General features: G+C 42.1%; 2 protein-coding genes across 3 annotated transcripts; one reads left to right on the forward strand and one right to left on the reverse strand.

Moving 5' to 3' along the window:
• The first annotated feature begins 71,246 nt into the window (after positions 1-71,246).
• LOC148026914 (FAM91 carboxy-terminus protein) lies at positions 71,247-215,068 on the forward strand. 2 transcript variants are annotated; one of them, XM_087691437.1, is made up of 12 exons: positions 71,247-71,351; positions 71,475-71,558; positions 100,920-101,067; positions 120,439-120,556; positions 120,938-121,034; positions 172,563-172,669; positions 176,393-176,515; positions 177,459-177,612; positions 205,189-205,249; positions 205,397-205,764; positions 211,912-213,493; positions 214,421-215,068. In XM_087691437.1, exons 3-12 carry the CDS (start codon positions 100,940-100,942, stop codon positions 214,680-214,682), a joined length of 3,000 nt encoding a protein of 999 aa, XP_087547563.1. In that variant the 5' UTR covers positions 71,247-71,351; positions 71,475-71,558; positions 100,920-100,939; the 3' UTR covers positions 214,683-215,068. The 2 variants fall into 2 exon arrangements, with proteins under 2 accessions (XP_087547563.1, XP_087547562.1); XM_087691436.1 differs by lacking the exon at positions 71,247-71,351 and having other exon boundaries at positions 71,358-71,558.
• LOC148026915 (secreted RxLR effector protein 161-like) lies at positions 96,034-96,711 on the reverse strand. The gene is made up of 2 exons (XM_087690355.1): positions 96,682-96,711; positions 96,034-96,372 (listed from the first exon to the last, which is right to left on the reverse strand). Exons 1-2 carry the CDS (start codon positions 96,709-96,711, stop codon positions 96,034-96,036), a joined length of 369 nt encoding a protein of 122 aa, XP_087546481.1.
• Positions 215,069-277,325: the final 62,257 nt, after the last annotated feature.

The following is a 277,325-nucleotide window of genomic DNA, read 5'->3' on the forward strand; positions in this document are numbered from 1 at the left end:
GGGTTGTTTGAAGAATAGGACCTCCAAAATCTTATCTTGAGATATGTATGATTTCCAATCCTTTCCATGTCTACAGCTTTAAAGTTGACTATCATTTGTAAGGCTATCAACTCTGCTATTTGGTTCGTACTTGGCCACCTGTAAAGGACTAGACACTGCCATTACTTAAGGCAATAGGTAAGACCTTCCTATAATGGCCATGGCCTATGTAGATGCAAAGCCTCAAATTCACAAGTTCAATGGAAACGATTTCCATCCCTGGCAAGTTGTGGTAAAATATAAAATGATGGAACGAGGCTATTGGCCCTTCATAAAAGGAACTAAAGTTATTGACCCATCCAATCCCCTTGATGTAGAAGATGATGAAAGAGCTCAGGCCATCATCATGCTTCCTTTAGATGAATCTTTAATTCATCATATTGACCAAATGTCCACCATTGCCAAGGAGAAGTGGGATGAACTTGAAAGGCTCTACGGTGCTATAGAGAAGAACTCTAAGATATTTCTAAAGATTGACTTTTTTAGCTTGGAGTATAAAAAAGGAGAAGATCTAAGCAAGTTTATTTCACATATGAAGGGGATCATGGGACAATTGGCCTCCGTTCAAGCATCAATTCATGATGAAGATGCCATTGCCATCCTTCTGAAGTATGTAAAGAAGGTCTTTTCAACCCTTGTGACTACCCTAAATAATATCCTGAACCCAACCTTGGCAAGTACCATCCAATCATGCACAGATGAAGAGAAGAGGAACCGTAATGAAGGGACTTCAGCATTTACTTCCCGTGAGCAGGTGTTAGTCCATACAGCTTCTACAAAGTGCTCCTTCTGTCATAAAAAAGGGCATATTGTAAGGAATTGTTGGAAGAAATATAATGACAAAATGAAATGTAATAAATGCAAAAAGACTGGGCATATCACTAGTAAGTGTCCCAAAGTTCCCGAAGTACCTAAGGAATTGGAGGCCAACTTTGCCTCCCAATCCACAAATGGTCGACTTCTTTGAGTCGTATAACACTCTACCTATAACCTTCTTCTGTAGCCTGATTTATAAAGGCATCTCATTGTGGATTAAGGGGGGGCATCCTATTGTGCTTTATCCAATGCCACCTGGCATTGAGGGGGAGTGTTGAGAAGTAAGCATGTGAACTCTCCTTATACTGGAGAGGATAAGGGTAGCTAGGTGGAAATGATGGACTAGAGGACAAGGGAGCAAGCGGAAACCTTAACCCTAACTTCTCCAAAGGCTATATAAACTACCTAAAGTACACACTCATAGTAGAGGAGAGTGTACTAGTTGTACCTTTGAACAACTTACTAAGTAAGATCTTATTCTTGTGCTTGAGCTCTCTCTCTCCCTCTTGTGCATACTCTCTTATACTTCCAACTTTGATTTGCCATAGCTCTTGAGGGTGTACCTTAGCCTCATATTCAATGGGTGTAGCTGTGGTTGACAGGCCACCATTTGTTTTTGAGATTTGAGGGGCACCATCGGTGTTAAAGATGGGTGGGTTGTCAGCATCCGGCAATGGTTTTGGGCAATAAATTGATTTATGCTTGGCTGATCTATGTTTTGGAGGCTCTACGGACATAGCGGGCCCTTTCTTTTGTGGTCCGAGTGTTTTTGACTTAATGTTTCACGTGGTCAAGTTTGAGGGTGGTGTTTGAATAGGACCTTTGGTTGTGTTGGTTTTAGGTAGCCAAATCTAGGTGTTACCCTCATAGTATCCTTGTGCTTGCAATAAGGTCCTCGGGACCCATCGCGACTTTGACTATGCGTCTTTTTTTATAGTTTCTTCTTGGCCTCCTAGGTTTTGAGTGTGGGCCATTAGCCTTGTGTGGCCATGGGTTTATGGTTCTAGGTGGTATTCCTTGATGTTTAAGCACCCATTTGAGTTGGGGTTCATGGGCCTCAGCATTGCGTGTAGCGGTTTGCTAGCATTGAGGCTTGGCAGAATGTGATGAGTCACGACCCCCCTCCTTAGGCTTGATGGTGGGTTTCTCTACCGGTGGCTTTGTGGACTCGAAAGAAGCCATGCCGTCCTTACTAAAAGTTATAACTCTACTGACGTTGCCCACGACTAGGTGGATACACTACAATTCGTAGTCGACATAGCAACAAGTTTGCTTCTTAAAGGTTCATCCTAACAGTGATTTTGTGCATGCAGCTTTAGTGTTGGGCAACACATAGAAGATCATTGGCATGCTTTTGGACTCGATAGAAACTACGACCTTACACTTTCCCAAAAGTGTGTAGGGTCGGCCTTCATAAGGGTTGAGCTTAGCATTAGTAGGCTGCAACTGCGATTTGCCAATTTGGGTCCAATGGTCATGGGTTAAGACATTAAAATTAGCTCCCTCATCGATCAATGCATTAATGGTGCATGTGTGCTTGGCAGTGACTGTCATGCTTGGTTCTACGGCTTCCTCATCCTCATCATCCATCTCAGTGAGAGTGGCTACTCGTACTTGGATAGGAGGTGCCAGCATTGGAGGCTCATGCAATGGGTGCGTGGGAGGGAAGTACTTCTTTATGTGGTTGCCATTGAAGAAGCCTATGCCCTCACCTTCTAGGTTTTCGAGGTCTACGTTGCCAATTCGGCTGATGGTTCGAACCTTAAAAGGTCCTAGCCCCTAAAACTTCAGCTTCTACTTATGTCCTTTGATTGAGTACATCAGTACTAAGTCACCATGTTCAAAGTTGTGCTACATGACATGCTTGTCAAACCAGCGTTTGCGTCTTGCTTTCTCACATATTAGTGCATGGGTGGCTAGAAGTCAGGTTTTTGATAAGCATTCGAGCTCAATTAAGCGTTTTGTCCATGCCTCCTTCCCATCCCATCTCTCCTAAAAGCCTATCTTGAGGCTAGTTACGAAGAAATCCAAGGGTGGAATTGCCTTTGTACCATAGGTCAATCTAAAAGGGATCTATCATACTACAATAGTAAGCCATGTGGTAGGCCCACAAGGCTGCCATCAATTTGTTATCCCAATCACTGGGTGAAGCAAAGATGACTTTGGTTAGGACGTTTAATAAGATTTTATTTGTGCATTCGACTTGACCATTTTCCTAAGGGTAATAAGGCAAAGATTTTCGATGGATGATTAGGAAGGAGGATAGGAGGTGAGCTATCACTTTGTTGATGAAGTGCGTGCCTTGGTCGATAACTAGTTCGATGGGGTGGACGAACCGTGAGATCTCTTGCTCCCATAGGAACTTAGGAGTGGTCCTAGTGTCTTGGTTGGTAACTAGTTCGATGGGGCGGACGAACCGTGAGATCTCTTAGCAGTGGTCCTAGTGTCATTCTTTCTCGTAGCTCGTGCTTATATCCATTTTGTTCGATAGTCGGTGGCCACAATGATGTATTTGGCTTGTGAATACTGTGTCACAGGACTAATAGGTTTGACAATCAAACGAAAAGGGAAAGGACAAGGCAACTTTGTGCAAAAATGGTACTCAAATCAGAGTTTGGTAGCCAAAATTGGCCACTGACTAATGACACTCACCGAGCAAAGGAAAGCCCTTTGGACATCAATACATGATCCCACATATGTTTCCCTGACCTCATTAAGAGTGTTGGCAATGGTCCCTGAGGTGCAACTTTTTGCCACTGTCCAAAAACATCCCTTGTACAATAAACTGCTTCTAGAAGAAGATCTACACGTAGCTAGCAGACTAGGAGTGGGGAGCATGGTATGTGATGTTAGCGCATATGTCTTCTGCCTCACTCAAGTCCCTACAATCCTAGATCTCTATGCTTCCCATCAATACAACCCTGACTTCTTCAGATGGTTTTGTCCAAGCCTATAGGATAGAAATCCTAAACTACCTCTTGGTTCTACACCAGAGTCACCCAACCCTCTTGATCAAGAGAAAAACAACTCTAAACACAACACTCGCACTAATACGAAACACTGGAGGCATGTTCCAATGGGAAAGGACAAGAGCCTAGAGCAAACGTCCCCTGACTCGAAGCAACGGGAAGAGGCACTAGAGCCACTATAGTGTCTCTTCATAGCTCACTACTGTTACTGTCACTTCAGTCTTCAGTAGCTGCTTCTTCCATTTGTTTTAGCTCTTTTGAACTTAGATTCATCCTTTCCAAAAGTTATAAAACTTTTCCAAAGTCACAAATACATTCTATAAAACACTTACAGAAGGTCTACAGAACAGAACAGAACAGGAACAGAGCAGAGACAGAACAGAGAGAGAGGCTCTACAGAAGGTCTACATAGGGTTACAAAAGGTCATCAGAGAACATCAAATCCTCATAACTCATATTAAAACCATTCCAAACTATTAAAAAATATTCAATAAACCTTCAAAAGATTTCAACCTCCATCAATCATCAATCCATGCTTCATACAGAAGAAAATAAGAACAAAACAAAAGCTATACAGAGGGTATCGGAACCAATCAAAACCTCAACAAAACCTATCAGATCATCATAGAGCTTCATATTTCCACTAAAAATCATCATTAACTTCCAAAACATAATCAATATTATCCAAAACACTCTTAAACACTTCCATTAACAACCATACATCACTCTAAATCCATCAAAAATCAATCATTCAGACCTCAAAAACAACAAAAATCAGTAAAAATTTTAGTCTTTTTCCACCCTCAACAAGTGGATACAACACTGTCGCAACAGGTTGATGAAACTATACCAGTCACATCCGAGGAAAACCATGACACAATAGCAGCAAAGCCTCAGGAGAAACATAAAAACCCCGAGGACATAAGCAGTCCTAGCATTGACCAATCTTGCTCATCTAGGCCTGAGCCCCCAGCTATGATAAAGCCTAGAGAAACTCCCAGAACCTTGCATGAGATAGCAACCGAGCAAGCCCTCATTGAACATAGAAGTGTCACATAATGCTTAACTAAGTTGGATGCTAAACTCAAATTATTCACATGTGTCTACATCCTTGTAGACATGGGCAAATTCCCTAAGGAGTAGCTTGAGAAATACTTGCCATATCCTCTATCTTGGGAAGAGCAGGAATATCTTAACAACCACTATGACAAGCTCCTACATGAACGTATGCAACTTATCTTTGACGAGGAGGCCGACAAACTACGCCTAACTGTGACATTCAACGAAGCGCTTTGCCAACCAAATCTCTTAGAGATAGAGTAACTAAAGCGACAATCAAAGGGTCTAAGTCAATTTGAAAAACGTTGGTTTGAAAACCACGCTACAATGGCCAAACTTGGAGCCCAAATTATGACAATCTCAGAGGAGCAATTAGCCAAATGGCAGTCTCAAAGAGACCCAATCTATGTGGTGCTAACTTCCTTTCGAATACTGACTGCCATTTGGGGTATGAACTTAGCTGGAACTAGCTAAGAGAACTCTCTGGTTGATAAGATTCTCACTGAGGAGGAGCTACATGTTACAAGTAGACTCGAACAAGGTACCATGTTACTCGATGTTGCAAAATATATGTTGTTATTGAGTAGGCTGCCACGAATATTAGATGCATGTGCCACACTCCAGTACAACCCTGAGTTCTACAATTTGTTTTCATCCTCACGAAGTGACATGAATTCATAAATGTGTACATAAATAAACAATGTGTTTTGTGACTGTGTATAGATAATACAAAAAAAAAAGCCAACACACACACAAGCAATGATAATCAAGCACAGGTGATATGCATCGAAGTCAACACCATGGGATTCAGATAAATAATTTCTTTTTGAGCTCTTGGTATGAAAGCATTCAATTTCCAAGTGACCACAAGACCACCAACCCCACAAATAACCATTATGGAGAAAGTGACAGAAATACCAAGAGCAAAGAGCCACGATGGAAGCCCTGCCTACTAGAAAAGAAAATCACCCCTACAGAAAGCACACATTGCATTTGAGCATGGCCCAAAGCATAGTCACTGGCTACTCTCTCTTTCTTGGCCAAACTCTACGTCCGAGGCAAGATTAAGGTGGCAAGCTCCTGTTCACGACGAAAGAGCAAGAAAAGTACATGTTGATGGTAGAAATGAGGGGTTTCAACTGGTTCACATTCAAGCTTACCCTAAACCTAGAAGAAACCATCATGGAGAAGCAAACCGTAAAATAACTCTTGGACCAGTGTAGTTCACAGAAGTATGTAGAGAAGGTCACTTGACTACAGAAAGTGCACAGAATTTTAGAGGAGCTTTGAGGGTGAAAAAAAATATAGCATAGTGACGATAAGAAGAGGAGAATAATCTTGTCAAGTAGAGGTGGAGTTGAGCCCTGCGATGGTGGAGAAGGCCTTGGATTTATTACCCAGTTGTAGGATTGAGAAACACCCAAGGAGGAATGTGTATGATATGCTAGGGGTGAGCCGTCACCAATCCAAGAACAAGAGGGAGACAAAGTCCACAAGGAATAGTGGGACAACATGGAGAGAATTACTAATAAAAAGGAGAATGACCAACCATCTCAACAACAAGAGACCAAGAGGACAATCCAGGAGTAGCAAGGCTCAAAAATTGTCAAGTCAAGCAGAAAGGAAAGATCACACTAAAAATCCCCATAAGAAGAACTCAATCCACCTCCAAAGAAAATAAAGAGTTGCAAAGTGTGGAGGAGGAATTGAAAAGATTAGAAGAAGAGTGCAAGCAAACGCCAAAAGAGGAGGAAGAATGAATAAGGCAAAAAGGGAGGAGGAGATTACTCTGATGAAGAAAGAATCAAAGATTTAGCCTACAAACTGGCACATCGCTGCAACATGGACTCCATGCCATGACACCTAAGCCTAACACTAGGTTAGGAGTAGAGGAGCAATGTGTTCCCCTAATCTCAACTAACTGAACCTCATAAGAACTCTCCTTGCTAGGGGCTTGGGGAGCTAAAACAACAAATGCCACCACCTCAACAAGAGCCACTGATGCTGGTTCACAAAAAAGGGTATGACTCTAAATTAGATCAACGAAAGAAAGAACGAGTACAGGAACCAAGCCCCCTCCGTGGCCACAACAAGTACAGTTAGAAGAGAAAAGGGATCCATGCCAAGCCATGCATTCTTTGGTTAATCTCTTAGGCCCCCTCGGAATGTAACTACTGTAGAGCATCAGGATGATGTCTAGCATGCCCCTTCCCAATGCATCTAAAAAAAAAAGCAAGCAAATAAAGACTCATACAAAGAAAAAGGAAAGAAGCAATGAGCTTTTCCATGTATATCAGAGTGCCACAAATAGTGCACCTAGGGGCCCTTAGGTTAAGCATGCCAATGGCCTTGGTCAGCCGGCTCCGTGCCTCTAACCCCCTAGCCCTTCATGTCCCCCCACTTCACACTTAGGGTGCATCAAGGGCAGGACACACCTAGGGAGTTTGTGCTCACCTATGGTTAGATCTGTCTCCCTAAGTGATACCCACCAGCACCTCCCTTGTACTAGCACGGACACTATGCAACACTACACAGTGAGGTAGACACACCTCCAGGTAGTGCACTTTCATTTTTCTTTTTTCAGGTATACTCAACAATGGCAATCAACCACCAACTTTGAAGGCCCCCACTACCTAATCTAATCTAATCTTGGCCTCCACAATCTAATCTCGATGCTAATGAGCTCAATTATGCTGCATCGTGTTGTCTAAATCACAAACAATGTCTTAAGAAGCCTTCAAGCATACTATTCCTCAACAATGACACTTTTTTCCACCCCATTGAACCCTTGCTTCATCCACTCATTACTCCAAGGAACAAGACCAGTAGTCTTCTACCTACATAATATCTAAGTATGCATGTGCACTCACATAATATCTGCACCACAATCTATACACAGTTTTGGTCCTCAAGTGTAGGACAATACTCTCAGCTTGCTTAGAGTTCGAGCTGTCTCCCAAACTAATCAAATGACGTCTTGTGCACGATAAGAAGACTAGTACTACTGCCAGGGAGAGACCACATATGAGAGTTTTTCAATTGCAGGTATTTAAAACTCCAACGAAAGTGTCGTTAGCCCTTCATCAACACTCAACTCTGAATTCTTATCCTTTATCATCATACAAGCCCACCAAAGAATCGTCACATGTAGAATCCCTAGAACACCAACACTTGTGATAGCCATGAGTGCAACCCCCAACAAAGAACAACCCTATCTCCAACTACAACAACCCTATCACCCTCCAATCCTACCACCAAAGTACCACCAACAACCTTCATATGCACCATCACCACAAATCCTCCATGGAAAACCACAATAGATGTCCCTTCCACCCACGTCTTTGGTGCATGCCAACGCCTACTACCTATGATGGTGAATGCCATGGGACTGGCACTCGTCTAGAAGGGGGTAATGTTAACCCTCAAAGGAACAAGGTGGAAAATCTGAAAAATCTAAAGCAGAAGACAAGGCCAAGGAAAAAGTGAAACGGAAGACAAAGGCATGCCAAAGAAGAATCTGAAAACACAAGAAGTGCAAAATGGTCCTAAATCAAGGAGAAAGGTGCACAAGAAAAAGCACAAGTCAATACTTTTGTAAAAGAGCGCAAGGCACACCATGATTTATTTTAAGAGTGCCAGCCATGCAAATTGTAAAGGTAGATGGGCGGTGGGAAGGAAGCTAGAAAGATAGGAGGACAATGGGAAAAAGGGCCTAGGCCATGGCCGGCCATGTAAAAAAGGGGATAATTCCCAAAAGGAATTTAGGGTAAACTGTGTAAACCCTGTGACCAAAATTTGGCCTCCTGGTTACCCTATAACCATGCTGTGACTAGATCCCCAAGAAAATTACTATTCCCATGGATCAAAATCCATGTTCTGATACCAATGTAATATACTAGTTCTCATAGCAAATCAAATAATTAGAAATTCATGAAATACACAATACTTGCAAAGAAATGCAAGGAATACACCATGTTTGCAAGGAAGCTATAGCTAAGGTAGCTAGGCATGAAATAGTATTGCCATGGAAGGCCGAGAATCATAGATGTATGCTACAACATGAATATCACCTCATGTCAAGGTGGGACATGGTATGCACCCCATATCTTGGTGGCTAAGAGCATGCACCCTCTTAGTTGGTGGGAGGAAGGAACCTCAAAGCGTGTATTGCTTGAAAATGGAAAAAATATCATTCACATGTTACATCTCCACCTTTTATACTTAACCCTAGCCTACCCTAGACTAAGGCATTTATGCTTTCTTACAACTATCGACCATAGTGGTGAATGAGGTAATAAGTGTGGGAGTAAGACTCAACAATAGGTGGCACTAGGAGAGGGAGAAGAACTCGACATGATGGAAAATGGAGGCACTTGAATACTGGGAAGACGAAGTCATGGAGGTGCCTTGGACAGTCCAAGGCTACGAGTCCCAACCAAAGTGGTGAAGGAGAATCTAGGATGGCAATGTAGATGCCTGGATGTCATTTTGCAACACACTACCCTTCGAGAGAAATGACCCCATACATATGCCATATCCAAGAAGGGTAGGGGTAGATTTCAATCTTGACATCCATGGTAGATATGATTTTCCAAAGATATATAATGTAAATGCCACCATGTCAGAGGATGCCCTGACCTTCTTCGAAATCCATCTATGGGACTCAATCGCCCATTTTCTCAACGAGTTCACTTTTTACCCAAATCTCGCCTTCATTACTACTTGTAATTATATGAGATTTCTTAGGGTACTACTTAGACAAGAGCCTGTGCCATAGGAGCGCCACCTCCCACCACTCTTTTTTTATCTCAATGCTGGCATAGATAGCTATGCAATGGCTAGGATAATGATGTGTGTGCTACCCTCCTACCCTCTTTTTGTGTAGCCCTTGTAGAGGATATGTGCAACAATTGTTTCACTAGCTGCAACCATCCCTTCCTATCCACCACTCCTCTTAATGCTCGACTAGGTCTAAAAGGATACATCCAAGGTAGACAATCTCTTAGCAAATCCCTTAAGCCTCCAACCCCTCCCTCTCATATCTCTCATGATGAAGACTAAATCTTTGTCTATTTATTATTACCATAAAAGGAAAAAAATAAAAAAAGTGAGAAGAAAAGAAAAGAAAAAGGCAAAAAAGGGAAAAAACCAAGTCCCTAAAATCATTTAGTGCCACAGTCATTACACCTAGGAAGTTTTTACCTAGCCCCATCTCCCACTTTACGCTTAGGGCACCGGGACTTCCAGACCTGTCTTCCTAAGCCGCGCACTACACCTACAATGATGCACAAAATGGGTCCTCAAGTGTGGGACATCATCACAGGCTTGCTGGAGGTTTGACCCAACTTCCAGTTCCACTGGCACCTGTACCATGCACTACACAAAGGGATAGATACACCCCTTAGGAAGTACACAACTTTGTCTTGCAGGTTAAGATCACATCGTATCAACCTCAAAGGGCATGGGGAGGGATCTATCCAACACCATATTCAATTTCAAAGGATAGATCCACCCACTATTAGTGTCAGGGAGGGATCCATCCAACACCATATTCAATTTGAAAGGACAGATCCATCCACCCACCAGGGATTCGTCCATTTCAAAGCACAAATCCATCCACCCACCACTAAGGATTCGTCCAACACAATAATCAATTTCAAGCACAGATCCATCCACTTGCCAACACCATCTTCAATTTCAAGGGAAGATCCGTCCATCTACCATTCAACACCATATTCAATTTGAAAGGACAGATCCATCCACCCACCAGGGATTCGTCCATTTCAAAGCACAAATCCATCCACCCACCACTAAGGATTCGTCCAACACCATAATCAATTTCAAGCACAGATCCATCCACTTGCCAACACCATCTTCAATTTCAAGGGAGTGAGTGTGTGAGGGTGAGGGATCAAGGAGAAGAAGATCTTCATCATCTACTCTCTTCTTCTCTTCATTTCTCTTCTCTTGCCTTGCACGTGGCTATGGAGGATGGAGCTTGAAGGTGGAGGCTTGAGGTTGCTTGAGCTCACATCACGAACCGTGGAGCTATTGGTGTGCACGAGGGAGGAGGGTACTCAATCGGGCATTGAGGTAAGCTCACTACACCCCGGTAGGATCGAAGGCACATTGGCTAAATGAGATATAGCCATTTGTGCTTGCTTGAAATGCTTGAAGCAATAAGCGGTTTGTGAGTCTTGGTGGTTGAGCATGAGCTCCCACTACAATTAGGATTATACGCTGTAGAGGCGATCAACCACCAAGACCCACAGATCGCTTATCGCTTTAAGCGTTCCAAGTTGAGCACTAATGGCTACCTCTCACATAGCCGATGCGCTATCCATCTCTATAGGTGTAGTGAGCTTAGCTCCATGCTCGATCGAGTTACCTCCTCTTGTGAGCACTCCGGTAGCTCTATGATCCAAGTGCAAGCTTCAAGCAAGCTCCATCCTCAAGCTCCACACTCCAAGCTCCATGGTCGCGAGCAAGACAAGACAATAGAAGAGAAGAAGAGAGGAGAAGATTGAGAGCTTCTCTAGCATGATCCCTCACTCTCACACTCCATCTCTCAAGCACATGCTCAAGCAAGCAAGCAAGCAATCAAGAAGAAGAAGAAGAAGAAGAAGAAAAGAGCTACTTTTGGCCACATATAAGAATAAGCTTATCATTCACTTTTCAACTTTATATATAAAACCCTAAATCCATTTTGGGCAATCATCCCCTTATCCCCTTTTATAGCCTGGGCCCTTTTTCCCATTGTCCTCCTATCTTTTTAGCTTTCTTCCCATCGCCCATCTACTTTTACAATTTGCACAGGTGAGAGCCCACCAACACTCTTAAAATGAATCATGGTGCACCTTGCGCTCTTTTACATTAACTTGTGCTTCTCTTGTGCACCTTTCTCCTTGATTTAGAAATTTTCTGCACTTCTTGTGTTTCTAGATTTTTCTTGGCATGCCTTCATCTTCTATTTCACTTTGCCTTGGCCTTGTCTTCTGCTTCAAATTTTCCAGGTTTTCCACCTTATTCGTTTGAGGGTTAACATTATCCCCCTTCTAGATGAGTGCCAGTCCCATGGCACTCATCGTCATAGTAGGTAATAGGCTTTGGCATGCACCAAAGTTGTGGGTGGAAGGGATATCTTTGGTTACCTTGGAGGAGTTTTGGTGGTGGGATGGATGAAGATCATTGTGCCACATTGTTGGGGGGGGTGGTTGGTAATAGGGTTGTTGGAGTTGGAGATAGGGTTGTTTGTTGTTGGGAATTGCACAGGTGGTGGTTTGTGGGGATTCTGCATAGGATGATTCTTTGGTGGGCTTGCATGATGGGAATGGGCTAGAGTTCAGAGTTGAGTGTTGATGAAGAGATGACGACACTTTCGTTGGAGTCTTCAATACTTGCAATTGAACCTCGCAGATGCGGTCTCTCCCTGGGGGTAGTGCTAGTCTATATATAGTGTGCACAAGATGTAGTTTGATTAGTTTGGGAGACAAGTTGAACTCTAAGCAAGTTGAGAGTAATGCCCTGCACTTGAGGACCCAAATTGTGTATAGTGTGGTTTAGATAGTATGTGAGTGCCTGTGCATACTTAGATATTAAGTAGTTAGAAGATTGCTAATCTGGTGCCTCGTAGCAACGTGTGGATGAAGCAGTTGAGGAGAAGTGCACACGAAGGTTGATGAAGCATCATTTATGATTGTGATGATACAATGTAGCATAAGTGAGCTCATCAACACCTTAACTGTTGGTGGCTGGTGGCTACTTGTATTGCTCAAAGAGTATAGTGTACCTTCCGCGGTCTTTCGTGCGTTGATTACCACTATCGATTGCAATGGTACTAAGATGGAGTGCAAAAAAGATCTTGTGCAAATGGGTCAGGGTGACAGATCTAACTATAGGCGAGACAAATAGGTTAGGGTGACATGTCTAACCATAGGTGAGAAAATCTCCCTAGGTATGTCTTGCCCTTGATGTGCCTTGAACGATTGTGGGGGACATGTAAAGGGCTAGGGGACTAGGGACGGAGCCAGCCGACCAAGGTCACTGGACGTACCTAATTTGAGGACCCCTAGGTGTTGTGCTGTGATTGTGAGTGCTTTTTCTTATTTCCTTTCTTGTTTCTTTCTTTTTTTTCTCTTTTTCTTTCTTTCTTTCTTTCTTTTTCTTTTTTAAAAATAAATACACCCATTGCAATGCACTGAGGCTATTGACCTTTCATTTGGATTGGGAAATGTCGAGATTCAAAGGCTATGAAAATGGACACTACAATGATGCTTGTGTTTTTAGCCTTGTTGTGAGGGGAATAGTTGTTGAGATGGGGAGATACACTTGAGATTTTGCAAAACCTCTTTGTAACATGCGATGTTGGTACAATTGAGGTAATAGTTGATGTGACCAAATGTAGAGTTTAACCTAGAAAGAGAGAGTGGCCAATGATTATGCTTTGGGCCATGCAATGTGGGTAGTCGGCAAGGGTGACTTTCACTTTTGATAGTCAAGCTTCCGTCATGGCTCTTTGTGAGGTTGGTGGTCTTGTGGTGACTTGGACATTGAACATGTTCTTATGAAGACATGTGTCATCCTGCATCCATCTAACACTTTGTGAGAGTGTATGCAAGTCACATGCATAAACTTTAATGAATAGATGCAACACAAAAAGACATTAATTTATCTAAATCCTATGGTGTTGATTGTGATGGATATCATCGGTGCTTGTTAAAGACGTAACATGTATTAATAGTAAGTAAGGAAAGTCTGTATAGTTGGGGAGCCTACCCCTTTAAGGACAAAAAGGCATAGCAAGATGGCATTTGGTAAGCAGCTTATACAATGTAGGGGCTATTCTATTTGTATGAGGCAAGGTGAGTTCAGATGATTAGGCGACCGGGGCAGTATTGGTGGTGGGCTCTTATCATGCTGGACAGGGAAGACATTGGCTAGGACCTAAATGGTGTAGTTCCTGGCTGCCGCAGTATCAAGAATGCTCTGGAATAGCTCAGCAAATTCCTTCTTGTTTCTAGCTTCCTTTTCCTCTTTCGAGCACCTGGTGCCTGAGCGTCTGGGGAGGGCATGCATGGCAAGGGTCACTACCGCTCGGGCGTTCCCTTATGCCTTCCTCTTCCTAGCTTGGGTAGTTTTTGGCCTACGTCCCGAGTAGTGTTGTTTTGGACCTTGTCTCAGTGCATACCTCTTTAGGGTCGGCACATAGCGTTCTGGTGGAGGAGCTTGTGCCGTATGCTCCCTTTGACAGCAGAGAGCTTGCAGGCTAGCTTCATTGTGTGCTCTATGATGGCTACAATGGGGGAACTTGCAAAATGTGAACCAAGGGTTAGGCCCTAAGGCAAGATAGAACTATTCATATGGAAGGGATTAAAAAATGGATTATCAAACAAGCACATATGATGAGGAGGGGTGAGGTGAGGCATGTAGTGTTTCTTGTAGAGGGATGGCCCCCCTGATGATGTTCGTCCGACCTTAACTGTGAGGCATATTTGAGCCAGTAGCAGATCTTTGCTCATGCTAAGTTGCACGGATTGGTTGTGATGGAATGGGGCGAGGCTTGTCCTTGAAAGCATAGATCGAAAACGGGGGAAAGCCTATAGAAGGGGGCAACGCCCCATGTATGCCGTTAGGGCTTCCCATGGAGTCCATGAGGACTGCATGCCCTTCACCTGGAAGAGGGAACGGTCACACAACTTCTAGACATGTGGTGAGGGGAGGACCCTAGGAGCTCAGCCTGTCAAACCCAAACTTTTCTACCCACGCTTAACTATCATTATTTGTGTGTGTTGGTATTATCTATACAGAGTTACAAAATTCATTGTTTATTTATGTACATACTTATGAACCCATGTCACTTCAAGAGGATAAGAACCAATTGTAGAACTCGGATTGTATTGGAGTGTGGCACACACATCCAGTACTCATGGTAGCTTACTCAATAACAACAGATATTTTGCAACATCGAGTAGTATGGTACCTTATCCGAGTCTTCTCATAGCATGTAGCTCCTCCTCAGTGAGAATCTTATCAACCGGAGAGTTTTCGTGGCTAGTTTCGACTAAGTCCATACCTCGAATGGCAGTCAGTACTTGAAGGGTAGTCAGTGCCACATAGGTCGGGTCTCTTTGAGACCGCCATTTGGCCAATCACTCCTCTAAGGTGGGCTCCTAGTTCAGCCAGTGTAACACGGTTTTCAAATCAACATTTTTCAAATTGACTTCGACCCTTTGATTATCGCTTTAGTTGCTCCCTCTCTAAGAGATTTGGTTGGCAAAGCGCTTCATTGAATGTCACAATTAAGCGTAGTTTGCTGGCCTCCTCGTCAGAGATGAGTTGCATGCGCTTATGTAGGAGCGTGTCATAGTGGTAATTAAGATATTCTTGCTCTTTCCAAGACAGAGGACCTGGCAAGTACTCTTCAAGCTACTCCCTAGGGAATGTGCCCATGTCTACAAGGACGTAGACACGTGTGAATAGTTTGAGTTTAGCGTCCAACTCAGTCAAGCACTCTGTGACACTTCTATGTTCTATGACGGCTTGCTTGATTGCTATCTCATACAAGGTTCTAGGAGTTTCTCTAGGCTTTTAGCTAGGGATCAGGCCTAGATGAGCAAGATTGGTAAATGTTAGGATTTCTTATATCATCGGCGTTTTCATGTTTCTCCTGAGGCTTTGTTGCTTGTGTCATGGTTCTCCTCGGATGTGAGCTGTATCCTATTGTCACTGTTGTATCCACTCTTGATTGGTCAATGCAAGTCCTATTGTTAGTGGATTGAGTGTTGTAAGCAACCGTTGATGGTAATGGTTGCTTTGACTTCTCAGAACACATGGATGCGTCTAAGGTTTCACCACTATTAGGAGGGATGGCGATGGGTTCATTGGTGGATGGACTTGATGTTTTATTCCTCAGCTCTTCAGTGCTCTTGGTCTTGATCTTCTTGGCATCTACCGCCACTTGCAACTGTCGTTGTTGTTTTTGTTGTTTTATCCTGTTTTTCTTAGGAAATTGAGGTGTATCCCTTGAAGACCCTAAACTAGGCCAGATGTTGGCGTGCTTAGTTGGGCCTCAACATTCTCTTCTTTTGGCATGTCCTTATGGGACATAACCGCGGCCTGTTGAATAGCCTCGTGAGGTTGTGAGGGAACAACTGCCGCTCCTCTTGGGGAGTCTAGCTCTTTGGTCAATTCTCCTTTGTTTAGCTCCTTCTCTAATTCCTGATTGGAAACAGTAGCTGCTAGTTCAACGAACTAGCTATTGTTGGTGAATTGCGGTACCAAGTCCTTAGCGAGGTCGGAAGTGGTCGTGTCTTTTGTTGCCCGTTGAGCATTGACTTGTGCAGGTTGAGCTAGTCACAATGGATTGCACAAGCACATCCTTAGGCAGAGAGCTAAGGGTGGTGTCACGCCCCACCTCTTGGACATTCGAAAGCTTAGATGGAGATAGAGATTGAAATTGAGTAGCTGCACTTGACAACTGTTGTTGTGCTTCCTGTGTCCGTTTAGGAAATGAGGATATAGGAGACTTGGGACACCTAAGTGGCTTTGACACTGACTGGATGATTTTCTCGTGGCTATTAGATGATTCTGCCATTTCCTTTATTGAGCAATCACCTTACCATGAGCAATGTTGTGCCGATGATGCTCGCTATCTTCTTAGGAAGTCAAAGGCTCCTTGGACACTAGTGGCTTTCATGTACCCTCAATGATTACATATGATATTCACTTGTTAAGCATGCTAGGCTGGGGATCTATCCTTCGAATAGTCCCATTTGGTTTCTTGACTTCAATCGTGAGGGGCTCGGTCACTCCAATGTTTTTGACTCCAAACTTGTTCTTTCGTTTAGATTTCTTCCTGTGCTTCTTTGCTCTCTTGATACGTCCTAGCCTTCTGACAGAGATGGTTTAGCAAGGGGTTTTGGTACCCAAATCCATCGGTTACTTGCATAAGACCCTTGAGCACATAGCAATGCTTTGGATATCTATCGCGATGTTGTGTTGGCTCTCCATTTATACCTTCGTCTATAAGGCTCGGGCTTCTTTTATGGTCTTCTACGATATTTGTAAGTCCAAAGCCTATCCTTGGCATTATCACCTGACCTTCTTGGTTCAAGCATGGCCTCACTCACTGGTTCTCTCTATTCAACATGTGCTTCTATCAACTTTTTCAACAAGTCCTTACTCTCGTTACTAGGCTTGCCTGGCATGTCAAAATGTTCCTTGTCTTTCCCCTGAGGTTTGATGAGGTCACCCTTACTAAAGATTGTGATTATCCTCGCACTCGGTAGTGTCAAGTGTATCCTCTGAGCTACATAATCAGCCTCACACTTTGTCACCCTTTTGAAGGGTCTTCCTAGGAGGGTTTCCTTTCCACAATTAGCACTATTTGGAGGAACATGGAATAGGATATGCAAGCTTTCCGTTTCAATAGTTACAAGGATTTTGCACTTCCCTATAAGTGTTTGTGGGTGTCCCCCATAAGGATTAAGAGTTACATCAATTGGTGTGAGCTTTGGTTAACCTAGTAGGTTCCATATTTCATAGGTCAAGATGTTAAAGTCAGTTCCTTCATCGATAAGAGCATCGACACAGTGCTCTTCTTTTGCAATGAGCTTGACCCTAAGATAAGTATGCAGTACTATGTCTTCATCTTCCAGGTCTTGGCTTATAAATTTAAGCCTTCTGATAAATGCTCTTGCATCCCCAACTACACAACTAGATATGGATTCTCCACTGATGTCTTGGGCCATCTATGCAGTGCCATTCAAGGTGCATATATTGTTAAGAATGTCATGTCTAGTCATCCTCGCAATTGTAGCTTGATGTTGTTGTGTTGCACTTTAACTAGATGTAGTTTGAATGCAACCTATACATGTTCTTGTGGTGTGGCTTTTTTGCCCTTGTTGACTATATTGGCCCATTGAGGCTCTAGGGTCTCTATTTGTCTTTGTTTGGGTATGGGCCTTTGGTTGTTGTTTTGCAAGTGAGAATCTATGCTTCTATAGAGCCATTACTGCACTAGGATCCAATTTGCAGGACTTGTCTTGGCACGTGTTTTCTCTCCACGCTACTTGGGGGGGGTGCGGAGGAGGCAGAGCCCCCTCTGTGGGGGTCCGGGGGGGGGGGGGAAGTCCCCCCCCCCTGGCACGTAGGGCCGTTACGCTAAACACCATGCGCAATTTGAAGGACCCGTTCCGTAACCAAGTTTTGAACTACTTACTCTAGATTTCAGCCCAATGATAGATACATAATGTGCTTTTGGCTCTATATGGTCTTTGGGTTTGTATTCTCTTGTTAAGGTTTGGTTGTTCGATTCCCAGAATCGGACTTGGATGGTCCGACTTTTAGAGTCAGACGGTCGCGCCTGGACTGGGTCTGATTTCAAAGAGTGGCATGATTGGTAGTTGGGTGGTAGTTGGGTCATTGGAGTCCAATGGGTGGTCCGTCAACTATAGAGTGATCCGATTGTTGTGCACATTTGACTGGACAAATGGGATGTCCGACTGGATGGGTGGTCCAGTTGGGGAAGGTTTTTCAATTGGACAGTTGGGTATCCGATTGGACGGTTGGTTCAAATGGTGAATTCGACCGCGCGGCGGGCCAAATGTCAGCTTGTCCGAGTGGGGTTGGACCAAGATGACAAGGCCGAGGGCTGAATATCAGGTTGACCGAATACAAAGTGGTCTAAATGGTTGACTCGGACAAGCCGAGCGATAAGTGTCCGAGTCAAGTGGTCCAAGTCAGGTGGTCCGAGTCAAGTTGTCCAAGCCAAGTGGTCCGAGTCAAGTGGTCCCAGTCAAGTGGTGAGCATCCGAGTCAGATAGTCCGAGGGCCAATTCTGGGACTCGGCCTAGAATCATCGTCACTCGAACGGACCAAACGCGACATGTTTTTCGTCGGGCTTGCACAAAATTCATCACATCGGATGATCGAGGCCTTCCTACTGGTTGAGCACCTCTGAATCCTAGCTACTCATGCAAGAGAAGGTGTGGGAGTACCTATAGTGGGCAAAGAACTCCACGATGACAAAATGGAAGCAGGTCCATGCAATTAAGCTCTTCCTCTCTCTCTAACTCCTTGAATCCTTGAAATGCAACTTGAGGTCTCTCCTGCCACTCTTGGCCTCTTATTACCCTACCCAGGCCTGCATTCACCTTAGTCTTACTCCCCTTACCAATATTTAACCCAAAATTTTATTTTTTGTCCTTACTTTCCCTGTTTTAGCCTGTTGTACGGCAACAATAAACCCTTCTGCATGCTCAAATGTTTTGCTCCTATCCTACCTAAATGCAAGCAAAAATCGTAAAGAAAATACCTATACTACTCCAACCTACTTTTCCAAATCCAAAAAACCAAAAACCTACTTGTTAAGGAGATCAAATACCTCTTCAAATTTCCTCGCTTCCTACCTATCTATCTCAAGCATCGATTTGAGGAAAACCCTAGTTCAATGCTCGATTCGAAGCGTGCAAGCGCTCAAGACTTGAATCCATTGGTCCCGGCAATGGAATCAAAATGTAGAGGTGATCAACCGCCAAGACCCACGGATTGTTTATCGCTTCAAGCGTTCCAAGCCAAGCACTAATGGCTACCTCTCACATAGCCGGCACGCTATCCATCTCTACGGGTGTAGTGAGCTTACCTCCATGCCCGATCGAGTTACCTCCTCTCCCAAGCACTCTGGTAGCTCCACGATCCAAGTGTAAGCTTCAAGCAAGCTCCATCCTCAAGCTCCACACTCCAAGCTCCATGGCTATGAGCAAGAGAAGAGAAGAGAAGAGAAGAGAAGAAGAGAGGAGAAGATGGAGAGCTTCTCCACCACGGTCCCTCACCCTCACACACTCACTCCCTCACACTCTCACACTCCCTCTCTCAAGCACAAGCTCAAACAAGCAAGAAGAAGAAGAAGAAGAAGAAGAGAGCTACTTTTGGCCACACACAAGAATGAGCTTCTCATTTACTTTTCAACTTTATATACAAAACCCTAAATCCCTTTTGGGCAGTCATCCCCTTACCTCCTTTTTTACATGGCCAACCATAGCCTAGGCCCTTTTTCCCATTGTCTTCCTATCTTCTTGGATTTCTTCCCACCACCCATCTAGTTTTACAATTTGCACGGGTGAGATCCCACCACTCTTAAAATGAATCATGGTGCACCTTGCGCTCTTTTACAAAAGTATTAACTTGCACTTCTCTTATGCGCCTTTCTCCTTGATTTAGGACTTTTTTGCACTTCTTGTGTTTCCAGATTCTTCTTGGCACGCTTTCATCTTTCGTTTCAGTTTTACCTTGGCATTGTCTTCTGCTTCATATTTTTTGGGTTTTCTACCTTGTTCGTTTGAGGGTTAACATACGCGAGCTCGATGAGTGCATCCAAATCAGTTAGTTAAATTATTAGGACACATAGTACAATGCTAGATCACTGAGAAATGAGGGTCCACTAAAGTAAGTGGCAATGTGAAGCTCTTCTTTGATTAATGTCTTATTTACCACCAATAGGCAATGGAACAACTCTTTAGATTCATTGAGTTTGTGGGCTTGAGGAATCAATCATAAGGACCTTGAATCCTCGCTTTACATAGCAAATTGAGTGTACAACACTACTTAGCGAAGATAAAAAGGTGGTTGGCTTTAGTGGTCATTTTGAGGCATTGTTCGTACCAATTCCATGCGAAATGAGTGGATGAGGGCACACTAGCATTTAAGACCTTCTACTTGGAGGGATCGTAAAGTCTTGTAGCTACTAAATGGGTGGGAAGAATGCGGCATTTTTGGAGTTGGTATGAAACACTTGATAAATAGGTCTTTGAGTAGGATGAATGAGGATTGCTCAATGGCATCCAACCTCCTGAACCAGGTTTATTCCTTCTCTTCGAGAGGCACAATCCAAGGACTTGCCCCAAGGATGAACTCTTTGAAGTTTTGGGGAATCTGGGTCTAGAGGGAGTTGAATATGCCTTTGAAGCAGGACTTTGATTGCTTAAGCCCTTACCAACCAAACAAAATTTTCTTTGTAGAAATCTTGTGTAAACTACCAAAATAAGAGGAGGTATATGAGAAAAGACAATAGAAATATATTTTCATGACATGATTTAAGTATAACTCAGTTGTGGTTTTTGACTTGTTCTCAAGCATGAACATTGCTTGAAGAAATATTGAAGAATTTGCTATTACCTCCATCCATTAGAGGACATGTCTAGCTGGTGAGGGACTTGGAGGCTATAAACAAAAATCTCATTATCCTTTTTTAATCCTAAAAACTTGTCCTCAAGAGCAACAAATAGTCTTTTTGAAAGGCTATTGAGCATATTAGTATCAAAATCACTTGCAATTTACTTGGAACAAATTAGCAACACAACTCAATTTATACTTACAATCTCACATCCCCATGGAAACCATTGAGAAAATTCATTTGATATATTTTCCTAAATTTCAAATCTTGGATAGAGATACTCCAATATGATCTACATGAAATCAAATATAGACGAGTGTGATAATACAAAACAATGCACATTTTCAAGCTTTTGGTAAAGCATTATATGGATAATACAAAACGATGCACATTTTCAAGCTTTTGATAAAGCATATTGAATACCATCAGAGTTTATTTCCTACAATATGAAATCAAGAAGACTTGTATTTGCCTATATTGAGATAACATGATCCACCATAAACACATGTTTTGTGTTATCAAGAGGTAGTATGAGCATCAATCACCTACAAACAATGAGATAAGACATGTGATAAGTAAAAAGGACACAACCAAGGTCATTGCATGACTTGGACCCCATGCCATGTAGGTAGGCATTCCAAGAACCACTACAAGGATATAGGAGAATAGCGATGGCGGGCAGTTGCAACGCATATTAATGGCGTCGTTGTTTGCATCGAATGCAACACAAATAGCAACGATACTCAAACAATAAAAAAGCGACCAAAACCTGAGCACGACATTTTGTGAAAGAGAGCGTGAAATAGATCGTGCATTTGGGAGGAAGAGGGAGAGAAAGAGAGAAAGAGAGAGAAGGGGAGCTTCTGACCATCGTCGATGTTGTTCGCAAAGAAAAGGAGGAAGTGCATGAAGGGCAAAGAGGAGCCGTCACGAAGAGGAGACAAAGAATCCATGTTCGGGCCTTTGTGGTGAATACATCGCTCCCTCTTGGTTTGCTTTTGTTCTTTCTCATTTTCTTTTGTTTGTTTTTGTTGAGAATGAGGTGCATTGAGGGAGAAAGAGGAGAAATGAGAGAGGGAGAAGAAGAAAGGAAAATGAAGAAAGAATGAGAGAGAGAGAGGGAATAAACATGAAACATAATAAAGAAAGAGAGAAAGAGAGAGAGAGTGAGGGAGGAGGGAGGGAGGGAGAGAGGAGAATGAATGACAAAACACAAGGGGGAAGAGAAAAACAAAGAGAGGGTTCGTTATTGTTCTTTCTTTTTTTGTTTTTTTTAAAGAATGATGTGCATTGAGGGAGAAAGAGAGAAAATGAGAGAGGGAGAAGAAGAAAGGAAAAGGGGGAGAGAGAGAGAGAGAGAGAGAATAAACATAAAAGATAACAAAGAAAGAGAGAAAGAGAGAGAGAGAGAGGAGAATGAGTGAGAAAACACTAGGGGTTGGAGAAGAAATGGGAAAAGAGAGAGATATACAAGCCATTCTCATGTGGACCATGCACGACTTTTCGGGATTCGGGGAGTGCTCAGGTAAGTAGGATTCTGTTCTCGTCAGTCATATCTATCATAGCTCGTTCAAGTTTGTATTCACAGGATAGAGGTGTTGGGGCTGGTCTGGTTACCTCAAGTTATCATGCATGTCCATTATGTGGGCCACAATTAGACTCTCGAAGGTCACAAACCATGAAGAAGATGGTAGATCAAGGACACAATGCTTTCTTACCAGAGGGTCATGAACTAAGGGAAGGTTTTCTTGGATGACCTCCAGCACAAATGAATACCCAAAGCTGGTATGAGTTGAAAATGGTCCACACGGAGTTGCATCCAAATAGAAAGCAACAGTTCTCCGTTTTCTATATGAGTTGTTGTATTGGACCCACTTACAGATCAACCACTTGTTGGATCCTATGCATATTTTCAACAATGTGGGTAGCTTACCATGGGACCACATCACAGGAAAGAGAGACACTGTAGGGGCACGAATGGATTTGAAGGAGGTAGGCAAGATGGAGGTGCTTTGGCTACAGTCGAGTGCTGATCCACCTTGGCCGTGCTTCCTATTTCCCCACATAAGCTTTGGGCACATCAAGGGTAGGACACACCTAGGGAACCTTTGCTTGCCTACGATTAGTAGACCTATCTTCCTGAGTCACTCACACAAATTATTTCAATAGTTTCCAATATGTCATGGCTATGGCACCAATATTGAAAGCACAACAAGTCTTCTAACTATGTATTAGCTTATATAAACACATGAGATAGTGAGGGACTTGAGAGATCAAGCTTCTTCCTTGCATGTGCTTTTATTTTCTTCCCCTTCTTGGTTGAGAGGCAAATTTGAGGAGGGATTGGGTTGTCTTTCTTTGTCTTTGCATTTTCTCTCATGGATCGGGTGCTTGTGAATTGAGTAGCACCATATGGATCATGGATCCACCATCAGAGCCTTCACTTCACAGTATTGAGGAGAAGGTAAGATGGTGAGTTCACTATAGCCTTGTCGATTTATTCATTCTTGCTTTTGTATGGTTTGAGAGAAGAATGGATAGATTGATGTGTATGGAGGATGTATAGACTATGTGAGAGGTAGTTGTTGCCGAATTGGATGTAATAAGTGTTTTGTCAAGTCCATTGGTTGTGCTTGCAAAAGCTCAGACACAAGGGATGGAGAAAACGCAAGTTGTAAATCAAGGATTTAATAAAATAAAACACAACGGAGCATAAATGTACCTTAGTAGCACAAGAATTATTGTGTTAATTATTTCTATATCCTTTCTATGAAGGAATATTATGTTGTCATTTGAAACAGTGAGGTATTGTGCTTCTTGCTATCCAACATCTACCATCGTTTGCCCTAGTATCTCATTAAGCTTGTTGGCATTTTCCTTTTCTAGATCCACAAGCATATTGAATATATTTTATTCCTCTCTTTCTTTATCATCACTCTTTGTGTGATCCTCATCTTGATTATCAACCAATTTTTCTTTTTGTTTTCCCTTATCAACCTTTTGAGTCTTTTTGTTCTTTTGCTTGAATTCAACTCTTCAATATGCACATCTCCATGCAATGCTCCCACAGATTGTTTAGGCCTTCTAGTAGGAGGAATGTTTAACATCTCATAGGCCTTTCTATGAGCTATGTATTGTGAGACAAGTAACTTATTAAACATGTACCTAATTATCCAAGTAGTGCATATCCTTGTCCATCATTGTTATTCTATGGGCATGTGCAACACACATAGATATCTTGGAGAAAATGGATCTTATAGTCTTCTATAGACTCTTGAGGACATACCAAAATAGAACTCTTTCATCCAATATTGAGATGATACCTATCAAAAATGCCCTTGACTAGCTAAGGAAAGGGGCTTTAGGAATAAGCTTATCAACCCTTCTGCCTTTTTGATTTCCATAAGTGCATTCATCTATTTCTTGACCCTATTTCTCACAAATATTGAGACCTCTCTTTTGCAAAGCTATCTGATGCATGGAAAAATCCCCTTTTTTTCCCTTTCCAAAGTTTCTAGTCCTTTCGGGCTCACCCTTTGAAGTCATTATGCTGGAGGGTGAACCCTCTATGCCTTCATAGGTTTGCTAAGACATCTTCTACTTTTGCTTCACATGAACCCTATGGGTATTTAGTGTCTCCAATTCTTTTAGTGTCTTTGTCTACTGACCTTCCTTCTGATTTTCCCCATGATTAGCATATTCTTGATTGATGGTCCATGCCCCATCTCCTTTCGTGCATCATCAAGATCTTTGCTCTTGGTGTTTTGCTCCTTGCTTTCTATCCTCACCTTTGAAGGATTTCATCGTGCTAATTAGTCCCTTTTTAATTCATTTCTTCCCTCTTATTAGGGCTTTCATCCTCACAATTAAAATCTATTGGATTTCTATCTTTCTGATTTGCTCCCTACTCATGTGCCCTCTACTACTATGTCAACTTTCTTTCTTAGAACTTTCTTTGCAATTTGTCTCACCCTTCCCATTGAGTCTACTTCTCTAGGATTGAAAGAGATGAAATCAATCATTAGAGGTTAGCTTATGCAATTATACTATTTATATTTTGGAAATACATGCACTTTACAATTTGGACTCTATGGCATGCAGGTAAGCTATTTGGTAATGTGGAATGGGTTCCTATGTGCAATAGGGTCCGATGGGTGGAATGGCAACAACACATCAAAATATGATAAGTGAAAGTCACAAAGTCCAAATCCTTGGCATCCCAAATATGAGCAATCATGAAATGACTAAGTGGAGACTTGGATGTACACTTATATAACCAATATAAGAGAATAGAGAGCAAAACCTTGGAAATCCTATTTCTATCTAGCTAGATCTTTAAATTAGTTAGATGTGGATACGATTCAAAGGAAAACATGATTGAATTATCCCATTTATTTGAAGATACTGATGAAGATACCATGACTGAGAGGAGCTCTTTTGAATTTGGTGTTGAAATTAGCAATGATAGTGATGATGAGAGGATAGTAGGACCTATAGAAATTTAAAAGACTTTTTGTGGACACTTAAAATAACAACCAATATCAATTATACATCATATTCTTCCTTACTTTCATTGTTAGGATGAACTTGTAGAAGTCCATCAATGAGCTAATTAGCCGACTTGTAATGTCAAAAAATGCACCTCTTCAACTTAACCAACCGAAGGTGCACATGGAGGGTTTCTAGAAACGAGGAAATGCCTTGCTACATGCAGTAGGGCTTGACTAGCCCTCATTTAGGACATGCCAACAAATGTGTTTTACCTTTTTCTTTTGGGGAGAATTGTCGTGGAAACGCCTATTCATGCTCACCCTAATGTTTGCCTCTCTTGACACTTGCCTCTTCTCAAGAAGCACAACACAACATGTAATGAGGCAAATAGAGGTGTGAGAAGAAAGTTGTATGGAGGAAAGTAGAAATGTGATGATGAAATTGAAAAATGAATTTGAGAAGAAATATATATGACAATCCCACACATGCAAGTTTGTGTCATGCCAATGTCACATTTCCATGGACACAAGATTTTTGGAGTACCATTTGCCAAGTGTCATCACTCGGTGTTGCTATGTGTGCATGGAAACAAGTGATGGCACCACTTTGAGGGTTACATCTTCCTAAGCCCTATGGTGTGCAGAAAAAGTATTTGACACCCCAAAAGGGCTTCCTACACCCTATAGGGTCTAGGTTTCTCTTTATCAAATCTCTTGTCTTGTGGGTTATCATCACAACATACATTGAAGTAGAATTTATCATTTCTAACAAGGGCTTCCCTATCTTAGAAGATGAGGAAGATCATCCATAAGAAAACCAACAATTGGGATGCAGAACTGATGTTGCACAACTTGGTCCTATCAAGCTTAAAGTAGGTGTTTGGCAAGGTCGCATGGGTGGCTTGGCAAGGTTTCTTGGGTGCCTGGTCTCATGGGTGGCCTCATTCTTAGAGTTGGTGTTTGGCAAGGTCTCATGGATGGCCTCATAAGATTTCTTGGTGCATTGTTTTATTGTGCTACATGTGTGCATAAAAGTTCTCATCTTTCAATCATCTCATGCTAACAACATGGAAATATGGGGTTTTATTTCAAGTTATAAATGTGTTTCATACATTAGAAGATTAGTAGTGGAGCATGAGAACTCTAAAGATTGTTTACATGTGTCAATTTAAGCCACTCCCATTCATTGAACCTTACCTTGGACACTATTAGATAAGTGGCCATTATATAGCATAGTTTTGAATTATCATAAAGTAAGAAGAGTTGATCCTTTACCCCTTACATAAAGGCATTTTTTGAAAGTCATTTGAGTATATTTGAGTGTATATAAGATGGTAGGATTAATATTATACCTAGAGTGGTTTACACTAGGTAAGTTGTTTGGAATTGCAAAAATAGGTCAAAACCTTAGTTGTGGTGATGTGGCAAATTAGTCATGGTGGTCCAGAGGATAGTTGTGGTGATCAAGGGGCTATAGTTGGTAGTTGGCATGGTTCCTACCTAGGTGATTTGATGGTGCAACATTGTCCTAGGCATAGTCATGTAGTTCCAAGGTCAAATTGCACTCAAATCAAACACACTACATGAAAATTTGAGATAGATTGCTAAGATAGGATCCCAAATTTTCCAACACTCTTGGGTTGTCTAGCACTTATGATATATTTTTCTCAAGCACATAAGTTCTATGTCATGCAATGACACTCAAAGAGGTCTCTAACTCAGTGGAGGTGGCGTTGTCCTTCAATTGTCGAGTGCATGAATCTTGTTATTTAAAGCTAATGTAGAATCTTGTGATATACTACCTTGGCAAACTTCATGACTTATCAAAATAACTATATGCTTAGGATTAGACATTATACACTAGAGTGATCTACACTAGGCAATATTTCTTATGAGTTGCAAAAATAGGTCAAAAACATAGTTGTGATAATGTAGCAAATGAGGCATAATGGTCTAGCGGAAAAGCGGGGTGATCAAGGGATTATCTCTAGAAATTGGCATGGGTCCTACCTAGGTTGAATGTTTTGATTTTCAACACAAAAAGTGTTGTTTTTTAAATTTTAATGGTACATTTTGTTGTTCAAGTACTTCAATATGAATATTCTCTTGCTTTTCAAGCCTCAATGTTGCCCTTATCTTCAATGATTGAGTCATTTTGTAACTCAAACCAATGGTGTGCATGGAGTGATTTCAAGAGTGTTCGAATGGCTCCCTATGCATTGTAGGGTCCAGAATAGTTTCTGTTTATTACTACAAAGTGAAGAAAGTGGAAAACGAGGCATCAAGAGGAAAAGCACAAGGCAGAAAAAAGGAAAAGGTGCCCTACAAGAGAGTGGGCTCGAAAGAAATCTAAAAGCATAGGAACAACCACCAAGAGTACAAGACACAACCATGGAAGCTGCAAGAAGCCAAAAGCAAGAAGGTGCACCTTTAAATATAAAGGCGTAGCCAAAACCTCTGGAAAAGAGCGCCACGCTCCCTCTTGTGAAATTTGTAACCATGAACGGGTGGTAGGACTAAGCAAGGAAGAGAGGAGGAGTAAAAAAGGGGATAAGGGTATGACCGCCCAAAAGGGATTTAGGGTTTTGTATATAAAGTTCAAAAAGTGAATGAGAGCTCATTCTTTGGCATGTGGCAAAGTGGAGTCTTCTTCTTCTCTTCTTCTCTTCTCTTACTTGTTTGTGAGTGCTTGAGGGAGGGAGTGTCAGTGAGTGAGGGAGTGAGTGTGTGAGAGTCCATCTCCTCTCTTCTTCTTCTCTTCTCTTCTCTCATCTTGTGCATGGCTATGGAGGATGGAGCTTGGAGGAAGAGGCTTGAGGATGCTTGAGCTTGCATCACGAATCATAGAGCTATCGGAGTGCTTGAGAGAGGAAGCAACTCAATCGAGCATCAAGGTAAGCTCACTATACTCGTAGAGAGGGATAGCGCATCAGCTATGTGAGAGGTAGCCATTAGTACTTGCTTGAGAATGCTTGAACAATAAGTGGTTCGTGGGTCTTGGTAGTTGTTGTTGTAAAATAAGCCAAACATGGCACAGATCTGGGAAAAACGAAAAGAAGTGCTGAAGGGGGTTGAGATCGACAAGCGAGGGGGAAGGAGTGGCAAGAACATTGTGGGGAAGGGGTTTAATAGCTAGAAGACCAAGGGGGAGCTCATTTGAAACCTTGGTTGAGAGAGATAGAGAGAGACTATGTGTATGTGTGTGTGAGCTCCATTGCATGGATCCACTTCAATCGCATCACCAACAAGTTTGTTGCCTACTCCAGGTATACCCACACCTCCTCCTTCATGCATAGGTAGAATCTGGAGGTGCTCAACTAGTATCAAGCCCACAATTGCTCATCGGTGCGACAAATTTTTCATCGCTTTGAGAAAAATGCACCGTGTTTGGCTTGTTCGAGTTACATTGACTTTGGGTAGAGTCCTAGAATCAGCCCTCGACCCTCTTCTATTCGGCCATTCGGACCACTCGACTCGATTTCATGGAAATTCGACCCTCGGCCCTCCTATATTCAGCCATTTGGCCCGCTCCACTAGGACCGGCCAGACTCCCGACCCGCCGCCGTTCGAATCAACCACTCAGACTGGCCTCGCCCAGTTTGGCCCAGGCACATTCGGACATTAGGCACTTGACCAACCCAGACTCTTAGCCTGTCCGAGTCACCCACTTAGCTAGATTAGGTACTCGAGCTTTGGCTAATCGGCCCATTCGAATCAATCACCTGGCCCCTGCAATTTGGACCTATTGGGCCGAGTATAATTTTTCCCAGAATTTCTAAAATTTAGACTAGACTACCTAGACACCGGTCATACAAACATTTGAAGACCATATAGACGCTTGAGATGCCTTTCTGACATAAGAAACAAAGAAATCAACGAGATGCATGTGTAGAGGCAACACTAGTCGACCATCTAGCGATCCGGGCCATCAACAAAGTCAAGTGGAGTCATAGAGCCCAAACAAATCATGACTAAGTGGAGGGCATAGCCGAGAACCCTAAGAACCAGCAAGGACGAGCATACAAGGCTATCAGGCTAAACCCATGATAAGAGCGCTAGAGCCATCTAGACACTTTGTTTTCTCACTCACTTTGATTTCCAGCCCTCAACAGAAGAGCTAAAAGCATGATTTCACACAATGCACAAAAAGAACACACACATGCACACATGCACATGCACACATGCACAGAGTGAGGGTAAGTTGAGGACTGGTTGTAATTAACAAGGAACTCACCCAGACTTAAGAACTTGAAAGAACCCACCAGTAAGAGAAGACCCAAGGACATAGAAGGGTGATCGAATCCCCAAAGGTAGAACCAAGCAAAGAACACAATGCTAAAAAGATGGATGCAACAAGGACAGACGCTATCGTGGAAGTGGATCTACATGGCCTTATCAACTTGATCGACAACTTGGCAGGACATGAAGCCTTGGACATGGAGGAGGGTAGCTCATGCCGTAGAAGCAACGAAGAATTGGGCCTAGGCAATTTTCCTGAGGCCATCCGACAGTTAGTGAACAAATATGATGCTCAAACCTAGCTAGAACACTGCATTAGACTTGTAGAGGACATCATAGCAGATCTTGAGGAGGAGAGGAAGCTGGCAAGTAGGGCTCTACAAGGCCTAGCCGCATACAACTAGGAACTTGCATCAGAGCATGGAAATGCAAGAGATCCAGAGAATGCTAGACCTAGCAAGCAAAAATCTATCGGAGAGCGAGAGAGCGTTAGAAGAAAACCTCACACTCAGCAAGCTTTTGACAAAGCGACTGCTAGAAAACATGGCAACAGAGCAAAGCGTTGCAGCATTAGCAACATTGCTGTTAGCAAGGTTAGAAGTCAACCAAGGCTCTAAGAGCCAATCAAGAATCCCTGTGGTAACGAAGCAATTGGACAAATACCAAGCAAATGATGACATGTACAACTTTGTGGAGCAGTTCGAGCAGGTCTGCGGGGCCAATGGCCTCACTAACCCCACACAATGTTCACAAGATTTTGGACTATGCTTGGGTGATAAGGGTTGGACCTGGTATATGAGTTTGGATGCTACGGAGCACGCCAATTTCAATGGCTTGAAAAATCTCTTCATCCGAACCTGGGTACTTCGATAACCGTCTAGTGCAACTCATGAACGTCAAGCAGAGAGAGGAGGATATTTGAGATTATGTGACCCATGTGCTTCAAAAGAATCCCTATGGGTGAGAGACCAACCAAAAGAGCGGTATCCACTGTATTCATCAGTAGAATACAAAGTGAAGTGCTCTATAAAGCCTTGGCTGGCAACTCGAGCTTGTAGCAAGACGCACTGGCAAGGGTCTTTAAAGAAGTTGTTAGAGTGGATGACCAGCTCAAGGAAAGAAGGTCCAGAAGCTTGAATTGAGAAGATTCTAGTGCCAAGAATTCCGAGAGGGCCTCAACACCGAGTGAGAGAGCAATCCCAAGCGCGCATGATAAAGGAAAGGGCACTGATTCAAGACAAGAGCTAGCAGAGATCAAGATGGATATAGTCAAATTGCAGGAGATGATGAGACAACCAACATGCCCATACGTCCAATGCATGCATTGTGGTGGAAACCACTTGCCAGTCAAGTGTCAAGATCCTAGGTCACGACCTTGCACTAATTATGGTAGATTCGGCCATGACACCATGCATTGTTGATTACCCTGGAGGCTCCCATATACGTAGCCTTACAATCAACCCTACCTTGCAAATAGGCCACTGAACTTCTTTGGAAGGGGAGCCCCATTGGCTCTCATGGCACCTAACGACAGCAAGCTGCCCATCCCTAGGATGAAGATAATGTCAAGATTGTGGGAGAGAAGGAAGGAGTCTCACTTGTAGCTTTCTTGCTTGCACAATGGGGGAATACACACAGAGGTGGAGGCTAAAAACAGTTTTCCTCTTCGTAGTTGTGTAAGCCAAAAAGAACTCTAGTACAAGGAAATAGAAGAACCCTATATATGGGTCTCAAACCAAACTCAACTAACTAAGGTGACATACTAACTCAGCCACGAACAAGAGTAGATAAGGATAGCTATCATGTAGATATTATTCATGGGCGGTGTACCAACCGCATCTGCAACTGACAAGTCGGTGACATAAATGCACAACGATCACCCTGGCATATCACGAGTGGAGCTCGATATCTCAACACTCCCCCTCGAGCTCAATCCCAATTCCTGCACACCAAGCAGGTCTCTGAACTTGCGCAGCTTCTCTGCGCCCAATGCCTTAGTAAATATATTAGCTACCTGATCCTCTGTGTTGACATAAACTAGATCAATAAGACCTAGTAAAACCCTCTCCCGCACATAGTGATAATGCACCTCAATGTGCTTTGTTCTAGCATCATAGACTGGGTTATTTGCCAAGTGTATACTACTCATGTTGTCACAATAAATGACAACTAGCCCATCTGTAGGCTGATGCATATCATAAAGTAGCTTATGCAACCAAGCTACCTCACATGCAGCCATTGCTGCACCCCTATACTCAGCCTCTGTGCTCGACAAGGCAACTGTAGGTTGTTTCTTGCTGCTCCAAGTGACTGCAGCACTCCCAAAAGAGAACACATACCCACTGGTAGATCGTCTATCAGAAATACTACCAGCCCAATCAGCATCAGTATATCCATGCAACTGTATCTGAATCCCAGTCTCATAAAATAGTCCATACTGCAATGTGGACTTCACATACCTGAGTATGCGTCTAGCCGCATCCAAATGCGATTTCCTTCGAGCCTGCATAAACTGACTTACCAATCCAACAACATAGCTCAAATCTGGCTTGGTAATAGTCATATAAATCAAACTTCCTACTATGTGTTTGTACATAGTAGGGTCTTCCAAAAGCTCACCTGCATCTGCGCTCAGCTTTACATTCTGCTCCAAAGGAACTGAAATAGGCTTACAGCCTGTCATCCCATATTTGGACAGTATGTCCAATCCATACTGCCTCTGCAAGAGCTGTATCCCACTTGGTGATCTAATCACCTCAATGCCCAAGAAATAACGCAGCTCTCCCAAATCCTTCATCTCAAACTTTTGCTTCAATAACATTTTCACATGAAGGATATCTTCATCATTGTCACCTGTCATAATCAAATCATCAACATAAATGACAAGTAGCATAATACATTTCTCTGTTTTTCTCACATAAAGTGAGAAATCTGCCTTGGAAATCTGAAAGCCAATAGTGACAAGATACTGTCCTATCTTGTCAGACCATGCTCTAGGTGCTTACTTCAAACCATACAAGGCTTTCTTCAACCTGCAAACAAACTCAGGATGAACAGCATGCACATAACCTGGTGGCTGCTCCATATATACCTCTTCTTGCAAATCACCATGCAAGAAGGCATTCTTTACATCCATCTGATGTAAAGACCATTCCTTTGATGCAGCCATAGCAATGACTGCTCTTACCGTTTCCATCCTTGCAACCGGACTGAATGTTTCTTCATAATCAATACCATATGTTTGTGCATACCCCTTGACTACTAATCTTGCCTTGTATCTATTCACAGAACCATCTGCATTGTGCTTCATCTTATAAACCCACTTACAGCCAATTGCATTCTTACCTTTAGGCAAAGGTACCAATTCCCATGTAGCATTTTCTTCCAAGGCATCCATTTCTTCATCCATGGCTTTCTCCCTTTTTTTTTTCCCATGGCTTGCTCAAAAGAAGTGGGTTCTGGTTCCTGTATCACTTTGACCATATATGCATAGTGAATGGCTGTAAATCCATCATATTTCAGCCTATCCACAGGATACCTAGCTCTGGTAGACCTGCGCAAAGTAGGTTCACTCCCAGGTGCTCTCAAAACATCCCTGGTCTTCCTTACTCCAGGTGTAACAATAGAAGGAATACCCAATTCATCATCAATGCTCTGTTCTGAGCCACTGGATTCACCATCCACATAAGATTGACTTGCATTCACATCAAACATGGGCTGATCTACCTTCTCTTTTTCTTTTCGTGATACCTGAATACCACTATTTGCATTGCTTTGAGAAGATTCTCCTGATCTCAATCTGCCTGTCCATGGCGAAGAATGTGAACCACTGCTAGAGGACGCTCCATGTCCACTAATATTTTGTGACTGCTGCTGTGAATTCTGTGCAGCATTACCATTTTGTGCATCTATATCATCAATCACATTTACTAGTTTATACCAGCTACTCATCTCATCAAAAACAACATCTCTGCTCACTGTAAACTTACGAGTAGAAGGGTTATAGCATCTATACCCTTTTTGCTGCAGAGAGTAACCAATAAAGATGCACTTCTCAGCTTTTGGATCCAACTTGGATCTCAACTCATCTGGCACATGTACATAGGCAATGCAACCAAAAAATTTCAAACGAGAAATATCTGGTTTCCTACCAGTATACCTCTCCTCTGGAGTCATCCCATGTATTGCTGCAGTGGAAGTCCTGTTCATTATATAGACTGCTGTAGCAACTGCTTCAGCCCAGTAAAAATCTGGCAAGTCTTTTTCGTTGAGCATGGCACGAGATACCTCTCCAATATGCCTGTTTTTCCTTTCTGCAATTCCATTTTGTTGTGGGGTATGACTGCATGAATATTGCTGCTTTATGCCATGCTCCTGTAGGAACCTTGCAGACTCATTTGAGAGGTACTCTCCCCCTCCATCTGACCTTAGGCATTTTATTTGCAGGCCTGTTTCTTTTTCAACCATAGCTTTAAGAGTTTTGAAATTCCCAAAAACTTCACTTTTCTTTTTCATAAAATACACGCAAACTTTTCTGCTATAGTCATCAATAAAAGTGACAAAATAATGACAGCCTCCAAGAGATGCAGCTTTAGTAGTCCACACATCAGAGTGGATTAATTCCAATGGCTTCTTACTCTCTTGAACATGTCTAGGAAATGGTTTCCTTGCCTATTTTCCAAACTGACAGGCTTCACATACCTTGTGCATTTCTGCAACCTTGAATTTTGGCAATCCTGCAACAGTATTTTGGGCCTGCATTGACTTAAGTCGCTGTACATTAACATGACCAATGCGTTTATGCAAGATATCAATATCTACAACTACACCGGTCCCATGTGCAAACATTGTTGCACTCAATTCAGACATGTCTGCATCCAACGTAAACATTCTGCCCTTCTTCTTTCCTTTTGCTATCAAGCGACCTTTATTTTTCATATCCTCAACAAAGCATCCATGAGGATTAAATCTGACCTGCAAGCCCTGCTCAACCATTTGACCAACAGAAACCAAATTCTTGGTGATATTCGGGACATGAAATACATCTGACAGGTATTTCTTTTTTCCGTCCTGCATAGACAAGGGAATTTTTCCAATCTGCACAATAGGATGTGCAATATCATCACCAGTCTCCACAAATCTTGATTTTTCCATTTTCCTTGCATCCTCCATCCATTCTGCATGACCTGTCATGTGGTTTGATGCACCTGAGTCAACATACCACACATCGTTGCTTTCTTCTGCACTTGTCACAAAATTGTTCATGTGCTGCACCATAAACAAATGCTCATTTCTGTCATCACCCTGTCTACTAGAAGATGCATAATTCCCTTGTTGCAATTTCCCATTCATGATGTCATTCTGCTTTTTATAGCAGTCTTTAGCCATATGACCCATTTTACCACAGTAGTAGCATTCAACATTACTGTTTGCATTTTGGCCTCTTTGCCATCCACCACGACCTCTTTGGCTCCCCCTGCCTCTAGAGTTACCACGTCCTCCTCCATAGGACTCGTTTTCTTGAGTTTGCTGCATATTCTGATTTCTACCACGGCCTCCAAATCGGCCTCCTCTACCTCTGCCTCTACCTCTTCCAGCATTTGAGTAGAAGACAGTTTCTTTTGAAGTTCCTCCTGATGAAGATGCACCACCATTTCTCTGCTCCTCAAAAATTAGAAGAGCAATCAACTCCTCAAAATCAGGAAATCTTTCACGAACTGAAATGGATGTCCGAAACTGTGCATAATCCTTTCCTAGACCATTCAAGGTCACAGAAACTAAATCATCATCTTCCACTGGCGACCCAATGGAAGCAAGTGCATCTGCAATCTTCTTCACCTTCATGTGGTAGTCATTGATGCTCATATTTTCTCTTTGCACATTGTGCAACTCTTGCTTGAGCTGCATTTTCCTGGCTTGCGTATTTGTGCTATACATCTTTGACAGAGTATCCCATGCCTCCTTTGGCGTACTTGCATCCTGAATATGCACAATCATGGAGTCTGAAATGCTGATAGACAGCCAGTACATAACTTTCCTGGCTCTCTCATGCCATGCTTTGAATGCCTGCATTTGCTGTTGATTGGGAACATCAGGAAGAACTGGTTCTTCTTCATTTCCTGCAACAAATTCCCAATATCCTTTTCCCATAAGGAAATTCGTCATTCTAAACTTCCATGCTTGGAAGTTGTTCTTGTCAAGCTTTTCAGTGACAATCTGTGAGAGAGAATCAGACGCCATTACAGAACACTGCAAAAAGTTCTGTCACTGCAAAGAACATAGCTTTAGCCTCACAAGGGCTAATCTGCAAAACTGAGGAAAGTGGTATTTGACCACACAGTCACTTCCTAGTGACGATTTTGCATCAACAGGCAACAAGGATGATTCTGTAACTCCCAATGTCTCTGCACACAAGCATACGATGCAATTTCTACAGTAACTTTTCACCGACCTGTAGAACAGTGGTCGCACAGCATAAAACTGGGCCTTTTCCTGAGTGCGTGCAGAAAACTTCCGCCTCCAAAACAGGCCCCGAAATGGCCTCAAATCAAAAAAACAGGGTGGCCAAGGGCTAAAGACCTCTCCCGCAGCATATACTGCCCTCTTGCTTCACCGCGAAGGGCGTCTCAACCTGAGACAATGCACTCTTGCAATTTTCGGCTGTGCTACATGCAGAGATCTGCTCCCAAAATAGAAAATGAAAGCAACACTGCTCCTCTTACCAGAACACCGTGAGCTTGGCTTTCTTTCTTGAGCTCCTTATCACGAACAAGGCTCTGATACCATGTCAAGATTGTGGGAGAGAAGGAAGGAGTCTCACTTGTAGCTTTCTTGCTTGCACAATGGGGGAATACACACAGAGGTGGAGGCTGAAAACAGTTTTCCTCTTCGTAGTTCTGTAAGCCAAAAAGAACTCTAGTACAAGGAAATAGAAGAACCCTATATATGGGTCTCAAACCAAACTCAACTAACTAAGGTGGCATACTAACTCAGCCACGAACTAGAGTAGATAAGGATAGCTATCATGTAGCTATTATTCATGGGCGGTGTACCAACCGCATCTGCAACTGACAAGTCGGTGACATAAATGCACAACGGTCACCCTGACATATCACGAGTGGAGCTCGATATCTCAACAGATAAACCCTACAGATATCCCTAGATCGCCTGGACCCTATGTGACCCACCCATCGAGTGACACTCCAATCCACTATGTGGACAAGCCTAGTAGCAATGAGCCTTATATGAACCCATACGTATCGTACGATGAAGAAGGCAATGCAATCCTTATGGACTACTAACTAGTGCCGATGATGGCATTAGGTAGAGGGAGAGGTAGAGGCCTAGGAGGGCACAACCAATAGCCAATCGTGTGTTGGACTTGCAGTCACCCAGGACATGTTTCTTCGCATTACCCCAAGAGGGAGCAAGCTAATAGAGACAAGACTGACCTAGGATGCATTGAGTGTGGAATCAGAGTGTTGAATCACTCACCTTTTGTCGATTGCCCTAGATAGAAACCATCCTCTAGTTCGGCAAATGAGCCATTAGTTCCATTGGGGTTGTTTGGCATCGAGACACTTGATGGAGAGGCCACACCCATCCCATTGCATGTCATGACCCATGTATAGACAAAGCAGGCCGACATATCATTGCTCGGGCCTAGCAACCTTGACACAACCTCAGTTGGAAAAAAGGCTTAGAGACAGAGGAATAAAAGGCCAGGCGCTAACGTCACTCTCAAAATTGAAAGTGCCACAACACTACCTGCTAGAAGGAAAGTCATTGACACAAAGGAAGAAACATCGGCTTTGAGGACGGCTAAAAAAGTCCCAACTTGAAGCCATCCAGAAGGTGAAAGAGTGGGTGAAGGAGGCCCAAGAGCACCTAAATGTAGGGGGTAAAGGCGCCTCCACCTAGCCGCCCATGTATTACTACACTAACACACTGCAGGTGGCGGGTGCCTGTCATAGTCACTTATTCTTTATTCTTTTAGTGACAGTTTGAATAAAGGAAGCCCCAGCCACACATTGTGGTTGTTGGAGTTCCCACTTTTGAGTCTCTCTCTCTCTCTTGGCTCTTGCTCTCCATCCGCCATAGCTCTCACCGTCAAGCTTCTTCCTCCTAGGTTTCACTTCCCTTTCAACTAGCATCAAAGCAAAGGTTTTGGAGCTTGCTCGGCATTCTCTTCAGCCCGGATTTGAAGAGCTTCATCCCAAGCTTCAATGGCAGCCATGACACCTTCATTTGCAAATATGTTTTGATCTCCCACCTCCTCCCCGAGCTTTCGAACCTTCATCGGCTTCTTCCCGGGCTGCATTGGAGCCCCCTTGACCTTGGCAAGTGCCCCTGAGGGCTATTGTAGATCCCCCATCCCCCAGGAACAACTAGCGCAATTTTCGATGCATTTTTAGGGAGCTGGGCTGATCTGCTCCCCGGCATTTCCCTGCTCCTCCTCGGCTTTCCGACACTCTTGGCAACCTTCCTGAGCATTGCTTGACTCCCTGATATTGGTGCTTGACTCCCGGTGATCGATTTGAGTGCTTTCCCCTTCAGCCCTTTGCTGTATACATAGTCTTAGGACTGTCAAAATAGGGCAGCACTTGACATTTACTATTTAATGCTTCTTGGCATTGCCCGTTTGATGCCTATTGATGCCCGGTGATGCCCGACTGTTATGGGATTCTATGTCTATACTTTGGAACTGATTTGGAGCATATTTGAACACCATTTGAGCTTCATATAACAGTAAATTGCTTGTTGTAATACAGTGGGCTAAAGTACATTTACTTGGTGTATGCATTGATTCATGGATACGGGGTGCTCATTGGAGATTTGAATGATTATACCGATGTATTTGGAGGTTGTCAAATGCTTCTTCTTGGTTCTGAAATGCTTTTGAGCTTGGATTAAGCTTCAACTTGGTTATTCTTCACTGGCATTTGGCTTTACTTGGCGCGCTTTGGATCGGTCTATGCCTATTGTCACTACTTGACATTTAGGCCTCTTGCATTTATGCTTTGGTCAGATATGGATGCCACTTGGTTTGTCCATGCTTGACAGTTACTTGGAGTCTCATCTTCAAATATATTTGAGCATTTTGGATTGACTGGGCATTAAATTTGGTTGTCAGTTACATGCTCTTTGAATGCTTTCAGGCTTATGCTTTACGAGGGATTTATGCTCTGGATGTACCCTACTGGGATTTGGCATGTCTGATGCTATGTATTTGATGTATTAGAGCATTGCTTTCTCTCTTTGCATCTGGCTTCACTTCTAGTGGGAGCCTCTTGGTATATTCAGATATACACAGAGTCTTATTTACAGATGAGCTTGAGCTTGTGGGACAGTTACATGCATTTTCTCTCTTGAGAGCTTTATGTTGGCAGTTTGTCTGTAGTGGGCTGATTTGATATGCCTATTGGGGCAGGCACCTATCTTTGTCACAGGTTTGTCAGTTTTATATGCATCTTGGATGGTTATGTATTGAGCTCCTTGCTCTATCAGGTATGCTTGTACTTGGTCTCTTCTCTTACCCCGAGACCCATTACATGCATGACTTCTGGACCTATGAGGTGTCTCTTGCCTGACAGGTTATTAGTTTGACAATTCTTGGTACCTTCTTGCCCCTAGAAACTCATTGTTTGATGTATCTTACTACCTGGTAGTTGTAGTGACATATGTATCAGTGATTGCTTCATTTTAGGACAGTTTTCCATACTGTTGTCATTTATTACAGCAAGCTAAAATCTGCAGATTTTGAGCACTTCTATGAGGGTAATGCTTACTATTTGATGTTACCTTGGTCATATTTGGTAGACAGGTGCTTCTCTTGGTAAAATCCACTCTTTCAACTAGTTTTAGCAGTGGTTTTAGTGTATTTTTTGCTAATTACAAAAACCTTAAATTTTGCTTTTTTTCTTTGATTTGGGACAGTATGGCTGGTCATCTAAAAGATACAGCTCTCTTTAACATTGCCAAGTTGGGTGGTACCAACTATGGGTATTGGAAGTCCCAAATATGGCAGGTTTTGGTGCAGAAGTTGTAGATTAAACCCTTGCGTTTCAAGTGTGTCAAACCTGAGGATATGGATGATGATGTTTGGATGAAAGTTGATGAGCTATGCAAGTCTACCATTATTTTGTCACTCTCAAAAGAGGTCCATCATAATGTTGTTGAAGATGAGAATCAGAGTGCATGGGATTTATGGGAGAAGATTCAGGAGCTCTATGCGTAGCAGAGTCCTGCGTCACAAATGTATTGACTGAAGCAGTTAATGGACCTTCGCATGAAGGAGGGGACCTCCCTATCATCTCATTTCAATCAGTTTCATGTTATCATGAAGAGTCTGTTATCACAGGGTATTGAGTTCAAAGACAACTTGCACCCATTGTTTCTGCTTGGCACCTTGCCTGAATCATGGGATGCCTTCCGTACTGCCATATGCACAAACAAGCTTGATGGGCTGAAAATCAAAGATGTTGAGAGTGCTTTATTGACTGAGGAAATCAACAGGAGAAACAATGATGCTTCCCGCTCTTCACATGCATTAACCATTAGAGGTGGCAGACATGGTAGGCATGATAATGATCATAAGGGCATGGACTCTCAGAAGTCCAAGTCCAAATCATGTGGTCACAGTAAGTCTCGTGGACAAAAGTCTGATCTTACCTGTCATTATTGTGGGAAAGCAGGACATATTAGGCTGCAGTGCCATAAAATGCGCGATGATAAGCGCAAGGAAAAGGGAAAAGAAAAAGTACAAGAAAAGTCTTCTGAGCGCAATATTGTACCTGGAAAGTCCAGTGTGAAGATAGAAGAGGTTAATGTCACGCAGGCCAGTGATTCAAATGATGATTACGTACTTGCAGCTTCTTCATGCGATGCCTTATAGACTTCTTAGATACATTCTATGTATGTGCAGTGCTGGCTCTTGGATTCGGGTGCGTCCTTTCATGTGACACCCTGTAGAGATTGGTTTCATACCTATCGTACCATGTCTGGTTTTGTGCATCTTGGTGATGACATGTCTCTTGACATTGTGGGCATTGAAGATGTTAGGCTGCAGTTTTCTTCTGGTAGTTCTTTTGTTTTGCATTATGTATACTATGTACTTGTGTTGACTCAGAGCATTATGTTAGCTGGACAGCTTGATGATGCAGGGTATCTTGTGTCTTTTGGAAACTCTGCATGGAAGATTACTCATGGCAGGCTTGTACTTGCAAGAGGTGACAAGTCTGGCAGCCTCTATCTCTTACTTGTATCTGGAGCTACATTGGATTATATTTTGTCTGTGGGTTCTATTCCCCTTGTATCCCTTTGGCATGCTCGTTTAGGGCATATGTCTCTTAAATGAATGAAAATGCTCCATGCTTTGCAGTATCTTCCGCCTTTTGACTCTTCGCATTTTGATTCTTGTGATCATTGTTTGTATGGCAGGCAGACTCGAACTATGCATAAAAAATCTGGTAAGAAATGCATGGGTGAGCCCTTGGCTCTTGTGCACTCAAATGTATGTGGGCCTATGCCCTATCAATCACTTGGTGGGGCAAACTACTTTGTTACTTTCATCGATGATTACTCACATAAGGTTTGGGATTATCCTATAAAGAGAAAATCTGATGTCTTAGATGCCTTTCAGGGTTGGCTTGCATTGGCAGAGAACCAGTCTGGAAAAAGGCTCAAATGCCTAAGATCAGATAATGGGGGTGAGCATGTATCACGTGCTTTTGAGTAGTTTTGTGATGAGTGGGGTATTAAGCATCAACTGACCGCCCCTTACACCCCACCCTAGAATGGTATGGATGAACGCATGAATAAAACCATTCAGGAAAGGGTTTGTAGCATGCTTAGCCAGGCTAGTTTACCGCAGCACTTTTGGGCTGAGGTAGTTACTACTGCAGTGCATCTCATTAATAGGTCACCTAGTAGTGGCATTGACTTTTAGGTTGCAAAGGAGGTATGGGCAAGCAAGCCCCCCTTTTATGATCATTTGCGTGTCTTTGGATGTGAGACATTCTGCCATGTGCCCAAGGACAAACACAATAAGTTGGATCCTAAAAGTGTCCAATGCATTTTCATTGGCTATGGAGATGCAGGAGAGATGGGTTACCATTTATGGGATTCGCAGGCGCGGAAGGTGATTCGCAGTCATGATGTCATCTTTCATGAGGACAAAATGCGTATGTAGCTTGAGAAAGCAGTTGAGGTACGCAGAGTTATCTTTTAGGAGGAGCCACCTGCTCGTATGCAGCCCCAGCTAGACAGGGTGCAGCATCACTTCATGCTCATGGCCCAGATGCTAGACATGCTGATGTTAGACAGAATGTCGGTCAGGGAACAGAGCCTAGATTGAGGCGGCGTTCAACTAGAGATAGACGACCTCCTGACCATTTTGCACCTTCTATGGATTATTTACTGGTTACAGATGCAAGAGAGCCTCTTACTTATGATGAGGCTATTGAGATAACAAGCTCAACACATGCGGACATTAATGATGGACCGCCTGGTTAGATGGGTCCACACATCTACACTTAGCACGTCGGTGGTCATTATGACTCTCACATGGCCACTGACTCATTACTTATTATATTCAGGTTGTTACACACTTTGTCACATTCATTGATGATTGTTCTAGAATGTTGTGGGTATATTTTATGAAGGAAAAGAGTGAAGCGTTTGAGCACTTTAGAACTTTCAAGGCTATAGTTGAAAGAGAAACAGGCTTGAAAGTAAAGTGCTTGAGGTCAGATGGAGGGGGAGAGTACCTCTCGAATGAGTTCAATGATTTTCTGAGGTCTCATGGGATAAAGAGACAGTTCACATGCAGGTATACCCAACAGCAAAATGGGTTGCAGAAAGGAAAAACAGGCATATTGGAGAAATTGCACGTGCCTTGATGGCTAAAAAGAACATGCCTAAGCATTTTTGGTCTGAGGCTGTTCATACTGCTATTTATGTTATGAACAGAACTCCCACGGCTGCAATTCATGGTATGAATCCTGAAGAATGCTTTACTGGCAAGAAGCTTGATGTATCACACTTGAAGATATTTGGCTGTGTTGCATATGTTCATGTGCCAAATGAGCCACGGAAGAAGCTTGATCCAAAGGCAAAAAAATGTGTTTTTGTTGGATATTCTTTAGAGCAGAAAGGGTATCGTTGTTATAACCCTGTCACATGTAAGTTCAGAGCGAGCAGGGATGTCATCTTTGATGAAATGAGCAGTTGGTATGCATCTAGTGGTGATGCATTGGATGATGATGATGATCATGACACTCATGTGCAATCTAAAAAGCAAGAATCACGGACTCTTAGTGGACCAGAGACATCATCTGGTAGTCCTTGGTCTGGGAGACTAAGGAGTAGCTCTACATCTTCAGGTGCATCTAGTAGCACTACAGGTAAAGACAAAGGAAAGAATAAAGTGTCAGATGGCATTGATGTAGTTCTTGATGGAGACTCCAGTGGTTCAGAGAGCTTGGATGATGAGCTTGGCATTCCTTCAGTGAGGACTCCAAGTGTGCAGAGAGCACGCGTCAATGCAAAGACTCCATTGAGTGATCCAGTGGTACGCAGGTCTAACAAGGTGAGATACCATGTTAACATATTTGGTTTTGAAGGTTATGCAGCTCACCATTATGCTTATATGGTGAAAGTGATTGAGGATGTTGAGCCCACATGTTTTGAGGAGGCTGTTGGTCATGCTCATTGGGATGCAGCAATGGATGAGGAGATGGCTACATTAGAGGCCAATAAGACTTGGGATCTAGTATCATTGCCGAAGGGCAAGAAAGATATTGGATGTAAGTGGGTTTATAAGATTAAGCACAATGCAGATGGTTCTATTAGTAGGTACATAGCTAGGCTGGTTGCAAAAGGCTATGCCCAGACATATGGCATAGATTATGAAGAAACCTTCAGTCCAGTTGCTAGGATGGCAACTGTTAAATGTGCGATTGCTTTAGCAGCAGTCAAAGGTTAGAGATTGTAGCAAATGGATGTGAAGAATGCCTTCTTGCATGGTGATTTGCAAGAAGAAGTGTATATGGGTCAGCCAACAGGTTGTGAATATTTAGAGCATTCCACGTATGTGTGCAGGTTGAAGAAGGCGCTCTATGGGCTCAAGCAAGCACCTAGAGCATGGTCTGACAAGATCAGAGAGTATCTTGTCAATATTGGCTTTTATGTTTCTGATGCTGATCACTCACTTTATGTAAGAAAGGGAGATGCAGATTTGGTCATCATAGTCATCTATGTGGATGACTTGATTATTATAGGTGACAGTGATAGTGGGATTGTTGAAGTCAAGGACTTTTTGAAGAAGAAGTTTGAGATGAAGGATTTAGGTGAGCTAAAGTACTTCCTTGGCATTGAGGTGATCAGATGTGATGATGGTATATGGCTGTACCAAAGACAGTATGGCTTGGATATGTTGTCCAAGTATGGTATGACAGCATGCAAACCACTTTCAGTCCCGTTGGAGCAGAATGTAAAGTTGAGTGCTGATGTTGGGGATGAGATAGAAGACCCTACTATGTTCAAGAGGATAGTGGGGAGTTTGATCTACATGACCATTACAAGTCCAGACTTGAGCTACGCTATTGGTCTTGTGAGTCAGTTTATGCAAGTACCTAGAAAGCCACATTTGGATGCAATCAGATGCATATTGAGATATGTGAAGTCCACATTACATTATGGACTTTTCTATGAGGCAGGTACAGATGTACAGGTGTTTGGATACACAGATGTAGATTGGGCTAGTAATATGTCTGATAGAAAGTTGTAGAGATGCAGCTGAGCTTGAGGGAGAGTGTTGAGATGACAAGCTCAACACATGCGGACATTAATGATGGACCGCCTGGTTAGATGGGTCCACACGTCTACACTTAGCATGTCGATGATCATTATGACTCTCACATGGCCACTGACTCATTACTTATCATATTCAGGTTGTTACACCTATTTACAGTTGGCATAGTTATAGTGCCAGTCGACTAGTGCAGTCGGTTATGCATTGTTTGACTTAGTAGGCCACTTTCCTTTATGTTGTATCTTATCTATAATTTGTGTACATTGTAAAGTGTATGGAAGAAGAAGAAGAAACCAGCAAGAAAACGTTTTGGCCACCATCTCTCTTCTTGTCTCTTGAGTAAGCTTCTCCTTGTGCATTCTGTGTATATTCAGTGCAACATCTTGAGCAAGTCTCCCCATCACATGATTCTTGACAGAGGCTATGTGTAGGGGTTATTGTCACTCTTGGGAGAGGGCTATGCAGTCTGAGCTTGACTCATTGCATAAGAATCAAACTTGGAATTTGGTTTCCTTGCCTTAGGGTAAGAAGGCTTTGCCATGCAAGTGGGTGTACAAGCTGAAAAGTACCTCTGGATACCCCAAGCCAGCATACAAGGCTTGATTGTTGCTAAGGGTTTTAACTAGGAGCATGGTGTTGAATTTTATGAAGTCTTTTCTCCTGTGGTCAAGATGACCACCCTACGCTTAGTCTTGGCCTTGGTTGCGCAGCTTGACCTGGACTTGTACCAGATGGATGTCAAGACAGCTTTTTTACATGGGGACTTGCATGATGAGATTTACATGGAGCAACCTAAGGGCTTTGCAAACCTGGCAGGGAACACCTAGTGTGCAAGCTAAAAAAGAGTCTATATGGCTTGAAGTAGGCACCTAGGGAATGGTACCATAAGTTTGATGCATTCATACAATCACAAGGCTACAACCGCAATGCTATGGATCCGTGCTTATACACGAAGAAATCCCATGACGGTTCTTTACTGATTTTGGTACTCTATGTGGATGACATGCTTTTAGCAAGAACAGCTCATGAGGAGCTAGATGCTCTTAAGGCTCATCTCAAGAAGAGCTTTGAGATGAAAGACCTAGGACATGCCTCTCATATACTTAGTATGCGCGCTACGCGCGATCGATCTCAGGGACTACTCTATCTGTCAGAGAGGGAGTACATTCATAAAGTCCTTGAGCACTTCCACATGCAGGATGTTAAGCCTATTGGTTGTCCATTACCTTCTCATGTGAAGGTTTCACAGGCCGATTGTCTGCAGACAGATGAGCAGAGGGCCGAGATGGTCAAAATTCCCTATGCATCAGCCATGGGCAGTCTTATGTATGCCATGATAGCCACCCGTCTAGATATATCTTTTGCAATTGGGGTTGTGGCACGTTATATGGCTACACCTGGCAAGAAACATTGGGATGCTGTGAAGGGTATCATGAGGTACCTGAAGGGCACAACAGATATGTGTCTTTTTTATAGCAGCCAGGATACAGGAATCGTGGGGTACACTGACTCTGATTATGTAGGGCATGCAAATAGTAGGAAGTCTACTTCTGGCTATGTGTTCACCTATGCTGGAGGGGCTATCTCTTGGATGTCCAAGGCGTAGAAGTGTACGGCCCTTTCTACTACAGAGGCTGAGTATATTGCAGCCACAGAGGCTTGAAAGGAGGCTATCTGGTTAGGCCGTTTGATTGCAGACCTTAGTATGACACATGCTATGCCTACATTGCATTCGGATTCTATGAGTGCCATTCAGTTGGCCAAGAATCCAGTCTTTCATGCGAAGACGAAACATATTGAGGAGGTATCACTTCATTCATGAGGTCGTTGGGAGGACAGGTCTGTTAACCTCAAACTTGTCACTGCATACTGCGGGTGGCGAGCGCCCGTCACAGTCACTTATTCTTTATTCTTTTAGTGACAGTTTGAATAAAGGAAGGCTTGCGGCCACACATTGTGGTTGTTGGAGTTCCCACTTTTGAGTCTCTCTCTCTCTTGGCTCTTGCTCTCCTTCTACCATAGCCCTCACCGCCAAGCTTCTTCATCATGGGTTCCACTTCCCTTTCACTAAAAGATGCTGAGCCCATACTAGAAGATGAGATCGATGATCTCTCAAGCATAAGCATGCCACTCTTTCTCCCACGACCAAAATCAAGGGAGCCAATGGCACCACAGACAAGGCCACCTAGACAAAGTCTAAATGCTCCAGGCCAGCAACCAATCAGGGCCATTGGCCAAGAACCATAGAATTAGGAGAGAGGCAAGCGGCTAGCAACCTCCTTAATACACTAGTGAACACCCATATAACTCTATGCTTAGGTGACTTCCTTAGGCAGCATCCAATGCTATGGCTAGAGCTAAAATAGTGGGTTGAAGAACCAAATGAGCTAGTTACCACAGACTTGCATGAGCACGATGCATAAACTCAAATATCGAGTCTGGCATTGCACTCCATGCGTAAATCCTTGCATGTCAATGCCTTTTGGGAAGGCATGGAAATGCATGAAATCCTATCAGTCTTAGCCCTGAGGGACGTCATTGGAAAGGGGATCATGGACATGAGAGCAAGAGTGAGTGTGCTAAGCCATATGGCACTCCAAACTTGGGGTAACCCATTGGTCGAGGCTGCTAAGTTCAATGTCACACTAGCTAATGGAATGAAGGTGAGACCATTCAGAGTATTGATAAATTGGCCATTGAAGATCGTAGGAATCCAATTCTATGTCAAATTTATAGTCATGAAGGGAGTGGACTACGACATCATGCTAGACCTGGATGGGTAACATGAAGGTCGTAGAGGACTAGGGCAACGGTCTTATCTTCTTGGGCAATTGAACGAAGCCCGTAAGAGTGGAGATGGGAACATGGAAGACTACACCTATCAACCTAGATGCCATCTCCACCATGTTGAAGGGTGATGGACAGATTAGGGGATCCTATGGGGCCCTTACCAAGTATATCCTATGCTCTGAGGACCAATGAGACTGGATGCATGTTCTTGCTACCATCGACCTACCGTTCTCACACACTGAGGAGTACGAACAAGCCATCAAGGCAACTGGCAAGGTTGAGGACACATCCTCAGTCCCAATTTGCATGATGACTGGAAACCCATGCAGAAGACCAAACTCAGTCATGTTCTGAGCCCCGAAAAATAGATGAATGCTCTTGGAGATCTTAGGATATCTGACAAACAAATTGAATGGCAATCCAACCACGAATCTCAAGCCACTCCAAGACCTCTTAGACGAGCTTGAATGGCGATGGTCCAAAGTACACGATTTAAAATTGAGACAAGCAGAGTTCCCTTAGAGTAGAGAAAGGAGTCAGACACAAGGATTGCAATCACCATATAGACGCAATCGACTATGAGCAGGCAGGCGTAGCCCAATCGAGTGACTCACCACTTCTGCAAACGAACTCACCTTCTAGGCTACGACCACCAGGAGAGAGCCCCTCTTCTAGCGAAGATGAAGACTTCGATTCTGAGTAGGAAGTCAGCTCAGATAGTGACCCTGAAATACCTTAACCCCCCAAGACTAGACACACCAAGGGGGACCTACCCATCCACCTAAGACGATGAGGGTTGAGGGAGGAATGATGGAAGCTACCTAAAGAAAAGCAGACAAAAGAGCAGCAAAAATCGTAAGACCTGCCAAAATGATTCACGAGGTTCAAAAGGGGAGAAAGGGTGCTGATCTTGTTGGGAACCAAATGAGAGGGGCAAGCAAGCGAACCAAACGAGGGACCCGCCAAGGTAAAGGAGGTCAATTTAGTCAGGAAAGGGGAGACCCCACGACTTGTCTTTATAGCCGATGACTTGACTAAGGAAGAGGAAGCAAGTCTCATTACTCTCTTGCGGGAGTATATAAATGTCTTTGCTTGGTCCCTAGAAGAGCTCAAAGGAGTAGACCCGAGTGTGATGACTCACAACATATCCATGACACCTGACGCAACACTAGTCAAGCAGCGACCGTATCCCATGAATCCAAAGCACGCCCATGCCATCAAGGAAGAAATCAACAAGCTAAGAAGAGCAGGATTCATCTACAAAATTGAACATGCAGACTAGGTTTTCCCCATTGTCATCATATTAAAAAGAATGGAAAGATTAGGGTGTGTGTCAATTACAAGAAGGTAAACGCAGCTACAAAGAGAGATAATTACCCGCTGCCGTACACCAAGCACATGCTTGAGAGAGTGGCTGACAAAGAGGCCTACAACTTCTTAGACGGCTTCTTTGGATACAATCAGGTGCAAGTACATCCTAATGATAGGCATAAAACCGCATTTGCCACTGAATGGGGAGTCTTTGCCTACACAGTCATGCCTTTTGGGTTGACTAACGCTCTATCCACCTTCCAACTGATGTGTACAATATTCAAAAACATGCTAAGGAAGGAGTTAGAGGTCTTGGTAGACAATTTGTGCGTTCACTCTAATTGGCGAGAACACTCAAACAGACTCTGAGCAGTCTTTGAACGATGTCCACTATACCGTCTCTCATTGAACCCCTTGAAGTACCAGTTTTGGGTGAAGCATGGATGTATCTTAGGACGCGTGGTGTCAAGAATGGCATTGCCACAGATTTCTTGAAGATGAGGGTCATTGTTGATCTTCCACCCCCAACTGATTTCAAGGGTGTTCAGTGCTTCTTAGGACATACATGGTATTATCGACGGTTCGTGTTGAACTATGCATTGATTGCTAGACCTCTATGCAAGCCATTGATCATATTGGAATGGACCGAGGAATGCCAACGTGCATATGAGGAACTGAAAAAAGCTCTAACCACAGCACCAATTTTACAAGCCCTAGATTGGACACTCACGTTTCATGTGCACATCGACGATTCGAAATTTTCCGTAGGAACTGTGTTGTGCCAACCTGGTGAACGCAACCTGGATTACCCAGTGAGCTATGCTAGCAGACAACCCACTAACACTGAAATAAATTACTCAACAACTGAGAGAGAGGGCTCGGCCAGGGTGTTTGTTGTAAAGAATTTTTGGCATTATCTTTTGGCTACACCTTTTACTTTCTTTGTTGATCACCAAGCCTTGTTGTATATTGTTAACAAACCATGCGCTACAGAATGCCTCATCGCTAGATGTCTTCTTCTGCTTTTGCAGTTTGACTTCTCCGTGGTGGTGCGTAAAGGGAAGCAGCATTACATGGCTGACCATCTATCTCGTATCCCCATGGGAGAAGCGGCTGGACAACACATTGTGGATGAACTGCCAAACGCGCATCTATTCTGCTTATCCAGCAAAAAGGATTTGTTTAGAGCCGACATGACGCCGTATTGGGTAGATGACATAGTTCAAGTGCTTGATCATGAAATGCTGGAACGATTAATAGAAAAAGCCTGACTTAGGTGGCTCATCCTCAAGATCCAACCCTATCAATTGATAGTAGGCCAACTTTACAGGCTAGGGCAAGATGGGTTACTACGCAGATGCATGTGTGAGCATGAGATGCATGACGTACTGATAGAGGCACACGGTGGAATCGCAAGAGGACATTTTAGCAAAGATGCGACAGCTCGCAAAGTGCTGCAGTCCCAACTGTGGCGGCTTGCCCTCTTCTGAGATGCTGTATGATTTGTGAAGCATTGTGATGAGTGTGAATGGAGTAAAGTCCCAATTCATAAGGATCACATGGAGCTCACCCCAATTGTTACATGACAACCCTTTGAGAAATGGGGGATTGACACCCTAAAGCTTTTCGCTTTGATTTTTGAATCCTATCCTACTCTAAATGCAATAGAAATCAAAACCCAAATACTAAAATGATTCCTCCTACTTACCTAATCATCAAAAAACTAAAATACTTACTTGTTGTGAAGATTAAAACCCCAAAATATCCTTCCTATCCCAGGCTCTAGTTCGGGGATGAAACCCTTACTTCGTTGCTCGATTTGAGAATTGCAACTGCTCAAGCTTGAATCTGTTGGTCCCGTGGCGACATAACCAAAATGTAGTGGGAGCTCACACTCAACCACCAAGAGCCACGGACTGCTTATTGCTTCAAGTATTTCAAGTGGCCACAAATGGCTATCTCTCACCTAGCCGATGCACCTTCAATCCTATCGGGGTGTAGTGAGCTTACCTCGATGCCCAATTGAGTACCCTCCTCCCTCATGCACACCGGTAGCTCCACGATTCGTGATGCGAGCTCAAGCAACCTCAAGCCTCCACCTTCAAGCTCCATTCTCCATAGCTACATGCAAGGCAAGAGAAGAGAAGTGAAGAGAAGAAGAGAGGAGATGATGGTGGAGAGCTTCTTCTCCTTGATCCCTCACCCTCACACACTCAGTACTCCCTCTCTCAAGTACACACAAGCAAGCAAGAAGGAGAGAAGAAGAGAAGAAGAAGAGTCCACTTTAGCCACACACCAAAGAATGAGCTTCTTCACTCACTTTTAGCCTTTTATACAAAACCCTAAATCCCTTTTGGGTAGTCATCCTCTTTTTTGCATGGCTGACCACTAGGCCCTCTTTGCTATTGTCCTCCTATCTTTCTAGCTTCCTTCTTATTGCCCTTCTATCTTTACAATTTGCAGAGGAGGGATCTTGGTGCTCTTTTACAAAGGTTTTGGCTACGCCTTTATATTCAAAGGTATGTCTTCACTTTTTTAGCACTTTTTAACCTCCGATGGCTGCACTTTGGACTTCATGTGGTCATGCCTATGCCTTTGTGTTCTTCCAAGTCTGATTTCCTTCTGAGTCGTCTCTTCCATGCTACATCTTCTATGGCATGCATGCGAGAAGCGAGCTCTTTGAGTGAGCTTTTCTAGGCAACCTCCATTTCTTGTTCCACATAGTTCACTTATTCCTTCTCTTCTCTTGGGCATATATCAAGCACCACTACTACCCCCCATTGCAACTACCATCTCCATCACCACCACCTCTATCGTTGCCTTCACCATCTCTCTCACTACCACCTCCACCACTTTCACCACCATTGTCCCCTCCTATGTGTCTCCCCCCATGTTAATTACCTCAAGTATAGGTCTCTCTCTATCCCCCATCTTCCACCAATTACTCTTGCTATTTTCCCTCCTCTCTCTCTCTCAATTAGCAACTTCTCACTTTCTTCCTCTATTGCATTCACCCTCTCTCTCACTTGCTCTCTCTCCTTGTGTCGCTCATAGATACATACACACACATTCATTCTCTCTCTCTCTCTCTCTCTCTCTCTCTCTCTCTCAAATAGCAACTCCTCTCTTTCTCCCCCTCTTACACACACAAACTCTCACACATATATACTCTCTCTCAATTAGCAACTTTTCACTTTCTCCCTCTCTTACACACACACACACACACACACACACACACTCTCTCTCTCTCTCTCTCTCTCTCTCTCTCTCTCTCTCTCTCTCTCTCTCTCTCTCTCCTTGTGTTTCTCACAAAGACATACACCCACACACTCTCTCTCCCTCCCTCCCTCCCCTTCTCTCTCTCTCTCTCTCTCTCTCTCTCTCTCTCTCTCTCTCTCTCTCTCTCTCTCTCTCTCTCTCTCTCTCTCTCTCAATCAGCAACTTCTCTCTCTCTTCCCCTCTTAATTTTGCAAGGGTCATCCATCTGTTTTTCAGAACCCTCTTATTTTTGCAAGGGTCAAGGTTTACATGAGGTCCATTGTCTTAGACACTTTTAGTTGCTAATATTAGGATGAAAATAATATCACATTGTTACTTCCACATGCATATATACATTCGCATACCTTTACTTTTATGTGCATAATTTGATATTACATTTTTTATATATATACTTCCATTATGCACACATGAGAAAAACTACATCACATATGTTTTTGCTACTTCAAATGAGCATTATTGTGTGGCTTACTATAAGAGGATACGATATCAAATAGTGTGTTACACTTACTCCAATAACATGTGACATCTATTGTTTTTCACGTTGTTCGAATAGTTAATATCAAGACAACAATATTATCTCATTATTACCCAATCCATTGTGCACATATACATTCAATTGTGTGCATGTATCTACACTCCACCCTTAGATATTTTGCACGTGCTTTATTTACACATCTTGTAGTACTGCAATTGAGCGAATGCATATACACAATCTCCTTCACTTGCATATTCCTTTCTCTTTCTCCTCTTCCCTCTCATCCTCATTTCATTGCACTTGTAAATAAACACAATCAAATAATTCTAAAAGTACATATTCATCATGCACATCAAATATCAATTGAGTTCCATTGGTGGAGGGTGGAATTGGTGATCCCTAACAAAGTTTAGAAGGACTGAACCATGGAAGCATGCTAGCTCAATCAAGTAGGGAAGCATGTGTCCAAGAGGACTATGTCCATGGGTTTTTCCTCAAATGGGGATGGGCATATAAAGGCATTGGGTGGGTTCATCTGCATCTTCTCCATGCTATCATCCACAAATAGTGTCATTGTTGGGCTGAAGTGCAGCCAATCAATGTCATCAAAACATTTCAAGAAAATGGGATTTTGTAACTCCTTCCAGAAGAAGTGGTTGTGGGAGTTGAACTACACTTAACTTATCCATATTGAAATACAAAGCTGCTAAGAATTTGCTAAAGCAGCTTGCTAGCTTTGCTACTACTTTGAAATTGGTTGTTAAAGTCAATGGCAATCTTTGTAAAATTCGATGAGCTAGCTGCATTACTATCATAGTAGGGACTGAGTTGTCTAAATCAATCACCTAAATTGATAGGTGATCACTGTTTTGCCTCATGAAACCAGCCTTCTTAGAGTGAGAAACATTTTTGGGGGCTGGTGGAGAACCATTTAGGATTGGCAGGCTGTGTGAGAGAGAGGGGGAAGGCTAGCAATCCATTTTCTTGTGTAGAAATCAGCCATTGCAGCAAGCAACAGCCATTTGGGGCCTACAAGAGGTAGACGATAGCATGAGAATTCTTCCCAAGGGCTGATGACAGCTTGGCTGATCAGGTGACAACATTTATGAGGCTTGAAACAATAGGCGATTGCATTTAATGCAGCCTAATCAGGGCAGCAATCAGATTGATGGCATTGCGTGCGAGGAATTCTAGATTTCTCTCTCATCTTAGCACTCTCACCTTTGCCAGCCCATTCTCAGGTTATCTAAGCATTTCTCAACCATTTGGAGAAGATCACAGTCAGATTCAGTGGACATCAAGAGAATTTCTTTTGTAAACCCTAAATTCCTGCAAAAGTTAGGGTTTATCAACCACCTTGGGATCCGTGACATCATTCAAAGGCATGATACATTGAAATCAACACCTAAAATTCAAGGAATCGTAAGGGATTTAAGATGCTGGCTAATCCATTGTAAGTTGGAGCAACATTTGGCCAGTTGGGGGTTCCATTAGAGCAAGTCTTGTGTGAAAATAAAGGGGGAATTGGCCTGAATTGTTTCCTGATTATTTGTACAGCAAGGGGTTTTTGGATTAGCAAAGGAGATTGTGAAACTTAGCTTGTACTCAATCCATTAGCAATTAAAGTTAAAGAAATACCAAAAGGGGCGTCAATTTTGGGTCCAACAGGGTGTCTACTATCCAAGATTGTTAAGGTAAATTGTGCATTTCAGTTTATGCTCTTCAATTAATTGTTGTAATTAAGTGCTTGATCAGGTTTTACCATCGTATTCAAGGAGGAAGGTTGGTTTCACACTTCTTTGTGCACAATCATTAGTCAAGAGTGCTTGACATCCAATTGGTGCACTTGCTAAGCATAGTAAACTATAACAGTAGTGACATGTGATGGTTGTCTTATGTGAAGTTGGTTCATATGAATCCTCAAAATCATACACACACTTGTACCAATAACACACTTACCTATGGGTCAGTCAGATCATTTGTCATTTTTGTGGATAACATCCAACTTTGATTGCATGGCTATTTGCCATTTCTTATTGTCAGTAAACTGTAATAGTAGTGACATGTCATGGTTGTCTTACATGAGATTGGTTCATATGAATCCTCAAAATCAATGCTACATGCACCTTGTACCAATAGTACACTTACCTAATGGGTCAGTTAAATTTCATTTGTCATTTTTGTGGATAACATCCAACTTTGATTGCATGGCTGCTTGCCATTTCTTACTGTCAAGAGCATCTTTGTGACATAGTGGCTTTTCATGGCAAGTTGCAGCAATTAAAGGGACATCTAGTAAATGTCCCTGCACATGATGAGCATCGGCCCTTGTGTGAGAAGGTAAAGGAGCAAGTTGTTTGCCATCATGAAGAGTTTCTAGCAACCATATAGGAAATTGTTTTGCTTCTCTATTTTTGAGCCACATCTTGATCTACAACATCTTGCATAAGTATTGTTGAATGGCACATAGGGAATTCTTTGCAAGTGTTTGGTGTTGGTTTAACTAATTTTCAGCGTGCATATATTGTAGGTTTGATTGTCCATGATTGTCAATAAGCAAAAAGGCATATTCGAAATGCAATGAACCACTTCTAACCAATTGGATTAGCTCACTTAAGTTATCTTCCTTTATGGAGATCCAGATAGCAATGTCAAACAATGTAGATATTTCCGTCAAAAATTTTGCAAGCCCTGGCCACAAAATCACCCAATACTTGCCCACTTCCAGGGGCTTCACCAATAATGATCCCTTTTGCTTTGGCTGCCTATGTAGAAGCACCCCATTCATATCAAACACAATTAATTTTCGGACTATGGGAGGTACATGTACATGCGCACGTGAAAGGGTGAGCACCCATGTATTTGTATGACAAAAAAGAGCACTACATTATATTCAAATATTATATAAGTTTATATAAACATGCTACCTTTTCTCTTACATATCTTCCATCTTCGGCAAAGTGATACAGACATGCAATTTGTGTATTGGAATTTAGCGCTATTGATGCAAGGTCACCACATCCCACATTGCAATCTAAAATGGTGTCCCCTTCTTTTATGTATGTTTGCAAGAACGAGCTCCATAAATCCCTATCGCATTGCATACCACCTACAATATGTGATATTCATATAATGAATTAGGAATCTACTAAATGTCTACAAAACATCTATGCAATAGTTTACAACATTAGATCTCATACTGACCTTTGAGTGGGGGTCCAGATGTATCTCGCACCCACTCATTCACATTAATGTCATCTTTTGTGAACTCTAAAGGGATGATTCCATTGTAAGCGATATCTGAGACTTTAGTAATTTCACTCACTGAACCAAGCTAGCAATAAGTGTGATACCTAAACAGTATCCAACATGACCATATAATGACTTTAGAACTCTCACCTCTCTACCTTCAATGAGAGACACATGCGTCTCACAATGAATAACACGTGCCATGCATAAGGCCCAACACTTCTACCCCAACTCCATCTGTCGGTGTCCATCCTCCACAACCTTCTCAATGAGCTTTACCATGGAGTGTGTTGTGGCAAGGAAAAGTAACGTTATTGTGTCTTCAAAACACAATCAACCAGATGCATGGCATCGACTAACTCTACCTTACTATAGGAGTTCTATAACAGAATTACATCCCCTAATCCATGCACCACACTATCTTCAAGGAGATGGACCACCATGATATCGCATGTTGTGTTTGTGGTTTCTTCGTCAACCTTGACCATCTTGTTTTGGTTGACCTCCTCCAATGCCTGTAGCAATCAAGAGAATGCCTCATGTGGCTTATCATTTCATAATGCATTTCCTGTCTTGAATGGGTTGTACAGAATAATACACCACTCCACCTTCACCATCGTAGCAACATGGGAGACAATGACTTGCAAGGGAACTTCCATGCAACTTTGAGTGTAGAACTATGCACATTGACTCCTCGATTAGTAACATATTCTTCTTACTGATTGTTACTATAGATAATATTCTTGATACACATCGGTTTACTATGCGTATAGTTGGCTCATCTTGCACCATTGTAGCTTTGTAGATGACGTCTTGCAAGGGGAATTCCACGTGACTTAGTATGGCTCTCTTCATAATAAATTCACAATTAGCAACATATTCCTCCTTCAAAATGTTACTATAGATAGTATTCTTGAGGCACATTAGTTCACGAATGTCTGTGGCTAACATCCTCCACCATTATAGGTTCATAATCAAAAATTATATCTGCCTTTACAAAAAGACAAACATTCTTATTGGCATTATATTGTGGAAAAAAAAACAACGAGTCAGGCTTGTTTACCAATACTTGCCACATCCCCTGGCATGGTTAGTAGTCCGTGTTCTTGCATCCATTCCTTCCCTACATAGGGACACACATCACTATCATCATCATATGATCATAGAATGTTTTAAAATCTCTAATGTCATTCTATCGCAGTATGTGTGAAATTCACGAGCATCGTTTCTTTACCTCTTTGTGTATAAGCCACGTCTGTTGTCACCTCAAAGCCAAGACCTTCAGTTCTTTCACCCTATGCACAGTAAAAATATTCTTGTTTTTACTTTGGTGATGAACACGATTTTTGTGCCTTCACATCATGAGTTTTGCGTATAAGCAAGCTTCCCATCTCGATGCTTTGTAATGCGTGTGTCAATTCAATGTGATGTCATGTCCTCGGTTATTGCCTCACTAATTTCTCATTGTTGTTGTGCATCTCTCTATAGTGGTGTGTAAGGTAACACCCTCCACTGCAAGATTTGGACGAACTTGCTCTATCCTTCTATCCATGCCAATGACACGAACATCCTCAGTGGTGCCTTCCACTATAAATCCTCCATTGGAAATATATTAAGGGTGGAACAATATAAATCCTCTGGAATAATATGGATGAGCATGTTATAAATAGCAAACTTCTAGCTTCAATTGTCTCACATCTATTGCTTGAGTGCATTGTTGGGATTGTGATTTGCTCTTCATTGGCATCAATCAAGGGTCTACACGGTTTGGTAGTTATGATTCATATTCATTGAAATATTTTCACTGCAGGGACACAAGAGATGTCTTGGCTATAGTACTTCAAAACATCAAACCTTTTGTGTGTGGAGAAACCAAAATAATTGGTAATGAGAGTCGATTTTTGTTTGGCTTTTTTTCAATGATATTAGATGTGTGCTTGCTCGTTTGTTTCTTTTATTGACAACCGCACTACTAGTATCAATTTCTTGTGAACCCATCATAGTCTCTTTATTAGGAGATAACAAAGTACAATATACTTCTAAGAATGCAACTCATTTCATTGACCATGCCTTTAGAACCTTGTGTCTCTTGTGTTTGTTTTTTCCTTTACTTTTGGTACAAATATTTCTCATTGGAGGGGTATTCACCTTCTAGGTAGTCGAGAAAAATAAGGCATCTTCAATGTACCTCCTCATCCCACTCTTGCTCTGTACAGTAATCCTCATACATGAACTGATTATCTTGCAGGTTTACCTAGTCCTTGCATTCACCTGATAGAGTTTGTATAGCCCCCTCTCCATCTGCACATACATGAACCTGACTTGCAAAGTCACCATTACATTTCAGGAATGGATTGGTACGATAGCACTACAAATATACTATAAAAGAAGGATATTGTGAACTACATGTTTAGAAGCCTCCATGTTGTCAACTTCATTGACTTCTGTAACTCTATATTTTCATCTAGCTTGAAATCATGGAAGACGGTGTGAAACATTTGCTCTCTATGTTTTCTCTTTATCTCCTACATGTATTGGAAGAACAAATCGTATCCCACTCGAATGTTATAATAGTCCTCCCAACTCAAAAGCAATCTCTTTCTGCCATTTTGCAACATGGCCCAGAAGGTCTCGTGTCTTACCCAACTTCAAAATGATGCATTTCCATCTACTCAAATCAAAGTTATGTCATTTAATATCAATTCATCAGACTTACGATGCACATAATATAGACAAATAAGAATAACATATGTTCAATCATGCCCACCAACGTTCAAATTTTTCCTCTCAAAACTCTCCATGGCCTTCAATATCCTTATGCAATATGCCTTGTTTAGCTTTGAGAATGCCACTGTGTATACTCTCTCCTCGTACAATACACCTCCTGTCTTGGAGCCCCACTCCAAGCATGAAATAGTTCTATATTCACAAAAACATTGTTACTGTGGATCAATGTAGTTTTAGTACATATCAATGGCAAGTACAAAGAGGTAGAAACTTGCTGATACCACTTTTTTTTGAGGCTAGGATCTGTAACTCTTAGCAAACGTTGAGTTTTCTTGACAAGCTTTTCATCAACACTATAGTACACTCATCCCACTTGGTTCTAAACTCGAAGTGGGAGAGCTATGCCTATTTCTGTTTGATTGGTCACATCACCATATCATACTCATCCTGCACTTGGTATCTAAGGACAATGTTATTGCATTGGAAAAAAATGCATCAGGAAAAACAATGTAAAGCTAGCTTAAAAAACTACCTACCTTCCACATGATGTGGGCAAGTGCAATCAATGGTGCCTTGTACCACGTGAGAATGGGCACCAGCTTTCTATGTGCTTGCACCGATGCCTTTGCTTCATCAGTTAACTTGTTAAAAATAGTGGCATGGTTAGCCTACCCTAGCATCCTTGATTTGCAAACAAGGTCTGGATATGAGGTATGGACAACCCCCTTTTGTGCTAGCTTGTATACATTCTATATTAGGGTCTCATACATATTTCATCATCAACGTGACCTTTAGTACACAAAGGCAATCCAAGCATATGAGAAAATGGTCATTGCATACATGTTTGTACAATATATAGCTGACAAAATCCCCCCCTCTGCCACATGTCACTTTCACAAGGCGACAATCAATGCGCACATTTTACCTCACAATAGGGAAAGGTTGTTGCAACAATCAATTATGTTAATAATAATGTAAGCAACAAACACATTCCAAAATGTTAAGGTCCTACGATTTAGGGCCACTCACATGTGCATATCTCATTCATCCATGCTGTGAGCTGATGGTTACCATCCCAAATATAAAACATGCGATTTGACAAAAAGGCCCAATTGGTGCCATTGATTTTTGCCTCAAAGCTCTCATGCTCCAATGGGGGTCCCACTCATTTCTAATTGTATCATTAATCTCCTTGCACTTGTGCCTTAGAGTCTCCAATGATACTATGAATATACATATCCCTCTAATGTACCCATTGTTGAAAAATATCTTTGAGAGTTGCTTGTACCTTGATGTGACTTGTCTTATTATAGGCATCGAAACCAAATGACATAATGGGATGAGTGGCAAAGGGGTGGATGTACTAAATGACTCGATGCTTTGATGGTCGTCGCTTCCTTGTCAATATCACTCTCCGATACTATGAGCTTTCTCTTGCCCTTCCTCATCTACATCATCAAAGCGTACCCACCTTCTCCTGATGTCACTCCTTCCCCACATGCAATTGCAATGGCTGCCTGTAGCTCTTGGCAAAAGCCAATGATTGCATTTGTGTTGTCTCCCCCCTTGCTCTTGGAGGGTGACTCCCCCCTTGCGATTGCATGCTACTGGTGACAACAACTTGTCCTACTCTAGGTTGTAGAGGCAAGTCAGAGTCCTTAGGAGACTTACCCAATCGCCACACTCTTTCCTGCAAATCCAAAATAGGGTAAGAGGGGGAGATAAAGCAGTCATTTAAAAAAAATCAAGAGAGGGGCTGCTTACCATCTATTTCATTGGCCATTGCATAATTGCATTTTTCTCAACATCAATCTTAGTATTGGCTTTGCCACAGGACTTCACACCTCTCCAATGCACGATGATGACAAGAACCTCCCACTCATCCAAGGAGCAAGCTCAATGAGGGGAACGTTTATTAGATTAAACCTTTTGCTATTCTTTCATCACCCTCGAAAAGGGTGGCATAATCTTGTCTTTTGAAATTCAATTTGGCCATGATGGAGGTGCTTAGGATTACTTCTTGCATATATATTGCTTCTTTGATTTCCTGCCATCAAATACCAATTGTGATATATGTAAATATAGTAGCTGAGTAGGAACAAGCTCAAGTACATACTCTCCTACAAAGACAACAAATTGAGAGAGAGAGAGAGAGAGAAAGAGAGAGAAAGAAAGAAAGAAAGAAAGTTATATTAACGTCTTCTAAAGACCAAAACTGGCCTATGAGACAAACTGGATGGTTTGTAATGAACGGGGATCACGGGAATATGGCATGGGAACATACCAGTCACACTGATGGTATATACTGATGAGGTCCAGCTATCCAAAATAAAAGTGCTGAATGAAAAGCTAAAAACTGGAAACTGAAAATACGGTACTGTGAGTGTGATAAGTGTCGTGTATGTGTATATGCGTATGTAGCTCTGGTACTCCAGATAATGGCTACAAAAGGGGAACAAATGTCGGCTGTGATAGGGGAACAATTGTCGGTTGTGATAAAGTGGTGCGATGTGTATATGTAATAGATGCAGGGAGATATACTATCCTGGGATGTAGTAGCAGTCGTCGAAGTCGCTAATAGCAGGTGATCCCTCCTGGATGAGGGATGTGGTACATCGGCAGTGGAGAAAGAGCAAACTGGAGATCTGAGATCCAATGTGTCGAGTGTCGTCAGATCTCAGTCTGCTGTCGATGTAGATCAAGAATCCTCCGGATCTCCTGTCGGTGTGGCTATGGGGTCCGAAACCCACGGATCCTCGTGCGGCGTCGGGTACGCTGGTCCTCAGCCTGCTGTAGTGTGAGCCCGGAGGTCTGGCTGGAGGCTGATACAGTAGCTCTCACTCTGTCTGTCTGAAAGAACTGTGTAATAGTCGTCTGGGTGGGCCCCTCTCTGACTAGGACCCGCTGTGTGCTCTGCTCTCTGATGTGCCATGCCTCTCCCAGAAAACGGCCAAATGATCCCTGATCCATATCAGTCATACATCCCTGAAGTGAGCTGCTCAATGTGTATCTAGAGAGAGAGTGTGTGTGTGTGTGTGTGAGGGGGGAGATGGGGACGGATTGGGGAGAGAGAGGGGGGGAGAGTGGAAGAGATGATATATTGGAATAAGAGAGAGAGAGAGGGGAGAAGGAGGAGAGAGAAGGAGGGAGGGAGGGAGGGAGGAAGGTGGGGATACATTGAGAGAGAGAAAGAGAGAGTGTGTGAGAGGGAAAAATCTTGGGATAGAAAGGTAAGAGAGTATGTGTGACTATGTGAGAGAGAGAGGGAGAGAGAGAGAACCATGCCAAGGGTAGGGGACAGAACACACGAGATTAAATTGCAAGGGGACAAAAGACATGAACTTGAATTGCAAGGGGGAGGGTCCTTTTATAGACAAATGAGAGAGAGTGAGTGAGGGATAGAGAGAGAGCCACATACCGAGAGTCCTTTTATAGGTGAAGGAGAGAGAAAATACAGGGAGAGAGAGAAACAGTGATGAGAGAGAGGGGGAAAGAGAGAGAGCATGCAATATGTGTAATTTTTTCTCACCAAAAAGGGGTCGCCAGTAGCTACTTATTGGACAAATTTTTTTTCCAGTGACCCATTCCTAGCAAGAGTAAATTTTCACCCAATTAGATTTGTGGATTTTTTTTTGCCCAATAAGGGGCTGCGAGTGACCCCTTCTCAGTTTTAAAAAAAACCACAATTCCGAGAATACACAGCACGGGGAGAAGAGAGAGCAATAGAGTGTGGGTTTTTTTGAAGGGGCTATTACACCGACCCCTTCTCAGTGGAAAAAAGACCCACAGATCTGAGAATAGAGAGCATGGGGGGAAGAGAGAGTAACAGAGTGATGAGAGAGGGGATGAGAGAGAGAGAGAGCATGCAATATATACTTTTTTTCTTGCCAAGAAGGTGTTGTTGGTAGTCCCTTTTTGGATGAAAAAAAAGTATAAGGTACATTTGTAGCTTCCCTTTTTCACCCAAGAAGGGGCTGTGCCAACTATGCCTTCTTAGTGAGAAAAAATAGAATATATTGCATGCACACACACACACTCTCTCTCGTCCCCTCTCTCATCACTCTCTTACTCTCTCTTCCCCCCATGCTCTCTATTCTCGGACATGCGGATTTTTTTTTTCATCGAGAAGGGGTTGTTGGGGTAGCCCCTTCTTGGGTGAAAAAAAACCCACAAATCCCCTTCACCCCCTTCTGAGCTAGTAATTGATATTATTATTACAATTTGATTGTTAGTGTTATGTATTACTTATTAATATATTAACCATTAATGCATTGATAATTAACTAGTTAACTAATAATTACTTAATTAACTTCTAATTAAGTAATTAAATAATTAACTACTTAAATAAATATTAGTTACTAGTTCTACCCTCCACCCCCTCTCTCTCTCTCTCTCTGTGGCACCCACACAGCCACTCACACATACACACACTCTCTATCTCCCTCTTTTGCTCTCTCCCTCCCACATAAATTTATATATCTCTCTCTCTCTCTCTCTCTCTCTCTCTCTCTCTCTCTCTCTCTCATATCTAGCACCCATATCCACACACTGTCACACACACACACATACTCTCTCTCTCTCTCTCATATCTAGCACCCATATCCACACACTGTCACACACACACACATACTCTCTCTCTCTCTCTCATATCTGGCACCTGTATCCACACATTGTGTCACACACACACACACACTCTCTCTCTCTCTCTCTCTCTCTCTCTCTCTCTCTCTCTCTCTCTCTCTCTCTCTCTCTCTCTCTCTCTCTCTCTCTCTCTCTCTCTCTCTCTCTCATATCTGGCACCCATATCCACACACTATGTCACACACACACATACTCTCTCTCTCTCTCTCTCTCTCTCTCTCATGCCAAACACTTTATATATCATCTGGCAGCCACCCGCACACACATGCGCATGCTCTTTGTCTCCCTCCTCTCTCTCTCTCTCTCTCTCTCTCTCTCTCTCTCTCTCTCTCTCTCTCTCTCTCTCTCTCTCTCTCTCTCTCTCTCTCTCTCTCTCTCTCTCTCTCTCTCTCTCTCTCTCTCTCTCTCATGCACACGATTTATATATCCTCTTCTCTCTCTCCCTCTCTCATATATGACATATACCCCCACACTAAGTCTTTCAATGACACCCATATCTAACATGCATATTCCTACATATGTAGATAGCTTTGGAAATAGATCTAGCATCAAGCATTGCACCAAACACTGAGGTCCACAGATAAATGTATCCTCCCTCTCTACCAAACCTATTATGCACTACACAGGTGGTCAATTCTTGATGTTGAAGAAGGAAGGCATTTGCAATGGCAATGGCTATCGTGTTCTTGCTATTACCCATGCGAATGGCCAATTACAAAGCATGCTAATCCATTGCAAAAATGACCATGAGGCTGGCCAGGTATATGTTTTGGATACCTTGGTCTCGCAAAACTATCTTGTCAAACAAAGAAATGGGCCTACATTGTAGCCTTCCCCCACCATAGACCTCACCCAGAGCCCTTACAGCATTGAGAAAATAACAATCACTATGGAAGCCTCACCACCCCCCTGGACATTACAAAAAACAAAACCATCCCTATCACGCTTGATGTGAAAGAGGAGGAGATACAACAATCCTCTTATGATGTACGTGTGGTTTAGTACATAATGTCTTCAAGGGACCAACACCAAGTGTTATGTCATTTGCTTTAAAATACGAGCACTATAGAGGGAGTGGAGGAGATCCCAGTTTTGTATGATGGTAATGTAGCGTACGAGCTTTTGCCACATCAGTAAACAAATAATATGTGTCCAATGGAGGGCACGGAGTGAATGTACAATGGACATTGCTGGACAAAGGCTATGTCAGCATCGATGGCATTCCCTGGTATTGTTCCTTGAAGCAAATGCGTCAGAGAACTAAAGTGTCCAAATAGAAATTGTGCTGGCTGATCGATTTCTGGCTCCCCGAACCACGTGGCATGGACAACTACAAGATTATTCATTCACTTCATTATCATTAAAATGATTGCGGAGTCGCATGACATGGTTCCAGTACCGATTACAAGTAAATCATACTAATCAAGTCCTAATACATGCCACGTAGGTAAACTTAATACCAAGATACTAGCTGTTGGAATGACAGCTGATGGTCTTAGAAGCCTTGGATGCTTCTATTGTAAGAAACCCCCCCCCCCCCCCCCCCCCCCCATGTTGTGAGTGTGTAGTGTATTAGGTGATGATAGTGAGCCTAATGTCAAGATTGTTCATCCATCAAGGCACACATAATCATGAGGTGCAAAGAGACACATGTAGAGCTAATGTCAAAGAGGTGCAAAAGGCCATAGAGGAAATGGTAAAAGACTCTAATGCAGTTGGACCTCAACACCTACAAATGAATGTGGCTAGAAGGCTAGTTACAAGTGCCCTAGTTCGTGAGCAAGGTGTTCTCGTATCTAACACTATACTCTTGACGATGTTCGAGAAACTCCAACCACTCATTCAGAGGAACAGGTAACATATCATTCCATTCACAACACATCCCAAAATATCATTAAAAAGCCATGCATATGAATATCAATATTCTATGCATGCAAGTTCAAACACATGGTTTGTGCAACGGCATGTGCTGAGACCGATTAGGGAATGGAATATCGTCTTCTAAAGTTAAAGCAACATTGTGTATATAGATTTTTCCATGGTAGCCTATTTCCTGGGCAAGCTATTGACAATGATAGTGGCAGATGCTTTATATTCAAAATGTCAATGATACTGGGCCAGCCTCAAGGGTTGACTTAGTGAATTGTATGTGAAGAAATGGCACTGGCAACCTACGCAATAGTTCGATATGCTTCGACCACATGCATCATATTAATGATTGGACCACCAGGGCAACACATGTGTATGACCCAAGGTAGTTTCTCTTACACGATTCTACCATCATAACATGAACTTAACGAGCATAATTCTCCTTACTTTTCCATTCTTATCTTGTGTTTCTATAGTGTACAAGAGTTGATGACTCTGGCAATATGTGAGATGAAGGAAGAGGATACATGTGCATGAGCTCTTTTTTGAACAAAGATAACTGAAGTGATGGAGAAGTGTGGCCATGTAAGCGCTAATTTTTAAGGATTCATGGCAAACGAGGCAGTTGCCAACTCTAGGGCCATCCATACAATGTTCAATGGTGGTCCGAAAAATGTAATGCAAAGAAGAGAGAGATCTTGTTTATTTCATTGGGAACAAAGTCTCCAAATACACACATCATAGTATGTGCACAAAGAGTTTCCAAAATGAACATAAGCACTTGTGCTGCATGTGGAGGTATGCAGCCATGGAAGATGATGCAACAATGCAATATCGATTCATTCGGGCTTAGTGGGCCTCAAGGAAAGTTGTGGATTGCAATATAATAGCAATGGATTGTTGGCCTAGTTGGTGGCATATCAAATATCCATGTTGGAGGCAACACTTTGTCGGGGTAAGACAAATTTGTAATAGTAGGATGTGATCTGTGGTGCATTTGTTTTCTCATGCTCCATACCCTCTCGTGCTATATTTTTTTTCAGGTGGTGAACATTGCTCATATGCCAACCACAAACCTAGCAAAGCCAATGCATGCAAGTTGGTTGGTAGGGGAGGGATTCAAGGGATCTATCAGCTTGTATGATGCATGTGTCAATGATTTGGCTAATGCTCTACTATAGAGCACAAAACAATATGCATTCATTGGTGGAAAGTTCCATGGTGTAGGACCTAGTGTGAAGATAAGCTTTTGAGTTGACTACAACAAGGAATCAGCCCCACACCTCGAGCAATAGCAAGGATGGTTGAGGAAATGGGAGGAGGAACTGAATTGTATCAACATCCTAATTTTTTAGGGGACAATGTGATTGTAGCAAGAAAATGTAAGGTTGATGGGAAAGTGGGGTCAAAGGAAGCCAATGCCTCTCATAGGCCTAAGTGTGTGACAAAAAACGTACCTAGAAGAAAGGATATAGGAAAACTAAACTTTGAGGACCCTTTGCCACTCGACCAATCAAGGGCAGTATCACCAAATTCTTCGGAGGAAATGGTGTTGGAGATAGTCCTTCATGACACCCTTTGGGCTATAAGAAGGATTCCAGCTCGCAGTCGTGTGCAATGTCAAGGATGGTTGGGAGATAAAGAGGGAAAATGCAAAAAACCAATAAAAAACATGGAGCTCAAGATAAGAAGCTAGCAATCAACATGGAACATGGCGTCAGTTCATGTGGTTTTGTAATGATAGTGTGGACCATACCTGGAATATTTGTTCTTCCATTCATCATGCACAATTGAAAGTTCCACAAGTATGGCCAGTGGCATGAGGCACAATTTCGATGGCAGAAGAAATCCACATGTTGGAGAGTGGTGGGTTTGCACAAGAGGTGGATCCTAACAAGGGCTTATGTAGATATCAAATAGGTGTTTCACAGGCTACATGGAAAAGGATAGACTCGGCATTGGCTCTAGATGCAACTATGAAGGGCCACATAATGGTGAAGCCCTTGAAGCATGAGCTTTTCAAACTAGAGACACCTAACTCAAGGGTCTTGTAGGAGTGCTATGATGTGCACGTTGCAAAGAATCCAACATGTAATTTGTTGGGATATCATGGACCGTGTTGCAAAAGGAAAAGCATATTTGGCATGCAAGCACCTATACTATGTGTTCCTCCCGAGTGTTTGGAATGGATGCAAATGCCAACATGTTTATACACCAACCCACACTCGCTTAAGAAAACTTGCATATTGTATTTGGAAGCAAAGGAACTTTTCCAATACCACCTACACAATGACCAACAATGCAATGCCAACACTACCTCTTAGCACAATTGCATTTTATTTTGTTGAGAAAGTATTGTTATACAATTCAATTGGATAGCTTATATCAAAATTTTGACAAGCCTTTGGTGACATTGTCTCTCTTAATTTGTCAAGCAAAAGCATTATTTCTAGAGTTAACGCAATATAGATGTACATTTGGATTGCTTGTATGATTTGTCTTGTATAAAATTTGTTGGGGGGGAGGGGGAGGAAGGAAGAGGGAGCTATCAATCCATTGCAATTAAAGTTCTAAAAACACAGAGTGGTTGCACAAGCGTTTGCATTGTGTGTGTGTGTGTGTGTGTGTGACACACACACACACACACACACACACACATAGAGAGAGAGAGAGAGAGAGAGAGAGAGAGAGAGAGAGAGAATTAAAGAGAAGTGTTTATTACAACACATGTAGTAATCTGATGTGAGGCATTATTATACAATGTGGATTGATCGCATGCATGAGAGAGAGAAAGTGAGAGAGAGAGAAGAGACAAACATGGAGAGTGAGCGAGTGAGTGAGATTTATATACATGTATGTATGTATGTATGTATGTATGTATGTATGTATGTATGTATGTATGTATGTATGTGTGAGAGAGAGAGAGGTGTGGGCTGTGGTGTACCGTTCTGGGGTGATCACATGAATGTATCCACGTTACATGCCAGAGAGAGAGAATCCTTTACACGAGATAGAATGCCATTTGATCGTGTGTTATAAAGAGAAAAAGAGAATATACATGTAGAGAGAGAAACCGAGAAATTGAGAAATTGAGAATGAGAGAGAGAGAGAGAGAGAGAGAGAGAGAGAGAGAGAGAGAGAGAGAGAGAGAGGTACATAGAGTGAAGGTAGTGGTGTCGATTGTGGAGGTGGTGAGGGTAGTGGTAGTGGTGGTGGAGGTGGCGGCAGTGGCGACAGTGGCAATGGTGGTGGTGCTAGAGGAGATGGAAATATCTAGAGGTGAATAAGTGGACTATGTGGAACAAGAAATGGATGCTGCCCAGAAAAACTTGCTCAAATGCTTGCTTAAAAAGCTCGCTTTTTGCCCTTCCCCTCTTCTATGCATATTCGTACTACAATATTCACAAATATGTCAAACACTTTGAGATTTAGTAACCTACATTCATAGGCCATAACATATCCAAATATTGCTAGCAAAGTTGATTTCTCAAACTTTGATGTATTATCTTCTTGTCAAACACTAATTTTCTTAGACCAACACTTTGTGATCATATAATGAAAGTAAATTTTCAAAACATCATAATTTTATTCAACAGATAAATATTCCACAATGTCCAAGATATTTACAGGACATGCAAGGTTGAACGCAAGTGTTGAGCCGGCAAGTAAGTAGATACATAGGTGAGGGAGCTCGAGGGAGCAAATCCAAAGAGAGGAGGGCCATTCTTCTGATTACTATAACTTTGATACACAAGAGTGCCATAGTAATGACTCAGATAACAATGATGGAGGTGCAACCTAAGTCACCCCTCCATGTACTAGTTAGCTACTTAGCCATTGCCTAAGTCACACTTTTACATATTAGCCGACTGCTTTGGTCTCTCGTGTATCATGCCACTCTCTTACTACTTACATACATGTTTTATTGTTATGGTATGATATTGCTTTGCCTCATATTCTCCTTTGTTTATTTAATCTCAAATAATTAAAGTTCAAAATTTATAAACGTATCACTAACATGTCAATAAGAGTGTATGTGTGCGATAAGATTAAGCAACGCTTAACTAATGAATTTCACCATCACTATGACTTGCAAATTGTCATAGTACATATTCTTTCTTTCATGATTTGAAAGGGCAATGTATAATTTATGTGTGAGAGAGTATAGGTAGTTATGTGTGAGATATCAATGCTAAGGTACGGTGATAACCCCAATCACACCAAAGATCATATGATGTGATTAGGGTACTTAATCATACCATATATAGGACCATATGGTGGGGAAAAAGAGAGAGAAAGGGGAAGTACATGAATGAGGGAAGAGAGGCAAGGAGGGGAGACAAAGTGAGGAAGAGAGGCTAAGCATCAAGAGACAAAGAGAAAGTGAGAGTATTAGAGCTAAGATCTAGTTTACTTATTTAAAAACTAATATCACCTATGGGACACTTGGGCAAAATGCACCACTTTTATAGGATAGCTTGAATAGTATGTCACCTATAGGATGCTTGCCATTGCATAAACCACATGTCGTTATGAATGCCACTTAAGCTATAAATAGTAGCAATGGCATTTGCATCTTTTATGCAAAGAAAATCATCATTGGTACACCCAACAAATTATAGTAGTATTAGAAGGTGAGCAAGGGTTGAAACCAAGCCACTACACAAGCTTGAGGTCACATTCTTATACTAGGCAAGGCTAGGTGTTGTGTAAATAAGATGGTGTCTCTCTATAAGATGGTGTCTCTCAAGGGGACGATTACAAATATCCTCTCTTTATGTAAACAAGATGGTAGCTCTCAAATTCCTTTTCCCAATATGATATGGCCTTTTTATTCAATATTATTTTAGGTCTAAGTCAAGTATAAATTGCTTGAGCTCTTTTAGGATCAACAACCTTAATTCCTTTTCCCAATACAATAGGGGTTATTATTCAATATTATTTTAAAATGAAAAGTATTCCAAGAATCACAAATTTCACACATACACAATAATAGGCAAATTTACTTTGGTTGCAAACATATTTGATTATTGCAAAGTCTTGCTAATCTATGAAATGTTGAAGCCATTGCTATAAAGCTATATTTTGGCTTGTTTTTTATAAACTACCTTTCTCATTCTTATGAAATAGCATACATAGTAATCAATATGATTGTAAATTGCTTTAAAAATGACCTATTATGTATTGATGTCTCTTAAAGGTTTTTTGCAGATAGGTACTTGCTAGGGGTATGCTTTTGAGGTGATACATCAATTACATTGTAATTGAGAACTAGTTTACATGATAGCATGCAAGCATTTTCTTGGTACAGGGGTACCCTTTTGAGGTGTTAGTAATAGACTCATTGAGTTTGCATGTCTGTGTGTTTGAACTTGAGATTTGGAGTCTTGCGATGTTCTAGCAGCATTCAATAACCAAGTAAGCACGAATCCTTACATATTGACTCCATATTGAAACATGTTTTTGGGAGTGAACACATAGATAATCATAATGCTTACAAAAAACCAAGGTTTAGTATTGATTGTGTTAAAGTTTGAGAGAGGGTGTTTCATACATTAGCATAATGTTTATAGAAAAGACTAAAGTTTAGTGCTTACAAAAAACCAAGGCTTAGTGTCAACTGTGATAAAATTTGAGAGAGGGTGTTTCACACATAAGCATAATGTTTATAGAAAAAAACCATGTTTAGTGTTAAGTGAGTTGTAAAATTACATGAGACCATTTTGGTTATGACCTCATTGGATAACATTGGAAAGGGATTGGAAAGAGTCTAAAATTTGTAGGAGACCATTTCGATTATGACCTCATTGGATAACATCTACGTGAGATCCCTACTCATTAGATTGCTCACATGCATAGTGGACCCAAGGACATTGTCATAGATGGGAGCTAATTGGTAGTATTATAGCTTAGTACATTTGGATTGTGATGTGTGACCATGCTATAGACCATTAGGATGTATTCACAATATAGACTCTTTCAAGGATTTGGATAGAGATAATCCACACTCTATGCTAGAGATGGGATGATCTAGGGTGGCTTTGGACCTAGGACTGAGCACCTTTTGCCATATTGCTCCTCAGATAGTCTAGCATTATACCGTACCGAATTGGTTGCTCACACAACCATTATATCCATGATGCAACTAGCCTTTCTATATAGAGTTCATTGTATTTTGTATTCTACATTAGGAGAACGTCCTATGAGGTGTTATTAGTAGAAAATTTGTTTTCTTTAGAAGAAAATCTTAAAAAGTTTGTTTGGGTGGATAAAAGACCTCGGATATGATATGGGCTAACCTTAGTAGCGGAGGGGAGCCCATATAATAGCTGTTTTCCGTAATGAATCGTACATTTCTACATTGTTGTGCCAAGAAGGGGCGATTAATGTGATATAGTCTAAACTACAACAAAATGTGAGTATACACACGATTGGCAGCGACGGATTGTTAGTTAGAATGGGTTAATGAGTCAGTGGGGATTGTTTCCATCGTCAATTGTTGCTAGTGATGATGGTCGCTTCAATCTTCAATGCACAGGCATCGATGGCACCCTTCGCTTGAAGGCTTCTGAGGGAGAGATCGAGCTCGAAGAAGAAGAAGATCCGAATTAATAAGACCCTTGTGAGTAACCGATTCATACTTGATCGAATGCTTTCTTCTTATTATGAACCATCAAATTTGTAATTAGCTTCCAGAGTCTTCCTTTGGCTTCCATCTGTTCTCTCCGACCTTGGATCTCATCCTCTGTATGCTGTCATGAAAACATCTCTTTGTAAAGGCTGGCAATCGTCGGTATATCATGAGCTTTGGGACCTATTGCACTGGACTCAATGTTCACTGACTAACTACTACAGATATGATAATGGCGGACTTCTGACAAATCACGTTTGATTATAGTCTCACTACAAGCTTTCTTTATGCCCCCCTTCCCGCCTTTCCAAAGCGGAGAAAAACTTTTATTAATAATATCCCTGGGAAAAAGATATCCCGCGTACCAAGCAGCTCTGTAAGGGACTTCCATATGAAAACATCTTACGAGCTTCAGCCCAGTAGTTTGACTGTGGTCGACACTTGAGACTATTATCACCAGCAACAGCAAAATAGCAGAATGTGTCTAGAAAATGCTGAGTTTGGTGTGTTTGGAAAATGCCCAATAAACTTATGCTCAGCTGCACCATCAATGGATGGCGATGGGCAATTATATTAGTCACATGAGAAGTACGAGAGTCGAGGCAAAGTAATGGAACAAACTGCTGCATGCCATGGAACTAAATCCTCCCGGGGAAGATTGCCATCATGCTGAACAAACAAGATCCAGCTGCCAATGAAGAAGACCCTTCAGTCTAGTGACATGACTTTAAACCCCACAGGCGGAATCAAAGATGAAGGCATTCCAGGTGACCCAATTGGGCCAATAGCCCTAGAATCTAAGAAAATGAAACAATATCTTCATATGTGGTTGTGCAGAAGTGGGATATTTTGCCTTGCCAAAGACCCAATCAACGGGAAGTAGCAAAGGCCCCATCACACCCCTCCAAGTGTAAGAGAAGAGGGACTTGATCTTCCTGGTTAATGGGCATGAAATATATTTGTGATGGGAAGATTCCACATTGGTAGTCAAAAAGAAACAAGATTCCACATTGGTAAGAACAAAAGAAACAATTACCATTAGAAATACGGTGCTTGGAAAGTGCTGAGGCAAGGGGTAGACCACCAGTCAACATTCCCCAAAGAAAGACTTTGGATTTGAATGGAGTCTTGTTGATCCACCCTTCCATGATAGCCCTGATTTTATGGAGTCCCCAGACAGCATTGGCCTTGGTTACCAACAAATGACTGTCTCTAATCAAAAGATGATAATCACCAACCAATGACGGTCTCTAACCAAAAGATGATAATTTGGTTAACTAAAGCACCCAACAAACATAGCTGACCTGCGGATCTCCAAACTTGCCAAGGATGATCTGAATCAAGGGTGGGGAAGGGCTGCTGAAAGATCACAGTATCTGTGGTGTTAGAGATTTGCTCACCTTGAGGATGGGCAGAGACATGTATAGGGCAGATCAGGCAGTTTGTATAGCGTCGTGTATAGGAGCAGGTTGGCGGACAGCAGTGTTGAGCAGTCGCCATGTTTGCGTAATGATTTGGGCAAGCAGATTAGGGCAGGGTGGACAGTTTTGCCACATGGTGGGCAGAATTTTTATCATTATTTTATTACTTTTAATTAGATGGATCATGGCTTGTTGCCTGTTTTGACCGGCCAACTTGATTAAATCATTGTATTATTTTTTGCCTATTGAGGCTGGCCTGCCTAGATCAGAGTCACTTCAGTTTATGTACAGGTTGAGAGACGTCCCTGGTTGGTTATATTCAGAGAGCCCTTGTACATATTTGCCTTCAGTATTCCAGTGTTCATTCTTTGTAGTCTGTGTCTGTCTGTCTTTGTCTCTGTCTCTCTCTCTCTCTGCTCTCTATATTCTTTCTTTTATTCTGGTCATCGCTTCTACATTTGCTGCACTTTGACACATAGAGGATCTGGAAAACTCATCTGGTTGTGCCGAAAACATCAACACATCACAAGCTGATAGGGTCACATCTACAATAGAAACCAAGCTCAGGCGTGCCATCTGATTGAACTTGGAGTGATCACCTTGTTTTTCATACCAAGAGAGTAGCCGAGACACAGCCAACAACTCAATTTGTAAGGAATTAGCATGTAATCTATCTTGCACAAGATGCCAATTCACCTTTTGAAGGATAGCCTTCCATGAGCATACCCAAATGGATCATACACACACACACACACTCTTCACCTGTCTATATTTGAGTTCATGGGTTTAGAACAACAATTGCCCTTCCACACATAGGTGTAATGAATTTCATGGGCTTCTTAGAAAGTGAACCATTGTTTTTAAAAATGGATTAGAAGTTATTAAAATAGCCAATTAGCAATGATCTTGTATGTTGTTGTAAGCAAAGTGGTTTCCATTGAGGAATCTCCTATCTATCTCAGCTACCTTTCAAGATTACGTGAATCGATCCCTTTGGCATATCTCTTGATGCCATAATCTCTTGAAATGCTGCAATAAGTCTTGTGTCTACCAAGTCCAAGTAGCTAAAGAAGGTAGCCGTGTCCAATTGATCACCCCCTTGGCACTTTCTTGAGGGCAAGGCTAGTACAGCCTCTACAAGCTCTTGCTTTGGAAAGGGGGCCATCAAGTATCTACTCATATTCTGTATGAATCCTCTCTAGTACTTTCCACATAGTACGTCTATCTCTCTTAAAACTTGGAGGTCTAGTCTTCAAACTCTTAGGCAAGAGATCCATTTGCTCTCTTGGGTCCCCTAACATACTCTCGGGAGTGTCCAGGACTTGTAGTGCCAAAAAAAAAAAAAAACGTTTGCTCTACTTGTGTCAAAAAGGAAGCCCTCACATGGTACTTATTTTTTAATTCGGCCTCCTTCATAGCATCTGTCTCTACTTTGGTGGTATGTCTCTCTCAATCACCCACTTGTTGAGCTAAAACATGCATTACTTGCTGATTAGCCTCTTAAACAGCCCCAAAACACACTAAAAAATTCTCTTTTAGAGAATAACCCTAAAACGGGGAGCAGTTCGAGAGAGTTTAGTGGAAACCCTAATTTTTGGGGCGCCCTTCCACATCTATAAATAGACAAGCTGCCCCATTCAGCCTTATTCCGTTTGTGCAGGCTTCTCACTCCACGTGCAGATTTCAGCCATCAGCCTCCTCTCGCGTGGCTGTCCAGCCCTCGAGACTGCTGCCACTCCATCCATGTTTGCTGCTGTTGCTGGCGCCTTCATCCATGCCAATGTCAGCTGCTGCTGGCGACATCATCATCTGCTGCAATTTGATCATCTAGTCATTGCCAACCACATCAGACACTGTTTCAGCCTGCTGTTTACAGCAGACTGTGCGCAGTTTCCAGCCTCTGATCTGTGGTACACTGTTGCATTTACCGGTTTCCAACTCCAGACTGCTGCATTTTGGTGACCAGCCTACTGGCATTCACTATTCAACACTCCTGCACTCCGATTGGTAGTCATAGACTTGGGATTCGTCTCCGGTGGACGTCACACTCTGACATTGCTCTGTCCTTGAGCACACTGTACACTCTTACATTCATTTACAGCATTCATTCACTTCAGAGTTGTGTTCTCACTCTCTCTTCTTCTATTTGTGTTTGAGTTTTGAGTTTTGCGTTTAGGGTTTGAGTTTTTGAGTTTTGCGTTTAGGTTTTGAGTTTTGCATTTAGGGTTTGAGTTTTGCCCTCTGTGTCAGTGTCTATGTCTGTCTCTTTGTGTTTTTGTCGTAGTCATATACTTTGTGTGTCCTTAGTGCAAACCCTAGCAGTTTTCTTCATACCACCCACATCCTAGCAGCCTTTCTTGCCCTCTTTGAAGTATTGCCAATGAAGCTTTAGCAGGTCCCCACCTACCCTCCCTCCTCCACCCCACCAAACAATATGATGCCAAGTGTCCAAAAGGTGTTACTTTTAATTAATAATTATTGGGATTGTCTCCAAAATGTAGATACAAAGACTAACATGCACAAATGAAGTGCTTTAGTAAGAAGCATATGAACCTATTCTAAATTAGTTAAACATAATTGGCAAGGGTGGTTCCCATGCACATGCAAGAACTTCTCTTACATTGATATTTTCCCCACACTAGCTGTTTGTTTGCCTTCAAAAGTTATAGGTGTTGGAGCATTGCTATCACAAGGATGGTACTATCTAATGGCTTTGCAAGGATCAATAAACAATGAACGTAGGTTTTTTTTCAAGAAAAGAAATTTCTATTGTTAACACCTTGGTGAAAAGCCTGAGGTAAAATACAAAGTACAAGGAACTCTATGAATAGTAACTAAGTACATCATAATACAATAGTTGTGTGAATAATCAATCTGGTGGGTTGTAATGCCAAACCATGAGGGGCAGTATGGAAGAAAGTGCTTGAATTCCATGTTTGTGGAAAAGCCTCTCCTCTTCCTCATTCTCTCAGAGCTGCCTTGCATTCTCTCCCATATCCCGTGGAGAGTGTGAATGATCTCTGTTGACTCTTGAGATCCTTGATAGTCTTTGCTGTGGAAACATCTAGGAGGTCAATACCATGGCTGCATCTCATAGTCCAAATCTACGAGGCTATGATAGTGGCAATCAACTCCCATATGTGGTAGTGTCCTTGGGTCCACTGTGTTTGTGAGTAATTTGGAGTGGGGATCCTGCTCGAATGCTGTCCAATGATGAGTAACTTGGAGTGGGGATCCTATCTATTAGTGACCCCATTCTACAGCTCCCTAGATCGCCACCATGGTCTTTGTTGTGATGTGAAATATCATGCTGAGGACAGATCTAGAGTAATCCCATAGGCAATGTCTATAACTCCATTGGTTCGCCACATCTTGCACATGCTGTGGCTCCTTGCCATATCCAAGCCACGTGCCAACTACTAGGCTCCTGTGAGCTACAAGGCATAGGAAGATAGTAATCTTCCTAGGCCTGAAGTTGTCATGTAGCCTCCTCCAAAAGTTGTATAGGAACTCATTTGAGATTCCCTCTCTATGTCAATGGGGGGTGGCTGCTAGTTGTGCTCTGATCCTGCTAATTTGTATTCTCCTTCCTAGCCTAGTAGTGTAGCCAAAGAAGGCCATGTTGCAGGGTCGGATCCCTCCACACCCACTCTCCTACAACAATCAAGTTTGAGATGTGCCTATGTATGTTCGCCAATTTGTTGGAACTCCCTCCATCATGGCCTCAATCATAAATCTGGCTTCCTTGAGGTCCTATAGTCTTTGTTTGTGCGCCTCTAGCGGTAACTCCTAGAGTGCAAACCAATCTCCTATTGATACAATAACTTGTAAAGAGAATTTTCCCAGTGATAAGTATGCCCTCTATCCAAGAGTGTGGCCGGAGTCTAATCTCAAATAGTGATTGAAGAGAAAATGTTGCCTTCTCTTCTCTTTGGTTGTAGTGGGGCGTAGCTCGTGAAGCCTCGGTGTAATATAGATCTCCATGCTTTGATAATGGCCAGAGTCTAATATCAACTAGTGATTGAAGAGAAGAGCCTACCTTCTCTTTGGCTATAGTGGGGCATAGCTAGTGAAGCCTTGATGTAATACAGATCTCCATGCTCTAATAATTGGTAGCCACAAGTTTGACCTCAAAGCTCCTCCCTAAGTCCCTAGTCCGGATCTCCTGAAAAATCATGTGGATGCTAGGTTGCCAAGGTCCTTCGTGTGCAGATGCCATAGCTTGTAGCTTCAAGCAAGCTGGTCCTAGCTATATCAAAACTAAATGCACAACCTTTTTCATTGACTTCACAACAATAACTACAACCTACAATTTGTATGCAGATGTCTTCTACTTAGATGTCTTCTACTTTTGCAACCTAGCAAACACCTGAAACCTTACATATTCAAAATTTGTAACCTGTACACTTGTAAACATCCGACATAGTTGAGATTGCAATATACCCACTAGAAACTATTGTTGGGACTACTTGTAGGTCTAGATTGGAGGCTGATATGATTGTTTTTCGTGCTCACCAAGTTTCACTGCAATCAAATATTGCATGACTGTGTCCCCCCCTCCCCCTCCCCCTCTCTCTCTCTCTCTCCATCGATCAAAACATTGCTCCAAGTATCCCCACTGCTTACAGAGCAGACTGAAGACACAGAAGTCATCTAAATGTATCTCAATAAAATCATGTAGATGATTTTGGAATGCAACCATCATGACTTATTGAAAGGTAGCATGGGTGTTACAGATCCCAACCGGTATCAATTTGTAGGCATAGGTATCACATTTTGTTGTGAAGGTTGTCTTGGATTGGTCCTATTCTACTATTTGCACTTGGTTATACCTGCTAAATCCATCTTGCAGGGAATAGAACTCATATCCAACCATTGTATCCGACAGTTGGTTAGTGAGAGGGACAGGGAAATGATCGTTCTTTGTCTTGGAGTTTGAAATTTGCAAAAGTCCACACATATCCATAGTTTTCCATTCTTCTTGGATATTACCACGATAGGTGAGAACCATTCACTATTGGCCACTGGATAAATGGACCCAGCTTCTAAGAGCTTAACATTTGGGTCTATGATTCCCAACCCTCTGTGGGATCTAGGCTATATGATGATATCCCAAGAAACCTTCGCTTTGGTTAGGCTCTTGTCTCTTTTGAACCAAATGAGATTCTTGATAAGGCAGTTCACCTGGTTGATGCATGACTTGAAGAATGCCCGATAGGAACTGATGTGCCACATAGTTGCAAGTGTCAAAAGATGACGTATCAGCGAGACAGTAGGGTTGGCGGGGAGGAACATGGAGTGAATACGGCAAACTTGGAGAAGAGAAGAGAAGAGAGAAGAAACTCTGATGAATGGAATGATGAAGTTCCGAATCATGGAGTGAATGTGATACAAGGGAATAAGGGTGCCGTAGCACAAGGAAGATGATGAAGATAGCCACAAACCATGAACCGCAATGTCCTCTTGAAGGGGTGTGAGGGTAGTGGAGAGGCTGGAGAGGAGGTGACGGACTGAATGAATTAGTCGTAAGGAATGAATGAGAGAGTGGCCTATAAATAGGTATAGTCAGTCTAGGATGGCGCCCCTTTTCGAGGCCGCAAACCCTAAACGCAAAACGCGGAAATGTGAAAACGCAAACTGCGGGTGAAGGGTTTCACAACACCCCCTCTCAGGCCCAAAAAGGGGAACAAGAGAAGAGTGAGGTGGAGATGCAATGCTACATGCTGAAGAATGCTCATGCAACAGGTGCCACTTGGACAGTGTTCCTCGTGGGGAAATCGTTCACTTGCCTAAGCGCCCTAGTACAAAGATGATGAAAACATGCAATGCATAGGAGGAATGTCGGACTTTGTGTGGTGCCGAGAACCATAAGGATATGCCCGTACTCGATCTTGGGAGGTGGCTCCATGCTAACCAAGTGACCAAGGCAAGAAGAGAAGAGGAGGAAGAAGATGTAGAGGATTCCTCAGATCCAAGAGTTCCACTTGAAAGGTAGCCTGCAGTAAAGAACAGTAGACAGAGTGAACTGGAGAAACTGAAACACAACCTCGAGAGAGAAGCCACTAGCTTCGTGCATCCATGCTGGAAGGAATACAAAGGCTTCGTCACTGAGTCGCGGCTGAACCTCCGAGGTCCCGATCTAGGTGGTACCTGAAAATCGTGGGTATCAGTAGAAGAGATGATTGGTCGAAGATAGCCACCCCAAGAAAGTAGAGGATGGGTGAAGAGCTTCATGTGGAGTAGGTTCCCCCTTTGAGATGGGAGGTGGAGGGGCCCTCGTTGAAGTCGAAGAAGAAGTAGATGCCCCCTCTGAGGGCAAAGAAATAACATCCCCCTCTGAATCCCCCTTTGAAGTAGATAGGCAATCCAAAAACTCATGGATCATGGACTCTGAAATGTCTGATGACAAAGAAAGTGCTGCTGGTCGGGCCGAAGAAGGTATCTGGGGTGCCGAAGAGCTTCCAGAGGTAGCCTCTCGAAATTGAGTAGTCGAGGGCGGGGAAGGGTGGGGCTCAGAATGAGCAAGAGGTGGGCAACAATCGTTGTCTCTCAGTGGAGCGGACTGGGTAGCCGAAGAAGAGGAAGGAGTCGAGCAGCCACTGTCTCTCGAAGGAGCGGACTGACGAGGAGATAATATCAAATAATCACTCTCTTGATGGAGCGGATTCTAGATCCGTAGGCCGTGGAGGCCACTGTACCTGAAAATAAGTGAGAGAAGACTGCCGTTGGCATTGCAACGATCTCCAAGAGGTCGTAGCGCCAATCAATCCTCCATGTGCTCGAAAGGAGGACTGAGTGCGCATTGGATGCGGCTTATTTTCTTGAGCATAGTACTTTGATAGCCGATGCAGAATGATCTCTATGGCCCAGAAAGGAGAGGTGGCACAAGGAGTGCCTGGTGGAAGACGCATATACTCGGGGGGGGGGATGGGGAGTAAAGGTCGAAGTCGGCAAGCATTGGTGGTGTGTCCGGTGATGCCACAGTAGGAGCACCCAGTAGTCTGGTGATGCCACAGTGGGAGGAGGATGTGACCAGCAGTAAGAGGTTGCAACCAGTAGAAAAATGCAAGTGAGGAGAGAGAAAGACAAAAACGCCAGCAAGACAGCTTGTAAGAGAGAGAAAGACTAAAAACGCAGAAAAAAAACAGCAGCAGCAATCAATATGTTGAAATCAGCTCCGAACAGTGTGTGATAGGCTGGAAATAGGCGCTAGACTGTTCTAGATAGCAATGGCCAGCTTGGACCGCGATCTCCTGCACGTTTGGGGTGTGGGCATTGGGCAACAAGCTGAAATACCTGAAATTTGCAAAAACGAGATTGTTTTTTGAATGGAGAGTGATAAGCAATAGTCGCTCTGCTGTAAACAGCTGCAAATTGCGGGTGGAAGGCTGGAAACATGTGCCAGACTGTAGATGACAGCAAGGGACAGCTGAGACTGCGATGTCCTCTGCGAAAGGGGTGCGGGCAGCAAGCTGAAAACACCTGAAATCTGCAAAAACGAGATGTTGATGCAACATAAGAAGAAGAGAAGTGGATGCCGACGAACCCGCCACCAGTCTTTGCCTTCACTGGAGTGGAGGATCTTTGCTGCTGTTTGAGCAGATCCAGCTCTGATACCATGTCAAAAGATGACGTACCAGCGAGATAGTAGGGTTGGCGGGGAGGAACACGGAGTGAACTCGGCAAACATGGAGAAGAGAAGAGAAGAGAGAAGAAACTCTGATGAATGGAATGATGAAGTTCCGAATCATGGAGTGAATGTGATACAAGGGAACAAGGGTGCCGTAGCGCAAGGAAGATGATGAAGGCAGCCACGAACCACGAACCGCAATGTCCTCCTGAAGGGGTGTGAGGGTAGTGGAGAGACTGGAGAGAAGAGGTGACGGACTGAATGAATCAGCCGTAAGGAATGAATGAGAGAGTGGCCTATAAATAGGCATAGTCAATCTAGGATGGCGCCCCTTTTTGGGGCTGCAAACCCTAAACGCAAAAGGCAGAAACGCAAAAACACAAAGTGCAGGTGAAGGGTGAAGGGTTTCTCAACAGCAAGAAGGACTTGGTCGGCGAATAGTACTCTTCCTACTACTAAGAGTGTCACTGAGCTCCAATAAATGAGTTTTTGCTTTACGCTCAAGAGGAGAGGTGCCAGCTGCTATTCTGAGGTAACATCAATCTCCACAATAGCATATAAGATATCTCATTGCGGGTCAGAAGTGATGTAGCAATGGAAGCATAGACAAGTGCTTAAATAAACTGCTAAACACACGACAAAAGAGAAGGAAAACAAAAGAATATTGCAAAGGAAGAGAATTCAGAGATGTGCTCAGGAAATGGAATCTATATACCAAACAAAAGATAGTTGCATACAATAGTGAGTCATTGGCTGTATGGGCATTGGCATTGACTCGTCTTTCCAATGGGAAGGCTAGCTGAAGAATGACGATGATTGTATATGTGGGGGAAGAGGAGGAGCCCAATAAATAGGCCCAAAATAAGCCATAACCAGCAGTTGGTCGGCTAGCACTGATTGGCATAAAATTCCAGGCGAATAAAATGCCTAAAATACTAACAGATGTGCCTAGCCCATTAGGCATACATTGACTCACACATGAGTTGATAATCTTGCTAACACCCTCTCTCAAATCATGGGTGATTTGATACAATACAATTGTACAATGATAATGACTCATCACAGTCCATACAACATAGAACCACCAAACCACCAAGGTGCCTCGGAGAGAACCTGATGTCGATGTTGATTGTACTAGCACCTAAAAATAGAGAAGAACCATAACATGTCTATGTGTCCGTTATCAATGTCTTGCAATAACATACAAGACCATCTTGTCAAAAATGCCTTTGAATATGTGTGACCATGGATTCCTTGTCTTTGACAAGACTATCAAAGTGTCCCCTCATGTGAGCTCAAGACTAGGAGCCAAGCCCGCTCTCTGTTAAATATCCAGCTTATCATGAATCTGAATGTTAATCCCAGCTCCAGGGTTTGAACATGCTAGACTTCGATTGATGTGTCAGGAACATCCCTCTTTGGAATCCTTGTACTTGTATACTTGTATAGATAAGGCTTAGCTGCTCCAACCTCACCACCCTCTCACGCCCTCTCTGGCATTTGAGAGTTGTGAGGGATGACGGCATCACTTGGACTAGAAAGTAGTAGAGAAAGCGACCACCAAGTGCATCCCTTGATTTGAAGAAGTTGATCCCTTTTGTGCCTTGGACTTCTCCTTGGCCGGAGGATTGGAGTCAGAGGCGTGGAAGAGGATGACTTGTTGGAGTCGTCCACATCTGGCTTCTTCTTCTTCTCCTTCTTCTTCCACGAGGCTGCTAACTCCTTGTAGTCCTTCCACAAGTGGTTCTTCTCACTAGAGTGATAACATTGGACCTTTGACTTCTTCCTATCACCCCTCTTTGAAGTGGTAAAGGCCTCATTGGAACCTCCATAAGGAGATGGAAGCCTCCCCTATAAATGCAAAGATGCCTTATGCTTGAGTGGCATCGAGAACATATGTGTAAAGCTCATAGGTGTAGATGATGTCTGCATCCGCAAAGCATTTGCCACTCCATCAAACTCTAGGGTGAGCTTGTAGAGTACCGTTCCCAGGAGATGTGCCTTTGGAAGGGCAGATTGCATGTGTCAAAGTTGGTCTTGTACCTGTGTAAACGGAGTAAAAAGGACTGAATGGTGTCCTTCCGCTCAAACTTCATCTGTTGAAGTTGTCCATAAAGGCTCATTGCACGCGTGGTGGAAGGTGTCTCATACAACATTTGAAGCTTTGACCATATTTTTGGGGGTATCGTGTAGGAGGTAACCATTGGTAGAACTTCTTTAGAAATACACCAAAGCAGTGCAGAAATACGCATGTGCATCGTTTAAATCCCATGTAAGCATAGCTTCCTCATGGTTGCCCTCATCAAAATCTTTGGGAAGAGACAAAGGATGCTAAGGCCAAGGAATAGCTCCACATACAATGTACCAAATCTGCTTTTGCACAAACTAGGCTTTCATCATAGCACTCCATGTAAGATAGTCAGGTCCATATAACTTATCATCTGTAGAAGTGCACAAAGGAGCCATTTGGAGAGCAAAAAATGAGAAGATAGAGAAGAGAAGGTAGGCAGAGAGAAGACAACCAACCAAATAGCACAGATTGCACAAAATAAGAGTTCACATGCAGTATTCACAAGCTGACCACAAAAAATCTAACTGCAGAAAATTGAAAACAGTCAACAAACACTGTTACTAGAAAGTAGATGCTGCTGCCCAGCATGTAGGAGCAAGATATGCAGAAAACACAGGAGTTGCTGATACTTTTCTCTATCTTCTTTTCTTCTCGTCTCCAGGTATGCATAGGAAGATAACATGTACAAAGAAGAGAGCCTAGAGCAAGCATACACAGGGAAGGGTAGGGCAGTCGATCTTCGACAATGAAAATTTGGAAGTATGACTCATTGGTTCGTACATATACATATATATAATAATAGATATATTTGTATATCTACTATTACATATAAATGTATATAGTAATACAAATGTATATATAGATGTGTGTTTTAATAGGCGTATATATAAACCTATATATAATAATATAAACATATATGTGGATGTATAATAATAAAGTGCACACACACACACACACACACACACATGTATGTATGTATGTACGTATGTATGTAGTATAATATATTGTTAAAATATTAAAATATTATGTATATATATATATATATATATATATATATATATATATATATATGTATAATATTAATACATGTAATATTATATCATATATATAATTGTTAATACGTATTAACATGTATAATATGTATTATGCATTACATACACACATATGTATAATATATATGTATACAATACTTAATTATTATTATTAATAGTGTATTATAAATATATTAATTTTATTTATAGTATATTTATTGATTAATTATATAATTAATTAATTATATGATCTATATTATATGTGTGCGAGTATATGTGACCCCCCCACTAAAGCTTAATTCTCCATCTAAAAATACTAGTCTCCTTAAGTTTTGATACCCTCTCCCTCGTGCCTCCAAAACTCAAGCCATGACCCCCTAGCCCACACTGAAATGCCAAACCAAACCCAAATCCTTACTCTCCCCAAAATGATAATTCCTCTCAGAGCTAGCTACTATCCCATCTAATAACCCTAGCTTCCTTCCCCAATCGATTCTAACCCGTTAGGCCCTAAAATGCAAGACCCCCTCACTTGACCTCTGCATGAACCTTAATCACCGGCCAAACACTTAATGCTCCCTCCTCTAAACAAATATATTCAATCATTCTCATGATAGAAATATCTAAGTTGACAAACATATTGCAATCAAATACCATAGAGAGTTGTTGGTAAATTTAAAAATATTTATGGTTTTGCTTCTAATGGTTGATGGCTAAATATACGAGAGAGAGAGAGAGAGAGAGAGAGAGAGAGAGAGAGAGAGAGAGAGAGAGAGAGAGAGAGAGGTATTTGCCCGTGTGTGGTCCGCGGCAACTCAACACCAGATATTGGTTCACTCATGGATTATGGGAAACATGATATCCTCGTCTTCTTTGGATTCAAATTATTCTTGCCTTTTTTATTTCTTTAGATGGATAGCCCTGTGGCATATTTGGCGTACTCGGAATGCCTTCATTTTTGATTTAGTATCGGGCATCCATGGTCATGTGGCCCGTGTTCGTGGCTTAGTATTATGGCAGATCTCCTGTATGGTCTTAGTTGATCTAGTTCTTCCTGACATTGCTGCTCCTAGGCTGGATATTGTTCGCTCTACTCCAGCTGTCCTTTCTAATCGACATTCTAGAGTTAGATTTGTGATAGACTTTTAGTTGTATCCATGTGTTCTTTTCTATGCTGACCTGATGGTCCGATGTAAAAATGTGAGACTTGTATCCTTTCTGTTTTGCTTGGCCTGAAGACCGGATGTAAATATTCCAATAATAATATACACTCATTCATGAAAAAAAAAAGAGAGAGAAGTAGCTCTCTATATAGTTTATGGTTTGTAAAATTCATGTAATGTTAGTGAAACCAGCCTTCCTTCTTGGAATGGGTGGTGATAACCTGATTTAAGAGTTAATTACAGCAATAAATAAATGCACATAAAATGAAATACACACTTTACCATAACATTCTTGGACAGTAGACACCCTGTTGGCCCCAAAATTGGCGCCCCTTGTAGTATTTCTTTAGCTTTCATTCAATTGGAAGGAGTACAACTCGAGATTTTTCAATCTCCTCCTGCTAACCAATTGCTCTTGCTGTCATAAATGACCAACAAGCCTTTTGGGTCATTTGCCCCTTGATTCACCTAGGACTTTTTCTCCAATTTGACCCTTGTCTGGCCAAATGCTGCCCCAAATCAATTCGGGATGGGCTGGCTCCTGAAATCCCTTGATAATCTTCAATTATCAGCTCTGTTGATTTCAGTCCCTTGAGCCTTCAATCTCTGGTACGGATCCCAAGGTGTTTGCTAAACCCTAATTTCTGCTAAAAATTAGGATTTACTGCAGAAATTACAGATCAGCCCACCAAAAATGACTGAGATCTCCAAATGGCTAAGAATTGCTGAGAATGGCTGAGCATAGGCTAAAGGAGATGAGAAAATGCTGTAGAGAGAGAAAATTCTGAGATTTGTTGCAAAAAGCGGATCAAAATCAATTGCTGCCCTGCTGTACCATCCCCAAACAGATGCACCAACAACAATAGGAGCATCAGAGACTGTGATCTTTAGGAGAAAGTGCATCAGCAGCAATTGTCAGCTTCCCAAGGTCAAGAATATGCAATCTCCATCACCAAAATGATCTCAAATGGCTGGGAAATGGCCCCAAAAGCTGGCAGCAACAGTCCAACACCTCTTTCCAACAACTCCAAAATGAAAAAACGAGATTTTTCTCTCCCTTCAGCCCTATTTAGCCTTTCCCCCACTTGCATGGGAAAGTTTTGCCAAGTGGCAACTTTCTTAATCCATTTTCAGCAATTTTCAGCCATTTAATTAATTAACTGAAAATTAATTCAGTCCTTAATCCATGCCCAAAAAATTGATCTTGCCCATCCAAAAGCTAATTGGCTAGGCCATTTGCAACTCAAAGTGGTTCCATACATTAATTGACCCTCGGACAAGCATTAATCCATTAATTAATGCCTAGTCCCTAGTGTCACCATTGACACTTAATGGCCAATTATTGGTCCTAGGGGCAAACTGACACCAAAATTCACCTAGAATCTAACAAGTGTAACTTGTTACAACTTTTTCCTTTGACACCCATCTTTTTCACAGGGTCCTTCTGCCTTCAACTGTAAAAAAAGTAGCTTGCACCTCACATGTGCATCTTTTAATTGCACATTTGATTAATCGTTTAATCAAATGTTAATTAATCATAAGCAAAGCATCAAATTTTCACATCCTCATGACAGTTAGTATCTTGCCACATGAAACATGCACCTTTGAACCCTAGTGCGCACTTGTAGAGTACCATTATGAAGCATTGGGAGAATCTAGGCACTAAGTGCCTAGTATATATGATCAAAAGTTTTACTTTCCTAATTACGTCTATGTGAATACTACTAACATAAGTGTCATCCAACAAAAAGAGCTTAATTTATTGCTCTCAAAGGGTCTCAATCATATTCCTTCAAAGGACATGGATGTACATGTAGCAATGGAATCCCTTCTTGCTAGTTTTATTGAATTATTAGGCTTACTCAAACTTGACGAGGCCACATACCTTTGTCAATTCAAAACTTACATTTTATATAAATTACTTGATGATATGCATTCAAGCAACAACATTGATACTAGATAGATGGAACACTCATGAGAGACTTGAAATTCCTAGTCAAAGACTTTTTTGTTGCTCGAATTGACAAAAGTCCTAATAACCTAGCTTTCTTTTATAGGCGTTTTATTGTTTGACTAGATGAAGTTTGTTTCAATGGTAAAGATTTTCAAGCTACTCTACTTGACAAATCTACTATATGTTTCAACATATGCAATGAGTTTAACTTTGTACGACCTCCTTGCAAAGGAACAATTGGAAATTACCCTTGCTTATGGGTATACTCAAAACACAAAGAAGTGATCTTAGATGGCTTATCAATGCTGCAAATTGCATATATACACAGTACATGAATATCCTCACACATATTCTCTCGTTGCAAGAAACTATTAATGATATTATGCATGGAACTTAAAAATTGTTATGATGCCTAGGCTCAACATCCAATCTTTTTGAATCGTAGACTCTAGTTTGGATACTTTAATCAATCATCTTGATTGTATCTTTAGTGCATGTTTAGCAGACATTCACTATTATCGATATCTTAATAATTTGGACATTTAACAACAAAGGCAAGAAATTTCTTTGTATACACAATGGTAAATGTTTTTGGACTAACATTAAAGATTCACTTCATTCCATGTCAGAAGTGATGCAACAAAGGAAGCATAGACAAGTGCTAAAATAAACAATTGAACACAAGACAAAAGAGAAAGAAAACAAAAGAACATTGCAAAGGAAGAGAACTTAGAGATGTGCTTAGGAAATGGAATCCTTATACCAAACACGAGACAGTCGTACACAATAGTGAGTCATTGGCTGTGTGGGCACTAGGATCGACTCCTCTCTCCAACGGGAAGACCACCTGAAGAATGATGATGACTGTATATGTGGAGGAGGAGGAGGAGGAGGAGCCCAATAAATAGGCCCAAAATAAGACATAACCAGTAGCTGGTTAGCCAACATTAAATGCCGGGTGATTGGCATAAAATGCCAAGCCAATAAAATGCCTAAAATACTAATAAATGTTCCTAACTCCTCAGGCATGCACAGACTCACATGTGAGTTGACAATCCTGCTAACACTGCGGTCTCGAGTGGAACCCATGTGAAATTCTCATGGGGTTGCCACTTCATCCATAGGACTTGACATGAAACCAGCCTTTCTCCTGAGATAGGGTGGTAAATAACTTGATTAAGCACTAATTACAACAAGCATAAAATTTACATAAACTGAAAATACACACTTTACTAGTTTAATCTTCGACATTGGATACTCTGTTGGCCCCAAAACCAGCTCCCCTTGTAGTATTTCTTTATCTTATATTGCAAATGAAAGGAGTACAACTGAGATTCTCTGATCTCCTCCGCTAATCCAAGTGCCTCTTGCTGTCAAAATTGACCAGCAAGTCTCCAAACCAATTTGCTCCTTGGTTTGGTTGGGGATTGCCCTTCACCTTGCTCCTTGAAAAATATATCAGCCCCAAATATCTGATATTGGTTGGTCGATCTCTTGAATCTCCCTGAAATTCCTCGATTTCAGTCGCTAGAATTCAAGTCCTAGGCCCTCAATTCTAAGCACACATCCCAAGGGGGTTGTCAAAATCCTAATTTTTACTGTAAATTAGGATTTATAGCAAAGATTAACTGAAATCTCTTGCTATGATGGCTTAAATTGCTGGAAAATGTTGAGATAACTTGAGACATGACTGGGGATGAGAGAGAATGCTATAGAGAGAGAAATCAGAGTTTCATTGCAAGAAATGTTGGAAAGCTATTGTTGCCCTTGCTCAAACAACCATGGAAGCTATCACCTACAGCTAAGGATCACTAAAAAGACTGCTGCCTTCTCCTATAGATTGTCATCTATACTAGAAGGATCTTGGGCTGCCTGTCACCTTCTCCTGGAGGGCTCCAAATTGTCATCACATGCTGTAGGACTCATCCCTGGTGGGACTGCAAATCACATCAGCAACCTCTCCTTGCTTTCTAACAACCTCCTCTCTCATAATGGCTAGAATAGACTTCCATTAGTCCTTAAAAACATTTTTCCCACTTGCATGGGCAAGTTTTGCCAAGTGGCAGCCTTCTTATTCCATTTTCCAGCATTATCTAGCTTATTAAATTAATTTTTAGAATAATAATTTTGAAAATTAATTTAATAATTATTCTAGTGCTAAAAAAGTTAAATTTACCAACCAACAATTCAATTGACTAGGCCAAATCGTCTTCTAAGTATCCTTGAGCAGTTATTGATTCTTAGACCGGCATTAATTAATTAATCAATACTTAGTCTCGAATGTCACTAGTGACATTAGTGGCCAATAAATTGGTCTAGGCCCAAATCTAACACTAAGTACCACCTACTACCTGCTAGGTATAACTTATTTCAACTTTTGCCTTTGACACCTATTGCATCCTTAGGGTCCTTGGCCTGTTACCATGAAATAATTGCCATATGTATCACATGTGTTAAATAACCTTGCACATTTGATTAATATCTTAATTAAATGCTATTGGCAAGGTCAAAGCATCTCAAAATTTCATGTTCTCGTGACATGATACAACTTATTAACATAGTTGTGTTAACACTACAAACCAACTAACTGAAACATTGGGCATTGTCTATATAATTGGTAAATTCTAACACCCCCTTCTAGTGCCAAAGTGGTAGAAGTAGAAGAATATCAATAACCAAAGGGTAGTAAGTTCAAGGACCTTTGAAAAGCCTCAAACTTCTCATGAGGAAGTGCTTTGGTGAAAATGTCTGCAACATTCTCTTGTGTAGGGACATACATCAAATTGATCTCTCCTATATGGCATCTCTCTCTGACGTAATGGTAATGTACCTCAATGTGTTTTGTGCGAGTATGAAACATAGGATTTCATGCCACTAATAGCACTTTGACTGTCAAAAAGAATGGATATGACCCTCCAATGAAATATGTAGATCAACCGCCACCAAGAATCTACAAAGCCATGCACAGTTTACTATTGCAGTAAAGGCCACTGTAGGTTGTTTCTTGCTTAGCCATGAAATGCATAAACAACCCAGAAAGAAACAGTGTCCACTAGTAGATTGCCTAGTGTCTGAATCACTAGCCATATCTGAATCGTTGTAAGCCTATAAGTGCAAGTCTCTGCCCTTGGGAAAGAGTAAAGCATATAACTAAGTGTCTTGCAAATATCTAAAGATCTGCTTGATAGCTTGCTGATGTACTATTTGTGGGCTGTGCATAAATGTGCTCACCTGAGATAGTGCATAGTGAATGTCAAGTCATGTGTTGTAATGATACATAAGATAGCCATAAGCATGACTGTAAATTGCAATATCAGATATCTCTTCACCATCATGCATGGACAACTTGAGTGCTGGCTCCATAGAAGTGTACATAGGCTTGCAATCTTGCATATTAAACCTATGCAAAAGCTTATCCACATACTACGATTGTGACATGATGATGCCATGCTGATTTTGGGTGAGTTGAATCCCCAAAGAGTTGTGTAAAAACTCATATTTGATACAACAAGAGTATGTTTTAGTTCAGCCTTGAAATCTGCAATTTTACACTTTTTTGGTCTGGTGAGCAGCATATCATCTACATATAGAATGATAACTAGTAGGTTCCCCCCTTCATTCTTAGTGTAGAGAGTGGGTGCAATTGGACTATTTATGAACCCAATGTTGGCCAAATAAGCATTAATCTTAGCATACTATGCATGAGGAGCTTGTTTTAAACCATAAAGAGCTTTATGTAACTTGCAAACCATGTGCTCTTTGCCTTTTACCACAAACCTTGGAGGTTGTGGCACATAAAACATCCTTATGTAGGTCACCACTCAAGAATGTTATCGTAATGTCCAATTGATATACCTTCCATCCATATTTGTAGACATTGCAATAACACACCTAATTGTACTCATATGAGATGTAGGAGCAAATGTCTCCTCATACTCAATGCACTTTTTTTGTGCATATCCCTTTGGCTACCAAACGTGCTTTGTACTTGTCGAGAAGTAGCTGAATTGTTCCGAGAGGGTTGTGCCAAGTGTGATGTTCGTTAGGCGGCCCTTGTCGTAAGCTCGATTATCCATATAAAATCGTTCAATCCTAGAGAAAGTCTTGGCTCCTATTGCCTTGTCTCTCTTGGAACTAGAGCGAGCTTCTGGACCTACTAAAATTTGTAGTGAACCATGGGTCATGGCCTTTGATTTTGAAATAGTAACTTCTCCTAGGTAGCCTATTCTTTTCCTCTGATAGTTTCCATGCATTTGCCTCTCCTGTCCTCAAGAGCCTTCACTATATTAAAGTTGCCCTCACTATCCAATGATCCACTTGTGATAGAGACTAGCTAAGGGTAGTCTAAAACTATCTCCTATCTCACTAGCCATGTGGGGCATAAATGACCAAGAAACCAATACGTGACTCCACTCTCATTGAGACCCACATAACTCTCCTTGGAATCGCAATACCCTGATCGTGTACCTACTATTGATTGGGTCCACTACTCCCCAACGCATATGCATACTCCTGTGAGTATCTTTGTACCTCCCCCGGCTGCTGCCTAATAAGTGTGACCCTGGCTTGGTAGTAGCTTCCTGCAGTATCGGGATATCCTCTTTGCTGAGAAATGGTGCTCGTGCAACATGAGAAAATCAATTGGTCCTCCTACTTATGCTCTGTACAAATCTTGCCTCATGAGGCTCTAGCCTTGCTTGGAGTGTGGTCCTCCGAAGCCTTGTACGTTCCATGAGAGCATCCTCATGCAGTGCATTTTAGCCCACCTGTTGGATGTTGGCTTGAGAGTTACCTTTAAGGCAAGAAGCTCTGAGTTTTGAGCTTTGAGGTTTGCAACGAACTTGAACCTTACTCAGTCAGTGATTAAAATCACTATTCATGACTTCAATGAGAAGAAACTTGAAGAAAACCAAGCTTCAAGCTTTTTGGCTATGGCTACCAACAAGGTACACTGTTAGGGTTTTGCTCTATATGAGCAGCAAAGAAGGAATTTTAGGAAACTCTTTTAGGGTTGAGTAGCCCAGTTGGGGGCCTAACAAAGCCATATGGTCGATGCCATGATTGTGTCATCTACAGGTTGCACCATCACTTCAACCTCCACGCTGTCCAGAACTGTGCTAATTTGGGAAAACACGTAATGCCGCCTTCCTCGTTGCCCAATGTTGGGGTTTGATGTGATGTGTTGAAGCGCCCTGAGGTGGATATGGCAGGCAACTATGGAGGTGAAGAGGTATGATGAGAAAATGACATGCTTATGTGCACTTAGTGGGGGATGAAGTTGAAGGAAGCTTTTTGGATCAGAGATGGCTCTAATACCATGTTGAAATATCAGAATGACAGCATGTGTATGAGAGAGAGAGAGAGAGAGTACAAGAAGAAGATATTGCTTAATGAATTGTTTCACACTGATGTGGCTCTACTGCCCATGCCTATTTCTATTGTCTCCTAGCATACACTCGTATGTCCTCTTTGCTAGCTCTGTTGCAGCCTGTAGGTGTGGGGGGGGGGGGGGGGGTAGGGAGTCCTTGGAGCATGCATTCGAGTTCTCTACCTCCTGCTCGCTCTCATGTGTCTCTTCACCCTTCCTAACCTGTTGGATGTCAAGTACTTGAGATGGAATCAGCTCTGGGATCTTTGCTTGGCGACCTAAGAAGAGCGATACCAACAACGACCCGATAGATCTAGCAAGCTGCAGATGCACCACCATTTGCAGTGCTGTTGTAATTTGCGGTGGTGTCGTAATCAAGTGTTGTGGAATCTCTGGCTCCTAGGTAACTAGCGGAGTGGCTATGGAAGTCATAGGAGACTGAGGTGGCACCATATGGCCTAATGGTCTAAGGTCGGTGACCACTCTCCACCATCCCTTTGTCAGTCTCAGCTTTGGGCCTCTCTGCTCCTATCCTTGTCCCTCATATGGATGCTCTTGTCATCATTGGCATTGTCTCCTCCTTTGTCAGGCATGAAGTAGGTTTGGTGTTGTCCAGTCCTAGGGCACTCCGGCACAAGATGTCTGATCATCTTGTAAGCAAAGCACTAGCCTGAGAGTCTTGTGTATGTGACAGCTGGGGTGAGAAAATCCCTGTGGACAGAGGGAATCCTAATGGTCTGAAGAAGGGAATGTAAGGACTTTGTGGGAAGGATAACTCGAATCGATGGGTATTTGTGTGGGCCTTTTAAGATTGCGTTGGTGAAGGTCCTCTCTCTTTGTGTCACATGGCTGAATGTGCTGCCAATCTTGGAGAGGTATGGTGTGAAGTACTCATTGAGGCCAAGAAAAGAGATGGTGATGGTAGTGCCACCTCTGAGCGATAAGTAGTCCTTGCTCTTGATCCATCTATCGAAGTATGCCACTAAAGATCTAACATCAAGCAGGCTGGTAGCAAGGGCTGCCTCCATTTGCTTGGGCGAGCCAAACTAGAGCTTGAAGCACCCCTTTCCTAGGGAACCACTAGTGTGGCCTTGGCAGGAGTACCGGTAAGAGCTGGTTGGATGGAGTCCTTGAGAATGAGAATGGGCAAGTGATCCCAACCAATTTGCATGAAAGAGAAGATGCCTGAAGGGCCATCACTCTGTCCCTAAGTGCTAGCTTTGTGTCCGGACTTTGGAGCGAAAAGAATCGGTGGGAAGGCATCAGCCAAGTGTGTGTGGGGGGACTGCACTAGAGCCCCCTGGTGGTGGTGGGGGACCGCTGGCTGTAATCTTGTGTAATGCGCTAGCTTCATGTGACTCTGGTGCTGGCTCTGATTGCATGATTGGTGCTGAACTTTGCTTTGGTGATTTTGGCATATGAAGGGGGGGGGGATGTGCCAAAGTAGGGGAGAGGGATGTGGCTTGAGCAAGGAACTGGACGAATGCTGTGAGGGTGGATAAAGAAGCGGAGGATGCCATGTGTGAGGGTATGGTGGCTAGTGGCGAGTTGCTGGCCTGGATGTTGTGGCAGTAGGTGGAGGATAGACTATGGCTGAGGTAGGTTTGGAAAGCAATGTCGGGTGAGTGGCAAGAGATGTGACAGGTCAGCTGCATGGAGCGTGATAGGTACAGGTTAGGTGTGGCAGAAATGTGAAGGTGCAGGTTTTGTCAGTGCTGTCGGGCCAGGCAGAGGCAGTTGCTGCAGCATGTCAATGCTCTCCACATGGTGTGTCAGGCTTTTTTGGGACGTGCGTTGACTTGTCAGATAGGGGGACTTGCTTTGAGCATGGGGGCTGCTTCCCAGCCAGCTAAGTCAGCTTCTACCTCTTGTTGTGAAGAAAATACTTGTACCATAGAAACACAAATAACACCGTACAACAAAGCAAAGACTGATAGAAGAACACAGTTAGGGTTAGGGTAACTCAAGGACAATGAACACAGAGAATGAATGAAATGATATGACTATTGAATATACAATGCTCAAGCAACAAACACACTATGCAGTTAATGAATATTGTACCTCGAACTCGTGTATCTTAAGGATCAGGGCAGGGGTAATGAGTTGGAGAGTGTGTCGTACTCTGAACGGATCTAGAATTGCAGCAAGGTAGCCTCTGGATGTCGAACACCAGCAAATGCAGCCAAGGAAGACTGGATTTGATGTAGATGATAGTGCAGGAGAGAGAAAGACTAAAAACGTAGATGAGGAGAGAAGACTAAAAATGCAGGTGAGGAGAGACAAATACTAAAAATGCAGGCTACAGGAGAGAGAAAACAAGCACAGGATGTAGGGGAGAGAAAATAGCAGTGACAGGTTGAGGAGATGATGGCAACAGCTAAAGGAGAGAGAAAACTTGCAAGGTGGCAGCTAGGGCCTGCAAACATAGCAATATGCTGACATGGCAGGTTGTACGACAATTGGATGACGGACAACAATAGTTGCTTGGCTAGATACAACAGCAAATTGAATGGAGCCTTGGAAACAGGCGCCAGATGAGTGAAGATTGTAATGGACAGCTTGGACTATGATGTCTTTCGCGAACGGGGTGTGGACAGCAAGCTGAAAATACTTAAGACTTGCAAAAATGAGATTAGGGCTGCATGGAGGGCAGCATGCCTATTTATAGAAAGTTTGGGCACTCCCAAGTGGGTTCGTGCTTATAGGATACAAACACTCTCTAGTAACGTATTTCTTTTTAAATAAACAAGGTTTCTTCCTTAATTAAGCATGTTTTAGGGTTGTTTGAGTGAAGCTAATGCACTTTTTTGCTCCACTCCCTCTTAGGACTAACAACGGTGCCATGAGAAGGAGGCCAGCCAAGCCTACTTTAAATAAAAAATATTTTATCCCAAGGCGTCCCATCCCAAAGTAGCTAGAGCATCAAACAAAGGGTGTGCGTCGGCTACCCAGTGGCCTACTAAGACTACAGAGGCGATGGTTATCTTACCAAGGGATCCTAAGTGATCTCCCTAAAGAGGCTAGGACATCGGACAAAGGGCGCACGGTGATTGCCTAGAGGCGTACCAAGTCTTGCAAAGGTGGATGGAATCAGCTATGGACTCTTTTTTTGGAGAGCTTTGTAGTTTTGATAGATATAACATTGATTGAGGGTTTCAGATCAGTTTTCGTCCTATTGAGTATCTATGCCCCAAACGGGAAAGTAAGGGATGGTCAGACCCGAGATCTTCCCAAAACAAGGATACTATCCCTACCATTACTGGGTGTCGATGAAGAAGGAAAATGGCTAAGGTGTGGGTGATACAAATATAACAAAGATGTGCAACAAGCAATACAAACAAAGCAAGTAAGTAAATGTGCACATATGCATGTTTACATGAACAAAATGTCAATTCATGGGGTAATGCAAAGGGAAATGCAAGATATCATGCTCACGCAAAATGCAATGCAACGGTGTCACTTGGACTATGCACTTGTAGGGGAATTGTTCACTTGTCCAAGTGCTCTCTTACAATCATGTCATCCTGACAGTGCGAATGAAGTTACAAGTGTCCATAAACACAATACAAAAGAAAAAATGAATGAGAGAATGTCTAGAGACGGTAAGCATAATTACTATCACTATCAAGAGTAGTCGCCCCCTCTCAAACTGGAAGGAAAAGTAAGAGGGAAGCACCCTGTCCCCGTCAATTTGAAGAAGTAGGGGAGGTTGTACCCAAGCCGATCCTGGGTAGAAGGTACTGAAGAACTGGCTGGTTGACCGCTTTGGTCAAAATGTCTACAAAATTGTTTGATGAAGGCATAAACTCTAGGCGAATAGTGCCTAGCTCAAACTGCTCTTTGGAAAAGTGGAAGTGTGACTCCCACATGCCGCGTCTGTGGTGTGATGATTGGATTGTCCACAAGGGCAACGGCACTCTGGTTATTGCAATAGACAATAGTGGGAGAGTCACAAGGGAAGTGAAGCGCCGTGAGTAAGCTTCTCAGGTAGATGGCCTCGGTGGTGTCATCAAAGAGAGCCGTGTACTTAGCCTCGGCTGTTGAAGCTGCCACTGTCTGTCGCTTACGGTTGGACCGAGAAATGGAAGCTGTGCCGAAGGTGAAGAGGTAGTTGCCATGGGAATGCTGGGTGTCAAGATCTCGTGTCCAATCAAAATCATTGTACCCCTACAAACATAAACCAAAACCATAAGTGAGACCATAAGATTAAGTACATTGTAAATAATGCAACACACGGAGACATACAATCCAATGTGACATCCTAGGTGCTGTGAAATACTGACTGAGAATATTGATTGAGTAAGCTAAGTTTGGTCTAGTATGAATTAACCAAAAAAGTTGCCTGTGTCATTTCCATGACTGTTTGGTTCCTATGCTCTACGACTCCATTCTGAGAGGGGGAGTTGGTAGAGGTGAATTGGCAAGAGATGCCATGCTATTGTAGAAACTCAAAAAACTCGTGAGAGATGAACTCACCACTGTTATCACTCCTGATGCAACCAACATGGCGATCCGTTTGGTTATAAACCGGTAGCACCCAAGTAGAGAAATATGTGAAAGCATTGGACTTATGCTTGAGGAAGTACACCCACATGTATCTCGAATGATCATCCACTATAAAAAAGAAGTAGAGCACATCGTTCAAGGTGAGTGTGTATGTTGGCCCACAAAGATCAACATGAATCAATCTAAGAGGTGCCTCAGCTCTATGTGTAGACTGTTGAGGGAATGGAGTACGGTGTTGCTTCCCTAGCTAACATGCTTTATAGACATCTTGAGCTAGCTTCAGGGGAGGAAGGCCCTCAACCATCTTAAGGCGAGATAACTCATAAAAAGAGTTGTAGCCAAAATGCCCTAGGCGGAAATGCCAAAGACGCTAATTGTTCGTAGGCTCCCGAAATGTGGCTAATGCTAGGAAGTGATGGAACATGGAGTCCTCAGTTGTCCACTCGGTAAGAAAATTGGTCATGTGGTATAGGCCATTAGGCTGTGCCTCATTGTGAGAAATCATTAAACCAATCTGAGAGTCAAGGACCTCAATTGTGGTCGCTCTAAAGAAGAAAACTGCTTGCCCCAACCGGCCAAGCTGCTGAACAAATAAGAACTTCACCTCAAGCCGAGGGACATAGTATACATTGTCCAACAAAGCCAGATCCGGATCCTTGTCATTGGCAAAATTGATGCAATCTTGAGTCTGGATATTGACCGAGGAGTTGTTTCCTAGCGGATCCGCCCAACTACAGGGCTTGGGTACGCAAGATGTCCTCTATAGGAGTCATGTGATATGGAGCTCCATTGTCCATAATCCAAATAGGTGTTGATGTGCTCGGCTGTGATGAATGGACCTTTGCGGTAACCTTGTCGGGAGGCAACTCACAAATATAGACAATACTTGCATCGGATGTCTCTATGGAGATGATGTGGGCCTTTGCAAACTAGTCAGACAAGCCCTCTAGAGTTGAGAACATTGTCGACTGAGATGGCTGACCGGTGATAGTGTGAGTTTGATCTTTCCACTGCCCCTTGCCACCATCACCTTGCCTCCCTTGAGGGGGGTTGCCTGATTGAAGGGGGGATTTTGTGACTTGGGTTTTGGTGCTGTGTCTCTTGCCTTTGATTGACACTTGTCGTCAAAATGGCTAGCCTTTTGAAAATATTGACAATACCTATTCTTCTTAGGTATATTCTGCCACTCGGATTTGAGTTGAGGCTAGGAGTTTCCTTGTGATTCCTGTGCTTGTTTTTGATTTGAAGTTTGATTTTGTTTACTCTTCCCTTGTTGCCCCTTTTGAGAATAAGCAACAAGAGTCCCCTTTGAGGGATTATTCAAATAAAACTTATCGAATAGCCATGCATAACGCAATAGCAGACACTCAAATTCATAGAATGTGGGTAAATTCAATAGAGAAACCACTTGCTACACAAAATTGAAGTATTTACGTGGTAGCTTGTTAAGAAGCAATGTGACCTGATCGTTAGAGAACTTAGGAGTCTCTGTAGTGGAGAATTCGGCAAGGAGACGTGATACTCAGCCAACTTGACTTTCAAGTTATCGTGGTCAGAGATTTTGGAGTTCTGAAGCTCATGATCAAGATTTATTTGACGGGTCCTATCCTGAGCCACATAGCGGTTAGTCAAGTGTGCCCATCACTCTGATGCTAAGCCAAAATGCTGAAGCTAAGAATGAAACTCAGGCAATAAGCCCTACATCAGTTCGACAATAGCGGAGGCATTCCTAGCCTTCCATGACCAGACGACCTTGTATGGAACAAGTGTGGGATCCGGTTGGGATTTCAACCCTTGCACAAGGTCCCATAGGTTCTGTGAGTCAAGGACATGTCTCATCAAGTTCGACCAAGTTGTAAAATTTGACCCATTAAAACAAGTCTTGTCATTGAATGGATGCTTGGCGTAAAATGAGGTAGAACTATGAGATGTTGAGAATGTGGGATAAGATGGATGTGGAGGATAAGATGGTGGTGGCAGTGGTGGTGAAGGTGTCTGATAAGGAGGGGAAAGAAGTGGGTAGGTAGAAATAGGTTGAGTGTCCGATGAGTGCCGATTGATATGGAGGCATTGGAACATGAATGTTTCCATAAGGTGCCAATGGAGGTGGAGACACTGGGACACATAAGCCCTCTCCAAATATCGCCTGGGACACAACATGATCATCAGAGGGTCCACTAGGTAATGCCATGGAGGCAAATTGTGGTACCACAACTGATCCACACTCGGGAGAGATTGGGGGAAATACCTAGGTTGCAATGATCTCGAAAGTGTGTGAGTAAAATGTGGAACACCACCCCGCTGAGGAAGAGATGAGGTCCTAACAGCTGTGTCTAAGTTTAAAGAACCCCCCGGTGTGGTGAATAAAAACACATGTGATCCTACATGAGATGCAACATGTGGTGCACATAACAGAGGTTGAAAGGATGTGACAACAAAATAAGTGGGTGGGATGGGAGGGAGATTAAATGGATTTGTGATAGGTGTAGATGTGGAAAATAATGTGGGTTCTTTTTGCCCATTAAATGTATTAAATTGAAATGATGATGATGAAGATGCATCTACTTTATTTAACCTTTGAAAACAAAATTGTTTGAAGGAAAAAATAGGGGAAGGAGTACTCACAGTTTCTTGTTTCAATTGCTTACCTAGTCTCTAGTTCATAAAGAAATATCAGTCTTCCTCATTACTCATAGACTAAAAATTGTTTTACATATGTCATTCATCATGAAAATTATCCATACCAATACGAGAAAGGGAATCATCATTAACAGAATATGAAATGATAGACATATCTAGCATCAAAGAGAATAAGTATGAAGACAATGGAGTGTACTCTATGCTGGTTTCCACTCACGGATAGCCAGTCCCAAGTGGAGATTTCGCTCTTCCTGCATGGCCAGTAGATCGGTGCATTGAATCTAAAGGGTGAAATTTGGACTTACTTTCTATCTATTGCTGGGCTCTATGTATCAAATTGAGATCATACTTAGCTGCAGTGATCTCTAAGGTTATGGAACTCCATGGTAGTCCAATGTTTGTCCGGCCATGTTGAGAGCTTGTGAAGCAAGCTGTGAGGCCCACTCCGACTCGTTCCTCGATGGATTTAGCTCGGATGTAAAAAGTGGTGCAGAAGTAGTGTTCAAAGTCATCTGCCCTCTGTTGCTCCTACTTCTTGTGTAGAGCTTTCAGATCAAGGCCTAGGTTTCTCTCAGAGAACTCGGCTTTGATACCATGTGAAGAAAATACCCTACCATAGAAACACAAATAACACTGTACGACAAAGCATAGATTGATAGAAGAACACAGTTAGGGTTAGGGTAACTCAGAGACAATGAACAAAGAGAATGAATGAAATGATATGACTATTGAATATACAATGCTCAAGTAGCAAACACACTATGCAGTGAATGAATATTGTACCTTGAACTCTTGTATCTCAAGGATTAGGGCAGGGGTAATGAGCTAGAGAGTGTGTCGTACTCCGAACGGATCTAGAATTGCAGCAAGGCAACCTTTGGATGTTGAACACCAGCAAGTGTAGCCAAGGAAGGTTGGATCAGATGCAGACGACAGTGCAGGAGAGAGATTGAAAAAATGGGTTGTTTACACTCACTCAATTTAAAAGCTGTAATGATTTTGAGTTTTCAAATTCAGTCGGCGTTAATGTTGGATTTAGTTAAGGAACAAAGGTGACAATGCAGGTTGGTGTTTTGAGAGTCTATAAATTTTTTTTTAGGCATAGCCAAACCTAGGATTAATGTTAAGGGTATCGAGCATTTTCTTCCTACTGTTCTTCTTAAAGGCTTTGTGGGAAGTGAATTATCTTGAGGAGTGCTTCACATTTCACTGGCTTTCATTGTGACTTTAGCATCATAATTTGGTTGGCACTTAAAGAGTGAACATACTATCTTGGTCTTTTGTTTTACTTCTGCACTCGTGCAAAGTATGAGGTGCTGCAAGTGTGCTTATAAAGTCTTTAAGGCGTAAGTTGGGATATTGGCTATACATGAGGTCTATTTATTGTACAGAGCATTTTTCCCAGTTGTGATCTGTACTTGCAGAGGAATAAGAATTTTGATGGTCGATAAATGGCAATATATGTTCTTTCTTCAGTTTTTTGTTCTTCTTTTTGAGGGAGTTCTTTGTTGCATGTGCAGGTGAGTTTACTTTTTCTAACTTTTGAGGGGGTTCTCTGAACATGTCAGGTCAATTAAGAAGAGAGAAAATGCAACGTGTTACAACCAGTGTAGAAGAACAGATGATAGTCAAAGCCATTCAAGAGGAAACCACTTGGGAAAACCTTCCCAAACGGCTGAAGGTTTTTATAACCTCAAGAGAAGATTGGCACAGGAAGTAAGTAGCATTGTAACCCTCTGATAATATCTACTTATCTTAGTTAAAAGGCATCTATTATAAGCATATTTGAGCAATGTTTTGGAATAGATCACAATATATTTGTGATCTATTTCTTTTAGATCGAGTATTATGTTCAGCATAGATTGTAAAGTTAGTTATTGTTTCTATGTTATAAAAACAGATCTGACATTGCTCCCTTGTGTAGCAATGATCTTGAATAATTCTCAAATACAATGGCCATGTGAACATCCTTTCACAGGGCACCAGGATTCAGGGTTGAAGTTTGAGTCGTCTATACAAATCTTCTCCTCTCTTTACATTTTTTAATGTTGATACATCCTTTGAGTTACATTGCTAATGTGTACATAAGATAAGCAGGCACAAGCAGTCATAGTCTACATGCTTTGCTAGGGAGTTTATGCATCAATAATACTAGTTACCGATGATTTGGCCGTCTTGAAGTACATTTGAGTCATTTTATTTATATCCTTAGAAATTTAGAGCTTTATGTCGTGCGCATATATTTTTAAAATAAAATTTATAGCATGCAATTGTCCTTGGTGTTTCTAATCATGCATATATTATGGGTTTTGTGGGAGTGCCTCTAGCGGGTAGTGTTTATTAAGTATTAGGCACAAACCTTAGTCTATGAGGACTATGGAGAGTTCCAATCTTGTTCCAAATGTAGGGAGGAGAGAGGTTGTGGAAAGCATGGGCAGAGGTGCAAAGTAAGGGAGAGGTGGTTTAGGCCAAGCCTTTTGGACTAGTTGAGCTCCAATGGCAAAGGGGAGGAGGATTGCGTGCATTGTTTGAAGCTTGAGTTAACTATTGCTTTTCCTTGCTTTTTTGCCTCTTGTGTCTCTCCTACTAGGGCCCCGCCCATCTTGCAGTTCATATTTTATTATAGGGATGGTTATAGAGGCAATTCATAGATTGTAACGTGGAAAGGCACAAGATCATGATTCTTAGTTGGGGAACATTTTATACATGCATGTCTTACTTCTTTGTTGAGACACATTTTTAATCGAGCCATGTGGGAGGGCTTTTCAGTGAATTGGATGGAGCATACCATTGTACTACTCTTTAAGAGTGGGGATCCTATGGTACCGGATTACTATAGGATGACTATGATTGGCCACTACTTGGCCAAGATATATGGCTGCATTTTAGAGCATGAGCTTAGTATACATGGGTAGAGAAAAATGGGTATAGAGCAAGGGGGCAGAGAGGCTGTAGGAGAAGGTTCACTACCTTCAATCATATACTGACCCTCAGAGGTATTAATAATTATAGAGGAGGGCAGGGCACATGGAAAGAGGATTTACACTCTAGAGGATCTAGGGTGGGGGATTTATGCCTTGAATGAGTTAGTGACAAGGAGGGTGTGTGCTCTAGGGGGGACTTCTAATATGATGGATGCTACCATTGGGTTGAAGCAAGGGTGGCCTCTTTCATCTACTCTCTTTGGTGTTTATGTTGATGAGCTCTTAGACTATGTGGATAGATTAGGGGGACTACGTGCGAGCTTGGATGGCATATGGATACCTATCTTGTTGTATGCCGATGATATGTAGATGATAAGGTACTAATCGCGGACTCTCCAAAGGGTTTGTAGAGACACATGGATGCATTGCAAGTGTTTCGCATGGATAGAGGTTTGGCGGTGAACCTTGAGAAGAATAATGTGATTGTGTTTGATACTACACAAGCTTGGGTAACTTGAGTGGCACATTAATTTGCCCTTGAAGGGGATGTGGTTGAGCACACTAGATCCTATGTATATTTGGGGGTTGCATTTATAGGACTTGTATTTTCATTGTGAGATGCAATAGCGGCTACGTTGGATAGGGGTTATGCAACACGTGGAGCACTTGAGGAAAACTGTGCATATGCTCAATTCGAGGAACCTCGGACTAAACTATGGTTGTTTGATACATTGGTTACCCCAGTCTTGCTATATGGATTCCCACTGTGGGGCCCAGGTCTTTGCAAAAAGTCCTAGAAGAGTATTGAAAGGCCACTTGTGATAATGATTGCTTGTATGATATGGAGCAAACCATCAGTACCGCATGAGATTATTAGAGCAGAAATTGGAGCACGCCTTGTGGTTATGGAGGCATTATTTTAGTGTGTAACTTGCTTACAGAGAATATGCAAGTTCCCTACATATAGATATGTGTGATTGCCATGGACTTTCTCTAGACAGTTAGCGGAGAGTGGGGATACATATTGTTGGTATGGAGAGATGTAGTTAGTACTTGGACGTCCATCTCTCCCATGGGATACGTAGTGCTATTGGATAGATACGAATATCATCACCCCTCATCATGATTGAGAGTAGATGGTACACACACATGAGGATGCATGCATTTGCCAGTTATGTAACTGGGAGTTTGAGTCCAAGGAGCATTTTATTTACATATGTATTGTATTTTACGAGATCAAAGGGAGATTTCATTGCCTTTAAGAGATTAACCAAAGAGAAGAAAAGGGACTCCAGTTTGGCTGTCCAAGAGCCATCAACCGGAAAATCTATTGATGGTGATGCTTCAGCCAACTTTGTGGAGGAGGATTATGCATTTCTAACTTGAAGTTATGATTCTTCAGTTGCTGATTCAACATTTAATGCTGCTGAAATGCAGCAAACATGGTATTTTGATAGTGGAATTTCAAAGCACATCACTTCTAGGAAGTGTTTATTTTTCTCTTTGCACTCAGCCCTTGTTGGGAAGCGTGTTACATGTGTGAATAGCAACAATTATGATGTTTGTGGCATTGGGACAATCACTATTATCTTTATAGATGGTTTTGGCTTCATGCTTCTAGATGTCTTGTTTGTGCCTGGCATTACAAAGAACTTGTTGTGTATCTATGTTTTTAACAAGCATGATTTTTAGGTTATCTTTAAGGATGACAAATGCATTGTTGGAGACAGGGAGATGGATTATGCACTCAGGCTATCTGGGACCCTATATAAGAGTTTGTTTTTGTTGGATACCTATGATGCATAGTCTCATGATGCTTTGGCAATTACTACTCTATCGCAAGCTATGCAAAATGCAGAGCTATGGCATGCCCACTATGGACATATGAGATTTGGGAGTTTGATGACCCTTTAAAGGTGTCATATGGTAGATGCATTGCCCCCAATGGAGACTCCACCTCCTCATGCATGTGAGGGATGTATTTTGGGTAAGATGCACAGATTTGCCTTCAAAAGGGTGGTGCAGTGCATGCTGATCGAAAATCGCAGCTTATTCACTCTGATTTTTGTGGTCCCATGAAGACATGTGCACTTGGAGGTCATATTTACTTTGTTACATTTATTGATGACTACTCTCAGTATACATGAGTGTAAAATCTGATATGTTTATGCATTTTAAACATCGTGTTGCAAAGCTTGAGGCTGAAACTAGCTTGATAGTGCAGACACTTCGTGCGGATAGAGGGGGGAATACATGTCTAATGCTTTTGAGACATATTTGCTTGATCATGGCATTATGTGTCAAGCCACTGTTAGAACGACTCCTTGGGAGAATGGTGCTATTGAAAGGAAGAATCTTACTCTTATGGAGATGACTTGTATGCTCAAAAGCACGGGGCTGCCTCATAAATTTTTGTTAGAAGGCCTTTAGTGTACAAATCATGTGTTGAATCGTGCACCCACCAAGGCACTAAAGATGATTATTCCGTTTCGGGTGTTTGGTTGCATAGCCTATGCACATGTTCCAAAAGAGCTTTGTGGGAAGCTTGATGACAAGGTTGTAAAATGCATATTTATTGGCTACAGTTCTGTAAGCAAGGGCTATTGCTTGAATGACCCACACACAAAGAAAGTTTTTGTTAGTAGGGATGTCATATTTGCTGAAAATGCTGCATTTTCACATGATCAGTTTTAAATGCCAGCCACCCATGACATTGGTGATGCCTTTGAGGGTCTCTTGCCACTTTCTTTGGAGTCTGCGCTTGCTGTAAATGGCCGAACATACATAATACAACAAGTTGTTGCTGCACCATATGCTCTTGAATATCAAGGTATTGATGATGGTTTGCCACATGCAGTATAGCATGAAAGAGTTGCTGTAAATGCAGCAAAAACAGTCCTGAGATGGTTGTTACAAACTCTCTAGGAGAGTAAAATGGATGCTCCTTTAGCTCAACACACTAGAAGGGTTGCTAGACATGCAACATGTGATGTAGGGGGGAGCCCATTTGGCTGATTTTTTGGAAGTAGATGATTGTGATGAGCATGTATTTATGAGCTCACTATTGAATGATGATGAACCTACTTCCTTGAACGAAGCTCAACAAGATGTACATTGGATGCAGGCCATGTGGGATGAGTTAGACTCTATTGCCACTAACTCTATATGGGATATTGTGGATTTACCACTTGGCAAGAAGGCCATTGGCACAAAATGGGTTTTTACACTCAAACACAAGGCTGATGGTACCATTGACAAGTACAAAGCACGGTTGGTAGCAAAAGGCTATGCATAGAAGAAGGGCATAGATTGTGAAGAGACTTTTGCTCCTATATCTTGTATGAGTATGGTGAGATGTGTAATTTTTGTAGATGACATGCTGCTCACTGGACCTTTAGAAGCAAAAATTGTAGCTTTCACAGCTGAATTAAAACATGCATTTGCTATGCTAGATATGGCGTGTCTACACTATTATTTGGGGATTCAGTTTACCCAAAATCAGCATAGTATCATCATGTCACAGTCACAGTATGTGGATAAGCTATTACATAGGTTTAATATGCAAGATTGCAAATCTATGTGTACTCCTATGTAGCCAGGCTTAAAGTTGTTTATGCATGATGGTGAAGAGATGTTTGATGTTGCAATTTACAGCCAAGTTGTTGGTTGTCTTATTTATTTTTGAAACACATGCCTTGACATTCAGTATGCAATATCTCAGGTGAGCAGGTATATGCATAGCCCATGGACTAAACATTGGCAAGCTGTTAAGCGGATCTTCAAATACTTGTAAGGTACTTAGTCACATGCATTATTGTTTCCCAGGGGGAGAGACTTGTAATTACAGGCTTATAGTGATACAGACACTAGGCAGTCTACTGGTGGACATTGTTTCTTTTTGGGCCGTCCATGCATTTCATGGCTAAGTAAGAAACAACCTACAGTGGCTATCTCATCTTGTGAAGTTGAGTACAAGGCATCCTCCACGGTAACAGTGGAATGTGTATGGTTGCGCAAATTATTAGCTGATTTACATTTACCATTGGAGGGTCTTACAACAATTCTTTCTAACAGTTAGAGTGCTATTGCAGTGGCACGAAATCGTGTGTTTCATGCTCTCACAAAACATATTGAGGTGCATTATCATTATGTTAGAGAGAGATGCTATGCAGGAGAGATCAGCTTGATGTATGTTCCTACACAGGGAAATACTGTAGACACTTTCACGAAGGCACTACCTTGTGAGAAGTTTGAGACTTTTTGCAAGTCCTTAACTTGCTACCCTTTGGTGATTGATCATTACTATACTTTACCAAATTGGCACTGCAGGGGGGTGTTAGAATTTTCCAATTCTATGGGTAGTGCTGTTGAAGCTCAGCTGGGAATGAGTTGTCGTTCGAGGAGTGAGAGTGACCAAGAGTCAGAGAGAGAGTGGAAGTATGATTACATTTGAGTGTACCAACAATGTGTTGGTACACAAAAAATAAAATGTATTTATACTTAGGGCACGTAAGGGTGCATCCACATGTACAATTGAATAATGTGCGTGTACTATACAGGAGGTGAAAATGGACCTTTATCCCAACAACCTCCCACTTAAAGGTCTGAAGTGAACCTCTAACCAACTCCCACTAGTTGTATGCAATGCTCATGTTGAGACTTTTAGCGAGAACATCTGTAGGATTGTCCTGTGTTTTGATCTTGGTCAATGTGATTAGACCATCTTCTAGAATCTGTTTGATAAAGTGATATCACACATCTATATGCTTTGTGCGTGAATGATATATGGCATTCTTAGCCAGATACACAGCACTCTGGCTATCACATCCCAAAACCGCAATACCCATAGACATGCCAAAATCCTTTGCAAGTCTACTCAACCATATATCTTTCTTGGAAGCTTCAGTAGCTGATATGTATTCAGCTTCAGTAGTACTCAGTGCGACGGTATTTTGCAACCTGGAACACCAAGAAACGGCCCCACCAGCAACTGTAAAGACATACGCACCGGTGGACCTATGAGTGTCCAAGTCACCTGCCATGTCTGTATCACAATAACCCTTCAAACTAAGTGCACCTTGCCGATAGCAAATACACTTTCTTTGTGTACCCTTTAGGTATCGAAGAATACACTTGACAACCTCCCAATGTGTTTTGCTAGGATTTGACATAAACCTGCTAACAATTCCCATTGCATGAGCAATGTCTGGACGAGTAGCAACCATAGCATACATAAGAGAGCCACAAGGTGACGCATAAGGGACTCCCTTCATAGCATTTGCTTCCACGTCATCTTTTGGGCTGTTGGCTTTACTAAGCTTAAGATAACGAGATAGAGGTATCCCAAAAGGCTTAGCTTTAGCTATGTTAAATCTGTCTAGTACCTTTTCAATGTACTTTTCTTGAGATAAAAACAACAATTTCTGCATTCTATCTCTATGAATCCTCATGCCCAAAATATGCTATGCATTCCCCAAATCTTTCATGGAAAAAGCTGATTTCAGCTGATTTTTGAGAGCATCCAAGCTAGTCTTTCTTTTCCCACCTAGCAACATATCATCCACATACAAAATAAGTATGATGGGGCTGCCATTTGTATCCCTTTTCATGTGCAAACAATGATCTGCATGGTTGCATGTACATTGTAAACCCATGAGATAGCATAAAAGTGTCAAACTTTTTGTACCACTGTCGTGGTGCTTGCTTCAACCCATACAGGCTGCGTGTTCGTTTATACACCATCTGCTCTTTTCCAGGAACTACAAAGCCCTTGGACTGTTTCATGTAGATTTCCTCATCAAGGTCACCATGCAGGAAAGCTGTTTCATGTAGATTTCCTCATCAATGTCACCACTACAAAGCCCTCGGACCGTTTCATGTAGATTTTCTCATCAATGTCACCATGCAGGAAAGCTGTTTTCACATCCATTTGATACAGCTCTAAGTCCAATACAACAGTGAGAGCAAAAAGCACATGTAGTGTGGTCATCTTCACAATCGGTGAGAAGACCTCTTGGAAGTCAATCCCTTCCTTTTGTGCATACCCTTTAGCAACCAGTCTTGCCTTGTACTTGGGTTTCCCATCATGTCTTTACTTTGTAAAACCATTTGTTTGGAAGAGGCTTCCTTCCTTTGGGCAACGACACAAGATCCCAAGTATCATTAGCATGCAAAGATTTAATCTCTTCTTGTATAGCTAGCTTCCACTTCTGCTGAATTGGCATGACTTGGCCTCTTTGTATGTAAGTGGCTCACCCTCATCTGTAAGCATCACATAATGCAAGGAGGGGTCAAACCTGTGTGGTTGCCTTCTTACGCATGTAGACTTGCGTACCCAATGATCTACATTTTTAGGAATTGGGTCTACATCTGGAGGTATGTCATTTTTAGCATTTATTGGCTGCTGTAAGCCATTTTCAACATGCTGTTCATGCTATACAACACCTTCATTTTCATTACCAGCACCTGCATTTCATAATTAACAAGTCTATCTTGCTGTCCATGACCTCCTTGTGCTTCTATTTGCTGTCCATCATCATCTGGCTAAAAAATAACTGGCTAAGCATCAGTTTCAGCCTATGGTACAACGCCATGAGGCTCATCATCTGAAGTAATAGGTGGCTGCAAATTCTGAAATTTGACATTTTTCATATCTTTATTAGAGGCTAAAGTACCTTTCAGCAATTTTGCCTCATTAAACACAACATTACGATTGCGAATAATTTTCTTGGAATGAGGTAACCACACTTTGTAGCCAAAATCACCTTCATCACCATAGCCCATGAAAATGCCTTTGGTGGATTTTGGGTCAAGTTTGTTTCTCAGCTCATCTTGAACATGCACAAAAGCATCACAACTAAATATGCGTAAATGATCATATGAGGCCGATTTGCCAGACCAAACCTTCTCAGGGATGCCATTATTTAAGGACCTGTTTGGAGAGCGGTTGCAAATGTGAACCGTGGTTTTGAGTGCCTCTCCCCAAAATTCATGAGGGAGATTAGCAGTGGATAGCATGCACCGCACTCTTTCATATAAAGTCCTATTATATCTTTCATCCACCCCATTTGAAGAAGGGTTGTAAGGATCTGTAAGCTCCCTCTTAATTCCATGCAAGTCAGAAAAGGACTTGAATTTAGTAGATGTGAACTCACCCCCATTATCTCAAGCATTTCAGCTTTCTACTTGTCTGAGTGGTCACAAATGCATGAAAAGTTTTCAAAACAGCAAACACTTCACTTTTCTTTTTCAACAGGTATACCCAAATCTTTTTGAAACGATCATCAATAAAGAAGACAAAATATGCAGCACCACCCAACGATTTCACAGGCATACAACATACATCAGAATGCACTAAGTCCAAGACATTGGACTTACGAGAGACACCAGAGTAAAATCAATTTTTAATTTGCTTTCCAAATTGACACTCATTCAAAAGTCAAGTTTAGAGCCTTTTTCATCGACCCTCTTCAAAGAGGTAAGGACATCAAGTCCTTTTTGGCTCATATGGCCTAATCTCTTATGCCATAACTCCAAATGACAACCAATTTCAGCAACTGCAAGAAACTTGCCATTCAAAGCTTTACAGTGCAAGCAATACAAAGTGTCCTTCTTGGTTCCTTTTGCAATCGGCATGGAACCCTTTTTCACTTTCCAGAAACCACTACCGAATAGTGGTGTAACCATGCAAGTTAAGCTAACCAACAGATAGTAAACTCTTTTTAATGCAAAACACATATCTGACATCTTTCAACACAAGCTCTTACTCATTATCTAGAGACAAGTGTACAGTGCCAATCCCATCAATTTTGCAAGCACGGTTATTTCCAAGATATACCTTTCCATAACTGCCTGCGCTGAACATAGCAAAACACTTCAAGCAAGGAGTTACATGGAAAGAGGCACCAGAGTCTACAATCCAAGTTTGAGTGATGCCATCATCAATTGTCAAAAGTGCATCAATAACATCAGCCTTGGTAATCTGCATATCCTGTATGTGACATACAAGGGCATCATAATCAACTGCACAAAATATATTAGCCTTTGTATTCGAAAGCTCCTCTATGACTACACTGGAGGCCACATTGGCCTTTTCCTTGCCTTTGGCTGCCTCAGATACATTTGTCTTATCCTCCTTTTTCCTTTTGTCTCCTGCATTCTTCTTGTAATATCTGCAATCAGGCTTCTTGTGGCTCTTTCGACCCACAATGATAGCAAGTAATGTCACTCTTTTTCTTTTCTTTGCTTTTGCTTCTATTTCTGTGTCCTATATTTGCATTTTTCTTTTAAGCCTTGCCTCTTACATTATAAGCTGAGTTGCTGCCTTCTCCACTAAACATACATCTAATTTCTTCATTCAAGTTTGAACCCCTCACCCCATCATATGAGAGATTGGGGTTATTGCTAAGAGAAACCACCAAGGACTCCCAAGAATCAGGCACTGTCATGATAAAAAAGATTGCCCTCAACTTATCATCAAAATCTAAATTTGCATCCTTGAGCTTATTTAAAATGCTTGTAAATGCACTCAAATGCTTAGCTGTTGCAGGCTTTGACTCATCTAGTGGCATATTCACCAACTTGCGCATTAAATGCACTTGATTAATAGGTGTGGTGATCTCATAGGTAGTTTTCAGCTTCTCCCATATTGCATAACCTGTATCTAAACCCTTGATGTCTGTCAAAGTGTCATCAGTGACACCCATCTTAATGTAAGCCACAGCCTTTTTGTTGACTTTGGCCCAATCTGCATCAAACATTTGTGCGGGTTTATCTTCCTGCAAAGCATCCTCACAATCCTTTAGGAACAATATGCCCTGCATACGGTCTTTCCAAAGGTCAAAGCCATGACCATCAAACTGTTTGATTTCCATCAAACTCTTGATGTTTGAACTGGAAGAAGTTGCAGCCATTTTATTAGGAACACAAGAGTAAATGCCATGGACTGCAAAAGCACAAGCTGAACCAACAAATACACTGTTGTACTCCCTCAAACGGTAATAAATCTCCGTAGTTTGTACATGAACCAGTCGGCACACGGGCAAAAACTGCCGAAATTTATGAAATTCTGCACAAAGCCCCAAAGTTTCAGGTCCAATAGTGTATAGATGTCAGTCAATGTGACGCAGCTGAGCAAAATTTTACCAATGCATGAAAAACCCCAATTTTCTGGGGTCCAATGTCAAGAAAGTTTACTCAAAAGAGTGAAATTCTGACAAATTTGCTAAAATCCCCGATTTGATTGAGGTTACCACGCACAATGTTTGTAAATTTTGACCTGAATGTCGCTGTTAAGCATGGATGAGATCAAAACTAGGAAAAGCCCCAAAATTTTGGGCTAGATTCGCACAGATTTGTGACCTATGCTTCCACCCGTGAACCGCGGTCAAAAGAAAGGAATTGAAAGAGATTTGAAAGAAAATAAAATTTCTGATTTTAAGGAAGAAAAAAATGACGAAATGACGCCCGGGGGGGGGGGAGGGGAGAGATCTGTTGACCTGTTCGGTGGGTCGTGTGATGCCGCTTGCCTGTTGCGTGGCGCCCTCGGGTGCGCCTGACCTGTTGTGTGGCGCCTTGGCTATAGGCGACTCGACGCTTCCTGCCTGTTGGCGTGCTGGTCTCGCTAGAGTGTCATGTTGTCGTGATGCTATGCGGACAGTGTGAAAAAGCATGGAATGTATCATTATCCGACTTCTTTATTGATTTAGAGAGTCAATGTGATCTGAGTCATTAGTATTAGTGTGAGTTGCATGGATTATCCAAAAATACTAGATTTTTGGATAAGTTTAGCCAATTTTTGATATTATTTATTGTAAAAATCCGAAAAAGTTAAAAAAGCTTCTAAATTAGGATGGCATGCAAAAAGCAAGTTGCTTTTTCAGCTAGTTAGGAGATTTTTCATAAAAAAGACAAATTGGTGAAATTGCACGCATTGCGATCGCTATTGATAGGCTGAAAACTGTAGTTTGAACAGGCATTTGTGGGTTTTACTTCCCTTCTGGAGCCAACGGAGCCATCAGATTTGGGTTCCGAGCAGCAAAGAAGGAGCTGTTATTTCTGATCCACGTTTTTGTTCTACGAAGAAGCTCTAGGAGATCTAATGCCTAGAGATTGCTTTTGAGTAGTGCAAGGATTCCAAGTTCTTTCAATACATATTGATTCAATTCATTGTGCTTTGTCTTTGTCATGTTTACTGCTTGTGTATTCTCTTTCTTCTCTTCCATCTCCTATCTCTACTTCCTTCTACCTCTGATCCCCGGCGGATTTGACCTTTCGACAAAAACCCCTCCGACATTGGTGAACCCGACGTGAAAGGTCGTTAGAAGAAGGAAAGACAAGATGGGAGAACCTTTGAACACAATCTCCAGTGATGTTTTGCAACAGTTGGTGCAAAATATGAATATGCTTATGTAGGTACAACAACAACAGGTGATGCAAGCTTCTGCTCAAATAGAAAGTGTTGTGATGAATGCTTTGCAAGCAGTTGAGCGTGAGGTGAAGTTATTCAATGGCAAGAATGTATCTGTATATGTACATATCTATGCTTAAAAGATGAAATTCTTTGGAGTGGCTCAACTCGCACGGAGTCAGAATTTTGTACGTGTTATTGTATATGAATTGAAAGTGCAAATCACTGAATTATACATGCAAGATGCTAACTCACAAGACTTTTCAAGAGTGGATTTTACAATCCAATAAGGGTCTTGTGGCTACAAAATTATTAAGAGAATTTGAAAGTCGATTTGAGCAGTTGGATCTTGTAGAATAACAAGCTCTTGCAAGTCAAAAAATGAAATTGTTTCTACAGGCAGCTGATCCTAAGCTTTAAGAGAAGCTTGATGATTTGGTGGAGGATCAAACTACAGAGACAGGTCTTAAAATAGAGTGGAGACATGTCAAGGAAGCTGTTACTGCACTTGTGAAGAAGCATAGAAGAAGAGAAAGATTGCATGTCTCTAGCTTGTCCACTGTTATGGGCAAGATAGTTGATGTATCTAGTAAGCCACCTACTTCTGTGGCTAACCCTATGGTTGTACCTGCTATTGTTCCCTCTGTTAGGGAAGATGTCTTAGATGAATTGGTCAAAGGGATGCGGGATCTTCAATTGAAGGTTACAAAATTGGATGAAAAAGGACAAGAGGATAGGGGATGGGTAGCAGTCCCTAAGCTAGGAAAAAGATGTATGTGGTGTGATAGTTTGCAGCATAAGAGAAAGTATTGTGCTGCCTATTTGGAGGCCTTGGCATGACAGCTCATCTTTTGGAAAGATAGTAAGATCCATGCACAAGAAACGGGATTGCCTCTTGCTTTAAATTTCGAAAAGGGAGGTATGCAGAAGTTGTTGAAAGACTTGGCAGTTCGAAGTGCTTATGCGGCGGTACATGCTTCTACTTTTGGTCTACAGTTGGATAGAATGCATGACCAAGTGATGATCGGTCCAAAGGCTGAAATATGGACACATGCTTTACATGCAGCTGAAAAGAGAAAGGTCACTGATAGTGAAATGTCTCATGCAGGGCAAGACATTCATGGTATAATTGGTTGGAAATCACTGGTAGATGCATATTCAATGTATGCATATTTAGCAAAGGTACAAAACATGGATGTACTTGTAGAAGAAAAACGAAAAAGAGATGAAGATAATGCAGGGACAACTAAAAGAATGACAAGAAGAAGTGTGGATTAGCCTAAAGCTACAAATCAGCCACCTCTCGAGCATGTTATGGAAGAGGTTAGTCATGAGCAAAAATAGGATAGCAAACAAGAGAGCAAAAAGAAGGGCAAGCAGTCAAGATATAAGTTGCAATCTGACATTGAGATAGCCACAGATCTTAAGAAGGTTCTTGAAGAACGGATCTTAAACAGTCGGATGGAATTTACCTTGGGAGAGGTGCTTGGCATCGCCAAGCGAGAATTTCATGATGAGATCATTGACATAATTAAGAGGAAGCATCAGTTTCTTGGTGATACCACTAGTGCATTGCTGCAATTTGAAGAGGAAACTGGTTTGTTGGGTATTTGGGCTGAATATGAGCATAAAGTAAGTACTGGATTATCTTCAGGATGCTACTAATCAGTGGACAAAATGTGAAAAAGAGAAGAAGGTGGCTGAAAAATGCATTGTTTTATAGCAATATGCATGGTGGAGTAAGGCAGATGCAACAATATGGGAAAAAGGCTCTAGGATTTATTCCTCGAAGTCACTACACAAGAAATCATTGGGCGAGGGCTACCATTGAAACGGTAGTGAAAATAGGGGAATGTAAAACTCCTTGTGTTGCTTTACTTGACCATGGGTCTGAGATAAATGTCATTGAGCGTGGATTGTATGAAAATGGTGCATGGCCTGTAGACACTGATCATAGTTGGCATATGAGGGCTGCAAATAATTCTTCGGGAGAACTATGCTGCATGTCCTAATGTAAAAGTGACAATTAGTGATGTACAAGAAGAGCAACACTTCTTTGTGCAAGATAATTCCTCATATGCAGTGATTTTGGGACAACCCTATATTATAGGAGTACGTATGGAAACAAAGGTGCTTGATGATGGTTCTGCTTATGTAAGAGTCAAAAGCAAGGATGGGAGGAAAGCAATCCAATTTCTTACTGTTTGTGTTAATCATCCTAGAAATCGGGATACGCTTTGATAGTCTTCTTTGGCTCCAAATGCAAGGGAATTCAAAGACCTGGATTTTCATTAAGCACTGCTGTAATGCGGGGCTGCAGTAGTGCTGTTCAGAGGATGTACTCGTCTCTTGATAGAATGAAGTATGTATTTACTATTGGTTATTCTCAGTTTACAGCAAACAATTCATGTTGGTTTAAGCATATGGAAGCTATGTGCAAGGTTGAACGCATATCTATGAAATGAGCTAGTAAGGAATTGAGAGCATTGGAATTGTTAGTTGAAAATGAAGATATTTCAGGCATATTTTATGGGCTGAATATTAATGACACTATGGCTGAAATTTCAGTAACTATACATGCAGAAAATGAGGCTGAAAATAGTGTTGTCAGTATGTTCTTTGGATATGTATGATGTTATAGCATTGTTTGCTCAGCAGGAAGGATTACAATGGGCTGAAGCACTTGTGGAGACAAAGTATAAGACAATTGACAAAAAGGTGAAACCAATTGCTTTGCCACTTTTACCAGAGAGTGAGGGTTTGTATGAAAAAGTGTCAAGGCAGCCAAGCTTACGAGATTCTAAAGATATAGATCATTAGTTTACATTTGAAACATTATAGGAATTTAAAGTTGGTGCGGAAGGATTTCTTTTGCCTGCTGAGAGAGACTGTTTTATGTAGATGTTGGCTAGGCATGGAAAGGCATTTGCATTTCAGCCAAGTGAAACAGGTTGTGTGGATCCAAATGTTGTCTCTCTTATGGTCATATTTACTATGCCACGTGGCATGGAACTTGAGGCCTATTCCAGTGCCTAAAGCTTACTTGCTAAAGTTGATGGATTTGCTAAATGAAAAGCTTTGCATGAAGATCTTGGAGCCCTCTTCAGCCCCGTATTCAAATCATTGGTTTACTGTGCCCAAAAAGAATGGGGCTTTGAGATTTATTCAAGACATGCAACTGGTCAATAAAGTGACCATAAGAAATGTAGGTGCAGGTCGTGTGGTTGATGAATTTGCAGAGGCTTTTGTAGGCAAAGTGATCTATTCTTTGGGTGATCTTTACTTGGGGTATGATCAGTTTCAACTTGCAATTGAAAGCAGGGATATCACATTCATAAAGACTCCCTTGGGGCGGATGTGTATTCTCCCACAGGGTGCAACAAACTCAGTGGCATACATGACAAATGCTATGAATAGGGTACTCAAGGATTTTATACCACAATTGACAATGCCCTTCTTGGATGATGTTTCAATCAAAGGGTGTGCAGTGGATGAAAAGAATGAAGAGATGGATGCTCATGGATGTAGACAGTTTGTTGCAGATCATATTGTGGATTGTGAGAGAATTTTGACACGTCTAGAAGAGGTGCATTTAACTCTTTCTGGACAAAAGTCTGTCTTTGGAGTTGAAGAGGTTTTGATTGTTGGGCATATGTGTGGGTCTTATGACCGAAGTCCATCACCAGGAAAAATAGATGGGATTGATAGAATGCAAGATGTATGCACGAATGTATCAGAGGTGTGTAGATTCTTGGGTGCATATGTGTTTTATTTGATATGGATTCATCACTTTGAACATGTAGCCGATGTTCTTTATCAGCTTTTAAGGAAAGGTCAGAGATTTCATTGGGAAAGGAAGCATCAGAAAGCAATGAAGAAATTGAAGCATCTCTTAAAATCTGCTCCTACATTGAGAAATGCTAATTATTCACATGGAAAGCCTATCATTATTATTGTTGATACAAGCCCAATCGGAATTGGATGGACAATTGGGCAAGATGATGAGAAAGGGTAAAGATATGCAATATGCTTTGGTGCTAAAGTATTGACTGAACGACAGAGAAGGTATCCACATGTAAAAAGAGAATTATGGGGAATTGTGACAGCCCTTAAATGTGATAAGGAGTATTTTATGGGTGCTCATGTAGTCATTGAGACCGATTGTTTGCCTGTATTGGGTATGATTACTAGTTGTGCTACCCCGGACATTGCTATATTCCGCTGGATTGCATACATCAAATCTTTGAACCCTGAATTTCAACATATTGGAGGAAGAGAAAACCCACTGGTAGACATGTTATCTCGAGCACGCTATGAGAATGAAGATGGGATGATGGATGAGGAGGAAGAAGATGACTTTCTTGCGGCTGAAAATGATGTTGTAAGAGTAAATTTAGCAATGTAAGGTGTTGCTACAACATTAACAAAAGCTTGGACAACAAAGAGAAGACAGTTTAGATGTTTTGCATCTTGTGTAGAAGTGTTTTTGGAAGACAAATATGTAGGAGAGTGGCTGAGAATTGGTCAATACCTCAGTACATTAACAAAGAGAGATGAATGGTCAGATGAGGAGTTTAAAAAGATTAAGAGGAAAGCCTATGGGTTTTTCTTAAAAGATGGATACTTATGGAAACGTGCTAAAAAGAAATAGGGTATGCCATTGCGAGTTTTGGGTGACAAAGCTTCACAAGTAAATGTTATGCAAGAATTTCATGAAAGCTTGTGGGTTGGTCATAGAGGTGTTTGGGGTACTTTTGCAAATATCAAAGAAAGATATTGGTGGTAGGTATGTATAAGGATGTTGCTCACTTTGTGGAAACATGTACGACATGCCAAATGTATTCATCTGTGAGACATCGGGATGGACTACAGTCCACAGATCCATTGTCTCTTCATTTTAAGTGGATGGTGGATTTGGTCACAATGCCTACAGGTCTTTGGCAAATGAGGTATCTTGTGCTTGCCCGTGAAGACTTGACTAATCAAGTGAAAGGGAGAGCTTTACGTACTAAGACAACAAATATGTGTGTACTTTTCTCTTAGAAAAGATCTTTTGTAGGTATGACTGTGTGGACAAAATTACAGTAGATAGGGTGAGTTGGATACAAATGAAGCTCATGATTTCTTTGCACGGTTGGGGATAAAGCTTGCTTTAACTTCAGCTTATAACCCTGAAGGAAATGGAAAAAGTGAAAGAGGACAACATCTGGTACCTATGTGCTCTACAGCTGGCCCCCACTGCTCCGTTGACGCTGGTGTGCAACGTAATTATGCCATATGGCAGCTGGTCACCTCGAGCAGTCTTCTGCTCGGCTGCTGGTCTTCTTCACAGTCTCTTCATTTGTTGATTGCGTATTGCCTATCAGCTGTGTCTGTCGACTCGGGAACTGTGCACAAAGTTTACTCTGATATCAGTTGTTGGAGCTCAGCTGGGAATGAGCTGTCGTTCGAGGAGTGAGAGTGACCAAGAGTCAGAGAGAGAGTGGACTATGAGTAGATTTGAGTGTACCAACAATGTGTTGGTACACAAAGAATAAAATGTATTTATACTTAGGGCACGTAAGGGTGCATTTACATGTACAACTGAATAATGTGCATGTACTATACATGGAGGTGAAAACGGGCCTTTATCCCAACACAGTGCCCAATGTTTTAGTCTTTAGTCATTTTTCAGTTCTTAGTGTGAACACAACTAAAGTTATAAGTTGTGTCACCACTATTAGAGTTAAGAGTTAGAGTCAGTTAACTCTAGTTGAGTTAGAGGTAGGCCTATCTTAGACCTATCTTGTACCTTTCATTTTTCATTATTCCAGTTCAGTAAGTACACTCTACTCTTTTGCTTCAGCGTGCTCTCATTGTCTCTCTTTTCTCTTCTCCATAGTTGACTGTCATTGTCCAACACCTAGTGGCTGCAAATTACATCAGCAACATCTCCTTTCTCTCGAGTAGCCTCCTCCTCTCTCACAATGGCTGGAATAGACTTCCACCAACCCCTAAAAACTTTTTTTCCACTTGCATGGGCAAGTTTTGTCAAGTGGCAGCCATCTAATTCCAATTTTCAGCATTATCCAGCTTATTAATTAATTTTCAGGATATTAATCTTGAAAATGAATTTAATAATTAATCTAGTGCTTAGAAAAATAATTTCACTAACCAATAATAAAATTGGCTAGGCCAATTTGTCTCCCAAGTTTCCTTAAGGAGTTTTTAGCCCTTGGATTGGCATAAATTAATCAATTAATGCCTAGTCTCTAAGGTTACCACTAAGATTAGTGGCGGATGAATTGATCTAGGCCCAAATTTGACATCAAGTACCTGCTAGGTATAACTTATTACAACTTTTCCTTTGGCATCAACTGATATCTCGGGGTCCTAGGTCCCACATTGCGAAATAATTAACTTGCACCTCACATGTGGAAGTCACATTTGCACATTTGATTAGCTTTTAATCAAATGCTAAGTAAAGCAATAAAGTTTCACGTCCTTGTGAATAGATGGTGATGGCGGTGCCATTCCTGAGTGCTTAGTAGTCTCGGCTTCAATCCATTTATCAAGGTACACCACTCATGACTTGACGTTGAGGCGACTAGTGACAAGTGCTACCTCTATCTACTCAAAAGAGTCAATTTGAGCCTGAAGCATCCCTTCCCTCAAAGTACCACCTGTGTTACCTTGGCTAGGGTGCGGGGGGTAAGATCTAACTATATGGATTTCTTAAGGATGTGAATGAGAGGGTGATCTCCAACTAGTCTACAAGCTAGAGAAGATGCCTTGAGGATTGTCACTTTGTTCCGTAGTGTGAGCTTTGTGTTTGGATTGAAGCAAATCAGCACGAAAGCTTTGGCCATAGAAGTGTAGGGGGTTGCACTAGAGTCCTTTGTGCTGGTGGTGGTGGACTGTCCAGAATCTCATGTGACTTCCTACCTCCATGTGCCTGAGGTGTCAGCGCTATCTAAACGATCAGTGCCAAGCTTTGTTGTGGTGCTTCTGGCACTTGAGGGGGACTGTTTTGAAGTAGGGGAGGTGGATGTGGCTTGGGCAAGGAATTGGATGAAAGAGGCCAGGGCGGATGAAGAAGCTGAAGATGCATCCATGTATGGAATGCATAAATGTGGCTTGGACAGAAGGGAGCTCCTTGGGCGGAAGGTGGGGGTGGAGATGTGAGGCAGCTGTGTTGTGATGGGGTGGAGCAGAGCAGCCTGTTGGGCCGGTTCAGGGAGGTGGTGTGCTGGCAGTGGTGGGGATGGGCAGGGAGGGTGAGGCTGCATGCAGGGTGGTGCAGGAAGGTGTGCAAGGAGTTGGAGGCTGATGGTGGCCAGGTGGCATCAGTGTTATGTGTAAGCCCAGCATCACATGCGTGGGAGCTCTTGGAAGGCTGTGTGCTGGTTTTGTGGCTGTTGCATCCGGATTTTGGCAGCTTCCTTCACATCAGCAACAAAAGACAAGGGGCCTGCTTGAGATGGGGGATCCCCTGGTTAGGTTTTAAAGAATGGATTTTAATCAACTTTACAAAACAATTATTTTCTCTATTTCTTTATGTATTGGTTTAGAGCTTTTAAAATTTTGCATCTTCCTCCAGCCGTCCTGACAATCCCTTTTATGTTTCAGTTTAATTGTTTTACTAACATCAGCCACACGTTTCTTTGCAACATTGTTGATGCTGAAGGCTGAACAAACATGATTTCCTTTGTTTCCTTAATCTATGGGTTCAGAAGTTACATCCTTTACTTGTCTTATTGTGTGATGGATGTGCAGAGTGAAGGATTACTGCATAAAGAAACGCTATAAGTGGAATGATTGCCTTGCCAAAGTTGCTTGCAAGGAAAGCGAGTACTATGAAGATCTGATGAGCTATCTTCGTAAAAGTCTAGCAGTATGTGCTCTGACTTGAGTGGTTTCACTTTATTGTTTGGACCTTTCACAACAATATTTGCTTTTTATTCCTTGCTATGTAGTGACAGAGGTATGTGAACTCTACATGCAATCTGCTAGAAAACTCTATGGAGTTGTGGCTTTAAATTGACAGTGCTTCACTGTTACTGTGGGTTTTGTGTTATTGCAACAAATGTGCTCATTGTGGAAATCTCCATTATGGCCACGTTTCAGACATCTCCCTCGTGTCTTGCACATTTTGAATATTTCATTCAACTTCTTTGGTTGCTCCTATTTGCTGGAAAAAGTTTTTCCATTTCTGTTTCATATCCTAAAACTTGCTAAACTGCAAGAAATTTACAAAGGCTGCTATTTGTGGCAGCTGTTCCCATATCACCTTGCGGAATATGTGTGCCGAATTCAGAGGGTGTCTCCTTTCAGATACTACTGTGATATGCTTTATGAGGTGATGAAAAATGGTATGTAGCAAAAGTCTCTGATTGTACTCTATGGATACACCTTAATGAAATATACCACAACAAAGCATTTGTTCTAATATAATGTTCTTTCAGCAGTTGATAAGGAAACTGTTTTGACCTAATTAGCTAGAAAATAGCTCCTTAATCATTGGCTAGTGTCTGCCATTTATGTATCGTGATATTTTTCTTATTCGTTTGTGCTGCAGTATGAAGTGTATGAGTTCTGATGAGACTGCACAGGGATTTCTGTGTGTAACATGCATTGAAATGTCAGGTTTTAATGATAGGACTCCTGTATGGAAACATGGAACTGTCCTCTCACATGCTACTGAAGCAACAAATATTAGCTGCTGCAGATATTATACATCTTTCTGTCAGTGATGTACCTTTGCAAACATGTAATAGCCCCTGATTGTTGCCCAACTGGAGCCAAACGAGTTCTTATTACATGCTGAAAATGCTGCTGCAGTACATAAGTAACCATCAAGTTTGAAATGCAATTGACTCTGTCTTATGTTGATACAAATATCCAGTTACTGAAAATAGCTAGCCATTTGAAAGGGACCTACTACACTTGGGGCTGCTTCAGCTCAGCCGTATATGTCATGTGGAACAGATAGCTTGTTCTTTATCACCCTTGGGATCATCTTGGGTCTGCCAATCTTTGGCCACTCTCTTGGTCTGGGAGTCTTGGTCTCTAAAATGTGGCTCGATACAATAGAGCTGGCATGGCAATGGTGTCAAATAGTCATCTCTCTGTTTGGTCGTCCTGGACTTGGTTCTGAAAACATTTCCTCAAGTAGATCTCAGGGTGCATATTCTCCAGTTTGTTGAGTGAGGGTGACCAATGGGGCTATTAAAGCTTGGTTTAGTAATGTGACCTAGATATACTTTATGATGATACTCCCTCCACTGAATCTCTCCTGTATATGAATTGCTGTTTAGCGGCATGACCTGGGTAATGTGTTGAAGATCATGACCTTGTGCTCTCCTAGATTGACCATAAAGCCATGTGTGCTCAACTATTGTAGGGCATCCAACTGTCATTGAAGCCCCGTGGCTCAGATATGAGAATATGGATAATGAAATAAAGACACATGAATGATATGAGTAAATAAAATAAAAATAAGTTAGTAAAGGTAGAATGCTCCTATTATTATGTATTCAGCATGAGATTATGTTGGAGAGAGGGAGGGATGGGTGTTGTTATCTGCAATGATGTTTCTGCTCCATGGCTTGAGGTTTTCCAGACATCTTTCTGCAATGATGTTTCTGCTCCATGGCTTGAGGTTTTCCAGACATCTTCTGTCAGTATGAATTGATTGCTTGAATGTCCATTGTTTATAAGGTGGATGAAATGATTTATCAACATATTCAAAAGGCCAAAATGAACTGTGAGACCTAAAGTTATGATTGGCTGCAAAATGTTATAACTCAATGGAAAAGAAATAGTAAAGAAAAAGAAACCTACATCTAAATACTGATAACAGAAACCTATCTCATAGCATCATAAGGGGTGAAGTTGATGACCCAAGAGGGCCATGAGGGTACATATAATCTCAAGTAATCCATCATTGGTTGCTGACTCATACCCTCAATCTCTCATGTAGAGAAGAACCTTGGGGGCTTGGCTTTGGCTTGAGCAATGATCTGCTATATCCTCCTGTGCATGTGTTGGTTGACATATCTGTTGGGATGTAGGACACTTGGACAGCCAAGCTGAACCACTTGATTGATCAATGTCCGGTAGTTGTGAGACAAGGTTGTGTAGGGGACTCCTTGGCAATCTTCTTGGATGGAGAGGCTGTTATGGACAGCCAATATTAATTCCAAAGTTCGGCAAGAAATCACCAAAAGTCTTCTTTAAAACCGCCCTTGAATGGAGAGGAAGCAGGATACTATGTAGAGAAAATTTCAGGTCTCATTTGTACTTGCACTGTTTGGAGATGAAGTAGAACCTTTGTTTACAGGTTTCAGCCCACGAATTCCCTGTTTTAGACTGAAGAAGAGACCAAAAGTATCTCTTAACAGTGTCAAGAGATGTCCTTGAGCTTTACTTACAAAGAGTAATGCTTATAGTCACTTATATGAACCAAGAACAGCCCATGTTCTTCCAAGATTAAAGAAGTGGATCACAAATAAAGCTTCAGCCCATGTATTCCCTGTTTTGGGCAGCCAATGATAATCCAGGATAAGACCAATATTCTCCCAAAGAGTATCTACAATGTCCTTTCAAGGCAAGAGTGATTTGATACAGCAATTACAAGTGAAAGTAAAGTATGTCTTTCTCATAAACCAAGAGACAAGAAGTGGAGCATTAGTATGACAATAATCACCCCACAAAGAGAGTAATGGGCTGCATAAAATAGTCCAGATCTGAGCTTAATGTTTCCTATGATCTCCTTTTGATAGAGAAGAGAGATTACACCAAGAGGTAGGTGCATAAGACAGTGCCCTTCTCATTTTCTTCACAAATGCAAGTACCTCTTGAACCATGCAAGAGATACATTGTAAACAGAAATTCAGTCCATTAAAGAGCATTCTTGGGCCTTTCAGTTCAGCCCAGAAGTCTTGATATTAAAGATCAAGAAGTGGAACAAGAGGCTCACTTGGAAGGAGAGAGTTGTTACTCCATAGCTAGAGACACAAGCAATGTTCAAAGCTTCCTTCTTTCTTCTTCCACGAACATGAATAATCCCTAAATGGGCTGCTGCCCTCCTTTTTATACATATTTACCCTGTTTTACTCAGCCAAGAGAGGCCTTCCATTTTCGTCAATGCATGGGAAGGGAGATACTTACAGTTCAAGTGGAGACTTCTGAAGTTGTTTGTGGTTGCATGGCTTGGGCTTTCCCTTTGTGTGGTGGCTGGATATCTCTCTTCCTCTTCCATCCATGGCGCCCTGTTCTCAGCCTGAAGATGCCCGCAAAATGCTGTGCAAAAAACAGATGCCCCATGTAGTGCAAATGCTCCTCAATAAGTTCACATAAGCAAGGCTAATGCATACACAATGTTCCACACTTGATCAACTTAGACAACTCCATCTTCCTTGTGACTTAACTTGTGAATATACTTAAAACTTTTAAATATCATAAGTACACAACCACATTATTGGCTCCTGGGAAATGTATCCCAAGAGTCAACTGCTCATGTCCATTTTTCTTCTTGTTTAATGTTCCATGACTTACAGAACTTAAAGCATCTTCATGTAAGCATTGCAAGGATAGATAAGAGTTAGTAACCAAAATTAATCATCTTGTGAAGGATCCATGATAAATTTATTATATTTTAAGGTAGAGAACCCCATCTTTATTGCACCATGCCTTATGCTGGTGGACTTAGGTTTTATGATTTATTGCACTAGGCAAGTCTCTATGTAGCATGTCTAGATTACAAGTGACTAAGTGATATATATAAAGGTTAAAAATTTTATGTTTAGACCATGGGCAAAGAATCCCACGACATTCACCCCCTCCTAACCTGCACATTCTCCGGCATGTGCCACTTTATGCATTAGGAGCTTTCTTATTTTGTCATGTTCTTTTTTTTATTTTTGAAGTCATTTTCTTCTTCCATGTCTTCATGCTCTTGGATTATATCCAAGTCTTCTAACTCATATGTTGAACTTTCTCTTCATTTGAAAAGCTTGATTCTTTTTCCAGCTATGGGTACCTTTATGCTTGTCTCATCCAATTCAGCCAATGAATATGTGGCATTGGCATGAACAATCTTCACCATATACGAACCAAACCAACGCTTTACCATCTTCCTAGATGCATTGTATTGATTGTCTAGGCTGCTGTCATAGACAAGCACCCAATCATTTTCTTGGATAGATCTTGGCCGAAGTCAATGTTGTCTGTCAAATCTTCTTTTATTCTTCAATCTTGTTGTTTTAGCTTCTCAATAGCTGCTTGAATATCTTCAGGCCTTCTTTCTAGCTACCATATGCACAAAGTCAGCAACTCTTCTCTACTGATGTCTTCCTCCCAAGGTAGAAGACTCCATGTGAGAATAGATTCTTCAATTGACATAATTGGCTGTTGTCCATGCATAAGTTTAGCTGGCATATAGCCAGTTATGGTACTATGAGTAGTCCGGTCAGCCCATAATGCAAAAGGTAGCATTTTAGGCCATTCTTTGATCTTTCCTTTACAAGACTTTGCTAGAGCTTTGAGAATAGGCTAATTCCCTCTCTTACTTTTCCCATTGCCTTTAGGATTGTAGGCTGATGTCAAAGCCAACTTAATACCCAATTGAGCAAAAAAGTTGCGTGCCTCATCGGCATCCAACTTTCCTCTGTTTGTGGTTACTTTGCCGACACGGCCATATCTGCAAAATACTTCTTCAAGCAAAAAGTAACAAACAGCTTGAGTGGTTTTGGTTGTTAAAGCTTTACCTTCCACTTGATTGGTTAGATATTCTCTTGCAAGCACTAAATACCGCATATTTCATATCCCTGTAGGCATGGTTACAAGATCAATAACCCATCTATAATATATAGACAAGGGATAACTCGGTTGTAACCCGTCTCGATGCTTAACCATAGAGTACATCTGACACATATAAGAGGTTTCAACAAAATGTTCTATGTTCCGATATATGTTTTGCCACCAATATTTTTCTGTGACTTTAATAAAGGTCCCCCATATGCCTCTATGGCCAATCCACAAGCTTTCATGAAATTCCTTCATTACCTGCTGTTGTAATCTTTTGTTACCTAAAACTCGGACAGACGCTCCTTTTTTCTTCTTTGTGTGCTTCCATAGATGCCATTCTTTAAGAAAAAATCCATAAGCTTTCCTCTTATTATGCTTGAACTCCTCATGAGTCCAAGTCTCCTTTTTCTTCATTGTGCTCAAATATTGGCCGATCTTTAGCCAATCTTCTTCAAGGAAATGAACTAGAACTTGAGCAATGCAATGAGCATGCTGGCTTCTAGTTGACCACCCTTCTTCCATAGACAAATCTTTGATCTTTGTTGCTGTTTGCTGAATTACAGGAGTACCTTTTCCTATTCTTGCTGTACTTAAAACTGTACCAGTAAAAAGATGAGCTACACTTGTTGTTTTCAGCTTTGGTTCTGTCTATGTAGCAACTGAAAAGGTATTTTCAGCAGCCATGGAATGAAATTCAGTAAGTATAGATTCTTCAATTTCATCTTCTTCCATCCGCTCCTCTTCATTGTCATATCTTGCACGTGACAACATGTTAGCAATTGGATTCTCCTTTCCTGCAATATGCTTCAATTCGGGGTTGAGAGATTTAATATATGCAATCCATCTTAGCATAGCAATGTCGGGTGTAGTAGTTGGCAATATACCCAAGAGTGGAAGACAATCAGTTTCTACCACTACCGGAAACACCTTTAAAGTATTCATGACCACACTTTAATGCTGTTACAACTTCCCACAATTCCCTTTTTACTTATGCATACCTTCTTTGACGTTCATTGAGAACTTTTGCTCCAAAACGAATTGCTTACTTGCTACCTTTAGGATCTTCTTGGCTGACAGTCTATCCTATCCCAATGGGACTTGTATCTACAGTAAGGATGATGGGTTGTCCATTTGAATAATCAACCCTTTTGAGAGTGGGAGCTGAAATTAACAGCTTCTTTATTTTGTGTATAGTGAGATTATACTCTTTACCCCAAGAGAATCTTTGGCATTTTCTTAATAATCGATAAAGATTTTTGGCTACATGAGCAAAATATGGTATCCATATGAGATAGAATACACATGTGCCAAGAAATCTTCTCACCTTTGAAATATTTGTGCATTTTTTTTGCATTCTGCTGATGGCATCTATCTTGATTGGTGAAGGTTTATGTTCGTAGGGGCCACACAAATGTCCGACCACTAGAACTTCTTCAACTTCAAAAATCGACTTAGCTCTAGAAAGGGTAAGATGAATCTCCTCTAGCTTTGTCAAAATCCTGTGACAATCATGAATATGGTTAACTACAAATGTCCTGTAGCCATGTTCGTCAAGCTTCTCATTTCTTTCATAGACTTCATATCCCTTGATAGGTACATCATCAAGAAAAGGAAGAGTAAGCTGTGGAGTAAAGTCTCTTAAGACTTTGTGCATGGCGTTCATCATATGGGCTACGGAATTTGTTGCACCCTGTGGTAGGATACACATGTGGGCCAATCCAAGAGGTGTCTTCATTGTGGTAATGTCTCAGCTCTCTAATGAAAGTTGAAATTGGTCATATTCTGAATATAGGTCACCCATGGAATAAATTGTTCTACCTGCAAAAGCTTCAATAAACTCGTCGACAATTGGTCATGATCCATCATTTTAGATTGTGACTTGATTAACAAGCTGTAGATCTTGAATGAATCGTAAAAATTCATTTTTCTTAGGTATAGTAAACCATCGATTTGAGTAAGGTGTTGATGAAGGTTCTAAAATCTTCATTCTGATCTTTTCATTTAGAAGTGTTAGTAATTTGGGCAAATGCGTCCTTGGAACAGGAATAGACTAGGTTCCAAGGCACATGTGGAACCGTAAAAATGACCATTGGAGCCACAATATTTGGATCCTCACAACCTATTTCACTTGGCTGAAATGCAAAAGCTTTTCCATGTTTCATTAGCATTTGCATAAACAAGTATTTTTCAGCTGGTAAAAGGAAATAATTATCACCTATTTTGAGCTCTTTTATACTTTCAGATGTAAACTTGTGACCAATGTTAGAAGGATTACGAAGACTTGACTGATTTGTTGCCCTATCAGCCAACCCTTTACTTTTAGGAGGTAGTGGGACTACCACAGGCTTGACTTTTTTATCCATCGTCTTGTATTTTGTCTCCACTTGTCCTTCAGCCTTGTTGAGTAAAACAATGTCTTCCTGTTCAATAAATTCTTGAATTGTTTGATAAAAATCCAATGTACATACTTCTATGGACTGATTATTAGCCTGATTTCCTGCATGAATAGCTGCATTTATTTCAGCGAATGTGACAGTAGTAATCAACAAAAAAAAAAGGCTGAAATATTTTCATTTTCAACCATCATGTCATAAGTTTTTAGCTCCTTTTTTACATGACATAAATATATTCCTTTAGCTTTAGTCATGGCTGAAAGAGACTTATAATAGCCCATACTGTTGGCTGTATATACATGTAGATTTGCTAGAGACAACTTTTGAAGCATGAGGAGGCACAATCTTTTTACATGGAGCATTACCATAGCTTCCTTTTACAACAGTGCAGCGTGAAAATCCTTGAATTCTCGGGCATTAGGAGGCACAGGATAATCCCGCAATCGATCTCTATTTCGATGATGATTAATACACACAGTAAGAAATTGGACAGCTCGTTTATTATCCTTGCTTCGGATTCGAGCATAGGACAAACCATCATCAAGAGCTTTTGTTTCCAAGCAGGCTTCAGAAATATAAGGTTGCCCAAGATTGATAGGGTAACTACAAGAGTCTTGAACAAAGAAGTGAAAATTGTCATTTATGTCTCCAATAGTTACCTGCACATTAGGATATGCAACATATAACTCTTCAAAAGAATTGTTTGCAGCTTTCATTCGCTAGCCTGGATCAATATCTATGGATCATCTGCCGCTTTCATAGAGACTCCTAGCTACATAGTTACCAGGAACGGGGAACGGGGAACGGGAATGGGACTCTCCGGAACGGGGGGAATGCCTAAAGTTAGGGAATGGGAACAGAGGGAATGGCATATATATATATATATATATATATATATATATATATATATATATATATATATATATATATATATATATATATATATAGAGAGAGAGAGAGAGAGAGAGAGAGAGAGAGAGAGAGAGAGAGAGAGAGAGAGAGAGAGATGGCGCCTGCTCGCGACCTGCCGCCTCGTCGCCATCCGTGGCCTGGTTCCCTTCGCGTACAGACGCCATAGGCCGTCGCCTGCCCATCGTTCGTCTTGAAGGCTGGAGTCCTTGTCGTCGCCCGCCTGTATCGCCAGCGTTCGGCTCACGCGACTTGCTCCTCAGTGCCGTCCTGGTCCTTGCGCCGTTTCCCTGACCACTCCTGCTGCCACGCTTGCAGCCGCCCGTCTGCTTTCGTCTGCTCTGCAGTCCGTAGTCCCGTCGCCCTGTGCTGCCTCGGACGCCTGTTTGGCCGTCGCCTGCCCCGTCGCCTGATCCTGACGCCCCTTGCCTGCCCCCTCGCCTGCCCCAGCGCGTGCCCCGTCGCCTGCCTCTGAAGCCTCGTGGGCTCTGCGCCTGCGTTTCGCCTGTGCTTTGCCCTTTCGCCCTGTGCGTTAGGGTTTCTGCTGACGCCTAGCCCCTGCCCTGCGCCCCCGACTGTCCCCCTCTGCCATCGACTGCCCGCCCCGTGCTCCACCCTCTTGCCCCTGCACTGTTAGGGTTGTGCCCTGCCGCGCACCCTCTTGGGACAGGTCGCGACTGCGACGGACAAGGTCGCGTTTCCCGCTCTCCACCGCGCGTCAGTCCTCCTTCAAGATCCAATCGTGATACAAGATGGCTGGCCTGGATCTGGATTTCATAGACCAAACAGTAGCAGCACTTGGTCCGGATTCTGATACTGAGGAACCTGAGGATATGGTTCCATGCACCGAAGAGATGCCCTCTGGTCCTGACATCCAGCCTGCGGGTAAACGTACTAAGCATACTTCGAAAGAGACAGTGGTTCATTAGGATCGTTCCTATGCTCAGGTTGCTTCGGATTCTGTGGACTCTCAGGATATTGACTGGGAGCATTTGCTGGAATTTGCCAACACTCTGCTTGGCGATTATGTTCAACATAATCAGGAAGTCTTTTTTGACTTTTTGCACCTGACGATGTTTTGGAAGCCACTGTGGATCCGAAAACTGTCCTACGCTCCTTTTCGGTGTTTTATGATCGCGCTGTGATACTCTTCTTCACTGGTCGAATCCCACTGCTTTCCCGTATTCGCCAGTGGCTGCACAGTCTGCTACAAGGGGAATGTGTTGAAGAGATTTTTGTTGGGCCCGGAGGCTTTTTTAAGGTGCTGTTGAAATCTGAGACGCACCGTGTTGCTCTCCTGTCTAAACTGCCTTTGTTTTTTGATCGCCGGTTGGTTCATGTTGTTCCATGGCGCCCAATGGCAGATTTTCAGCGTCTGTTGCAACGTGAATGCCCTGTGTGGGTAGAAGTGGAAAATTGTCCGACTGTCTATTGGCCACTGTTGAAGGATGCTATGGCCACTGTGGGCACTGTTCTGGTCTCTCCAAGTCTAAGGACTGTGAATCGCAACCGGTTGTGTATGTTATGGGACACTGCAAGGAAAAGGCCTGCTTGGTTACGTCTCAATTGCTCTGGCATGCATCCGTTACACTTTCATTTGAAATGGGGCAATTTTGCAGGACATTGCTTTTCCTGTGGACAATTGGGGTATTTTATGGCCGAATGCCCGGAGCAGCAACACACTTCAGATGTTGGCCATGTTGCGCTGCCCATGGAAGTTATGGTGTATGATGCTCCGTCGTTGGATACTATCCATCCGCCTAAAGTTCTGGACAAAGGTAAACAACAGGTTTCGGGTCTGGATTCCCGTTCCAGTGATTGGGTTGAAGTACGTGCAAAAAAAGGCAACAAGGTTGTTGCTGGCATGGAGAATACTGTGCCTACTACCTCACAAGATTCCATGCGTACCTATATGCGCAGGAAGGAAATGTTGTCTTCAGAGCGCTCTGCTCCTGCTATGGTTTCCTCTGCCCCCCGTCCTCAGCCCGCTAGGAAAATGTATTCGGATCGTCCAAAGGGTCCACCTGCTAAGCTGGCTTTTGATACCAGAGGCAACGTCATTACACCGTGGGATTGTTGTTATCCCCGTTCCATCCCCAAGCCAGCAGATATGCTGTCTACCTCCAAATCTGGTCCTCAGAACTCTTTTGCTGTGTTGGCGGATTTCTTGGACGAGGGAGTCTTGGACATTCTCGCAGAAAAAGTCAAATCGAGGCAAGCTGTGCCTCGTACCTGATTTTGTTTTGAATACACATGAAAATAGCCACGTGGAATGTGCAAGGAATTTGTTCTCGATACAAGCAACATGCCATGTGGACTGTATTGCATGAGAATCAGTGGGATGTCCTGTGCGCTGTTGAGCACAAGAGTCACGGAGAAGCCGGAAAAGTTGTGGATTGCCATGGCTTTCGTTTGTTCTATGCAAGGACACAGGCCATGTATTATTCGGGTGTGCTCATGATTGTACATGACAAATATCAGCCTGTTCTTATTAAAAATGATGTACATGGCCGCTTTTTGGTGATTGAAATTTTATTCGAAGGGGAGATCTTATGGTTACTTGGCCTCTATGCTCCGAATGATCCGTTATCTCGTCGGGAGCTTTGGCAGACTTTGCAGACCTCCTTGTCACTTGGCAGACGGGGCTTCTTGATGGGGGATTTCAATGTGTGTTGATTTTTCCCAGTCCACATCGGAGCATTCGGTAATGGATGCGCCGGAAAGTCGTATGTGGCATGAGTTGGCTCTTGCTGTTCTTAAGCAAGATCTCTGGTCCTGGCTACACCCGTCTTCTACAGGGTTTACTTTCCATTCTGCCTAGTATGCAACAACATGGTCGCGGTTGGACCACATATACATCATGTAGAATGATGATTTTCTTCCCGAGATGCTCGAAATGAAAGTGTTGCAGCAATATGCCTTGTCGGACCATTTCCCTCTGCAGCTTGAGCTGCTTGCACAACCCATTGCACCTTTCAAGCAATTTCTGGAGAGACTCCCTTTGTGTTTCAACTCGTCTTACTTGAAGCATGCAATCTTTCAGGGCTATATGCAGCAATTGATTGATAGATTCTTCTTGGACTCCTCCTCTTAGGGCACTGCTTCATTTGAAAGATTGCTCTCTAATGTGCAGCGGGTTGCTCGGCAGTATGGGATCTATCATGCCTCTCTTTGTCAGCGGCGTCGACAAGCAGCGGAGGACCTGCTGGCTTTGGTTCATTCTCTGCTGGTGGACACTCCGGATGATGCATTTCTGCTAGCACTGGCAATGCGGGTGGCTGATCTTATTAAAGAGTTTCAGTTGAAATCGTATCAGCAGGCCAAATTGCAACATCTGATGGAGACTTTGCAAGATAGTGCGTGCCAGACTCATAAGCTCTTTCGAGCTCTTCATGCCTCTCCTGCTCGAGAGAATATGACCAGACTCGAGGATGCAGAAGGCCACCTTATCCTGGATCCGCAGACTATTGTGCATATGTGCAGGAATTATTTCCGCGACCTTCTTGGTTCCACTTCTCCACCTTCAGCAATTACTCAGGCCCGTTTGGTTTTTTATGACCTGATCCGCAATCAGGTTCCGCAGGACATGCAAGCTACTATGGAGTCAGATATTTGTGAGGCAGAGGTTATGGACGTTTTGTTACACTTGCCCAAGGATAAAAGTCCGGGTTGGGATGGTCTCACCAATGAGTTCTTTGAGGCTTTTGCTACCCAACTGGCGAAACCATTGAAGGCTTTATTTCAGCAGGTGTGGGAAACGGGGATCATGCCTTCCTTATGGAAAGAAGGACTTGTTAAACTGTTTCCAAAGGTTCCTTCGCCGTCTACGTTGAAACTGTGGCGCCCAATTTCTTTGATGGGTTCTTATGTACAAAATCTTTTCCAAAGTAATGGCGAATCGGCTCCATAAGCATCTCCCTGCCATTGTGCACCCTCTCCAGTATGGTTTCATTAAGGGCCGAAACATTCTGCACAATGTATTAAATGCGCAACTGGCAATTGATTATGCAAGGTATTCTAATCAGGAGGTCGTATTGATTCAACTGGACTTGGAAAAGGCTTTTGACTATTTGGACTGGTCTTTCGTTTTGCTGAACTTATGTCTGCTATGGGCTTTGGTGCTCGGATGTCTCGTCTAATCTACACCATCAGTGCTGCGGCGTCTTCGCGTGTCATGTTGAATGGAGGTGTTACTGAGCCACTTGTCCTTGCCCGCTCTGTCAGACAGGGATGCCCTTTGAGCCCTCTCTTCTTTGCCCTTGCGACTCATCCAGTTCTTTCGATGTTATTGCATATGGCAGCTTCTACTCAGTTTGCTGGATTGTCGCTTCCTACTGGACAGCAATTCATTAGTCAATCCTTGGCTGATGATAGCTTTATGATTTTGCGTGCGGACAAGGATAACCTTCGAAAAGCATTGGATGTTTGGGCTCTCTTTGGTCAGTCGTCCGGCCTTCGCATCAATGCGTTCAAATCAGCCATTCTCAGCTGCACGGAGTCGGATTTGCAGTCCTTGGACTGGCAGGGTATGGTTGTTCCTCGTGGCTCCATTGTCAGGCATCTTGGGTACCCTTTGGGTGTTGATGTTCCCCCAAAGCAGCTTCTGTAGTGGATTTCTCAGAAAATGGTGGCTAAGTTTCTGTATTGGAAGTCTCAGGCCTGGCCCTTCCATGTTCGCCTCAAAGTAGCCCAGACAATTATGTTGCCAATGCTCACATATTTCTTGCCATTGCTGCCCTGGACTACTACGACTCTGAATGCTCTTACTCAGTCTATTCGTTTCATGCTATGGAAGAAGGACTCATTGCATGTAGGTATTTACTGGATTTCTTGGTCGCATGCGTGCACCCCCAAACGCATGGGTGGAGGAGCTATTTTAGATGCCCAAACTCACATGCTGGCACTCCGTTGGTCTCTTTTCCGCGCCATGTGCTCGGATCATCATCCGTGGGCCGTTATAGCCCGTTATTTCCTTGAGGACCATGGGCTTCTGCATGGCAATACCCAAATCCGGAGTTCTTGGTGGCATGTTCTTAATGCTGATTCGCGGTTCTCCAGTTCTTCTTCATCGCTGCTTACTCATTTGGTATGTTCCTGGAAATTGGTCCTCCAGAAGGCTCAGTGGCATCCAGCGGAGGATTGCTTAGCTACTAACTCTTTTCAATTGGAATTGCTGGCAGTCTCGCGTTTACTTTCATGGAAAGGTAAACACGAGCTTAGACCACAATTCAACCGGATGGCACGTTTGGGCTTATCTTCAGTTGCGGATGCCACCCTTGCCAGTCGCGATGTGCTAATATCGTTTCGTACAGCTAGGAGGCTTTTCAGGATCCCTCGTGGATATAGGCATTTATGGGAACAGCTTTTGACGGTGCTCCAGAGCAGACAACCCTTTCCTGCCCTTGCTTCAGATCATCCCTGGCAGGATTGGGACTTAGAAGGCCGGCTGAATTTAAGCAAAGCTTCTGCTAACCAGGTGTATCATCTTCTAATTAAAGATCATCAATGGCTGGTTACTAAAGCGAATGCTTTATGGGGATTGCGTAAATCCCGGTCATGGTGGAGGGCAACTGTGATGGAGGGGTGGTTGAACAAGACACCCTTCAAATATAAGGTCTTTCTTTGGAGAGTGATGATTGGTGGTCTTCCGCTTGCTTCAGCTCTTTCCAAGCGACGAATCTCCAATGGCAATTGTTTCTTTTGCACCACTACTGTGGAATCCGCCCGGCACCGATTTATTTCTTGCCCCATCGCTAAGAAAGTCTGGTTATTTTTGTCGGCTGTTTGGCGAGGGGTGGTTGGTTTCACACTCTGCCCCTTTGATTGGGTTTTTGGGCAGCCCAAATACCCCACTCCGGCACAGCCACATATGAAGCTCATGTATCACTTTCTTCGATATTGGGACTGTTGGCATAACTGGACCATTCGGAATGCTTTTCTTTTTGATTCCGCCTATAATGTTCAGCGGCATATTGCTAGGCTTAAGGGCCTCTTGTATTGGTAGTTAGATCTTCTCCAGCATTCTGACATGCTCTCTAGGGAGGACTTACGTCCCTGGCATATGGCAATTTCCTCCGCGTCTTTGCCATGACTTTGTAACTTGTAGTACTGGAACCTCTTCACATGATGGCTTAGATTGTCATCATGTATCTTGTAATCAAGTAATCTTGTATTTTTTTCGTAATTAATACAATTACCTTTTACGAGAGAGAGAGAGAGAGAGAGAGAGAGAGAGAGAGAGAGAGAGAGAGAGAGAGAGAGAGAGAGAGAGAGAGAGAGAGAGAGAGGCCAGGTAGGTAGGAGAGTCAGGCCAGGCAGGCAGGAGAGGCGGGGGGCCGCAGGCCAGGCGGGCAGGAGAGGCAGGAGTAGGTAGGGCCCAGGCGAGGTAGATGGGAGCAGGCGGGCGAGGTAGGCGGGGCAGGCGGGACATCATGAAATTCACATTTTTCTTTTGATTACATTAATAATGACATCATGAAATTCACATTTGGCAATCCCAAGAATTTCGCCTAAGGTAAACTCAATTTTACTTCCCAGAATTCGTTCTTCTAGGACTTGTTTGAGATCAGTTATAGTTTCTATGTTAGACTACAATTTGTAGCTTGGCTGCTTGTCTTTTTTCTTTCCATCAGCCTTTTTAGTTTGTGGTGCATCTTCCATCTCTTGATCTGGGGTTATATTTCCAGCAGGCTTTGGTTGTTCAGGCGTTCTTTTAGTTACCCGTTTTGGAGGGCCAGAAAGGGAAGGGCTAGGTTCATCTTTTCTTCTTCTCTTTTCTTCAACCAAGATTTCCTTATGATTGACTTCAGCCAAATGTGCAAAGGCGGAAAAAGAATCTACCAGTTCGTTCCAACTAGTTATTTCTCGGATGCAGTGATTGGCGTTAGTCAAATTATCCTTGGGTGCTTTGCCGTGTTCCATTTGATCTAATGCTGTATCCATACTTTAGATTGCACATCAGCTTTCCATGCTTTCAAATTAGATTTAGTTGGTTCAATTTGCAGCCCATAGGTAGCTGCATCAATTGCTGTGTAGGCATTCTTTATAGCTAAATCTTCTAGTCTTTTCTTCATTTCACCATTGCCAAAATTTGGCTCCAATGGAAGACCGGTTTCAGCTGCATGAATTTTTCCATCTTTCCAAAAGACGAGCTTCTGTGCTTCAGCCTCACGGAAGGCAGTACATTCTCTCTTGTCATGTTGTTGGTTGTCACACCAAATATAGCGTCGCTTAAAGCCTTCTCTCATGGGTCTTTGAGTTGATGATCGTTCTCGCTCTTCAACTTTGACATTCAGCTTCTCTACTTTGGAACTACTTTCTATAAGATTCAGATGAAGATCTCGCATGCTTTTAATGAGTTCATCCATGACATCATTTTTAGAAGGAACAGAAGAAGAAAGAGTTGGTTGATTAGTTAAAGTGATAGGGGTTTTTGGAGGTGGAACGGGCTCGGTCAATGGAGTTGTTGAAGTAGAAGTAGAGCCCAATCTTAGTCGTATCCGCTCTCTTCGAGCAATCATATTAACTGCTACAGTAACATCAAACCATGCAGTTTTGACTCCTGTTTCGGAGGTAGCATCCTCTAGGCAATCAGCAGGCTTCTCTTACAGGATGGGATCTGTAGCCTTAAGAAATAATTCAATTTTCTGACCTTCCATACTTTGTTGGTCTTCAGTATCAAGTTGTCAGAATTTACTTTCAAACTCATGGTATAGAGTTGTTGCAGCTAATCTTTTGTTGGGTTTCTCGACCCAATCAGCGAAACTTTTCTTTGTTATAAGGCCAGAGTCTTCTAAGAAGAATTATTCACGTAGGGCTTTTTTTAAATGCGGCCCAGTCCGCATCTTGCTGAAAAAGACCATGGATTCTTGCTTGAAGACCATGCTTGGCTAGTCTGGCAAAATAGCGACTTCATGCATGTTGTGGTACACTAAAGAAGAGCATTTTCTCAACATACAATCGAATGAAAACAGAGACATTTTGACTATTAAATCGTTTTATATCGCCAACTTCTTCTAGGGCCTTGATAACTATAGAATCAATATTCTCTTTGTCTTGCCTTTGTTGTTGTTGTTGTAACATTTGGATTTGTTGTTGTTGGGTTTGTTGCAGTATGCGCATTGACTGTTGTAGAGTATCTCTTGAAGAATCTCCCATCTTGGAGTTTTCTTACAACCGACCTTCACGTCAGGTTTACCAATATCGCAACGCGTAGGGTTGAAGGTCATCATAGGGGTTTGGCAAGAAACTGGACAAGATAGATGGAGATGTGTCTTCAAGAGCTAGGCAGATACAAGCAAATGTTTGTGGGTTCGAGAGGAACTGCACAACCTTCAGCTCACCATTTACTTTGACTTAACTTGGAAAAATAGTTTTATACATAAGATGATCGAATAAATGGGTTAAGAGCTTGAAACTTATGATCACAAAGATAGATGAATTGTAAATAGGAGTACAACTTCAATTGATACGAGAAGAGTCTTGCCCTTCCTTGCCAATGAGTAGCATGAAGAAGATCTTCAAGACACTTTCTCTTTTCAACTAATTAGTACAATGAAAGCATCTTCATGTAAGCATTGCAAGGATAGATAAGAGTTAGTACCAAAATCAGTCATCTTATCAAGGATCCATGATAAATTTATTATATTTTAAGGTAGAGAATCTCCATCTTTATTGCACCATGCCTTATGCTGGTGGACTTAGGTTTTTATAATTTATTGCACTAGGCAAGTCTCCACGTAGCATGTCTAGATTACAAGTAACTAAGTGATATATGTAAAGGTTAAAAGTTTTATGTTTAGACCATGGGCAAAGAAACCCATGACACTGTTTAAGTATTTCTTATGGGCTGAACATGTATACTTTCCATATATACAATATTCACAAACAAAAAGATAAAAAATATCAATAGAAGGTAAGTAACCCAAATGATATAACATTTCCATTCCTTTTCTAGATATATGTTCCAACTCGCAATGCCAAAACGATACCTTGAGCCGCTCTGTTATTGTAATTATATTATTTTTCATAGAAGATACGTGAAGGGGATATAAAGTGCCACATTTGGCTTCTTTAGCAACAATAAATGATCCCTTATGGACTTTCCATAACTGGTACACAGAGGATATCTCAGCTAGAGCTTTCCATGATTGTTGTCTATCACTTGGCATTGCTACCAAGCCTTTTCCTGTTGTACCAGAGCCATCTACCATCTGCAACTTTTAGAACAACATGTGTTTTTAGTTTCCCCACCTTCCAGATCTGCAATGAGTATGTAAGTATGCAGTTGAAGTCTAAAAAGGAAAAGTATAAGTGTGTGGCCACCATTGCACATGGCGAGGTAGGGAAGTAGTTCTACAAGATGCAGTGGAAGCCCTAGGAATGGATGAATAAAGTGCAATAGGTGAAGACCTAATCAGCCAATCCTTTAGGAGTAGTGACGAAGATAGGATACTGAGGCTATCCGCGTGCCACACGTCCAGTAGCCACTGGGGCAGACAGAGCAGATGGTGTAGCAGCAAGAGGTGTGGCCCCACTAGACTGGCTAGCCAGAGTGGAGGTGGTCACAAGAGTTTACTGTGGTTTTCTAGGTGGAAGACCTTGGGCCTTGGTATAACACTCCTCGTCCATATGGACCAACCTCTGGCAGTGTGTGCAAAACCTATTGTTCTTAGGAATTTTCTGTCAAAGGGGTTGTGTTTCTTTGGTTCTGTGATGTCTTTGCATCTTGCGAGTTCTTGCCATTGGTGGTTTTCCCTCCCAAAGAAGAGGGACCCAACCCTCACCCCTTTGAATGGATGTGTGTGGAGGACTTCTTGTGGACTTGATCGTGGAGCCTTGCATAATGCAAGAACTGACACTCAAATCTCGTAGAAGGTTAGCAATCAAGGTAGTGAGATATGTGGTGGATAAAATGGAAGTATTTGTTGGGGGCAACTTATTCAAGAAGAATGTGATCTGGTTGTTTGACTACGAGGAGTTAGTAGTGACAAACTCGGGTAGTAAATGCCGATACTCGACCAACTTGAATTTCAGATCATCCCCTTCCTTAATGGAGAACTCTTGAAGCTGAAAATCAAGATTGATGCGTCGAGTGCAATCTCAAGCTGCATAACGGTCAATGAGATAATTCCAATGCTCAGATGCGAGGGAAAAATGCTGTAATTGAGAGTAGAATTCAGGAAGCAACCACTGCATTAACTCAACATTTGCTGTGGCATTGTGAGCTCTCCATTGACCAATGCGATTAGGGTGAGCTAATCGAGGATCCACGGCATAGACTCGGTATCAATGACAAGGTCCCAAAGTTTCTGAGATTCAAGTACTTGTTGCATGAAGTTCGACCAAGTGGTGAAATTCGACCTGTTAAAACGTGTCTTATCCGTGAAGGCATGCTTGGTTGTTTGCAACAAGAGTGGTAGTGTTAGGAGATGGAGAAGGTGTGTAATGGGAATAGGGTGAATTGGGGGGATAGGGAGGTGGAGTGTACACTTGGGAAGTAATCCCAGAGTGCTCACCATGCATATGAGAAGTATGCACAACGAATCCAAATGTGGGTATAGGTGGACTCGGTATGGGCATGGTAATTGCCTAAGGAGCCCATGGTGGAGGGATAGGGACATGTGGAACAGAGGATGGAAATCCCTATGTAGGAGCGACGCAAGGGATGTGTGACGACAATCCATAAGCAGAGGATGGATATCCTTTGGTTTGAAAGGTTATGTGGGGGTTTGTGAGTATTTGGGGGTAGTGAGGGGGATGCCCATCATAGCCGTCCCAATGTGAAAGGATGTGGTAAAGTGAAGTAGGTGGAAGGTACAATCTTAACGGGTGGCATTCCCCCTAACGATGCACCAAAGGTGGAGTGAATGGAGGATAGGTAGATGGTGGGATGGAGAAGGAGAAAGTGTTAGGAGTGCAAATGGAATATCCAACCCCTAGTGTGGTTTGAGTGGAAGTGGAATATAATCCAAGATTTTGGAATGATGATGTGAGTAGATCAGAATGTAAAGAAGATGGGAGGGAGTTGAGAAGTGTGGTTAATGTGCTCAAAGGAAATAGACGGTAGAGATATACTTGATGAAGGGTGTCTACTTCGAGAGTCTCCTCTATAAAAGTTAACATATTGGAAACCTTGCGGATCTTGCACACCAAAAGGAGAAATAGAAGAGGATTTTGGCTTATACGACTCAAAAGGGTTATATGAACCTGACACAAGGCTTGCTGTCATGAAGGAGATGGATTGCTGGATGTATCGAATGTCGTGGTTCCTTCAAGATCAAGGAGATGGCTAGTTTCACCAATCGGTCTAAACGGAATAGTAGCACTCGTTGGAGGAGTGTAAACCGAACTGTACGTGATGCACAAGTACTCCTCAAACTCTTCATTCGTAAGATGACCAAACTGAGAAGAAGAAGATGGTAAAGGTGAAGGTGTGTCTACCTCGTCCTTGGGAATATAATACCTTCTCAGAGCCTCCAATGATGGAGAAGCCTGATAGGGCGTCATAGGATCCGAAGAAGAAGATGCCTGTGAGACATTATGAGTCAGAATCGAGTCGCGTGTGATTCTCGCACAAAGACTAGCCTCCACAATCACCATAGGATACTCTTTAGAAGAGCATTGACTTTGATACCATGTGAAGATATGCTAGGGTTTGTACTGAGAAAACATAGCATGTACGATCAAGACTGAAACACAAAGACTCAGACAGAGACAAGCTAAACCGAAACCCTAGATGCAAAACACAAGATGCAAAAACTCAAAACTCAAACACAGAGAAAAGAAACTCTAAAGTAAATGAATGCTATAAATGAATATAAGAGTTTAGAGAATGCCCAAGGGCAAAGCAATGCAGTGTCAGAGAGTGACATCCACTGGAGATGGATCCCCCCGAGTGTTGTGACCACCAATTGGATTGTGAAAAACAAGGAAAACACGAAACACTGATTACGAGTGCCACGGAGATGAAGTGATAACAGGAGAGGTGTTTGCTGATGTAGACGGACTGTTGGGCAACAAAAATGCAGGTACTGCAGTAGTCATGCAGTGGGAAAGATGGCAGTAGCCTGTCACCTAGCACAAGATGTCAAAAATGCAGGGTAATCAGGTGCTATGATGATGCAGTAGATGGAGATCTCCAAACAGCAAAGCATTGGCTGAAAACAAGCCGCCTAGGGCTGGATAGTGATGGGCTGCAGTCAGTGATGGTTGGACAGCAAATGGTAGGTGGCTGATGGCTGAAATCTGCACAATAGAGTAAGAAACCTGCACAAAAAGATGAGGCTGAATGATGGGCAGCTTGTCTATTTATAGATGTTGAAGGGTGCCCCAAAAAATTAGGGTTCTGGGGGACCATTGAAACTCTCTTGAATGGTGTACCAAATTTGCATTTTTCATTAATTGTGTTTTGGGGTTGTTAGAAATGCTAATCATCTATGAAGTGTGTTTTAGCTCAACTCGCACTACTGCCAGGTCATCATTGTTGCATTCTTCCACACCCTCTTAGTCCTCAAAGGAGCCTATGCCAAGAATTGAGTAGGAGTGGCATCCATTGCCAACTCTGTAAGGTTCCAACATGGCGAGAGATCCTCTTGACTACACTGGAGACATGTATCATTAATTATTCCATCACAGATGAGGACCTACAGCTGATCTTGGCTCATAGGGCTAGGAAGTTTGAAGAGCTTAATCGACATGTCTTTAAACAAAAGTTGAGTGAAAAAGGTATACTTGATTCTTTCTTGTGAGATATTGCGTATAACTCTAATGATGTTGCAAGGCCGTTGAGACCTCCATTAGGGATGGCCTTTGTCTTGGAGAAAGAGATCTAGAGTATGTTTCTTATTTTTAGCCTCTCTCTCCTACTTTGGTGCAAGATACACAAGTTTTGAATTTTGTCTCTTCTTCTATTTTTTATCTTTACTGCCTTTGTAGAACTTTGGTAAAGATCAAGATGAAGCTAGAGTGCCATATGTTGATAATGGAAAATCTCTCATTCAAGATCCACTCATGTATGTTAACAACACAAGAAGGGCTGATTATAAGAAAAACCTTGGTAACTTTTCTTCTTCCTTTTCTTCTCTTGATTTTGCTTCTCAAAGTCAAAATGAGTATGGTGTTTCCTCTTCTATGCATTCCATATCATCATTTTCATTTCAATTTTATCCATGAATCAAAATCAACTTAATGCATCTTCATTTCAAAATCCACCCTATCCCACCCACTTCTTCTATTGCATCACCATTACCTTTTTACCATTTACTTTTGCATTTAAGATATCTCATGTCATTGCATATACCACATTAGGAGGGTCTTTGAACATAGGCGCAACCTTTTGGATCTTTATACCTTTGGTTCTAGGTGGTGCTTATGCACCTTGGGGGGAGGCTCAACCTTTACCTATGCACCTTTGGATTACACCTAGCACGGGGTCCCTACCCGTGCTTACCTAGGTGTGGGCCAGTTGATCCCACAATTTGCCTCCATGGCGATTTCTATTCTAGTTATGCTAATGTGTCTCCACCGACAGTTGCGCAGGGTTGGGAGTGTCCCCGTGCCTACACTATAGGTATTTGTGGGTCCCTCTCGGACTTTTTCTACCCACCTATTCTATTTCTCTCCTTACCCTTACTATCCCCCTTATACTTCAATACCTCACAGTTCATCATCCTTATCCACCAAGCATGCTTTCAGTGTGACAAGACTCATTTTAACGTGTCTAACTACCTTGAACCCTAGCCAAGACCTATTACTTGTTCCATCTAAGGTTGTGTGCTCATGGAAGGCTAGAAATGTCTCTGCTACTATCATCAAGTTGATGCAAGGCCTTTTATTTGAATTTCACTCACAGCTATGGCACTTTGGCCTAGCATCGGAGCAGTGGGAACACTTGATTGACCGTTACATGGCTTAGGATAGGACCAATCATATAAACCTCGACCATGAGCTTCAAATTTCAAAATCATCGATCGGAATGACCTTAAGATCAAGTTGGTTGAGTATCAGTGACTTCTTGCTCAATTCTCCACTGTAGGGGCTCCCACGTCTCCTGATGACCAAGTTGCATCGTTTCTAAACAAGCTGCCTAGAAAATACTTCTAGCTTGTGTAGCATATGATCTCATAGTCCACCATGCTATGTTCTATGAATTTGAGTGTTAGCTACTATGTTATGCTTGGTTTTTTGACCAGTTTCATAGTGCTCCCTCCACAAAGGGGGACTCTTGTTGTTTCTTCTCAGAGGGGGCAGCAAGGACGAGGCAAGAAAAATCAATATCAAAACCAAAGACAAACTCAAACTCAAAATTAAGCTAGCAAGACTCAAGAAAACTCCTAGTCATCCTTAAAACTTGGGTGGCAGAATATACCAAATAAAAATAGGTATTGCCAACATTGTTAGAAGGCAGGCCATTTTGATGATGAGTGTTGATCAAAGGCTAGAGACACGCAACCCAAAGAGACTCAGACCCTTGCTTCTTAGTCCAGTAATTCTCGTAGGGGAGATAGGGTGGTGGTGACCAAAATTAATAATAGTGGCAAGGTGAGACCCACAGTGCCATCGGTCAGCCATCACAGTTAGTATTGTTCTCAACTCCAAAGGGCATGTCCCTGACTAGTTTGCTGGATACAAGTGGCTAAATGTACCAAAGAAAAATAGGTATTGCTAGCATCGTGAAGAATAGATCATGGTCACCCTTGGTACATAAGAAGTGGTGTTGGAGCTTCTCGTGAGCTCAAGAGTCACCTTGCACTTGATCCAAGTGTCCATGGAGGGAATGGATGATCAAGGTTCAAAGCCCTGCCAAAGTGTCATATGTGGTAAGGCATTGGCCATCTAGAACTAATTGACAGTGTGCCTTCCAAATGTACAAAATAGTGAGACTCCTAATAATCTCCCATACATCCAACCGCTTAGCTATTGGCTCTAGTTTTTGTTCGAATGGGCAATGCCTCCAACCAGCCATAGCATAGACACATGCCTCGATAAGAAGAATGGTATCATGTAGTTGACACAATCAAAATTATAGTCTGTTGAGAAACCCTTAATCCTTCACCCGCAGTTTGTGTTTTTGCGTTTAGGGTTTGCATTTAGGGTTTGCAGCCCCAAAAAGGGGCGCCATCCTAGACTGACTGTGCCTATTTATAGACCACTCTCTCATTCATTCTTTACGGCTGATTCATTCAGTCCGTCACCTCTTCTCTCTAGCCTCTCCACTACCCTCACACCCCTTCAGGAGGATATTGCGGTTCGTGGTTCGTGGCTGTCTTCATCATCTTCCTTCTCTTCTCTTCTCCATGTTTGCCGAGTTCACTCTGTGTTCCTCTCCGCAAACCCTACTGTCTCACTGGTACGTCATCTTTTGACATGGTATTAGAGTCAAATATGCTCAAACAGCAGCAAAGATCCTCCACTCCAGTGATGGCAAAGATCGGTGGCGGGTTCGGCATCCACTTCTCTTCTTCTTCTGCTACATCAAAATCTTGTTTTTGTAGATTTCAAGTGTTTCAACTTGTTGCCCACACTCCGTTCACGGAGGACATCTCAGTCGAAGCTGTCCATTGCTGTCTCCATCAATCGGCGCTTGATTTCCAGCCCTCTTCACGCAGTTTGGAGCTGATTTCAGCTAGGTGACCGCTGTTCCTGTGCAGACCTGTTGCCCTACAGCTTGCCATATATTCACAATCCTGCTGCCTGGGTTTTTATCTTTCTCTCTTTGGCAGGCTGTCTTGCCTGCGTTTTTAGTATTTCTCTCTCCTATTGCCTGCATTTTTAGTATTTCTCTCTTGCAGGCTGTGCTGCCTTCGTTTTTAGTCTTTCTCTCTCCTCACCTGCATTTTTCTACTGGTTGCAATCTCTTACTGCTGGCCATATCCTCCTTCCATTGGCAGCTCACTTCGAGTCCTTCCACTACTCTCCCACCTCTTGAGGTGGACATTGTGGTTCATGCTTCACACTACCCTCATACCTCTTCAGGTGGACATTGCAGTTTGTGCTTCACACTGTCCTCGCACCCCTTGAGGCGGACATTGCGGTTCGTCGTTCATGGTGGTTGACCTCTTTCTTCTTCAGCAAAGCACACTGGTATCCATGGCTTCTTTACCAATAGATGATTAGACTACTGGGTGCTCCTACTATGGCATCACCGGACACACCACCAATGCTTGCCGACTTCGACCTTCGCTCCCCAGCCCCCGGAGTATATGCGTCTTTCACCAGACACTCCTTATGCCACCTCTTCTTTCTAGGCCACAAAGATTGTTCTGCATCGGCTATCAGAGTACTATGCTCAAGGCAATAAGACACATCCGATACGCACTAAGTCCTTTCGAGCACATGGAGGATCGATTGGCTCTACGACCTCCTGGAGATTGTCGCAATGTCAGCGGGAGTCTTCTTCCACCTATTTTCGGGTACAGTGGCTTCACAACCTACGGCTCTGCAGTCCACTCCACCGAGAGACAGTGATTGTTTGATACCGTCTCCTCGTCAGTTCGCTCCTTCGAGAGACAATGGCGGCTTGACTCCTTCCTCTTCTTCGGCTACCAAGTTCGCTCCACTGAGAGACAGCGTATGTTGCCCACCTCTTACTCATTCTGAGTCCCACCCTTCCCCACCCTTGACTACCCAGGTTCGAGAGGCTACCTCTGGGAGCTCTTCAGCATCCCCGATACCTTATTCGGCACGACCTGCGGCGGCTGGCGCCATCCTAGACTGACTGTGTCTATTTATAGGCCACTCTCTCATTCATTATTTACGGCTGATTCATTCAGTCTGTCACCTCTTCTCTCCAGCCTCTCCACTACCCTCACACCCCTTCAGGAGGACATTGCGGTTCATGGTTCGTGGCTGTCTTCATCATCTTCCTTGTGCTACAGCATCCTTGTTCCCTTGTATCACATTCACTCCATGATTCAGATCTTCATCATTCCATTCATCAGAGTTTCTTCTCTCTTCTCTTCTCTTCTCCATGTTTGCCGAGTTCACTTTGTGTTCCTCCCTGCAAACCCTACTGTCTTGCTGGTACGTCATCTTTTGACACAGTCTACCTTGAAACTATTGTTTGCAACCTTGCGGATCTAAAATGGGGCCCAAAATAGCCTTAGATGGCCAAAAAAGCTTTGCGGATGCTCAAAAGGGCTAATCTACAAAATGTGCAGTGCTCTACTTGTACACCAAACCTCACAGTGATATGATATTTTCACTCTGCCCTACTTCCGGTGCCCTACTTCTGGTGCCTCCACAGGCACTATCCAAGAGAAAGAGTAGAAGAGTGGGAGAGCTTTTAACCTGTTGCTTGCTTGCTCAAATCCTTGCTTCTTCTCCTTCACTTTAGCCTTTAAAATCAGCCTCTCTTAGTAGTGGCACTTTGGTACCATGTTACGAATTGCGTGGTGGAGGGAATTTCTTGAGCTGTTGCACTAAAGACACACCATACATACAAGAGGAAGCTCACACAAGAATACAAGAGAGATGAATGTCAAAATGTTTTCTTGCTAGTTTCTTCTTCTCCTTTTACACACAATACAATATACACAAAGTTAGATACGATACAACATAAAGGAAAGTGGTTGCCTCATATAGTAGGTGGCGGCTTTGGCTAGCTGCTTGCTAGCAAAAGATTCCCTCAGATAAAAAGTGCAGGCTAGGCATCACATGAGGAAGAATGCGGCATGCTTCTCTCCACACAAACTGCACTGCCTCACAAGAGTAGAGGCAATGTTTTGGGGTTTCCAAGTGTTGTAGTGGATAGTGCATCTAGACTTCATTTTGCTACAATTGAGTTAGCTGACTCCCAACTGCCAAGTCTCGATGTGCCAGTAGCCATAGGAAATAAGACACTCTCTGTGGTCTCTAGCTATCCCCCAAGTGTTGCTAGAAGGTTCGACAAAAAGCCTCAATAATGTTGTTGTTGGTTCAGACATCAAGCAAATGTGTGATTAATTTAATCGAAAATAAATGAGAATGAAAGAATTAATCAATGCACAATGATACTCGATTATGAATAAAAAGCAATGTATTAATGAGTAAGAGAGAGTACAATGCTCAAGGTGATCACTCTAAATAATGCCACACTTATGTGCACAATGATACTCAATTATGAATGAAAAGCAGTGTATTAATGAGTAAGAGAGATTACAATGCTCAAGGTGATCACACTAAATAATGCCACACTTATGTGTAAATGAGGCTCGAAGTGTCTTTAAAAAATTAAAAAATGAAACCCTAATGGCTTAACTATAATAGGAAACCCTGAAATAAACCCTAGCCCTAGTGTCACTTAGTGCCTAGGACACTATGGGCAACAATTGTATTTAATGATAGTTTAAATGCCTAGGAAGCGTGGATCATGGATCAAAGGGCATCGACGCGTATCCCACGAGATGGTTTAGAAACCCCTCTCCATGAAATGGGCAGATTGATGTAGGAAAAGTAGCAAAATCCTAGAAAATGAAAGAAAATATAAGGTGATGGTTGCACAAATTCATCCAAGTGGATATAGCAACCTATGACAATATACAATATAAGAGATCATGGAACAAATGGAATCAAGTTCAAGGCTTGCCAAAAAGCGTGAACTTTGGTCGAGGAAGAGCCTTGGTAAAAAGATCTGCCAAGTTGTCTTGAGTGGATTCGTGAGACAACTCTATTTCTATTGCTGAAAGTCCATTCACGAACATAATGATAATGAACTTCTATATGCTTTGTGCGGGTATGGAACACTAGGTTCTGTGTATAGAAATACCCTAACACAGAAACATGAACAGAAACCGTATGACAAAGAACAGACTGATAAAAGAACACAGTTAGGGTTAGGGTAACTTAGAGACAATAAATACAGTGAATGAATGAAGTGATATGACTATTGAATATATGATGCTCATGCAGCAAACACTCTATGCAGTGAATGAATATTGTACCTAGAACTTCTGTATCTCAAGGATCAGGGCAGGGGTAATGAGCTGGAGAGTGTGTTGTATTTTGAACGGATCCCAAATCGCAGCAAGGCAGACTTTGGATGTCGAATACTAGCAAACGCAGCAGTGAGAAGCTGGATCTGATGCAGACAGCAGTGAGGAGAGAGAAAGACTAAAAACGCAGGTAGGACAGCGTGCAGGAGAGAGAAATACTAAAACGCATGCAAGACAGCCTGTAGGAGAGAGAATTGCAAGACGCAGGACTGTGATGACGTGGTAGGCTATACGGCTTCGGATGAGATGTCCTGTAACGTGCCCGCCTATCGGCTGTCCAGTCACGTTTTTAGCGGTCCATCAAGAGACGAGAGCTTCAAAAATAATTCTCTTATAGAATAAGTTGCTTGCCATGCAATCCATCAGACATGCGAGTTGTGACATATACCTTCGAAGTGATGAAAAATGCACATACTATTGTGAGGACGGGAAGTTGACAATGCTTGAGTCTCATATATTTATGAATTTATCGTATAGCATCTAAATACACTTGACTTCTCTTGATACGTGCATTTGGGGATTATAATCTTTTGAATACTTGCGATGTAGTTTATCATTTTTAATGTCCTATTCTCGTATGGCATAATACGGGTCTAATGCATCTCATGCGGGAATCAAAGCAAGCATTTATAAATTTGGAAATATGTTACTTACGGCCGGTACTGCAGTTGGATGGGCAACGATGTCCTCGCTCGAGGCTTTCTTGCAGGATTGCCATCTGCATGTGACATCTTCGGCTTGAGGGCCATTCTCAGTCTTCATCTCTCTTAGACGCGAGTCATACAAGACTTCCACACCTTGTGCTCGATTGGTGGGGTCGATTGGGGAGAGAATTAGGCTTACGGGTGGAGGATAATTCTCACAAGAAAAGGTATAGTTAGTCGCTGTCAAAGAGAAAAAAGATGTGTGTGGCCACCCTCTTAGGAGGGGAAAGGGAGGAGAACCTTCTTGGGGGGGGGGGTTCTCTCTCTTTCTCTTTCTCTCTCTCTCTCTCTCTCTCTCTCTCTCCCTATTCTTCTTCTTCTCTCTTCTTCTCTCTCTCTCTCTCTCTCTCTCTCCCCCCCTCTTCTTCTCTCTCTCTCTCTCTCTCTCTCTCTCTCTCTCGGTAGCAAAAGGGGGGGCAAGAGGTAATGTCGCTTGTGTCTCTTTACGATGGGGGGGGGGGGAAGGTAGCACATGTGTGCTTCTTCCCCCATTGGCTTCATCGACATCGTCCTCTCCGTTATTAACGTCATCCTCCTTATAATCTTCGATTGCTTCTCCTCGTCATCTTCCCCTTGTGCCACTTTGACTTCCGTCTTCTCCTTGCTTTCCGTCACGATCCTCGTTCACTTTCTCTTCTCTCTCTCCCCCCCCCCCCCCCCGGGCAACTTCTTCTTTTCCCCTTCGCTACCTGTCGTCGACGGCCGGAGGTGTGTGAAGAAAACTGCTAGGGTTTGCACTAAGGACACACAGAGTGAACGACCACGACAGAAACACAAAGAGACAGACACAGACACAGAGGACAAAACTCAAACCCTAAACGCAAAACTCAAAACTCAAACCTAAATGCAAAAATCAAAACTCAAACACAAACAGAAGAAGGGAGAGAGAGAACACAACTCTGAAGTGAATGAATGCTGTAAATGAATGTAAGAGTGTATAGTGTACTCAAGGGCAGAGCAATGTCGGAGTGTGACGTCCACTGGAGATGGATCCCAAGCCTGTGATCACCAGTCGGAGTGTAGGAGTGCTGAATAGTGAATGGCAGCAGGGTGGTCACCAAAATGTAGCAGTCTGGAGGCTGGAAACTAGTAAACGCAGCAGTGTACCAGAGGTTGGAAATTGTGCACAGTCTGTTGTAAACAGCAGGCTGAAACTGTGCTTGATGTGGCTGGCGATGACTGGATGATGAGATCATAGCAGATAATGATGTTGCTAGGAGTCGACGTCAGCATGGATTAAGGCGCCAATAGTAGGAGCAAACACGGATGGAGTGGCAGCAGTCTCGAGGGCTGGACAGCCACGTGGGAGGAGGCTGATGGTTGAAATCTGCACGTGGAGTGAGAAATCTGCACAGATGGAATGAGGCTAAAAGGGGGCAGCCTGCATATTTATAGATGTTGAAGGGCGCCCCAAAAATTAGGGTTTCCACTGAACTCTCTCGAACCGCTCCCTGTTTTAGGGTTTCCATTGAACTCTCACGAACTGCTCCCTGTTTTAGGGTTTCCATTGAACTCTCACGAACCGCTCCCCGTTTTAGGGTTTCACTCTAAAAGAGCATTTTTTAGTGTGTTTTGGAGCTGTTTAAGAGGCTAATCAACAAGTAATGCATGTTTTAGCTTAACACCCCCTCAGTCCCAAAACTGAGCTGAAAGGTTAGGCTAACCACTATGATGTTTATTTACCCCAAGGCGTTGCATCCCAAAGCAGCCAAGGCATTGGACAAAGGTTGCACATCGGTTGTCCGGTGGCCTTTCAAGAATATAGAGGCAATGGTTATCTTAGTAAGAGAATCCAAGTAGTCACTCCAGAGAGGATAGGGCATCGGACAAAGGGTGCCTATTGGCTGCCCAATCCCCTACCAAGCCCTAAAAAGGCGGATGGAACCACATGGATTTTATTTTTGTTTTCTTTGTTTTTTGTTGAATAAGTGAGGTAAATTTGATGGGATGCGGCTGATTGAGTAATAGTGACCCAGAAGACGGGAGTAGGTAGGGTATATCCAACACATCACAAAACAGTACAAGCTAACCCATCCACTAAGGGTGTTGATGATGAGGAAAAGTAGGTGATGAGGTATCCATGTGATGAAGGATGGTGGTGTGGTAACAATAGCCGCCCGTGGAAACAGCTTAGGAGCCGCTCAAGTGGTGCTCTACACAATGAGATGCAAAGTATATTACATGCTGAAGAATGCTTATGCAACAGGTGTCACTTGGACAGTGTCCCTCACGGGGAAATTGTTCACTTACCCAAGCGCCCTAGTACAAAGATGATGAAATCATGCAATGTAAAGGGTAAGGTACAACAGGGGGAAGAAGCCGATGTCGAAGACAAAGTGCTGGAGCCTGTAGAATACCAAGAAGGGTAGGAACTCCCTTCAACCTAGATGTAGATGCCGAAGAAGGAAGAGGAGCCTGATGTCAGTCTTTGGATGGTATCAAGAATCACAAGGAATGAAAGAAAATGAAGTGGATGAAGCACCCCGCTAGAAGAGGAAGGTAGAAGTCATTGCCATGATGGCATCGAGAGAGATGCTGGATGATCTGCCTCGAGAGGGGAAACTGCCATGCTAGAAGAAGAGCAAGCACTCCGAGGATGATGAAACCATGAAAGGAATGGTGTGTATCCCCACATCTCTGGCCCATGTAGGACCAAAGCAATCTGCAAGTTAGTCCTACACTGAAAGACAAAACCCTACTAAAGAGATGAGAATATGCAAACACAGAGGTTAGTGGTGAGATGCTCCAAAGCAAAACATAACGGAAAGAAAAGCTAATGCAAAATAAATGCAATGAATGTGTATGTGTGTGAGTAAATGCAGCGGAAGACAAAAAAATGGAAAAGCTAAGGACAATGAATCCTATGAGCCTGACTCTAAGAGTGCGAAAAATGAATGCTAGACTAACCTAGGGTATCCGAAAAGACCTAGAGACATGCTAGTCTAAGAAGGTGGCCACCATTGCGTACGTCCAGTAACAGGACTTTGCCAAGGGAACGCTTGACGAGGTGGGGAGGAAGGTGAGATAGATGCATGAAGTGCAACGGGATCGAAACTTGCAGACCAATCAGCCAATCCCTCAGGGGTAGTGAAAGAGATGGACTGCTGAGGTTGTACTCGAGTCACATGTCCACCAACAACGGCGGGTGTTGAAGGAGTAGATGAAGCAGGAGCGAAAGGTGTAGCTCCACTGGATTGTGCAATTGCAGTGGTCTGCTGAGGCTTTTTAGGTGGAAGACCTTGGGCCTTGGAGCGACGCTCCTCGTCCACATGGCTTGCTCTCTAGCAGTGTGTGCAAAACCGGTTTTTCTTAGGGAGCTGCAGCCAGAGAGGTTGAGATTCTTTGGTTCCATCTGAGGAAGAGGAGTCACCCTTTGATTGGCTTGCCTTCGCATCTTGCAAGTTCTTGCCACTGGTGGTTTTCCCTCCCGAAGAAGAGGCAATCAACCCCCTCTGCTCTGAATAAGGATGTGATGAGGATTTCTTGTGGACTTGATCATGCAGCCTTGCGTAATGCAAGAACTGACACTCAAACTCATAGAAGGTTGGCAATCGAGGTTGGGAGATGATGTGTTGAATGAAATTGAAGTACTTTTCGGGCAACTTACTCAAGAAGAATGTAACCTGATTGTGATCTGACTTTGGAGAGCCAGTAGTTGCAAACTCTGCAAGTAACCGCCTATATTCAGCCAGCTTGACTTTCAGATCATCCCCTTCCTTAATAGAGAACTCTTGATGCTCAAAGTTGAGATTGATGCGCCGAGTGCGATCGTAGCTGCAAAGCGGTTGAGAACGTGACTCCAACGCTTTGATGCGAGCGGGAAGTGCTGCAACTGAGAGTGAAACTCAAGAAGCAACCCTTGCATCAGCTCAACATTGGGTGTGGCATTGCGGGCTTTCCATTGACGGGTGTAGTCAGGGTGAGCTAGTCTAGGGTTCGCTGACAGAGGCTCTAGACCAATGATGAGGTCCCAAAGACCCTGAGACTCAAGCACTTGTTGCATGAAATTAGACCAAGTGGTGAAATTTGACCCGTTAAAACGCGTCTTATCCGTGAAGGCATTCTCGGCTGTAACAACAGGAGTGGTAGTGCTCGGAGATGGATACTGTGAAAAAACTGTAGTGGGAGTAGGATGGGGGAGTGGAGTACACTTGGGAATGGGCCTCAGAGTCCCCACCAGGCATGTGGGTAGTGTGCAAGGTGGATCCATAGGTAGGGATGGGCTGACTTGGCATGGGCATGTAGCCACATGAGGAACCCAAGGAGGTGGGATGGTAATACGGGGAGCAGAAAACGGGAATCCTTGCGTAGGTGTAACCCAAGGAGAGTGTAAAGACAAGCTAAGGATAGAAACCCTTGCGTTTAAGTGGTCATGTGAGATGTGAAGTTGGGGATAGTGAGGGGGATACCCATTAGAGTTGACCTAGGAGTTATGGGTGTGCTCCTTTACTGAAAGGTGAGAGGCATTGTGTTAAAGGGTGGCATTTCCCGTACCGAAGTACCATGGTGCAAAGAGGTAGAGAATGGGGTGGAGAAGGAAAAGGTGCTAGGAGTAGAGATGGAAGATCCTACCCCTAGGGTGTGTGATGTTGATGTGGAGTGTAATCCAAGGTTTTGGAAAGATGATGAGAGGTGATCAAGGTGTGATATAGAAGAGGATGGTATGGGAGGGAAGTGAGAAGTGTGTGTGATATGCTCAAATGAAACAGAAGCTGTAGATGTACCTGAATTTCGTTTGCTTCATGAGCCCCCTTTATTGAAGTTCACATATGCAAAGCCATTCGGATCCTGTACCTCAAAGAAGAAATAGGCGAGGGTTTTGATTGCAACACAAAAGAATTGTAAAAACCTGACATTGGACGTGGCTGAGATGATGAAGATGGATCGCCAGACGTCTTGAATGCCGTATGTCCTCCATGATCGGAGAGGTGGCTAGCCTCACCAACTGATGCAGATGTGGTAGCAAAACTGGTAGGAGGAGTGTAAACATCAGCGTACTTGTTGCATAGTACTCCTCAAAGTCCTCCTCTATCATGTTAGTGAAATCTGGAATAGGAGTAGAAGAAGGTGAAAGTGGAAGTGGAGTGTCGTTCTCTGCACCGAGTCCATAATGCTATCTCAGGGCCTCCAATGATGGAGAAGCCTTATAAGACATCATAGGAACTGGAGAAGAAGGTGTTTGGGACATTGTGATTCGGTTACAAGTCGTATTGTGTGCCTCGCACAAAGACTAGCTCTCCACAATATCCGTAGGATACTCTTTACAAGAGCACCGGCTCTGATACCATGTGAAGAAAACTGCTAGGGTTTGCATTGAGGACACACAGAGTGTACGACCACGACAAAAACACAAAGAGACAGACACAAACACAGAGGGCAAAACTTAAACCCTAAATACAAAACTCAAAACTCAAACCCTAAACGCAAAAATCAAAACTCAAACACAGAAACTTAAACGCAAACAGAAGAAGGGAGAGAGAGAACACAACTCTGAATTGAATGAATGCTGTAAATGAATGTAAGAGTGTATAGTGTGCTCAAGGGCAAAGCAATGTCGGAGTGTGACGTCCACTGGAGATGGAACCCAAGTCTGTGACCACCAGTCGGAGTGTAGGAGTACTGAATAGTGAATGGCAGTAGGGTGGTCACCAAAACGCAGCAGTCTGGAGGCTGGAAACTAGTAAACGCAGCAGTGTATCAGCGATCAGAGACTGGAAACTGGTTACAGTCTGCTGTAAACATCAGGCTAAAACTGTGTTTGATGTGGCTGGCGATGACTGGATGATCAGATCGCAGCAAATAATGATGTTGCCAGGAGTTGACGTCAGCATGGATGAAGGAGCCAGTAGCAGGAGCAAACATGGATGGATTGGCAGCAATCTCGAGGGCTGGATACCCACGTGGGAGGAGGCTGATGGCTGAAATCTGCACGTGGAGTGAGAAAGTTGCACAGATGGAATGAGGCTGAATGGGGGCAGCCTGCCTATTTATAGATGTGGAAGGTCGCCCCAAAAATTAGGGTTTCCATTGAACTCTCTTGAACCGCTCCCCGTTTTAGTGTTTCCACTGAACTCTCACGAACCGCTCCCTGTTTTAGGGTTTTACTCTAAAAGAGCATTTTTTAGTGTGTTTTGGGGCTGTTTAAGAGGTTAATTAGTAAGTAATGCATGTTTTAGCTCAACAGGGGAGGAAAGGAATATAAAAATTTTAATTACAAAAAGGGGGGGGGGGGGCGAGGTGGAATATTACATCCCTTCCCCATAGAGAAGTCAAGATGTCCTCATCTCAGAAGAACTGGGGAAGACAAGCATTAATGAGGCTTAAGTCTTGTGGGTTAGGACCCACCATACGTCCGCTGCGCTACTTGTAATGACTCAAGTAGTGCAACTCATATTATTCGGGTTAACTGTATTTACAAGAGTAAGGTTTTTTTGCAACTTAATTTGTATTACATGTTGATAAAACTTGTAGGATTTCTAGTCATCTTGATAAGGTGTAGTGGGTTCTAGGTCTTTGTCTTCATCTGATTCCTCTATATATACATAGAATGCGCCTGTGTAGCTTTGTTTTCTTGGAGGCTCAATATCTTTTGGGCTTAAGTGAGGGCAGTTTGCTTGGACGTGCCCTAGCTCATTGCAGATGAAACATCGGCTATTGGAACATCTCCTACGAATGTGCCCCATCTCTTCGCACATGTGATATCTCTTGTCCTGATCTCGAGAATCATCTTTGCTACAATCGCCCGATTTAAGTTCTTGGATAATTAGATTCGCTCGAAGTAATGCATCTTGCAAGTCTGTTGGGCACATTGCTTCAGGACGGTGGTCTAGAGGAGTGTTCAGGCCATGGCAAAACTTGGATACTTGCTGCGCAATATCCATAGGTGGCGCCTATTTTAGTAGGGTTATAAACTTTGAGTAGTAGGCTTCCAAGGTTAATTTCAGCTGCTTGAGCTTGAATAATTCATTAATCTTTAAAGTTTGGTAGGTTGGCGGAAGGTATCGTCCGTATATAGCATCTTTTAGCTGAGCCCAAGTGACAGCGGCTCCAGAAACACCTCGGTCTTTGCACCATTGCTTCCACCATATCCAAGCTTGGCCAACTAACTTAAGTTTGGTTATCATCGCTTGATTCACAAAAGCAGTTCCCGAAGCAGAGAAATAATCATTCTTTGACTCAATCCATATCTCTGCCCTTGTTGCGATGTTTATCCCTTATCCATCAAACTCGGGTGTCTTAACTTGCTTGAGAAGGAATTTCTTCTCTTGCATGTCAGCATTCGTGGGTGCAGAAGGTGCCTGTCAAGCCATACCACTTAGGTTATTTCGTGTAGCATATGCCTATGAACCTTATGTTAATCAATCATGTAACATCACAAAGTTTTGCTCTGATACCAACTGTAACGTGTCGGCTGTCCAGGCATGTTTTTAGCGGTCCATCGAGAGACGAGTCTAAGTGATGCCGCCCGGCACTCCCATGGAATGTCATGGGGTTTGTCGCCTAGGGTTTTCCGAGTCCACCTCGCAACGGAACGCCCACGGTTGACGAACGCACTAGGATCTACTTGAAATTTGGATTCCTAGTGGACAAGTTCTCTTGACAACATTCTAGTATTGGATTCTGGACATTATACTTTACGCAGAGACACCCAATCCAAAGCAGATCCATATTGCACTTGGTTCAAAGAGAATGGGAAACGAGAGGGATATGCCGCTCAACCTCTTTGCTTGTAGGGCATAGTCCCATTCTGGTCCCCTAAAATGGCATGAATCGGGTTCTAACTTAACAATAACTAAAGGTGAGAATGACGGTAAAACCTTGTGAGAAGCCTCCCAGTTCTTTGGGACCACTTTGTCATAGGATGGACCTGTCGGGAGTTCTACCCATCCGCTTTGTCGGGAGTTCTGCCCATCCGCTTCGTCGGGAGTTCTGCCCATCCGCTTTCCTTGATAGCTTTAGTTTTCTAATTAGGTCCTATCACATTTATGTGTGACATTCAAAATCAGCTTTCCTAATTAGGCCCTTTAGGGAACAGGGTTTGTTTGCGTAATTTATGGCACAGACACGAATACGGAGCAAGCAATCCTTTGACAAACAAGTTCAACCAAATTTCTTATCTTATCTTCACGTTAATCTTTCTCCTCCTCGTAGAGGAGAAATTATGTATTCCCTTCTGTCCAACAGAAGTACCCGGTCCAAATCACATGACACTATAAATTCCATCCATTATCTAGAATAGGATCTTCCAACTTCTTAGACGTTGGGCTCACGGCAGTCTACAACTCTGTTCCACACTATGCAAAGGGTGTCCAGAGCTCCACCTGACCCCAAGTGACCTAGGAGTGAGACACAACTTCCGTGGTTGGCCTTTTCACCACTCGACCTTCGGCCCGTGAATCGAGCAGTGTCCTCTTGGGTTAATCCGTTGTTGGAGGGGTTTTTGTTGAAAGGTCGAATTCACCGGGGATCAGAAGTAGAAGGAAGTAGAGATAGGAGATGGAAGAGAAGATAGAGAATACCCAAGTGGTAAACACGACAAAAACAAATCACAATGAATTGAATCAATATGTATTGAAAGAACCTGGAATCTTCGTACTACTCAGAAGCAATCTCCAGGCATTAGTTCTCCTGGAGCTCCTTTGTAGACTAAAAACGTAGATCAGAAAAATCAGCTATTTCTTTGCTGTCCGGAATCCAAATCTAATGGCTCCATTGGCTTTGAAAGGGGGTTAAAACCCCAAGGAGTGACTCCTGGCCACGGATCTCCCAGATCACTCCTTTTTCTTCCTTCAGTTCAATCTGCAGTTTTCAGTTTGTTTACAGTGATCGCAACGCACGCAATTTCGTCAATCTGTCTTTTTTATGAAAAATCTCCTAATTGGCTGAAAAAGCAACTAGCTTTTTGCATGCCATCCTAATCTAGAAGCTTTTTCTAACTTTTTTGGATTTTTACAATAAATAATATAAAAAATAGACTAAAATTATCCAAGAATCTAGTATTTTCGGATAATCCATGCAACTCACACTAGTACTAATGGCTCAGATCACATTGACTCTCTAGATCAATAGAGAAGTCGGATGATGATGCATTCCATACTTTTTCACACTGTGTCCTCATAACATCACGACATCCACCTCCTCTGAACCTGCACATCCTCCGGTATGTGCCAGAATCCTAGTTGTCACCGGATTCTGAGTCCTCCTCATTCTCTGCAACCATATCCTTTACTTCTTCATCTTCCATATCTTCTTAGCTAGCCCTTGTATCATGGCCACTATTTTCTTCCAATTTTGGCAACTCATAGGCAGTAGATTCCTGCCTTTTGAATAATTTGATTCTTTTCCCTGCTATCGAAAGTTTTATGGCTGTCCCATCCAGCTCATTTAATGCATAAGTAGCATTATCAAACACCTGTCTTATCACATAGGGTCCAAACCATCTTTTGGAAACTTTACGCATGGCACTATGCTGGTTATCTAAACTGCTATCATAAACCAATACCCAATCCCCATCTTGTATGGTTCTTGGTCCCAGTCTATGTCTTTTGTCAAACCGTTTCTTGTTCTGTATCCTTGCTGCCCTTAACTTTGCAGTTGTTGCCTCTATGTCTTCTGACTTTCTTTCCAATTGTCTAATGCATAAGGCCAACAACTCCTCTCGATTCAACTCCTCCTCCCAAGGTAACACACTCCATGTGACTGTCATCTCTTCTATCGGCATGATAGGTTTTTGACCATACATCAATTCTGCAGGTATATATTCTGTAACAGCACTATGAGTTGTTTTGTCAGCCCACAAAGCATAAGGGAGCAATCGTGGCCACTCTTTTATCTTCTCTCCACATGCTTTTGCCAATGCCTTCACAATAGGTGGATGACCTCTTTCACTTTTGCCATTTCCTTTAGGGTTATAGGCTGAAGTTAAAGCAAGCTTTATCCCCAACCGTGCAAAGAAATCATGAGCTTCATCTGCATCCAACTCACTCCTATTTGCTGTAATTTTTCCCACACAGCCATATCGACAAAAGATCTCTTCTAAGAGAAAAGTACATACGGCATTTGTCGTCTTAGTATATAGAGCTCTCCCTTCCACTTGATTAGTCAAGTCTTCACGAGCAAGCACAAGATACCTCATTTGCCAAAGACCTGTAGGCATTGTGACCAAATCCACTACCCACTTAAAATGAAGAGACAATGGATATGTGGGTTGCAATCCATTCCGATGTCTCATAGTTGAATACATTTGACATGTCGTATATGTTTCCAAAAAGTGAGCAACATCCTTATACATACCCTGACACCAATATCTTTTTTTGATTTTTGTAAAAGTACCCCAAACACCTCTATGACCAGCCCACAAGCTTTCATGAAATTCTTGCATTACTTTTACTTGTGAAGCTTTGTCACCCAAAACTCACAATGGTATACCCTGTTTCTTTTTAGCATGTTTCCATAAGTATCCATATTTTAAGAAAAATCCATAGGCTTTCCTCTTGATCTTCTTAAACTCCTCATCTGACCATTCATCTCTCTTTGTTAATGTACTGAGATATTGACCAATTCTCGGCCACTCTCTTGCATATTTGTCTTCCAAAAACACTTCTACACAAGATGCAAAACATCTAAAGTGTCTTCTCTTTGTTGTCCAAGCTTTTGTTAATGCTGTAGCAACACCTTGCATTACTAAATTCACTCTTGCAACATCATTTTCAGCCATAAGAAAGTCATTTTCTTCCTCCTCATCTATCATTCCATCTTCATTCTCATAGCGTGCTCGAGATAACATGCCTGCCACTAGGTTATCTCTTCTTGCAATATGCTGAAATTCAAGTTCAAAGATTTGATGTATGCAATCCACCGGAGCATAGCAATGTCCAGGGTAGCACAACTAGTAATCATACCCAATACCGGCAAACAATCAGTCTTAATGACTACATGAGCACCCATAAAATACTCCTTATCACATTTAAGGGCTGTCACAATTCCCCATAATTCTCTTTTTACTTGTGGATATTTTCTCTGTTGTTCAGTCAATACTTTTGTATCAAAGCGTATTGCATACCTTTCCCCTTCCTCATCATCTTGCCCAATTGCCCATCCAATCCCGATTGGGCTTGTATCAACAGTAATAATGATAGGCTTTTCATGTGAATAGTCAGCCTTTCTCAACGTAGGAGCAGATTTTAAGAGTTGCTTCAATTTCTTCATTGCTTTTTTATGCTTCCTTTCCCAATGAAATTTCTGACCTTTCCTTAGAAGCTGATAAAGAACATCGGCTACATGTGCAAAGTGAGGAATCCATATCAAATAGAACACACATGCACCCAAGAATCTACGCACCTCTGATACATTCGTGCATACATCTCGCATTCTATCAATCCCATCTATTTTTGCTGGTGATGGCCTTCGCCCATAAGGCCCACACATATACCCAACAATCAAAACCTCTTCAACTCCAAAGATAGACTTTTGTCTAGAAAGAGTTAAATGCACCTCTTCTAGACGTGTCAAAATCCTCTCACAATCCACAATATGATCTGCAACAAACTGTCTGCATCCATGAGCATCCATCTTTTCATTCTTTTCATCCACTGCACACCCTTTGATTGGAACATCATCCAAGAAGGGCATAGTCAATTGTTGTATAAAATCCCTGAGTACCCTATTCATAGCATTTGTCATGTGTGCCACTAAGTTTGTTGCACCTTGTGGGAGAGTGCACATCCGTACTAACCCCAAAGGGGTCTTCATGGTTGTGATATCCTTGCTTTCAATTGCAAGTTGAAACTGATCATACCTCGAGTAAAGATCACCCAAAGAATAGATCGCTCTGTCTGCAAAAGCCTCTGCAAATTCATCAACCACAGGACCTGCACCCACATTTCTTATGGTCACTTTATTGACCGGTTGCATGTCTTGAATAAATCTCAAAGCCCCATTCTTTTTGGGCACAGTAAACAAACGATTTGAGTACGGGGCTGAAGAAGGCTCCAAGATCTTCATGCGAATCTTTTCATTTAGCAAATCCATCAGCTTTGGCAAGTAAGCTTTAGGCACTGGAATAGGCCTCAAGTTCCATGTGGCACAGTAAATATGACCATAGGAGAGACAACATTTGGATCCACACAACCTATTTCACTTGGTTGAAATGCAAATGCCTTCCCATGTGTAGCCAACATTTGCATAAAACAGTTTCTCTTAGTAGGCAAAAGAAACCCTTCTACACCAACTTTCAATTCTTGTAATGTTTCAGATGTAAACTAATGACCTATATCTTTAGGATCCCGTAAGCTTGGCTGTCTTAACACTTTTTCATACATACCCTCACTCTCTGGTGGAAGTGGCAAAGCAATTAATTTCACCTTTTTGTCAACTGTCTTATACTTTGTCTCCACAAGTGCTTCAGTCCATTGTAATCCTTCCTGCTGAGCAAACAATGCTATAGCATCATACATATCCAAAGAACATACTGACAACACTGTGTTTTCAGCCTCATTTTCTGCATGTATAGTTGCTGAAATTTCAGCCATAGTGTTAGTAATATTTAGCCCATAAAAGATGCCTGAAATGCCATCATTTTCACCTAACAGTCCCAATGATCTTAGTTTCTTAATAGTCCATTTCATAGATATGTGTTCAGCCCTACACATAGCTTCCATAGGCTTAAACCAACATGAATTGTTTGCTGTAAACTGAGAATTACCAATAGTAAATACATGCTTTATTTCATCAAGAGGCGAGTACACCCTCTGAACAACACTACTGTAGCCCTGCATTACAGCAGTGCTTAATGAAAATCCAGGTCTTTGAATTCCCTTGCATTTGGAACCAAAGGAAACTCTCGAAGCGTATCACGATTTCTAGGATGATTAACACAAACATTAAGAAATTGGACTGCTTTCCTCCCATCTTTGCTTCTGACTCTTGCATAAGCAAAACCATCATCAAGCACCTTTGTTTCCATACGCACGCCTATAATATAGGGCTGTCCCAAAATCACTGCATATGAGGAATTATCTTGCACAAAGAAGTGTTGCCCTTCCTGTACATCACCAATCGTCACTTTTACATTAGGACATGCAGCATAGAGCTTTGCTGAAGAATTGGTTGCAGCCCTCATACGCCAACCATGATCAGTGTCCACAGGCCATGCACCATTTTCATGAAGAGGAAATTGGTTTGTTGGGTATTCGGGCTGAATATGAGCATGAAGTAAGTACAGGATTGTCTATGCAGGATGCTACTAATCAGTGGACAGCATGTGGAAAAGAGAAGAAAGTGGCTGAAAATGCATCTTGTAGCAATATGCATGGTGGAGAAAGGCAAATGCAACAATATGGAGAAGAGACTCTAGGATTTATTCCTCGAAGTCACTACACAAGAAATCATTGGGCTAGAGCTACCACTGAAATGGTAGTGAAAATAGGGAAGTGTGAAACTCCTTGTGTTGCTTTACTTGACCATGGGTCTGAGATAAATGTCATTGAGCAGGGAAATTGCACCAATGCACTAGTGGTATCACCAAGAAACTGACGCTTCCTTTTAATTATGTCAATGATCTCATCATGAAATTCTCGCTTGGCAATGCCAAGCACCTCTCCCAAGGTAAATTCTACCCGACTGTTTAAGATCCGTTCTTCAAGAACCTTCTTAAGATTTGTGGCTGTCTCAATGTCAGATTGCAACTTATATCTTGGCTGCTTGCTCTTCTTTTTGCCCTCTTGTTTGTTATCTTGTTTTTGCTTCTGACTGACCTCTTCGATAACATGCTCGGGAGGTGGCTGATTTGTAGCTTTAGGCTGATCCACACTTCTTCTTGTCATTCTTTTAGATGTCCCTGCAATATCTTCATCTCTTTTTCGTTTTTCTTCCACAAGTATATCCGTGTTTTGTACCTTTGCTAAATATGCATATATTGAATATGCATCTACCAGTGATTCCCAACTAGTTATGCCACAAATGTCTTGCCCTGCATGAGATATTTCACTATGAGTGACCTTTCTCTTTTCAGCTGCATGTAAAGCATGTGTCCATATTTCAGCCTTTGGACCAACCATCACTTGGCCATGCATTCTATCCAACTGTAGACCAAAAGTAGAAGCATGTACCGCCGCATAAGCATTTCGGATAGCCAAGTCTTCCAACAACTTTTGCATACCTCCCTTTCCAAAATTCAAAGCAAGAGGCAATCTCATTTCTTGTGCATGGATCTTGCCATTTTTCCAAAAGATAAGCTGTTGTGCTAAGGCCTCCTGATAGGCAGCCCAATCTTTTCTCTCGTGCTGTAAACTGTCACACCACATACATCTTTTTCCAGGCTTAGGGGCTGCTGCCCGTCCCTTTCCTCTTGTTCTTTTTCATCCAATTTTTCAACCTTTAATTGAAGATCCCGCATCCCTTTGACCAATTCATCTAAGACATCTTCCCTAATAGAGAGAACAATAGCATGTACAGCCATAGGGTTAGCCACAGAAGCGGGTGGCTTATTGGATACTTCAACTGTCTTACCCGTAACAATGGGAAAGCTAGAGACATGCAATCTTTCTCTTCTTCTATGATTTTTCACAAGTGCAGTAACAGCTTCCTTGACATGTCTCCACTTTGTTTTCAAACCTGTCTCTGTAGTCTGATCCCCCAGCAAATCATCAAGCTTCTCTTGAAGCTCAGGATCAGCTGCGTGTAGAAACAATTCAATTTTGTGACTTGCAAGAGCTTGCTGTTCTGCAAGATCCAATTGCTCAAATCTACTTTCAACTTCTCTTAACAATTCTGTAGCCACAAGACCCTTATTGGGTTGTATAACCCACTCCTGAAAAGTCTTGCGCGTAATCAAACTGGTGTTCTCAATGTAAAATTCTTCCCTGAGTGTCTTCTTCAAGGCTACCCAGTCAGCATCCTACAAGTATAATTCAGTAATCCGTGCTTTCAGTTCATGAATAGTAACACGTACAAAATACTGGCTCCATGCAGATTGAGCCACTCCAAAGAATTCCATCTTCTGAGCATAGGTATGTACATATGCAGATACATTCCTGCTATTGAATAACCTCACCTCATGCTCAACTGCTTGCAAAGTATTCATCACAACACTTTCTGTTTGAGATGAAGCTTGCATCACCTGTTGTTGTTGTTGTACCTGCATAGGCATATTCATATTTTGCACCAATTGTTGCAAAACATCATGGGAGATTGTATTCGAAAGTTCTCTTATCTTATCTTTCCTTCCTTTGTGACGACCTTTCACGTCGGGTTCACCAATGTGGGAGGGGTTTTTGTCGAAAGATCGAATCCACCGGGGATCAGAAGTAGAAGGAAGTAGAGATAGGAGATAGAAGAGAAGATAGAGAATACCCAAGTGGTAAATACGACAAAAACAAATCACAATGAATTGAATCAATATGTATTGAAAGAACCTGGAATCTTCGCACTACTCAAAAGCAATCTCCAGGCATTAGTTCTCCTGGAGCTCTTTTGTAGACAAAAAACGTAGATTAAAAAAATCAGCTCTTTCTTTGCTGTCCGGAACTCAAATCTGATGGCTCCGTTGGCTCCGAAAGGGGGGTAAAACTTTATGACGCCTAAGCACGGATCTCCCAGATCACTCCTTCTTCGTTCAGTTCAATCTACAGTTTTCAGTCTGTTTACAGCAATCGTGATGCGCGCGATTTCGTCAAATTGTCTTTTTTATGAAAAATCTCCTAATTGGCTGAAAAAGCAACTAGCTTTTTGCATGCCATCCTAATCTAGAAGCTTTTTCTAACTTTTTCGTATTTTTACAATAAATAATATGAAAAATAGACTAAAATTATAAAAAAATCTAGTATTTTCAGATAATCCACGCAACTCACACTAGTACTAATGGCTCAGATCACATTGACTCTCTAGATCAATAGAGAAGTCAAATGATGATGCATTCCATACTTTTTCACACTGTGTCCTCATAACATCACGACACCGTGGTGCGATCTTGGAGATGATCCACTCGTGGAAAATATCCTCCATTAATTAATCCAATTAAGCATAATCAAGGCAATCAACCTAGTATCATCTTCCAAGAAAACATTTCTTTATTTTCCCATGGCAACTTGTCAGCCATGCATTTACCATCAAACACAAGCACTTGGAATAACCATCCAAATCACATCCAACAATCATTTTAATGCAAAAGCAGTTAGGACTTTATTTGATCAATCAACAAAAACAATGGTATCCTTTTTCAAACATTGCAGAAATAGTCGCGATAACCTTTACATCGCGTATTTACTCTCCCCCTTGGGATCTAAGCGATTCCATGCGAAATTTACTTAACACTTCGGCTAAGACACATGCCAAGATCTCATATAACTATGCAAGAATGTAAATTCTATTGAGCACTTATATTGATCGATAACCTAACCTTCTTCTTAGCAAGTACGAAAACATCGGTCTTTCCTTTGCCTCGCGTTTCCCTAACCCCTTGAGCTCTCTACTTGCCTTTGAGGCCCGGAGTTGTCTGTGTCTAGCCCAATCCCCAAATTTGGATTGATAAACGTAGTGGTTATCGGGTGGATCCCAAGGCATCTTAGTCTTTAATCATTATGATCATTGTTTGTACTAGTTAAGTACAACATCAAGATTCCCAATCTATCAGCATGAGCTATTAGCGAGAGCTTGGGCAAAGGTCTAGAGCTTCGAAAATGATTCTCTTATAGAATAAGTTGCTTGCCATGCAATCCATCAGACATGCGAGTTGCGACATATACCTTCGAAGTGATGAAAAATGTACCTACCATTGTGGGGACGGGAAGTTGACAATGCTTGAATCTTATATATTTATGAATTCATTGTATAGTATGTAAATACAATTGACTTCTCTTGATACGCGCATTTGGGGAATTCAATCTTTCGAATACTTGTGATGCAGTTTATCCTTTTTAATGTCCTATTCTCGTATGGCATAATACGGGTCTAATGCATCTTATGTGGGAATTAAAGCAAGCATTTATCAATTTGGAAATACGTTACTTACGACCGGTACCGCAGTTGGATGGGCAAGGATATCCTTGCTTAAGGCTTTCATTGCGGGATTGTCATCCATGTGTGACATCTTCCACTTGGGGGTCATTCTCGGTTTTCGTCTCTCTTAGACGCAAGTCGCACAAGACTTCCACACCTTGTGCTCGATTGATGGGGCCAATTGGGGAGAGAATTAGGCTTGCGGGTGGAGGATAAGAAATGGTAAGTTAGTCGCGAGCAAAGGGAAAAAAGGTGCGTGTGGCCACCCTCTTAGGAGTGGAAATGGAGGAGAACCTTCTTGGGGGGGTTCTCTCTCTTTCTCTCTGTCTCTCTCTCTCTCCCCCTCTCTCTCTCCCTCTTCTTTTTCTTCTTCTTCTTCTCTCTTCTTACCTCTCTTCTTCCTCTCTCTCTCTCTCTCTCTCTTCCTCTTTCTCTTCTTCTTCTTCTTCTTCTTCTTTGCCTCTCTCCCTTCTCTTTCTCTCTCTTTTTTTTTTTTCCGTAAAAGGTAATTGTATTAATTATGAAAAAAGGTACAAGATTACATGATTATATGATTACAAGAGACACGAGGACCCTAGGCCAACGTGTGGGAAATCCCCGTACTAATGCACTAAAAAGGTTACACCAATCATGGCAACGACCCAGAGGCAATTGCCATATGCCAGGGATGCAAATCCTCCCGAGGGAGCAAGTCGGAGTGTCGAATGAGATCTAGCTGCCAATGCAAGAGGCGCGTGAGAGAGAGAGAGAGAGAGAGCGTGTGGAGGTCGCGATGACGCCGCCTGCGTGTCCCGCCCTGCCGTTGACCGGATGATTGTCACCCCTGCCCGCCATCGTTCCTGCTCGCTGTCGCGTATCACACCAACGGCTCCTGCTCGTCGCGGTCCTGGTCGCCATCGGAAGCCTGTCGCCTGTCAGACGACTGCCTGCCCCTGTCGCCTGTCAGACGCCTGTCCCGTCAGACGACTGCCTGCCCCTGTCCCGTGTCCTCTTGCCCGCCCTTGACGCCTGCCTGCCCTGTCCTGTCAGACGACAGCCTGCTCTGTCGCCTGTCATTTCGCCCGCCCCTGACGATTGCTGTCCTCTCGCCTGTCAGAAGCCATCGTCTGACAGCCGCCATCGCCTGCCAGACCTGTCCGCCCTCGCCTGTCGGACGCCACCCTCGCCTGTCGGACGCTGCCCTCGCCAGTCAGCCGCTGTGGTCGTCGCCCCCGCGAGAGGCTGTATCCTCTGTTCGTGCCTGAGCCTGCGCCTCTGGGTTCTGCGACCTGCACACGTAGACAGTGCAGCCTTGCCTTTCCACAGACAACGAGAGAGAGAGAGAGAGAGAGAGAGAGAGAGAGAGAGAGAGAGAGAGAGAGAGAGAGAGAGAGAGAGAGAGAGAGAGAAGACAGCAGTATGGCTGGCCTGGATATGGATTTTCTAGACCGGACCTATGTAGAGCTCTGTAAATATCAACTCCTCATCGACCTTTTGATGCACATTCAAAAGAGTGTGGCCTGTCAACTTGAAGTTATTAACATTCACCTACATAATGCACATAAAGATTGTAAATACTAAATGATAAAGTAAAAAGTCCAAAACAATAGGTTAAAACTTGACGTATCATTTTAGATTTTTGAGTCATGATTTATAGTTGAGTGTTTACATGCTTTGGACTACCCATGCTAAGCATGGCACTCATCACATACGTAAGTTAGTGCATCAATAGACTAGCTACTTTGATTGTCGTGTGCTAAGTTGATTGTAGATCTTTGTGTGTATGAGAAAATAGGCACTCCAATTTCTCTCACATGCATCCAAAGAGCAATCTTGGGCAAGGACTCTCATGGCCAAAGGCTAAAGAGTCTCCAGAGTGTATCTAAAATTTTGCCACCAAAAGAGAGGCTTCACAAGTGAGTTTCTCCTCGAATAAGTGGGAGAAGCAAATGCCACATGCCATCTTTGATCTGTGTGGCATTCAAACTACTCTAGCACTACATTGTGGTCATTTGCAGGTAGCACACGAGTCAAAAATGCAAGTTGGTGTGAACAAAGGTCTCTATTATCCATAATTTCTGGCCACTTGTAGGCCGGATATACCAAAGTTGCAAAACCATGGATAGGCTTACGCATCCATGCCTATCTTCTCTCTACTATCTCTAGTATGTGTGCATGTTGAAACCAACCTTCCTTCTCGGATAGGGTGGTAAATAAGTTAATAATTTGATTAAGCACTAATTACAGCAAGTATAAAGTTCACGTAAACTGAAAATATACACTTTACCACTTTAATCTTGGACATTGGACACCCTATTGGCCCCAAAACTGGTGTCCCTTTCGGTATTTCTTTAACTTTGATTGCGAAATGAGTACAAGCTGAGATTCCACAATCTCCTTTGTTGTTCCAAAAGCCCCTTGTTGTAACAACAATTTGTTGCTGACTTTTCACCCAAGATTTGCACAATTGGAACCACAAATTGGTGAAATGCTACCCCAATTTACAATGAATGGGATGGCATCTGAATTCCATGAGAATTACACAAATTTTAGGTGCTAAATTCAGTGTGTGATGCCTTTTTCCTATTGGCACAGGTCCTGAGGTGGCTGTCAAATCCTAATTTCTCCAGAAATTTAGGGTTTACAGTAGAAATCCTCTTGCTCTCCACCAAATATGACTGAGATCTGCTCCCAATGGCTGAGAAATGTTGAGAACTTTTGAGAAATTACTAGAGAAGGTGAAAGAAAGGCAAGATGAGAGAGAAATCTGATTTTCTTCGAGAGAAAACCCTAAAATTTACCTGCTGCCTACTCCAACTTGCATTTAATGTAGTCACCTACTGCCGAGCATCTCCAAAATGTTGTTACTTGATTAGCAATGCTGTTGCCATCCCCTCGAACATGTCTCCCTACTGTCCCATGCCTACTGAGGCTCCCAACTGACTGTCTTTTGCAACAAATTGCTGTTCTTTGATTGGAAAATGGACCAACAGCTCTCTCCCTCTCTCTTCCAAGGTGCAAACTAACTCAATGGCTGAGACCCAGCCCCCAAAAACGTTTTCTCAGTTTGTATGGGCATTTTTGCCAAGTGGCAGCCTTCAGAATCCATTTTTCAGCATTACCTAGCCATTTTTAATTTTCAAAATTAAATAAATTTGAAAATTAATTTCAGCTCTGACCTTGCCAAATTTAAATTTACCCATCCACAATTAAATTGGCTAGGCCATTTGCAACCTAGAGTGGTCCCCAATCTCTCTTAACCCTTAGACTAGCATTAATTAATTAATTAATGCTATTCCTAGTGTCACCGGTGACATTCATCGGCCAAATAATTGTCCTAAGGTCAAAATTGACACCAACTAACCCCAAAGCCCAACTGGCATAACTTATCACATTTTTTGCCTTTAACATCCATTGCATCCTCAGGGTCCTTGGCATGTTACCATGTAATTACTGCCATGTGCATCATATGTGCTAAACAACCTTGCACATTTGATTAATAACTTAATCAAATGTTATCGGTAAGATTAAAGCATCTTAAAATTTCACATCCTTGTGATAGATCTCTCCCTTGAAATCCTTGCAATTGTCCTTGATTGCAATGCATTGTGCCAAAAGAAAAAGCATACTACACTGAAATTTCCATAAGGCATCATAGTCACAACATTGGCCACTGTTGTCTAAGTATGCCACATGCCCCAAACCTTGCTGAAAAATTCCAGTCAGCATAAACATGACATAAAATAAGCAAAGACGATTGAGGGTAACATACATGGGCTGTACCAGTAAAGACTGGCCAACAAAGACTTTTATAGATCCTGAGATGTTGCAGATTGATGTGGAGTTTATAGGGCTGAACATGAAGCATGGTGTAGACTTGGAGAAGGATCATGGCATCAATGTTGATGAACAGATGGTGGCTGATTTCATAGACAGGGCAGCTTAAAATGTAGCTGATGTGGAGGTGGACCCCATGGTATTGATGTGGAGTTGGTAGGACCAGAGGGTTGAGCGCTCAGTGCTGACATGGTAGTGTGCCTACATGGCAGTAGGGCTAACTCACATGTATGCTATGCTAGAGACAGCGTGGCTATTGTTGCTGCAGAGTAGCTGCTATAAGCGAAAGCTAATCAGGTTGGCATGCTTTCATGAAGGAAGATTGTTACTTTTGTGCACTGCATGCTCCAATGGAGAAAATGACATCACAAATGGCAAAGATGATTGGTTCTTTGTAATTAAGGCTCACAAACAAACTGAATATACAGCAATTGGCATGGTTTGCGAAGGGGCCATCCTTCAGCCCTAAAGGCTAAGGAAAAGCAATCAACTTGGCCGGGTTGGGGATCTGAGGACTCAAATCAGTTGGGCAGACCTGGAAGCTTCTCCTTAAGGAGGGCTTATAGGAATGCCGACTATGTCTTGTGGAGGCGCTCTTTGAGGTGGATCTTCACTACTACACTGACCATCTCCAGATCCTCTTTTCTGTGCAGTTTGGTATGTGTTGGGAAGAACCTGCATAAGGTGCTAGATAGAGATCCTGAAGCTGTCAGGAAGAGATTGCATGTAGCCAAGCATTTGGAACTAACAGGTTGAGGATAGAGAAGGCTTGTAGCTTAGTGCAAGCACATGCATTGGGCGGCTTGGGAGACTGACCTTGCATGTTCCATCAGAACTTGGAGGGATATCTATAGGGACAGAGAGCTGGAGGCTCATCAGCAGGTGGTGGGGAGCAGGAGGCGAGTAGGGGTTTGATGACTGGAAATCAATGCAGTGATCCCAGAGGATTGGCTGTGCCTCCCCAATGAATGGCTTATGGAGTTCTTCAATTGGGTGGCCTAGTTCTCATTATCGTGTGTGTAGGAGTGGTCATCCATGCTCTCCAAAAACACCTTCACTGTACAAGAGGGTGACAGGATAGCCTTGGATAGAGGGCCTCCCTTAGAGGAGGTTCCAAGTCAGGGCTACAAGGGGAGTAGTGGAAGCATGACCTACACCTTACTTGGTCAGACAGCCATGAGTGGCAGCTGTAGATTTGTGAGGGGCACGCCTTGAATGAGTTGGATTGGGACCTGGGAGAGTGGAGCTGGCCTGCTACTTAAGTCTCACAAATGGGATTGAGGTTCTTGTCTTACACAACACAAAACAACTGACATACTGATGCAGGATGGTATGGGTTGGGCCTCCATCCACAGCCAACACTGGGCAGAGCACAACATCACAGACCCCTTCAGACACTTTTTTGAGATGCTTGTGGGATACCTGGTGACTGAGGAGGCTCCCTTTTCGTTAGCACCCATGGGAGTCTAGCAATAGGTAGCTGGTTGGCGTAGACGTAGTAGGACGAGGCTTGCTAGCATTGCCGGCAAAAACACACGGAGACCCCAAAGCATTGTTTGTGGCCATGTGAGGCAGCACAGTTGGTGTGGCGAGGAGCTTGCAGGGTCTTCCATCCAGTAGAGCCTGGCTTTGAGTGTACTACTAGATGGGGCTTTGTGCTGGCAGGGTTGTCACTTACTCTGAGATAGAGATGGAGGAAACAATCTTCATCATTGAGGCTGCTTTGTGTGCAGTGGTCGGCTTCAAGGCATGCCTTGTCGGCAAGTACTGGAGCCCTCAGTGTCACAATCGGAGGTATGGGAGCTTATTGGGAGCCTCAAGGGGTGGTCCATTTGGAATGCCTGCTGCTTGTTGACATTCAATGTAGAAAACGTTTCTGTATATGCCACTTTGGCAGAGATCTAGTTGTCTATTACCCATTCCCTCTGAGGCTGTTGGGAGCATCTTTAGGGCCTAGGGGACTCTTCACATCAACTTGATCAAACCTTGGGGTTATCACAATTTGTTTCTCACATTACAGGCTGGTAACCCTCGTTGGTGTTATACCCCCCACCATGGCTTCTTTCCCTTATTCGCCCTAGACCACCCTGAGAGGCCTTGTATTTTTTTGAGTTGGTTTTCATTCAGCACTAGCTAGATGGTTGAGTGCTTGGAACTTCATGGTTTTTTCTGAGTGTTATATAGTTAGCCATGTTCTATTTTGTAGGGTGGGATATGCTAGATCTGGTTCTCATCCTTGGATAAGTTCTCATTATCCTTGGGACTTGAGCATATGCTGTTTTAGATTTGACCAAGCTGTGAAATTTGACCCATTGAAGCAAGTCTTAACATTAAAGGTGTTCTTGGCTGTAGCAACAAGAATATCAGTTCCGCAAGAAGGAATTGAGGAAAAGCATACACAGGGATCTTCTTCCAAAGTGCCTATGGTGCGGCAAAGACATTCCAAGGGTGGGGAGTCCATGGATAGCCCTAGAAAAATGTTTTTCCATGGGAGTAGCTTTCAGAAAAGAGTAGTGTTACGGAGAAGGAATAGACATTCAAGAAACTGAGTGGCCAAATTAGATAATTAGGCACAACATACAGATGGGATCATATTCTTTTACTAGCATTGCGTGCAAGGGCATCCTGTTGTTGTGGTTGACATGCTCCAATGGTACTTGATTAAATGGTTCCACATTAACTGAAGTTCTGGATAAAGTAGAGTCATTATCTTTTTTGTTCACACAGCTTTTGGGATCTCCTGCTTTAATCTTTATGTTTTTACCCTCGCTTTTTTTTTTTGTGGGGTTCATTGAAATGTGCTGACTAAAACAGAACATACCTCAAAAAACAAGACTCCCCATAGTACAATGCTCCAGTACACCCTTGTTTCTTTAATGCTGATTGCTATTCCCCACTTTTTTTTTCTTTTAAGACAATGGGTTTTAAAGTGAGAGTCCATTTGTAGATGCACCTCACAGTCAGGAAGATTTGAGAGGATGAGAAACACATAGAAGACTCTATTCTTCTTGGAGACCCAAAAACCCTTTCTTCTCCTAAAGGGAGATCCTCAGCAGGTATCACTGAGCGCCAATGTGGCATTCCCTTTCTCCATCTGCACAACTAGCCTGTCAGACTCAACGAGTTGTCTTTTCTTGTACCTCTTGGGGGTAGTTTTGTAGGCCTTTGGGTATTTTCCTTTACATAATAGGAGTTTTACTTTTTGTGAAATAGAAAATGGAACATCAAACTTTTCTCGAGTGCTTTGGCCCAAATATTTCTTGGTTAAAAGTATGTATCATTGACCTTACTTTTTTTTGCAGAACGGCCATATGACACAATTCCAAATTTTAGTGCTGCAGATGCATTGCGCTTGACTGGCATTGGAAGGAATGAGTTTCTTGACATAATGAATAAATGTAGAGCAAAGGTTGGTAGTTTTTATATCTTTCTACCATTTCTCGATTTTTCATTCAAATCATTGTTGATATTTAGAGGAAAGGTGAATAGTTTCTCAATGTATTATCTACAGCAAGTCATTACTGCATAAGCAATGACCAGCTCAGTTGACATGATTATTCAAGTCTACCATACCTGTTGCTGATTGTTGGAAGTTGTTGAGAACCAAATAGCATGAAAAAGGGACTCCAAAAGTGATAAATGGCCATGGAAGGCTAACATTGGTATGAAATCTTGCTTGGTATGAGGGATAGGTGTCAAGGGCCTCTAAGGAGCTAAACGTTGCAGAAATCAAAACTCAGATTGCAGAAATTAAAACTTCATGACTGAGAGAGTTTCTTCAAGATGTGGGGTCAGATCCACCATGATAAAGCATCCAAAAGAAAAAACGTAGTCCAATTACTCTCTTACATCTACTAGAACTATCTTACTACTACATCATTGCAGCCAAATTCTGTAGTCGACCTTGAAGATAAGATGGTTTATTATTGCACTATAACAGGATGACCTTTTTCAAGCTGTTACCCAAAATCCATATGACTTATTCCAATCATTGAGGGCATTGTAAGCTCTTATGAATATCTCTGCGACTGCTACAAAGGCCCCTAAAGTTACCTTCATCCCCATCTCAATGAAAGTTGTGTCCTCTGCCAACTTCATGTCAAGGAGCGCATAGACCCTAGAATGGGTAAGCTTGATCACTTGTATGCCCCTAGATCTGTCAATGGAGGAGCTCATAGACTCTATTACAAATGGAAACTGGACTAGGCCAAGTGAACAACCCTATCTGACGGACCTTCGAATGCTGGACCTCTCTTCTCTAGCCCCATTGACAAGGGCCGGTGACTGTGGGCTGACAAAAAGAGAGCTGCAACTCTTCTGACCCATTGCTCTGAAAATCCCATCCTTAACATAGTGTCCTCTGGGAACTCCCAATCTATCGGTCATATGCAAAGTGGAGAAGCACGATGAGGTCTTGGATCCTGGAACAGGCAAGTGTGGTGAACTTCCAAAAGGTGAAAGTGTTGTTGAGGTTGTTGCACTCCCGAACAAAACTTGTTTGCATGGGGTGGATAATGTCTAACATAAAAGGAGACTATCTAGGACTAATCACCTTTGCTAGGAACTTGTAAGAAATTCCAAGCAGAGTGATCTATCTCCATTGAGTGATCTCAAATGTGTCCCTGCTACCCTTGGGAAATTAGGTGAATCAATCCCTTGGATAGCCACTATGGCGTGTCTTGTGATGCCATGATCCCCTGAAAAGCTGCGATAAGCCTATGTTGATAGTATCCTAATAGTTCAAGGAAAAGGTCCTGTCAAGCCATCGTCCCCAGGGCCTTTTTCTGCCGGAATTCTGGTCATGGATCCTAGCAGGATTGTGTAATATATTGTAGCTACCTGCCCGACCCCTTGGGGGGCTATGGTATGGATCCATCAGCTCTTTAAAGTGTCCTTGCTCCATGTCTACAATGTGTGAGATTTGCAATCTCTTAAGACTTTGATAGGCTAGATTAGAAAAAGCAAACACATTGAAGAAAAAGCTTAGTACGAATCTTCTATTGGTCGTATTTGAATTGTAGAGAGATTTTGTGGTTCAGTGTGGGAGTAGCATCAACGTAATCCCGATGCAAGATGGATATGGGATTTCCTATAAGAGTCACATCTTGCTTGGAGCTGAAAGGAATTTTCAGGTTTATGAGAAAGAGCTTTAGGCAGTTATCCATGCTATCACTACTTGGAAGTGTTGTCATCTTGCAGCTGACTTCATAGTGCAAACAAATCATGAAACTAAGATATTTAACTCTCTTAGTCCAAGGTGTTAGAGAAGCACATGAGCTGGGTGAACTTCTTATCCATGTTCCACTTTCAAATTGTTCATTCGTATGGAAAGAAGAAGGTGGTGGCTGATGCTTGTTGCAAAAGCCACATGTTTTGGCATTGTTGATTATTCGTCATCATGAACTTGATGAGATAAAAGAGCAATATGTGCAGAATGATGACTTTGGAAGTCTTTGATCATGATGCTAGTAGAGATGGCTTTATTACCAGGCCTTTGAGACAAAAGGTCATTATAGAGTGCCATTCTCCACCATACTCAGGCCATAGGAGTGTTGAGATGATGGTCGAGGCATTGAAGGCTTTCTTTTATTGGCCCACTTTGAGGCTGGAAGATGTATTTGTCCAAGAGTGCATCACCTTGATTATTCGTCATCATGAACTTGATGAGATAAAAGAGCAATATGTGCAGAATGATGACTTTGGAAGTCTTTGATCATGATGCTAGTAGAGATGGCTTTTACCAGGCCTTTGAGACAAAAGGTCATTATAGAGTGCCATTCTCCACCATACTCAGGCCATAGGAGTGTTGAGATGATGGTCGAGGCATTGAAGGCTTTCTTTTATTGGCCCACTTTGAGGCTGGAAGATGTATTTGTCCAAGAGTGCATCACCAGCCACAAGGTGAAATATGGTAGAAAAGAGACCTTGGGTCTACTTTGGCCTTTAAAGATATTGGATTGACCATGGGAAAGCATTGCTATGGATTTTGTTTTTGATTTTCCTAGGGCTCAGATTAGAGATGATGGCATCTCGACATGTCACAGATCACATGTCAAGAGTGATAAGTGGAGAGAAGCAGTTGGAATTGACAATAATCTCCCGGATTCGTAGTCGTTTATTCTATAGTAAGAGGCTCAGCTGTTCAAGGCTAACCTAACAGCCTATTGGGTGATGATATTGTAGATGTATTGATTAATGGATTTCCTAAACACCCAATAGAGATTGCTTGGCTTACACACCTGCTCATTAAAATCAGGCCCTATCAATTGATTGCAGGACACTAGGGCAAGATGGATTGCTGAGAAGGTGCGTATGTGAGCATGAGATAGATGATGTGCTGCAAGCACAGGCAAGAGTAGCTGGAGGCCATTTTGATGCCACAACCACGACACGAAAGGTTTTGCAATCCCAACTTTGGTGGCCAACACTATTAACAATGTAACATGGTTTGTAAACCATTATGACAAATGTCAGCACATGAAAGTACCCATCGAGAAAGATAGGATGAAGCTTGTGCCAATTCTTGCCCATCAACCTTTTGAGAAATGGAGGATTGACTTTATGGGACCCATGCTAAGTTGCAAACTTGCTAAGTATGAAATAGCATTGCTAGCTATGGACAACTTTGTAACAATTTGTCTGTCCGCTTGTAATTTTTCATATATCTCTGAGTAAACTTTGTAACTCTTTATCAGTGTTGTCTTGTACTTTGCATACTTATCGGAATAAAAAAGACATGCATCCAAATTGTTAATGGCTTTAAAGCTCTAGATAATTTCACTGGTTTGTTAGTACGGTGAAATAGGTTTATTATTGTTGTATGAGGAGTTTGAAACATCATTGACAGATATGCCTGAGCTCTCTAAAATTTTGGCCTAAAACAGGATCCTTATTCGTCTCTTGTTACTCTGTAGCGAAGGTACTCGCAGATACTGATTTTAACCATTACAGTTGCATTTATTTACATGGTGTAAAATGCATCAATCTGGCCTAGGGCATGAGTGTGCTATTAGCAATCTTGTGCCATTCCTTGAAACTCTGTTCCTTAGTATCAAGTTATTTTCAGTATGGTCTCAATAAAGTCAATAACTATGCTGATAAGATATATTTATTGGATGATCTACATTTTCAGAGGCTAATGTGGAAATTGAACAAATCAATCATCAAGGAATTGATGCCCACACAGCCTGTTGACTTTCCAATTGAGACTTGGTGGACAGTTTGTGTGGTTAATCTCTCTCTGGAAGAATTTCGGGTAAGGCCCATACTCTGTGCTAAGATTATTCTTATATGATGTTTGACTTGAAGGTCTGAACTGAAGAGGGTTTGTGTGAAGTGCGTCTAATAATTAGTAGAGACCCTTGAAGAGTAATTGTGTGGATAATTATTCAATGTATAGTTACATGCAATGTCTGTCTTGAAGTCATGAATCCTAATATCTGATTACAAAGTACCTGTTAAGCACTTTGTCCTGTATTATGAACTATCAGTGACAAGAGTCTGAGGGTTGTGGCTTGTGGGTGTATGCAAGCACATGCATATGACTTGGGAAGGCCAGAAGTTATAGTCTTTGCAGTCTGTTTGGAACATGTGCATCATATTGGGCTACCTAGTCGGACGACACTATTGAGGTGATTGGCAAGTTAATAATTTGGGACACTGATCATATACTCGGTTAAGACCTTGCCTTGCAAAAGTTAGGCCTTCTTACTAGGACCTACATTTTGGATTTTGTGTCATGGTTTCGATTACCCATGAACGAAGGGACCTTATGCACATCACGTGGACTTTGTGAACACACCTTTTAGAAAGAGAGTGTCTAACCATGTTAACAGACTTATGCGTTTACAAGCTGGCTTATATGTACCTTGGCCTATATAAACAGGGACCTTACACGTACTCATTTATTCTTTTTTTCAATTTGTCAAGGAGAAATCTTTCAAGTCTTTCTCCACTCTTTGTATTTGAAGAGTCTCACACTTCTCAATGTTTCACCTTCCCCATTTTGAAACAGTGATCAAAGAAATGTGTGAACATGTTCTTTTGCTCATGAATAACTATATTCAATTTACTGATGTTATGTGGTGCATATCATTGAGGTTCGGATGTGCATGTCCACAGTTGCCTGTCATTATGATGCTTGAGTTCATTTATTCAAAACCTATTGAAGCTGACCTTAAGTGTGGCTGCTTTGATAGAAACTTACTGAGGATGAAATTGCGGTAATAGACAAAATCTGCAAAGAGGAGGTCAACATATTTGGGCTACTCGATCCTGAGGTTGTATGCGGCCTATACCGAAGAGGATTGGTTTACTTTGATGTCCCCGTGTTTCCTGATGACCATTTCAAAGGTGTTAATAGACAACTTGTGACATTGCTACAATGAATAATTTTATTTCTTAGCCCCTTTTCAAATTCTCAGTTGGCTTTTTGTTAGTTTCTTAAATAACGTGTCAATATATTTCCTAAATCTGATGATCAAAATCAATTTTATGATAAAGACAGTCAAAAATAGTGGGAGGAGGGAGGGAAATTGATGGCCAGACTGGTCACTGGGGCATTGCTCAATTATTCAGGTTGACTGCAATTAAAGGTGCACATTGACAGTAGACTAGCTTGGCACAAGAGGATTGGTGTGCTGTTTGAAAGAGACCTTGAAAAGTGTGCTTCTGCCAGATCCAAGGAGGATCTGGATTGACTACAAGTGGTTCTTTTCCTCACATGCAATATATTACCGCTGGAAGAATGAAAATAAGGACCAAAGGAGGATTACTACAAATGCCGTTGCTCCCTCCATCTGCAGCAACATTTCCCCTGGTATCACAGCAGCTAGCTTGGTAGGTCCTCAGTAGTGACACGCAATGGAAACCTCTGGTCAGACGCCAGTGCATTTTGCGAGTGCCCCCCCTCAAACACCTTGCACGTCGTCCTTTTTGAGGAACAACTCTTATCTGTCCGTGCCATAGAGCTGGAACTGAAAGAAACAACAATCTTTGGACAGGTCGTAGGACACTCTCCATCCAGGGCCCAGCTTCGGGATTGGCTTCACGCCACGTTACGCATTGGCACATCACAGATTGCGGAGGCAGTTCTCATGGGTCAGGGGATCTTCATGGTCCGACTCACCTCTGCGGATACAGCCCGTGAGCTAGTGGATAGCTCACCTTATGCCTCTACAAAGGGGGTCATCTACATGGTTCCCTGGTATAGTGGCTTCATAGTGGAGGACTTCGCGCTCCACAACAAGTTTCCTAGGTACGCAGTCACCCTCCCTCATTCGCGGATGCAGTGACAACCGTAGGAGTCCCGAAGGTACGGGTGGTTGTGGAAGATACAATGGACATATCTAAGTTTCTTGAGATTGAGGCAGGCAGACACTCTTTCAGGCAGCAGGTTATTGTGACAGGGAAGCCTGGTCAATGCCTACGATGCCATGACTTTGGGCATCAGGCAGTAAATTGCATGTGTTTTGGAGCCAAGGCGGCTCAACCGGCAAACCCGCAGGTGAATGCCAAGATGGCTCAGCGCGACGAGAGAGAGGGAGATGGCAGGGGTGGCCTTAGCCAGCCCCTCAAACACAACCACGACAGTAGAGAGCAGGAGGGCGGGCGACAGGCCCCTGTCAGAGCACCTCGCAACAGCTCCCGCCTGTCCCAGTTGCAGGATCACAGGTCTCCACCCCCACTACCCACTGAGACGGCACAACCCACCCCACCCAAGATCCCCCAGCCCCCCTGCCCACCCCCACCTCATGGATTGCCCCCCGACCCTATCCCACAGCCCCCTCTTTCCGGGGCCACTTGCCCCCCCTCACGCTCGCCACCACATGCTTCCGATCACCCCATCATCCCTCACTCTTCCTCTTTTGCACCATCTCCCCCCCTGCCGACTAGCCCCCCTGATCCTCACCCAGTACATGTGTCCCCCTCCACCCATTCCCCCCCCTTCCATAGGGGGTGACAAGCCTCACACGCCCATATCTTTTTCTCGCTGACATCCCAACCACCCCCCCCGTAGCCACGAGAGTAGAGAGTAGGAGAGCAAGTGACACACCCCCGTCAGAGCACCCCGCAGCAGCTCCACGCCCGTCCCAGCTAGCAGGATTGCAGTCCTCCACCCCCACCACCCACTGAGAGGTCACAACCCACCCCACCAAAGATCCCCCCTGCCCACCCCCACCTTATGGATTGCCCCCCGAACCTATTCCACAGCCCCCCCTTTCCGGGGCCACTTGCCCCCCCTCACACCTGCCCCATACTTCCAATCACCCCATCACCTCACTCTTCCTCTTCCCTCACCATCTCCCCCGTCAACTAGTCCCCCTTGATCCTCACCTAGTACATGTGTCCCCCCCCCTCCCCCCCCCCCACAAATTCCCCTCCCTTCCACACGGGGTGACGAGCCTCACACGCCCATATCTTCTTCTCGCCGGCAGCCCAACAACCCCCCACCCCACATACACACACCCACCCACCACTAGCTCATGTGGCCCACTAGCCGCCCGTCACACTTTCCCTCGACACACGTAGTTGCTTCCACAAGAGTTTTTCCGCAGTGGTTCGTGGTCCTATTTGAGAGTTGCGGAGCGCAGAGAGTTTTCACTCCCTCTGGAGGCTGGGATCTTCATGGTCCGCAAGTCAAGTAGTGGCAAGGTCCATTTACTAGCACCACCGGATGGACCAAACTATGATTTCTTCTTTTAGACCTCTCATTCAGGAAACTGGACGATGACAAGGATAGAGGAGGAAGTGAGGGTCCAGGTTGTAGACCACATCACCCTGTGTGGATGGGTGAAGGAGGGCTAGCACTCTTTTCCTAGTAGTGGCTAGGGTGCATGATGGACATTAATTGGTGGAGTGGAGCCGAGGTCCCACATGTGAGCATTATTTTCGATCCCCTACTCAATGGAGCTCTCCGATGGATGTGATTGAGTGGCCCCTCACACAGGCTGTCCGCTGCTACCAGTACACAAAGTCACGCTTCTCAGCTTGGCCGATAGACACCCTGGTTGTACCGCTTGGAGCATCTATCACCCCCATGGTCCGTCCGAGAGCGGGGGAATGGAGTTTACCCTCCAGGCCTGTGGCCAAGTGCATTCGCATTGTGAGGGAAGGCAGGATCAAAGCTCAGCATAGATAATAGTAGACAGTGTGAGAGTGAAGCACGACACCCAATGCAATAGACTGAAAGAGTGTGAGCTGAAAGTACAAGGTACAACCCTTAAACCTTAGGGTTGTAGGGGGTGTTAAACCCGAACACGGTAAGTGCCCGTAAGTGTGTGTCATAAGCACATACGAAATAATACCATATGTCTGGGAAAAAAAACCTCTCCTACCGAGAGTAAAAAGTGCCCCAGTGTCCTACTGATCATCATCAACACTCCAATGTGAGCGTAGGCGTAAGTGAGGCATGAGTGAAATACCCAACAAACACCATCCTGGAGTGAAGAGTGATCAAGAGTACAAGGATCATCCGCCACCAAAGGAGATCGAATTTAAAGCATCGAGAAATGCTTCAAATTTGTCATGAGGAAGAGCTTTGGTAAAGATGTTTGCCACATTACTGGTGGTTGGACAATAGACAAGGCTAATATCAGTTGCATGTAGCCTCTCTCTGATAAAGTGATAATGTATCTCAATGTGTTTCGTGCTTGCATGAAACAATGGGTTCCATGCCACTGCAACGGCACTCTGACTATCAGCGAACAAAGGAGTAGGCTCTGTAACAGATACATCCAGATCAGCTACCAGGCGTCTAATCCATACGCATTCAACTGTGGTAGTGAAAGCTGCCTTGTATTCAGCTTCACATGACGATGCGGCAATAGTGGACTGTTTCTTGCTAAGCCAAGATATGCAAGACGAGCCTAGAAAGAAACAATTGCCACTAGTGGAGTGACGTGAATCATAATCACCAGCCCAATCAAAATCACTGTAAGCATGTAATTGCAGTGGTCCCCCTTTGGCATAAAGCAATCCAAGAGATCTAGTATCCTGCAAGTAACGGAAGACATGCTTAATAGCTTGCCAATGTGACATGCATGGTTGATGCATATATTTGCTCAGGGCTGAAACTGCAAATTGTATGTCTGGCCTAGTATTGATAGGTAAATAAGACATCCAACTGCTGGAGTATATGTGTGTATATAAAACAAATCACTATCATCATGTAATGACAACTTTAGTCCAGGTTCCATTGGTGTACAGACTGGCTTGCAATCTTGGAAGCCAAACTTCTCAAGAAGTTTACCAATGTATCTTGACTGTGATAACCCAATACCTCTAGCGTCATGTATGAACTGAATGCCCAAGTAATAATGCAAAGATCCCAAGTTTGACATGTCAAAAGTTTGCTGCAAATTTTTTTTAAATGCTGAAATCTGATCAGCATGTGTCCTTGTAAGCAAGAGATCATCAACATAAAGACAAATGATCAGCATTGATCCCCCCTCTTTACATACGTAAAGGATAGACTCAGATGAGCTGTTTATGAACCCTTGGCTAAGCAAGAAAGCATCTGTCTTTGCATATCAAGCTCTAGGAGCTTGTTTCAAACCATATAAAGCTTTTTTTAGCTTGCAAACCAAGTGTTCCAAGCCCTCAACTGCAAAACCAACGGGCTGTTGTACATATACTTCCTCATCAAGTTCCCCATGTAAGAATGTAGTTTTAATATCCAACTGATACACAATCCATCCATAATGAGCAGCCAAAGCAACCATAGACCTAATGGTCGTTATGCGAGAAGTAGGAGGAAATGTCTCCTCATAGTCAATGCCTTTCTTCTGTGCATAGCCTTTAGCTACAAGCCTTGCCTTGTATTTGTGTCAATGGATCCATCTGCATTCCGTTTCAGCTTGTAGACCCATTTTGTTCCAATGGCTTTCATCCCAAATGGCAAAGACACCAAACCCCATGCTTGATTCTTAGTGATAGAATCCAATTTAGCTTTCATTGCTGCCATCCAATTGCACACTCTGTTGTGCATTCTCAAAACATTTAGGCTCCTCATCATCAAGGGTGATTGCTGCCATAACGAACTCCATGGTATGTACAGTATCATGCATATGAGCTTGCCTTCTAGTACGACCAGCCATGGGTGCATCCAGATGACTATCTTTCATAGTCTGTAAATACCATCTAGGCATTTGTCTTGCCTCTTGACTGTGCATAAGCTCTTGTTGAATTTCAGTTTCAACACTTTGCTGAATATTCAGATCAGCCAATGGCTGATTTTCTGCATTTTCCAAAGGAGTAGCTGGTTGAACATTGAGTTCACTTGTTGAAACTCCAGCTGAATCACCAAATGTAATGGGTAGCAGCCCTTCAAATACATCACGGGCAGCCTAATGTGTGTCTAAACCAGCCAGGAATAATTCTGATTTTTCATCAAATAGTACATCCCTACTAAGAAACACCTTTTTAGAAATAGGATCATAGAGTTTGAATCCTTTGCTTTCACTGCTATAACCCACAAAAATGCATTTGATAGCCTTGTCATCTAACTTTTTTCTGAGTACCTTTGGAATATGTGCATATGCAAGGCACCCAAAGGTACGAAAGTGTCCAACAGAAGGTTTCCGGCTGTTCCAAGCCTCAAAAGGTGTAATTTTCTTCAAAGCTTTGGTGGGGCATCCGTTCTTTTTTTTTTTTTTTGCAAGTAAAATGTGGCTGATTATATTACTCAAAAAACTGATTACAATAGAGTGCTCATGCTCAACAGACTATACAAGCCTCTCAAGGCGGTCTAGGGGGGATGGGGATAAGAAGCCATGGGGGGGGGGGGGGGGGGGGGTATATCGCCAACTGGGGCTGCTTGCCTGCATCACGAAGAACAGACCCTAGCCGCCCCAAGTGCTCATGAAGTGACCTCGGAGCTCTTGACGAGCCCTGGACTCGCCTTGCACCTGATCCCATCGGTTGCAGAGGGAGTGGATGATGGAGATCCAGAGCTCTGCTAAGGTCGCATGTGCTGAAAGTCTCTCTCTGTTGAAAGCCTCCTGACACCGCGCCTTCCAGATATGCCATCCAGTAAGACTCCCTATGATCTCCCATACCTCCGAGCGGTTTGCTGATGGCTCCAGTATACCTGGCGGATGGGTAGAGCCTCCAAACCGACCACTGCGCACAGCCCTATCTCGATAATGAATATCATGTCATGCATCTCGGCCTCATACAGAAGGTGACGGCCCTGGGTTACTGCCTGCGAATAGAAAGCTCCCTATGAGATACATCCAAGGTTGGGTGCTATACGGCGAAGGATGCGTCATGCTTCTCTCCACACGAGCTGTGCCTCCTCACATGACCAAAGGTAGTGCTTTGGGGTTTCTAGAGGCTGCTGTGTGTAGTACTTACAATCATCCTCCTGCATCTGGGCAAGCCAACTTCCCACTGCGAAGCCTCCATGTGCCACTAGCCATAAGAAATACGACACCCTCCTCAGTCTCCTGCTATCCCATAGGCACCGCCAGAAGGTCCGTTGGAAGGGCTCTGTGATGCTGTGCTCCGCCCAGTGTTTGCTACGTGACGGCGCCCAGTCCATATCCTCCTGCATCAGTACATGTTTGCCAATCCTGGCAGTGTACTCTAGGGACCTTGGTGGCTTCTTGCCGACCGTAGAGGCCGGCCATAGCCACTCTCGTAGATTCCACTCCAACTCATCAAGTGGTTTGCCCTCCCAGATCCAAAGGCGCCACTCCTTGAGCTCCTTCTAGAAAACATAGGGGTCTAGTCGCCATGTCTTCCCTTGAAGGCCCACCACCCAGATCCTCCTCCACAAAAGGGCGGCAATCCCCTCATTGTGCTGCCCTCTGTCAAGGGCCATACGTCCCTCCTCCTGAACGGCGAAGAAAGTCCCCTGCAGGGCGCCACCCACTCTACCTGCCACTTGAAGGGGGATACTTGCTGGTGAAAACCTAGCTGCCCATACCTCCGCGGGCTCTATCGGCTCTCGTATCGAGGGAGCAAGCCACTCCGGAGGTATTGCTACGCCTATCTCCCTTCTTCTCAACTCCACTTCTCTTTGGCAGCCTGATACTCGCTGCAACACCTCCTCGTTCACCATCATGTACACCTCCCTCTATGTCCTGATGGTATGAGCCGGGCCGGCAGCCCACTGGATGTGGGGGCGCTCACCTATCTGTGCCCCTTTCCGATCTTTGACTTGGGGGTTCCAGATCACCGGCTGACGGTCTATCTCCTCTTGGCAGCCTTGGGGGCTCTGGATTAGGGCCTTATGGAGGCCTTGCCACATGCAGAGCAAGCTGTCAAGGAAAGGTGATCTTTGGGGGGGGTGATCTGGGTTGACGTGAAGATCCATCTGAGGGACGGCACGGCCTCCACTCACCGCCAAGCCTCGATCTACAGTCTTGAAGGCCCTCCTACAATAAGACCTTCCAAGTCTGCCCGCCTGGTGTGAGATTGCAAACAACTAGCTTGTCTAAGAGGGCCGTACTCTGATACTCTGGGTCTGTGATCCGAAGCCCTCCCTCTGACCTATGTCATATGTGTTAGCAGTCATGTTTGTCATGCCTTGTCATCTCCTGCCTGTGAGCCTCAGTCTGAGTCAGAGACGAGGACATTAGGAGCTCTGACATGTCTGTCATGTGTTATGATGGGGGAGGCTAGTCACTCTCGACTGGCTGTCTTAGGTTGTGTATTTCTTTTTGGCCTCTTTTAGTGGGCAGCCACTGGCTTCCCGGCCACTTTTTGGTCACTGTTGTGGGGCGCCCATTTTAGGGCATTTTAGGGTTTGCGCCCATTTTAGGGTTAGGGTTAGGGTTTGTCCTTTTGCCTATTTATTGGCAGCCCCCCTCCCCACTTGGTCACTTGTCTTCTTGCAGATTCCGACACTCCTTCACCCCCGTGGTGGTGCTGCCATCATCATCAGCCTGATCTGGTGCCCTCACTGACGCTGTGGGCTGCGTGCAGGGACTGATCAGTCCATTTCAGTGTATTCAGCATTCATTTCAGTCAGTGCAGATTTCTCTTCCTTATTTTCTGCTTTCTCTCTCTCTCTCCCTCCGTGTTCCTATTCCCTCTTCCGCAGCGCACTCTCACATGGTACCAGAGCCAAAGGAGAGTACACGGAGCTGAGATTTACGCGGGAGATCACCCAAATCTTTGCGTTTGCTGCTGGCCTCATCCCCAACAGTCAAGGCGGCCCTTCCAGGAGGTCAACATCCTTGCGTTTGCTGCAGGCGCCCCCTCCAGAAGCTGCCACGTGTCACCAGCCTTGCGTTTGCTGCAGGCGCCCCCCTCCAGAGGCTGCCATGTCATCACAAACCAGTTCCTGCTTGCGTTTTCAGTCAGGCCGGCCACTTCTCCAGCTGGGCGACACTCCTCCAGTCTGCGTTTTGCTGATCTGGCTGTCATTCCATCTCCAGGCGGCTCTTTTCCTGCTGGTGACCTATTCCCAGGCTACGTTTTGGTGCTGGCAGCTTCTATCTTGGTGATATTCATCAGACAACCTTGCGTTTTGCAGCTCCAGGTGTCTGTAGGCCTCCCCCGCCTGTGTTTTGGTGATTGGTGACCATACTGCTGGTCATTATTCGGCATCGGCAAAGTTTTCTTTGGTGTCTTGCAGATTGGAAGATGTCTTCTCATCAACTTCATATCCGTGCTTTGGAGGAGGATCCTTCTTCCGTGGCTGCAGTGTCTTCTGCGCAGCCTTGGTTAGTGGACAGTGGTGCTTCGAGTCATATGACTCCCCGAGGTGATTTGTTACAGGATCTCCATCCATCAGAGGGTTTAGTCACTGTTGGCGACATTTTATCGGTGCCTATTAGTGGTGTTGGCACATTGCCTTTGTTTACCGACCGACCTTCAAGCTCCTTTTCACAGGCCCTACATGTTCCGGATTTGGGCCTTTCCCTCCTCTCAGTTCATGGCCTTACGAGGCTTGGCACACGAGTGATCTTTACCGAGCATGCCGTTGTTATTGAGGATTCTTCTACAGGAGCTGTTATCTACAGGTTGGCAGGAGAGCGGGCTTTACAGGCTCCATTCCCCTTCTTTGATGCAAGGTCCTCCGCGGCAGTCTATTGCTACACCCGTTTCCACTTGTGCACCTTCTATTCCATAGGTTCCTTCCCATCCCCCACCTTCTCCTCCGGTGCTTCCCTCGTACCCCCCATCCCTTTCAGAGGGGGACAATCTCGGTGATGCGGCTGTGGATTCTTTGGCCCCTAGTGTTTTAGAGGGGGATTCCCAGGATCGTGAGGAGCTCCTTCAGCGGCAGTCTACATCGACGGACTTCATCGACATTGGCATTCCTCTTGCCACCCCAGGATCTATTTCTTCTTTGGCCTTCAGCCACATCCAGGATCTGAGAGGGGGTGTTAGCAGTCATGTTTGTCATGCCTTGTCATCTCCTGCTTGTGAGCCTCAGTCTGAGTCAGACGAGGACATTAGGAGCTCTGACATGTCTGTCATGTGTTATGATGGGGGAGGCTAGTCACTCTCGACTGGCTGTCTTAGGTTGTGTATTTCTTTTTGGCCTCTTTTAGTGGGCAGCCACTGGCTGCCCGGCCACTTTTTGGTCACTGTTGTGGGGCGCCCATTTTAGGGCATTTTAGGGTTTGGGCCCATTTTAGGGTTAGGGTTAGGGTTTGTCCTTTTGCCTATTTATTGGCAGCCCCCCTCCCCACTTGGTCACTTGTCTTCTTGCAGATTCCGACACTCCTTCACCCCCGTGGTGGTGTTGCCATCATCATCAGCCTGATCTGGTGCCCTCATTGACGCTGTGGGCTGCGTGCAGGGACTGATCAGTCCATTTCAGTGTATTCATCATTCATTTCAGTCAGTGCAGATTTCTCTTTCTTATTTTGTGCTTTCTCTCTCTCTCTCCCTCCGTGTTCGTATTCCCTCTTCCGCAACGCACTCTCACAATATGATGGTCACCCACGCCACCTTGGCCTTGGAATTCTTGGAACCATCAAACCCTGACCAAAGGAAATTCCGCACTAGGCGGCAAAGCTGCACTACACATGATGAGGAGAAACACTAACACGAGACGATGTACCAGGCTGTCGCTAGGAGGACGTGGTTAACCACCAAGGCTTGTCCGGCTAGAGAGAGGCGAACCGTGCTCTAGTAGGTCAGTTTCCTCCGAATAGAATCAAGGACAGGAAGAAACTGCTTGGCAGGAGTGATATCGAGTTCCACCTGGAACCCTAGGTACCGGACGTCTGCCCTCTGCTCACCCATCTAAATCCCAGGTTGACGCCCCACTCCATGCTAGAGTCTGGGTCTGTGAGGAAACCAATTGACTTTCGCCAGTTGATTTTTGCTCCCGTTGCAAAACAAAATATGTCAAGAGCCAGCCTCACTCTCTCTAGTATCAACTCATCGTCCTCTATGTAGAGGGCTATATCATCTGGGTACTCAGTCTAACAACTCAGTCTCCTCTCTTACTGGAAGTCGCAGGCCGCGTAATCCGCTCACACGTGACCTGAGAAAGTGAGACATCGCATCTGCGAAGAGTAGAAACAGGTATGGGGCCAAGGGGCAACCCTGTCGAACCGATCTCTCTAGCCGAAACTCCTCCCCTCGCCTTTCGTCTATGAGAACCCTGCTGGTGGCCGATCTATGCAGGGCGGAGATCCCACTAATCCAAGCTTAGGGGAATCCCAACCTCACCATGATGCCCTCTAGGAAATCCCAATCCACCCTGTCATAAGCTTTCTCGAAATCCAAGGGTAGTATGGCCAGTCTCTGCCCACTGTTCTTAGTCCACTCTATCGCCTCAAAGAAGGTAAATACATTGTCTAGGATGCTTCTATCCTGGACAAAGCCTGTCTGAGTGTCATGGATGATATCTGGAAGCATGGGGCGTAGACGCCTACCAATCATCTTTGCGAGTGCCTTATAGGCCACTGACAATAAGGTGATCGGTCTCCACTGGGAAAGCTCCAACCGGTCCCCCCCTTTGGGGATAAGATTGATAAGGCATGCGGAGAGACTCCCTGGCATCTGTCCTGCTGGAAAAGGTGCGTGTAATAGTCGGTGGAAATCTCCATCACCTTGCCTGGGCTAGAACGGGTCCTCCCATACTGATCTCGGAGGCTGCGTATATGCTCTCTTGGGGTGTGAGGCTGGTGCACCTGGAAGAACTCCCTGCACATTGTATCCCACTTTCGTGCCTAGAAGGTTGCTGAGGTTTGGAAAGAGAACTCCGAGCGCCTGTCCTCTAGGCCAGCAATGGCTGCTTGCGTGCGCACCTCTTGTGGGTGGAGGGTGGGATCCCCTGGTGCCTCCTGCAATAATCTCTGCGTGGCTGCAAGGTCCCGTCTCCCAACTCTGCTGCCTGGCCTGTATGGCTGCCTCTTGGCAGATTCAGCTCGACTCTGCTGGGACCTCAACAACCTCCTCTGCTATCTGGTCCCTCCTACCCTCTCTGGTCCAAATTTGCTCTATCTGTCTCGTCACCTCCTCCCTCCTATAAATCGAGTCAGGGATTCGACAGGATCATGTGTCTAGGGCGGATGCTGAGGGGTTAAGTGTCAGGAGAACCGGGCAGTGATCGGACAACGTGGTGCCTGCCAACTGCTCAATCTGGCCTCCATGGGAGCCTCCCCACTCTCCCACATAAAACCTGTCTAACCGCTCCAGTAGAACTCCACCTAGCCGCCTGTATTGCTAAGAGAAGTCTAGTGACCTCTCCCTCCTATGAAAGGTAGGGTCTCTCCAGGCATCGCGTGCTCTGACTGCCAACAAAAAGACCCCCCATGCCTCCTGCTCCTCCCCAGCCATGCCTTGGTAGTTACTGCCTCTGCTCTGCTGGTCCTCCAGAGCCTGCAGATTGTTGAAGTCTCCTCCAACGATCCAAGAGTCCACCTCTGGGAGTCCATTCGTGATCTCCACCCAGAACTTGTTGCGTTCCCTAACCTCCGTAGGGGCATAGACATTGAGGACTCCAAGGCATGAGTCCCCAATATCCAATCTGACCCATAGAACCCTCCTTGCCACTATCGTCTCGTGGTCTCGTACACAGGCGGTGAGACTTGGGCCAATAGAGGTGCATACGCCTCCACTCCTGCGGTGGGCACCTATGGCGTGCTCCCAGTAAGTGTGCGAGTTGCCTGGCATCACCTTCCCTACCCGCTAGGCTTGGGTGGGGGTGAGCTTGTGCTCTTGTAGAAGCAAGATGTCGATCCGTCCGGCTAGGGCAGCATGCAGCGCGTGCCAAACAATCAACTTCCTGGAACCATGTGCCTCACTGTAGTGGAGGCTATTCACATTCTAGGATGCTAGGTGTAAACTCATGGGGAAACTTGTGATTGACCAAATAGGCATCTGTTCGGTGTGGAGGCTACTGATGAGGAGGAGAAACTATGAGGCATGCAAGTACACTTTACTGCCGATCTGGACGGGGAACTCCAGTCCGCCATGGTGGCCCTTGGCCGCGGACCATAGGGATGATAGATGCTCTAGGTGGTACTATCAATGCATCTATGAGCCATGTTGCCATGCTAAGAGTCGTGACTCGGTACACTGGTAGAAACGGGCCGCTTGTGCAAGGGGCCACTCGATCTCGTCCCTTAGAGCTCTCCATTGTGGAGGGGCTCGAAAGATAATGCTCAAGTGCAAGACCTCGACACCAGCCCACTGGTTAATGTCCATCATGCACCCAGGCCACTGCTATGCAAACAATGCTAATCCTTTATCTCCCATCCACTGGGAGATGTGATCCACCACCTGACTCTTCAACTCCTCCTCTATCTGTGTAGTCGTCCACTCCCTTGAGTGAGAGGATTGAAGAAAAAAGGTGTAGTTTGGTCTATTCGGTGGTGCTAGTAGATGAACCTTGCCCCTCCTTGACTTATGAACCACGAAGATCCCCACCTCTAGAGGTAGTGGGAACTCTCCGCGCTCCGCAACTCTCAAGTAGGACCATGGGCCACTGTGGAAGAACTCTTGTGGCAATAGTTGCGCCTGTCTCGGGAAGGTGTGATGGGTGGCAGGGGTAGATGAGCTGGTGGCTGTATGGGAGGGGGAGGACTGTTGGTGTGAGGAGGAAGTAGGTGTGTGTGGCTCATCACCTCCTATGGGAGGATGGGAGCTGGGATTGGGAGGGACCACCTGAATTGGGTGCGGATCAGGGGGGGTGCTCAGTAGGGGAGGTGGTGGGAGGAAAGAGGATCGAGGAATGTTGGGATGGACAGGGATGCATGGCGGGTGTATGGGGGGACTGGTGGCCCTGGAAAGGGGGGGTGCTCAGTAGGGGAGGTGGTGGGGGGGAAGAGGATCGAGGGATAGTGGGATGGACGGGGATGCACGGCGGGTGTATGGGGGGACTGGTGGTCGTGGAAAGGGGGGGTTGTGGGCCAGGGTCAGTGGGGGTTGGGGGTCATGGGATGTAGAGGGGGGTGGGTGTGGGGGCTGTGGGAACTTAGGCGAGGCAGTCTGTGGCGTGGGTGGTGGATGTGGGGGGTTGTAGTCCTACCGGGTGGGGCGGGCAAGGGGGGGCTGTGGAGTGCTTTGCCGAGGGGGCGTCGCTCGCCAACCTACTCCCTGTGTCGCTCCCCCCTGCCATCTCCCTCTCTGTCGTCTCTGTACTCATGTGAAACCGTCCGCATCCACCTGTGGGCTTGTTGGCGGAGCCACCCTAGCACCGAAGCGCGTACACTCTGCTGCCTGGTGCCCAAAGTCATGGTAGCGCAGGCACTGCCCTGGCTGTCCAATCACAATGACCTGCTCCCTAAAGGAGTGTCTGCCTGCCTCAATCTCTAGGAACGGTGGGATATTCTTAACCTCTTTCACTGCCACCCGTACCTTTGGGACTCTTGTGGCTGCCACTGCGTTTGTGAAAGATGCGGGAAGGACCGTGCCAAAGAGCTGTCCAAAGTCTTCCACCAAGTGGCGATACTCTATCGCCAGGTCGGGAAAGAGAAGGGTGACCGGGTGCCAAAGAAACTTGTTGTGGAGTGCAAATGCCTCCATAGTGAAGTCACTGTACCAAGGGACCATGTAAATGACCCCCTTCGTGGACCCATAGGGTGAGTTGGCAAGTAACTCCCGAGCTGCATTTGCCGAGCTAAGCCGAACGATGAAGATCCTTTCGCCCATTAGAACCGCCTCCACGATCTGCGCTGTGCCGATGCGCAATGTGGAGTGAAGCCAGTTCCAAAGTTGGGCCCTGGTTGAGGAATGTCCTACTACCTGACCATAAATCGTTGTTTTCTTTAGCTCCAGCAATTTAGCCCAGATGGCTAAGAGCTGCTCCTCAGAGAGGATGACACGCAAGGTGTTTGACTGGGGGGCACTCGCTGAGTGCATCTGCGTCTGACCAGAGGTCTCCATTGCGCGTCCCTTTTGAAAAGCTACTAGTCACGTTGCGGTGCTGCCTGAGGGGAAAAGTTACTGCAGATGGAGGGAGCAACTGGAGGGCGGGGGAGGGGGGGGGGGTGGGGTGGGACAATGGCGAGGGGGAGTTGCTGTTTTGGCGATGGGGGAGGTGTTGGAGGCTGCGGATGTCGGGTTACGATGGGTACCACAGGGGGGTGGTACGTCTGCCGGACAAAGCCCAGATTGTGGGGAAAAGGTAGCGTGCGGAGGGGGGGGGGGGCAGGCAGTGTGGGGAAAATAGCAGCGTCGCGAGGGAGGGGCAAGGTGGGGGGGGCTATGTGTCCCAGGGCAACAGCAGGGCGGGGGCAGCAGTGCATCGTGACCGATCGGGCGACTCGTGGGGCATCTGTTCAGAACATGGCAAGCACATATGACGGCTTCCATCCAAAAACTGTGTGGCAAGCTCTTTGCTTTCAGCATACATCTAGCCATCTCCATGAGTGACCGATTCTTCCTCTCTGCAACCCCATTCTGCTATGGAGTATAAGCAATAGTGTACTGATGGACAATGCCCTTTTGCTTCAAAAAAGAATTCAGCATAGAGGACATGTATTCGCCCCCTCAGTCCAAACAGAGAGTCTTAATTTTACAACTAGACTGGTTTTCAACAAGTGCAATAAAAGCCAAAAATGCATCATACACTTCTGGCTTTTTGACCAAAGAGTAGACCCAGCAAAAGCGAGTTAAGTCATCAATAAAAGTCACAAAATAGTAACATCCTCCCAATGACTTTGTCTGCATAGGCCCATATACATCTGAATGCACTAACTGCAACCTGACTGTTGCTCTAAAAGCAACATCACGGGGAAACGAAAAACGATGCATTTTTCCCAAAATACATCCTTTGCACAAGTGCTCAGGAGGTCTCTCCAGTAGAGGTAATCCATCTAGCATTACGTACGCTGTAAGAGCATCAAGCTGCCAAAGTTCACATGCCCCGTCCTAGCACGCCATAACTTTGCCTGTATCATAGCAGGAGTAAGAGTGGATGCCAAGTACGCTGACTGGTCAACTGAAAGAGCATCCAACTCGTATGACATAAAGTGCCTGTCAAGACCAAAGTCGTGTTCTTTGTCTCTCACCATGCATTTGTCATCATCAAAGGTGATCTGCAATGCACAATGTGCCAAATAAGAAATTGAGAGCAAATTCTTCTTTATGCTCGGCACAAATAAAGCATCCTGTAGGCGGAGAATAGAGCGATCAATGACTGTGAGCACAATCTCCCTAATACCTCAAATAGGGTATGATACATTGTTGGCACACTATTCAAACTTGCCAACTGGAGCAGCACTAACAGAAGCAAATAAATATCTGTGAGATGTAATATACGAAGAAGCACCACTGTCAAAAAACCAAGTGCCTGTATCCTCAGTAGAGCTAAGTGCTTGATCTGTCCAAGAGGTGTCATAACTCCATGTGTAAAAACAATAGTCCGTCTGCAACAAAGGACGTGGACTTAGTAGCAATGGAAGGAGCATCAGAAACAGACATTCGGGACTTCTTTTTCTCCTTGACGATTCGCATCCTGCACTCAATGATGTAGTAGCCTGGCTTCTTACAATAATGGCATTTGCCTTTTTTGGCTTGCGTCTGGACCCTTATGTGTTCTGGAAGTAGCTTCGGGAGTGGCGCCTTTGGATTTGGGAGGGCAGGCCACTTGATGAGGTGGAGTGGGACCCTGGAGAGTGGCTATGGCCAGCCATGCCGGTCGCCATGAAGCTACCGAGGATCCTGGAGTACACAGCCAAGATTGTCAGACACGTACTGATGCAAGAGGACATGGAGTGGGCGCCTTCACGTAGCATGAGCTAGGCAGCGGAGCACAACATTACGGATGCTTTCCGACGGACCTTCTGGCGCTGCCTATAGGACAGCTGGAGGCCGAGGAGGGTTTCATACTTCTCATGGCTGTTGGCACATGGAGGCCTGGCGGTGGGGAGTTGGTTAGCCCAGATACAGAAGGATGGAGGTTATAAATGCTGCACATAGCAGGTTCTAGAAACTCCAAAGCACTGCCTTTGGTTGTGTGAGGCAGCATAGCTCGAGGGGAGCATACCGCATTCTCCGCCATATAGCACCCAGCCTAGGATGTATCTCATGGGGAGCTTTTTGCTGGAAGGCAATCAGCCAAGGCCGTCACCTTTTGTATGAGGCTAGGATGCAGGACACAATCTTCATCATTAAGGATGGGTCTTGCGTAGTGGCCGGTTTGGAGGCTCTACCCATCCGTCAGGTACTGGAGCCCACAACAGACGGTTCTGAGGTATGGGAGATTGTAGGGAGTCTTACTGGATGGCACATCTGGAAGGCGTGGTGTCAAGAGTTTTTTGGCTAGGAGAGACTTTCAGTACATGCGACTTTGATAGAGCTCTGGACCTCCATCATCCACTCCCTCCACGGCTGACGGGACCAAGTGCAGGACGAGTCTCGAGCTCGTCAGGAGCTCCGTTTTCATTTCATGTGCACTTGGGGCAGCAAGGACCTGTCCTTCATGATGTAGGTAGGCAGACCCCAAATGGCGATACACCCCTCCCCCATGGCTTCTTGCCCCCATCCCCCCTAGACCTCTTTGAGAGGCTTGTACACATGATTTATTTATGACCTTGCACCAGCTCCAGCTAGTCCGTCAAGCATGAGCATCCCATTGTAATCAGTCTTTTCGAGTAATATAATCAGCCACATTTTATTTGGAAAAAAACCATGAACCAACTCTTGTTCAGAAAGACTTTTTTCAATGACTTTGAGCTTAAACTGTAACTATTAGACATGGAGATGGTAGCTCTCAAGTGGAAAACAAAGTGAACAATAGAAAAAGAGTGAGAGTATAGACAACTCAACACTCAATACAATTTCCAAGTGTGTAAGTTAAAAGTATAAAGTACAACCCTTGGACCTTAGGGTTGATTAAGTTCCTTAAGATACGTTCACACCCGAAAGTGTGTAAAGTACATTAAGCGACCGAACTGTGTAACATAAAGACACAAATAGGGAATAGTGTGATTGGGGAAAAAGACCTCTTGTACTGAGAGTAAAAAAGTGTCCTTGTGTCCTACTACGGATCATCAACACTCCTATGTGAGTGTAGGTGTGAGTCAAACCCAACAAATCCCCCTGGAGTGAAAAGTGATCAGCATATAAGGATCATCCACCAAAGGAGATCAAATTTAAAGCATTGTGAAATGCATAAAACACTGGGTTCTGTGCCACTACAATGGCACTCTGACTATCAGTAAACAAAGGAGTAGGTTTTGTGATAGATATATCAAGATCAGCCAACAAATGTCTTAGCCATACACATCCAACTATAGTAGTGAAAGCTGCCTTGTATTCAATTTCACAAGACGATGTGGCAACGGTGGATTGTTTCTTGCTAAGCCAAGAAATGCAAGATAAGGCAAGAAAGAAACAAATTTCACTTATAGAGACATGAATCAAAATCACTTGCCCAATTTGATACATCCTCCATCTCTTGGACCTTTGGTCTTATCTCTGTAACTGTCTCTGTATCCTTCTATGATACTTGGTTGCTCTTTATTGTACCGTTCTGTTCTGTAGTATTCTATTTGTCTTTTGGAAGATTGAACTTCATTGTTTTGGCAGAGGGAATATTCTCTTTTGGAAATGTGGGTTCTCTTTTCTTGGCATGGGTTATTATGGCAACTTCCAATTTTACTAAGTGGTAGGTAGGTTCTTAGGTCTTCTGTTGATTATCAGTGGTAGCTTTCATAGGAGCTAGACTGGGTCAATCTTTTGTAGTGTGGCCTTCTCCCTTGCATTGAACCAACTGTTGGAGCATATGTATGAATGTCAAATAGATCACTGTCATCATGCAAAGATAGCTTGAGTCGAGTCTCTATTGGTGTGCTAACCAGCTTGCAATCCTGGAAGCCAAACCTCTCAAGGAGTTTACCAATATATCTGGATTGTGACAATCCAATGCCTCTAGCATCATGGATAAACTGAATACCCAAATAGTAATGCAAAGGCGCCAAATCTAACATTTCAAAATTTTGTTGCAATTTTTTCTTGAATGCTGAAATCTGATCAGCATGTGTCCCTATGAGTAGAAGATCATCCGCATAAAGACAAATGACTAGCAAGGATCACCTCTCTTTGCATACGTAAAGAGTAGACTCTGATGGGCTGTTAATGAACCGTTGGTTGAGTAAAAAGGCATCAATTTTTGCATACCAAGCTCGTGGAGCTTGCTTCAAGCCATACAAAACCTTTTTTAGCTTGCATACGAAGTGTTTGGATCCTTAAACTACAAAACCAATGGGCTACTGAACATACACTTCTTCTTGAAGTTCCCCATGTAAAAATGCAGTTTTAATATCAAGCTAGTACACAATTCAACCATAATGGGCTGCCAAAGCAACCATACACCGAATAGTGGTCATACGGGATGTAGGAGCAAATGTCTCCTCATAATCAGTGCCCTTCTTTTGCACGTAGCCTTTTGCCACAAGCCTGGCTTTGTACTTATCAATGGATCCATGTGCTTTTCTTTTTAGCATATAGACCCATTTAGTACCAATGGCTTCCTTTCCAACAGGCAATGTCACTGAATCCCATGTTTGATTCTTCATGATAGAATCAAATTCAGCTTGCATTGTTGCTATCCAATGCACACTCTATTGTGTATCCTCAAAACAATCAAGCTCCTCATCATCAAGTTTGTGTGCTACCTTAACAAACTCGATTGTATTAGTGTGATTATGGAGATGTTCTTGTCTTCTAGTATGACCAGCAAGAGGAGCATCCAAATGATTGTCTTTTAAAGTCTGCAAGTACCATCTAGGCATTTGTCTAGCCTCCTAATCATGTACATGCTCTTGATGAACCTCAAATTCAGCATCTTGCTAAATATTCAAATCAGTGATAGGCTGAATTTCTGCATTGTTTAATGAAGCAGCTAGCTGAACATTTTGTTCATTTAATGAAGTTCCAATTGTATCACCAAAAGAAATAGGCAGCAGCCCTTCAAACACATCATTTGCAACTTGATATGTGTCAAAACCAACAAGAGACAATTCTGATTTTTCATCAAAGATCACATCCCTACTGACAAAGACTTTATTGGAAACATGATTATACACTCTGTACCCTTTGATCTCACTATTGTATCCCAAAAATGTACACTTGACAGCCTTGTTGTCCAACTTTTTTCTCAATACTTTGGGAATATGAACATATGCACCACACCCAAAAGTACGAAAGTGGCAAACTAAAGGTTTACAGTTGTTCCAAGCCTCAAAAGGCATGACATTTTTCAATGCCTTGGTAGGGCACCTATTCAAAACGTGAAAAGCACACATAACTGCTTCCATCCAAAAAGAATGTGAGAGATTTTTAGCTTTTAGCATACATCTGGCCATCTCCATGAGTGACCAATTCGTCCTTTCTACAATCCCATTCTGCTGTGGAGTATATACAGTAGTATATTGATAGGCAATGCCTTTTTGCTTCAAAAATTTATTCAGCAAAGAAGACATATATTCCCTCCCTTGGTCCAAATGTAGAGTCTTAATCCGAAAGCAAGATTGTGTTTTCCACAAGTGCAATAAAAGACAAAAATGTATCATACACACCTCTGACTTTTTCACCAATGAATAGACCTAACAAAAGTGACAGAAGTCAACAATGAAGGTGACAAAATAATAGCATTCACCCAATGACTTTATTTGCATAGATCCACATACATCCGAATGCACAAATTGTAACTTAGCCGTTGTCTCAAAAGAGAATCGATGCAAAATGCATCCCTCACAAATATACTCAGGAGGTCTCTCCAAGAGGTAACCTATCAAACATATGAGTACACAGTATAAGCATCAAACTGCCATAATTAACATGCCCCATGCAAGCATGCCATAACTCTGCCTCTGGCATAGCAAGAGTAATAGTAGATAACAAATAGATTGATTGATCAATCGAATAAGCATCTAACTCATAGAGTCCATGACAAAGTGTGCCAGTAAGCATCTAACTCATAGAGTCCTCAGACACAACCACGGCAGCAGGGAGCATTAGGATAAGCGACGGCCCCCAGCAGAGCACTCCGCAGCCCCCCCTTGTCCGCACCACCCGGTAGGATCCCAATCCCCCACATCCACCAACCGCACCATAGGCTACCTCACCTGAGCTCCTACAGCCAGCACACCCACCCCCCGAACCTCCCATGGATCCCCCACTGACCTTGGTCCACAACACCCCTCCTTCTAGGGCCACTAGTCCCCCCCACACCCGCCACGTACCTCCGACCGCCCCACCATCCCTCAATCTTCTTTCCCCCCCACCACCTCCCTTGCTGAGCACCCTCCGTGATGGGGATGTAATGTGCTTAAAAGCACCACTGTCAAAGAACCAAGTGCTAGATCCTCTGTAGAGCTGAATGCTCTATTTGCCCAAGAAGAATCATAACTAGAAGTGTAAAAAGAGTAGTTACAGGCAACAACAAAAGATGCGAACTCTGCAGCAATAGAAGGTGCATCAGAAATAGACATCCCAAGCAATGCGTTTCTTACATTTTGTGATGTAGTGACTTGGCTTTTTACAATAATGGCACTTGCCCTTCTTGTCTTGTGTGCCCCCTACATCTTGTTGCTCTGCGAAATGCTTGAACTTCTAGAACTCTGCGGAGCATTTCTAGACTCGCTACTCTTGCCCTTCCACCTTGCCATTTAAGCCTATTTAGAGGCTACAACATCCACCCACTGTTCTTTCTTGTTTGCTCTTCTTCTAGTAGCAAACTAACCAATTGAAAAAAGGTAAAGAGAGAAAATGATAGATTTTATGGGAAAAAACTCTTGGCTGAATGCTTTAAAAGCTAACATGCAGTCATGTTTGAAAGTTATCAACGGGTACAAAGATGGTTAGACTCCTCAAAGTCAAATTATCTACTTTACAAAAAGGTTGAAAAAGAACATATTGAATTAATAATCTCTCAAAATCACCATGAAATTTTACCATTGAAGTTTCATGGATGTGAGTACTTGTGGAGAGAGCATGATATTTATGAATGGTGGAAAAGTACAAGGCAAGATGAGAGGAAGTATTTGAGGAGAAAGAGCCTTCTAAAGAAGGTAAGTTAGTCAATTTTTTCTCATTAACTTTGCTGCAAAGAAATTCTCATGGTGAGATTCAAGGTCATGTGAAAGGCCAAATAAGAAGGTGGCAAGGAATTCAAAGTAGTAGAGATCATCTTTGTATCAGAATAATACTCATCTACATTCATCAACTGCTTACGCAAGCCATGAATTTTGTTAAGATGATCTTGCATGGTATCACCTTCATCTATCTTCACATTTTGAAACTCCTTTTTCAAGAAAGAAATACCGTGTCTCATTTTTTCCAAAAAACATTTGCTCAAGACTAAGCCATGCTACTCGTGAAGTAGTAGACCATATATGCGGGATTATGGACCGCTGAACTGCCAATGCGATCAGTGACAATGCTTGGGCATCCCAAGTGTCCCAAGCCTTCTATGCAACTGTTCTTTGGGGCAGTGGATGAGCTAGAACGGGCCTTTGACCACGTCCTCCTTGGGGAGGAGTTGCAAGAGCCACAACTCTAAAAACGGACTTCTTCACCACTAATATACTCCCAAAGATTTTTAGCAATGAGCACATTCTTCATCATGGACCATAGAGAATAGTTATTGCCGTCCAATCTATCCTATTTGGTTACATGGGTGAATTTTTTTGCAAGTAAAATGTGGCTAATTATTTATTGCCATCCAATCTTTCCTCTTTGGATACATAGGTGAATTTTTTTGCAAGTAAAATGTGGCTAATTATATTACTCAGAAGGCTGATTATAATGAAGTGCACATGCTCAACAGACCAGCTGGAGCTGATGCAAATCACAAATCCATCATATGTACAAGCCTTACAAGGTGGTCTAGGGGGTATGGGGGCAAGAAGCCATGGAGGGGGGGTGTATCACCATCTGGGGCTGCCTACCTGCATCGTGAAGAACAGGTCATGGCCGTCCCAAGTGAGCAGAAAGTGAAAATACCAAATAGCATACCTATTCCCATCAGCATCATCCTGACCCACTACCCAACGAATGTCAATTGGGCTTGTATCCACGATGAGAATAATAGGCTGCCCATTCTCATAATTTGCTCTCTTTAGTATTGGGGCTGAAATCAATAAGCTCTTTAACTTCTGAACTGCCTTCATATGCTGTTTACCCCACCAAAACTTTTGCTCTTTTCTCAAGAGCTGATATAAACTTTCAGCCACATGAGCAAAATGTGGAATCCATATCAAGTAAAAGACACATGCACCCAAAAATCTTCTTACCTCCCATCCTTCACGGTGAAGAAAATCCCATAGGGGGCACCGCCGACTCTACCTGCCACCTTTAAGAGGATACCTGTCGGTGAGAATCTAGCAGCCTACACCTCACCAGGTTCCACCGGCTCTCAGATCGGGGGGGCTAGCCACTCCTGAGGGATGGCTGAGTTAATCTCCCTCCTCCCTTCAGCTCCTCTTGTTGGCAACTTGATGCCCGTTGCAACACCTCCTAATCCGCCATCCTGTACACCTCCCACCACATTCTGATAGTACGAGCAGGGCCAGCCTCCCAGCCAGCACACTGGATGTCAAGGCGCTCACCAATTTGTATCTTGTCCCAATCTCTGACCTAGGGGTTTTAGACCACTGGCTGGTAGTCTATCTCCTCTTGACATCATGGGGGCCTCTGAACTGGGGCCTTGCGAAGGCCCTCCCACACTCAAAGTAAGCTGTAGAGGAAGGAAGATGTGGGTGGCGTAATATAGGCAGTCATGAAGATCCATCTCAAGGATGGCCTCCATCCACCACCAAGCCTCGGTCTACACTCCTAGAGACTCTCTTGTAGGACTTTCCAAAGCTGCCCATGTGGTGTGAGACTACGGAGCACTAGCTTGCTCAAAAGGGCAAGGCTCTAGAACTCTGGGTCGATGATCCCAAGCCCTCCCTCAGACCGATGCCGGATGATGGTCGCCCATGCCACCTTGACTCGGGAATCCTTGGAACCATTTGAGCCATCCTAGAGAAAATTCCGCACTAGGCGGCGAAGTTGAACCACACAAGATGATGAGAAGCACCAACAAGAGGCGGTGTACCAAGCCGTCGCTAGGAGGACTTGGTGGGCCACTAAGAAAAGAGGGACTGTGCTCCAGTAGGTCAGCTTCCGCCTAATAGAGTCGAGAACTAGAAGAAACTGCTGAGTAGGAGTGATATCGAGTCCCACCTGGAATCCTAGATATCGGACGGTTTGTCCCCTGCTCACCCATCTGAACCCCAAGTGGACACCCCACTCTATGCTAGAGGTTGAATTTGTAAGAAAACCAACCGACTTTCGCCAATTGTTTTTTGCTCCAGCTACAATGCAAAATACCTCCAAAGCTAGTCTCACTTTCTTCAACATCAGTTGATCATCCTCTACATAAAGAGCAGTATCATCTGCATACTCTGAGTCCAGCAACTCAGTCTCGTCTCTCACTAGAAGTCGAAGGCCACGTAGCCCACTCACATGTGAGCGGAGGAAGTAGGACATCGCCTCCCCAAAGAGTAAGAAAAGATACAGGGAAAGAGGGCAGCCTTGCTGAACAGATCTCTCTATCCAAAACTCCTTCCCCCTCCTGCCACCAATGAGAACCCTGCTAGTGGGTGGCCGATCTGTAAAGTGCAAAAACCCCACTGATCCATGCCTAGGAGAGTTGCTATGGGCCCTTGGGTGAGGCGGCCTGTGATGCCTCTGTGGGGGGTGGATGTGTAGACCTGTCGGGCAAGGCGAGGAGGGGCCGCGTGGTGCTCTGTTTGGGGGGGGGGGGGGGGACGCTCACTCTCCAACTCCCTGTCGTGGCTGTGTCTGAGGAGCTTCCTATGGCCCCCCTTGCTGTCTCCCTCTCAGTCGTCTTTGTACTCATGTGAAACCGTCTGCATCCACCTGTGGGCCTATCGATGGAGCCGCCCTAGCATCGAAGCGCGTGCACTCTACTACATGGTGCCCGAAGTCATGGCAGCGCAGACACTGCCCTGGCTACCTAGACACAATGACCTGCTACCTAAAGGAGTGTCCGCCTGCCTCAATCTCTAGGAATTGTGGGATATTCTTAACCTCTTTCACTGCCACCCGTACCTTTGGGACTCTTGCAACTATCACTGCGTCCGCAAAAGATGCGGGAAGGAAACTGCCGAAGAGCCGTCCAAAGTCTTCCACCAACTGGCAATACTCTTATCTCTAGGCCATGAAAGAGAAGGGTGACCGGGTGCCAAAGAAACCTGTTGTGGAGTGCAAATGCCTCCACTGTGAAGCCACTCTACCAAAGGACCATGCATATGACCCCCTTCGTGAATGCATAGGGTGAACTGGCTAGTAACTCACGGGCTGTGTTTGCAGAGCTAAGCCAAACCATGAAGATCCCTTGGCCCATTAGAACTGCCTCCACGATCTGCATTGTGCCGATGTGCTATGTGGAGTGAAGCTAGTCCCAATGTTGGGCCCTAGATGCGAAGTATCCTACTACCTGACCATAGATCGTTGTTTCCTTTAGCTCCAGCTCTGTAGCTTGAACGGCTAAGAGCTGCTCCTCAGAGAGGACAACGCACAAGGTGTTTGACTAGGGGGCACTCGTTGAATGCATCGGCATTTGACCAGAGGTTTCCATTGCACGCCCCTTATGAAAAACTACCAATCATGTTGCAGTGCTACCTGAGGGGGGAAAGTTGCTGCAGATGGAGGGTAGGGGGAGGGACCAATGTTGAGTAGGGGGACCTGTTGTTTTTGACGGTAGGGGAGGTGTTGGACACCACGCATGGTCGGCTTATGACAGGCATCGTGTGGGAAGTGGTAGGTCTACCGGCGGATGGGGCCAGGACCGCAAGAGCGGAGGTAGCACACCGGGGGGGGGGGGGCGCGCAAGGCAAGGGGGCAGCGCCGCAGGGGAGGGGCGCGATGGCAGCGGCCAAGGAAGGCAGGGCGGCTGTGAGGGAGAGGTAGGGGGGGCTGGCGCACTAGAGTAGCCGGGGGCAATGGGGGAAGGGGAGCTCGCTACAAGACGACAGCTAGGGGAGGGGCGCGATGGCGACGGCGAGTGGAAACAGAGGCGGGCATGCAAGAGAGGCGGGGGGTTGGCGCAATGGAGCAATCAAGGGCAGGGGGCAGCAACGCGACGTGACGATATGGAGCTCTACCAGCAAGACAATAGGGTTTGCGAGAAGGAACACGGAGTGAACTCGGCAAACATGGAGAAGAGAAGAGAAGAGAGAAGAAACTCTGATGAATGGAATGGTGAAGATTTGAATCATGGAGTGAATGTGATACAAGGGAACAAGGGTGCCATAGCACAAGGAAGATGGCCACGAATCACGAACCATGAACCACAATGTCCTCCCGAAGGGATGTGAGGGCAGTGGAGAGGCTGGAGAGAAGAGGTGACGAACTGAATGAATCAGCCGTAAGGAATGAATGAGAGAGTGGCCTATAAATAGGCACAATTAGTCTAGGATGGTGCCCCTTTTTGGGGCTGCAAACCCTAAACACAAAACGCAAAAACGCAAAAACGTAAACTGCGGGTGAAGGGTTTTCAATACGAATACTCAAGCAAACTTATAGCACAAGGAAGATGGTGAAGACAGCCACGAACCATGAACCACAATGTCCTCCTGAAGGGGTGTGAGGGCAGTGGAGAGGTTGGAGAGAAGAGGTGACGGACTGAATGAATCAGCCGTAAGGAATGAATGAGAGAGTGGCCTGTAAATAAGCACAATTAGTCTAGGATGGTGCCCCTTTTTGGGGCTGCAAACCCTAAACGCAAAAACGTAAACTGCGGATGAAGGGTTTTCAACACAAATACTCAAGCAAACTTGCAAGAACTCTATCTCAAAGAGAGAATAGCAAATTTGCGTGGGTTGCATTATTCTAGTGTGGGTGTAGTCTTCCTTTTCCATATGTCGCAATTCTCATAGTAACTTAGGTGGAGCATCAGATTTTTGTCATCTCAGCAAAATGTAGCCTTCTGCTGCCTCATTTAGTAAACGTGCACCCACTTTGTGCTGGCTTGACTGAAAATACAGACCCCTGCTTCTATTGAGCCTCACCTCCTTGCTGCCTTGAGCTCAAAAATGTAGCTTCCTGCAGTTTCTTCTGGCTGAAACACAGCCTTTTGTTGCCTCATGATGAGAGAAATTAGCTGCTCTCTTCTGTGTCAATTTGGCATGCAGTCCTACGTTGCCTTTTGTGGCTGAAACACTTCTTGCTGCCAGTTGAGAGTGAAATGCGATGTTCTTGTTGTTTTGCATTTCTGAATTGTACGGTCCTGTTGCACACTCTTCTTTGGATTGCAACCTTCTGGTCTTTCCACCACCTTTGCAACATAAAGTTGAGGTGCTCAACACAGCTACGAAGCCCAATTAACAGAATGATCTTGTTGCAAGAAACACAGGTCTAGGCTGCAACATGCTCATGAGCCAGTAGCAACCACCTTCAGGTGTTGAAAAATGCAGATCAGGGATGTGCCTTGGCCCTAATACCAGATAGAAAACTAAAAACAGTGAACCCTCATTACTCTCTCAACTCTCTATGATAGAGAAAAGAAACTCTCAACTTTACTGAACAAGACCACAATAGCATGCTGAGCTACAAAGAAAGTTCAACCCTGAGATTTATGAACATGTTGATGAGGCGCCATTCAAGGCAGATCAGAATGCCAAAAGAGGGGCAATAGAGCAGCTGTGTTTGATCTTCTCATGTGGCTTGCTGATGAGGCTTACCACAAGGTGGTTGGAAATAAAGGATGGGTCTTAGAGACAATAAAAAGGTGTGATCAAGCAAGGCTAGCTGGTAAAAGTGATGTGACAGATCAATTCAATTATAGAAGTTGAATATCCCTGAACAGAGTACGGTTGTGTTTTGAGAATGGTGCAGGACCGAAGATTGCTCCTGAGTATTGTGTTTCTATGCTACATGTGTAGAGATGATGCCTCATTTTTTCAGTTTATGCTAGTTAGCTAGCCGGGCTTCACTTCCAACGTGTGGACATCTCTAACACAACATAGAACTACTAACTGAGGATATGTCTCAGGAACAGCCAGAACATACCTGTTTCATTTCATAGGATGTTTTGGGCTTTAGTGCACTTATACTCCTAATTCCTCTATTTTCACCTGTGTCTGCTATTTCCTTTTTGTCACATTGCCTGTATAAGGGGTTTGTTGTGTGGGAAGTAGCTTCCATGATACCGGCAGGTGTTGTGATCAGCTAGTTAGCTGCTCCATGCCTTTAAGATTATTAGCATGTGTTTGATTCTATATGATGTCTTTCTTTACACACCTATAAATGATGCAATATTCCTGACTATTGAGGATCAGATAGAGAGATTGACCTTGATTTTACTTGCTGAGTGATTTAGGTGGTTTTTTGTTTTTCATGCGGTTTTCATGGCCTTAGCATGCTGGCCAAAAGGCTAATTGGCATGTATCTGGTCATGTTTTGATAACAATTACTATGAAAAAAAAAGAGAGGAGAGGGAGGCAGGGAGGGAACTAGGGAGGAGGTGACTGAGAAGTTTGCATGAAATTGCAGTCTCAAATTTGCAAGGTTTTATTTCTAATAGGGAGCAGACCTATGAGGATCCAACAGAAGAGTAAGTGGCTATGAAAACTTCAAGATAGCTGGTCTCTATTAATCGTATAGGCTTTTTCTGAAGCATGATTGCAATTGATTACATCTGAAATTGTAGTTGTTGAAATATGAACTGATCCAAACTAATTTTCTGCATCTGCAATAATAGGCTCTTGTATGCTGTTTTTGTGGCATCAAGTGAACATGCATCAGTATCAGAACTAGCCTCAACATTGCAAGCTGATTTGTCTCAGCTTGAAGCTGCTGTCTCTCTTGCCTCGCGTCTTGGATGGGCTAAAAAAGTTATGGATCCTGTAGCATTACTTCAAGATTTCAGTATACCAGGTTCTCCTGTGAGTGAAAGCAGTGGGGTTGATGATGTCTCAAACCTAAGTAACACCAGTCCTCTCCTGGATGGTGCATCCGATATACAATCAGATACAGATTCTACCAAGGTTGTTTCAAGCTCAACAAGGCTAGCATTCATGGTAGATGCTAATCTCACTTCATACCTTATGATGGGTTCACTTTCTCCAGGTATTGCACTGCTCTACTCTGCTGGCATTTTTTCTGCATCTGTGGCATGTCCTTCAAAGAAAGGATTTAATTGAACTGCCAGATTATGGCAAGAAGACTGATATAACAGTGATGATGACAGCTTTTCCTGTTTGGTGTGTAAGAGGAAGTGGAACAATGATTTCACCATCTGCATTCATAGCATGATTATGAATTCAAATAGTACGAACTTGCTAATGAATAGTATTCTAGATTTTCTTTTATATCACTAACAAATTTGTCTAAAATATAGTTGATCGACTGATAGACTGCCCACAAACTGATCTAGGCAGAATGCTGGTAGTACTCATAAGAGAACAATGGTATCCACAACAATCTATAACATGATTTTCTCAAAAGACTTCATACAAGCTGTTCACCCAACCTCTCTATTCTGTATATAGAATCCTGTTCTGTAGTCAATTATGTTTCAAAATACAAAGTGCACCTGAAAAATATTAAATAGCCTGTGATTGATTTTATTAACCTGTCAGTGGGCAGGATTGTACACTTCTTTCCTACCCACTTGGTCTATGCTATTGGTGATAGAATGCTCAAAAGTGCTATATAGTGTAGGTAAATTCCATCATCAATTATCTAGGCACAATGTTGCTGACATCATAGCAAAAACAAGAGCATCTGCACAAGCCATACCCAAGACTAATTTTTGCCACTTTTATTTCAGTTTTCATTCATGTTTCCACATCCATTCCTTTATTTCCCCAACTCCAAAGTGACTGGAAACTCAATTTTTTGCTGTTTTTCTTTTTCTTTCTTTCTGTTTTCCATTCCCATTCCTCATTTATCATGACTATGGCACAAGCAATGGTTCACAAAAATTCTAATGTCCAAGAGCATGTACCATTGAGAATAATTGCACAATTAAATATTTCATGAACCCCTTGTTATCAGTCATCATAAATAAAATAAATAAAGGTAAAACAGTACATAGGCAGCACATGCCCTCCGGTTATTATAACCACAAAACTGGTAAATAAAAAATGAAAGAAACTAGTTTTTTATTTTGAAAAAAATACCCTGAGAGTCTGTAGTACATGTCATTCATAAAACACAGATCTCGTAAGAACATCAGAAGAATGTAACAATGCACACATCTACCAACAAGAAAGAAGAGTCGCTTATTCTTTCTACTTGTCAGAACAGTTTACCTGGAGAAATGAAGACTTCAAGATATCTTTTCTCGCCATGCTGGTATCTCCCTCTCAACAGCATCATCCAGTTGTGAAAATTCCTTGGATTGCATAGTTGAGCTGTTCACAGGAAAGATATTTCCCTCAAGCACTCCACTTGTACTCCATATATTGTGAAAATATTATCACCAGTGATATCATATCCTGACATGTGTCCTAGAAGTTTCACTGCAGATTTTGGGATGGTTTCAAGCCTTGAAATATGACTTTAATTTGTAAGGCCAATGAGTGTTGAGAACTGGCTGCTGGTGCATGACTAGCACAATATATGTTTCTCCCTCTTGTTCAACGTTAAAGTATCAATAGGTAAAAATGCAAACAATGCATATGGATATTTTACCTCCAGAAAATTTTCAAGGTGTTATTAATAGAATGTTGTTCTCTTGAGCCAAAAACATTTTTGTACAGATTTATCCTCTAGTGCATGCTTTGGCAAAGAACCCTTGATTCTCTTTTTAGCAGGGTGAAAGATGGGTGCTGTAGTATGGCTGCCTACTCGTGGCCCACCTCCAAGATATAAGAATTATTTAGGTTATCCAGCTGTGAGAGGTATTAGACATTCAATGGCCCTTACCCACTTTCAAATTCATGTAATAACAATGTGACAGAGTCAATTTTAGGTCATAGCTTGGCAGGTTTAGAAGGCAAGATGTAGAAATCCAACTGAGCAGCAGAGGAATCCTATTTTTAGTTGCACCATGCCCTGGCATGTCTGAGAGATTGTTAGCGGCATCATACCTTGGCATGTCTAGAAGGTGAGATGTAGACAATCAAGGATTCCCTTCAGCATCATGAACTGTGTCCTTGTACAATATCCCCAAGATTTGAATGATAAAATTGTGCAGGATTGGTACTTCTTGCAGTACCCTCATCCACACAATAAGAGCGTCCTGGTCAAAGCAGGTTAGCAGTATAGTGGCTTTTGAAGTGGTCATTGGTTTTACCGTAAACATCAAAATCAAGAGGAAAATCATGTTGTTGGCCCAAGTAACATTTGGTTCATACCCTAAATGGTCCCTTACAAGGTTCTTTTGTACACTGAACCAAACCATTGGCCTGTTGGTCTGACCCTCTCCAAAGGCATCACTGTCCTGCAATAATAGTTAAGGAGTTTAGAAAGAGCATTAGAAAATCCATTCTGTTGCCCCTAACAAGCAAGCCAAGGAAATTGTCTTAATGATTCTTTAACCACCTCCAACCAAGATCCTCCCACCTTCTTCTCAATCACCTGTAAGGCCTTACTTTTCATCAAATTGACATGCACAATATATGGTTCAAGTGCATCAAGAAGTGAGGCTCTCCCCTAAAACCATGTTTATCTTGTGAATGCAGAGGTGTGTCCACATTACATTTGGCAATTAAATTATCCATTTCTTCACACCTACAAATGTGGCCAGCAGAAAAGCTAAGTTTAAAATTCATCAACAGTGCAAGCATACCATCCACTATTAATTTCAATTTCTAGGTCAGGATGCATGCACATCCCCACAAGGTGTATGCCCGATTATAATCTCTTGAGGCCTTTATTGGATCCTTAAGACTTGCCCAATCGACATCGCACTTTGATGTCTAGTGATGATCAGCATTGTACATGGTTTTGTCTCATAGGCTGATTTTGGCCTCAGAATATCTTAATCTTTCTTTCTTTTCTTTCTTTGTGTGTGTGTGCTCAAAATCTCTCTTTCTCACCTCACCCACATACAATTACCACAACTGCAAATGCTAAATGATAGTATGTCTTTCTTAGATAATGTGGATGATAGTCTTCCTGCTAGTAGCAGCCATGTGTTATGCAGGACTCTTTTATCTAGTTGACCTTAGATGTGGGGCTTGGAATGTTTTGGGTCTTACATGTCATTTCAATGTAATGGATCTATTATTTATGGAATAGACATCATGTTTTACAAGTTGTACATGTGCTCTTATGTAGAGTTTTTGTCAAATATAAAAGTGAATCCTTCTATAGGTATATGTAATATGTATATCATGTAAGTGAATTCCCCTCACATTTCCATTCCTCTTGTGGCACCATTCACATCCTCGTTCCCGCTCCTTGGCTACCATGTGTTGTGTGCCCTTGCTCCAACAGCAGTGATCCAGTGAGACAAGGGCCTTACTCCAACTGCACTCCACTTGGAGCAAACCCTTGGGAACGCCCTAGTGTAGGGATGATTGGCCACTCGTTCGCATGGCTTACCAGTTCTCCACTGTCTTTTCTCTGTTACAGGTCTTGGTTCTGTTACTAGTTCTTGCTCTGTTGGCATCTTCCTGCTAGTAGCAGCCATGTGTTATGCAGGACTCTTTTATCTAGTTGACCTTAGATGTGGGGCTCGGGCATGTTTTGGGTCTTACATGTCATTTCAATGTAATGGATCTATTATTTATGGAATAGACATCATGTTTTGCAAATTGTACATGTGCTCTTGTAGAGCTTTTGTCAAATATAAAAGTGAATCCTTCTATAGGTATATGTATTATGTATATCATGTAAGTGAGTTCCCCTCACATTTCCATTCCTCTTGTGGCACTATTCACATCCTCGTTCCCTCTCCTTGGCTACCATGTGTTGTGTGCCCTTCTCCAACAGCAGTGATCCAGTGAGACAAGGGCCTTACTCCAACTGCACTCCACTTGGAGCAAACCCTTGGGAACGCCCTAGTGTAGGGATGATTGGCCACTCGTTCGCGTGGCTTACCAGTTCTCCACTGTCTTTTCTCTGTTACAGGTCTTGGTTCTGTTACTAGTTCTTGCTCTGTTGGCACCTTGATTTGACACGCATGTATATAGCTCCAACAGTGAGCTCCTGATGTATCAAGCATTTTGTTGGCAATATGATCTTTCTGGTCTTTTTTAATTTTTTGTAATAGGTCATTGTATTAATCATGAAAAGGTACAAGATTACAAGATTACAAGATTACAAGATGCAGGATAGCTACAGGCCACTGAGCATAAAGTAGATACAACAGACTCAACAGATACTCTTTGAGACATCACAATCAAAGTACAAAGGAAGTAGACGGACTAGAAGTGGGACAGAAGAAACTGTAGTTTGCCAAGGAAGCAAATCCTGCCTAGGGAGAATATCTGCCAACTCAATCAAGTCAAGCTGCCAATGAAGAAGTCCTTTCAAGTGGACTATATGACTTTGCACTCTTGCTGAAGCATAAAAAATGAATGCATTTCTCATAGTCCATACATACCAACAATCCCAGAAGCATAAGAAATGAAGGAGCTCTTTCATATTGGCCTACACAGGATCCAAGAACTTGGGATGTTCAAAGACCCAGTCAGCAAGTAAGAAACCAATGGCGGGGTCTTTCTGGTCTTCTATATCTCTCACCCAATTTCTTGCACTTGTTTCAATGTGATCTAGGTTCTTGTGTTCTTGCTCTAGAATTTTGGTTCACTCCAGTAGCGTTACAGTTTGCTCCCGCAAGCTTCATCTCACCAGCATCTTCTCTCCCTGCTCACTTCTGTAATTCTTCCTCTCCTCCACCTCAGCACACTTCACTCTCTGTGCTCACTTTTGCACACTTAGCTTTGGTATGACTCTTGTTTCAGCTCGAATGTCTTGCTCTAGCCATAACATTAATCTAGCAAGACTTGCTGTGGCTCCCATTCCAGCAACAACTCTACCCTAATCTGAGCCATGAAAACCACACAGTTCCCTGGGCCGCAATTGTAGGCATCTTTGTACTGCCCAACAAGGTTAGAGAAGGAGAGTATACAGCATTAGCAGGACATGCAGCAAGATTCACCGCAGTATATCACAAAGGGTTATTCTTGAGTATTTTAAATACTAGATGCATACATACATATATGCATATATTTGTTTATATGCATATGTATATCTATATGAATAGAGAGAAGCATTACTTTATCAAATGTTAGTATACTAGGAGAGATGAGGGTGGTACCATTGCCTTTTCAGAGAGATTTATGTCATTGCCTTTAGATATTTGAGTTTGCAGATCAGAAGTTCCTTGGATACTTCTTGCTGGGGACAAACAATTTTGACAAGATTAGTTAAAAGCAGTCGGAGAGGTTGAACAAACATGTATCACAAAGATGATTGTTGAGTCATGTTGATCTCACCATTCCTGGATTCAGAGAAGTTTTAGATTGTAGTTTTTCAGCATATGGTAGAGGTTTGTCTCTGTAATTTTCTTCTATATACTTAAATCACAAGGTTTGCTAGCACATGATGCTAGACACTTTTCAGACATCAATGAGTCAGCATTCAAGTATATCGTTTGGTTGCTTATTTTCTGACTATCCAAGGCTAATTCCCCTATGCAATGAAGGGAAGCTGGAATTCTTGCACATTTGTTGAAAGACAGAGGTCTTAGGGACTCTCCTACTTCTTGACAGACTCTTGCAGAAACAGGCATTTATGAGGGACTATTGGGCCCTATTAAACTAGATATGACACAAGAACACACCACATAGATAGAATGAAAAGAACAGGCATGCCCATGGATCTGAACTTTTAAGGAAATATTGCTGGTGCCATAACTACTATTTTTTCATATATGGTCGCTACATCTCAGTGATACCAGGAAATCATTTCACTCTGGATCCTTATGGGATTCCATCATCTCCCTTGGGGGCTTTCTCTTGGATTTCCCTTTGTGTAGACGAGCTAACCAGCAGAGTAGCCAGCCAAAGCTGGCCTAATTGTTGTTCTCTAGTTCTGATATAGAAGAGTCCTTTTTGTTAAGTTATAGAAGGGTTTTAGTCAAGAACCTGCTGCATAAGCTGTCAATATGATCCACTTTTTCCTCTCTTTCATGAAGAGCAATCTTCTTTAAGTGTGCCCTAATTTTGGTGTTTGATGGTTAAAATTTGTCCAAATAGTTGCAGCATTTCAAAGTCACCTAGTCAAACTGAACACTTGGTATTCTGTGTTTTTCTAAAGGCATGAAGGGGCATGCTGTGACCTTATACGAGGCAGGAAAATTGGGAGATGCCAATGTTAGAGAGTTATGTGAAGACCTACAAAAGGTAGAGGGTACCAGGTTTGAAGGTGAGTTGCAGGAGTTTGCTAACCATGCATTCAGCCTTCGTCATGCCTTGGAATGCCTGCGGTCAGGTGGTGCAAGAAATCCAGATGAGATGAACATAGAAGAAAATCTTGATTATGGTGAATCTTTTCAGGAGATACCAAAGCTATTCATAGCGGACAAGAAAGAGGATCTGAATGAGCAGTGGATCTCTGCTGATGCATATCAATCACAAAGCTTAGATGATGTGCGAGTTAGTTACAATGAAATTATGGATGATGATTTTGATCCTAGAAGTTATACACCATCTACCAGTGCAAATAATGCAGGGTCTTTCAGGTCCAACTTCAAAGCTGTTGATGATGAAATCAATGCTACAGAGAGGCCTGCTCGGAGCAAGGCTCGAGGCAAGAAAGGAAGAGGTTATCGTGTTGATGTTCTCCGCTGTGAGAGTTTGGCAGGACTGAACCCTGCAAGTCTGCAGCGGTTGCTGCGTAGAGATTATGGCGTCATTGTGTCAATGGTACCTTTATTACTTCCTCCTGGTGTGGTCTCACTAGATGGGTCAGGACCAGTTCAATTCACCCCACCTACCCGTGCTGCTGTGACTCCTTGGATGAAATTACTATTGTACTCTATTGCTGGCTGTGGGCCCATCTCTGTAGCTCTTGTCAGAGGTCAACGGCTAAGGCATCTTCCTCCTCCTCTGTACGCCTGTGAAAAAGCATTGGTATGGTCATGGGATGGAAATGGAGTAGGTGGAGTTGGTGGTAAATATGAGGGGTCTATGGTGGATGGGGGAATTCTTCTGCACTGTGTGAACTCATTACTAAGATATTCTGCAGTTCTTGTTCAGCCTTTTGGGAAAGACGAGACCCAATACGGGCAACCTCTTACAAAAGATATTCCATTACCTTTAGACAAGGATGTTTTTGCAAGTGACCTGTTTAAGACAGAATTGGGACTCCATGACAATGGAGCGTCAGAACTATATGGTTCGCTATTGAGTGTTGCAGAGGAGCTTCATCTTTGGACAATGGGGTACATCCGTATTGTCAAAATCCGCAAACCTTTATCTTCTTCTGGACGTCAAGGATGGTGTTGGGTCCCTGAGAGTGTAGACTTTGGCATACCACTGTTTAACATCGCGTTATGTAAGCTTGTTTGTGACAGAGTGATCCAAGCAGAATTACTTCAGCCAGAAGCCCTTCAGAAACAGAAAGATTCAATGCAAAGGCTTAGGAAAAGGCTGCAGGACTTTGTTTCTGAATACCAGGCAAATGGCCCTGTTTCAAGGTCCGTCTATGGTAGGGATGTATCTAAAGCTGCTCCACAACTTTCCAGCTTCACGAGTGGCAGATGGAACCCATTTCAAGAGATCTCTGCAGAAGCATCTCTTCCTAACACTCCAACCAGTAACAATGAAGCACGGCGTGTACCATTTGACAGACGACGAAGAAGATCAGAAATTTTAAGCTTTGACGGTGATATTTTAAGGTACTTCACACTTTTTATGTCAGTGTTATAGAGCTCACATCTTAATAAGACTCCAGTCTACTTTATATACGTCCATGTTTCATTTCTTATCCAAAAGACAGCTTCTGTGCGTTGAAAAAGGCCTCCTGATTCTTGCTGGGGAAAGAAGTGTAATCTTTCCTGTGCTTAGTGCTTAGACTTAATCCCCACTAGACTTTTGCGGCTGTGCAATATTTTGGGCAGAACGTTTTTTGGATCTAACAGGCCATCAGCAAAGAAGATATTACAGCCAGTTTATTTGCATGCCTCCCAGTTCTTGCCAGGAAAGGAAGTGTTTTCACTGTGATTAGTGCTTAGACTTAAAGCCCTACTAGGTTTAGAGGCCATACAATATTCTGAGAAGAACTTCCTGGTTATAACAGGGCATCAGCAAAGGGTATATTATTCAGTAACGCTTGATAAAAGAGAGATTCTGGAGAATTTAAGAAAGGGTGAAAATGAAAATGGTCAAAAACATCCTGTCAACCATGGTCTGTGGTTGGTTCATGATCAGTGGCTTCCCTGCCTGGTTGTACATGTCTTAGAATGAATTCTGTTTCCCCTTGAACACTTTTTAGAAGCACTCTGTGTGAACTCAATCTATTCATACTTTGCAGCCATTAAGTCCCTCTCTTGTAAAAGCTCTGAAACAACAAGTCTTAGTCATTATTTCATTTTTATTGGACTGTTGTTTACAGCTAATTTGGTCAAATGTCTATCCTGCTTTATCTTCAAGCCATCCTTGGCATGGGAGGACATATTGAGTGATTATTTCATTTTCATTGAAGTGTTACTTACAGCTTCAATAAAATGCCATTGAAAAAACAGAAATTTCTATCCTGTTTAATCATCAAGCCATCCTTGACATGACAGGACATACTAAGTGCTGTAGTTGGCTTGTGGTTACAGATCATTTCCATTGACCCCAGTATATGAAGCAAATGTGCGTATCGTGGATGATGCAAACCCTCCATCAAGTGCAGAAACCAAGCCAGATCCCTTTGATGACATTGACAACAGTGATCTTATGCTCCCTGGTGTCAATCTGCTATTCGATGGTTCATGGCTTCACCCATTGGATATAGGGCCATGCATGCAAGGAAGGGTGCCAGCTGCATTGGTGGCAGAGGCTGCTGTTGCATCTGTTTCTATGCAGAATGTCGCCACATAAGATATCACTATTAACTGTACTTTGTAGTGCAATATCACCACTTTGCAGTGCAATGTTTGCTTGTATAGCTGGTTCGCAAGAAGGCTTCTGCAGCATCTCTTGGGCCCATATCTTGCAAGTTTGGAGGAGCATTTATTCTTGTTTCTGAGGTGTGCAAAATTGGAATTTTGAAAGGGCTGTCTCCCTTGAAAAGAAAGCAATAACTTGTGAAATCCAGGACATTTATACTCATTGAGCCAATTGATTTTAGGTCAAATGTGGTCAGATATGTGTCATAAAACTTGAGAATCAAAAACCTCCATGAAACAAATATTTCTCCCATCAGATGAAAATGAAAAATTTAAAACTATTGGATGCAAAGAAAAGTATGCTTAATGGTCTGAAGCTATTATCATTGAGGTTATCATTATCACACATGTTAATAATCATGCCATAGTTGCACTCGTATGTAGTACGAACTGGTTCGTACTACACGGTTCGTACCGTACCATACCGTACGAATTCGTACCAAAAAACAAGCACTTTACTCCTTTTTTTTCTTTTTTCTTTTTGGTTGCGTGGTTGTTGTTATTGTTGGTGGTTTGGGTTGTTGACTATTGTTGTGGTGGTGGTGGTGATTTTGTACCCTTGATCAATTAACCAAGAAAGGGGGTGGAAGCTTGATTAGACTCCTCATACATGTTTTGTTATGATATATATTAGAGTCAAAGGCCATACATAAGGTATTCAAGCAGTTCCAAACGTTTCTAATTGATGTCCCATCATTGATGTACCATCGGTAGCTACTTTAGCCTTAGCAATGTCAAACAAAACCATAACAAAATTCATAAATCTTTTACCAAAACCTTTGGTGGTTTGTTTGGTAACTGTTGGTCTCATAGGTCATTTTGGCCTCTTGTAGACGTTAATAAAGCATCTCATGTCATTTCATCTCTCTCTCTCTCTCTCTCTCTCTCTCTCTCTCTCCCTCTCTCTCAAGCATACATGCCTCTTATTTGTATGATCATTCATGTATGATGTATCCACTCATATGTATGTACTTGTAAGTTGTAGCGCATGTTGCGCATGCGGCATATGCCATAGAGGTTTTGGCGTGTTACCCTCAAGTATTCATCTTATATACTCCAATAGCATTGCTATTTAGACTTTAAACATCTGTTCTATCATCTATAGTTCAAAATAATGAAGTTAATTTTTTTTTCGTACTAATATTGTACCGTACCTTATAAAATCTTAAGGTACCATTTAGTACCATATTTTATTGTACCGTATCGTACTGTACTTTTCGTACCTGACAACTATGAATCATGCTTACAAGTATTGTTATCCAATTGTGTGATAAGTCAGGGAGTTGCCTTGAACCTGGAGTGAACCTAAGTTTTGGTGGGGAAACATCTCTGCGAGAACAGCACACAACTTATATGCTGCCCAGGCCAGATGGACTGGGGAGGACACTGATGCTGAAGCAGCACAGGTGAAGTAGCAGAAAGGGGATACGGATGGAGCAATGGATGTAGAAATGTATGCAGCACAAGTGAAAGTGAAGCAGCCTGATGTCCAAGCTTTCTCATCCAACATGTACAAGATATAGGGTGCAAGAAAGAAAGCAGGCCTAACAACTCCTAAGCGTGTGCATAGGGTGGAGATGGCACTCCCTATGGAGCAGATGTGCAAAAGATATTACAAGTTTTCTGTGGCTGGGCTTTATTTTTACTTCATGGGAAAAGTTCCTAATGATGATGAGTTTTCTATGTGGTTCTGCAACACTTATCAGGCCCATTGCAGCTTGCACTATTATCAGTTTGTGGGGAAGGAATTTTACTGAGTCCTGGTGGGCTCTTAAGCTGAGAGAAACTAGATTTTGTTTTGCCCCATGGGCTACTAAGGAAATCTAGTTCACAGCCTTCCATGGTCTGCAACCTTCTCTCATGACAAGGTTCTCCCATCAGCGTGCCCTGTGTGGGTTACTTTCCCAAATCTTCATGCAGTCTTTGAAGCTGAGATCAGAACTATTGCTGGTGCACTTGGCAAGCCTTTGTACATGCCTCCATTATCCTCCAACCCTAGAGGTGAAAGGAGGGTATGTGCTTTATGGGACAGGAGAGTTGAATCACCTGAAGCCCTGGAGATTATCAAGTGTGGTCTGAATATTTTATTCAAAGTCAAGTTTGCTAGTTTTCTGGATGTGTGCTATCTGTGCAAAAATCTGGGCATTTTGCCCATGCTTGTCCTCCAAAGCAGTGTCTGAAGAAGGTACTTCTGATGGTGATGAGACAAAGAAGAATCACTCTGAGAATGGGCAAAAAACAGCCAAGAATGTGGAGAAGAAGGAAACTAGTGGTCCCTCAGAGAAATCTGCTGCCTCATCGTCTAAAACCAACAATGGAGGAAGTAATGGCGAGGAGAAGAGCAAGAAAAATGCTGGTAAAAAGAGCAGGGTGTTATCTTCGATTGATACCAATAAGGGTAAAGAAATCAAAGGAGATAATAAGGCTGGTGGTAAAGAGAACTCACCTCCTGATACAGGATGGCAAACAGTCAAGAAGGGGAAAGCAAGCAAAGTGTCTATTACTAATCTGGCGAGGGGCAATCAACCTTTTACAAATTTTACTCTCCTTTGGGCAGTCTTGTTGAGACACTGTCCTTTTCTTCCTATGGACAGGTTTTCAAAGAAAATTACTATGCTCTCCTAGAATACAAGAGGGATGTGCTCGAAGGATAGACAGCTTGAGGTGGTGGCCTTAATCAAGAAATGTAGACCTGACGTAGCAAGGTTCCAGGAAACAAAGCTGGGCAAGGATGACCGCTTAGTAGGCATTGTTAGTGGGTATTGTTACTTTAGATGCTCAGTAGCCCATGGGAAAGGGAGCGTAATGTTAGTGGTCAAGGAAAGTCTTAGCCCATCATTTTGCTTAAGGACAACGAGGGAACCGTATTGGGAGTTAGGATTAAGGTAAGTGGGGACATACTTGGATTATGTCATAGTTTATGCTCCCAATGTATCTTGCATGTGGGAGCAGAAGCAGCAGTGGCTCAATGATCAATCTTTGATGCTGCCATAATGTTTGGCGATAACAATATGGCATTAGACATGGGGAATAGATTGCATGGGTCTGGATGCATGATTGGGGATGGAAAGGAGGCATGGGAAGCCCTAACCATTAAGCATCAGTTGGTTGATGTGGCAGCTATTATCCCTGGAAATGATTCTTAAATTCTTACTTGGCATAACAGGCATTTAGATGCTACATGGAGGGGATGTAGATTAGATGGATTTTACCTCAATCATGGGGCCAGCTGGGTCTCAACCTGATCTAAGATTCTTTGTCGTCTCTGATCGACTAGGGAAAAAACAATCTCACTTACTGCCCACCCAGTCTCCAATTGGGAGGGTTGCATGAAAAGAGTAATTACCTTCATCAAGAGACATGGGAGAAATAAGGCTGAGTACTTCATTCAGCTCAACAATGTAGAATTCATATTCTTAGTGCTCTTCTTTTCAGGCCTGCTAATGCTATACTACTCTCTCCTCCAAAATGTTGAAAATTTTGTTAGGGATCAGGAGCACCATTGAGTTACAGCTGCTCAAGGATAGACGGCTCCTAATGCAGCCTCCTTCAGAGGATAGACAGCTTTCAAAGAAAGTTACAATGCTCTCCTAGAATACAAGAGGGATGTGCTCAAAGGATAGACAGCTTGAGGTGGTGGCCTTAATCAAGAAATGTAGACCTGATGTAGCAAGGTTCCAGGAGACAAAGCTGGGCAAGAATGACCCCTTAGTAGGCATAGTTAGTGGGTATTGTTACTTGATGATGAAGGCAGCTTCTAATGCAGATTATCTTGCGTCTCTGAGAATGAAACAAAGAAAGGGAGTCAATTGTATTGGTTGAGGATGAAGAAGGTTCACACTAGTGTGATGTGGCTATATCTAAGGTGTTTCATCTTTTGGCCATAGTGAGTAAGCCTTTCAATGGCAGGATGGAATATGATAGCAAAGTACAGTTCTTTTTTAGAATGTATAACAGAGAAAATCGATGCTGATGTGGCACTTTATTTAGGACAGCCTTTTACTATAGAGAAGGTCTACCAAGTGACTAAAATAATGAAGAGGGGCAAGATCCCAGATCCAGACAGATTTGCCATTGAGTTTTACTTGTCAATATGGGATAAGCGTGTAGGTGATCTATGTCGGCTTCTTAATCATTTTAGGCCGATTGGTACAATGTCATCTGTTGCAAACAAAGGAGTCAATTAAGCTTGCCCAAAGGTGTACAAAGGCATAGTCACTGTCAATTGTGGCCATTAACAATGCTGAACACTCCCTGTAAGTCATGGCAAAGGCAATGGCTTCCAAGATTAAAGGAATAATTCCCAAGCTTGTCCATAGATGGCAATATGGATTTGTTCCTAGTAGAAATATATATTGTGTTTGGTATTGACGATGCTTTACCAAGCAAGCAAGATTATGTTCTCCTCAATATGAATCTCGAAAAAGCATATGATAGGGTATGCTGGCAGTTTATATTGGTAGTGCTTGGCAAATTTGGATGTGTGGTGTTTGTCCAAATGATATCTGCCCTCTTCTCCAACGCTTTGCATGTATCTCTATCGATGGAAAATTTTCATCTATCAGACAAAGTTGAGCTCATGTGAAGCATTCGACAAGGTTGTCGCATTGCCCCTTTACTCTTCTCATTGGTGACCCATCCATTATTGTGTAACATTGATGCTGCTGTTAGAGGAGGGTTGATCAGGCCTGTTGTGCTCCCAAATGGGCAGTACATGTGTGCACAGCTTTTTCCCAATGAAAATTGCAAGTTGGTGAAGGTGGACCTTGATTTAGTATAGAATCTGTTGCAAATATATGATGAGTTTGCATTGTTATCTAGCTCAAAAATAAGTAAGTCTAAAGTCAGAATTATTGTATCTCCCATTGGAGAATAGCCTTGTTTGGGTCTTGCTATGTTTTAATCAAGTTCCTAAGGGGAGAATTATCCGGTACTTAGGTTTTCCTATTGGAGTAGGAATCACCTTGAGTCAGTGTTACAAATGGTTCATGTAGAAGATGGCTGACACTCAACATCTAGAACATGAAGCAAGGAAGCTTTCCCTTCATCTTGCATATGATTTGGAGCTAGGAGCGAGGAGATATGAAGAAATATAAACCATGATAGCCATGGAAGCTTAGCTTGAAGAAAGAAAAAGAAAAAACCCTATTTCAAAAAAGTAGAGGTCACTTTAGTCCCCTGTAGCCTCTTGTAGTTCTCCTTTTGTCAAGAAACCTAAATTCTTTATGATATCAATACACGAACTACCTTTGTAATATGGTTGTTTTTTTGCTCAATAACTCCATTTTGTTATGGAGTATATTTACATGTATACTACCTTTGTATATCATTTTTCTACAAAAAAGTAAAAAACTCATTAGAGAGAGATTCTTTCCCTCCATCTGACCTTAGGCATTTAATATGTAACCCTCTTTTCTTCTCAACCAAAGCCTTAAAGCTTTAAAGTGAGTGAATACCTCAATTTTCTCATACATAAAGTAAAATCATCCTTTGCAAGTATAATCATCAATGAAGGAAACATAATACATGCAACCACTCAAAGTAGTAGTCTTTGTAGGATTCCATATATCAGAATGTATTAATTCAAGTGGCTTCTTGTATACATGTTTTTCGTGTGGAAACACATGCTATGCTTGCTTTTCAAATTGACATGCTTCGCATACTTTATGCATCCTAGTCTCAAAAGAATGTTCAATGGCCAGTCTTAGTTATTTTTGCATCTTGAATTCCGAAGGTAAAAGCTGATGGGAAATTTTCGTACGGAACCAAGTGGCAAGACATTATATATAGTGATTTGTATATAGTATGAAGATTAAAGAGTCACAGGTGGTTCAACAGCTAGTGAGAGCTTGGATGAAAATCACCCCTAATTTGGTTTGGAGATCTAAAAGAGGGAGGAGCGACTCATCCTTATCTCCAAATATTTGGTTAAATGGTTGTGCTTTTTAGTTGGGTCAAATCCCAACTGAGGAGAATTTAGGTTCACATGTAAGGAATTGTCTATTGGGTTGATATCTATGGTGATAAAGTCCACAACTTCAAAGCACGTGAAGTTAATAGCAATCAATATAACCTGACTGAAGAAGAGTCTAGTTGATTACCAACTAGTTCTATCTAGAAAGAAGATTGCTTAACCAACATCTTGCAAGATGGAGGTTATGACTTACAATCAAGTATTGGAATAATAAGGAAGGTAAGTCAATTGCTGTCATGAAGTGAAGGAAGGTGAGCCCTGAAGTAGAAGCATGAGTGGAATTAAGAGCTATGGTCAAAAGGAGCAGGAGCAAGGGAGAGGTGGACTCCAAATGTGGGGACTCCAACAGTCACAATGTATGACCAATCTTTCCTTTATTCAAATGTCACTAAAAGAATAAAGAATAAAGTGACAATGATGGGTGTTCGTCACCTGCACTGTGTAGGCGTGGATACTATCAATGTAGTAATACACGAGCAGTTAAGCAGAGGCGTCTTTACCCCCAACAACCTCCCACTTAAAGGTGAATCTACCTTAGTAAGGAGGGAAAAAAAGAAAAAGTACAAGTATGCATAGGTACAACAGGATGAGGAAAGATATCATCTCATCCTAAGCCCATCATCTTTCTAAGGAAAGCAGAATGCTCCATTGAGAGACTTTTCTTGAGCAAGTCTATAGGATTCCAGTCATCAAGATCTTGACAAGATCAGCAGTCCTATCCTCAACGACCTCACGAATGAAGTGATACCTCACCTCAATATATTTTGTCTTCGCATGGAAGACCGATTTATTGACTAACTGGATAGCACTCAGAGAATCTAAATGCAGTGTAGGGATAACATCTATCATACCAAGGGCAACAACCAAACAACCTAACCAGGTGACCTTCTTGTAGGCCTCAGTGGCTACAATATATTCAGCCCCTATAGTGGAGAGGGAAGTGCATTTTTGTACCTTGGACATCCATGAAATAGCACCTCAAGCAAAAATGAACACATAGCCAGAAGTGGACTTCCTACTTTCTGCATGTCCTATATAGCCAGAGTCAATGTAGCCCATGACTCCTGTATCTTAGTTGCCATAACAAATGCACATAGCAGCAGTGCCCTTTAGGTACCTCATGATACCTTTCACGGCATTCCAATGCCTCTTACCAAGTGTAGCAATATAACATGTCATAACACCAACTGCAAAAGCAATATTTGGACAGATGGCTATCATGGCATACATAAGATTGTCCACTATAGATGCATAGGGAATATTGGCCATCTTGACCTTCTGCTCATTTGTTTGCGGACAATTGGCTTGTGATACCTTCACATGAGAAGGCAATGGATAACCAATAGACTTCACATATTGCATACGGAAGCACTCAAGGACTTTATAGATATACTCCTATGACAGATAGAGTAGTCCTTGAGACCTATTACGTGTAATACACATACCAAGTATATGAGAGGCTTGTCCCAAATCTTTCATCTCAAAGCTCTTTTTGACCTGAGCCTTAAGAGCATCTAGCTCATCATGAGCTTTCCTTGCTAAAAGCATATCATTCACATAGAGTACCAAAATCAATAATAAACCATCATGGGCTTTCTTCGTGTACAAGCACAAATCCATAGTACTATGATTGTAGCCTTATGACTATATAAAAGTATCGAACTTGTGGTATCATTTTGTAGGTGCTTGCTTTAGACCATAAAGACTCTTCCTCAATCTACACACTAGGTGTTCCTTACTAGGCTCTACAAAATCCTTAGGCTACTTCATGTATATCTCATCATGCAAGTCCCTATGTAAGAAATCCATCTTGACATCCAATTGATAAAGATCCAAGTCAAGCTAGGCAACCAAAGCCAATACTAAGTACAGGGTATTCGTCTTCACCATAGGAGAAAAGACTTCATCAAAGTCAATACCATGTTCTTTCTTAGAACCCTTAGCAACCAATCTGGCCTTGTATACTTAGGGTGGCCAGGGGTACTTTTCAACTTATACACCCATGTGCAGGGCAAAGCCTTCTTGCCACTAGCCAAGGAAACTAGGTCCCACGTATGATTCTTATTCAATGAGTCAATCTCAAACTTCATAGCCCTCTCCCAGGAGTGACAGTCACCCCTGTGCATAGCCTCATCATAGGTGAGAGGCTCTTCTACATCTGTAACCAAGACATAATCCATGGAGGGCGTATAACGGTCTATCTCTAGTAGAACACCTCAAGGTAGGTTGTGTTACTTGTCCAACATCCAATCTAACATCATGGCCATGAGCATCGGGTACATGTGTAAGCTGTCTAACTGGATGTGCAGGAGTAGGGGGCTCAACCTGAAAGATAACCCTGTGTATCTCAATTCCTTTCTCAACTTACCTATGCATCTTGTCTTCATGGAAGACTACATCATAGCTACAGATGACTTTCTGTGCCGGTGAATCCCAAAGATGGTAACCCATCTCACGTGCATCTCCATAGCCAAGGAAAATGCATTTCACACTTTTTGGATCCAGCTTATTGTGTTGGTCCTTGGGCACATGGCAGAAGGCCTCACATCCAAAGACACGCAAATGAGAGCATATAAGGGAGGATTTCATGTCCATACTTGCTCTACAACGTGAAAGTCAATACCATTACAAGGTGGCCTATTAATGAGATGCACGGTAGTAGAGACTGCCTCAACCCAAAAATGTTGTGGTAAGCCTGCATGGCTAAGCATACTACTGTGGACTCTCTCTAGATGCTTTTAATCCAATCTTGCATCTTGATTATTTTGTGCTTTGAGTGTTATTTTCATATCTTCTTACCTTTTTTTCCAGTGTTGTTTCTCAAGCTCAGATATTTGTTTTTGCATGGTATTTGCATTGCACCATGTCTCCCCTATACTCGCTATTTTGTTATAGTGTTTTGTATTTGTTGTATCTCTTTGTCAAGATATAAAGTAAGGATGCAATTCTAGTGTATTCATGTACCATTTTTTATGCCATATCTTGGATCTTGGGATGTCTCATCCCAAAAATTTTCAAGGCTCCCCAGATGTGGACACATAGAAGAGGAAAATAAGAAGGTTGTCTTTAGGGTCAATGGGGGTTCAGTTTGTGCTGCCTTTGCTCATGAAATTCGTTCAACTTCTTCTCCATGCTCAACAACAAGTGAAGGTAAGTCACCATTGAGGGTTCTTGGATTGTCTCAAATCATAGAGGTTCTCCTTCAAAAAGCCTCCTAGACTTTCTTCTTCAAAATGACATGGAGTTATCTTATTATGCAATTGCAAAGAATATTTTCAACCCTGATTGGAATCTTGATTATACGGTGAACTCTTACAAAAAGTTTTGTGTGGACTTTGGTGAGTTTGAAAGTCTAGCATTGCATGTGGCTGAAAAGGATACAAAGGAATATGTTCATAGGGATCTCACCTTTAGAGAAGTCACTATTCACAAGGAAGTGTAGAGCTCATTCTCTTGACATGTTTTACACAATAGATGTGTTTTGTTCTACTCAAATTAGGAAATGCAAGCTTATGTCAAAGTCAAATGTATTTATTGTGTATCCTTGTTAAATATACTATGAAATTTGATGAACAACAATTGGAGGCAGTAAAGTTTTATAGCTTTTGCGGCCTGTTGGATGAGGTGGTAGATGAGAAGGATATAGAGGAATGTATGGATCCTCAGCAAGAAATATCTATTCCTGACAAACTAGATATCACCCAATTCAGAGTTGAGACCATTATTGAAGAAAGCCATGCAAATGTAGATATTGTGTCTGACTCCCCTTCTTTCTATGTTGTTCCTCCTCTTCCAACTTTTCCTATAAAGAATAAGAAATATATACTACTATCACATATCCAAAGGCTCTTTAATCTCAGAGAGGATTACTAGTTAGCAATCATTGCAGAGATTTCTGACACTACAAATGGCATATTGATGTCGAAAATGAATACAATGAAGAGTTAAACCGGACACAAAAATTGTAGATGATAAGTTTATTGATATAGGGGATACCCTCTCTCTTTATTTCAACAAGGCAAGAGATGTTGAGAAAGAGTTGGATTACTTATGAGGAGTTTAGTTGTCTTCAAGATCCGACTTGGAATTTCCAATTTTGGAAGAGAATAATCGAGTATGTTAAAGAATCGCAAGATACCAATGAGACATCATCGTTAATTAATTTATGGAATTCAACTAAACTAGAGCAGCATGATAAAAACCAATTGGTAATATTATCTTTGATTTTGAAAGATACATTGATAAGTTTGTGTTTTGACTCTCATTTGATATTTGTCTTTTCTATAGTTGGAGATTGCAGATTGTGATAACTTCTTGGGACGTGGCGAAGGGTTGAGAATTGGTCATGACAGTTCATTGAAGGACATTGCACTTGGGCATAACTTGGCAAGGATTGATCCTCATGTTTTCTTAGTATTCTATAATACCTTTTGAGAGGAAGAAACATGGCCTATACTATGTATTAAGGTACTAACAAGGCTACTTGGTTTGTCTGGGTTATAGTATAATGCCTACAAGGTGATGTTTTTTTAGAAGACTGTAGCAATTAGGATCTTTGGTTATGGTCCTAGCTTCTCTGCTTCTAGAGCAAGATACTTTTTGGCCCTCTTTTCTTATGCTTTGGCAACAAATCCAATAGATATAAAATCCATAGTTGGCTGTAAGAGAAGAATTTTTTTGTGTTAGAGAGAAAAGATCCCTGAGGAAGAAGAGGATGTGAAAGCTCTTGAGAGCTAGCATTGTACGTTTCTATCTTAAAAAATACTATGAAGTCTCAAGTTCCATTGTTATCTTTAGTATTTATCCATTGAAATTGTTGTTGGAAAAACCAATTGATTACCTCCTCAAGAGCATTGCTTTTCGTAACTCCTCCTCCATGTCTTGTGCTTTGAAAAAAATTTGTGCATGCTTGATAGTGAGCTTTTTCCATGCTTTGGCCACTATAAGTTGTTAGGGGACCATGTATATGAAGGATGTGCTGCAATACAAGAGAGTAACAAATATTTTACATCATTGGAAAATTTGTGAAAGAAAAATTAGATTAAATATTTTCTATCTTACTGAATAAAATGTGATGTCCTTTTCTCCCAATATCTCCTTTATTCCTTGAACAAGATTTGTAATTGAACATTTGATTCTTTTGGACGTGTATATTATCTTTTGTTGCTTGAGGATTTTTAGAAAGACGTCAAGGTGTCTCCAAATCTCCATCCTTAGAAATTCAAGTTGTAGTGTGCTTATAACATTTATCGTGATCCCACGCAGCTCTCTCAAATACTCCCAAGTAATGCTCACATGTTTTCTTGTATGGTCTGGCTTTTGAGCCTCCCATAGAGACATCGACCAAGATATCTCTTGTTTTTCTTAAAAGTGTTGGATTTTTTTTAAAGTGAACTTTGACCCCCACGAAAATCCATTTTTGTGTGGCCAATCTAGGTGGTGTCTTTTCTTTTTGAGTTTTTCCTCTTTAAGCAGAATGTTATGTATATTTGGGAATATTTCTTTCTTTGTTGGGGACTAGTAGTCAAGGTATGGAGTCCCAAGATTAGGTTAGGTATGTCTAGGGAGATTTGAGTAGTTGTCTACCTTGTGCAAAGACATTGGCATCCATACAAAGGTTTGCCTTAGAGGTGGCCCTAGTGAATCTATCCTCTTAGCTTGCTAGGAAGCTAATTCTAGGAATCCTTGTTAGTTGTGAAGCAACTAGGGAAGCGTGACAAATAAAGGAAGGAAATGATAAATGTGTCTAAAATACATACAATACAGGATGTGTAAAAAGGGCCTCTAACCCTTGAAATAAGAATATAAAGAGAAAAATCAAAAGAGTAGACATTATAACAATCAACACTTGAGTTTCACATAATGAAATCTTCCCCTTGGAATTTAACTAGGGGCATCTAGATTTTGGGATCTCTAACTTCCCAGTTCTTGTAACCAAGTTTCTCGGTCTTAAGTCAGTATTTCTCAAGAGACTTATTTTATTTCTATTGAATTTGGATAGAACTATTTTAGGAAAACATGTGGTATTGCGATTGGTAAAGGGTTGTCATCCATGTCTGTGACTCCGTTAGTGACTCCCGTGCTCGTAACTTCCACTGTTGCTTCCACGTTAGTAGGGTTATTTGCCATTTCCGCTTCTAAACTCTTTTTATTTGGGGCCATGACGGAATAGAGACGAGAGTAGAGGTATGATAGAATAGGATAGAGTTCTTCAGTGTCTTCTCTTCTCGGATCAAGGTAGAAGAGGATGAGAGACCTTCAGCGTATCTCGAACAGAGTCTCCTCCTTCTCGATTAGCATCTCGTCCTCGTCAAGATTGCTCTTGTTGCTCCTCCTTCTCGATCAGCATCTCGTCATGTAAGGATTGTTCTTGTCACTCCTCATCTCGTGGGAGCCATTGAAGAAGCCTGACGAGTTTGGCGGTTCCGTGTAGGGTTGGAGAGAGAGAGAGAGAGAGAGAGAGAGAGGCTGATTACAACATAGTTTCTTCGCATCAATAGCAACAGAGAGACTTCTGCATGGGTCATTGTGTGTCTCTTACGTGATGCTATACCCCTGTTTATATAGTAGTGAGAGAGGGGGGTAAAGAGAGGACACCTGCTTTTTGGTGTTTTTTATGACATCATCGATGGATTTCATTTTGTTTTCTACCCTGCAACTTCTTTGGATCATAACTTTGTCATATGAACTCCAAATATAGACGTTCATGTACTTAAAATGATTGGAATGCATCTGGTCGACAAGCCGAGCAAAATTGCAAAAATCTATCAAAAATAGACGAAAATGAAGATTTTCGTAAATCGTGTTATTTTTATCTATCTTTTGTCTTGGAGGACTTATTCAAAATAAGTCGCATTATATATTTGAATCCATTTGAAGTGGAAATTAAGTCATCTAAACATGATACTAGAGATTTCAGACTATTCTAGTAAACGAGTCCTGCTTCCTGTAAATCCTGTAGAGATTCTGCAGTTTTTTATTTTTTTCTATGTGTGGGCATGCAACAACACATATACGCACCTTAATATAAATTAAGTAATGGGGACATTACACTTTTTACTATCTACATGCCCTGCATAGTCAAAGTTATTGTAATACACGTCTGTAGTATCCTGGACACCATAGGAAATGCACATGTCTACAATTCCTTTCAAATACCTCATGATACCTTTCATAGTATCCTAATGTCATTTGTCAAGTGTAGCCATATAACATGCCACAACTCTCACTAAAAATGCTATGTCAGGATAAGTGGCTATCATGGCATACATCAAATTGCCCGTTGTAGATGCATGCAAAACCTTCGCTATCTAGGCCCTCTCATCATGTGAATACAGACAATCAACCTGACTAGCCTTCACACAAAAAGGTAAAGGATAGCCAATTGGCTTACCATCTTGCATACAAAACCACCTATGTATGTACTCCTTTTGGGACAAATAGAGAAGTCCCTTAGAGAAAATATATATAATGTGTATACCAAGTATATATGAGGCATGTCCCATGTCCCTCATCTCACAGGTCTTATTGAATTGAGTATTTAGAGTATCTAGCTCAGCATGAACACCCCTAGCTTAAGCATATCATCAATATAAAGCACCAAAATAATAAGGCTACCATCATGAGCCTTCTTTGTGTATTAACACAAATCCACATCGTTGCATGAATACCCTTGCAAATTCATGAAAGCATCAAACTTATGGTACTACTCCCTAGGTACCTACTTAAGCCCATATAGACTCTTCTTCAATTTGCATACTAGATGATCCATGCCTTTCTCCACAAAGCCCTTAGGCTACTGCATATAAATCTCATCATGTAGGTCCTCATATAAGAAAGCCATCTTAAGATCCATCTAATGAATATCTAGACTCAATTGAGCAACCAAGGCCAAGACCAAGCATACGGTAGTCATCTTGACTACAAGAGAAAAGACGTTATCCAATTGTCCATCAGAGAGTAGGCTTTTAGTCAAAGCCAGTACATGATGTACATTATGCAAAAGAAAGGAGCTATGTAAAGCAAATTGCAATCTAACATCCCCAATGCCAATGATATCCAATGCAATATCATTACCTAGTCTCATAGAACATGTAATGTTGCAATAGGTATAAAACCAATCCTGGTGTGGGTTAACCTGGAAAGAAATCAAGCAACCAACACCGAGAGCAAGTAGATGAAGCATCGGTCAACTAACTAGCATCAAGAAACAAAGCATCTAATTATTTGACTCAGTTTGCAATTCAATCTTCATGGTAGACTTACTAGGGATAATGCTACGATCATCAAACTTTGCATTATCATGTGCTTTCCCCTTGTCTTTCTCATTGTGCCTGTCGATATGCATGTTATGGCACTATGGCCTAATATGACCCTATTGCCCACAATAATATGACATATCAAGGAGAATTTGCATCCACAAGGCTTATTGCTTGCCCATGAGATTGAGACTTTCCCTTGTTGGGCTAAGAGTCTCTACCATGGTTAATACTGCCATTACTACCATTTCTATCTCTAATAGTCAATGCATGCGAAGTGTGGGTTGCATCAATATTCTTCTTGTTTACCTCTTCTATCAATAGAGCACTTCCTACATCATTACATTTAAAACCACCATCTTGGGAATGAGCACTCATAACAATACAAAAGGTGTCCCATGACTCAAGCAATGTAACAAGCAAGAACAAAGACTTGATGTTACCTTTAAAATTAATGCCCTATGATACAAGCTAGCTAAAAAATGGAATGAAACTCATTCAAATGAGTAAACATAGTCATACCCTCCTTCATGCAAAGGTCCACAAGTTTCTTCGACCACCAATATAACTAAGATGATGGACTTTCTTTGTAATAAATATCACAAATATTTTTCCATAATGCATAAGCACCACCCTCGGTGTCAATGACATAAGATAAAATTGCTTTGATAATGACAGAATGATAGTAGATTTGTATAGCTCATCAAGTTCTACCCAATCCTTGCATCATAAAACTCAAGCTTTATGCCCTCTAACTTCAATGGTTTAACTTGCCTCTTCTACAACAAGGCTTGCCATATCTACATCTTCCAGTATTGGAATTTATTGCCATCAAGCTTTTCAATATTGAAAATAGCACTATTGGCTAATGAACCTATCATAAAATGACCACAAATGATTGCAATGATAAGAGTACAAGCTACTTAAATTTATAAAATAGCCCCAAAATTGATGCAATAGGGGGGAAAAAGGGCAAGAACAAATGAGACTAGAGTTGTCCACAAACTCAAGCAAAAGAGTGCCAAAATAAACTCTTTGCTCTCCAAAAGAATACTGAAAACTGTAATTACAACATTGTTGTAATAAATACAATAGTATGACCAATACCATTGTGAGCAAATTTTTATAAAAAATACCAAGCTCCAACTACTAGGAATATCCAATAGGATATGTAAAAGCAACTAGCAGTGAGTAGGCATACAACTAGTACTAAAGTCTATTATAAACTCACTATTAGTAAACAATACATCCCATAAGCATAGGCATCATGCATGTAAGAGATCTCACGATAAAGTATAGAGATCTGTCAAATACACAACTGACTAAGTAGAGAGTAGTGAAGTTCAACGCATAACCAAGAAGCACGTATACCTCACCAACATCTTGCTAGAACAGAGGTAAGTGTTAGTGTCCAAAGCATGTAAAATCAAATCAATCCACTAGCAAGTGTAATATCATCCAAGAGCATCCAAGAGGGCATGTACCTATAAGGCAAGAGTCCCACTATTTCAATAAACTAAGCTCAACTATATAGAATATCCAAAGCTCTAATGCAAAGTATCCAAGTAAATGCAAGCATATCTAAAGTGTAAAAGAGCAATGCAAGGCTCAGTACATCAAGTACATAACATCCTAGTGCCCAAAGACATGAAACCAATACCTCTAGGAGCATAAAACTCAATAAGTCTTCAAACTTGTAAAGTGACAATCACTAAAGCAACTAAAATGTATAGCCAAAGCTCCAAGACATTAAATGTAGCTCAAATATGGATATCAAAGCATTCCATAACCATATCTGGATAGAAGCAACAATGCTAGCATCATAATAGACATGTTGTATACCCAAGATACCATGCAGGAACAACAGGCATAAAACCTTCTTAGTAAAAACTTTCTATTTGCACTATTATAATAGTGAATACCCTATCAAAACTAAGCCAATGAAATCTCAAATATATTGCAAAAACGCATCAAGACATCCACAAATGATCTAGCATCAATACATGAGCATATGAGCATCAATAGAAGCATAAATTAGCTCCAAATCCTAAAGTAATATTATCCCAAACTCATACACAATAGGTCTATTGTATATTACAACAATGATAGAGGTTGGGGAGCTTTCAAATGATGCTCAAGAGAAAGTACGAATGCTAGAAATTTTCCAAAGTGTGTGTCAAGTGCTAGGGGAACAAAGCGTGAGCTATAGGTGCCGGAGAATGTCAAGGACAGGGAACTAAAAATGGTGCAAATAATGCCGATGTTATTGCCCACTTTGTTGGTCCTACTACTCACTTCAAAGCCTCAAGTAATGATGAATAAAGTCCCTTAAGCCCCTAAAGCAAGCCTTGGTAGCAGAAGCAAGCTAGGGGAAGAGAAATTATCAATGCATACCTCAAGGTGAAGAAGCCATGAGACCTTGACCTAAAGCTTTTGAATCCGAGTTGAAGCAAATGATGACGAAGCTCCTCAAGTACAATCTCTAATACCAATTGACAGGTGGAGCCTAAGTGGAAACACACAAGTGGAAGCAAGAGTGGAGCAGGAGTTATGGTGGGTGGGGGGAGAGAGAGAGAGAGAGAGAGAGAGAATGTGGAAACTCCAATAGTCACAATGTGTGACTGGCCTTCCCTTATTCAATAGTCATTAAAAGAATACAAAATAAAGTGATAGTGATGGGTGCCCACCACTTGCAGTGTACAGGAGTGTGACAATAGTATATAGTGAGTAAATGTGGGTAGCTAGACACAAATATCCCCAACACACCAAAAGTGAACCGCTTGAGGCTCAAAAGTCAATCTAAAAAAAAGCATGATTAACAGTGGCTTATATGCTTGAGAAGTGGATGTGAGACATTGATCTTAGAGTAATCTTAAGTTTCCATTCCACCTTTCAAGTTTAGCCACCACATTCCAAAACTATAAGACTACTCTATTAAGGATAGCATGTATAAAGTATTTAGTCTCCCTCGAAATACAAATGTAGAAGTAGTTTCTAAATTCTTCACACTTTGAAATAAAATCCTTCATTAGTCTCATTATTAACAATTGACCCAAAGAGATAAAGAAATATTTGAGACCACAATCCAACAGGGACAAGAAATGAATGTGAGACCATCGAATAAACCTCAATTGAACCCTTTGCCATAGCTAGAAGCCTACAAGGAGCTTACTTAAGAAGCATCAAATTCATGTTAAGATTTGATAAGGAAGTCATCTAATGGTAGCAACAAGGGTTAGAGTTCTAAGAATTGTGAGTAATGCAAAGTGGCAAGCACATCCATGGATAAAATATCTGACCTTGTGCAAAAAAGACTTCTTGATGACACTTTAGCTAAGACTCATAGATCCTAGAGTGAAAATAAGTCATTCAACAAGCCCTAGATCATGAGGTCTGTAATACAGCACGAAACCAAGCTAATGATCTCCTAGCCCATTACATCAAAGAACACTTACATAAGAAAATATACAGCAACCCATGCATTCAAACAAACAAGGTTTGAAATTTAGTCCTTTTATGGACTACCATAACTTGTCCATGTCATGGTCTTTGCACAAGGAAAACCTAGAGTATGGGAATACCTCAAGAAATCTAACCCTATCACATCTCATGTCATTTCCTTGAGAGGTAAGAAGTTAACAAAGACCCTAAGGCAAATCAAAGATGCACAAAATGTTGAATGACACACATGTACATTGACTAGCCCAGGAAGAGAGTCTCCACAAGCAAGGACATGGTGCCTTCTTATCTAATAAAAATAGTTTTGGAATACAAAAAGAAAGATCGAGGAACCAAGTTTGATCCCTTTGAATAAAATTACTAAAACTCAAAGTAAGATGAAAGGAGTTAACCTACCCAATCCATCTTTTGGTGCTACTACCCAACTCAACCATTGGCAAGAAAAATACAAAGAAGAGACCTCAAAGAGCCAGCTATAAAGGGCATTTTTTATGTGAGGTGTCCATCAGTCTCAATCCAAGGTGCACCTTTTAGTAGTCCATCAATAGCTTTTCCAAAATGATGCCGCTCGGCGCTCCCTTGGAGTATCATAGGGTTTGTCACTTAGGCCCTATTGAGTCTACATTGCAACGCAAGAGTTTCGGCCAAACCCACTAGGACAACCTAAATTTTTGGGTTCCTAAAATCAGATGGGTCTCCTAACAGCCAGCTGGTGTTAGTAATTTCAAGTTCCCACTGCCTACAGGATTACCGAACTTGCCATTGCACTTGCGCAAAGAGAATGGGAGAAAGAGGGGATTGCGGTATGTCAACCCTCCTCCTACCCATAAGGCAAAATCCCATTTCGGCCCCCTAAAACAATGCAAGTCTATTCTACCCTACGACTAGTTGGTCCACTTATCATCTTCCTATTTCTATTGTCAATTTAGAAAAGCTCCTAGCTAGCGGAGACCACCCTACCATTGGATGGACGGACCCGTCAAGGGTCACGCCCACCCCCTTTTCTTTGATGACGGTATCATCTTTATTTTTTTAAATTACCTACATCACATTTATTGAAACATATACAACCAGCTTCCTTAACTAGTCCGTTAAATCACAAGTTCCTTCACGTAATTTATGTCACGGATACGCATACAATTCAAACAACCCTTGAATTTTTTAAAAAAAATTCCTTAGTATATTGGAAGTTTATTACAACTTCCATCTTTTCAATTCTACAATAGATATACAGAATTCCACGAAGGTATTTTGTCCACCAAGATTCCTCCCTTGTAACTAGTATATTAGGGTTCTAGGATCCCATCCTAGGTCGCAAAGGGACTCGTCAGATTCTAGGAGTAATGCAAAATTTACTGCCATGGCCCCCCCTTGCATCCACATTTCCTACTACTCGAGACTATCCCTATGGATCAACCTTTCCACTAACAGAGCCGGTCTAAGCCTCTCGAAGCGATAATCATGGCCCCCTTGGAGTAGGGTCTCGCAACTAGCTTGGGGATAGCCTAGCGCGATCTTTCCTTTTATCCTATTTGTCAATGTTTTTAATCAGAGATCTAGATTCTAGCAAACACAAACAATCCTTTCAAACAATGACAATCACACCATCATGTAGTTCACAGCTTCACATAGCCAAGGTAGATCCTTAACCCAACGTAACCTTACATTCTAACAAGGATTCTTCTTCCCATAAAGAAGTGTTGATTATAAATCTTTCAACATTGTTAAGCAAGACACGAATTTCCAGTTTGGGCCTAACTTACCCAACATAAGAAAATTTCCTTTAGTTGGTACTTAGAAAAATATTGTGACAATAATTTAACGAGATGATTTACGAGATTCTTTAAATAGACTTTCACTTTTTAAGTGTTAATCAACTCCTAACCATTGTCGCGTTTGGTAATAAATATATAAAGTTATTTTACTAATCTCGAATGCGCATAACGTCCTTTACTCATTTAGTGTAATAACCTCTTGCAACTATTTCCATCATGATTCTACCACTTATGATCTCGATTAATCCATCTACAAATCATAGGTAGCACTTTACCGTTTGCGTATGTATTAATACGCTCTCTAGATGAAACTGACATGTCGTGTAAGTGTAAATGCAAAAGCTAACATTTTTGTACTTAATTTTGGAAAAAAACTTATTATTTTATGTGACAATATGAAAATATAGCCTATTTCTGAGTTGTGAACAACCTGGTTTGGCATGATGTCATTGGGAATTTCGTCTTTGATTGGGCTTGCATTTGTCACACTCGATGTTCCATTGGTAGTGGCGATTCTGGCAACCTCTGGCATTCTCGTATCTCTAGCAATACCCATTCTTTGAGTAGTTATGGTGGATTTCATGGTCTTTCCACCTCGTTTCTTTTGAGCCATCGTTTGCAAGCGGGTTCGAGAGATAGAGAAGGTGGAATGAATTCGGGATGGGAGAGCGTGAGAGCAGCTTGCGGAGCTGAAGACCGAGATAAGGGGGGAGGTTGAATTAATTCATTTCCTCTCTAGCCCCCCCTCAAATTTCCTCTCTCGCAGCCTCTCGAGATCTTCTTTCCTCTCTCTCACTTTCTACTTCTCCCCCTTTCTAGCTCCCACTCGTAGCCTCTCGGGGTGGGGGTGGAGGGGGGGGATGGGCAGGGGGGAGGGGAAGGGGTTATCCTTCCACCTCCCTCTTGCTCTATACTCCTGAGAAGGGCCTCTCCCCTCTTGCTCGAATCTCTCAATTGCTCCACATGCCTCTTATTTATAGATAAATTAGAGAAGAATGATTGTGGCTAAAAAAAAGAGCTCTTTATGGAGGGGATCTTAGCAAAAGCAACAATCTGAAGCTTCCAAGATGCAATCTTATTCTCAAATCGCAAATCTAATGGTTCCATCGGCTCCGAAGGGGAGGGTAAAAACCTAGGACTCTTGGTCAAAAATCTTCCAAATCACTCCTTCTTCTTCCCGTTTAGAGTGCTATTTGCTGAAAAAAGCCACTTGCTTTTTTTACATGACACCCTATTCTAGAATTTTTCATACCTTTTTAGGATATTTACAATAAATAATATCCAAATTATCAAAAATATGCTAGTTTTGTCCAAAAATCTAGTATTTTTGGACCATCCATACTATAGACACTGACGATAATGACTAATATGGCTCATAACTCTCGTTCACATAACTTCAAACTTCTGTGACGGGTGGCTATAGTCCTTGTCAATCCAGAAAACATGTCAGGTTACGATCCTTGGGTTTTTTCTGCTCGAGGTCTTCTCTATTCTAAGGTGCCCACCCATTGGTTGTCCAGGCACGCTTTTAGTGGTCTATCGAGAAACGAATCTAAGTGTCACTGCCTGGCACTCCCATGGAATGTTTAGAGTTTTGTCGCCTAGGATTTCCCAAATCCGCCTTGCAACAGAACATTCACTGCCAAACCCACTAGGATCGACCTGAAAATTGGGCTCCTAGTGGCCAAGGTCTCCTAACAGCATTCTAGCGTTGGATCGTGGACATCTTACTTTACGCAGAGATACCCAAGCCAAAGCAAACACATGCCGCACTTGGTTCAAAGAGAATGGAAAATGAGAGGGATGCGCCGCTCAACCTCTCTGCTCGTAGGGCATAGTCCCATTCTGGTCCCCTAAAACGGCATGAATCGAGGTTCTATCCTAACAATTTCTAAGGTCAAAGTCAACTTCATTAAATAATCCTTTTAGGGAATATGGTTCATTCGCATAACTTACAGCACAGACACAAAAATAGTATAAACCAATCTATTGACAAACAAGTTCCTTAACTTATCTTCAAGTTAATCTTTGTCTCCCACCCATACAGGAGAAATTGTGTATCCCTTCTGCCCTGCACAAGTAACTGGTACAAATCACATGGCACCACAAATTTAATCCTTTATCTAGAATAGGATCTCCCAACATGCCCAGATGTTAACGGCCACGAAGGTCTTCAACTCCATTCTAGACCTAGCAAGGGGTGTCCAGAGCTCCATCTGACCCGCAAGCTGTCTAGAAGCAAAACATCATTCTCGTGGTTGGCCTTTTCACCACTCGAACTTCGGCCCATGAATCAACTAGTGCCCTCTCAGGTTAATCCGTGGTGCGATCATGGAGGTGATCCACATGTGCAACATATCCTTCCTTAATTAAATCCTTTAGGAATCCAGCACAACAAGGCATCTAGCCCTAATATTAGTTTCTAGGAAAACATTCATTTATCCCCATGGCAACTTTTCATCACAGACCCTTGCCATGCATTTAGCATAAATCAAAAGCACTTGGAACAATCATCCAAACAACAAACTAACAACCAATTGAATGTAAAAGCATTTAGGATGTTGTTCAATCAACCAACAAGAAAACCAATTGTATTCTTCCTAAACAATGCAAGAATAGTTGCGATAATATTTCCATCTGCATATCTGCTCTTCCCCTTGGGATCAAAGAGCGATTCTATGTAAAATTTACTTAACTCTTGTATGCACAATTTTTAATGTCATGATTATGCCATCCATAACCCCTAACCAATTCTTCCTTGTAATTGCTCTATCAACGAATAAGCCATATGCAACTAGGTGCAATTAACTTTCCTTAATACATGCACTTTGCAAGTTCGATCTTTTGAATACGTGGGATGAAATGACCTATACTCGTGCATCATAGTATGGGGCCAAACTTATCTCATACGAGAATCAAAACAAGCATCTATCAATTTGGAAATACATTACTTATGACTGGTACCGCAATTGGATTGACAGTGATGCCTTGGTCTGAAGCTTCACTGTTGGTTATGGGATTGCCATCCGCACATGACATTCTTCACTTGGGGGCCATCGTCCGCAAGTAGACTCAAGAGATTAAGAAGGCAGAATAGATTTGAGATGGGAGAGTGTAAGAGAAGATGGTTAAGTCGAGGATCGAGATAGAGAGAATAGAGCTAACTCTTTCCCTTGCAACCTCTCGAGGTAACTACTCTCTCTCTCTCTCTCTCTCTCTCTCTCTCTCTCTCTCTCTCTCTCTCTCTCTCTCTCTCTCTCTCTCTCTCTCTCTCTCTCTCTCTCTCTCTCTCTCTCTCTCTCTCTCTCTCTCTCTCTCTCTCAAGCTCTCTTTCACAATCTCTTGGAGGGTATCCTTCTCTTTACCTCTCTCTCACAGCCTCTCAAGGTCTCCTTATGCTTCTTGTGCCTCCCCATGCCTCATATTTATACTGGATTAGAGAAGAGGGCTTGTGGCTGAGAGGTGGAGCTCTTTGTGGAGGGGGATGATGCTCAGATCATAAATATGATGGTTCCATTGGCTCCGAAAGGGGGGTAAAACTCCAAGACACTTGATTAGAAAGCTCTTAGTTCACTCCTTTTTCTTTTCTCTGTTCGAAGTGTTGTTTTCTATCTGTAGGCTACATCGCAGTGCACGCGATTTTGCCAGTCACTATTTTTTATTTTTCTTTTTATAAAATCTCCAAAACTAACTAAAACATCACTTGTCTTTTCTTTTAAATGACACTCAGTTTTAGAAATCTCCATATCTTTCAAGGATAATATCTAAAATATACTAGTTTTGCCCAAAATCTAATATTTTTGGACTATCCAAACTATACACATTAATACTAGTGATTAATATAGCTCATAAGTCTCGTTCACGTTGTAACTTCCATGAAGGGTGGCTACGGTCCTTGTCAATCCGAGAAAAATATTGAATTTACAACTCTTGATTTTTCTAAATAAAATACTTTTAATTAAATAAAAAATATTAGTTATTAATGTTAATTAGTTTTTACCTTAGTTAGTCTTTAGTTAGTAACCTTACTAACTTATTAATTGACTAACTAGCTTTCAAACTAACCAACTAACATTTAATTACATGGAAATATTACATCTATGATTTTAGAGTTCTTCAAGTCAATTTTGCGAGAAGTCGGGAAGATTTTAAATCAAAGTCGGGATATCACATCCTTTCCCCCTTAGAGGAATCGAGATGTCCTCATCTCGAATGAAACTAGGGATATCGGTTACATAGTGACTCATGGTCAATCCAAGTGGTATCCTCTTCACAGTAGTCTTTCCACTAGACAAGATATTCTCTAAGGGTTCTACTCCTCAATTTTCTCTCCCTTACATCAATTACTCTATCAGGTTGTAGCTTAAGGACTCCTTGGTTAGGTATTACAACTTGTTGATCATCAAGGATATGGTTAGGGTTAGCTGCATATGCTTTCAATAAGCTAGCATGAAATACATTGTGGATTTTTATATTCTCAGGGAGTTGTATCTTGTAAGCACTTGGTCCTAAGAACTTGAGAACTTTATAGGGTCCATAATATCTTGGACTTAGCTTCTTAAATTCTCCTAAAGACAAAGAACTCTTCTTTGGGTAGACATGGATGAAGACCATGTCTCCTTCTTTGAAGATTCGTTATTCCTTTTTAGATCAGTATAGGCCTTTTATCAGTCCTTGGTAGCTTGAATATCTTGTCTAATAATCTTGATTTGATCATTCATTTCTTCTCATTTTTTTCTCGAAGCTTCTACCCTTAGAGTAGGATCAAAAAAATTAAGTGGCATGGCAATCTTGACCATATAGTACCTGAAATAGAGTCATCTGAATACTTCGATGATAGGAGGTATTATAAGCAAATTCCACTAAGGGTAGATATTGAATTCACCTTTTAGATTCCTTGCTGCAATATGCACGCAGAATACCCTCAATCACTTGATTAACTTATTTTGTCTACCCATCAGTTTGTGGATGATAAGCAATGCTGAAACAAAGTTGGATCCCAATGGCTTCAAATAAACTCTTCCAAAAATGTGATGTGAAAAGAGAATCGATCACACTAATGATCATTTTAGGTAACCCATGTAACCTAAAAATCTCTTTTATAAAAATTCTTGCAATATCTGAAGCTTTGTAATTGATTTTTGTTGAAATAAGATCAACGACCTTTGTTATCATGTCTACTCTTATCATTGTTGAGTTATATCCTCCTTGCACAAAAGGTAACCCAACTACAAAGTCCATGCTAATAAACTCACATTTCATCTAGGGAATGTCAAGTGGCTGGAGCTTTCCTGGTAACTTAACACGTTCAAATTTTACCCTTTGGCAATTTCGACTTGTAGACGATCAAGAAGCTCATCTATCCTTGTGATTAGGTACTTATTCTTCACTATTACCTGGTTTAGCCTTCTGTATAGTCAATACAAAGACAGAGAGTTCCATCTTTCTTCTTTTGGAATAATACTGGGGCTCCCCATGGTGAACTGCTTGGTTGAATACACCCTTGTTCTAGTAGTTATTTGAGTTGCTCTTTTAGTTTGATAGCTTCAAGAATAGATATTTTATAAGGTCTTTTTGTCACACTAGAGTGACTCCTTGAATAAGTTTAATCTCATGATCAACTTCTCTTTCCGGAGGTAACTCAGTTAGCTCTTCAGGAAATACGTCAATGTATTCTTTTAACCAGGATGGTTCTTCTTTTGTCTGACCATCTTGATTTACCTTGTTAAGCTTAATCAAGTAAACTAGTAATGGTTTCTTCAAGCCTTTCACAATTCGAGAAGCTTTTGCTAATTGAAATTTAGGTTTCCCTGTTTCACCTTCTGTAGTTGCTACTTCACCGTTCGAATCCTGAAATGTGACTTGACCTTTTCCACAATGGATATGAGTATCATTGGGAATAAGCCAATCCATTCCTAGTAAACATAAGCTCCTAAGTTCATTACTTTGAATCTCATTCTTGAAAGGTTTCCTCCTATGTTCAACTCTACCTTGGCAATTTGTTGTGTAGAAAGTACTTTCTTTCCATTTGCTAATTCCACAAGCAGTTTTGATACATTTATTGTCTCTATTCCTAACTTCTTAGCACACTTGGGAGAAATAAATGTGTGTATTTTCACAATTAATCAAAAATTTAAATGATTTACCTCGGTGACTAGTTGGTATTTGTATTATCGAATATTGATGATTTGGACCCTTCTTGTGAAATGCAATATGAACATTTGCTTTTTCAATATCTTCTTCCATAGTCCTCCTTATTAATCTCTTTAAGGGTAATATTTGATGTTCTTCCTCTTGCCATAGCTACTTGACCACGACCTTGGGCAGCTCTGCCTTGACCTCGAAATTGGCCTTGGCAATGGTTTCCACCAAGCTTTGGTCTCTCCTGAAATATCATGGCTCATCATAGTGAAAGCACCTAAGACCATCCCTGTTTCCTTGGGTAGGAACAAAATTTCCAACTGCATTAGATTTTTCCTTTTTCTTCTGACCTTGGTTTCCTCCTTTGTTCTGGTTATAATAGGAGCAGCTCGAATCAAAATATCTTGGAGGTCTATTGGGTGCATTGATTCCAAATGAGTATTCAAAGGAGAATTTAGCCCATTGCAAAACTTGGACTCTTGTTGAGCAGTATCCATGGAGAGTGCATATTTAAGAAGTGAAAAAAACTTGGAGTAATATACCTCCAGGGTCAGTCCTATTTACTTCAAATTAAAGAACTCATTCATCTTCTGGGTGTGATAAGTTGGATGTAAATATCTTCCTCTTACAACTTCTTTCAGCAAATCCCAAGTACTGGTATTTTCAGGGACACCTTGATCTCGACGAGATCTCGGCACCACTGCTCTCACCAAAGTTGAGCTTTGCCAATTAATTTTAGCTTAGCTATCATGGCTTGGTTGGTTGGGACAGTTCCAGCACAACAGTAAAATAATCTTACATGGATTCGATATCCAAATTTTTGTATCAGCTCCACATTCTCGCCTTTCTCATCAAATTCTTGAGGTTTGACTTGCTTCAAAAGATTCATTTTCTCTTGGGCTTCGTTGGAAATTATTGTGGGTGTGCGAAATTCTAGGAAATTTTCAACAATTTCCAAGTTAAACTTTACGAAGTTCATATAGCGTTAATATTAGAATGTGATACTCAAATTATTTCTTGCTTAATTTATTAAAACAGTTTCAAATAAAACTATTTTTCCATTGCTAAAGTTAAACTACAATTTCAGAGGTTCCAAGGAAAAATAAGGTCCTATTATTTCTCTGATTGATAAAGTATCAATCAATCCTTATTACAATGGATGTACACGGTAATCAAATGGGAAAAAAATACATTATTCAGATAGATCACAGGTTCATCTTATTTTTTTCAGAAAAGGATTCCCTACTACAATCTAAGCATGACACTCTGATACATCCTATATGAAGTAACTTGGATTTTGAGAGTAGATGTCTAGAATTTTATATTTTTGAGGGAGTTTAGGAAATCTGTCATTTTTATAGTTGCGGTGGCTAGAGTGACCTATGACTTTTATTCTATCGAGCTGAAAGAATCTTTGTAACTTCCTCATAGATATACGGGTTTAGTTTGATCTTCTTGCCCCTAGTATACAGGGTTGAGTTTACACTGGTTTCACAAAATAGATAGATCTTGACAACTTTAAGATCTTCCATCCATATTATCTTTTTCAAATTATTCTGAAGATAAGCTAGATGGCTTGGATCGATGTAGCAGTATCCTCTGGTAATCATCCACTGTCTTTTTTCACGATATAGAGGCGAGGGATTGTACAACTGATCTAGTATACGCATCATCTAATTTCTCCAGGCAAGACTAGATTAATGCATAGCTAACATAAACATTACTCTGAAGATCAAGAATCGTTTCCAAGTTTCGTTATTCTATCATAATTCAAAAATATACACTAACAAAGAGAAGAAAACATGTCCTAGCGCCAGAAAAAATTTCTTAAGCTTACATCGTATTCTATTCTAATGAGCACTCTGATACCAACTGTGAGGTATTCACCAGTCTCAATCCAAGGTGCACCTTTTAGTAGTCCATCAATAGGTTTTCCAAAATGACGCCACCCTAGCACTCCCTTGGAGTATCACGGGGTTTGTCACTTAGGCCCTATTGAATCTACATCGCAACGGAAGGGAAGAGTTCCGACTGAACCCACTAGGATCCACTTGAATTTTTGAGTTCCTAAAATCAGATGAGTCTCCTAATAATATCCAGCTAGAGTTAGTAATTTTAAGTTTCCACTTCCTACAGGATTACTCAAACTAAAGCGGACTTGCCATTGCACTTGGTTCAAAGAGGATGGGAGATGGAGGGGAGTGCAATATGTCAACCCTCCTGCCCATAAGGCAAAATCCCATTCCGGCCCCCTAAAACAATGCAAGTCTGTTCTACCTAATGACTAGTTGGTCAATTTATTATCTTCATATTTCTATCGCCAATTTAGAAAAGCTTCTAGCTAACCGGGACCACCCTACCATTGGACGGACCCATTGGGGGTCACGCCCACCCCCTTTCCTTTGATGACGATATCATCTTTAGTTTTTTAATTACCTATAGCACATTTATTGCAACATATACAACCAACTTCCTTAACTAGTCCGTAAATCACAGGTTCCTTCACGTAATTTATTTCACGGATACACATACAATTCAAACAACCCTTGAATTAGAAAAACAAATTCCTTTATTGTATTGGAAGTTTATTACAATTTCCATCTTTCTGATCCTACGGAAGATATACAGAATTCCACAAGGGTATTTTGTCCACCAAGATTCCTCCCTTGTAACTAGTATATTAGGGTTCCAAGATCCCATCTTGAGTCATGAAGAGGCTTGTCAAACTTTAGGAGTAATGTGGAATTTATGGCTAGAGTTCCCCCCTTGCATCCACATTTCCTACTACTCGAGACTATCCTTATGGACAGTAGACCTTTCTACTACGGAGCCAGTCTAAGCCTCTCGAAGCAATAATCGTGACCCCCTTGGAGTATGGTCTCGCAGCTATCTTGGGGATAGCCTAGCGTGATCTTTCCTTTTATCCTATTTGTCAATGTTTTTAATCAACGATCTAGATTCTAGCAAACACAAACAATCCTTTCAAACAATGACAATCACACCATCATGCAATTCACAGCTTCACATGGCCATGATAGATCCTTAACCCAAGGTAACCTTACATTCTAACAAGGATTTTTCTTCCCATAAAGAAGTGTTGAGTACAAATCTTTCAACGTTTTAAGCAAGACACGAATTTCCCGTTTAGGGCTAACTTACCCAACATAAGAAAATTTCCTTTAGTTGGTACATAATACAACAATAATTTAACAAGATGATTTACAATATTCTTTAAATAGACTTTTACTTTTTGAGTGTTAATCAACTCTTAACCATTATCGTGTTTGGCAATAAATATATCAAGTTATTTTACTAATCTCGAGTATGCATAACATCATTTACTCATTTCGTACAATAACCTCCTACAACTATTTCCATTATGATTCTACGAATTATAATCTCGATTAATCTATCTACAAATCATAAGTAGCAGTTAACCATTTGTACGTATAGTAATACACTCTCTGGATGAAACTAACATCTCGTGTAAGTATAAATGCAAAAGCTAACATTTTGTACTTAATTTTGAAAAAAACCTTATTATTTTATACGGCGATATAAAAATAATAGCCTATTTCTGAGTTGTGAACAACCTGGTTTGGCACGACGTCATTGGGAATTTTATCTTCGCTTGCGCTTGAGTTCGCCACACCCGATGTTCCGTTTAGTAGTGGCAATTCTCGCAACCTCAAGCATTCCCGTATCTCTGGCAATACGTGACCAGTTGCGGTGGATTTCATGGTCTTTTCACCTCGTTTCTTTGGAGCTATCATTCGCAAGGAGGTTCGAGAGATAGAGAAGATGGAATGAATTTGAGATGGGAGAGCGTGATAGTAGCTTGCCGAGTTAAAGACCGAGACAAGGGGAGGTTGATTTAATTTTTTTACTATCTAAACCCCTCTCTCATAGCCTCTCGAGATCTTCTTCGCTCTCTCTCTCTCTTTCTAATTCTCCCCTCTCTAGCTCCCTCTCGTAGTAGCCTCTCGAGGGGGGTATGCTTCTACCTCCCTCTCTTTTCCTCCCTCTTGCTCTATACTCATGAGAAGGGCCTCTCCCCTCTTACTCGAACCTCTCTCAACTACTCCCCATGCCTCTTATTTATAGCTAAATTAGAGAAGAAGGGTTGTGGCTAAGAAGAAGAGCCCTTTATGGAGAAGATCTTGGCAAAATCAACAATCTAAAGATTCCAAGATGCAATCTGATGCTCAAATTGCAAATCTGATAGTTTCCTTAGCTCCGAAAGGGCGTAAAATCCTAGGATACCTGGTCAAAAATCTTCCAGATCACTCCTTCGTCTTCTCCCCATTCAGAGTGCTATTTGCTGCCTATAAACTACAATCACAACGTGAGCAATTTCACCAATAACACAATATTAGTGAGTTTGGAAATCTTCCAATTCCCATTTTTTGATACTAAAAAGGTGGCACATGGATAACATACCCATAAGTTTCTCAAAACCATATGATGTGACCTATCATTGGAAAGTGCTTGCAAAATGAAATCTATTGAGCTATAGAGTGCTTGATTTGGAGCTATAGTGTTCAAGTTATGACAAATCCAAATATTTGACCACGTGTATGGAAAATTCCCATATTCCCGAATATGGTGTTCAATCCTTCTTTTTGTATTAAATCTCCAAAACTAGCTTAAAAATACACTTGTTTTTTTGTATGACACCTTGTAATAGAAGTTTTGATAGTTTTTAGGATATTTACAATAAATAACATCCAAAATATCAAAAATATGCTAGTTTTATCCAAAAATCTAGTATTTTTGGACCATCCATACTATAGGCACTGACAATAATGACTAATATGGCTAATAACTCTCGTTCATGTGGTGATTTCCATGATGGGTGCCTACAGTCCTTGTCAATCCAGAAAAAATGTTGGGTTATGATCCTGGGGTTTCTTTTTTCTTGAGATCTTCTCTATTTAATGATTTTAGAGTTCTTCAAGTCCATTTTGCGAGAAGTCGGGAAGTTTTTAAATCAAAGTGGGGATATTACATTTTAGGAGATCATTGTATGCTTTTCAAAAAAAAAATTCAAGGCTAAGAGTGACAACACTTTGTTCTATGTACTAATAGTCACTTTTTCTATATCTTTCACTCCTCACATCATGTCGTATCATCTTATATATCAATAAAGATCTCTCAAAAGTAGGTTATAATTATCTAAATTTTGAGAAGTTTGGAGTTGACTTGTAAAAACTTTACTACGGCCCCATTTTTCATGACAAAAAATGACATGGCTTTTTTTAGAGAATCCACATTTGAGCCCAAACCAAGCGTAATGGCAAAGTATGACTTGTTAAAAATGTTACCAAGAATACCAACCAAAACCCTAGTATATAAAATGAATATATTTGTCCAGCATGACTTGCATCTAATGTTGTATGGTTTTGTGCCCCCTTTGTGTATATCACGAAGTATACAAATGATGTATATTGATTAAGAAATCATTCAAATTCATGCATTAGGATTAGATTTCTCAAATCGTGATAAGTTTTGGCCTTGGATATCAAATGCATATCACTTCTTGTTAATATATAAAGATGATGAATCTTTTATATAATATTAAGATAAGGACTTACGGTGCACTTAGGGAATCAATATTGCCAAGTACTACTAAATTGCATGCAATAGCAAACATATTCATACCCAACAAACATGGGAGCTTAGCATGGGTATTACTAGATGGCTCATATTTTGGCATAAGCATATGGTAATGGCAATCCTTCTATGTCTAAAAGAAATATGTGATGTCAAAGTTATAATACAAGCCTTGAAACATCTTGTATTAAGAATGTAAAAAGATTAATGACACGCATTTTCTGGTTAGGACATCCCATGTTGAATCACATCACTAGAGATATGAAGTATCCTTTGAGATGATAATCCTTTCTCAATCAATAAAAATTCATTCCATTCAATCCTTTTGCATAGCCATTCTATAGGAAAATATAATGTGCCCTATCAGCTGTCCAAGCACGTTTTAGCAATCCATCGAGAAACGAATCTAAGCGTCGCTACTTGAAACTCCCACGGAATGTTATCGGGTTTGTCGCTTCGGGTTTCCCGAGTCCGCCTCGGAACGGAACGTTCACGGGCGAACCCATTAGGATCGACCTGAAATTTGGGTCCCTGATGGTCAAGGTCTCCTAATAGCATTCTAGCATCAGGTCCCAGACGTTCTACCTTATGCAGAGATGCCCAAGCTGAAGCAGATCCATGCTGCACTTGGTTCAAAGAGAATGGAAAACAATAGGCATGCACCACTCAACCTCTCTTCCTATAGGGCGTAGTCCCATTCCAGTCCCCTAAAACGGCATGAATCGGGTTCTAACCTAATATTACCTAAAGGTTGCATGACTATAGAACCTTATGAGAAGCCTCCCAACTCTCTAGGACCACCCTTTTGTTGTGGGACGGACCCATCAGGGGTTCCGCCCACCCGCTTTCCTCAATGGGTGTTCTTTAGTTATCTAATTAGGTCCTATCACATTTATGTATTACACTCACAATCAGCTTCCTTAATTAGGCCTTTTAGGGAACATGATTCCTTTGCGTAATTTATAGCACTGACACGAAAACAAAACAAGCAGTCCTTTTGACAAATAAGTTCCTTATCTTCAAGTTAATCTTTGTCTCCTGCCCATACAGGAGAATTATGTATCACTTCTGTCCAACAGAAGTACCCGGTCCAAATCACATGGCACCATAATTTCCATCCTCTATCTAGAATAGGATTTTCCAATGCCCCAGACATTGGGCTCACGATAGTTTACAACTCTGTTTCGGTCTAGGCAAGGGGTGTCCAGAGCTCCACTGACCCCAAGTAACCTAGGAGTGAGACACAACTTCCGTGGTTGGTCTTTTCACCACTCGACCTTCGGACCATGAATCAAGCAATGCCCCCTCGAGGTAATCTGCAGTGTGATCTTGGAGATGATCCACCCGTGCAAAATATCCTTCCTTAATTAATCCAATAAAGAATCAAGCATAATCAAGGCAATCAGCCGTAATATCATCTTCTAGGAAGACATTCATTTATTCCCATGGCAACTTGTCATTACAAGCCCCTACCATGCATTTACCATCAAACACAAGCACTTGGAATAATCATCCAAACCACAATCCAACAATCAATTGATTGTAAAAGCATTTAGCATGTTGTTTGATTAACCAACAAAACAATGGTATTCTTTTCCAAGCATTGCAAGAATAGACGCGATAACATTTCCATTGCTCGGCTAAGGCATATCCTAAAGGTTCAAATACTATACATGACATAAGTCCTATCATTCCAATGAGAATTAATCAATCTAGCAAGAGCATTTATGCCTCTTCTCTAAGTGGCATTTATCTTTTAGCCTTTTTCCCTACTATGCAGGATTTTATCTTGGCTTTATCTTCATTTATCCTAAGGCAAGGAGTCATGTGTCATTGATGTAAAGTTCACATAATCTCTCCCATGTATATACCGTCTATGTGCATTTGCAAACCTTAAATAATATTTTCCTAGGTAAAGATTATCGGAGACTCGTCGATGTTAAATACTTTAGAGTCCCATATGCTGCTTATGCTATGCATGGATTCATCAAATAGCAACTAGGTGCAATTTAACTCCCCTTGATACAAGAACTCACAAACTTCATCTTTGAATATTTGAGATGCAATTTATCCTTTTCAATGGTCTATTCTGGTATGACAAAGTATGGAGCCTAATGTATCTCATGCAAGAATCAAAGCAAGCATCTATCAATTTGAAAATACGTTACTTACGATCGGTAACGCAGTTGCGTTGACTGTGATGCCTTTGCCCAAAGCTCTGTTTGCTGGTTGTGGGATTACCATTTGCACGTGGCATTCTTCACTTGGGGGCCATCGTCGCAAGTAGATCCAAGAGATAAGGAAGGAATGGATTTTGAGATGGAAGAGTGTAAGAGAAGATGGCAAAGATCACGATAGGGGAAATTGAGCCAACTCTCTCCCTTGCAACCTCTCTCTCTCTCTCTCTCTCTCTCTCTCTCTCTCTCTCTCTCTCTCTCTCAAGCTCCTTCTAACAATCTCTTGGGGGGTATCCTTCTACCTCTCTCTTGTAGTCTTTCAGGGTCTCCTTGTGCTTTCTTATGCCTCCCCATGCCTCATATTTATAATGAATTAAGGAAGAGGGGATGTGGCTGAGAACAAGAGTTCTTGGTGGAGGGCCTCTTGCAAGAATCAGTGATCTGATGCTCAGATCATAAATCTAATGGTTCCATTGGCTCCAAAAGGGGGGTAAAACTCCAAGCCACTTAATTAGACATCTTTCAAATCACTCCTTCTTTCTCTCCATGTTTGAAGTGCTATCTGCTACCTGTAAACTGTGATTGTGACGCGCGCGATTTTGCCAGTCTCTCTTTTTTTTTTCTTTTTATAAAATCTCCAAAACTAACTAAAACATCACTTGTCTTTTCTTTTAAATGACATCTAGTTCTAGAAATCTCCATATCTTTTTAGGATAATATCTAAAATATCTAGAATATAATAGTTTTGCCCAAAATCTAATATTTTTGGATCATCCATACTATACATATTAACACTAATGGTTAATATGGCTCATAACTCTCGTTCACGTTGTAACTTCCGTAAAGGGTGGCTATGGTCCTTGTTAATCCAAAAAATATATCAGATTTACGACTTTGATTTTTTTAATAAAATATTTTTAATTAAATAAAAATATTAATTATTAATGTTAGTCATTTTTTACCTTAGTTAGTCTTTAGTTAGTAGCCTTACTAACTTATTAATTGACTAACTAAATTTTGAACTAACCAACTAACTTTTAATTGTGTGGAAATATTACATCCTCCTCCCCTAGAGAAATCATCATATCATCATCTCGAGAGAAACCGAGGGTATCATTTTGGAACCTGTGGGTTATGGACCCACCACACTTTCGTTGCGCTACTCTTATCACTCATAGGCATGCGGTCTTTTGAAACAACAACCTATTGTATTTGATATATCTGAATCTTGATTACAAGAGAAATTTTATTGTAGTTACATCTCATGAATATCTTCTAGGTTTTTTGTAAGATGCCCGCCCATTGGCTGTCCAGGCATGCTTTTAGCGGTCTCTCAAGAAATGAATCTAAGCGTCACTGCCCAGCACTCCCATGGGATGTTTCGAGTTTTGTTGCCTAGGGTTTCTTGAATCCACCTCGCAACGGAACGTTCACGGCCAAACCCACAAGGATCAACTTGAAATTTGTGCTCCCAGTGGCCAAGGTCTCCTAACAGCATTCTAGCGTTAGATCGTGGACATCCTACTTTACACAGAGATACCCAAGCTGAAGCAAACCCATGCCGCACTTGGTTCAAAGAGAATGGGAAATGAGAGGGATGTGCCTCTCAACCTCTCTATCCGTAGGGCATAGTCCCATTTCGATCCCCTAAAACGGCATGAATCGAGGTTCTATCCTAACAATTCCTAAGGTCAAAGATGGTAAACCTTGTGAGAAGCCTCCCAGCTCTCTGGGACCACCCTGTTGTAGGACGACCCATCGGGAGTTCTGCCCACCTGCTTCCCTTCATAGCTTTAGTTTTCTAATTAGGTCCTACCACATTTATGTGCGATACTTAAAATCAACTTCATTAATTTAAGCCTTTAAAGAAACAAGGTTCGTTCACGTAACTTATAGCACAGACACAAAAATAGAGCAAGAAATCTATTGACAAACAAGTTCAAACAAGTTCCTTAACTTATCTTCAATTTTATCTTTGTCTCTCGCCCATACAAGAGAAATTATGTATTTCTTCTGTCCAGCAGAAATATCTCTTCTCCCCTGCACAAGTAACTGGTCCAATTCACATGGCACCACAAACTCAATCATTTATCTAGAATAGGATCTCCCAACATGCCCAGATATTGGGGGCCACGGAGGTCTTCAACTCCATTCTAGGCCTAGCAAGGGGTGTCCAGAGCTCCAACTGACCGGCAAGTTGTCTAGGAACTAAACATCATTCCCGTGATTGGCATTTTCACCACTCGACCTTCAGTCCATGAATCGAGCAGTACCCTCTTTGGGTTAATCCGCGATGCGATCATGGAGGTGATCCACCCGTGCAAAATACCCTTCCTTAATTAAATCCTTTAAGAATCAAGCACAAACCAGGCATTCAGTCCTAATATCATTTTCTAGAAAAACATTCATTTATTCCCATGGCAACTTGTCATCACAAACCCTTGCCATGCATCTACCATAAATCACAAGCACTTGGAATAATCATCCAAACAACAACTAACAACCAGTTGAATGTAAAAGCATTTAGGATATTGTTCAATCAACCAACAAAACTAATTGCATTCTTTCCAAACAATGCAAGAATAGACGATATAACATTTCCATCGTATATTTGCTCTTCCCCTTGGGATCTAAGAGCAATACTATGCAAAAAATGTTTCTTAACACTTCCTTCATTCGGCTAGGGCATATGTTAAGGGTTCAAACACTATTCATAATGTAAGCTCTATAGGTCACTTACCTTGATTGATAACCCAACCCTGAATTTGGATTGGCAAAAATCATCGTTATCCGACGGATCTAAAGACATCTTAGTTTTAACCCTTATGATTAATTTCTCATACTAGCTCTTAGTCAAGTCATGAGGCAAATAGGAAATTATCCTCACATATCAAAATATGTTATAGGCATAACTTGTAAATACTTGATAAGATAAGTGTGAGATTATCTCAAGTAATTAGACTCCAATAGGCCTTGCCTTGAGCTAGAATCTAGTTTTTCTTAATATTTGGGCTCTTAGGCTAAGTACTTTTGAAGTATCTAAACTAGAACTTTCTATTCATGATTCTTAATGTCATATTCTTTTAGCAATTATGCTATTTATAACCCTTGACTATGCTTTAACCTAGCACTTGTATGCACAATCTTTTAATGTCATTCTTTTAGTGACTATATCCTTCATAACCCTTGACTAATTCTTCCTTGTAATTGCTTTATCAACGAATAAGCCATATGCAACTAGGTGCAACTAACTTTCCTTGATATATGCACTTTACAAGCTCCATCTTACGAATATGTGAGATGAAATGATCTATACTCGTGCATCATAGTATAGGCCTAACATATCTCATGCGAGAATCAAAACAAGCATCTATCAATTTGGAAATACATTACTTACAACCGAAACCGCAGTTGGATTGAGGTGATGCCTTCGTCTGAAGCTTCGTTGTTGGTTATGGAATTGCCATCCACACGTGACATTATTCTTTTGGGAGCCATCGTCCGCAAGTAGACTCAAGAAATTAAGAAGGCGGAATGGATTCGAGATGGGAGAGTGTAGGAGAAGATGGCTAAGTTGATGTCTCAATGTCTCCTTATGCTTCTTGTGCCTCCCCATGCCTCATATTTATAGTGGATTAGAGAGGAGGGACTGTGGTTGAGAAGTGGAGCTCTTTGTGGAGGGGGATCTTGGAAAGATCAGTGATCTAATACTCAGATCATAAATCTGATGGTTCCATTGGCTCTGGGGTAAAACCCCAAGACACAACACTTGCTTAGAAAGCTCTTAGTTCACTCCTTCTTTTCTCTGTCCGAAGTGTTGTCTACTACCTATAGACTGTGATCGCGGTGCGTGCAATTTCGCAAATCCCTCTCTTTATTTTTTCTTTTTATAAAATCCCCAAAACTAACTAAAACATCACTTGTCTTTTCTTTTAAATAACATCCAGTTCTAGAAATCTCCATATTTTTTTTGGATAATATCTAAAATATACTAGTTTTGCCCAAAATCTAATATTTTTGGACCATCCAAACTATACACATTAATACTAGTGATTAATATAGCTCATAAGTCTCATTCACATTGTAACTTACATGAAGGGTGGCTACGGTCCTTTTCAATCTGAGAAAAATATCAGATTTACGACTCTCAATTTTTTAACATATATTTTTAATTAAATAAAAATCCTTAATTATTAACATTAATTAGTTTTTTTTCCCTTTAGTTAGTCTTTAGTTAGTAATCTTACTAACTTATTAATTAACTAACTAACTTTCGAACTAACCAACTAACTTTTATTGCATGGAAATATTACATTTTTCCTAAGCATCCTGGTATATTCCGGATCACTAGAGCTTGTACAACTTCATTTCTTGTAAGCTTAAGTTCTCTTCAAGTTAAGTTCAGACAATTGACGTAGTTATGTCCAATGTTGTGGCACTCGGAGCATCGGTGTTTAGGGTGCTTTTTGGGCATTCCCTTTTGAAATGACCTAACTCCCTGCAATAGAAACAGTACGGAGCTTTATCACTTGCGGTCACAAGGTTCTTGGTTGTCATGTGGCAGGAGTTTCTTCTTTAGACCGAATTGTCCTAGGGTCCTTTTAGCATATCGAAGTGGTCTTCTATCTCGAAAACTATGTTCTTAGATTGTCCTCTTCTTAGTTCAAGACTGAGCTCCATGGACAATTGGCTTTGCTTGTAATACTAAAGAATACTTCCAAGCTTCAACATTCTGGTAAGACCCAATCCATATTAGTTGAGAAGAAACTACTTAAGAGAAATTCATTGCAAGTTATAAATGTCATTCCTTGCCATAGTATCTCTAATCATTTGCAAGTTCTAGGCTCAAAATAGATGCAACTCATATTACTCAGGTTAATTGTAGTTACAAGAGTAAAGTTTATTCCAATACAATTTGTATTTCATGTCAACAAAATTTCTAGGATTTCTAATCATCCTGAAGAGGTGTTGTAGGTTCTAGGTCTTCGTCTTCATCTGATTCCTCTATATATCCATAGACCACACCTGTGTAGCTTCGTTTTCTTGGAGGCTCAATGTCTTCTGGACTTAGATGAGGGTAGTCTACTTGGATGTGTCCTAGCTCATTACAATGGAAGCATTGACGATAGGGACATCTCCTACTGATGTGCCCTATCTCTCTGCCCATATGGCATCTTTTGCCTTGATCTTGAGAGACATCTTTGCTACAATTGCCCGATTTAAGTCCTTGGATGATTGGACTTTCTCGGAGTAATGCATCTTGCAAGTCCATTGGACGCATTGCTTCTAGACGATGGTTTAGAGGAGTGTTCCGACTATGGCAAAACTTGGATACTTGCTATGCAATATCCATAGGTGGTGCATATTTTAGTAGGGTTACAAACTTTGAGTAGTAAGCTTCCAAGGTTAATTCCAACTGCTTGAGCTTGAAGAATTCATTCATCCTCAAAGTCTAGTAGATTGGCGGAAGGTATCATCCGTGTACAGCATCTTTCAGCTGAGCCCAAGTGACAGCAGCTTCGAAAATACCTTGATCTTTGCACCATTGCTTCCACCATATTCGAGCCTGGCCAAGTAACTTAAGTTTGGCGATCATTGCTTGATTAGTAGAGGCAGTTCTCGAAGCAGAGAAATAATCATCCATCGATTCAATTCATGTCTCCTCCTCTACTGCGACGTCTATCCCTTCTCCATCAAACTCGGGTGCCTTAATTTGCTTGAGAATAAATTTCTTCTCTCGCATGTCAGCATTCGTGGATGCAGAAGGTGCTTGACAATCAAACCATACCATTTAGGTTATTCTGTTTAGGATATGTCTATGAACCATACATTAATCATTATTGTATCATTACAAAGTTTTACTCTGATACCAACTGTAAGATGCCCGTCTATTGACTATCCAAGTACATTTTAGCGGTCCATCGAGAAATGAATCTAAGCGTCATTGCCCGACACTCCCAAGGAACGTTACCAGGTTTGTCGCTTAGGGTTCCTCGAGTCCGCCTTGCAACGGAATGTTTGCGACGATCGAACCCACTAGGATCGACCTGAAATCTAGGTCCCTGGTGTCAAGGTCTCCTGACAGCATTCTAGCGTCGGGTCTTGGATATTCTACTTTACGTAGAGATGCCCGAGCCGAAGCAGATTCACGATGCACTTGATTCAAAGCGAATGGAAAACAGGAGGGATGCACCGCTCAACCTCTCTGCCTATAGGGAATAGTCCCATTTCTGGTCCCCTAAAACGGCATGAATCAAGTTCTAATCTAATATTACCTAAAGGTTGTACAACTATAGAACCTTATGAGAAGCCTCCCAACTCTCTGGGAACACACTCTTGTTGTAGGACGGACCCATCAAGGGTTCCGCCCATCTGCTTCCCTCAATGGCGTTCTTTACTTATCTAATTAGGTCGTATCACATTTATGTATGACATTCACAATCAGCTTCCTTAATTAGACATTTTATGGAACAGGATTCATTTGCGTAATTTACAGCACTGATACGAAAACAAAACAAGTAGTCCTTTTGACAAATAAGTTCCTTAATTTATCTTCAAGTTAATATTTGTCTCCTGTCCATACATGAGAATTATGTATCCCTTCTGTCCAACAGAAGTACCCGGTCCAAATCACATGGCACCATAATTTCCATCCTCTATCTAGAATAGGATCTTCCAACGCCCCAGACGTTGGGCTCACGGTGGTCTACAATTCCGTTTCGGTCTAGGAAAGGGGTGTCTAGAGCTCCAATGACCCCAAGCGACCTAGGAGTGAGACAGAACTTCTGTGGTTAGCCTTTTCACCACTCGACCTTCGGCCCATGAATCGAGCAGTATCCCCTCGAGGTAATCCGCAATGCAATCTTGGAGATGATCCACTCGTGCAAAATATCCTTCCTTAATTAATCCAATTAAGAATCAAGTATAATCAATGCAAACAGCCCTAATATCATCTTACAGGAAAACATTCATTTATTCCCATGGCAACTTGTCATTACAAGCCCCTGCCATGCATTTACCATCAAACACAAGCACTTGGAATAATCATCCAAACCACAATCCAACAATCAGGATTGTAAAAGCATTTAGCGTATTGTTCGATTAACCAACAAAACAATAGTATTCTTTTCCAAGCATTGCAAGAATAAATGCGATAACATTTCCATTGCACATTTGCTCTCCCCCTTGGGACCAAAGATTAAAATTTACTTAACATTCCCTTCTTTTGGCTAAGGCATATGCTAAAGGTTCAAATACTATACACGACATAAGTCCTACCATTCCAATGCAAATTAATCAATCTAGCAAGAGCATTTATGCCTCTTCTCTAAGTGACATTTATCTTTTAGTCTTTCCCTACTATGTAGCATTTTATATTGGCTTTATCTTCCTTTCTCCTAAGGCAAGGAGTCGTGTGTCATTGATGTAAAGTTCACATAATCTCTCCCATGTATGTACCGTCTATGTGCTCGTTTGTGAACCTTAAACAATATTGTCCTAGGTAAAGATTAATCGGAGACTCATCGATGTTCAATACTTTAGAGTCCCATACACTGCTTATGCTATGCATGGATTCATCGCATAGCAACTAGGTGCAATTAAACTCCCCTTGATACAAGGACTTCACAAACTTCATCTTTGAATATTTGAGATGCGATTTATCCTTTCAATAGTCTATTCTTGCATGATAAAGTACGGAGCTAATGGTTTCATTGGCTCCAAATGGGGGGTAAAACTCTAAGACACTTGGTTAGGCATCTTTCAGATCACTCCTTTCTCTCCTTGTTCGGGTTTTCTACTGCCTATAAACTACGATCACGGTGCGTGCGATTTCACCAATCACTCTCTTTCTTTTTCTTTTTATAAAATCTCTAAAACTAACTAAAAAATCACTTGTCTTTTCTTTTAAATGACATCCAGTTCTAGAAATCTCCATATCTTTTTAGGATAATATCTAAAATATCTAGAATATAATAGTTTTACCCAAAATCTAATATTTTTGGACCATCCATACTATACATATTAACACTAGTGATTAATATGGCTCATAACTCTCGTTCACATTGTAACTTCCGTAAAGGGTGGCTATGGTCCTTGTAAATCTGATAAAAATATCGGATTTATGACTCTCAATTTTTTTAAATAAAATATTTTTAATTAAATAAAATTTTTAGTTATTAATGTTAGTTAGTTCTTACCTTAGTTATCTTTAGTAAGTAACCTTACTAACTTATTAATCGACTAACTAACTTTCAAACTAACCAACTAACTTTTAATTGCGTGGAAATATTACAAAAAAAGTTGACATTATAGTATGCTTTCATGAGTTGCCATCTTTTGTGGCTTTAAAAGTCCATTTTCTTGTGCTTGCAAGAAAAACTCGCTCTCTTTCTAGAATTTACAAGGAAAAATAGCCCTTCTTATGATTGCAAGAAAGACGCACTCTTTCTAGAATCTACAAAGGAAAACAACCATAGCCAAATAGAGGCAATGTGCACCACCACGTGTACATGAGATGATATTCCCAAATTCTTGAGTTGATGTGTTTTCCCACTAAGCTTATGATATGACCTGGAAAGAAAGGTTGGTGAACTTATAATGCGCTTCATTTGTTTATTCTACCAATACATTCTATTGCACATGTAAATAAGCTAAGGATCTATGCTCCATTTTGTATGAGAAAAATAAAAGCTAAGATTCATCCAATTTGACATCACATATCATGGGAAATAAAGTGTCATTGAAATGAAAAGTTAACAATGCATTTATATACTTCAGTAAAAGATGTAAGAGATGTCAATAGGTATAATTAGGAGTCGAAAAGGACCCAAGAGAGAGCAATAGTTGGATCCATTTTTCTTTGTTTCTTCAAGAACCCCAAAGGGAAAACGTATTTCCTTTGTGCAAAGATGTGATTGATGTTGCAACAATGCATTGCAAGCTTATATGAAGAAATACCAAAAACTTTTCAAGTCTTTCACACATGTCCATCAATTTTAGAATAGAAATTTGGAGTCTACAACATGATATGCTAACTACTAGATCACTATATTATAAAAAAAAATTAGTATTGGATCAAACTATTGCCTTGTAGCATATAATGAAACCATCAAAATGGTAACAAACAATATTAAGAAAAATTTGGTAAAATTATATTCATCCCAAACTAAAACTCAAACTCTCCTCAAGACTTTAGTAACTAGTAACTACTCAAGAAAGACATAGTTGTCCTCTGTAATCTCTAAAAGAAGATCAATCTATGTCATAACTTGAACTTGATATTAAAAAAAAGAACCCATGTGGGACTAGGATGGCTCTTTCTAAGACCAAAATGCAAATGGCCCTCTCTAGGACCGAAATTTAGGTGGCATCCTTGGGTAATCAAATGGTCAACTCAAGGATGAAATGTGGAGCAAGAATGGAAGCATGAATGAAAGCAAGAGCTATAGCAAGAGAGAGCAAGCTGGTGTATGGAAACTCCAATAGTCACAATGTGTGGCCTAGCTTCCCTTATTCTCTTGGTTATCATGTAAAGAATAAAAAATAAAGTGAGAGTGAATGAGTGGCTGCCACCTCAATGTATAGGTGCACTAGCAGTAATAAGCACAAGTAAATACAGGTGGCTAGGCATAAGTGGCTATAAGTTTTCACTTTTTTTTTTACATTTTCACAATTTATAAATGTAAAAATAATTTATTCTTGATGAAATGGTTTGTTTGTAAGCAACTTAAGATAATTTACCCAATGCGATTCAATGTTATGCAATTTATCCTAACTTCAAATTATAAAACTCCAATTTAACAGTATTTACATATTCTAACATTCCCTTTCGCTATAACTTCTTTACCAAATTGGCTTCTTTATTTATGTTCCTAACCATGTATTGAATGAATGTTAATTTACAAAGAAACCTAGTCTTGTGTGGTGTGTGATGGTGTGTCGATCACGTTTGTGACCATGTCGGTAGCTCCCATGATCCTTGCTCCAGAATACCACCTCTTTGTGGCCATCATGAGAAGACATCCATAGCACTAGCTCCAAGCTTTGACAGTCTTGAACTCTAAATGGTTTGGCAACTCCTTGGGAGATTGAAACTTTGCTAGAGAGGAAAGACTTGTGTCAAGGCATAGGTAAGAAAGTAGATGAGATCATTGCGAACCACCAAAGTGGTTCTCCCTTTATGATTTAAGATGATCTTCTCTTGCTCCTTTATCTCGCTTCCTCTCTTTCTTCACTCTCTTCCTCTCTATCCTCCTCTTCTTTTCATCTACTCCTTCTTTTCATCTTTTCTTCTTCTCTACTTTCTCTCTTCCCCTTCTCTTCTTTTCTTCCTCTCCTCTTCTCCTCCTCCTCTTCTCTTCTTCACCACCTCCTATCTTCCCTTCCTCTTCCCCTCCTTTTCTCTCCTTCTCCACCTATCCACTTCTCCTCTTCTCTTCTTCACCACTTCTTTCCTTCTCCTCCTCTCTTCCCTTCTTCCCCACTTCTCCTATTCTTCTCCTTCTCTCTCTCCTCTTCCCCACTTCTCCTATTCTTCTTTCCCCCCACCCCCCTCTCTCTCTCTTTGGGCAACAACTGGCATTTAGAATAATAGGATTAGCCTAAGATAAAACTATGAGGCTACCTTTTATAGCATTTGGCTAAGACTAAAGCCTTAGCCTATTGGGCTTATCGAGGCAACACATAACTGGTGTTTTCGAAAATTAAGGTGTAATTTGTAACATGCTTTTTGTGATGGTAAATGAGGGTGATCATCGCGAGAGAGAGAGAGAGAGAGATAAGTTGGTGATAATCGCAAGGATGAGCATTTGTTTGCAACAACAATCGTTCCGATATGGCAGTGTGCGTGATAGTTTGTTAACAAATAGTTTTTCTTCTTTTTCTTTCCTACCAAGGTTTTTCCAACCTTAAATTTTCACTCCCCCCCTTTAATGCTAGTTTACATGTAAAGGGCGAGAATAGCATTACACCTCTCTCTCTCTCTCTCTCTCTCTCTCTCTCTCTCTCTCTCTCTCTCTCTCTCTCTCTCTCTCTCTCTCTCTCTCTCTCTCTCTCTCTCTCTCTCTCTCTCTCTCTCTCTCTCTCTCTCTCTCTCTCTCTCTCTCTCTCTCTCTCTCTCTCTCTCTCTCTCTCTCTTTGTGTGCTTCTCTTTGTGTTCGTGTTTCTTTTTCATTGCACACTCTCACATGGTATTTGAGCTTAAATGAGGGTACAGTTTGGAGATTTCTTGTAGAAGAGCAAGTTTTCATCGCAAAGGAGCTGCCCATATTTCCAAAACACAAAATCTTGGTCTATGTTTTTTGTGTTTATAGCCCGAACATGTGATCCACTACTCGTTTTCACCCCTAGGCAACTAGGCAACAATCTCTAGGGACCAAACAATAGCTTTTTTGCATCAAGCAGCATCAACTTTTTCGTTTTGCCCAAAACATAAATTTAAATTTTTGTAGGTGTCCATTTCTTGGTGTAGGTGTCAGCATATTTCTGCAGGCAATAGCTTCCTCACCCTTGGCGATAACTTTCTATTGTGGGCATCAATTTTTTGTGTAGATGACAACCTCTTGGTGGTAGGTGACAGTTGTTTCTTTGTCAAACACCATTTTTTGGGATATTGTAGGTTTGAATATGTCTTGTCGCCAATTCTTTGCTGACTCAGAGGGGGATGAGGTCTCCATTCCTTCCTCTAAGAGGCAAAGAGATTTGCATGTTAGTTCACGCGAAGAACGGAGGTATTATAGCTTGTTTGTATGAGATTCCTCTTCTCCTCGTTCTCTCCATGTTTCATAGAAGGCCTATTTTTCTGGCCTTCATATGCTAATCATGGCACCCTCTATATAGGTGCATGTCCTCCCTTTTTGCCCAAAGAAGATTGGCTTGATGGTTCCAACTACTTGCTTTGGTTGTGTTAAGTGGAGTGTATCCTTGATACCTTCAATATTTGGGAGTTTATTACCCACCCTACTCCCTGTGTCTAGTGGACATAGATGGATCAAATTATGCCAAGACTAGTATTTAATTGTTGGTTGGCTAGCAGTTATGGCATTTTCAAATTTTAGTAGGCTAGTTTAGGGGTTTTGTGGCTATTTATAGCCATTCCCCATTTAGCAGTCATTCACATGATAATCTTTCTTTTTCTCTAGCAAATGCACACTCTGACTTCATCATCTTTCTCTGTCTCTAATGCTATCGTCATCATTAGCATGATCTGGTGCCCTCGTTGATGTTGTAGGCTACGTGCAGGGACTGATCATTCCATCATCATTGTACTAGCATTCTTCTTTAGTTAGTGCAATATTCTTTCCTCGTCTCTCTCTCTCTCTCTCTCTCTCTCTATCTATATATATATATATATATATATATATATATATATATATATATATATATATATATATATATATATATATATATATATGTTTCTCTTCCATTGCACACTCTCACATATATTTTCTTGATTGTGATGCCTTCTTGGATTATATGCATGATGTATTATAGATTGCACAATGTAAGGCTTTAAACTTTTAGAGGGGGACATTGCACTCTTGCAAAAGGGAGATGCTGCACAAGGCACCTTCGATGAATCATATGCTTATAAGACATTAAAAAGGAGAGTTTGGATGACACTTCCATAGGGAGAAACTTTGACTATAGGGGAGTTAGGGAGTCATTCCATCTTCGAGGGAGATGTATGTGTCCTTGAAGAAGCCATTGTTGTCCCAAATAGTGTCATCTATACTTTAGCTCTAGAGTGGCTCACAATTTAGTCCTAAATACATCTACTTCCAACTCCTTTGTTGTTGTACTTGTTGCCCACACACTTTTACATTGTAGGTGGTGGTCATCGACCATTGTCACTCTTTTATCTATTCTTTATATGACAATAGAATAAGGGAAGCAAGTCACACATTGTGATTGTTGGAGTTTCCACACATTCTCTTGTGCTCTCTTGCTTGAACCACCATAGTTCTTACTTTTTCTCGTGTTTCAACTCTTGCTCCACTTTCCAATTGGTATCAAAGTGGGCACTTAATTAGATTCTTTAGCATTGCATTTAGCCCAAGAAGAGAAGCTTGACCTGCAGTTTTCATGGTAGCCATACACTCAGGTATGCATTAGTCCCATTGCCTCTTTGCTTAGCTCTAGTCCTTCCACCATTGATCAGGTCCCTCCCCAAAGGTATTTAAGCTTCCCACGTGACCCAATAGGATTGAACATAGCAAGGAAACTCCCAAAATAATAGGCCACAAATTGTGGTGCAATTTTAGGGGTTGTCCCTACACTCACAATAGTAGGCCACTGCTCTTGGTACTCCTCTTACTTGTTGCTCAACATTAGGGGGCTTTTCTTGGCTTCTCTGACTCCATCTTGAGCTCCATTTTCAAGATTTGAGGTTGAACACCTTCAAACTTGGACTATGATTCAGGACAAACTTGTTGTAATATCTTGTAGATAGTATATATTTGAATACATATGGCTCATATGTTGCTTATATTATATGCTTTTGGTACGCACATGTAGGTTTGACACTTGGGCAAGCTTCTTGGATTTATTAGAGCTTGAATAGCTCAAAATTTGAAGGGTTCTTTGCTGTAGCAAAGTTTGGATAGCAAGCATTCATAGTGGATGTCTATGTATTGAATGTCTACATGCTATTCGAGCATGCTACATGGTTATGTCGATGCTTGGCATTGATGCTTATGCTTAGATATGCTTATGTTGAGCTCTACATCTTGGATTTGAGCTCGTTTGGTTACATTTGTGTAGTGGTTATTTTCTTAAGCTATTTCCACATGTGTACTTGAAGACATATTGAAGGTATATGCTCCCGGCTATATACATGATGTATTTTGGGCACGCAAATGCTATGAGCTCTATGCATTGAGCTTTGTTTTGCTCTTGGGTACTCTAGATTTTCTTTTAGTGGGAGTACTTGGTATCTTCTTCGCAGAGCTTGGTTCATTTGAGTTAGTGGGAGACTCTCTTATTCTTTCTTAAATTATGCATAATACTATCATTATAGAGGTTTATGATTGTGGGCTAATTTGCTTTTGATTTGGATACCTTGTATTGCTTATTGTTAATGGGTTGTTAGTGGTGGATACATGCTTGGTATGCATCTATGTACCTGATACCTTGGATGCTTATACTACTAGTTACATTGTACAACTTGGTTGCTATCCAAATTTTCCTAGCATTGGGAGATTACTCTTTTCCATGCTTGCCTTCAGTTACATGTTGATTTACTATAGTTTTATGGAAAACCATGCTAAAATCAGTTTTGAGTAGTTTCTTTGAGGGTAGAAACTTGTATTCAACACTTTAGTACTTTCTGCTTATGGACAATAGTATATTGGCTTGGTTTAAGTAGTGTATTGAGCAATTACACTCTTTTTGGCTTGGTTTTGGAGCTAATTTGCTATTATTACAATAGACCATATTCTCTTTATTTGGTAAATACAATGGAAAGTGCTTCAAATGCTTCCAATCACAATCCTATCTTCAACATAGAGAAGTTGGATGGCACTAACTTCCAATATTGGAAGACTTTGATGTGGCAAGTATTGGTGCAAAAGAAGCAAGTCAAGCCATTGAAATAAAGGAAATGAAGTTAGAAATTCATGATGAAGATGATTGGGAATAGCTTGATGAGCTTTGTAAGTCTACCGTTATTTTGTCATTGTGTTTAAGCATGTATAATTCAATATCATTGAGATGGAGGTGGTGCTTATACATTATGGAAAAATACTTGTGATCTCTATGATAAGAAAAGTCATGCTACTCAGTTGTATTGACTTAAGAAACTCATGGACATTTTTAGGAAGGAAGGGGTGTATATGTCTTCTTAATTAAATGAGTTTCATTCCATTTTCAATCAGCTTACTTCGCAAGGCATCAAGTTTTAGGAGAAGTCTCTTTTCTTAGGGAGCTTTGCTTACATAAGATATTAACATGAAGAATGTTGATGCATCTTTTATTTCTTGCGCACTTGTCATGAGAGGTAGCCATGGTGGTAATGGGAATAATAATCGTGGTAGAGACTCATAGCCCAATAGGAAAAAGTCTACCTCTTGTGAGCAATCGTGCAATAAGTTATGTGGTTCTAAGTTCTCTCTTACTTGTCATTATTGTGGGTAGCAATGTTACATAAGGACACAATGCCATAAACTGAACAATGATAGACAAAAAAAAGGTAAAGAAAAAGCACAAGATAATGTCAAATCTTCTAATGATTCTAGCATTGTTGCAAGTCTAGTGTTAAGTTGAAAGAGATAGATGCCTTGGAGTACAACTCAACTAATTACATACTTGCTACTTCATAACTTGATGCTACTTAGTTACTTGATGTTTAGTATACTTATTCTCATTGTCAGCTTCTTGATGCAGGGGCTTCTTTCCATGTGACCTCGCATCATCATTGGTTTTATACCTACTGCTTTGTTACAATTTGAGTCAGATTAGGTGATGATTATGTATGTGACATTATTGGCATATGTGATGTGAGATTGTAGTTTGGTATTGGTGCTTCCTTTATGCTTTATGATATGCATCATGTCCTAGATTTTACTAAAAGACTTATCTCCATTGAAGTTGGATGACGATAGGTACCATGGCTCTTTTAGTGATTTTGCATGGAAGATTACACATGGCAACCTCATTTTTTCTAGAGGTGCTAAGGTTGGCAGCCTATGTCCCTTACTTGTATTTAGATCTATTGATCATATTTTGGCTGCGGATCAATCTTCCTTATTTATCTTGGCATTGTCATCTTGGGCACAAGTCCCTTTAAGGAATGAAAGTATTCACTCATTTGCAGTATTTGCCACCTCTTGCACTCATGTTTTGACTATTGTAATCATTGTTTATATAGCAGGCAGACACATTACTTGCATAAAAAGTATGGTTTTATGTGCATGTGTGAGCCATTGACTCTTATGCATTTAGATATTTATGGTTCCATGCCTTGTCAGTCTCATTAGGTGGTGTTAAGTATTTTGTCATGTTTATTGATGATTGTTCACATAAGGGTTGGGCCTATCCCATAAAGCAAAAATTGGATGACTTGGGCTATGTTTCAGTGCTTTCTAGCTATGGTTGAGAGAACCAATCTAGGCATAGGATGAAATGTCTATAATATGATAATGGGGATGAACATGTCTCTAAGTCATTTGAGTAGTTTTGTGATGAGAGGAGTATTAAGCATTAATTGATCGGCCCATACACCCCACCCTTGAATGGTGTTGCAAAGTGTATGAATATGACTATTCATGAAAGAGTTTGCTATATATGTAGTTAGGTAGACTTACCATGATACTTTTGGGCTAAGGTAGTTACTATTGCAATTCATTTCATTAATAGATTCCCATGCACTACTCTTGGTGGTAGAGTTGCAGAGGAGGTATGATTCATCATATGCACACTTACGAATCTTTGAATGTGAAACTTTATGCTATATTTCCAAAGACAAATGTAATAAGATGGATCTAAAGTTCGTCAAATGTATCATTTTGGGATACGATGATGTAGGTGAGATGGGCTATCACCTTTAGAATCTACATGCTAAGAAGGTTATCCCTAGCCATGATGCCATATTCCATGAGGACAATGTGCACATATGATTAGAGGAGGTAGTTGAGATATACGAGGTGACCTTTCAAGAGGAGCCTCCTATTATAGTATAAGTAGCCCTAGTTATTAGAGAGTCTCCAACAGCCTTGATGATGATATAGTGGTCCACAAGATCATGATGTTGCATAGAGAGTATAGGCCATATGGTTACATAACTAGTCTTGAGATGCTCCACTAGAGCCTCACATCCTCCAGATCGTTTGAACCCTCTATCCAGTATGTCATGGTAACATATTTTGGTGAGCCCCTCATGAGGAAGTTATGTAGAGGACTAGTAGTTACTCTCAAGAGAGGGCCATGCAATTTGAGTATGATTTACTATAGAAAAATTGTACATGGAATTTGATTCCTTTACCCAATGGGAAACATGCATTGCCATGCAAGTAGATGTACAAGTTAAAGAATATTTGTAATTACCCTAAGCTAATATTTAAGGCTAGATGGGTTCATGGGGACTTGGATGAGGACATTTAATATAGTAGCCTAAGGGCTTTGAGGAAAAGAGTAGGAAACACCTAGTGTGCAAGTTGAGGAAGAGCATTTATGGACTCAAGTAGGCACCTAGGTAATGATATCATAAGTTTGATACTTTTATGTATTCACACAGGGTAACTTCCATAGTGATATGGATCCGTGTCTTTATACAAAGAAGGCTGATAGCCTTATCATTTTTATGCTATATGTTGTTGATATTTTGATTGCTAAGAGTACTTATGATGAGCTAGATACTTTGAAGACTTAGCTCAAGAAGAGCTTTGAGATAAAGGACATGGGGTATGTCTCTCACATACTTGGTATGTGCATTATGCACAATCACTCTAAGGGACTCCTCTACTTGTCAGAGAGAAGGAGTACATTTATAAAGTCCTTGAGTGGTTCCATATGTAGGGTGGTAAGCCTATTGGCTACCCATTACCTTCTCATGGTCAGTTAGGTAGATTGTCCCTCCTCACACGATGAGAGGGCTGAAATGGCCAAGATCCAGTATGCATTTGCAATGGTTAGCTTGATGTATGCCATGATAGCCACTAGACATGACATATCATTTGTAGTGGAATTTGTCACTCATTATATGATGATACTTGGTAGAAGATGTTGGGATTCCATGAAGGATATCACAAGATACCTTAAGGGCATTGTAGATATGTGCATTTATTATGGTGTCCAAGATACTAGAGTTGTGGGGCCTACATCAACTCTGATAATACAAAACATGTAAATGGTAGAAAGTGCACCTCTCGCTATGTCTTCACTTTTGTTGGAGATGTTTTTTTTTTAATGTCTAGAGTGTAAAATATCAAGAATCATGTGGTGGGGGGACTTGCTTGAGCTACTGCGCCAAACACACATTGTATACACAAGAGGAAGCTCACTCAAGAACACAAGAAGAAAGATGGAGGCCAAAACGTTTTCTTTCTAATTTCTTCTTCTTCTTCCACACACTATACAATATACACAAAGTATAGATAAGATATAACATAAAGGAAAGTGGCCTACTAAGTCAAATAGTGCAAAACAAACTACACTAATCGACTGGTGCTATATCTTTGCTAGCAGTAGGTAGGTGTAATAAACTAAATATAATAAGTGATAAGTCAGTGCTCATGTGAGTATCATAATGACCACCAACATGCTAATTGTAGATGTGCGAACCCATCTAGCCAAGCGGTCCATCATCAATGTCCGCACATGTTGAGCTTTCCATCTCAACACTCCCCATCAAGCTTAACTCTATCTCTGCAACTTTAAGTAAGCTTCGGAACTTTCGAAGCTTCTCTGCACCCAATGCCTTTGTGAAAATGTCAGCTATTTGATCCTATGTGCTGGCATATATGAAGTCAATCTCTCATGCAAGTACCTTCTCTCTCACAAAGTGGTAGTGCACCTCAATGTGTTTTGTCCTAGCACGGAACACTGGATTCCTAGCAAACTATATGTTGCTTATGTTGTCACAATGAATGACAACTGGACCATCTCCCTATACATCCAAATCACCTAATAACTTTTGCAGCCATACCACCTCACATACTGCCATAGCAGTACCTCTATACTCAACCTCTGTACTCAATAAAGCAACTGTAGGTTGCTTTTTGCTACTCCATGTAACTGCTACACTGCCAAGGGAAAACATGAATCCATTAGTAGATCTTCTGTCTAATATGCTACCAACCCAATCTGCATCTGTGTATCCAAAGACTTGCACATCCTTACCTGCCTCATAAAAAAGTCCATAGTGTAAAGTGGACTTCACATATCTCAATTTCACATATCTCAATATATGTCTAACTGCATCCAAATGAGGCTTTCTAGGCATCTGCACAAACTGACTGACAAGGCTAACAGCATAGCTCAAGTCTGGCCATGTGATAGTCATGTAAATCAAACTCCCTACTATCCTCCTGAACATAGTAGGGTCTTTATCTCATCCCCAACGTCGGCACTCAACTTCACATTTTGCTCCAATGGTACTGAAAGAGGCTTACATGCTGTCATACCATACTTGGATAACATATCCAAGCCATACTGCCTTTGGGATAGCCATATACCATCATCACATCTGATCACCTCAATACCAAGAAAGTATCTCAACTCACCCAAATCCTTCATCTCAAACTTCTTCTTCAAGAAGTCCTTAACTTCAGCAATCCCATTGTCACTTTCACCTGTGTAATAATCAAGTCATCCATATAAATGACTATGATGACCAAACTTGCATCTCCCCTTCTCACATAAAGTGAGTGATCAGCATCGAAAATACAAAATCCAATATTGACAACATACTCTCCAGTCTTGTCAGACCATGCTCTAGGTGCTTGCTTCAGTCCATAGAGCATCTTATTTAACCTGCACACATATGTGGGATGCTCTAAATCCTCATAACCTGCTGGCTACTCCATATACACGTCTTCTTGCAATTCACCATGCAAGAAGGCAGTCTTAACATCCATTTGCTACAAACTCCAACCTTTGGCTGTTGCCACAACAATCACACATCTAACAATTGCCATCCTAGCAACTGGACTGAATGTCTCTTCATAATCTATGCCATATGTTTGAGCATAGCCTTTTGCAACCAACCTAGCCTTATACCTACTAACGGAACCATCTGCATTATGCTTGACATCTCTGACCAACAACATTCTCAAAACAAGTGGACTCACCATCCTCAACTAGTTTCACCATATAAGCATAATGGTGAGCTGCATAACCTTCAAAGCCAAATCTTTTAACAAGATATTTGATCTTGCTAGACCTACATACCACTGGATCACACAATGGAGCCTTTACATTACAAGAGCTCTCTGTACACCTAGTGTCCTAAATGAATACCAAGCTCATCATCCAAACTCTCTAAACCACTGGAATCTCCATCAAATCCCAAATGACTAGTAGATATGTCATTACCATCCAAACCTAGATACACCTAAAGATGTGGCGCTACTCCTTAGTCTCCCAGACCAAGGGCTCACTGTAGGTGTAGTACCAGATGATGTTTCTGGTCCACTAATTCTCCATGATTCTTGCTTTTCTTTCTGCACATAGCTATCATGATCATTATCATCATCTAATACATCACCAACAGGTGCATACCAAACTACTCATCTCATCAAAAATAATGTCCCTGCTCACTCTGAACTTGTGACAGGGTTATAACAATGGTACCCTTTCTACTCTGAAGAGCATCCAATAAAAATACATTTTTCAGCCTTTGGATCAAGCTTCTTCCGTAGCTCATCTAGCACATAAACATATGCAACACAGCTAAATACCTTCAAGTGTGATACATCAAGCTTCTTGCCAGTAAAGTATTCTTCAGGAGTCATCCCATGAATTGCAGCTATGGGGATTATGTTCATAATATAGACAATAGTATGGATAGCTTCAGACCAAAAATATTTTGGCATATTTTTTTCAGCCCCACTAATGCTTGTGCAACTTCTGCAATATGCCTACTTTTCTTTCTGCAATCCCATTTTGATATGGGATATACTTGCAAGTAAATTGCCTCTTTAACCCATGAGTTCTCAAGAAGCCACTAAACTCATTAGACAGGTACTCTCCCCCTCCATCTAATCTCAAGCACTTCACTTTCAAGCCTGTTTCTATTTCAACAGCTGCCTTGAAAGATTTGAAGTGCTCAAATACATCACTATTTTTCTTCATGAAATATACCCATAGCTTCCTTGAATAGTCATAAATAAATGTGACAAAGTATTTGTTGCCACCAAGAGATACATTTTGTGTAGGCCCCCAAACATCTGTATGCACTACATCAAGTATATTTTTGCTCACTTCTCTCTCATGCGAGAAGGGTTGTCTCGCTTGCTTACCAAACTCGCATGCTTCACAGACTTTATGAAATTCTACAACTCTAAAAGAAGGCAACCTTGTAACCAATCCTCTGGACTGCATTAATTTTAGCCTTTATACATTTGTATGTCCAATACATTTATGCCATATTTCAATGTCTGCGACCACTTCTTTTCCTTTAGCATATATAGCAGCATCCATTGCAGGAATTCCAGCATCTAAAGTGAACATGTGGCCAACTCTACTTCCTTTTAAGACTAACATGCACTTATCATCAAAATCTTCTATAAAAAAACATTTTGCATTGAATCAAACCTGCAACCCTTACTCTACCATTTGGCCAACATACACTAGATTATTTATGATTGATGGCACATGTAATACATTTGTCAAGACTTCTTGTCTAGCCATCATACAAGGACAAGGGAACCTTACCAATGTGTAAAATTGAGTGGCATGAATCATCACCCATCTACACATAACCTGGATTTTGTAAGTCTTGCATCTCTCCAAACCATTCAACATGACTGGTCATATGATTAGATGCATTTGAATCGACATACCATACATCATCATGTATCCTCTTTCCTGTAACCGCATTCATCATATGCTACATAACAAACAGACGCTCATTTTTGTCCTCATTCTGTCGTGAAGATGCATAGTTTCCTTCCTACAATTTACCACTATGAATATCATCCTTTGTAGCATAACAATGGGCTGCAATATGACCTGTCTTGCCACAATAATGGCAAACAATAGTAAAATTTCCAGAACCTCTATTCTGCCACCTACCTCTATCTCTAGAGCTCCCCCTGTATCTAAAATTTCCTCGGCCTCCTGAAACTTGCATTTCACCAAATTGCTAATTAAACCTATTTTAGTGGTTATCGCTAGCACGTCCCATACCACGGCCTCTTGAAGAGAATCTACGACGTCCCCTTCCTAAACTTAAGTAAAATGCTTGGATCTATTCGCCATTTTTTTCAAATGAGTTATCCTATATATTGATCACTTCAATAATCATGAGAGAGATCAGCTCATCAAAATCTGGAAATGGCTTCCGTACATATACTAAAGTAACAAATGATTTCCATGCCTTCTTATCATTAAGGCCACTCAAAGTGGATGAAACCAAATCATCATCATCAGGCATTGCATCAATTGCTGCTAAAGCATCTGCAATGCTTCTCACCTTCAAAAACATACTCATTGACAGACATTTTTCCTTTCTTCAAGGTATTCAACTCTTGCTTGAGTTGAATCTTCCGTGCCTTTGTATTTACTGAAAACATGTTCTCAAAAATTGTCCAAGTTGCTTGTGAAGTTTCTGCATTCCTGATATGTCCCAACATCGTATTATCAATGACTGCAGAGAGCCAGTATATCACCTTTTTGTCTTTTGCATTCCATTCTTTCCATGCTTTTAATTCATATGTAATCGGAGTGATACCCAGCTGGCTCCTTTTCTTCACATGAAACAAACTCATAAAGGCCCTTTTCAATGAGGAAGTTCGTCACACGGAACTTCCATGAAGGGTAGTTGTTCTTGTCGAGCTTCTCAATAATGGGATTTCCACTGTTCTCTGCCATTATCACAAAAAAGGATACAACACAGCAAGCTAGTCTTCTGTAGCCTTTCACAATAAGTGCACAGCAATACACCAAGCAACCTTTTTCACTGATTGCTCAATAGTACATGTAATTTGCAACCTATTTGTAGATGAACCTTATGTTTACTTCTTGGCAAACACATCAAAAATTACATATTCCAAATCTGTAACCTGTGCACCCACTTTCGGTCAATATAGCTGAAATCACAGTGTACCCTAAAATTGTAGTCTCCAACTTTGCGGATCTAAAACGGGGCCTGAAACGGCCTCAGATACCAAAAAGATCTACAAAATATACGATGCTTTGCTCGCACATCAAATCTCACAGCAATCTGAGATTTTCACTCTACCCTGCTTCCTGTGCCTCCACAAGCACTATCCAAGAGAGAGACTGGAAGAATGGGAGAGCTTCTTATCCTTGCTCGAACCTTGCTTCTCCTTCACTTCAGCCTTCAAAATCAACCTCTCTCAGTGGCGCGGCTTTGATACCATATCAAGAATCGTGTGGTAGGGGAATTTGCTTGAGTTGTTGCGCCAAACACACACTGTATACATAAGAGGAAGCTCACTCAAGAACACAAGAAGAGAGATGGAGGCCAAAACGTTTTCTTGCTGATTTCTTCTTCTTCTTCCACACAATATACAATGTACACAAAGTATGAATAAGATACAGCACAAAGGAAAGTGGCCTACTAAGCCAAACAGTGCATAACAGACTACACTAATCGACTGGCGCTATATCTTTGCCAAGTGTAGGCAGGTGTAATAAACTAAATATAATAAGTGATAAGTTAGTGGTCATGTGAGTATCATAATGACCACCAACATGCTAAGTGTAGATGTGTAGACCCATCTAGCCAAGCGGTCCATCATCAATGTCCGCATGTATTGAGCTTGCCATCTCAACACAAAAATGCACGGCCTTGTCTACTATCAAGGCTGAGCACATTGCAGCATATTGAGGCTTACAAGGAGGAGGTAAAGGACATAGGATATGCCTCTCACATACTTGGTATGTGCACTACACACAATCACTCTAAGGGACTCCTCTACTTGTTAGAGAAGGAGTACATCTATAAAATCCTTGAGTGGTTCCATATGTAGGGTGGTAAGACTATTGGCTATCCATTATCTTCTCATGTTAAGGTCCGTTAGGCAGATTGTCCCTAGTCACATGATGAGAGGGCCGAAATGGCCAAGATCCAGTATGCATTTCTAGTGGTCAGCTTGATGTATGCCATGATAGCCACTAGACCTAACATATCATTTGTAGTGGGAGTTGTTGCTTGTTATATGATGACAGTAGATATTGAGATGCCATGAAGGATATCATGAGATACCTTAAGGGAATTGTAGATATGTGCATGTATTATGGTGGCCAAGATACTAGAGTTGTAAATCCTACATCGACTCTAATTATATAGAGCATGCAAATAGTAGAAAGTGCACCTCTGGCTATGTTCACTTTTACTGGAGATGTTGTTTTCTGGATGTCCAAAGTGCAAAAATGTATGACCTTGTCTACTATCAAGGCTGAGTACATTGCAACCCACTAAGGCTTGCAAGAAGGAGAGCCTATGGTTAGGTTCCTTGGTGGTAGACCTTGGTATGCATATGACTCCTACATTGCATTCAAACTCTATGAGTGCCATTTAGTTGGCACATAGTTCGAAAGTTAGTTAGTCAATTAATAAGTTAGTAAGATTACTAACTAAAGACTAACTAAGGTAAAAACTAACTAATGTTAATAATTATTTATTTTTATTTTAAAAATATATATATATGTTAAAAAAATCGAGTCGTAAATTTGATATTTTTCTCGGATTGACAAGGATCGTAACCACCCTTCACGGAAGTTACAACGTGAACGAGACTTATGAGCTATATTAATCACTAGTATTAATGTGTATAGTTTGGATGGTCCAAAAATATTAAATATTGGGCCAAACTAGTATATTTTAGATATTATCCTAAAAAGACATGGAGATTTCTAGAATTGGATATTGTTTAAAAGAAAAGACAAGTGATGTTTTAGTTAGTTTTGGAGATTTTATAAAAAGAAAGAAAATATAGAGAGAGATTTGCGAAATCGTGCGTGCCGCAATCGCAATCTACAAACAGAAAAGAGCACTTCGAACAAAGAAAAGGAGTAAACTACGAGCTTTCTAATCAAGTGTCTTGGGGTTTCACCGCCCTTTCGAAGCTAATAACCATCAGATTTATGATTTGAGCACGAGATCACTGATTTTTCCAAGATCCCCCTCCACAAAGAGCTTCTCTTCTCAGCCACAAGCCTCTTCTCTAATTCACTATAAACATGAGGCATGGGGAGGCACAATAGCATAAGGAGACCCCAAGAGGCTGCAAGAGAGAGAGAGAGATAGAAGAATACCCCTCCAAGAGATTGTGAGAGGGAGCTAGAGAGAGAGAAAGAGAGAAAGAGAGAGAGAGAGAGAGAGAGAGAGGAATCACCCCGAGAGACTACGAGAGAGAGAGTTAGTTCAATTCCCTCTATTTCGATCCTCGACTTACCCATCTTCTCTTACGCTCTCCCATCTCAAATCTATTCCACCTTCTTAATCTCTTGAGTTTACTTACGAACGATCGTCCCCAAGTAAAGAATGTCACGTGCGGATGGCAATCTCATAACCAACAACAAAGGCATCACTGTCAATCCAACTGCAGTACCACTCATAAGTAATGTATTTCCAAATTAATAGATAATTGTTTTGATTGTCGTATGAGATACGTTAGGCCCCATACTATGATGCATGAGTATAGGTCATCGGAAGGGATAAATTTCATCTCACGTATTCAAAAGATCGAGTTTGCAAAGTGCATATATCAAGGGACATTAATTGCACCTAGTTGCATATGGCTTATTCATTGATAGAGCAATTACAAGGAAGAATCGGTCAAGGGTTATGAATGGCATAATCATGACATTAAAAATTGTGCATACAAGTGTTAAGTAAATTTTATATAGAATTGCTCTTTGATCCCAAGAAAAATAGCAAATATGCAATGGAAATGTTATCGCGACTATTCTTGCATTGTTTGGGAAGAATACAATTGGTTTTTTATTGGTTGATCGAACAACATCCTAAATGCTTTTACATTCAACTAGTTGTTAGTCTATTGTTTAGATGATTATTTCAAGTGCTTGTGATTTATTCTAAATGCATAGCAAGGGTCTGTGATGACAAGTTGCCATGGGAATAAAGGAATGTTTTCCTAGAAACTAATATTAGGACTGAATGCCTTGTTGTACTGGATTCTTAAAGGATTTAATTAAGGATATATTGCATAGGTGGATCACCTCCATAATCGCACAGCGGATTAACCCAAGAGGGCATTGCTCGATTCATGGGCCAAAGGTTGAGTGGTGAAAAGGCCAACCATGAGAATGATGTTTCGCTCCTAGACAGCTTGCGAGTTAGGTGGAGCTCTGGACAACCCTTGCTAGGTCTAGGATGAAGTTGAAGCAAATTATGTACATGTAGGGGAAGGTAAAATTTATATCAAGGATTTTTTTTTTCATGTTTACGAATTTTTTAAATATCAAAAAAATAGTTTCTTAATATTATAAATACAGAAAATTAGCTTTTTTGCTATCAAAAATTCATGTAAATTGAATTAGGATAGTTAAAGTAGGTGATCAAAATTCGTTGATTGGGAGTACTTTTCTTTAAGGAATGAAACTCTGTTACTATTAATTAAGTTAAAAATTATGCCATACACAACTCATTGAAAATTATTAAATTGAATATCTAGTTAGTCTTAAACCTAGGATATTCATACCAATTCGCTTGCCACCATGACAAAGTGAAATATGAGTCCTAGATTATGAGATAACCAAAAAGGATGATATAACTCTCCTTTGAAAGAATAAAAGGCTAAGAATTCCTAGGGAGAAAGTACTTGCTTTGTCGACTCACGTAATCTCCAAAGAGAAACCGTGATTCCAAGACCCAATTAATCCTCACAAATTACAATAAATTCTAGATCTGTAATGAGGTTAAGCAACCAATATTGACAAGAGAAATGAGTGAAAATTGCAAACAAAGACTAACAACAACCAAGGAAAGACCCAATGAAGAAAAGTTAATCGAAGTTTAGATCTCAAAAAAGGGGACTTAGGAGAGACAAATCCAAATAAAAACTATAAAAAACCTAAGAAGATAAGAAGAGGACCAAGTCAGAAAGAATTGCCTCTAAGTTAAGGTCTTGCTCAATTGCCTCTCTATTTGTCATGAATATTGCTTGAAGAAGATTTGCTTGTGCTTGTAACAATGCATACAAGTTTAACTTGATACACTTAGAAAATTGATTGAATAATTAAAAATCCTAACACACTAAGTCTGCTATAGGATAAAAAGGAAAGCGCACTAGACCTCCCCTAAGCCTAGTCACTTGTCCCTTTTCCAAGGGGAAACAACTCGCTACCTCGAAGAGTTTTGGACCGACCCCGATGGCGAGAGGTGGCTTCATAGGGGAATCCTTGGCCAAGAGGAGTTGAGAGTGCTAAGGGGGCTCCGGCCAATGAACTCTTAGACTCCTAGGAATCGTCCAAGCTCCTATGTGACTCGAGATGGATTTTCTGAGGCCCCAATACTAGTTAGGGGTGGAAATCCTAGAGAAATAAAGGCATTTGTGTCATTCCTCCATATGGACAAAAGGTGAACACTTGCATAAGATTTTTTTTATTTTTTTTTAAATTGTCTTTCAAAAGGGTTGTTTTCATTGTTTGTGTGTTGTGATTTTAAATTTGTGATTAAAAGGATTAATTAAAAAATCTCATTTTATGTGTACAACTTAAATGTATTAGGTAAGTAGATAACTAAAACTACCCAACCAAGGGGAACATGAGGGTGAGCCCACCATAAGGTAGGGTGGTCTTGGTAAGTCCAAAGCTTCTCACAAATTTGATGCACGCTACAACCAAATCAAGCTGATGATGATGGCAACACCGAAGACGGAGGAAGATAACAAAGTCGAACTATGCACCTACCAGGGAAGAAGGAAGATGATGATATGAGTGACTACCAAGTGGGGAATGGCTATAAATAGCCATAAAACCCCTAAACTGGCCTACTGAATTGAGTCTATCTCACCTTGTGGTACTACACAAGTTGCAACCACCCTTTCGGCTAGGTGGACAATTGGGTAAGTCTTCAATCTAGAGGCTCTTGAGAATGAGCCCTTGGTGCTAGAACCAAAAACATGCAAACATGCCTCTTATTGCTCCTAAAACTCTTAAAAGTTGTCTTTTGGTTGCACCAAGTGGATACTCCAAAACTAATCTGCAAAGTTTAAACAAATGCTTCAAAACATGATGAAACAAGGAGAAAGTGCCTCAAAACCTAAGCTAATTTATGTGTGAAGTAATATAGGTGGATCAACAAGCTCTCTTTAGTTCCCAAGAGAGAGAGATCATTAGGGACCAAGACATGCAGTCAAATTAATAAATTCTATGTGAATGACTAGGCAATGGGTATATGATAGACAAGACTTGGTTGGAACCGTTTTTGGCAACAAGGTCTATTGAATCACATAATGTTGCAGCTAGATGTTTTGGAGGGAGTGAAGGGAATCACTACCAATGTCAAGATTCCTAATCACCTTCGATATAACAAGGATTTCACGAAGGCCATTACCACGATTTGGGTAGCATCACCCTTTTCAAGTGGCACAGCAACTAGGGATTTGAGATCCTCTCTTTTCTAAAGAGGACAAGCGGATGACAAACTCACTCTTGGAGCAAGAGGGGGTTGCTAGCCCTTCATTGGTAGCACCTCTAAGAGATAAGGAGAGGTACCCAAAATGCAAATGGATGGCTGAGATTGTGCATATCACCAAAATAAAGGTAGATACAACTAAGGAAGCCAAATCAAGGTTTAATATTATGCAAGAGCTTACTTTTTTACACAAGTAGGGGAATAGGGTGAACAAGGTCTTCTTTTAACACTATGCCCTAGACATTCCAAATAGGGAGTCAAGGAGACTCAAGAGAGTAGATAGCTCACTAGCTTAGGGGTCTCGACCAACGCGGCAAGTGGCCACAAAAACAAATTATTATACCACCTTACTAGGCTCCACAACTACACCTCCAAGGTATGAGAGAGAGAGAGAGAGAGAGAGAGAGAGATTGTTTGGCAAATGCTTAGAGAGAGGTCACTAAAAATTTGAGTAGACATTTGACGGCACCTTTGATAATGGTAGTGAATGCTCTGCTAGTCTGATTTGCATTGGTCATTGCAAAGCTAAAAGTTTCAATACTCAAAGTGCTTGGAGAGTGGTCACTAAAACTTTGAGTAGACATTTGATAGCACCTTTGATAATGGTAGTGAATGCTCTACTAGTCAAATTCACATTGGTCATTCCAAAGCTGAAAGTTTCAATACTCAAAAGGCCAATGAGATAGAGATGCCACATTGCACCTTTACTTTTTGTATTGCAATAAAGGCCATGAGCTCCTTTCTAAGAGAGTTCAAGCATATGTGCCATTAAGCTACCCCTCTTAATGTTATCGAAGCTCTTGGATGTAGAATTTACAAATGACACGATTGTTTTCTTAGATAGAGATGAAGTTAATGGCCTTTGTAATTGTGATGGAAATTTTTTGCATAGC

Source organism: Lygodium microphyllum, chromosome 13 (assembly GCF_053477565.2).
Source record: "Lygodium microphyllum isolate KBCC chromosome 13, Lygodium_microphyllum_v1.1.10, whole genome shotgun sequence".
NCBI classification, from domain to species: Eukaryota; Viridiplantae; Streptophyta; class Polypodiopsida; order Schizaeales; family Lygodiaceae; genus Lygodium; species Lygodium microphyllum.

Coding starts and splice junctions, on each gene's coding strand:
- LOC148026914 (XM_087691437.1), top strand. CDS start 100,940: ATGCAACGTGTTACAACCAGTGTAGAAGAACAGATGATAGTCAAAGCC. Junction 121,035..172,562: donor TTATGAGGTGATGAAAAATG/GTATGTAGCAAA, acceptor TTTTTTTTGCAG/AACGGCCATATGACACAATT. Junction 177,613..205,188: donor TCCTGATGACCATTTCAAAG/GTGTTAATAGAC, acceptor ATGAAATTGCAG/TCTCAAATTTGCAAGGTTTT.
- LOC148026915 (XM_087690355.1), bottom strand. CDS start 96,711: ATGTTGGTTGCATCAGGAGTGATAACAGTG. Junction 96,373..96,681: donor CATCAGGAGTGATAACAGTG/GTGAGTTCATCT, acceptor TTATGTTTGTAG/GGGTACAATGATTTTGATTG.